This window comes from Polyergus mexicanus, unplaced genomic scaffold (genome assembly GCF_030449975.1).
Source record: "Polyergus mexicanus isolate NDT 795.1 unplaced genomic scaffold, iyPolMexi1.0 SCAF_2, whole genome shotgun sequence".
In the NCBI taxonomy this organism is placed as follows: Eukaryota; Metazoa; Arthropoda; class Insecta; order Hymenoptera; family Formicidae; genus Polyergus; species Polyergus mexicanus.
In genome coordinates this window covers 7,755,806-8,044,163 of record NW_027223322.1, presented here as the reverse complement: position 1 = coordinate 8,044,163, position 288,358 = coordinate 7,755,806, and the positions used below count along the sequence as shown (strand labels likewise).

General features: G+C 40.9%; 4 protein-coding genes, 1 long non-coding RNA gene and 1 pseudogene across 13 annotated transcripts in view; 3 read left to right on the top strand and 3 right to left on the bottom strand.

The window, feature by feature from the left end:
* Tio (zinc finger domain-containing protein tiptop) overlaps window positions 1-35,959 on the top strand; it is a 147,175-nt gene extending 111,216 nt beyond the window's left edge. For all 6 annotated transcript variants that reach the window (XM_070315770.1, XM_070315767.1, XM_070315766.1 and 3 more), the window contains 2 exons: window positions 27,898-28,141; window positions 30,289-35,959. In XM_070315770.1, the coding sequence (XP_070171871.1) occupies window positions 27,898-28,141; window positions 30,289-33,976 (3,932 nt within the window). In that variant the 3' untranslated portion in view covers window positions 33,977-35,959. The remainder of the gene's footprint in view (window positions 1-27,897; window positions 28,142-30,288) is intronic.
* A 40,804-nt stretch (window positions 35,960-76,763) lies between these two features.
* Window positions 76,764-213,633, bottom strand: LOC138944787 (uncharacterized). Of its 2 annotated transcripts, XR_011448873.1 has the most exons (6): window positions 213,321-213,633; window positions 128,650-128,708; window positions 83,521-83,633; window positions 82,863-83,407; window positions 79,796-81,783; window positions 76,764-77,057 (listed from the first exon to the last, which is right to left on the bottom strand). It is a non-coding gene; the product is annotated as an uncharacterized lncRNA (long non-coding RNA). The 2 variants fall into 2 exon arrangements; XR_011448872.1 differs by lacking the exon at window positions 76,764-77,057 and having other exon boundaries at window positions 79,739-81,783.
* Window positions 213,634-214,181: 548 nt separating this feature from the next.
* LOC138944785 (U11/U12 small nuclear ribonucleoprotein 48 kDa protein) lies at window positions 214,182-278,390 on the top strand. 2 transcript variants are annotated; one of them, XM_070315761.1, is made up of 7 exons: window positions 214,182-214,235; window positions 274,079-274,191; window positions 274,276-274,525; window positions 274,594-274,762; window positions 274,862-274,924; window positions 275,264-275,408; window positions 275,486-278,390. In XM_070315761.1, exons 3-7 carry the CDS (start codon window positions 274,391-274,393, stop codon window positions 276,114-276,116), a joined length of 1,143 nt encoding a protein of 380 aa, XP_070171862.1. In that variant the 5' UTR covers window positions 214,182-214,235; window positions 274,079-274,191; window positions 274,276-274,390; the 3' UTR covers window positions 276,117-278,390. The 2 variants fall into 2 exon arrangements, with proteins under 2 accessions (XP_070171862.1, XP_070171863.1); XM_070315762.1 differs by lacking the exons at window positions 214,182-214,235; window positions 274,079-274,191 and having other exon boundaries at window positions 274,239-274,525.
* On the top strand, window positions 276,171-283,333 carry Fu (STKc_STK36 domain-containing protein fused). Of its 2 annotated transcripts, XM_070315759.1 has the most exons (10): window positions 276,171-276,189; window positions 280,100-280,234; window positions 280,318-280,431; window positions 280,502-280,647; window positions 280,724-280,903; window positions 280,969-281,113; window positions 281,188-281,381; window positions 281,511-282,706; window positions 282,798-282,982; window positions 283,055-283,333. In XM_070315759.1, the coding sequence occupies exons 2-10, from the start codon at window positions 280,100-280,102 to the stop codon at window positions 283,121-283,123; spliced, it is 2,364 nt and encodes a 787-aa protein (XP_070171860.1). In that variant the 5' UTR covers window positions 276,171-276,189; the 3' UTR covers window positions 283,124-283,333. The 2 variants fall into 2 exon arrangements, with proteins under 2 accessions (XP_070171860.1, XP_070171861.1); XM_070315760.1 differs by lacking the exons at window positions 276,171-276,189; window positions 280,100-280,234 and having other exon boundaries at window positions 280,342-280,431; window positions 280,518-280,647; window positions 283,055-283,332.
* LOC138941742 (zinc metalloproteinase nas-4-like) lies at window positions 276,340-278,627 on the bottom strand (annotated as a pseudogene).
* Window positions 283,306-285,094, bottom strand: LOC138944786 (seminal metalloprotease 1). Its single transcript, XM_070315763.1, has 5 exons — window positions 284,898-285,094; window positions 284,552-284,731; window positions 283,992-284,294; window positions 283,641-283,774; window positions 283,306-283,566 (listed from the first exon to the last, which is right to left on the bottom strand). Exons 1-5 carry the CDS (start codon window positions 285,049-285,051, stop codon window positions 283,417-283,419), a joined length of 921 nt encoding a protein of 306 aa, XP_070171864.1. The 5' UTR covers window positions 285,052-285,094; the 3' UTR covers window positions 283,306-283,416.
* Between the last annotated feature and the right edge of the window lie 3,264 nt (window positions 285,095-288,358).

The window sequence follows — 288,358 nt, the reverse complement described above, 5'->3', positions numbered from 1 at the left end:
TTTAAGGAAAGCAGTCACGGAATAAATACTAGTCATAATAATCTTTTTTTCAAAGATCGAAGGAGTTGAGATTCTCTTTCGTAGCAGGCAGTTAAGCCTGACGTTAATTGGAAGAAAAACAGAATTATGTTCTTCGATGATGGGTTTAGATAATATACACATAGTAATGTTCTCTTGGGGATCTTAAATTGTGTATGGCTAGCTCATTACATCAACGATGTGATTTCCACGTATATACATTTATTATATGTATCTATGTGTTGTACAGATGGTATTTCGCTCTATTCTTCATAAGAAGAGAGAATACATCTTTTTAAGTGTAAAAAAGCTTATTTATATATTTCTCCGCATCGAAAATTGTGTAGAATACCTTATCTCAGTATATAAAATATTATACATTTTTATTATTGTTGCATAAGTTATATATTATAAGTTCATATCAAATCGTCTACTTACTTATATTATTTTATATTATAATTTCACACGGTTGTAATATAATTTTTATCTCTTGGCGATAATCGTCTCACGCAAAAGAACGGAAATTATTAACTCTGCAAAATTCTCGCACAAATATCATCGTCTTTAGTTTAATTAAATGGAATCAAAGATAATCTGATGAACATTCTTATTTGTGCTGTTATAATTGACAATTGTTAATCTTTATTTAGCGAATATTATCGCGGATGATGGCGGGTAAAATTTATTCTCAAAGAAATTCGACGACTAGCCCTTATAAACTCGTTACCGGGAATCGCTACATTATTTTGAAGGAAGAGATATTTAGAGAGAAGAGAGACGAGATCGGCGATGAATCGGAGGAAGATGCGAAAGCGACTCGAACGATCGAGCGATGCCGGGTCGTTCCGGCGGGTGCTCGAGTTAATAACGGACTACGCTCTCTTCTTCGGACAGGAGAGAAAAATTCATCGGTGTTTCAGGTCCGTGAATAGTAAAGACTCTTTGAACGAAAGTGCAGAAAATCAGGAGCGGGAGGGATGGCTTCAGAATTTTATACCGATAACATTAGCGGAAAAGTTTATATTTCATTACTTTTCGTACGAATCCGCCCCTGGAGATGCTAGACGACCTTCTCGAGTCAGATCGAGGAAGACGCGCAATCGCAATCCTCGGCCACGACACTCGCGTGCGATCCAACTGCGATTTATGCGAGGCCGCATGATAAGGATGAGCCGGATAATACGGTCCTCCTCCACCTGCCAGCGGGCGTTCCACTCTCATTTTTAATTCCCCGCGGGACAACTGATTTCGTTAGATCTTATCGCTGTTAGCGATCCCAGGTGAGTCCACTTGAAAAGGAGGCACAATGGGGTCTCCGTACCTTGCCGCCGAAAGTGTGCAGGTGGTTCCTTCGCGTCGGAGGCATTTGTCCTTGTAAAATGGAAATATATATCGAATCTACGTTAATGTTGCAAGATGACGCGAGTCACCGCATTCCTTGTTTTCTCTGTCATAAACCATCGCTTAAATCTTGACGTTGATACAATACGCAGCGCGGGTCATTGTACCTCGATTCTGATTCTATAAATAATAAGCTTACACGAAGCTAGAGAGCTTCGCGTTAATATCACAAATGAGAGGCTTGTGTCACATACGTGTCAGGCTAACTCGTCTACGAAAATAGAAGAGATATCCTTTACGATCGTGTCAATGATTATTATAGAGTTGAGCTTGTAGTGTTTCGCAGTGTTTTTCATTGATACGAAAGAACAAATTTTATACGAATTCCAAACTTACTATTATTACTCGCGACACGATTCCTAAAGAATTACTATCCAGCCATGAATCATCTTGCGCGAATGTAAAGCGAATTAATTGCGCTTGCCACGCGATGCGACGGTATATTTCTTCCGTTCGTTGGTTCGCTGTAATTAGAAAAATTGCACAGCAGTATCACTTTGATCTATCCGACGCGCAATTTCCTCAACTACGAGACAGACAAGCGTCGAGCCAACCGGTGTAAATTATTTCGATTATATATGCAGTCTAATTATGCAGTCTCAATCCGAATCAATCGGCCAATCGAACCGAGAAGTGAGAAGAACAAGAAGCCATCGAAGATGAGAGACCTCGCTTCTGGCGTGTCGCGTCGCAATTAACATCCTCGTCGCGACGACCTCGATCCGTCTCGATGCACCTGGCTTTCGTCTCGCACCGGAGCGGCAGACGATGACTCGAAGTGACGAGATTGGAATTAATATTCGGAAATAGGACCACTGGTCGAGGTCGCGTAGCTCTCAGCTTCTCGTTACCGCTTCGCATATAATTCAAGTTTCCTCCTCCTTTTCCCCTTTCCGTTAACACGTGACTTGCTTAGGGTGAAACGGTGCGCAGCCATAGCGATACACGAAATCGTTTCGCGACATCGATTGGAAGCGTTGGCGAAATCATCGAATCGTTGTTGTTTTATTCGGTGAAATATATCGTTCGTTGTTGCCAATTAATAATTATAATGGCAATTATATCACACATTCGCGATTTCGTATTACATCTCATAGATTTTTCTTTCATAGCGTTCGCTTATGTTTGAATTATATCGTACGTTACATATGCAAGCAGAGCTGTCTTCTCTTCGCGGATAAATCCTGATCTCTCTTGCGACAGTTGCGTCAGGCCGGAGCGACGTCGGAACGAAAGGTTTCTCTCAGGATGGTCTCCGATTTTGTTTCTCCCATGTCTTCTCCCCAGTCGCGCATTCTTTTTCAATTTCTGGAAAGGAGGAAAAAAGGCGATACGTACGTACGTACGTACGTACGCTCGGAGAAGAACAATAAATGTTACGGGTCGTGCATTGCGGAACCAGCGCCGGCGATAAATCACGTTAGCCGCGTGCTTAAATCAACGTCTAAATTCTCTTTTAAGTCACACGCTGTACGTTTTATAAAAGAGCATTATTGATCGCCCCTGCTTTGTAACTCATGTACACGTCGCCCTGAGATACGTGCGTACGTACTTTCTCCGTTTCTTATCTTCTCTTTATCACTGCATCTGCCTCATTACTATTCTACGAGCATTCATTATTATCCTGTCGCTCCTATTTACATTTCGCGTATGCACACTCTATCTCGCGGATTGGACTATAAACTTACTACTTAATCCCCGTTTCTCGCTTGAGCGGCGCGATATAAAGAACTTAAAAATTAGCGCTTCCACGAGAAAGCGATCCTTATTGAATTTTTACTTTTCATCGTGACGATCGTGACGTTAATTTTTTTTTGAAAATTACAGCGATATTATGATCTCGATAAACAAAATGTTTAATATCACGAACTCACAACGCAAGTTTTATCATTTTAATCTCTCATTTATTTAAAATGGCATAATGATGTTTCCTCGAGTATATTCACGTCTATCAAATTTAACAGACTGCATCGGAAATATTAAAACATCTCGAAAATTAGATGTTTACCACACTCACATATAGATACTTGAATCTCAAATATTTTGAGTTTATTTATATATAAAAATGTTATTATAAAATTTTTATTTATTTATTTATTTATTTTTTATTTTAATACGTAAAATCTTGATAAAATCTTTTATATATACATACGCTATATTACAAAATGATACATATCGATGTATATATACGATCAATCTGATACATATTTTCCCAACACAATTAAAATTGAAACATTAAAAAACTTTTACGACATACGTCTATTTACGCAACACGAGAGAGACGCGCACATTTCGTTCGTGAGAACGCGGATCGCATTTAATACAGCCCGATGTGTCTTGCATTAATGGAGGTGCGGAGACAGAAGGAGACGAAGAAGGAAAAGAATGACGGGAGAAGACGGGAGAGTTGAGGGCGAAGTGGACCGTTCGTTCTGTCCATCACGTTGCCAGCGTCAGATTATCGTTCTGACACTTTCCGAGTTACTCCGGCCCGTGCGCCGCGCCCGTCTCTCGACTATTCCCTGATAGACGGGATCGCTGCCGCTTGCTTCCTCCACCTCGTCTTCGTCTCTGTCCACCGCGTGAAACGGACTTCCAACCAAGATGTTCGACCACTTGAAACTCGAATGAGAGGAGGAAGGACGGCAGAGGCCGCGCGCGCATTTGAAGTCTGGTCTACCCGTTTGACCGGTGTCGATCAAATTTCCGAGGGCGAGATCATTCAAGGCCGTCGTCGACGAGATCGAGACAAAGCCCTCGTCGCGGCCTACCATCTCTAGATCACGATCTTTTTTTTTTCTTCTTCTTTTTCGCTCTCTCTCTCTCTCTCCCTCTTTCTCATCTCGTCCTCTCGTACTGTGTTTCATCCGTTCCAGGAGCGTTAATTCCAAAGTCGATCCAAAAGAGAATCCGCTTGCGCGACGCGCAAACCGGGAGAGAGCTTGCGAGGATTACAGCGAGTTTCACGTTGACACGGGCAGATACGCCGGCGTGGAAGGGGCGCACTTTGTTCCGCTTGTCCGATACGCGCGTTACCCGATCCGTCCGATGCGACGCGCGGAGACGCACATTGTCATAATTATATAACAATGCGAAAGAAATATCGGATACATTCGTCGGGTGTGCTGATAAATTTTTAATTGAAAATTGTCAGTACGACCGGATATTTAAAACGAAATCTATTTTCGCGCACCCGCGCCAAATCCTTTTGGCGTGCTGCCACTATTGCTGTTGCTGTTGCTGCTGCTGTTGTTGCAGTAGAAGCACCTGGGAAAAGAGGAGAAATTTAATTCTGTCGGTTTATCGGTTGTCGATACATTTTTCGAGACGCATTAAAAGGCACTACCTGCACAAGCCCGACGAATTATTCGCGATGAGCAATCGTCTCATCGTTGCGAGAGAGAGAGAGAGAGGTCGAATATGCGGCAGCACGCGTGTGACCCCCAGCCACGCGCGTCATTCAATTAATAATTCAATCATCGTTCTCGATTGGATTACCTTTCGGGCGAAAAAAAATTCAAAAAAAGTGGCGAGAAGGGGAAAGAGAGTAGAGTTGTGACGCTCGGGGCGAAACACAGCGAGAGTCTGTCATTACGCGCAATGGCCCATGAATTTATTAAATTATTTCGGTTTTGTATCGACCTATCGATCGGGGAAAAAAAAAAAAAATTATCAACGATGAAATTCCGGATTTTCGCGATGCATTGGTAATACGAAATCTATCGTCCGTCAAAGCCTTTGAATCATTCGACGGAAAAAGATTGCATAATATACATACTGATTGAATACATACGATCTATTTTATCTAATTGTAATTAATATAGTGTGTTTATAATGAATTTTTATATCGCGGAATTTTTTTATATATATACATAATTTTTATTCTTTTTACCTTCATATTCGGTGTGTTTTCATTATAAGAAGTAAATCTTGTCCAAAGTAATTACAATCCGTTTACGAGCTCATATCTGATCGACTTGGTCTTTTTGTTTCGGGTAAGATAACTTTGTTAGATGTATGGTTAAATAACTTACAATAAGCAATTGTAAGACGGCTCGTGAGCAATCCGTGGGTAATGTACAAAAAAACGCTCATTATAGATACAATTTTAATTACTGGTTATTATCGACCGTTAACCGACGTAGAGATGTGGCTCGTTACGCGGCACTATTATCAGATAACGCGAAAGTGTTACGCGAATCGGGAACATCAGTCCTGCGTATTAAAATGCAAACACTACGTTTCAATATGGACGGTTTAATGCCTCGTTCGGTTTGAGCGCGTCGGCCAGGTAATTAAATCGAATGAAATTACGAACGATTAATGGTCCGGACACGCTCCCGTGACTCATGCGCGAAATTACGAAGTTCCTGACAAAAAGTGTATTGTATTTCGTGCGAAACAATGCCGTTTGATTGTCTATAGATTCCTACTCACCGCACGTGTATCATACTTATCTAACATATTTGTTTTTATAATTTTTCATAGAAATGCCATGATATATACAATATATCATATTTATTATTATTATTATTATTAAGGATTTGGAAACATTTTTCTGTTTTATAATTCTCTCTTTATAATTTTATATTTTTTGCAAAAGAATTTTCCGAATGTATTGTACAATTTGCAACAAGCACTCGGTATGTAGCTAAAGGCATACGTGTAAAAGATCATATTGTATTTTTGCGATATATGCATTGTAAACTAAATATATATATATTGTAAAATTATAATTACATTGCACTAGAGAGGCATTTCGTACTCGTGGTGCGCCATTATCGCGAAATACTGCAGATGCATCTACATACACGGTTGCATTCCTGGACATTAGCATTGCCGCGTAGCGTGCACGTACACGTGACGGGGAACATGCGTGTGTAGGTTAATGCTCGTATTCGTGAGAGTGGTGCGACATCCCTCTGATGAAGTTGAGCCGCGACGTGTAATAAGGGTCGCGAAAAGGCGGGGTGGGGAGACGAGCCGACGGACGGACGTTAGTAAAAGGTGGGGCTAGATGAAGTCAGGGACGGATCGGTCCTTGCGACTGCTTCCGGAAAAATTGTGCCGCGTTTACGTTCAACATTCCCATTTTTCTATCTATCCTCTATGAAAATTTATTTGTCAGATTATATAAATATATATATTTTACACATTGCCTCTTCCATCTGCGTATCTAGATTGCTCTTTTAGTAAACAATGTATATTAATGCGATAAGAAAGAGAAAAATAATAACACACACACACACACACACACACACACACACACACACAGAGAGACAGGTAGATATCGAATCATTGAACACGCGCATTTGCAAACGTGCGAGATGTACCTGAGATGGAAGAGAGGATCCTACGTCCCTGGATGAGGTTGACACGCGGGGTGGACCTGTCGAGGAGAAGGAGGAGGGTTGAGGCTGGAAGCGGACGTGACACGGCCGTCTTGTGACCCATACCCTACCACCGACACCGCTCCTTCCCCATCTCCTCCTGACCCCTTCTCGCTGACGTCCACCCCCGGTCCACATGCCACGACGGCGACCGACCGCCGCTAGCCCAGCTCTATTGTTGTTATTATTAAAGGGGGAGGGGGAGAGGGGGGGGGCGGTGGCTGCCGGTCGGGTGAGAGGGATGATGACGGAAAGGAAGGCGGCGTCTGCAGGTGACAGATGAAACAGCCGACCTCTCGCTCTCTCCCGTTTTAGATCTCGCTCGTTCTCTCTTCGCCTCCGTTCGAATGTGCCCGCTCGCCCGCGTGCGCGCGCGCGCACACACGTACACACGCTCGCGTGCACGCGTATCGAGGCATCCCGGGGCTTTCTCTCTTTCGTTACTGCAAACTCACGTTCACCCTTCGCGTACCACACCCCTGAGCCTCGGACCTCTGGATCGTTCGGATCGTCGCCGTTCAGCTTCCTTCAAATTGTCGGACTGAAACGTTTTCGAAGACACTGTCTTCGGCGGATGCTTTAATCGATCCTTTAAGCAATCACTTTGAACTCTTTCTTCCTTTCCCCTTTATCTCTTTCCTCGCTTCCTGTCCTCTCGTTCCATTCGTCCCTTTCTCTGCGCTGAGACAATGCGCGATTTTTGTCGCTTCTTTATACTGAAAAATTCTCGCGCATCTGCAGTTGGAAACTATTAACAATTATATATAGCGTGCTTTCAACAAAGTTTATTAGGACGCGTGACGTTTAATACTATGAGCTATTGTTCAGAAATATATATTAATCAACAGTGTTTCATTATCAATTCACTGGTAATTCGCGATTCGCCTTACATACGACAGACCTTTCATCGACAAGCACGATCTTGGGATAAACCATCAGCCAAGCTCTGCTGTTCAAAGCCGGCCCCGTTCATCCATTTGAGGTTTACATCTATATTACGTAGTTCTCGATTGTGCGTTATGGAGATTAGCGCGAATTCTGTTGCATTACATGTGTAGGATATTCCGTATCTGCGAATGCATGTCCTTCGTTACGGATGACTGGCAGAGAAGTGATTCTGATGTCCATTGAGACGCCAGTCGGAAATCACGTATTGGCTCGATGTCCTCGCAACCGCGAGAGCTTCAAGTTAGTTTGCGTTTTGTCCGCATTTATATGAGTCAGTCGGGATAGTCAGTCGCGCGTGTCAATTTGCCGCCACCGAGCCTTCGCATTCCTCTCTTGATTCCGTTGGCATCTATTTACGCCGTTGGTGTCGTTGTTTGATCGAATCTAGAGGAACTGGAGAGAGGATAGGGGACAGGATATAAGGAGACTCTCTTTGCACTCGGCCGAGATTAGTTTTATCGCGTTTCACTCATCTCCCAGACGATCCGCTCAAGTGGTGGACACTCCGGAAAACGTGAGGAATGCATGTCTCATCCGCCCGGTGAAGGAGGGACGGTGTAGTTACATACGTACGTCTTTCCAGGCCGAATTCCCTCTTCCAGCTTTTCCGCTTTACTCTCGAATAACTCGGCGTCACCGCATCACCACCCTTGTAATCACACTCTCGTCGCGCTTCAACGTCTCGCCTTTTCCTCCTTCTCCCCTTCCATCCACCGGAAACAAAACCAATAAACTGCCGCAGGACGATATTCTAAAGTCCCGTGAAAGGACTGAAGTCCAATGGCTCGTGTCGCCCCTTCTTCTCTCGCCGCGTTGACACCTTGCCGTCCTTCCCACATCCGGATCTTGCTCCATGCGAAGTTCGAGACAAAATCCTCTTGCCCGGAAGATTCCACTCGCTGAATATGCAATGAAGCTTACGGGTGTGGTTTTCATTCGTCCGTCAGTTCGCTCCCGCGATCCACTACTCTTTCTAAGAAACGTTTTCGGAAGCAACAGATATTGCTGTTTATCGATTCTTTTAAAACATTATGTTTTTCTCTCGAAACTCGCGGTTTAACACTGGTATAAACTTCACCGTGACTTTCTCGACTTGCCTTTACATATTTTTACATAATTTTACTATCGCAGAATATTCCGTTGCTGCTAGTCTTGCATATAATAAAAAGAATTTAAAAAAAAAAAAAAAAAAACTAATTACAATAAAAGCATGACTAGAAAATAATAATTTATAAATTATAATTATAATATCCATAGAAAAAAAAAATTGTTATTTTATTAAAGACTATAATCGATATTGCAATAATTTTCCAATAATTCGGAAAAGTTTGTTGTAATTAAACAATAATCTTATATCTATTAGTAATACTAAAAAAGATTATAATGTTTATATAACTTATATTGTCGATTATCAATGTGATTGACGTCACAAATAATAGTTAGTTTAACACGTTTTGTTTTATAAGTTACAATTTCGTTTCGGCGAACTAGCTTCGGCCGTTAATCAATTTCTACAATACAGCTTGATTCTCGAGCAGTTTCGAGTGCACACAATGGTTCTTCGGAAGCAATCTAGGTTAGGTCCTGCAAAGCCGTCAGCCGATTTTCGAGGGTCCGTCCATGTCCATCCGTCTGTTTGAGGAGACGACGGTGGACGCCCAGGCGTCGTCGCCGCTCACAGCATTGATCTGTCGGACGGGCAGTCTTGATATCGACGGTGGGGAGAGTCCGGAAAGGCTGCTAGGAGGGTGCCTACTCCTACAACTCCCCCTCCCCTCCCCTCCCCCCCCTTCGGTCGACGCAAGTGTTGGTGTATATTGTACGTAGTATTGGCTCTCGCTTCCATACCTGTCAAGCTCGATCGGTGCGAGGGGGGGGGGAGAAAAGGGGGAGTTGTCTAGAGTTGTTGAAGAGGAGATGGGCAAAGGTGAGCCTTGAAAAGGATGGATCAGAGAAGATAGGGACCTTCGATGTCCAGTCGTCATTCCGTAGGACAGCTCGTCACTTCGCGCTCGAGACTTGATTACGTTACCCTCCCGGCTCCTCTCTCTCTTCCTCTCCGCCCTTCCTCTTCTTTCTCTTCGTCAGGACATTCCGTCTTTCCCCTTCGCCGATTCTGTTTTGAACCCGCGATGCTCCTACAGTGCGAGAGAAGAGACGTTAATCGAAGCAAATTGAACACACCGTGGTTTTGAACGCTCAATTAAATTTCCCCCTTGATGTTTCCCCACCCCTTTGCAAATGTGAACTATATACGCGCATTCTATGCTTCAATGTATTGTAGTTCATTACATACGATGGAATGTGGACTCTGTGTGATTATAAAAATTTATGCGATAAACTTGTATACATTTTTTTGATATAGTAGATTCAAAAAACATGTTCTAAAAAAAAAAAAAAAAAAAAAAAAATAAAAGAAAATATATATATACTTTTTAGAAAAAAAAAGTCGATGGATTATGACTCTTAATGACAGATTTGATAATTTCAGATAAAATTACTTAATAAATTGTGAATGGAGTAATTCGTTTTCGCGCGCAAACTTGTATACATAAATAAGAATTGAGAGGGAGAGAGAGAGAGAGAGAGAGAAAAGTGCTTCAAACTTTGCTTCATATATATTATACAAAGAATTGCTCCATTTACAATTTGTTAGATAATAACGATCTCTGTCAGGTTCGTAAAATTTTATTTTAGATTGCAGAGTTATCATTAAGATACGCAGTTTATCAGCTTTATTCTAAAAATTATAGATTTCTGTAAAAATAAGTTTTTCGAATCTATAAATAAAGTCGGAAAAAATAGACACATTCCGTATCGTGATAAAACTCCATGAACGAAATTTTTGAATGCATTGATTATCTATAAAAAAAAAAAATACCGACATTATATCGCAATCATTCAATATATCTATGTTTTTAGTAATTATTCGTCGTTTTTGAAAGTAATTATCTATCAAAGAAAAGAATAAGGATAAAGGAATAAGAGATGGAAAGAACAAGCAAGAGGTAACTGGTTGCATACACGAAGAAGAGGGGCTTCTAAAGTTAGGTTGGTCGGCTGTTCCGGTTGACAATCGATTGACGGCTGTCGCCAAGACCTCCACCCTTGCCTCTTTCTGTTTCGACGACCCCTTCACCGTGTTGAACTCCGTCACCCTCCTTCGCACAGAGAATCTGTCTGTTCCGACAGGTCGAATAAGTTCCACTAATTATCTTTCTCCATGGGAATAGGAAATCGAGACGATTAGCCAAGTTTCATTTTTTATGATGCTAATTTCTAATTCATTACCATTTTTAGTCGTTCCACGTTATTGATTTTATGCCACGTGGTCTAAGAGCATGCACTGACGTGACATATGGTAAGCAACTGATGTTCAGCTGATGTTTACGATTATTAATATGTATTCATCATTATTGTTATAGTAATAGTGCTACGAGAGAGAATGTCTCACAAGACAACAACGCGTATCCGATGGTCATGGTGGATGAGTTTTTGTGGGCCGTATATGATGAAATATAAAATCATTGTGAATATTTATAGTCCGTTTGGTGAAAAGATATGCCGCGCGAAAGATTCTTTTTTCTCTGTGTCGTGGCAAGTATCAATACAATCCATTTCCCTCGTTCTATCTACGATCCTGAATTTAATTAAGGAGTTGCCAATGGCCACCGATAAATTGTAGCTTCTCCCGTACTCCCGTCGCGGCCATCGAAGCGCGAGGCTCGATGACGAGGGTGGCGAAGATGGGAGGAAGGTAGTCGCAAAGTAGCGCCGAGGGTATAAAGCAAGTCCGTGCAGCGGGGTGAGTGCGTTGAACGAGAAAATGTATAGCCAACGACCATTCCTCACATAACGGTGGTACGAGGAGAATACGTATCTATAGAAATGCGTAATACGAAGCCGGTACGAACACCAGCGCACCTGCACTCGCGAATAACATGTACGCGACTTCCACTATGGGCCTCTCGTCCTGAGGAAGGTTTGCGGAGGTGATGGGATGAGTATAGCGGGTTGTGCTGGATATTATTTGCCGAGGACAGTGACAAACGCCCGTCAACGTCACTTCCACTCGCACCCTCAGCTTCCACCACTACCATCGCTGTGTTACCGCTACCGCTGCCGCTCCGTCGCGCCCTCCGCCGCTGCTACCTCCTTCTCCCACCTTCGTCGTCGTGCCTCTCAGGAGCCAGGAACGTGACGAGCATATCTAGCTCTGGACCAACTCGTCATCTCTGCCAGCCATCAGAAGGCGCCTCTGGTGACTGCGATGGTAGCACTACTATCGCCACCGCTGCGCTACCAACACCGTTACAACTCATCGCTACAACTCTCGCGCTCGCGCTATGTGTATGTGAAATCGAAGAAGAGGTGAGAGAGGCAACGTGGTGCGCGGGTAGAAGGTCGGGTGGGAGGAAGAGGCTTGACGTATCGCGGCCTCACGTCATCCCGTCTTACTCGACGCTGTCCGTCAGACGAGCGAACTTCTGCTGCACGGAGAATATACGAGCGCTTCTCCACGATTTTGCTCCCGTGAAAAATCGTTATTGCCCGAGTCCTCCGAGATGACGGTTCTCCCTTTCGTGCGTCTTTTGCTCGAATTTTCGGACAATTTTTTCTACTTACCGCTTTTTCAAATGATTTGTGCTCACTCTTTCTGCTCGACCATCCAATCGTTCATCCATTCTTTCTCACTGTAGTAATATGTATGACCGAGTCATACATATAAATTTTGCCAATTATGAAAACTAATGTCGCATTTTTTTATTCCTCTGCAAAATTGATTATAATAATTATTTCAGTTTGTATCTTTTGTAATTTCTACCTCTTTAAATGCAAATTTCAATCTGCTAAGAAGGAGAGACGAGTGGAGAGGACGAATTATATATGTAAATTATAATATTTTAGAAAGAATTAGGAACAAGATATACTTTTAAAGAAAATAAACGTAAATCGTGATAGAGTGTGGACTAGTATGGATAAAAATAAAATTTAATATTTACTACATCTTCTCACGAGTAAAATTTCTCACAGATGGAAACGTGTCGGTGAACGCTAATCGCGTAATAAAAGTCGCAAGTGTTCGTGCGCCACTATCGTTAGACCTACACCCGCATCACTTATTATCTTACCTGCGATACAAGCAAGTAATATTGTAATATCCTAAGCAAGTGATATTCCAATAAACCAAGAAGTGTTAATTAAACGAATGCACTAGTTGGCCGTGCGAGCAGTGGAGTAAGTTACACAGAAGGGTGCACGTTTCTCAGCACTGAGGATACACGGCAGGGGAATCGGGGAGAGGGGTGGCGAGGGGTGGGGAATGAGGGAAGGAGAAGTAGGATCGTACAGAGGGGGGAAAGAGTCAGGGGTGTAGGTAGTCATTATGTGGAGGGAGGTGACGTCACTGACGGTGACGGATGGCTACACGTCAGGCAAGTATAAACCCCATGGTACCCAATAAATTATTGCAACTATAAATTACTTCTGTGCTCACGATATAATGCTACGGCTACTGCGGCGGGACGTCGTTGTGTGCGTAGGACGTCGTACATGCGGATGTGTGTGTGCGTGCGCGTTATGTGGATTTGCGTGCCGGTCCTCTGTGTACGTATGGTCATAGGGACGATATCCGCTGGTGGGGCGAGCAAACAAAGGTGGTACGATGCCAGACTAACTAGGCTCGATATGGGCATAACCCCATATACAGAACTTTCTTTCTTTCCCCCCCTCGATGCTCTCTTTTGCTTTGTCTCTATCTATCTATCTATCTATCTATCTATCTATCTCTCTTTCCCTTTCTCTCTTTCATGCGATATGCGCGCAAACGGGCTCCTCGATTTACGAACGTTTCTGACCACCATATCCTGCTGCACCGACGTTTTTATTCGCGTTATGGGAATATACGCTAAGCCGACGAAAGCGAGAAGTCTACAGGATTTACGAGAGCGTTCTCGTGCAAAAAGCTTTTTCTGCGATATTGATGATCGTGGACGAAACGATTCGTTGCAAAGGAAACAGACGAAAATAACGGCGCGGGCCGTTATTTAAACATATAGCAATATTCCAAATGTCCAGCGAGTGTTGAAAAAATTATATTTGAATTAGTAATAATTCTTTGATTAAACTGATTGAGTCAATTGACCGGATTTATATCTAATTGTCAGCGTCATCTCCTTCTCCAATTAAACAATCTATTTCTTTGCTTAAGATTAATCGTCGCAAATGTTTTTAATGTTTCTGTTATATTTAAATGACCTAATTAAGAATCTTAATATATCTATCTTTAATTTAATTTAATACAATGAAGAAGTTGATAATTCCGGATTTTGTAAATATATATGACGAAACACTTTTAAAGTTTACAGTATCTTCCTCGTATCTTCCTAGGCAGAATCGTTTCTCGCGCATTTCCAGAACGCTCGGGCCTCGTGGCGATGGAAACCATCGGGATAACATAATCCCAATACGTAATAAATATCGCCACGTCGGTCTCACGGGTTCGACAGTATTGGTGCGTCTGTCTCTCATCTGGATGCCTTTGGAAGGAAAAGGGGCAGGGAGCGGGATTCGGGGGGGGGGGGGGTGGATATTATGGGCGAGCGAGTGAGTTATACGCCTTGCCGCATGTGTGTCGCATAAATCTGTTCCAACCTCGATCCCCGGCCCCCTTACGAGACTACTGCTGGTGGAACTGCTCTGGCTTCGAGCGACGGAGAACTGAGTGACTGACTGACTGCCACCTCTCCACCTCCTGGCCATCACCTCCTTCCGCCCTGTCGCGTATTTCCCTCAGCGAACTCTACTCCTCTAACTTTCCCCGACATTTCCAACTATACATATTGCCGAATGCCTGAAAGCAAGGGTGCACGTAGCTCGCGTTCGTTTAGTTCAAAATATGTGTTACACGTATGTGCACCGGCGGTATTTGGGTAACAGGAAAAATGTGGCGATGTGTACTCTTTCTGTATTTTTCACATTTCAAGTGTATTCTAACGGAGAACCTTTTGCATTATCATGTAAAAGTACCGTTAACAAACGAACGGCTACAGCATTTCTCAAGATTGGAATGCGTAAACACGATACATACATATTGGGTATATGTTATCTTATACAATATAATGTAATCTTGTCAAAAGATTTTTTCCACTCGGCAAATCGAATTTATAATATTAAAGTGTTATTTTTACCTGAACTGTATTGAAAAAAGTATTATAAAAATAATAGGGGAATTATAATTTAATACAATTAAACTTTGCGGATTACAATAAAAATAGAAATAATATTAAAGAGCCGATGACAAGTTTTGCGAATGCGAGTGCCGTTGTAGCAAATTTTAGTCATTCTCCCTCAGTCGTGACGATTTGAATCGTGATTCATACGGGCCATCGAGATGATAGCGCTTCGTAAATCGCAGACCGCGGCATATTAGTAGGACTAAATTTAGGCGACTGTCCACCGATGAAGTGGCATTACCCTCCTAAGTCCTCCGCGTAAGGAGGTGACTTATAGACTCGAAAGTACGCGGTTACAAGGAATACGATGTAAATAACTCTTGCTCTATGGTTGCGAGTACACCAAATGGCAAAGTAGATATAATATATTAAAAGTTAAGCGGGCGCATAAAATATTTAACATATTTACGTCAATTTATTTTTAAATATTCAGTTTAGATATAAGCGATAATTGTTCTTTGATTTTTTAACATTTTCTAAAATAGTTTAATAAAGAGCTGTTGCTATTATAGCAACGCGCATGTCATAAATATTGTTAGAATGTTACAAGATACTAAGTGCAAGTTAAGGCGCGAGTTATTTGCATCGGAGAATCGAAGCTTGTCGTTGGACGTGAATTAACTGAGGTCGCCGTGTGAGAGAGGAAGATTGAGAGATGCACCTGCCGCTCGCATCATCCATCCGTTACCCCAACGACAAGAACGCTTCTCTAATTTCCATTCACACTAATCCGTAACGGGGCTATACGAGAGGAATTTTAGGAATGATGCATATAAATTAGATAACGATACGCGTTAATTAACGGTCGTCGTCTCTTTGCTCAACAGATGGATGCGGCTGACCGATGGAAGCGTGTGATAATCAGATAAATCGGATAGCAATAGTAAAATGTCGCCGCTGGCAGTGAGCGTGAGGACTCTGTTGAAATGTGTTTTCGTCTCATTCGATCGTGTGGAGACGCAGTACCCACCTCCGCGGGTTTACGTGCAACGTCGCGCAACGAAATCGCTTACCCGCGCTTTTGAGCGCTTTCGAGGCGAAGCGAACGCGAGAGCGATTCGTGGCGTAAGAACGATTCCGGCGGGAGAGGTTGAGGAGAACGAGAGGACGCGAGGACGAACGGCAAGCAGACCGCTCGAGGGGAGAAAAGATCGAGAGGCGCACCTGTCCTTCTGTACATCAGCCGTCCGTCATCCGGGCGACAGATCGACTCTGTTGGTGCGCCGCCGTCGTTCTAGCTAGCCGAGCCGTCGCGCGCGCGTACCACGTGGCATCGCATTTATTTACGTTGACACAATATTTATTAGGACGGATCGGTGAGTCGGCCGTTCGCTCATTCGCGCGGCCCGCCAGCCTATTTCGGGATTGCCTTCCCTCTTTCTCGCCCGCGACGATGACGGGCTAGCTAGCCGTTTCATGAGAGAGACATCCTCTCTTCTTTGGGATTAAGACGCGAACTGATCACGCGCCTTATTTTCTTCTTGCCTGTCAAGACGCGCCGGATGCGTCGCCGCTCCCTTCGCCAATTGCATTTCACGTTGAACGTTCGTCGCGGAAGTTCTTATTTCGGGCTATGACGGCGATCGGACAGGCAGATCGTTCATCTATCCCTTTCTTTCTCCGTCTTATGTTACATTTTCCAACTCTGCATAATAGGTACGTTTCAATATTCTTGCGCGAGAAGAATGCGCGATACTTCTCTTTTTTATTAGTACGTCATCGATTGAAGATTATTATTTGTCCGTGTAAAATATTTTTTATTTTCCATCTGCAATATTTTAATATAAGTATACGTGCGTAGAGAGAGAGAGAGAGAGAGAGAGAGAGAGAGAGAGAGAGTAGATGAGTATTTTTAGGATATTTTCTAATTAGAAAATATAACATATTTAAACAAACATATATTTTTTTTTACTGCCAAAAAATATCTATGATTATTATAAAGCTTTTATATATGTACAATATATTATTAATTATTATTTAGGAGAGAAAACAAAAATATCATAAATTCTTTCCTTTACGTTTTCCATATATAAACAATTGATTTCAAACAACTAATTAGCTAATATCAACAGTTTAATCACGTACTCTTGCGCGTATCGATTTTCTCTCTCTCTCTCTCTCTCTCTCTCTCTCTCTCTCTCTCTCTCTTTTTAGTAAGGATGAAAAAATTGCACGATAACAATTTGCCGTTTGTACTTTCATAGTATCTGGAAAGAAGTGGATATCCGCGCGGCCGCAACGCCACTTGGCGAGAGGATATGACAGGCACTGTGTAAACGTGGCGATAACCGGACGGATCGACACCAGCTGCTCTATGTTTGTTGCCGGTTCTATAAATAGGCCAGTCCGGCCCTTTCTCCTCTTCGCGTTCGCGCGCTCTACACCCACCACCCCGCTACCACCTTCATGCTCTTTCTCTTTCTCGCGATGCTCGAGAGATGTTACTTCGCTGACAATTATTGTTGTCACGGTCTCCGCTCCGGCAGTCGGTAACAGGACTGACACTTCGAAAGGCAGCGTGACGGAAAGTATGACGGAGAAAAAAGAAAGAGAGAGAGAGAGAGAGATAAAGAAGGAAGGGAGGTGGTAGGGTGACGAACGAGAGGGGAGGAGAAGAGTGACGGATATCGCGATGAAGGCGTCCTCCTGTCACCTCCCTTCCATCCCTGTCCTTCGGCGCACCACGCTTGCACGGCCTCTCTCTTTGGGCCACGTCCGGTTCAAGACGCTGCCAGAATTGCGCGCGAAGGGCCAGCAGGCGAAAAGAAAGAGTCGAATCCATATGAGATCTCATCTCCCGCAGCATCCTTCGAGACAGCTGCGCTGATCTTATTCGCTACTGCTGCGAGTTTAATCACATTGCTTATCATCGAACGAGATCTAAAGATGATCCTCCGACGGAATTAACGTTATCCGGGCGAAAAAAAAAAGTATATTAATTTCAATCATTCTTATTCAAGTCTCAAATTTTTCTTATTTTTCTCTGTGTGCGTAATTTATTATTTTTATATCTTTTTCCACAGAAATTTTTTAACATAATACAATTATATATACTCTTCTTAATTTTCACGTATTTAAAATTGTATTTTTAAATGTAGCCTATAATTCAGCAACGTATTGAATGCAGCAATTCTTTTGTGTCTAATAAATGAAACGCAAGAATTAATTCTCAACGATCATCTTTCCGTATTCCTAACGGGTGATATTTCGGACTTGGAAAAATCCATTCATTTCCGTTCCCGGTGGTAATATATCACGATAAGCCCCCGCGACGTCGAGCGACGTTGCGCGCATCGCCGTCAACGGTTAAAGAGAGAAATAAACGCGTCGCAATCCTGCAGTTTGGAATATTAATCGCGCTCCTCACCAATCCCGACTTTCGCCTAATGTAAAACGCCGTGGGGACGGGATGCGCTACTAACGAAGAGCGAAACGAGTTCGCGGATTTCGCCTTCCTGAGCAGCGGGAGCAGCGATGCATCGATCATCACTGTCGCCTGTTGCGCGATTGAACGGACGGACGGTCGGTCGGTCGGTCTTACCGGACGTGCGCATCGTCCATCCATCATTCAGTCGTCGTACCTGCATCAGCGGACGCATCTTCGGCGCCTCCGTGTGCGCGCGAGCATTAATACCGTTCCACGAAGAACGCGCGAGGCGATTAGCCCGATCGGTCTGCTATATTTCGGGCGCGTCGTAAATTATTTCGCGCGGCCGCATTAAATTTATCGCGGCGATGCTCGAGACCAGTTTCGAGACGAACGAGTGCCACTTAACCGACGACTCTTATTCGCAATCGCGATTCGATTGACGTGAGACCGGAATTATTCGCCATTTTTTTTTTTTTTTTTTTTTTTTTCTTCCGGTTATGTTGCGTACTATAATTTTGAAAATTGATACCAACAAATCCATAATTCAATTTCGTTATATATTTTTCATATAAGAGGGTAAAATGATATTTCTTTCTATTGCATTTGATCGATTGAGAGAAGTAATGATACCAGCAAGTCGCGAGTATTTATAAAATGTTCAATTATAGAACAAAATTTTAGAGAGATAGAGATTTTTGTTTCTTTTAAAATCATAAAAAATATAAACTGAATTTTACATTAAGTATTTTCACAAGTTGTTTTGTTTTCCAAAACGTATATATAATACGTTTAATAATGATTTATATATAACTGTTGCACTCGAAAGACGATCTAATATTAAGGATTAACAAATGTATTTTGAAGTTGTTGGCGAGATAAATAATAAATATAACGACGCGTCTCTCTCATTGTCACGCCACTGTCTTAAGAATAGCTGACAAATGCGAGGTTTGCATTGCATTTGCAATCTTGGGCTTTTAATCGCTACATTCGAAAGACCCTCGACGAAGATTAACGTTTCTGGAGAGACGAGGAGGAGGAAACGTAGATTGACAACGTCGAAAAATATCTTCTACCGGCAGGCTATCGCCGTATGTCGAGGACTCTTCGCGCATGATACACATTGTGCAAGGACTGTCACTAAAATATGAACGTTAATAACTCGTACATGCGTTTCAGCAGCGAACGACGTCCCTTGCCAAAATGCCAACTGTTTTTTTTCGCGGGACACAGCTTTTGCGTCGCCGGACCACCACTTGTCCATCACTCACCGTCAAGCCCAAATGTCTTTGCTCCGTTATATCCCCCGCTATACTCCGTTTCTCTCCCCTTCTCCGGATCACTCATCATCCCAGATTTCTACCGGGTGTACGTCTCTGCTGTGCCGCTGCGACGTTGGCGCGACGTTTAATCGCGCGCGGAAAATCCGCGTCCACGCCAGAATGAATCGATGTTGCGTGCTTGCGAAAATTGGAGTAGCGTGTATCGGGAGAGAAAACGTGTTGACAGAGTGGATTTTTATTTTAATTTGTGGAATTTCGTCGTGAGATGCTGATGAAGTGCGCATGAAGTAGACGAATAATCATTATTAATTTTCCTCATCTCTGAAAGTACAAAATTAGCTCGGTGCAGAATTTACACGTTTCACGTAGAACAGATTTCTTTCTATATGACGAATTGCATTTATCGATATAATGATAAGACGATTAAAAAAATGTCGGACTATGATGAAAACAAAAAATATCCATTTGTACGTCTATTAAATTAATAAATTAATCGTGTCGTATTAATTTTCAATCATATATTATTTTTCATCTTTATTATTAACAATAAATTGAAGAATATCGCTAAAGAATGCTTTTAATTATTCAATTGTGTTAGAATTTTTTTTTTTTTTTTTTTATTATTATTATTATTATTATTAAACTTGGGCACGTTTTTCGTCTACCCTCGCAACCCTGTTGTAACTCTTAACCAACATTTTTGCTCAAGCCGAATTATATTGATGTCATGGGTAAAATTCTATACGAGAGTGTTAGTCTCGCAGATGTCAATTAGCCATTACGGCATGATAGTTAATAGTAAATTATGAGGTATTAATGACGAGCTTATCGACGATGCGGATCAATGAGAAAGGATTGACTTTGATTTAACAATTTATGTGCGCGATGCACGTACGTGGAGTAAACTGTTATCATTCGGTAAGGGCGCGCGCGCGTGTAGCGCGCGAATGATTGCCAACGGGGTGATAAAGTCCTCACGATCGGCCTCTACGATAAATAATCACTCGATTGTGTGTGATATACCTTCACCCCCGCCGCGGTAATTTATCGCCCCGTGCGCGAAACAAACGCAGTTAAACGGGGGCTATCACCGTCGCGAATGTCTCCTCAACGTTGCTCCTTTTTCTATTATTAGAGTAGAATTTTTCCAAAATTGTGTTATATTTTTTTTGTGAAATCGGGTATAAGGAGTGACGATACAAATGTATTTCTCTCGTCGAAATATTTAGAATTATATGACATATAAATCGAGAGAATTATACTTTAATCGCACAGTGTTATAGCGTGAGCTCGCTCAACGATTATTAATCACCGGAAAACACAACAGTGAAAGCAAGGTTTTCTATCTTACCAAGATAAGATTTTCTATCGTCGCGTCTATTGTCTGAGACTTGCTTTAGTTCGTGACGAGCACCAGTCGAATCACAATGGATATCAACCGAAATCATAGGCAGGCATCCTATAGACGTCAGATTTTGTAGCGCGCTCGGTCGAGCGAAATGAAAAGCGCGAACGAAGCTCCGTGGATTGCGGCGCGTAATATTCGCGGCAGCTCGCGCGATTTTGTTACGAGAGAGACGACACGACAATTTCTCGCAGCAGAAACACCGGGCCCCAGAAATCCAAGATCTCCGAGCTCGGTATTTCGTGGCGGGGGCGGGCGGAGGTGGAGGGAACAACTTGAAAAGGTAGCTTGAAAGAGAGGAGGGTTGGAGGCGGACGCGCGAAAGAGAGAAAGAGAGAGAGAGAGAGAGAAGCCTGGGAAAGATTTCGAGTACGCGTAGAGAAGGCGACGGCAGCGGGGAAAAGCAATCGGGCGACGTGGATTCGCGGGGGTTTTCACAGCCCTTGTCGATCGCGCGAGATTGAACGAGGCGTGTCCAAGTGCCGCGATTTCGGAATATCCGTGGAAAATTGAAGGAGAGCACGTTCTATACGCGGATTCTATACTCCCGACGAACCTCGCGGCGCGTGACATTGCTCCCGCCGATCGCTTTTTAAACGGTTAACCGATAACGCCTGTACGCAAGCACATTGTGTACATTTAATGCATATTTACAAGAGAAAGAGGGATTGACTCTCCAAGTATCTACATATTAGAAATATATCGTATCCGAATATGTAATTCGAATCAAAACTTGTAAATATGGAATTAAATAAGGAATTAATATTTTTGGAAATAATTAAGCTTATTCTAAAATAAATGCTTCGATAACAAACTACTGTTCGAAATAACTCTTTTGCAATTTCGACAAACACTAATATATTCTCTTCATTTATACTATTCTAATTATAATTACGCCTTTTCATTTACATTTTTAATAGATACGATTATTAGCAATTTCTTTTGACGAGTCGAGAATTTTACATATAGATGTAGGGGATCTGATCGAGAATACATGATGACGCGAGAGTAACAGCGAAGGAACGTAGTAATGGTTCGTAGTAGAGGGAGAAATTCGACAGACTGATGGAGTGAGTGTTGACTTAGGATAACAGTCGCCTCATCAGTCAATCAGTCAGGTAGACAACGGTAGGAAGGTACTTCGTCTTCGGTTGGAGTCTGTCGTCTTGTTCTGTTCACGTCGTCCTAAAGAACACCTAAGTGAGTCACGAATCTGACCATCTGACATTCAAGGGATTCGAGATCGAGGACTAAAATGAAAAAAAAAAAAAAAAAAAAAAAAAATGTAGGACACACATCGACGAAGTCGATCGAAGAAGTCTGTTTGTGGTCCCCATATTAAGAGTACATTGATCTAATTCCTCGCATGTTTCTTGTAATACACATCTCCTATTTTAAACGATATTAACAGAGTGTATAGTTTGATGTAGGTTTATAAAGATGTAAATCTTTCTCCTTTATATTCAAATCATAAATTTTGTCATTCAATTAAACTTGCGCGGAGGAATGATGATTTTTAATTTGAATGATAGTTTCTATATTTTTTTTTTTTTTTTACTTTTTGTGTATTTAAATATGTATGTATTTGTTAATAGCGATTAAAAATATTAAAGTTCAAATATGGCAAAAGTTTTCCATTATTTTATGCATAGTATTAAACTAAAAGAGATTATAATTTGCATCGGTGAAATTTATCTGTGTAATTGATCAATTTAAATCGATTAATTGACATCAATTTTATGTATTTACCCCGATACTCTAAACATCAATATCTCATATGACGGAGATTATAATCGTGTCTTTGTTCAAACTCTCGAAACAAGAATGATATTTTTCTGGGATCGGAGCGCGACCCTTCCGATCTGAAAAATCTGGATCATCACTTGAGGAAGTCGTAAATCAACGTCTTGTATCTCTCGAATACGGATTGAGTATGAGGCTTTCGAAGCCGGTTGCTCCAGGAGGAGAAAATGTATGGGGGGAGGTGAAAGGAGGGGAGCAAAAGAGACACGGAAAGAAGGACAGAAGGCACGCGCGGAGGGTGAGTGGAAGAGAGGCGCGGAGGAAGGAGAAAACGGATTCACCCGTCAGTCACTCCTCTGGCAGACCGCGAGAGAATCACAATGCGTGGCTTCCCTCTTCTCGCCGTCCCTCTTCGTTCTTCTGTCCGCCCGTCCGTTCGTCCGTCTGTCTGTCTGCCTGTCCATCCGTTCGTCTCTTCGTCTGCCTCCTGTCACTCTCCCCGCCAGCCTTCCGACGGTTCTCTCCCGCATCAGAAATTCATCTCCTCTCCTGTCCTCCTCCGGGTTCTCCTTTTGTTCCCCCTCCCCCCACCCCACCCCTGCCGCCGCAGCCGCCGGCTTGTTATTATGTACTGTTTTATTGCCAGGACATTGCTAAAGTTCGACCCGGTTACTTGCCCCGGCAAACCACGTGGCGTCATTGCCATCGAGCGATCCGCGCCTCCCCGGGATATTCGCTAAAACAGAGGAAGAAAGAGAGAGAGAGAGAGAGAGGAGATAATCGAGCGCGAGTTAGTAATACTTATCAAAGATCCGTCTCGGCAAGAGAGGCATCCAGACAACTCTTCGCTCGGTTGTTCCGAAAGTGAAAGAGACGAGAGATTAACTTCGTACCCCGCTAAAGATCTTTTCTTACATACGCAGCTCTATATTCTAACGCGATGGTTATGTAATTACCGGTATCCATCGACCAGGCCTGTCTAACAATGAGGAACACGGAGTAAAGAGGCAACGGATGTTTGTACGTACATAATAATTCTCACAAACGTCAAACATATTGCATCGGTAAACGTAAAATAATTCTCGGGGGAAAACTTCCTTTTCATATGTCATAATCTTTGTCTAACAATAAGAGAGATCGATATTGTGAAACGATACATTAGATTAGTTATTCTCCATTCATCTTAATAACAGTGCTTTTAATTACGTTTGATTGTGTGCGCGCCGAGCTATGTAAGCCATATTTATAAGATAAACGAATACTCGGCTATCTTTTGCCGCTTTTAAAATTGCCGCTCCGCGTATCGCGTCTCTAACAAACAATTAAGCTGACACCTCGCGTTATAAATTTTCTTAATAGGTGAATATTCGGCGTAGATGCTAATTACAAGCAAACCTAACTGATTTAACGCGTTGATTGCGCGTAAATCACTAAAGTACACAAGCTGACGCAAGCGTGGATGCTTATGCATGTTAAAATTTACGCTTTACTCACCGCAATTTATGAACATGCACTAAAGGGTTCTTGTCTTAACACCTTATTTTTCGTTCTGCCATTTGTAAGGCTTACCGCGTTTCATCTTGGCGACTCATCTTCCGCCTTCGTACGTCTAAGAATGACAAATCGTTTTCTGGAAGAATAATCTTAAAAGAATATATTCGTTCAAAAATGAGCGAAAAGTAATTAGTTTTACATTCTCAGTTTTACAGGATGTATTACACATTGCATATTTTAAAAACCTTACGTAAAGAATAAGTACTTTAAGATTATAATAAGAATCTAATGATATAAAAATAAAGATTAACAATTATTTCTATTAATTTTTACTCTGTATACTTTATATATTATTAAATTTATAGTCAAGTAGATTAAACAGATCATTTCATTTAAAAAAAAAAAAAAAAAAAAAAAAAAAAAAAAAAAAAAAAAAACACTTACCATTTTTTTAATCATTTATGTATACCATTATATCAGTGTGATCTGAATTTCTTAATGCAATTATAATGGTTATTATAACTTGTAATTATTGAAATTTGCTTATATTTATTCCGAAAGATCATTAATTTTTCTCAATTAATTTATAATATAAATTTAGATAAATAAAATTATCCTGGTTTTCTTTCACAAGATACTCTCTCGAAACTTGGCGAGTACATAAAGGATCGGGATTAACAGCAATTAGCAGCGACCACACATAGAATATGCGAGCGTGACTGGTTCGGTTGTTCAATCTTACATTATAGTTCACAGAATAGTTAATACCATCAGTTAGCCATTGGTAAATTACCAACATGTGTATGCAGGTGCTTGCTATCTATATCCGAAACTCGTACACAGGTTCGTCGTGAACTATAAGAAGGGAGAGAGAGGGAGGGAAAACGGAAAAAAATATTAGGCAGAGACTGTAACGGGCTAGAGAAAGCGGATGCTTTGCCGATAAGACTAATTATTGTTGTGGAGCAAGTTAGGCGAGTATTGGCGCAGAACCATCGCGAAGATAGCACGCGGCCACACTAATACACCGCGCTTCTTTCTAACGTGCAGCGGGTGAGTCAAGGACAGCGGGAGCGGGAACAGATATCGGCCGGTAGCATCTCGCCGAGTGTCAAGACTCGGACCGCTTTTAAGTCCAGTACGCTACGCTCCTCGTTCCCGGCGTATCTTACAGGCGGCTACCGGTCCAGGATATGCAATCCGGTGCGGTCCTTGTTAGCGGCCTGCCAATAGGTCCGCACGAACTCGGCTCGTGCGAGCGTTCTACCGAGCTCGACGTCCCTATCCTACGATCGATCTTGATCACCACTGGAATACTTTCAAACCGCGGCAACCCCCGATGACCTTTGTCATTACGGTAGCATCATGTACTATTAAAAGAATATTAACGATACTTATTATCATTAATAATGATATCGATAATAATAATTTTGTTGATCTTCCGTGACTTTAGAATACAAGAAACTGTCTCGATATCGCTCTTACGATTGAACGTTGGTAAAAGATAGATTGATCGTAAGTAAAAAGTTTTGGCTTTCAAATGAATGCTTATAATTCATGATTTCTATGGTGTAACTATCGTGCATTCGTGAAGACGGCTTCGTCTCTCTCTCTCTCTCTCTCTCTCCCTGTGTCAGGACACCGTGTTACTTCCGGAAACTAAGCAGCGCTCGTTGAAATCTCCGACTGGAGACGAAGGTGGCGCAATGCTACGATCACGATTGAAATTTCGCGACGCTACTTCGGAGCGAGTTCTTTCGCGAATGAGCAGAGACAAGCGGCGCGCAAATGGAGAAGGAAAGATAGAAAACGAATGATGCGCTGGACCCTAGGATTCTGCGACAAGCGAAAAGGATGCAAGAGTTAAAGATGGACTATATTTGTAGCGGGCGGGGCTGCCTGCCGGTGGTCCGCCCGCTCGGTTCCTCGACTTCTCGCATTCTCGTCTTCGATACGCGACTGGATCGGAGCGATCCTCGAAGGTCCTCCTTTTATCTCCTCTCGTCGTCGCCCCGTCGTTCTCTCCTCTCTGTGCGCGTAACCGTCCTACGGCTGGTCTGGCCGACCGGATCGGCCAGCCACTCGCTTCCATCGAATGGTCCGCGCCAGGGTCCCGGAGAATCGTTTCGAGAGACAATGGACAATGGGGACATAAATCTGCGTAATTAGTTGCTGATGCTCCCGCGGATCAATGTGCGATCTCCTTTCTCTCCCTCTTCCGTAGCCTGTCCGCGAACAAACGATCGTTTGGTTGGTCACTCGGCAAAGTAGGACGGTGCTCCTGGTTGTCCCCACCTTCTCTACAAAGGGAGATACGCTGACCATTTTCTACCTCTCGCCCTGTTCGCGTTTGCCTTGGCGATTGCTCGCGATCGAGGATGCGGCACACTCCCTTCTTCAAAGAGGATATACCGGGAGCAAGATGGCGACCGGTAGAGTTCCGCGTTGTTATTCACATCCGGGTTTGTCAAATGTATTCTCATCTTATTTTTTTCTTACTCGTTAGTAAGCTGTACGACAGCAATTTAACCAAAACTTTTAACGTATGCATATTTAAGTCATGTCGATAGAATATTTAAATTGATTAGACGTTATGAACAGGACGTAAAAAATTTTTGAAAAAATTTACACACATTACGTAACACAACTTCTCTTAGAATATCTATTGACTTACATCTGTTGACTTGATCTTAGGTCGAGCTATTTTCTCTGACGCAACGATGACATCGCCCTTCATTACCAAGAGTTCGAATGGAAACGATTTGATTAAAACTCATAATGCAGATGATGGAACTCCTTGTCCCACCACACAATACCTCGTCGTCGTCGTCGTCGACGACGACGTATCCGACGTAGCTCGCATTTTCTCTTTCTTCCTCTTCCTCCTGATCGTCGTATTCGTCGTCGTCGTCGTCGTCGACCCTGCCGTCGCGAAAGGCTGATAAATGAACCGATAGTGCCATTGTGTTACTCGCCATCTAAACCTTTATATCACTCCTAGGTACTTAGCTTCGTCATTTCTCAGTATCTCCACTCTTGGGTCGTACGTTCTTCTCTGCTATTCTATCAAGATACGGCGGATGACAGAAGGATTTCATTCGCGTCCTACATCAACGATATACACAAAGACAAGAAGACGATGCTAGGTGTGTCGTCAATTGATAGCTATCGCGTTTTATTTATTTATTTATTTTTTTTTCATTTATTGATTGTACGTAAAAAGAATATATTTTGAAGTACAGGTTTCTTTTGCTTCTTTATAATATAGTCATAATTTAATTTTTATACTAACGTCTATATCTTTTTAAGCGTAACAAAAAAATTCACCGCTGGATCAACGAGATAATATTCGTTTCCCAAGTTGCGGTGCGATAAATTTAATTTTTTTTTTATATATAAATAGCAATATACACACACAGACACAAAATATATATCGATACTTCTTCCTATATGGATATTTAACAGAAGCGTATATAGCATGCCATTATTTTTTTAATATGTGGCATGTTTCGATGGGATATTTTTTTTTTTTTTTAATTACTTTTGCGCATATATAAACGTGCATAATTCATAACAACGACTAATTTATTTGTTCCACGATTCGTTCCAGGGGAGGACGGCGTCGAAGGCTCTGCGCCCGGTACGGACCTCCAAGGCGAGGAGGGCGATTGCGTCGATGAGGATGGCCCTATTAGTCCCAGCGAAAGAGGCTGTGCGCCCGTTGCGAAGGAGGACGAAGATGCCGATGGAACGGATGAGGAGGAGGACGAGGAGGCATCGCCACCTACGCCACCACCTTCCGCCACCTCGAGATTAAACCCAACTATCTTGAGAGACACAGGACCTCCGGACAGGTAAACTTTCGCAATATACATACATATGTATATCCGTATAATAATTGTTTTTTTAATAATAATAATAATAAAAATTGTTTTTACGACTGCTAGGAGAAGCAAAAAAAATTAAAAAAGTATTTAATTACTATTGTAATTATTTAGTATTACTTCAAAAAAGACTATTTAGACAAAAAAAGAAGTATATAAAAGCTGATATATAATTATTATATAAGTATAAAAATTATTTCTGTGTTAAGAAAACTCATTTACTCATTTACTATACAATGAAAATTAAAAATATTATTTTCATAAAAATTTAATAAAAAGTATTATACTGACAATGTAGAAACTTTTATTGGATCAGTATTAATTTATCTATCAAGTTTTTTTTAGTTTTATATATTCATTAATAGAGTATTTTTATATATATATGTGTATATTTCCGCACATATATGTATATGTGTGTGTTACTTTTCCGAAGAATGTAGAAAGACGGTCAACATGAAATATTTTTGTGATTCGTAGCAGTGAAGAAGCATTGTATCGGCGTGCGCGAATCAGCTGTGACTGTGACTATTCGCGTGAATGATTTCTCGGTACGAATCACGTCATAAAAACGACACGTAAGCAGGCACAATATCAAGACATGTCTAAATTTTGATCAACATTGTTTGCCGGGGACTCACTAGCCGAGGGAGCACTAGCCAATGCTTTTTTGCGGAGCAAGAAGAAGCTTCTTACAATAAAGCGTTTAAATGATCGCGAGTCGCGCCGATGCGACGTCGCGAGCCTTTGATGTTCGCCGTTGTCGGGCGCCCCTCATATGTACATACACGGCTCGTTGTTGTTTTAAGAGCAACAAATCGTCACGGGCCTCTCCCGTAAATGCGTGTATGCGCGAGGTAAGCGTCGGCGGCAGGGTTAAGCGGGACGAGGCCCGGATAGGGATAAATAAGTCGGTGTCAGAGTTGATATCGGTAGCTGTGCCGCGCGCAACGTCACAAGGCTAATAGAGATAGGCACGTGTTACATATCTTCCCACACCGACGACCCCACTAGCAGCGCAACCTCCTAACCAGGGGCGGCGGTGGCGCTCCCGCCTCCCTACACCCGCGTTGTGCCGCCCTGTCCCGCCAGCCCCCAAAAACTTCCCCTGCATGCGTGGCAGCGGTCCCCTTTCATCTCGCGGTACGCATTCGGCATTCAGTCAGGAACAGTCAGTTACGAGCGAGCCGTCGACAGGCCTGGAACGTCGTTACAGGCGCGCCGCGCATCGAAAACCGAGAGCTTGCCATTATAATAGCATCGCGCTGGCCCTAATCGTTCCCGCGCCACGTGCTCCCTTTTGATAGTAGTAGTTGTACCTCGGACGCCGTTGATGACGTTGCGACAGGTATCGATCGCTTTTACATACGGCTTCGACTAAACCCTCGCGGTTTTTGTCGCGAGCCGGATGACTAACGTTTATCGTCTCGGAGCGTATAATTAATCGTAATTTGTCGTACGACAAAAGTCCGTTATATCTCGCGAGCATCGTGTCTCACAGGCGAAGAAACACTCGTAGCCGATGTGAATGCGCGCGCTTTTTTCTGTTTTGTTTTACATAAAGGCAACAAATAATTTATTGTAAAATGTATTTTCGATGTCGATAACGCGCGCTAATAGTCTCTCATATCTTGTTTATGTCCGTCGCGCGTAAATTCATGTGTTGTGTGTATATATATTAGCAACGACAGACGTTCTGAAGCGTGAATTATCCATCGCTGTTACCGTCATGCAACACGCTAACGTCTCTAGGCTTTATCTATCACGCGAGCCTTTTTTCCGCTTACTTTTATCGATGATTCCGGGTATCCGTCGTTTGCATCGTACAGTGCGGTAAAAGCTATTTACGTAGTAATTCCCATGTGGCGGACGGTTATGAAATATTAACAGCGTTATCTACATTATACCGATGCTCGTGGATCGGTTACAAGAAAATTATCGCACGATTATCATGATTAACGACCGGTGTTCGATTGCGAATTTTACTAAATGCTTTGCAAAGCTGTGATAAGATTTGTTTTATTCATCATATAGCCTCTTGGAATTCTGGAAAGATCTCGAAGAAGGGACGCGCGTCCGTACTCTAAAATTATAGCACTCGGTATCATTTGCAATTTCAGGGAGCCAATGAGTCCGCGCTGTCCCTCGAGAGATTCTCGGGAATCGTCCGGTCCAGCGACCGGAAGTCCCCCACCACCTGCTACCAGGAACAGCGCGAGTCCAGTCAGTCCAAGTAGTATCGTGCCTCTACCCCTTGGAACTCATCCCCTGCTACCACCCCATTCTGCAGCAGTCATGGCAGCGTATCTGCAACAGACTCATCAGCGCCTCCTTCTCGGTCACTCGCCTTTATCGCGCGGTTCGGTGTCACCTCTGGTTTCCTCGTCGTGTTCGCCACCAGCTGCTACCCCCGGTCTCCTGGTATCGCCTACCAGCGTTGGGGAGATCTCGCCGTCAGCGACACCCCTGCCAGCTGTATTGGACTTTAGCACGAGGAAAGCGTCCTTGATCGAGGAGGATGAGGAAGAACAAATATTAAATCTCAGCAAACCGCCTACGCCGTCTTCATCGACAGAGACGAACAATGGTCCGTTGGATCTTTCAGTATCCAGCAGAAAACGACTCGACACGGAAAATTTGTCGCCTCCACCACCGCGCAAGTCATCAAGATTGGCCTCATCGGCGAGTTCCACGAGCCATCAAGAAACGGCGCCGGGAGCCGCACCATCTGGCTTTGGTCGACCACCCATAGTATCCCCTTGGACATCTCCGGTGGTGGCCTCACATTTCCCGTACTTCGCTGCAGCGGTAGCAGCAGTTACTAGTCAGCAGCAGCTTTCGCCGAAAAGCACTAGCGGTGTAGTGGATCATCATCAACTTTGGAATGGGAAGATGAAGCCACCAACAGCGCTGGAAAAACCGTATCAACCTAGCGAAGCTACGAAGGCGCTTGAAAAAATGAGCGAGTTGAGTAAACTTGGCGGCGAGGACCTCTTCAGATCATCTTCCGGAAGCGGTGCTGCCGTAACGGGTGCCAGCGCGCCGGCCACAACGTCCAGCAGTCGTCACAGCGCCTGGCAGTCTCACTGGTTGAACAAAGGAGCCGATCAAGCCAAGGACGTTCTAAAATGCGTATGGTGCAAACAGAGTTTTCCAACTCTGGCAGCTATGACGACGCACATGAAGGAAGCGAAGCACTGCGGTGTTAATATGCCTGTACCACCTCCGGCGCCAGGAATTCACTCGCAGCAGACGAGCATGCCAACTATACCGCCGCCTCAGCAACCACATCAACCGCAAACTTCCAGCAGTAATACTGGTAGCAATAACTCGGCTACACCCAGCAGCAAGCAAAGTCCATCCGATTTGAACCTTTTAATCAAAGAAACAATGCCACTGCCGCGGAAGCTCGTGCGAGGCCAGGACGTCTGGTTAGGCAAAGGTGCCGAGCAAACACGGCAGATTCTCAAATGCATGTGGTGCGGGCAGAGCTTCCGTTCGCTGGCCGAAATGACCTCGCATATGCAACAAACGCAGCATTACACAAACATTATTTCTCAGGAGCAAATAATATCCTGGAAATCGTCCGATGAGAGCAAGGGCGCCAACACTACTGGTAGTGCTGGGGCTGGCGGGAATGCCGGTGCAGGAAGCAACGCAGGAGTACAACCGGGTGGTGGATCCGGGCCTCATAGCGGAAACAACGGCGGTCCCGGTGCTGGCGCGACAAGTAGTCACGTTAGTGCCGTGTTAACTTGCAAAGTTTGCGATCAAGCATTTAGTTCTCTGAAGGAGTTGAGTAACCACATGGTGAAGAATTCGCATTACAAAGAACACATAATGCGCTCGATTACTGAGAGCGGGGGACGTCGGCGACAAACGCGAGAAAAGCGAAAAAAGTCACTACCCGTGAGGAAACTGCTGGAACTTGAACGCGCGCAGAATGAATTTAAGAACGGCGATGCTGCCGCCAATCTGACACACAGTCTCGGCAAGCAAGCCAGTAGAATTACGTGCGAGAAATGCGGAGAGAAGATCGAAACTCCGCTCTTTGTAGAGCATATACGTCAATGCATTGGCGCAGGCACGGTAGGCGTCAATCAGCGAAACTTCTTGAAGAACGCGCTCATGTCTAATCATTTACCTGCAACGCTGCCGCCAACCGAGAGTGGACGTAAGAGCGTCAATGAGGAAACATCTTCGATATCATCGAGGCATCACCGATCTCCATCTTCTGCCAGCGACGCAACCACGCCTGGGAAAGATGCTCCTACACCGAATGCCAATGAAAGCACCGCTCCAATAGGTACCTCGCCATCGGTTTTGAACGCGATAGAGAAGCTCATCGAAAAGAGTTTCGATTCTCGCGTGAGGCACGGTACATCCGGTATGCATCACGCTCAACCCGGCGCACCTATGGGCACAAGTATTCTCAAGCGTTTGGGCATCGACGAGAGCGTGGATTACACGAAACCTCTGGTGGATCCACAAACAATGAATTTACTCCGAAGTTATCAGCAGCAGCAGCATCAGCAACAACATTACAACGCGAATGCTGCAGCCAGAAGAGAGCGAAGCGGTAGCGAGTCTAGTTCAATATCCGAGCGAGGAAGCGGCAGAACGGATACCATGACACCAGAAAGACGCATGGATCTATCTACCACGAGTCACGAAAGACACTCGAGTTCTCTGTCTCATCATCATCGTATTACTCCAGAGAAACAGACTGCGCCGTTACCTAGTCGCCATCATCAAATTACAGAAGAATCCGGAGATGAAGAATCGTCTACCGTGGTGGTAAAGAAAGAGCCGAGGGATGAAGAGGCAGAGGAACGAGGCGCGAACGAGGAAGAACAACAGCAATCGCAATCGACAAGGGAAGTATTTGTGAAAAAGGAGATAGTGGACGACTGCAGAGACGAGGAGGATCAGAGTTCCTACAATCACCGACGAAGTAGCCTCCACGAAACACCGGAGGACGGACGAGAGGTTCTGTCACCTCGCATGAATCCACCTACGCCTCGACCGACCAACCAGGTGGAACAGATTGCGCGTAGTCCCTGTAGAAACAGCACGAGTAGTCCTACCAGCAGCGATCGATCGGTCACGCCACGGGGTACGCCTGACACTAAAGCGTCGAGTAGTCTTGGAGCGCTTTCCTCCATGTTCGACAGTTTGTCCGGTGGTAACAGCGGAGGCGGTGGAAGCAACGTCGATTCGCAAGGACGCAAAACGAGCAGCCATCCTCTCGCAGCGTTGCAGAAATTGTGTGATAAGACGGAAACGCGAGGTCCAAGCGCCAGCGGCGCTTCAAGATCCGGCAGTAGTTCTGGAGGAAGTACCATCGGACCTGGGAGCGGTAGCACGGTAGGAGTGACCGGTCCGGGTCCCGGACCAACGCCGGGTGCCATTTTGGCATTCAGCTGGGCCTGCAACGATGCGGTAGTTACGGCAGATTCGATAATGAAATGCGCATTCTGCGATACGCCTTTCATTTCGAAGGGCGCGTACAGGCATCATCTCTCCAAGATGCACTTTGTCAAGGACGGCGTCATCCCGGATCCATTGACTATCGGCAGGTCGGCCGCAGCGGCTGCGGCCGCCGCGGCAGTCGCCCAGGGCACTTCCGGTGGGCCGAGTCGCAACTCCTCGTCGCCGCCGACGTCGCAGCGCAACAAGTCGCCGCCGCTTCCGCAAGCAAACGGTAGCCCGTCGCAGTCAGCGGCCTCTCCCCTCGAGGAGAGCCCGCACTCCAAATTTCTCAAGTATACGGAGCTGGCAAAACAATTGTCCAGTAAGTACGTATAGTCCGAGCCCCGTAAGTAGCGGTGCCACTTGTACATAACTTGTATCTATATTGTAACGACTGTAACTAGCGATGGTTGAAAATTTTCATCCCCTTGCCCCCTTTACCCCTCTTTTCCCGCGAACAACCGCCGCGCCGAACGACGTCATTGCGCATCCGACGTTTTCGGGTTTATGCTTAAAGAGGCTGTGTCGTGGCTATACCGGTAAACGGAAAAGAAATCGTACGAGAGAGATTGTACACAAACGATGGTAAATGTATAAGATAATGTCCGTAATTATTATTTCTCTCTCTCTCTCTCTCTCTCTCTCTCTCTCTCTCTCTCTCTCTCTCTCTCTCTGCATTTGAGATAAAAGGCATTCTATTCGCGTATATTGTCGTTCATGAGATTAATCGTATTATAATAGTTGCATCTTCATCACCAATTGTCTTGCGATTGCTTGACAGTAAATACATATTCTATATTAAAAAAAAAACAGAAATTATGAAATCAGCATAAATTCATAGATTTTAGATTTTGTGTATTTATCAATACACGAGACATTAATTAATACAAGAGCGTTAACATTTCATTTTGGAATAATGTGGAGAAAGTCGACACAATTGGTGACAAGAGATAACTTACATAGATTTCTTACTTTTTTTTTTTTTAGATTCTTTTTCAAATTGTTTTGTGAAACTAATAATAATTAGATTTTTATCTAATATATCTAGAAACACAAAAAAAATTGAGGAAAAACAATATTGAATGAAAAGAATCGAATTTAAAATATTATTCCTAATTATTTCTTCGTTTCGCATAGACACATAGGAAGGAAGGCGGCGTAGTTCTGGAATGTGAGAGATCCTCTTTTTAAAAATCAAGCCTCGCCACCGCGCTCTTTTAGCCTAAATGTGGATATCTACGTCGAAAAAACTTTGCCGATATCATTATAATGAGAAATTTTGTCGAGTCACAGAATAAACGCAAACACGTGACGCAATATGATGCAACGCGACTCCGTTTCCGTTTTTTGGCGATCGTCTTTTAATCTGTCATCGAGGACACGTCTTATCATTCCCGGGTTGTTGACGACACGATTAGCGTGCGCCATGTAAGACCCTTCGAAAGTTAAAAATCTCTACATTGGAGAGAGAGAGAGAGAGAAAGAGAGAGAGAGAGAGAGGTTTCAAATTCCATTTTATACGCATCTCTCTTATTATTTCTTTTATACTGATCCCTCTCTTCTCTTTTACTACATTTTTAATAATTATGAGAAGATTATGTTCTAGAGTAGACGCGCGCGCAATCATTTAGAACATTTCCATCTCGTTGTAGATCGCGTACAACGCGTGGGAAAGGATTTTTCGCTTTAGAATATTTCCTCAATCGCGATCGCTATGGGAATAAGAGTCCAAGAACGCGCGCGTGCAACTTTGTACAATTGACATTTCGTATCGTCGAGACACTTTTCCTAAGCACATTTCGCCTTCCGTTTACTTCGTATCACTTTTCTTCCATCGGTATGAGAAAATTAACAAATTGTACCAGTGACCCTTATTTTTCTTTGTGTCCAAGAAACGTGAGAGGGTGTGACGATGATGTGGGTGTTGAACGAGCGTTAATTAAATTGTGATGCCACCATATCTCGCGGCACTGCTGAGTCACGGGGCTCGGCACGCGGCCAAGTTTGTGATTTTATAAATACTTAAGGACGTTTACGACGTGAGATGAGGAAGATTGCGTGAGATAAAGAGAACTGCAAAAAATCGGTTAGATTAAAGAAAGATAGATAGATGGAGAGGGAGAGAGAGATAGAGATAGAGAAAGAGACGGAGAAGGAGACGGCGGCGAGAAGGAAAGAAAGCTTATCTATCACCTGTCGTAAGATCGTCAGCATGTATACCTCTAGATTGTAAGATCGTAGTTTAGTAGAGCATAGGCTAGGCTAGGGCTCTCGACCCTGTATAGGAATCTCTTTGTTGATACTTATTACTACGAAAAATCGAAGTGAGTTTTGCTCGCGGGAACGGACGAGAACCGCCTCGGAGGACGTTACGACTGCTGCCAATAGTAGGTATAGATATACCTTGGAACGGGTGTGAGAGAAAGCGACAAGAGCCGAAGGGTGCAGAGATACGGTGCAATAGCGAGACTCGAATAAGTTAATTGAATAAATACACGCGAGAGGGATGCGTGCGTGAAAGAATAGAGAGAGAGAGAGAGAGAGAGAGTGAGATAGAAAGAAAGAGAATGCGTGTGAGAGAGCATGATGCGTCGTCGAAGAACGCAAATTTTCTCGACGTATAACGTACATATAGACCATTGTAAATTTTCTTTGTTCAAATAATATTTATTGCGACGAGAACGAGCCAGCGTGTCATTTTACGTGTAAAATATTGTCATTATTATCACTCGAATTATCGCGAATACTGTGTATATTGATTATAATTATAATTATTATATATTACAGTGATATACATATATGCGTGTGGCGTAACAAATGCGGAGCATAGGGCGCAAGTGGAATCGGATGAGAATATGAATGTTACCTGGATGACTGGAGAATAAGAGGAAAAAAAAAAAAAAGAAAAGCGCGTGAGAGAGATAAAAAATGAAATAGGATGACAGTTTGCGGGGAGAGGAAAGAATGCTTCCGAGAGAGATTGAGACAGAAGAAACAGACGGGAAGAAAGATAGAGCAGCTGCGTTGCGGCCCTCAACAACGCGAAGGCCGGAAAAGAATGGAACATACTTGTATACGTATTTCTTGTAAACTCTAATTCTTCCATCGCGGACTTTAAAAAAAAGTATTTATCGACATAATAATAATATTAATATTATTATTGTAATTATATACGACTGCTGAGAGTGTGATGAACGTAAGACGAGATACCATTACGTGGCTGCGACTAACACGTTACACGCATCCGCGCGCGCGCGCACACACGCACACACACACACATACACAATACATGCTCACACTGTCGCAGTGACACTCGAGAAAAGAAACAGCCAGCCGTGCGAATGATACGCTCGAAACGTACCTACCTACTTACAAACACGCAACCACAAAGATATGCATCATGTATACGCGACTCTTGAAACCATTTTACCAGATTTGTCATTATTTAATTATTTCCGTTGTATTTTAAAATGCAATTAAAAGCTCAAATAAATATATATGTTATAAACTAAGAACATGTGCTCTCTCATAGTTTATCTCTGTCTGCTTCCTGCAAATCGTTGTTTTTCGCGTATCATTCAATAACGATAGCTTCCTAATAATATCACCAAATAAGAGTAATATTTGCCATGAAAAATATCTGAAACATTTTTTCAGACGTGTTCCCGGAGGCTATTTATATTTCCTATAAATTTTATCTAAAATTTCGTTTCCTCGTCATTGTACCATATAATGATAACGATCATTTCAAAAATTTATTCAATGCTTTATGAAATATATATAAAAATCGTGCGATTAAATTGCAGATAAAGCTTCGCGCGAGAGAGATCGAAAGATCGATTATCGAGAGGCGATTCGAACGATTTACAATCGACCTCGTATGAGACTAAAAGTTTTACATATTTCAAGTAACCGACATCGGCATTATGAGCCTCGATTAATTTTTCTTCATCCGAGTAATGTATACGAAGTAATAGAGACGCGATGGAGAACGAGCGTCAAATATTCATCATCATTATGCGTAATAACGGTAAGTGCTTATTTGAAACAATTGATCACTCTACGGCGTATTCTTATAAAATAGACCGACTTGTCCGATCATTAAATGTCTAACCAATAGCGCGGATTCTCGCTATCGATGTGCGATCGTTAAGCGTGAAACCACTTTTCCCTTTCTTTCGACAGATATCTGCATTAATTGGAAATACCGGTATCCGTCCGCGTTCTCTCCGCGCCCGGCTTATCTCCTCGACTTCTCGAGGAGTCGGCATTCGAAATTTACGCCTACGAACGCTACAAAGAGAGGGAGAGGGATCCTTAATATAGCGAGCAGTCCGTAGTGCGCGCTCGCTAATTCGGTGCCATACAATATCGCATCGAATGTACCGCATCGGTATCGAACTCACCCCCGCGTATGTTAACCGCAAAGAATAGAGACGGTCGGCGGATAAACTAGATAAACCGGCGAGTCTGTATACTACATTACGAGCGCACGATTTCGCTTATCAGCCGGGAGACGTTACGCGAGATATCATCTCCCTCAAGGACGCCGCCGGTCTGCTGGACCCTCCGCTGAATCCAACGAATTCCCCCGATCGGACCACTCGCCCCCTCGCTTTCCGTCCTTACCCATACCGGCTCGCCGGATTCGCGCGTCGTCTTTTCCTACTTTCTTTTTTCGCCATTTGCGGTGCATAATGACGACTTGGAGTCGCCGGATGGCGATCGCTAGCCAGCAAATCACGGTGAAGGTCGATCCGATTGAAGGAAGAACAGAGAGGGGGCACATGGCGAAAGAGAGATAGGGGGAAAAGCGGGGGAGGAGAGACGTGGGTAGGAGTCGCAGAAAACCGGTCGGCCACTACTCGTCCTCTTCATAAGAGATACGCCGCATGCCGCAGATACGCGGATACTTTTATTTTAACCGTAATGCGCTAATGAATTGATACAGCGCCGAGTAGCTTCCTCTCGCGCCCCGCCGTCTCTCCGTAGTCCCTATTTTATTTCGCTCGCTTATTCCGCAAGGGAGGATGCACGACGGCTGTGATGTCGTCGCGGGAACGATCTTCTCGAGCGACCTATTCCGAAACTCCAATTAACCAAGTTACGATTAATTTTGCAATAAAGCGATTTTCTTAACATTATGCCAAACATTCTCCGCATATTTTCTGAATGTGCTCGAGTTAAGTGCTATCTGATATCTTTTTTTAATATGTCGTAAGAGATAAATTTTGATTATGTATCATTTAATATAATATATACAGTATATAATAATGTATAAGGATGAGAAGATAGGAATGTGAGAGATAAAAATGTCTGAGAGATGTACTTTTAATTTATTTTATTTTTTCCATAAGTAAAAATTTTTTTATTATAGAATAATGTGTATTATTTATATATGTTAAATTATGTAAAAAAAAAAAAAAAAAAAAAAATTAGAGATACGCGTGATAGGAGCAACTCAAACTTGAACATTTAATTTTATAAATTAAAAACATAATAAAGATACATATACCTAAATGTATATGTGAATTCATATATTCTCTCTCGTATCTTTTTTCTTCTCCGGCGTACAAAATATATTGTCATAAATCACCGACATTTATGACATTAGATAAAAAAATTGGCAATTAAGATCCAAACATTCGAAAAACGAATGTCCAAATTTGAGAATAAACCCGCCGCGGATGGATTTGTAATAAAGAAAGGATTTGTGTGTGAGAAAAGAGAGTCACACGATAGGACCGGTGATAAACCCGAGAAGAGAGCGAGGGGGCGGGGAGGGGGGCAAGACGGATGGCTAACGGTAACGATAAAGAATTTAAATCTTGCTCTATCTTAGCGAGCGCCCAATAATAAATCCTCGATAAGACTTGATTTTACGAGTCGGGCTATTAAGCGCAGCCGCGCAAACGCTCGATCGCCGGAAGTCGTCCGTTACTCGAAGGGTCAATGGTGCATAATTACTCAAGCATAATGATCGCGAATCGTCGAGTCGAAAGAAGGCAATTGAATGATTTCGCGGGCATTAAAACGTCGCGCGTCCGATAATGCGCTCGCAGCGGAAAGAACGACGGTTATCGTCGTGCGCGCAATTGCGCGCGAGGATAGCCACGATATATGCTGTAACAAAAACGGTCGATCGAGCGTACACGCTCTTGGTAATCGCTAGTGCATTCAATTCGAATCGATGCATCGCCTCTGATTTTCCTATCTAAATCGCCGGGTGCATCAGCCGGCGCATCAATTGGGCGACGTTATCGTAAACATAGAACGTATATATACGCCTGATCGGGCTCGATCGGCCATTCGAATAATAATTACGAAGCGACCGATCTCTTCGGTCTGATCCTCTGTAGCAATGATGGAGCAGAGGGGGATAAGTCGCCGATTCGAGACGAGAACGATGAAGAAGTGCCGCATAAGGCAAAACGCAGAAGAGAAAGGGAGAAAAGAGATGGGGAGTAAAAGTATGTAAGAGAGGGAAAGACAGAAGGAGAGACGAGGCATGGAGAAGGATAAGTGATGAAGGGAGAGAGAGAGAGAAGGAGAGAAAAGGAGAAAGGAGAGCTTACGGACCTCACCTACCTATTGCCCGGGGCTGGTAAATGAATTCGTCTAATGGGTCGTAAAGAATGCGATCTTATGGAGCGAAGAGGATAAAATAAAACACATCGCTCGAGAGGCTACCGATTCTCGAACGGCCCTTAAACTAACCCTCGCCTTAAAGAAACGAGCCCTCATTTCTCCCAACGGTATTTAAACGCTACCGTCGTTACACACCGCGTTTCGATGAGGGCTAGTGCAATGTGAGAGAAGTTTATCGTTTACAAGTGGTAATTTTTAAGGATAACATCGATGTGCGGATGAATATACATATATGTACAGATAAATATATAAATGTCGTCTCGATTATGCATTCCGTGCGACAGGATTCCGTGTGCACTGTTTATTAAATGAGTATTCATAAGTACAGAGACTATAACTAGCCTCTTCGTGTACCTTACGTGTTTGTTTGTGTGTGTGTAAGCCTCTTATAAAAAATTATTTTATGAGTATCACTGTCTCAGAGAAATTTTTCAAATCATCATTGATGATGTCGAAATCGGTAATTCTTCGACGATTGGCTCGCCGATGAGCTCGCACTAGTCGCAGATCCTCGTCGGGGAATCTAGAGATTACGCTCTTCTTCCTTTTACCGATATCCTGACACTCGACCATCTTCTCCTCGGCGATTTCCCTCCCCGTTCCTCTCGTAGCGCAATCGGCGTCCGCGTAAGCGCAGTTCGTCTTGAACACGTCCCGACGTTTCCGTTCTTTATGTTCGCCACGCCAAGAGCTATGGGGAGATCCCTCTAGTTACTATCTATACCGTCGGTGACTTCTCTTTTCCTCACTTCTCTTTCCCCGTGTTCACAAGTACCACCGTCGATCGTCGTGTCCCTTTCCGCCGCCGATGGGTATATATGGGTACCGGATATCCATCGGAGTCCAACGACCCTTCCCCCTTTCCCCCTCTTTTCCGTCCTCAAACCGTTTCTCGTTGCTCCGCATACACACATACGTACTTTCTCTCCCTCTCTCTTTCTCTTTACTATGGTCCCTCTCCGAGCATTCGCGATGTTCGAAAGCGAGAGCGGAGGCATTAGAGAGCCACCAAAAACCAGGAGAGATTCGACGATAGCCCAAGATTTGTAGCGGTCGTGGCCGGCCGATAACCAGCGCGCTGGTTGTCCGTGTGCGAAGGACCGTTCGTTCCATACCCACTTCATGCCCGACCACGTCGATGACATCGTGGCTTAATCCTCGCCTAGTGGTCATCCTATAATACGTAGTTATGTCGCAGGGGAATCGACAACTATCTGCACCCGCTCATGCGCCCAGCTTGGATCTCCGGCCCTTGCGAATGTCATTCACGGTACATTATGTATAAACGAGAACATTAGAAAAAAAAGTAAAAGCTACCGAGAATAAATTGCAAAAGAAGACATTTATCTGTGTGTACATTAAATTTTATAGTTTCTCGTTTATTATCTAGATCTAGGATACAAATTTCATAATGGTGGATATGAGAAAGCGGCATTTGTATAATATTACATATTTATTTAACTGAGTTTGTCCTATCATTATTGCAATCTGACTTTAAACAGTAGCTTTTATTAAAATTGCTGTTTAATGTCATATAATGTGAAAATGAATATCAAAATAGACAGTTTAATTACTTCTAATGTTTTCAAGAGAAAGAGAGAGAGAGAGAGAGGTAAATGTAATATATACTTCGAATATGAATATCCATATTACATATGATAAAATTCATTAAGATTTAACGTAAGTCTCTCATATATCTTCACCATCTATACAAACATCGATAATCGAACAAACAGCGCGCTATCAAAGTTCTTCGCGCCTTGTTCTTGGCGACAAGATTTACGGAAAGCGCTGGTTGCCGATCCGATTTCAAGGATGGCGAAGGAAGGAGGACCCAGGTGTTTTTTTTTTTTCGACGGATACGTCCTTCGAGGTGGCTGCTCGCGCAAGGATTTTAATCCTGTTACTACGTGACTCCGCCGGTGGATGATGAAGATGTCAGTTGGCCGAGAACGCGTGGGAGAGCCAGCTGGATATGCCGCGCCTGGCCGGTGGGTGTTCGCACTCTCGTCGTGCGTTTTGTGCACCAAGTTTCTGCCCGTCTTCTCGTTCTCTCTCTCTCTCTCTCTCTCTCTCTTTCTCCATCCCATTTCTGCCGTTTCTATCTCTCGGCTCTCTGCTTTTTTTGCTTCTCGTTCCCTTCTCGTCTCGTTCCAATTTAGTTTCGTAAGATACGCGCGATCTGTACATCTACTTTACGACGGTCGCACGTGCATACTAAGAGGGCCCCCGTAAAAAGAAGTTGCGTTTAAGGGTAAGGCGCGCCTGATCAGGTAAGCTACTATCTGAGTAAGACGCGACTGCCTCGTTACATTTGTTCTTCACTTTACACAGGCCCCGCGTACCGTGAACAACAGGCTTAAGTTCACGTCGCAATAATAAAAATTCTGCAACGACGCATATACGCCGCGGAATCGTGCGTGGCATTTGCATTTTAGATTAGTGAATTTTATGATCCGCCCGCTACGCGTCTCTTCGTCATATAATAGAATAGCGATCGAATGGCGATCTTATTCTTTCGGCGAGAAATAAAATCGTGATAATCGCGATATGATGGTCGTTGATTTGCAATTTGCCAAAATTGACCAAGATCAATATAAACACATATTAATTAGATGTTGAAAGAGAAAAATTATTAAAAATAAAATTAACAAATATAATATCAAACAATCTTTCTTTTTCTTCGAGGGCATAAATATATATAATATATTGCTTAGGGAGGATGGAAAGTTCTTTGTTCGTGCGCAAGCAATAAGATCGTCTTTGAACGATTGTGCCGAAAGAAAAGGAAGATTTCGTGGGCAGTGATTAACGAACGACGCTTTACGTCTGTCGGTGCGTCGTCTCGTCAGATATTCGGGTTAGCATAACATCGTAAAATACTTGGACGTAAGCACAGCTATACCGCACGATGAGCACTTTGCGCGATATCCGCGTGAGTTACGCGCTTTCTGCATCAACCGTGAGATCGAGAATCTCGGCGGGATCGCTGTAAATAAATAGCTGGCTGACGACCTCGCAACTTCTCTTCGTTAAACATTTGCGTTGGCACCGGCGCAGAATTCATCGCGAATGCCTCGTCGAACTTATAAGAAATGTGATAAAATAAACGACGCGCGTAACAGACAATGTACAACGGAAATGTATTACAGAATCCTCATAGTATGTTTATTATTGCATTAATCATTTGTGTATTGTGTGTGTCTCTACTTTTTATATTTACTTACCGTATTTTTTATTATTAACAAATTTTACTACACGTATGAATTTAAAATATTGTTTTTTGCCAGCGGTATTTTTAAATAAATTCATAAATATTCCTAACATAGTATAAAATGTCACAGTAAGAATCGATGGCAATAAAATAATTACGAGAAACAATCACGTATATACGGTGCGATATAAGATTATTACTATGCAGTTGAGACTTGCAACTCTATCGAAAGGATGTCGAGTTATCTTTCGGTATTTATAAGAAAATCCGCCGCAATAAAATTTGCCGATATTAATTGCCAAGATATAATCTATATTCGAATATTCGATTATTCATATGTAAAATTAAATCTCAGTCAAGGAGCTAAAAGAAAGCAGAATTGGATTTAAATAGCAGAGATGGGCGATAAATATATTTTGATTTTTTTTTTCGTCACGCGCATGCGCGTAATGTAGAAATCGTAACATTCGTACAATCGAGAAGTCATACTAAACAATCTCCAATCTTGAATAAAGAATCAAAGCATCCTAGAGCGCAAAGTAGAGATCCAAATGAAAATGGAACAGAGATTGAACGGAGACATCATCGTTGTAGTAGTAGATAAAGCGAGATGCAAAATCGCCATTCGTTATGGACGCTCGCCCGGCAAGCGTACATCATTCTGACTCATCGTCCTCGAGTTTACGACAAATTTTGATCCGCAAAATACGAAGAGTCGCGTCTTCTTTTCCGACGCGGCTTCCGTCGCGTCGCCGTCGAGCGGCGATATCGTCGATAAATCCCGCGACGTTGAGGTTGCGCGGGTATCTCGAAACTGGTGCAATCTTACCACGAAGGTCACCGCGTTCGCGACGACCTCATTATAAGAGACTGTTCGTCGACGGAGGTTGACGGCGGAAGAGCGGGTGACGCGGTGAAGGGGTTGAAGAGGCCGGAGGGAGGGGCGAGAATCTGTCAGGAATCCGCCACACTCGGGCACAGATTTACAAGGCGCTGCCGCTGTTTTACGACCCCACAAAGTGCCGCTCGCTCGCTGAGCACCCGCGCTCAACGCACACGGATATACGATACACGCTTCGTACATATACGTACATTTGGTATTGTGCACACGCACGCGTACGCGAGCGCAAACATACCGCGAGGAGAACGATCGCGTATCTGTACGAGTGCAGGCTTATAAACACCTCATACATTCTATCGCCTCGCCAACTCTATTATTCAAAACTTTATAATGCCGCTGCTTCGCATTTAATAGATCCGGCCGCGAATTACAGATTTTGTCGGATGAATCGCATTTTTTTTTTTTTTTTTTTTTTTCCATTTGGCGCTGGCGTCAGGCTAAATATCTTGGAGCTTCTACGATTAATGTTTATGCGAGATATTTTCTTTCTGATTTGTAGTGTCTCTCATTGTCAGACCGTAAAGAGAAAAATCTATAGAACACGCATCTTGTTGTAATTGAAATTCTAGACAGACGGTGTCATACGCGAGCGCGCGTTTGAATTATTCACGAGACTGAATTACGCGCAGGTTTGTTGTAAACGGTAATTTATATTTTGCCAAAATAGATTTCATGACGCGCTGTTTGTGAAATGCAAGTTACGGTCCGGTCGTAATAAATCGCGGGCGTTTAAACGCGACATATTATTTTGCGATTATTCGCAAATTCGTACGTCCATTGCGCGTATTGGCAAATTTATTTTATTATATGAACGCAAAACTAAACGATAAGCCGAACATCCATTATAATGAGCCCGTTAGCTGGCTTGCCTTTGACGTCGAATTTTTCACGAATCATCATCCGCTGTGCTCATCGTGACAAATAACACGGTTGATCGCGAATGAGCCGCATGATTTACGGGCCTGGGAGCACAGCGGCAATCTTTGTAGTCATCTGAAATAACATCTCGAAAGCAGCTTCTGATTATCGAGCATGTTTTATCGAGCTCCTTACTTACGACTTGGAGGATAAGCTAATATCAAGTCTAGAAAAAAAAAAAAAAAAAAAAACCGTTTAAACATATCAAGTAATTCTCCTTAAAATTACGGATCGAATTTATCATGTAAAAAAAAAAAACGAGAATTAATCAATATCCAGTTCCATCTTCTTCTTTATATTTGAATTCTATTTGAATTCGTATAAAAAATTAATCTCCAAGATAAGTATGTTACTCGTGCTTGCGTAATAAATTAGATCTCCTTATTAATGACATATAATACTTGTTTGAAGGCCTTTGCTCGCGCTTAAGGCGAACGAGATTGACGCTCGTTTAGACGTACATCTCGATGTACTTAATTCGCGGACTTACAAGCGCGTTCTCGCGTATAACGTTTAACGAATGAACGTCCCCGGTGACAAGTGGATATTGAGATAAATATAGAAAAATTTGCAAATTATAAATGTAAATTATTTCCGGCATGTGTCCATCTTTCGTTTTGTTTGTTTCCACGAATCGTATTTCCCGACGAGCTATGTTCACACGGTCAGAAAGTTATCAATTCTCTGGAGGCGCGCGGCGATTTGATTTTTGCACGCACCGTCGCCTCGGCCCTCGAAGGAATATAGAGCTGGCTTTGTGGATTCGTTATCAAGAAAAGGAGACGGAGGTCCCTGTCGAGCCCGCAGGTGTCAGGACGGTGTTTTATTGCGGTGTAATCGAGCCGACGGAGACACGCCGGAAATGGTCGCAGATAGTCAACGGCACAGGAAGCAGCCGTTGGGACCTCACACGACGCCGACTGTCGAATGTCTAACATGGTTTTCTATCAAGTTGACAGCTCTACGCCACATAAAGCCAAGGATATGACGTTTCGTAAATCTTTGAAATACGCAATCAGCTTTAATGACTGATTTACCGTTCATTTCTGATAAACGAAATTATCACGTACACGTAGGATAATGTTTGAAACGAAAGAATGCGAAAAGGCGCTTAATAATAATTTACGGATATGTAGTCTTACGAGATTGAAGAAATAATTCTTGATTTGAATACCCAAGAGGATAAAACAGATATTGCGCGCCATGTGTGTGTCAGGAATAAATAAAATGACACTTGATATTTATGACTATAAGTTATCCTTGTATAAAATCTATAAAGACGGCGTTTATACGGTTTATCTTTCTTACGCATGGCCGGTAACGATTCTCGGAGAATCGAGTCAGGGGAAACGGGCATCCATCAGACGTGCCTAAGTTATTGCTCGATAACTTGTTTATGCCGCGTGTATACCGATCCGATGCGAGGCAAGGAACGTACGAGTACCGCGCTTACTTTAATCGATACTCCGATATTAATCCGATCGATTAAATCAATTATAGGAAACGCCACTGGATTTAGTGGCTAAACCGAACGCCCGACGCGGGACGAGTTGCTCGAATAAATTAACTGGATATAACCGTTGGACCGTTAGCTCTATGGTAGGCGTATAAATAATATCGACAATATCCTCTTCTCTACAAGTTCCAGATGATAAAGTGCGCGTTCTCCGTGACGTTACGACTTTGCGCGCCGCATAAATAATTTGCGAACATCCTGGCGAACCTTCGCTGTGCCTGCGAGCGCGAAATATAATTAACATTAGTACAGACTAATAAACATATGATATCTTTATGTTTTGCTCGATGATGGACGGAGGGTATTACCTTGAGGGAAATTATCGCGAGTTCCCAGAGTCTTTATATTTTTATACGGTTTGTCGAGTGTTTTGGTTTTCGAAATTTTACACATCTGATTGATACACGCATATATTTCGTCTCTCAAATAATTTACAAGATATATAATATATCGCAAAAAAAAAAAAAAAAAAAAAAAAAAATTATACTCTTTAAGCAATTTGTCAAAATATTTCGAATAATTTGTATTTTAAATATTATAAAATATCCAATCTCGTTTGAATAATTGTTGTAAGATCAAAATGTCATTAATATGCGCGAAATTACAAAATTGCATTATGGCAAAAATTCCACGTTTCAGCAATAAATCCAGTAATCGTATCTACACGTCTTTGCACCCACAATGAATAGTCGTATGATTTCGTAATGCTCGGAAAATGACCTTAGCACATCAAGGAAATGAGAGATGCGAGAGAAATATAGAAGGGGGCATTTCAGCGAGTCGGCAACGATTAGATGGTAGGAGACACGAGAGTACAACGGAGGGGGGGGGAGAGAGAAAGAATGGGAGAGAGAGGGGGAGATTACTATTTCGCAGTTTCTTATAAATATTCATTCCCCCTTGCCGATGAATCAAGGCTTGCCCTCCAAGCGGTAAGTTGCGTTAAGAGCGCTAACGAGCGCGACCCCTCCAGGCGCGCGGAGAGGGAGAGTTTCTCGCTCTCTTCAGTCCTCATCGCCCGCTGCAAAGGGAGGAAGAGGCAACGAGAGGGCAAGAAGAACGAAAGGAAAAGGAGCGATAAAGGGAGTAAGATGTCCTACCCGCCTCCCCGATGAGTAATTCCGCGCGGCAACCGCGCGGCGCGCTGAGTTGTGCGAATTTGTTTAATTAGAAGTTAGGCCGGCGATACATTAGCAATGTAAATACCCCCTTCGCCTTCCTCTATCCCATCTCCCCCATCTCAACTCGTCCGCCGATCTCCTTGTTTGTCGAGCCGGCAATCTCGCCACCCTCTCGCAAGGGCGAGTCGGCGTTTCGTCTGCTGCCGGGGACACACCATGATTTAACGTTTCTGTTTTGACTTCGCTCTACGTTGATCGCGCGTATGTTTGGTGTATACGTGTGTCGGGCGCAACGGGCGCAGTCGCAAACGTGTAGCTACGTACGAAAACCGTTATTATAATAATGATTTATGACGTTTATATCGTCTTAGCGATATAAATTCAAAGTTTGTTGCGAACGACGGCTTCCCCGACGCTGGTCCGGTATGTAGGTGTAGGTGTATGTCCGGTTCGAGTTTAAGTGTATAAGCGTATATGTTAGGGCGCTGGTCTTCTCGTTTGTGTAACATCGTACGTGCCAAAGCGCAGTCGGCAATCGAAGGCTCTGGAGGATCCAAGCTCGAGTGCGCTAGAAACTTGGATGCTGCATCATACGATAGCCTTGCGCCGATAAACCATCAATACGATATATCGCGAGGGCGAACAATAGAGATAAAAATATTCACTTTATTTTACGAGATTATCAAAACTTTTGAAAACCAAGGAGCTATAATATATAACTAAATATTTTTCTTTTATCATAAATAAATCAATTAACTTTATATATAATAAAACTCTTTTCTATTTCTTTATATACAGAGTGTTCCGAAATTAAATGTCGCAACTTTGGGAGTGTGTGGGGGATCGATAAACTAATAAAAAAAAAAAAGTCCTTTAATCGGTGATTTTTGCTTCTTTTTGAAAAAAAAAAAAATCGAAAAAAACGAAACAAAAAATTTTTCATACTTATAATAATAATATTTTCGAGCTATTTGATCAAACATTTTTAATAATTTGAAATTTCCTTCAACTGTAGTCTCAAAATTTTATTATAATATTTATAAATTGACCGATACCATTTTATGACTAAAATATATCTTGTATATTCGAACATTTTCTTTTCTTTTTTTTTTTTTACTTTTTTCAAGTCGTAGGATGTAATTAGTTTCTTTAGGTTCTTGCCTATAGAGAAATTGAAAATTTATTAATTAGTTGGGTAATTGAGGCTATTAGCTAGGCACGGAGTTAAGCTGCCGTTAAGTTGAGAGTCCACGGGGTCAGGGAAGAAATAGCGGCATCACACTCCGGCCGAGTGTCATCTAATTATGTTTTACGCAGGACAGTGTAATAACTTTCAAGGCTGCCTCCGCTAGCGTTTCTTGTCGGTCAGCGCGGCGGGCTCATGCACGCGATTCGAGGGCGTAGTAAAGTGCCGCGGTATAGGCTTCCTTCGCAAGCAAGCCAGTTTTTGTAAAAGCGTTTATTCTCGAAGAACAACGGTAATCATGGTCCATTGCGACCAATTTCCTTTTTCCGATGTTCCATTCTGAAGAAAATATTCCACGGCATAAATACCCTAATACCCGTATTCATAGTCCGTCCTTGAGGAATAAGGATTCCTTGTTCCTCGTTCCACGTTTCATAAACTTTCCTTGACCGAACAAAAGGAATCTTATTGGCTCCCTTATCTCAAGGAAGGTCACGAGCTTCCTTGAGGAGTGATGCGACCTTTTTAGCAGACGATACGCAGAATATAACCAAATATAACCTCCAAAAGTTAGTTTCGTTACATTTGTGGTTTTGTGGTTATTTGTTGTCGCGCTCTCAAACTGAAAGTGTATAAAGGAAAAAGGGATAATGGACAATGAATTTTTAAATGATTCTGACGATGGATTTGAAGACGAAAATCCAGAGAATCGGATTCTGTGGCGGATTCCGAAAAGATACATTCGCGATTGGGAAAATCCCGTGGAATTTTTTGAAGATACGAAAAAGTTTTCATATGTATTATATGAAATTAGTTGCAGGCAGCATAAAACGGTGCTGCCTCCAGTCGGTCACTAAAAATCCCTAAAATATTCCTTCCTTCTGAAAAGGAGACTCGAGGTCCATCTATGAAACAAGGTGGCCTTGCAGATTCAAGGAATCCTTCATGGAGGCTTCCTCCGTCTTTAAAATAAGGAAGTACTATCTCAATTAAAGCTTCGAATTGTATCCTTTCTTTTTAACAATATTATCGAGAGATGGAGATACGTTTCTTAAAATATTTTTATAAAAAATATTTTCATTAACGCAACGCATATTATATATATATATATATATATATATATATATATATATATATATATATATATATAAGTTACATAAAAAATAAGGTAATAAAGTAATAAAATAAAATGAGATAACTTAAAAAATAAGATAATAAAAATAAGAAAAGAGATGATAAAAGTCTGTACACATATGTATAAACATTGTCAGCATTAAGCGTACATTACAGCCGCAAAAGCAAGTTTGTACTTGAGTAAGCGCGATTAAACATGCGCGAGGATAATTTGGAAAAAAGCTAAGAGCACACGAAGCGTGAACGTGTTAGCTGTTATGACGGGACACGTCGCGCTGCAGCATCCACCAATTATGCTAAACATCTTTCCTATCCCCTAAAGCGGGAATATACTCGGGATCCTTATGTCGAAAGCGGTTTCCTGTGCCTGGAAACTGGTTCTTGAAATTGCAATTCGATATGGTATATTTGCCTCTTCAAATATACATACCTCCATATATCTCTTTTATCTTTACAAAATCATAAAATTATTACTGTCAGTGTATTGAACTCATCTCATTAGAGTCAGAATGATGCAATATAAAATATAAGCAGCACGATAATTATACGCGAAATATATAATCTGTGTCATCGTAAAATCCATCTATTTTCTTGAATTATCCTTTGCTATTGTAATAAACTGTACGTCATGTCGCGTACACATAAAATTGCGTATGAGAGAGAGAGAGAGAGAGAGAGAGAATATAATAAACTCGCACATCCAATTATAAATTAGATAATTACGATGGACAAGCATATTTTAAAATTAACAAGTTAAAAGCTGTACAGAGAGAAGAGAGAGTCTTTCGATTAAACTGCGATGTAATAGTCGATTATAATCATAATAATGAATCGTTTCAATACGTGGAATTCTATACTTTTCATTATGCATAATCAATCTTTTTGAACCCGGGTCAATTCAGATAGATCGATTCAGTTCTACAATGAACAAGTTTGATTGTAAAATGACGTCCATGTCGAAATATTGCGGATTGGAGACGCGACACGGAGGCTGCGCTCGAAAATATCCGCAGGCGCGTCGTCGCGAGACGACGAGGATATTAAGGAACATTAATATTTTGGCCGATGAAGCACATTGGCGACCGTCCAAATGTTCTGACCGGCGCCTGATTCAGGTGCCGGCGGATTACGGCGACGCAATCATCCGTGCGTCGACTGTCGATGCCGTCGTCTCACCGCCGAAGGACGGCGCGAGGAGAAGACGGAATCGCGGTGCGGGAAGAGTCGAGAAAGGACGAGGTGATCGCGGTGGCGAAGCGAACGCGGCGACGGGAGTCTCCCCTTCATTGGTCCGCCCGAGATTAACACTCATAACTCATTCGGGACACGGAGTCGTGCGTCACTCCTAGCTATGCTATAATTGCCGACATAAATCAATCGCCCGATGAGATCATAAACCCGGGGCGATACAGTACGCCAACAGATCCATATAACGCCAAGTGCAGGGCTGCATGTTAAATGTCAATTGATGTCGGCCTGACGTATCGGATTACTGCAAATGCTGCTGCGAGATGACGCGGGATGAACAGTCGCGAATATGGCGCTGACGTTTCCAAAACTGCGTCTTCATCACCATGGGCGCTTTTAAATACCATCACTTTAAAATGCTCTCAAAATAAATATATATTTTTTTCGTTTTTTTTTTTTTTTCGTATAAGATACCTATGCTTCTGCGGATATAAAATGTGATATAAATTGGTGCGTTTTAACGAAATTCTACTCATTTAATAATTTTTTTTCCCCCCACGTGCATCGTATACGAGCGACGAAATAATGATCTCGCATGTCGTTTGCCGGAGTATCTTAACACCGCTCATCGTACGCCTTTATATTTCACCTAATGCACCGTCATCTTCCATTCGCCGAGCTTGCATCTTACCATCGACAAACTCGGTTGGCTGTTATTATCGTTGAAAGAATGCCAGTGCGCACTACGTACGTATCGATGAGTGAGAGGGACGAGAGAGAACCTTACTCGACGCGAAGCGATGCAGATAAATAACTCCCGTGTATTACGTTGGTCGTTCAACGGAAGATGATTGGCCCAATTACAAGCAGCGTAGCGGAAAATGAGGGCTTCCCTACGTGGTCCCGAGGATACCAGCGCTATCAGTCGCCATTGGCGGTGGTGGCTCACGTCGGTTTCCTCGACTGCGGTCGAATCCCTCGCGATCGAGTCTTGATGGGGTCGTCCGGGTTCGCCTTCGATGACCAAGCGATCATTGCTCACGTCACTTCCCCGTTTACCGATAAGATCGCACCTTATAGGTCAAACCCACATCCACCGATCCTCGCACTTTCTCTCTCTCTCTCTCTCTCTCTCTCTCTCTCTCTCTCTCTCTGTCTTTCTTCTTCCGCTCCTTTCCTCTTTCTTTCTCGTCATTTCTTTCTCCAGGTTCGAAGCTTGTATTCGCGCGGGAACATGTGGCGATCGCGCAGCCTCCAGGGAATTCAATAACTGTAGATCATCTCGATCACGAGTTAACACCGTACCGCGCGTGCAGTCGTTTTACGAGCGCCTCGATATCTCTCGTATATATATATATACACACGTGGACAAGAGGGCTCCGTCTCTCAGGTGAAACGAGCGATCGCTCATTCCCCGCTGATTGGGATTTCGAAAATTACGATGCCGTGCCGCGATCATCTCTTAAGATCTCCTTGCGAAATCCCATCGTAAAGATTGGAGAAAAGCGCCGAGATTAAGCGTGACAAATGTACGCGGCCGGCGATTACGTTGTTTAACGAAGCCGTAACATGGTGGTGGAGCCTTGCCGAGGAAAAGACTCGTCGATGTATCAATAACGTTGTACGCGGATACCCAATATTTAATAATAATACCGAATCGATGCAATATTTCTATCTGCTAAACTAATAAATCTTTTACTACCTTTATGCATCAGCCAAATCTTGATTACAAGACATGTATACGAATATCTATATTATAAATAAATATATTATAAATGTAAGATTTTTTTCGTTTAAGACTCTGTTGCTTACGCGCCTTATCGAAATCTTATCAAAATTATTTATTCGCGACGAAGAAAACGCAACAATCGTTATACAAGATATACTTTTTACTTCCATAGAATAGAAAATTGAAAACGTCCACATGATAGCAGTATTAATTCCTACATGTGACAATACGAGTCAAATGTAATGTGTAATATTGCGGTTCTACGTAAAGAGAATCCGGTTACAAGATGAGTTAGGTTTTCGTTCTTTCTCCTTTCCGTTTGCACGCTGTACCTTCGACCCTTGTATATGCGCGCGGATGTGGGACCCCCGTTTTCGCGAGGTCTAAATATTGAGAACAGTGTTTATTTAACGGGGAGATATATGATATGACGCGGACAATATAACGCATTGTATTCAAATACGAGTGCTCGCGAATCGTGACCGGGAGTAACCGCGGCGTGGAGCAGCAGCCTCCACCATCACCACCATCACCTGCGGCTCCCAACCACCATCGTCGTTGTCGTCGTCAAACCCTGTCCCCGACCTCTCCGCTCGCACTCCCCTCTCTCCCCCTTGTTCGCCATTCTATTCATATAAATAATATCCCGCGGTCGAATTCTCAGGATTAGGTATGAGCACTTACGTATGAGCGCGTGTCTCTCGCAGAACGTAAGAGAATCGAGCCATATACACCTTAGGCAGTTATGAGCGGGAGAAAGACGGGGGGTAGGGGGGGGGGGGGAGGACGTATCCGCGTGACAGAGAGTGCCCGCGTGTACGTTACCAGTTATCTGCCGTCCATATCAAATGCGAGCGAAGTTCCTTCCACTTTGCTACATGTCGTAACTCTGCTCCTTCTATTGTCCCCCTATGATCCGTCCCGCTACCACAGCAACTCTGTTTTGTTACGGAGGCAAAACATTCTTTTTTTTTTTTTTCCCATTTTCCGCTACACGACCATGTCTCGCACATAATGTATCTATCACGAATCTCTTTCCAAAAACGAAAAACCTGATCGTGAGGAACGACGCGAGCTAGGAGGTCGAGACATTGGCTCATTTTAGAAAGAGTTTCTTCATGATTTGATATTATATTATCGGGATAAAAAAAAAATCATGCAATATTGTCTTTAAAAGAATGTCCAAAATCTTCTTTAAAAGAATGTATAAAAATCTTGAGAATCAAGCTGATATCGATTTTTATTCCACTTCTGTATTATCCGTGTAATTTTTTTTTTTTTTTTTTCCTATTAAATATCATAATTTTCTTAATTATCGATAAACACACAATGTGCTTAATATTATTTTCTACTCTATTGATGATGCATAAAAGAACATATAAAACTTAAACGTATTTAGAATACAATCTTTCTTTCTTCGATAAAAGTACAAAGGAGAGATGTTTACGCGCGCGACACGAAAATCGAAATGCCGCTATCTATGATTCAAAGTCGACAGGAATGGGCGTTGGTGGTCTTTCTAAGCGGCTGGGTGGGCCGTATTACGGACTCGCGTGTACTTGTGGAGACGTGTGCATTGCGATCGGTATGCACGGAGGGTGGCAGCTGACACACGGCGACGATGAGCATCGCTTATCTTCTCTCTTATTTTCGAATTCGATGATAAATATGTAATCCTCGATTCCTGATTCATTGGCGTACTGAGTCGTTACTGAGCTTCTCGAAAGAGTCGACACGGCGTGACCAAATAGTTCTGCCGGATGTCATAAACTCGAATAATTATCAATGTCAGCTCGCATCAACGTATGATTTATATTTTTATATGTGACGGTGAAAATACGATTTTAATACGACAACTATTTCTATGCTTGCTTTTTTTTTTTTATTACGAAGTAACACAGTTTTATTTTTTGCTCCAATGCATGTTTTACGTTGTCGAGAGAGGTCGACGATTTTGTCTTAGATTGATTTTTATTCGAGCTCTAAATATAATTCTTGTAATATTATTAAATGTTTGCGAATCTAAAATACTATATTCATTAAATCGAGATGCGTAGCTTGTAGGGGTGTATATACTTATGTATATATATATTAGATAAGACCAATCGATCGGTGACATTTTGTCCATGCCTCGCGTCTTCTCGAAAAATCCTGATATCCAGCAAGTGCTCAGTCGCAGCGGCAACTTCTTGGCCACTCGTCCTCGTAAGTTTCTGTAGGTGACGGGTGGTCGTAAGAGGAAGATGGCGCCCGACAAGACGTAATATCGTTCCCATCGTTGACTCACTCAGTGTCGTCCATCCCGCGCCATTCTCCACCACCGGTCTCTCCGCACATCTCATCCCTTCCGCCACCTCGTATATCTTTTGTTTCTCAATACTTTCGTCGAGCAGTTTGTTATTGCCCGATGTAGACTAGGTACGTGCGCGAAACAGACGGGGTGGGAGCGAATAAGCAGCGACAACGAGGAACGAGAGAGGACGATGAGGAAGATTAGACGGTGGAAAGAGAGAAAGGATGGAATGAGAAGAATGGCGAATGTACTGAGACGCGCAAGCCGAGCTGGCTACCGAGCTGCTCAAACTAACAAACTCGACCCTTACCCCACGAACTCGAGGGAGCGAAAGCGCGAAGATGACGAGATCGGGGCGGGGATCGGCGGGACGGGAGGGGGGGGGGAGAGGGGGGAGCACGGAGTGAACGAGAGAAACGGAGAATTCAGGACAAAGTTTCGTCATTGCGAAATGACACGAGTGGTCTTTATAGCGGCAACGCCGGCTGAGAGAGACGCCTCCGCCCTGTCGGCGTCCTCTTTCTTTCTTCGTGTATTGACAAAAGTGTCGGTCGGCATCTCCGCCTCTCTCGTAGTTTCGTCGCGCCATTCTCCGATATTACCGCTCCGTCGTGGCCCTTGGCACGGGGTAGGATGAGGGTGATTGCGACGAAATCATTGCGAGGAATAGAAGAGGTGCCGCAGTTGCGAACTCATAAGACGTAAAACCGCCTTACCAACGAAGGAGATGACAACGGTGGCGGCTGCGAAGGAACGTCGGCAGCTCCTCGTGAAGGAAAAAAAGTGAGAGGAAGGATAAACGTCCTTTCTGCTGCATCCAGAAAATATCCGTACGAATCGTGAAAATTAATCACTTTGCTACGGTAGATCTACATCGATTTGACTGTCCATTTGCCACGACGAGCTTTAGACAGACAATTTTTCGTCTCATTATTAATTTATCGGTATTCATAATTTGTAGATATAATACAGATGGATTAGTAATTAAGCGCTCTATATTCAAAGCGGACTCTCTTCAATTTATGTATGGCAAATTACTTTTTCCTGATATAAACATACCGTTACAAAATTATATTACCGATTATATTTTTACGTATACAAATAGAAGATAATTTAATGGAATTTAATGGAATTTCTCCACGCGATTTCTCTGGCCTATATTCGCACATTCAACATTAAATGGAACCATTTAGTTTTCAACGCACGGTGTATCGTTGAATAATTATTCTTGTTTTTCTCAGGTAAATAAAAAGTTTACGGCATCAAATATGGTCGCATTTAACGTTAAGTGCAATGGTAGACTCTCAGATACTGATTCTTATCTCTGAAATTTTACACTTTTTCATTGAAACAAATCACATACCGTAAGCATTTAGGATCAATTAATATCTAGCAGCGCGCGGCGACTTCATCTCGCAACGATAATGATAAGAAGGGAATAAAATGCGAAAGAAGAGAGAGACAGCGAGAGGCGCAACGGCGTCGGCTTCGCCAAAAAGAGCACAAGCGTCCAATCGCAATCTATCAGAAGGGGCTAGTGACACTTTCGATCGGGTGTCAGCCAACTTCTCTCCCATCACTTTGACGCTCATCTGCTCGTCCTTCCTTTCCCCGCACCCTTCGTCTCGTCTCGCCGCGGATCCCGTCCCTCGGGTCCCGTGGAGTCTGCGCTAGTCAACTCTACGATGATAAAGCAAATAGATAATGTCCGAACTTTAATTAAAACCGGACGGCTGAGTGACATATTTGATTACCCGAGAATTTAATTAATCGCCTCGCGGACCTACCCCGGATGCGACAAGAGCGCGCGGAGAGCGCGGAGGGGAGACGGAGTCCGATAAGTCGTGGATTTGTATCGCAAAATTATCATCTCGTTGTTCTTTTCCCGACTTTTCCCCCCTCCTCCGTCCATCCTCGCTCCTGAAACGGGCCGACTCGGCTAACGAGAGGCTAATTAGTCGTGTGAAATTACTCGCATTCACGGCCGCGATAAGCACCAACGCTCGTATGCATGTACGTACGATCGTGCGGTCCGCTGAAAATAGCATATCGATTCTCTTCCCGTCTCCCCTTCCCTCCCCCCAATCCTTTCGATCGGGTATGAGAAGCTACTTCAGGCACGAGAAGCTACTTCAGGCACGATCATCATTTTTATTGTTATTCCCCGCTCTCGGCGCGGAAGAGCCGAGCACGTTGTTGACAACGTAGTTATTTTATATTTAATTAATAGCTGATGCTCCGCGACTTGATACTAACGCTGAACCTTTACCCGAGAAACGAACTCGACGCATAAAATGCTAAAGTACAAAAGAAAAGTAAAAAAAAAAAAGCTAACTAAGGTGGATAATTACTGTCTCGTACGATCCGCTGATACGTATATGATAAAGCGAATTATTAAAAATGTTATCAGATGCGTTATTCGTTTATGCTCCACAGCTAATGGTAATTAAAAACTCATAAACGTTAAAAGTCGTTTCATCTCGCGTTTCGACTATTCTTCTCATGCGAATACTTTTTCATATGAAATAGCAGTCTTTACGGTATAAATTAAGGAATACATTTTTCTCATCCAATTTTTCCAAAATACAGTAACTATAATAAGCTGAAATTTCGCGTAAAATGGGTGATTGCATAAGTTCGTGCCCGATTTAAATATAAACTTCAATAGATTATATTTTAGAGATGACACTTTTATTAATCAATTATATAGTCTCCATTCTTTTCTACAATGGTTTTCCAACGATCTATAAGCTTGTCGAATCCATTTTTGAAGAAAGAACTTGGTTTTTCTTGAAAAAAGTTTGTAAGGTGGTTTTCGACAGCTTCCTCGGAATTGAGATTCTTGCCATTTAAACTATTCTGCAAAGACCGGAACAGATAAAAATCTGAAGGCGCAATATCTGGAGAATATGGCGGGTGCTGCAGAATTTCCCATTGCAACTCCTGTAGTTTTCCTGCAGTTTATTCCTTTCAGTCAGGAGATGCGGCACCCACGTATCAAGCTTGGAAATGTATCCAAGCTTTTTTAAATGACGAAAAGCGGTTGAATTATCGATGTTCAGCCTCTCAGCAATATCCTCAGTTGTAATCCTTGCGTTTCTTTCCACTAAGGCATGCACAATGTCATCATTGATGCCAGAAGGCCGTCCAGAGCGGGGTTGATCCTCCATGTTGAAATCACCATTTCGAAATCTGCCAATCCACTTTTTGACTGTTTGGAGAGCAGGAACGTGGTCCAAATAAACGCTTTGAATATTTTTTTGCGCGATCCCAACACTCACGCCTTTCCGAAATTCATATAGCATTACATGCCGCAAATGCACCTTTCGTTCTCCATTTTTAATGATTTCTCTTATGCCCAAATGGACTTATCTGAACAATGTCTGACGCTAAATTGACATAAGACAACGTCATCTATTCGGTGTAAGCAACAATTACCACACGAAAACAATAGAACTCCGCTATGCAGTAACTTAATGCCATCTATGAAAATGGGGCACGAACTTATGCAATACATAATATATTCTTTCGCATATATTTGCAAGATTAATAATGTTTAGATTAATATCACTCCCATTTCTGCTTTTACACCGACGTGGAAAAGGATCTGGCTGCGTACACGATGATGAATTTTATGGCTCACTGTCGATTTCACGCGAGGAAATCTCAAGGTTACAAGGATCTTACTCTCCAAAGTAGGGTCACGCGTGCTGTATCCCGCTGCGGCCTCCGAACGATCATTGCTGGGCGCACGCGTGAATGACTCACGGGCGTGCACGAAGACGCTATAAAGCCTCTGGGTACCGCGGGACCCTCCGACCGGTCGTTAAAGGAGAAGGAAGCAATGCTCACGTGTCTAATAGATTTTCGCGGCGTTATTATTATTTCATTGCGCATGCAGCACGCGAGCTGGCCAATAATGTCTAGCCTTTAGCTCCGCTGGATCGACCGGGCAAATGGTCGTCGAACGAATTGGATTGCGCAGATTCCAGCAGCTCGTTTTCTACATTCTACCCGTATTTTGAGTTCCTGTCTCGAGCATCTTCCTTCGTGTGGATTACCGATTAGGAAATTACGCAACGGCGCAACAATACACATCTATGTTTCGTCATATAAGTTTTTGAAATCTCGCGGCACTTTAATTGATAGAATTATTTTTTATTAAAGACATCTTGTACATTTTTTTTTTATATTTCAATATTACGCTTAACATATCAGAAGGGTATATTACTGGAGAAATGGATTGAAAATATTAATTGCATATATGGTATAAAGATCGTTATGTGCTCAAAGCGTTATCGCAATTCAGCACGTTTCTTCTTCAACGGATGCTATTTAATATAATATTCTCTATAAAAATCTTCAATCTCCCTTGTATAACTTATTTAATTAATAATTTGCATTCTACGAGAGAATAAGAAAACGCACTTTAATATCTTTTTTTTCACAAGTATACGCTATCTCTAATTCGACATAGACAAATTGATGGATTACTTGCATCAGGTGCTTAAGCTTCGCGCCAAAGAGATCGGCCAAGTCTCTAAATTAACGAATCCGAATATCCATCGGACGCGCCGTCAAAGAGAAAATCGCGGCGCTGGATCGTTAGCCGCGGCACGACACGGCTGGTGATTTACATTAATGATTCATCCGACAGGTAGGAGCAAAAGCGAAAGGGTTACGAGGCGTCGCTTCACGTAGTAGTGCATTACGTACTCTGTGAAGAAGAAGGATGCCGCGTGAGCTCGCGCGGCCAAGTCGGTCGGTCAACTAATCACGTGAAATAATTACGTTTTGTTTCGGAGGCGGCGGCGGCGGCGGCGGCGGCGATGGTGGCTGCGGTGGCTGATGGACATCGGCCCGTCACGCGAGCGATGTCTGCGCTCGCGCGCGTGTTAAGACGCTCGTTGGAACAACGGATCGAAGGATGGTAAAGGAGGGAAAAGGACGAAAGCCGCGAGCGAACGAGAAAGATAGAGGAAAGAAATGCGCAAAAAGGGCAGAGCAGGGAGGACACCGGGATACCGTGCGTGCACGCGCGCGGAGGCTTCTCGGTGAAGGAACGACTAAGGAAGCTGAAAAAGTCACTCTCTCGCTGGCCGAGTTCTTGCGGCGCGCCACACAAGGAGAGAGGCCGAGGTGAATCCCCATCAACGCTCGTCACGCCGGCTCAAAATACCGGCGCACGCAATATTCATGACCGTACGATCTCGTCCACAAGGCAAGGTGGCCGTGCACGAGATCGCGCGTCTCGCACCGCACAAATATCATATTCCTGTAATACGTGCGACAAAACGGAAACAATATGTTATATATAATATGTTTTCTTTTATTTATCAATTTTTTGTAAGACGATTTTAATAAATTAATCGAAGCCAGACGGTCTTTGCAGATTCAGTTGGAAGACACATATTGGCCGTGTTACGTCTATAATCTCAAGAAGAAATCGCGGCGGTCTTTCGCGCATTCTGACCTCGTTTACGATCCCGAGTTTGCCAATCGGTCGCATGAAGGAGAGAAGACGGGAGAGAATAGGGTAATAGACATAAGAGTAAGAATCAGACGTAGGACGGAAGAAGACGACGAAGGAGAAGGATCGCCGTCAGGCTTTCAGCGCCGGGCTTCGCCAGGGCGTGCTGATCGTAAATATCGCGTGGCGCATCAGATATTTCGGAGGGAGCGACCGAGAGTTATGGCGGCCAGTCGGCCAGACGAAGCGCACAGATTCGAAGGAAAGAGAAAGGATACGGGTGGGAATGAGCAGGGAGAGCGCGAGAGAGAAAAAGAGAGCGAGTGAGAAATCTACTCTATCGTAGTACGACGGTAAGAGCGATGGCGGAAAGGAGAGAAAGAGACGCGCGGGACGAAGAAGGACGATGGCAGCTTCGGTATAGCATAACTTCAGGTATATCCAGTGCCAGTAAATTATACGCAAAGTGTACGCGGGGGCCCTCTCCACCCCGCCGCGGCATCGACCCCTTCCCCCCTTCCCTCCCCCCCTTCCCCCTGGTCTCGACAATCTCCATCCTTTTCGTCCTTCTCCATCTCCTCCCCGTCGCTTCCCACCCTCGACACCCTAGAGGCCGCGCCTGCCTCACGTACATCATTATGATTGATCGCTTCACCTTACTTTGTAATTAAAACTAGTTGCCATTGTGCCCAGCTCCGTGTGCTCGTTCGCTCGTCTCTCTCTTTCTCTCTCCCTCTGTCTCTATCTATCTATCTATCTCGCTCTCGTCCACATTTACATACACATCGGCGAACCGGGAGCAACGGTGGCAATGCGCGCCCACCATCAGCTATCATGCAACCAGCCAGCCAGCCAGCCAGCCCGCCAGACCAGCGACAGCAGCGAACCAGCAACGTTGGTCCCCTTCGTCGTCACGAGGAACAGAAGCAGGAATGGTGGCATCGCTTGCTGTCACGGCGACACCGCGAGACTAACAGTTATCCTGAAGTAGGCCCCCACCGAAGAGATCCTCGACGATTCTGTCGCCTCCCTCCCTCCCTTCCTCTCCCTGCTGCACCACCGGAGTGTGGTAGCGCCTCGTTTCTGAGTCCTCTCCGCTTACCCCCGTCCGACTCGTCCACCCTACTCACCACTCCTCTCTCCCCCTCCCACCGGCCCGGACCAAGTCACCACCGCCACAATCCGGTGAGCGCACCCCTGTCTCTTCCCGAGAGCCATGCGTCATAGTTATCTATGCTTTTTGCAACGGAGACTGATTTAGAGCCGTCTAAGGACCCCAGGCCCTACGAAAATTAAATAATTGCTAATTTATGGCGTGGATCGAGCTGCTCACACCCCGAGACACCGGCTCGTCGAGACGCGCGCTCGACGGTGCACGATTCGTTGCGTAACGGTCTCGCGAGAAAACAACGCGGAAGGGACACGCTCCGCAAACAGGAGGAACGAACAAGAAGAGGAATCGGATTCGATCTTTGGATTTAATTATTTCGAGCAATTAGTCGAGAAGCTATAAGACGGGTACGCCATTCTCTTCCGCAATTAGACTTGATAACGTTGAAAAGAGTTTTGTTTTATGACGTCAAAGATGCTCCAGCGGAACTTCGAGAACCGCAAAGAATCGCGGAACGCAACTACGCTTTACTTATTCATTAAAGTTTTATAAGAGCTATTAGAAATAATAATATTTTATTCCTTTTATAAAAAAAAAAAAAAAAAACTACTTTGATTTTAAATTCTTTATATGGAAATTTTCAAATGAGAAATGTCATTTTGTCCTAAAGCTGCGTATTTTAATCTGCGGCTACACGTGATAATGACAAGACGTGAAACGTATATTTGATCGTTGCCTCATTGAATGCCGAGTTTCTCGTGTGCCTTGTCGCGCGATATAAAATTAGATTCAGAGCCATTTAATAAAAGATGATTGAGAGTGGTCAGGAGAGAGTAACGAAACGCTCGCTGGCGCGTTAGCGTGCAACGAGACGGCGCGGGCGGAGACCGGGACGAATTAACGGGCGCGTAATTATGAAGCGCGACGCTGGATCGCAAGATTCGTCAAACGACGAGGAATGCCAGACGCATGTCGACGCTCCTCCGCCACGTTCGCGCTTACGGTATGCAAATTAATGGTGACGCGCTTTAATTCGGCAATAAATAGGGGTCACCCTTGCAGCGGCCATCAGAACATCGCTTACCCCGTTCTTTTTTGTCTTGCAACATGGGAAAGCTTCAGATTTATTTGACGCATTTCGACAATATTTATAGGTCCGGTTCGTCCTGACCGTGCACATGCGACGTCGGCGCGACTTAACGAAACCTCTCTTTTCTGCTCTGTCCCTCTCTTTCTCAATTTCTCCTCGCTTTCGTTCTTTCCGTTGTACTCCATCATAGTCTTTCCGCCTCTTTCTCACTTCTTCTCTCCCCCTTTCTTTCTCTCTCTCTCTCTTTCTCTCTCTCTCTCCCTCTCTTTATGCGATGGAATCTGCCACGAGGATATGGTTTAAGCGTCTTCTGCGGTAACCCAGTTATGTTTCATCGAGTCTCGTTTCACAATAAGGCGCCATAATCTCTTTTTAATTTTAGCAACTACTACTCGCGGATTACGATTGCAAAGAATAAGCAAAGATCGAGCATTCTATTTCATCTTTATCTGCATAAGGGAAGATAAATATTTTGAATTTTTAACAATATGTATTTAATACATAATTCATAAAATTTAATTAACACATCAATTAAACAAGTAATGTAACTTTTTACTGTTGCAAATAATACAACAATATAGATATATTTTCAGTTTGCATTGCCTTTATTAGAAGAACTGATCATACCTGAGTAATCGGCTAATCTGCAGTGGAAAAAAAAAAAAGATAAAAAAACCTATGAAATTTATCGCTCAAAAGAAAAAGGGGCCACGGATATAAATCTCAGGTATTATAATGGGATCTGTCTATTATTAAAGAATGAGTGATTTAAGGGAGGGGTGGAGCTCGACTAAGCTGCACTGGGTCGAAGTGGGTGGGTAGCGAGAAGATCGTGAATTTGATCGGCAATTCAAACGTCTATCTCTGTTCTCCTTTGATGCTCACCAACCTGTTTTGACCCTTACTACTTGATTATCGTATATATAATATTCTGTGTTTATTGTCATATATAAATAAAAATATTCACATACGAGATTAATGAAAATAATTATGACAGAGATGCGTGACCATGATAACATACTTTGCAAGATTATCTTTTTCTCACTGTCACAAATTTGATAAGGTTATCTCGCTTGTACTTGCATACATATTGTTAGTGTAAATTAATAATTTTTAACATTTTATTTTAACAATATAATTTCTAATTCTATTAAAATAGAAAAAAAATTTAATATGTATGCAATTTTATTTCTATCATTCAGATACCGATTGTAAAAGATGTATACACGTTTTCTATCGCTAGTTTATTAAATTGCGCATCTTCCTTTTCCTTGGATATCCGATGCTGCTGTTAAATAGGAGTTGATTATTTTATATTTATCGCTATCTAATTATTCTTCGTTAAATACTACTCAGGTACACCCCTTCAGCTTTGCGGAAGTTGGATCGTGCCTGTTGGAACGACGACCGTTCGAAACCGCCCTAGCCTATAATTCCCAGTTACCAGAGAAGTATCTTATCTGTCTTCGGTAAGATAGTACCGGAAACTACGTACCCTCGCCCGACAGTAATTCCAGAACGTCGTAGGCACGTAGAACAGCCCAGCTGCGAGGGTCTTATCGATCTTAATATCGATCTTTGGACATTTTTCGCGGTGGCGCATTACTGTTAGCTGTACTTTCATAATTTCGTCGGCCGATCACTGTAAAATGATAAGAGATATGAATTGTGTGCAGAAGAAAGAGAGGTTTTTAATTTTTTTCCTGCAAAAGTGGAATATTTATTTACATTGCGTAAACAATATTTTTTCATTCAAATATGATAATCTTTCAATTCTATTTCGTACTTCGCGTTATCAATTATGCCAGTTGCTTTCCCTAAACCTAATTATGTAAACGTAGTTGTCCTACCAAATATAAATCTACTTCTAGAACTCTTTTTCGATAAATTCAGAAGAGTGTAAGAAGTAATAATTTGTAGCTTGTATTATATACGCATCGTCTATTTTTCGACCTCGCCGATTTTCGCAGGCATCTTTGCTAAGAATAACAAGTAAAATCAAACATCATCTTTTATAGACGGATTTTTATATAGATTTCTACTAGAGTGATACCGGAGCGATCGTACGAAAGGCAAGTACCTTCTTGGTCCTGTCCATCCATCGGGCCGTGGGTCCCGCTAGGATATTTACGACTGACCGACTCATTGGTGCTGCGAGTTGAGCGAACGGTCGCCACAAATCACATTGAGAAAGCTGGCCTTTCTCTGCTCTGGGAAACGCCTGGCATTTTTCTCTACCGGGGATAACTTTGACTTATTGGTGACAACGAGAAAGAAAGACGGAATGAGAAAGTTGGGCGCGAGCGAGAGGTGAAAGGATGAAAGACATAGTATACTGCCAGTCTAACGGAAAAAAGACGCGTGCGGGATGAAAGGAAGACAGACAGCAACAAAGAATAAAAGAGAGAGAGAGAGAGAGAGAGGGAGAGAAGGGAGAGAGCAACGACGTGGAGAAGTGTCGGGAGAAACGATCCCCCGGGGGTGGAAACAAAGTGAGAGAGGGGAGGATATCGCGGAGGGTAGCGCACATCTGAATGTCAGCTGTTGCCAATAAATAATGCCGTACATTGACATACGGCCGGCAACTAATCATCCATCGTGCGGCCAAATCAGCTGGTGATTTTTCACGCGTCATAGCGCGCCGCGCGTGTGAATCGTGCCGCGGGATTACGCGCCGTGTACAATGTACTTTCCTTCGAGATCAACGTAGGTTATAACGCGTTTGTAACAGTGCAATGCCGACACGGAGTGCTGCTTCAGATCCTGCAAGACTTTGATCCATACTGGTAAAATTATTTACATTCCTTTCTCTATATAATTTTCTTGCTAGAATCAATCTTTAAAGTATTTCGAAATCGAATGTTAATTAAAAATAACGTACTTTTTTTATTATTTTAATAAATAAGGAAAAAATAATAATAATACCCTGTTAGATATACAATATCTAAAAAAGAAGATACCTTTTAAAATTAAAATAGAATAGAACTGTAAGCAAAAAGTATACTTCTACGTACGTGTCACAAGTTTATTTATATTTATGAAAAACAGAATCTCTCTCTCTCTCTCTTTCTCTTTCTCTCTCTGTTGTATTCATTTCTTTCGCATCGAGAAAATTTTCGACGTAAGAGAACGTAAATTTGCCGATTTCAACGTCGCAATGATATTTGCAGATCGGATACGCGATATCGGTCGGCGGGCGACTGGTCACGAGACGATACGCGGAGAATCGTTTCTGGGGTTCGGCAATGTTCGCTGGTTGGATGTCGCTGTCGCATAAATCACGGGCGGTATCTTCTGGCGCGCGGCGGTTCGCTCATCACGCCGAAGTTCTTGTCGCGCCTTAATAACGCTCACTCCGCACCTCCGCGCCGATTCTCCGCCGCCCGCGTCCTCTCATCCCTTCGGAACGTTACCTTTCGTCCTTCTCTCGAAACCGACTCTGCCTCTTCTCCCGCCTGCGAGACGGCACCGACCGCGCGCGGCACGACTCTACGCTTCGCTACAAATCCTGATTATATTCTGCAAGTGACGTTATACCGTAAGGGTGCGATGGCGTGTTGAAGTCTGGTTTTTGTTTCCCTCCGTGTCGTTCCCTACCCACGCCTTTCCCCTCCCCGTCGCCTAGTCGCCTCTTCTCCCTACCACGTCAACCGCAACCGACCTTCTCTTCATCCCTCCGAAGGTAGCTCTTCCAGCAGCGTCTCTTCTCGTCCACCTCCAACTCCATCTCCTTCTCTTTCTCCCAATTTTACCTCTAGCTTCGACATTTTCATCCTTGTCTCCCTCTTCTCTCTTCTCTCATCCGCTGCAGCGGCAGCAACTACCCTCGCGAAACCGGATGGAGGCTCCTCTCATCTTTACCCGGCCGACTGACAGCCTGGACCGCGTAAATCAATTTTCAATTACGGCTCTGGTATACGTATAGGAGGCAGGCAGGCAGGCGGGCAAGCAAGGCAAGGCAGGTTGGTGGTCGGTTGGGTAGGTGCCCGTGCAGTCGACCGAGGAAGAGGAAAGTCGACGGACGAGGAGGGAGTCTGCCGTCTCTCTGTACAAAGCACGTACCGCGGGGAGAGAGGGTGACGATACGAAGAAGCAGGGGGTTAGAGAGGGAGGAATGAAACTGGAAGAGAGTGAGAGAAAACGAGATATAAAAGAATACGAGCGGGAGAAAGAGAAGAGAAAGAGAAGGAGGGAGAAAGAGAAAGAGGGAGAACGCCGACGCGGCTCGGTGAGTATACGTACGTATTATTATACTTCGCTACAGTCATATTTATAAATCAGCGATATAGCACGACGAGTGGAGACGTGGAGGGATGGAATTTATAGCATCGTTCTCTTTCCTCCGCTGCCAGTTTCTGCCCCTCTTGACTAGCGACCTACCCTCTTTGCCTCCTTCAACCTCCTCATTCTACGAGCTACCCCTTCCGATATTCCCTTTCCACCCCCTATACACTACACTCGTCTCTCCCCGTTGTCCTTCTTTCTCTCTCATTTTCTCTTACCCTCCGCGACTCCCTTGCTAGCCTCTCTCGACGAGAGTGCGCGGGCATACAAACTGCCAAGCCGGTACGTATGAGCTTAGGTCGACATTTTCCCTCCTCTCTTTGGCAATAAATCTGCGAGTCTTTTGAGCCGACGGCACGGTCCGGAGAGAGAGAGAGAGAGAGAGAGAGAGAGATGGAGGAGGAGGGGGAGAACGGGGATGGTTTCCAGAACGCGGCTTGCCGCTCCTGAGGTACCAGAGGTCGCCCTCTTGTTCTCTCTCTCTCTCTCTCTCTCTCTCTTTTCTCTCTTCCAACCCTCCACCGACAAACGCGATCTCCCTCTCTCGCGCCCGTCACGGGAATGTATATAATTAGCAGCATTGTGCTTCCTCGGACAGATTTACGGGTCGTATCGCTACCGCGGCTGCATGCATAAGCGCGTTAAATAAGTATTTATCCGCCCCGTGGGGTACGGCGATGCCCGAGGTATCCGCCTGATGGATTTGCCGCTCGAACGCCCGAAACTGCATTAAACGCGTCCCTACTAACCGCGAACTGCCCTCCTCGCCAGCGAGAGAGGAGACGTATATATATATATATATATGTATATACGTATAAAAGTCGAGACACACAAGTTTACGTTAATGTCTCTTGCCCGTGCGGAACGGGATCACGGCCGTATATATCGTCGCGGAAATTCGATTTTAAAAACTCAGTTACTCTCGACGTAGATTGCCAAGGACCATTCGTTGCGCTTCTCGGTTAGTCGCCCGCGGAGGGAATACGCTGTCTGCGGATCGAGACAAATACCACGTTACCGTGAGCGAACGACGAATCGCGAAATGCAGCAGAACATTCCGCGTTACGACGAGGACGTTTACATATTTATAACGCCGAACCGAGTGGCGTTCTGCAACATGCATACATTATGCAAATGCGCCAAATGAACATCCGCGAATAAAGCGCGGTCGAACAAAGAGAAAAGCAAGGAATAATAAAAATCGTAAGGCAGTCGTAAAGCGATGAAATTTGGACGAGGGAACGACGAACCGAGAAATCAGCTGTGCGAAAGATACGTCCTACAAAAAAAAAAGGTAGGAAAAAAACGGCGACGAAAAAAATTTGGGTTTCCATAGAACGCGATACGTTTCGCCAAACGACCGTCGAGGAAGTGGGAAAAAAAGACAAAAAAAAAGAAAGAAAGATTCTATAACGCCGAAAGAGTGCGGGACGAAGATGGACATTCCGCCTCTCGGAAGTCGGCCACGTCACTTGCACCGTCCGGTGACGGCTCGCAGTTTGCAGCGGGCTCGGTAGGATAGAGCTCCGGCTGCGCTTTCATCGACGCCCGATCGAACCATTTATCACCCCGTGAGAGCGAGCGCATCGTTGTCGCCCGCGCGTGCAGTCAGTGCGCGCGTAACGCGGTCGTCGTCGCACACAACGAGGACGAATAAGAGAGAGCGAGAGCGCACTTCCAGCCACTCGAACGGGTCAGGCGTGCGCGCATCCCCGCACCTACACCCCCACGCACACGCACACGCCGCTGCCTCGCTTGGGCAGGGGACTTCCGTCAAGTTTCAAAGGCTTGACGGATGATCGCCACGGGACGGAAAGACGACGACGCGTCCGGATCCATCATATTTTCTACATCCCACCTATTGATCTATCCTTCCTTGTCTACTGCTGTGATCAAGCCGCGAGCCCAACTTCTGCGCGTTGCTACTCGCCGCCAGAATCTTTTCCAGAAATTACATCTTTTAGCGAGTATATACAGAGTATATAAAAAAAAAATCATTCAATATTTATATAATAGATAGAACACACCATACTAAGTAAAAAAAATCTTAGTAAACATAGGTCGAAAGCTCAATTCATTTCTCAGATATAAACATTTTTGTATGTTAGCATCATGACTGACTTACTAGCTTTTACGTATCGCATGCGATGTTTACCTCAGCGTTTATAAACAATTTTTTGAATGTCCTCGTTCAATTTCCATACATACTTCATAATAGAAAATTTCACCGGCGATCAATCAGTTGTCATCAACCGGCGATTGCGGATCTTTGCGATTTGATGATTCTGTTAGAAGAAGATGCTAAGCATCTTTACTATATACAATAGAAATGGAAGAAGGACATGTGAAACACCTTTCGTAAATATCAAAATAAAGATTTACACATATTATCTTCTTCTCACGTCCTATCTATCATATAAATATTGAACTTTTTTAACACCCTATATATGTACGCGAACTGCTGTTCCTTTCAGCTACGAAAAAAAATAATTTCATAAAGTAATTAAACAGTAATATTTATTCAGGTTTGCATTTATTTTCTGTGATCTCGGATAAGGCTTAGATCTAATCATCTGACATAATAAAAAATATGCATTTTTAATTTTTTCTGGTTACTGATACAACGATTAGATTTCATAAACATACATACAGGCTGAAATTTAATAAAAGAATATAAATCAATTGGCAATAAATGTGGTTACTATTAAATACGAATGTAATGTTTGTTTACATTTATTTTATCATAACAGAGTACTCTGCGTTGATACCACTGCTTATAAGAAAATTTATATATATATATATATACATATTTTATATAGATATATTTATTTATGGAAGATAGGATACAAGTTTCTAAATTATAGAGAGTAGTACACAGGTTCAATGCACCTATGTATTAACTTTGCGCGAAATGTTGAATTTGCTAATTAATCTAATTAATTAGAAGGAACAATTGTTCATCGTTATTTAATTAACTAATCAATTCCAGTAGCGCTCTGACTGAATCGGAGAACCATAATGACGCTATAACCGGTTTCGCCAAAGGTACAATTATTATGTGCTCAATAGTTATTATATTATTTTAGAATCGATAACGGAATGTGGAAGAATATATCATCTATGAGAAGAACGTATTTAAAACGTTAAAAAATTACTCGGCATGGTAATCTCGATTTATACCCATGTAACGCAACACCTGTTACATCCCGCGGCATGCTTGTCTTTTTCGAAAAACTTTAAAGAATATCGCCTCTTACTGTACTTTCGAATTACATGCATGCGAATAGTTTTGGCCGCGAAGTTGGACTCTTGTTAAGACATAAATGCTCTTTCCTGGCCAGCGTACGATATCCTGGAAATGATTTGCCGAATTGGAAGCTTTCCAAAATCGGTAAACGGCAATAGGCATCCTCTCAGGATCCACTAGTGAATTCGCAGTTCCTCGTCGGCAATATATAACACCTTTACCGGCGTAGACTGCATTGATCGATTCTATTTTCAGATTACGGGAGCTATTAAGATGAACACATCGATAACAATTGGCGAATAATATTAATTTAATGTCTCGAGTGTGTATAAAAATAAATTAAAGGGAAATAACATTACATGCATTACTCCCAGGAAATGTATCACCACGAGAATGCATTACGCTCTCGCGAGAGAATCGGATTTTACGCTATATTTTACAAAATACCGGAAATGGAACGAACAGCCGATCGTGGTCCCCGTTCGCGACATACCGCCCAGGACAAGGCGCGTCGCGCGACTCCGGATCAATCTCATAATTTCGGCGACAAAGTCATCCGGGTACGAGATACACAAGGAAGCGCGCGACAGCGGTGGCGGCGGCAGCGCTGATAGGGTAGATACATCGCGGGATAACGGCGACTATCGAGGAGAGCGTAGCGTATTTCCACCATCCCTCCCTCCTTCCCTCCCTCACCCACCCCATCCGACGGATTCGGCGGGGAGAGAGAGGTTCCATCGGTTTGTCTCATTTCCGGGATCCAATCTCCGGCTCGATGCCGGGCCAACCTACAGCCTCGCTATCCACGAACCGCTCGTTCGTACAATCCTACCCCCCGCCGCCACCATCGCTGCCGCTACCGATCCTCTTCCCTTCGGTAGCGACCAGGGGGGGCTGCCGGCACGCCGCCACCCAACAGCACTTTATAGAACTGCTCCCTATAACCCTCTCTTTTTCTCTGCGCGTATAGGTAACGTATTCTCTTTCTCTGCGTGTATAGGTATTCTCTCTGTACGAGATACGTTCTATCCTTTACCCAAGCCTAATGTGCGCGCTGGAATCGGACCGGATGAGAGGAGGAGGAACGCCGTCGAGACGTTGAATGAGGCAGCAGCGTAGGAAAGGGAGAGAGAGAGAGAGAGAGAGAAAGGTAACTTTATCTCTCGTGGCGCCCAACAAGGCGACTCTCGCGTTTCAGGACGAGCGCCAAGTGTATCGCCGCGAGTTTATGCGAGCCGAACTGCAACGATGGTCGAGTTGGGTTCCGTGCAAAGGACGGAAGAGCCGTGAGGGGAGTGGGAGGAAGATCCGTGGTAGAGTGAAGGAAGGAAAGAGACAGAGTGACTCGAGTCGATCCAAGTCGACTGGAGTCGAGTCAGGGCTTCATCCCGGTTGTCGTGCGAGGGAAACTTTGTCCATTTTCATCCCGCGGGGATCCGTCCACCGGCGCTATCTCCACCGGCACTGGAGAATTTTGCGGGCGATCGTGACGAAGACAACGACGTCGAAGGATAATTCCGCGTCGTAAAGTATCGCGGTACACCGACGCCTGGCGCCGTCGTCGCAAGAAAGCCTTTGAAATAATGAACGCGCTGGCCAAATAGACGAAATGGGCGAGCGTAGAATCTCGAGAAGGTATCAGGATATAATAGATTTTTCAGAGATCAAGCCTGAGATTATGAAAGAGGATAAGTAGCGCTTGAAAAAATGAAGATTGGCTAACCATTATTTATAGTTGACGGATAACGTTAATGTTTGTCGTAACTGACTTGAAAATCGCGAATGAGACGATTTAAACAATTAAACGTATATAATAATTAAATGGCTGTTATAGAATTGTGTTAAAATTATATAAATTAATGGAGAAGATTGAATTGAAAAAATCTCGATAAATAATATAAAAATCCAAAATCCATCAACGATAATTAAGTAATTTTATTGAATTTATCACATTGAAAAGCGTCATTTAGCCATTATTTCAATGTTATACTCTTAACGTTATCGTTGATATGTGTATGTGAGATATGACATGATATAATGATTTAAAATAATAAATCCATAATATAATATATTCGAGAGAATCTGGTTTTTCTGCCCAAGTTTTTTGCGAGCTCGTCACGATGCGCGGGCAATGTAAGCAGGCGAGCAGCGGATTCAATGGACCGGCAGCTCCGTTAAAATCGATGAATTACGAGACAACGCATTAGTGCAGTCCGCACGATACTAATCAGCAAAATTTCCATGCGATAAATAAACGAATGAAAGCGCGTAACCAGATACGCGCGCCCGGTAATGTCGACGCGATGGAAACACGCCGGCCCTCGTAAATCGACAGATTTTTCAGTAAAAAGGGAAAAACAAATAAATGAACAAAGAACGAAAATCAAAACCTGGGACACGGGGGTAACGATTGCGCCGGGATATGTATATGAGGCCGGCGGCTTATTGGTGGTTTCGAGGTGAATTCGCTCGTAAATATGTATGCGTAATATTGATTCGACATAGACGCATAAAGATAGACTAAAGTGGATTTGAACATGGAACCGTAATTTCTGCAAATATTATGTTTTTGCGTTGGCGCTGCACGGGTCCGGCAGAAATCATTTTTTTAAATCTGTATCAGAATTTTATAATAATTTTATACGCGTATTTGTAGGTTGTATGTTGTATATTTGATGGCTCTTTTTACAATATTCATTAGCCATTTTAGCATACGATTTGGCAAAACTACGAGAGATCGGTACTTTTTACTTTCCCATTCAAATTGCATAAATCGCATGCTATTAAAGATGTAAAAGTAGATTAGATAAAAAATTGTGATAATAATTAATGATAAAAATTGCATATAAGTACATTATTATAGAATATTATGATTAACGTAACATTTATTTTTTGAAATTTATTATTTTCTCGAAAGACAATTTATAATTGATAACTATGAGAATGTTGACACGTGTTGCGACATAAGACGCGATTATGATAGCGATATTCTTGGCGCAGAGAAAGAGACAAAGATTTATCACCAGAAATGAGAAGGGAAGGGATAAGATCGAGCAAGGGTAAATGAAGAGTCGCCGAGACATCACTTTGAAACCCTCGCGTTGTTATTTCTGAAACATCAACCGCCCGGTTGCGAGTTAGCCAGAATAGGAACCGAGTAATGAAGACGCAAATGCGATCACGATGGGAGATTCTTAAGGGCCAAGGAGAGGGTTAGAACCCGGAGAAGGACAGGCGGAAGGATCGAGTGACGAAGAATAGGAGGTATACGAGCAAGAAGGTTGGCACAGCTGGCACGCCGAATATAATGTAACGAGGCGCGCTGCCCTTATCTCTTTGCTATTATCTCCGCTCGTTTTCATCGCTCCGACTATCGGACGCGGCGCATCCTGGCCGCGGGATATACAAAAAGTATTATGTAGACACTTACGGTATCGCACACGCGGTGGGACGGGTGCGCAACAATACGAGGTGGAATACGTCCCGTCATCCTTCGCGAGAACCGCTCGTGCGTGACCACGAGCATCTGGTTCTCCATTGGGATCGCGGGTCGCGCCCGACTGTCCGTCTCTCCTCTGTCTCTTCCGTGTCTCCTGCGTTTCGTGACTTCGCCCTGACAGCGGAGGAGCGTCCAGACTCGGATCCCGGCACACGGATATATGACGAATGCGAAAACAACTTATTGTTTCGTTTACGTTGAGCCGCGACGTCGCACGGGCCACGCGAGCACGTCAGAAAAGATGCACGTCGCTTCCGGGAGCGACACGAACCACCGCGACATGCCGTGGCAGGTCTTCCGCGAAGACTCGTGCAAGACCTTTACATGATGGGCGTACGAAAATTGTTCGCAACACAAGATTCCAAGTATTCGTTGTGGTTAAATCTAATCGATGGAAGAAAACGTGAGGAGAAAATAATGACTTTCCGGAACCAATTATAACCGGTTCCAATTTGTAAGCTCTATACATATATATATATATATATATATATATATATATATATATATATATATATTATATGTTTATATATATTTTCTCTGATTTTATTCAATACTCCTTATTGTATTTTTTTTTCTTAATTTTTAATATAGAATCTAACCAAACGCGTGTACATACACGCAGATACAATAACGCATACCATACAATCTAAATATATCTGGTAAGCTTTCTTAATAAACTCTGCGATCAACATAATTTTTTTCTTAATGATAAGGATATTAAAAAAAAAAAAAAAACATTTTTTATACGTAAACCATTTTTACATATTTAAAAATTTATAATTTGCTATAGATAGAAAAAAAAAATTATGATAACAAATATTCGTGACGATATATGCAATGTCACTGTTATATATTAATGTCATGACAACGACATTCTTTCATTGTAAATCATATCATAATATTATATAATTAATATAATATTGTATCTATATAATTAACGCATATGGTGGACAAAAAAGAATCACATACGCAAGAATTTCATTAAATGATTTATTAATAATTGTAAAAATAAATTTGTTATTATAAGTAAAATTTTCTTTATATTAAACATATAATATAATTCATTTCCATGAAATCGTACAATTAAAACCAATAAAGTTAATCCTAAAGCACCCTCACAAACCCTAAAAAATCAGATAATAAATTATAAAAACTTCTAAATTTAACAAACTAAAAATTATAATTATTATTAATGATAAATTCAAAATTATTAATTATGGAATATGATTTGCAAGGAAAGAGAACTAATTTGCCAGCCCTGCGTCTTATTGGCGAACGATGAATTGTCTATGGTTTTCGAATTGTTCTCCGAAATGAAACGTATTGATTACCCACGCTCAATGAGCAGTGGGCACTCGTATCGGCCGACGCATCTGCCTCACTTGGTTTCTTTCTTCCTTCGATGACGACGATGACTCGTCGTCTTTTGACAGAAAAAAAAGGCGAGAGGAAGAGAAAGAGGGGAGAATGATATCCTCGTCTCGAATAACCCGTCCGCCCTTGATGTCGCCGCGATGAACGAAACGATCGACGGTGAATAATCATGCACCGATGATCCTGAATGCCTCCGATGACAATGAGGCGTCGACCCGACTCGATCACAACTCGTTTATGTCCGCATTATCGATTTCAGAAAGGTCGACAAAAGATTCTTAATTATGATACCGTAGATATACGTCGTAAACATCACGCTATCGCTACTCCACCATCTACTCGCGATAATTGCGCCAATGGGCAAATTGTAAAAAATAATACGGAGCATTTTGAGCAAGGATTCCATCTTTTGCATCAAGTTTTATTCTTATTGATAAATATAGACACATTGCGTGACAAATAAATTAAAATTCTATACTATTCCATTTAGGAGATTTCTTTTCAGAAATAAAATCAAGGAAAACACAGCAGTTATTTTAAACTGTCAAAATATAAATAGTTTGTAAATTATAAGCGATTTAAAATTAAATTTATAAAAGAGAATTTACAGAGAGACAACATCCAATCTAAATCTTTATGTGGACAAACAAACGAAAAGGGGTTAATTCATTACTCAGCCACTTCGTGTTTTAGCAAAGTACGGCAACTGGAACGAATAGACGAATCGCGGGACTATTAGAGCGTCTGCCGTGAGGACGGGCTGAGGGATTGCTTCGACAGAGCGATTACAGTGGTCGACGTGTTCGAATGGAAAAAAGAGGGAGAGAGAAAGGGAAAAAAAAAATTGGCGATACCAAACAACGGGTCGAGTCTACGTAGAGAGGCCGGCGGTGGGGTCGCGTTTTTCCGGGCTGAACTAATAGACTCCCGCCCGCTCGCTGAACTCCGCGTGCACCCTCTCTCTCTCTCTCCACTCACTCTTCCTCTTCCTCCCCTTTCTCTCTCTCTCTCTCTCTCTTTCTGCCTCCCTCACTCTCACGCTGAAATAAAAGTTCGCCGTGACCCACCACCACGACACCTGTTGAACCATTGGCCAGAGCTGGTTTTCCAGCCAAAAAAAATCGGCAATTAGCGTATGAAGCCTGTCCATCAAGGTCGGCTGAAAAAGAGTTACGATGACAAAGAGAAAAAGAGGCAGGATAGAGTGAACGAGGACGAGAGCGAAAAAGGAAAGTGCGTCGAAAGGGACGAAGCGCGAGTTCTGAAAGCCGTTCATCGGGATCCGATCGCTCGTTCATGTCGACGCGCGTGTTCCATAAGTCAAAAGAAATATTTGACTGCCAACGAGGAAGAATGTACTAAATAAATTTGTTTCGCGCAATATTTACCTGCTATCCATTTATGCGTGAAGAATGACACATTACGAGCTTCATAATTCATTTTATGACCCACTGTAATACACGGGCCATGCTTCTCGATAAATATCTTGACATACTTTAGGTACATAAAACAACATAAAAAAAAAAACCAAATAATAAAGCACAAATAAAACAAAATAAAATCACTTAAATAATAAATTGCGCGAAGAGAGAGAAGTAGGACAAGAACATGCAAAATAATCCAAAAGCATAAAAAAAATAATAGTAATATAAATGTCACAAGAGAGAGAGACAGAGAGAGAGAGATTATATCATATATAAACTCTATAGGAAAAATATAAAATATTTTTAGCTAGTATAAGGGTTTATAAATCGCGGTGTTAAACAGGAAGTTCATTCGAAAGAAATAATAGCCGGCAGTTTGCGAAGCTACAAAACGACGCGATATATTCGACGAGCAGTAAATTGGCGAGCGTCCGCAATTTGGCGCCGATCTATATAGACACCGCTATCTGCATAAGAGACATCGCGGTCTGATTATGCATTCGGTTGTTGCGTAAGAGCGAGTGGAAGGGAAGAGCTGACGGTGATTGACGGTTGACAGAATTGACTGACGGGCAGACGCGACCCAAAGGGTTGACGAATGGCCCTCGGTGGCTAAGCGAGCTTTCTAGCCGCAGCTCAGTCCAGCGATCCGCAGGAAATGCATCACGATCCGCGTCAGGTGCACGTCGAATCTCCCATTGTACACACTGGCCGTGTCGTTATCTGTTTATCGCAAGTGTCCACGCTGGATCGCGCAATTCCCAACCATTTCGCGTTTACCCACAAATGTACAGATACAGAAACGATACTTGTTTCGTGTATTTAGTTTATTTACCGATTGTATGGTAACCGCAAAACAAAGGTACGTGTAATAATAAAACAATCTACCGAACGAGCTGAACTCTTCATTTTAAAATAAAGACATCTAAACATTGTATCTTGTAGTAATTTTTATTCAATTTTGAAAACATACCCGCGATAAATATATACACGTGCTTTGTCTCTGAATATAAATAGTAAAGAAAAAATATATAATAAGATATCTGTTTAAAAATATTCAATTTTTTCGACATCTAAGCTAATGTCATTAAATATGTCAGTAAACAGAATGAAAAACATTTGGCAGAATATTACATACAATTATCAATCTTAATTAGGAAACTGGAAAAGGAGATCGTATAAAATTGAAATCCTATTCCTCGAAATCTCTCGCGATACACGATAGTAACTTTTATGCAGCGATACGGAGTTCCTACTTTACGAATAATATGATATTCAAAATGATTATACGTTTCGGAATTACGTAATATCGATCTCCCGGTCGAATGGTCTTGGACGTACAAATATCTATTCGGCGAGTAACGTGAGAGAACCAATCGTCGTACGTTCGCAGCCACGACGGCGATTCGCCAAGAACGGAGGTCGAAAATGGAAATTTACGAGGCAGATTCCAGGATAAATGCTGCAGCGTATCGAACAGCTTTTAGGGCAATGGGTCGTGCGTTCTTTCGAATCGGTCGTGGCCGCATTTTAGGATTAACCGGGTATTCCTTCGACTCCTTTGAAATGCTTTCCCGGACTCTATAGTAGCTAGTGGACTGCCAGTACATATCACGCAACGTACATACATATGTATCCTTTGTTTCTTCTCCGTTGCAGGATATTACTGCACAAAGGTCAAGCGTCATCCTTGAGCGATGGTATACCAGCCATTTAACCGTATTATTTCATCACATTCGAGAATAGAAGCTTCCGTATTTCATTCCCCGATCGCGCGTCATAACTTTCCTTGTTTTTTAATAGTTAAACCAGTTAAACCAGCGCACCGTTACGTATCGTAAGATGAATGCTTGATCTAAATCAGTAACCGAGATGCGGAATCTGCTGTATCATTTAATTCGTTTCGTATGGAAATGTGCGGTAAATATTCCATAGAGATAAATTTTACATTTTAATAAATCTCACATTACGAAATTAATTAGAAATTAAATCAAATTTTCTGCTACATTCCTTAAATTTAATAGTTAATATTTTTATCCTCGACGACTCTGTAATATTGATAGAAAATACTTTTTCTTTAAAATATATTGCGAAATATATAACGCATAATTTATAGCAGATGAATAAGTAAGCCACAGACTCAAATACTACAGCTAAATAAATAACATTCCAGATTATATACATTAATTATATTTTTATGCTAACTAGCGTTGAAAAAATTTTTGAAGCTACAAGATCAAGAAACATGTCTGCGAACATAAGACTTGAAATATATTTTATCTCAATTCAAATTATCATTTTTCATACTCGCTGACGTTTGATTTGCGCTTTACAATTGTCCTTCACGCGTTGCAAATTCTTTCGAAGGATCATAAGAGGAGCAACGATACCACGAAAAGGCTCGTCTTAAGAAACGGGCGCTCATTCACGTTCCGCGTACGTGTTTACCCGTGCGTGTGCACAACGAGCGACAACGAAGGATCCATCCACCCCTTTCGCGATCCTTTCGTATTTCCCGACTACCCCCTAGGACCTGCGGCGCGTCGGAAGACGAGGGGCACTGCGGGGCCACACGGGACGGTATGTTTATTGCTCGAAGCTATCTCTTCTGGCGAGGGTGGCTGCCGCGTCACACGGGGTCATTTTCATAATTCGGCCGTTCGTATTCTCCGCGGCCGCGCGGCTCGAATCGAACAACAGCGCGCGGCCTCCGCCGCGAGAACGCTTCTCTCTCTCTCTCTCTCTCTCTCTCTCTCTCTCTCTCTCTCTCTCTCTGTATGTATATATATATATATTTCTCTCGCTCACTTTCATCGCCAGTTTTCCTCCTGCTCTTCTTCTCCCTCCTTCTCGTTCACTTCCATTCTTCGCCTCCACCTTTTCAGATGTTCGCCTCTCTTTGGTTGACTGTCTATCCTCTCTCCTGCCTCTCCTGCGGCACCCATGAGTCTCCTTGTCGTTATCTAGTGTCGTCTTGATGCAATACTTTCCTTCTTCTTCTTCTTCTTCTTCTTCTTCTTCTTCTTCTTCTTCTTCGCTTTTTGTCCTTTTCCTTGCGCGCGTTTCCATCGACTGCTCTACATTTTTCCTATATCTTTACCTGAATTCCTTTCCTTTCTCTCTCTCTCTCTCTCTCTCTTTCTCTCTCGTTCTCTCGTATCACTGCAATTGTCCTCGGTCTCCCTGCGTGGCGGCTGTAACACCGCTTCTCGGTATATGGCCTCGTATCGATGCGGCATCTTCCTTCCGAACCATCTCTCCCCTTTCTAGATTCGCGAAGCTTCTCTCCTAGTTTCACCCATACCACGATATTGCGGTTGTAAGCCTTCATTTCGATATACAGTCGTGTATCTATAATGCGGACGTCCCTCTTCTTCCTTCCAATTCGTTCCCGCAATCGGCGAGAAAAAGTAACAAAGTAGGAAAACCGAAGGACTGGCTCTTTCTCTCACTGTCTGCTGATCTATTGCTCCGTGTATACTGGATCGATGCGGGCCAATCAACCGCCACAAGCCGACCATGTCGTCTTCGGTATGACCGGAAGAAGAAAACGCCTCTTCAGTTTCCCGAACTCAGCAGGTTTGTCTTCCAATCCTTTCACGCATTTGACGCTTTTGGGAACGCGACTCGTTTCACATTTTATGACTGAAGTTGGATGATTTACGCCGCCGTGTCCATATTTCGCGATCTGACTTTTTCTTTATATCCTTCTTTCGTCGATACGAAAGATAACAGAAAAGGATTAAGAGCGGCATGCAATAAGAGTTGGTAGTTTCGAGGATGTATGTGCTTGAAATGTCAGCCGTACTTAAGAAGTTCTTTGTTTTCGTCGGCGGAAAACCTGTTTGGAATTCGATACAGCAACGGAATACTTTACGTCCTTCGAGCGATGCCTTTAACTCGCGTTGTATCATGTCATGAATTTTCCTTCGTGAAAGGATTCTTTATAAAATTCTGAGAAATTCGTTCAATCGGCTGTTTGTTACTCCGCCGGGCAATCAAAGTATTCATAATATATTGCATCGATTACAAAGAATATCGAATTTATCGTTTTGAATATTAAACAATCCTTGATTTTCATTATTCCAATAAAACCGATTCAAACACATGTACTATTTTAAGCCTTTCCATTCGTTTTAACATTTTAATCTCACCGTATAAGATTGGCTAGATATAATTTGGGATACGTTTCACCGAAGTTAATAATGTAAGTAATGGAGATTGTTTCGAAACTAATTGAGATATGTACTTTGGTATATTGTCGCCATCAAAATCGTTATAGCACTTTAGGATCGTGAACGAGAAACACGATCTTTATTTAAACGACTACCAACCGCTTTTATATACGCACGAGGAACGCTGCAAATATAATTAATGCGATAAATAAGATTTTCTTTTCGCATGAACGTAATAGCAGAAATATAATATGTATTTCAATACGTCGCGATCGACAATATTGTTGGACGGTTTAAATAAGCAGCTCGTAGAAAAGATGGTGTATGATCGACATCACTGATCGCCAAGTCGATAAACAATCCTGTCGCGATAATTCCGAGCTTTCTTTTCACCACGAGGAAACTTGGGTCATACGCGTGGCGAGATTATTCGTTCGCGCCCGTTCTCTGTATGACATACCGACGATACCCAGCAGGTGCGATGTGAGATACGACGTTGTCGTAAGTAACGATTGTACTCGCGCTCAGGAGAAGTACGGTCGCGCGGGTCGGACCGGCCGGGCCGACCTTCGTCGAAGGTCCGGCGATTCTGAAAAAGCGAGTTTGCAGGAGTCGTCGCTCCTGCAAAAAAAAAAAAAAAAAATGCATATAAAGGTTCTAGACAGCAGAATATAAATCAATTTGTATTGATGTCAATATGAATTGAGATATAAGATAGCAATGAATCGTACAATGCAATTTCTATTTTTATTTTTGTAATTTTCATCATAATCCAATTAATAATCCGTTTTTTATCGTATTGCACATTCAGGACATATAATTATATTTAATTTTTTTTTTTTTTTTATATTTCAATCTATAAAATGTGGTCAACCATAAAATATGTAAAAAATTTGGACACATGTAAAAAATAATATCGAATTAAATTTTAGGTAAGAATTTTTTTTTTTTTAACGTATGATATCAACTTTTTTATTTAATTCAAAGATACTCTATATTTCGCGCGCTAGTTTCCGATACGTGTTAGGAATAAGATTCGTACGAATGACATACACGATCAAAGTTGAACAATAGTTTGTGACTTGAAAGGGAGGGAGAAAAAGAGAGATAGAAATGAGAGAGCGCGAAAGAGACCCTAGCGCTATATTAACCCTAATGGCTCGCGTGGATATAAAGCACATCCCGCGCATATACTAACTCGTTATTATTGCCGCATAAATAACGCGATAATCCTGCCGTGGCGATGGAAGTGCGAGGGTTCGGCTGAAGCTGCCACGCGGAAGCTGCCTTCGTGGCAACCCCCTGTCGACGGTAGCGAACCAGCCAGTAGGAACGAAGGATTTTGCAGAATGATACTCGACTCTCTCTCTCTCTCTCTCTCTCGGAGAGGCTGACTAGCTTAACGAACTTTGGTATTACGTGCTATGATCATTGCCAACATGCGTGTATATGCGTTAAACACGCACTTTCAACACAATTATATTCTATACGGATAAGATGCATATAATGCGAACAGCATAGCTACTATTTTCTTTGCTAATTATAAGCTCTTTCCTTATCAGAAATTTATAGCGTTAATTCTTTTGCAATGCTAAGTATTTTGATAATTAAATTTCAGAGATTTAAGGACCTCAAGATTAAAGATAAAATTCTTTTCTTGAAAAAAAAAAAATGTTATAAACAGAGTAGAAAATACATACGTATAATTGACAACGAAGGCACATTGTAACGGATCCAGTGCTTATCGGTATAAAGATAATTAAAAGTGTCCAAAGTGCTTCCATCCGTTAGAATAATTGCAGTGACGAAATTTGCGATTGGACGTCGGGGAGAGATTCGGGCGCTCTTTAAGCTTTCGCGGCGTTTTCTTGATATCGCCACAATAAAAGGCAAGTCGGACGTTGGGGCAAAGACAGCGAGCAAATGGGAAGGAAGCAGGTAAGGAAGGAGAAAGGAAACAAGATAGAGAGACAGAGAAGAACAGAACACTCCGTCGAGGGATGCTGGAGGGCTTGCTGGAGGCTCTGCCTTAGCTGGCAGGGCGTGCGTCAATAAGCGTCCATCAGCCGTAATGGCAGTGAGCGCCACCTCGGATGCATTTAGATGGCTGTTTAGCCCCGGTTGTCTCGGTGTGGCCTGAAATCTCCTTCCCCGCAAAACCCCTCGCCGCTGCCAGTGTCTAGTCCCGACTGTTGTACAGCCCCGTAAGATCCAACGTCGTCGCCTCCGTCTTTTGTAGGCAAAGCTGTCCGGGCACACCCGAGTAATTAGACAGTCCAGTACCATTTTACCCCGCGCCTTTTAATTAATTTGTATAAATTCTCGAGTGCATACCATTCCTAGCTATGACTTACTTACGTTCTCGTGGAAAGTTGCTCTTTAACGTCGACCAATGTACAATATTTTGCTTCAGTTTCGCAGAATACATAATACAGATGAAGAGGAGACAGTACAGAATTTCTTGCTAACCGCTGTAACATAAAAAATAAAATAATTAGATTGTATAGATATAGATATATGACTGTGATATATCACATATTAACGTGAAATTGATAATACATTTTAATTTATCAAGTCTTACTACTGGTTTTTCAATTTTATTTTATTTTAATTTTATACGATTGACTAGAAAACTATTGAAAGTATCTCAGAATCTGGGAAACATAAATGCTAGAAGCGTACAATTTCCATTGAAATTTAAACTTTAGATTGGTATCGAGTACGGCAAGTTTGACAATGAATTTTAATCCGCCTGTTACGGACATGATTACTTGTTCAATATTACGGATAATAACACTGATGAAAAATAAAAAAATAATTTATCATATACAGGGTGACCCATTTTAACTTAGGCAGCCAAATAACTCGAAAAATAAGCACACTACGAAAAAATGTTTAGAATCAAAATTTTGTCATTTCGAGGGGGACGTACAATGACGTTAAAATGAGCCCCCCCACCCCTTCCCCTGGGCGGTGAGGGGGGGCAAGTTTGAAATCTTAAATGGGAACCCCTATTTTTTATTGCATATTCGGAATCTTTGGCTAAAAACACATACAATTTGTCTGAAACATTTTTCTCGATTCATGATAGATGGCGCTGTAATCGACGAAATTCAATTTCTTCGATTTCTCTTACTGAGAACCCATGCTTACGATTCTGCAATAAATTAACAATAAAAATACCACGTTTTCATTGTTAATACTCGAAATTAGTCTTAAAACAAACTTCTCATTATTTTTTATTACTCATTAATTACTTCTCAAGAAACTGCTTGACTGATCGTAACAATCTATGTGCCGTAGTTTGAGGGATTCCCAGTTCTCGTTCTATTTGACGGGTACTAATATGGGGATTTTGATGAACCATAGCCAAAACTGCGAGCAATCTAGGGTCATTATTATTATGAAGTCTATTCCTTCGCCTTTCGCGATGAAGTGGATTATTACGAGATCTCCTTTCAATGTTTATAATTTGTTGATCAGTAGGATGGCGGCGATTTGGGAATCGCTCCGCATAAGTACGGGCAGTAAGTCTGTAATTTCTACCACATTCGCCAAAGGTTATAAGAATATCGACTACTTCTGTAGGCGTATAATTTGCCATTTTACCAGAATTTTATCAGAGTACAAATGTTAAAAAAATACATAAACACTTGTGACTTTGGCACTAAATGGACAAAATTTTGGAGGGATACTTAGAGGAACTCCATCAGATGGAAAGTCCAAAATGTCTCGGTACTTTGCACCATTCAAGTTGCCTAAAGGGCAGGTTACGCTAAAAGCAGTTTCTTGAGAAGTAATTAATGAGTAATAAAAAATAATGAGAAGTTTGTTTTAAGACTAATTTCGAGTATTAACAATGAAAACGTGGTATTTTTATTGTTAATTTATTGCAGAATCGTAAGCATGGGTTCTCAGTAAGAGAAATCGAAGAAATTGAATTTCGTCGATTACAGCGCCATCTATCATGAATCGAGAAAAATGTTTCAGACAAATTGTATGTGTTTTTAGCCAAAGATTCCGAATATGCAATAAAAAATAGGGGTTCCCATTTAAGATTTCAAACTTGCCTCCCCTCACCGCCCAGGGGAAGGGGTGGGGGGGCTCATTTTAACGTCATTGTACGTCCCCCTCGAAATGACAAAATTTTGATTCTAAACATTTTTTCGTAGTGTGCTTATTTTTCGAGTTATTTGGCTGCCTAAGTTAAAATGGGTCACCCTGTATACATCCATAAAATAGAGAATTTAAAGTATTTTCAATTTTTTATAGTCACAACTCGTAGCGTCTGAATTCGAATACCATTCGCGCGCTTATTTGGCATTTCTCCGATTTTTTTTTTTTCGCTTCTATTTACAACCCGCCGCAGTTTTATGCCAAGCCAAACAGCGATCATTCCATCCGCCTCCGTAATCTACCATCGTTCCAAGTACGACAAATACGACAATCCACGCCTGCCTGCCTGCCACAGAGAACCAACTCAGTCCGCTATCTGGTCCTTGTATATACCAGCGTGTTTTGAATGGTTCTCTTTTTCGTTCATATGTCAACGTGCTGTATATCGTCGAACCCGATGGAACGTCCAGACCGCCGCAATCGTCTTCCCTGCCTACACTCGCGATCAGAATGGTCGTAAAGTAGATATCGCGAACCGCCGAAAAACCGTACCCGAAAGCGAGAATTCGGCTCCGCCGCCCAGCTCGGTGTATGCTTTTGCACACACGCGGCGTATGCAAAAAAGCCCGGTCGAGGGCTGCAGGATCGTCGCTGAGCTCGGACTCGCGAGGATTAAGGACATTATTAACGGGCGTACCGTCGACCGACATACTTACGTCCGCTCGGAATGCCCCGCGATAAATACAACTCGGTGGCTGCCGAGCAGCGACGAGGAGGCTGGTGTTTAAATAAAATCAGTATTTTATGTTACGACGGCCGTTCTTCGATCGAGGACGGTGCACGCCCGCGTACAGGATAATACACTAGCCGCAACAACCGACAATCGTCCGTCCATCTATCCTATCCAATGTCGGACGACGCGCTTATAATGGTAATGATCCTTGTGCGTTGGTCTAATGGTATTTATATTTACTAGAGAAATCAATGGTCTCGATTTAGGAGGGCTCTCTCTCTCTCTCTCTCTCTCTCTCTCGAATAGACGAAAACACAATTATAAATCAAGTCGGACAGAAAAGGCCAACGTCAAGGATCGTAAGAACAGAATGAGAGATGCCTCGCTCTCGCTTTTTCTTTTATCTCACTTGTCTCTCTCCCTCCCTCTCTCTCTCTCTCTCTCTCTCTCTCTTCCTCTCAGTCCCCGCCAGATGAGAGGAGGATGAACCGCGATAAGGCCTGGGCTAATGAATGCTGACGCGCCGCGCCGAACGTGCAGTCACCAAAAAGAAGTTTGCCGGCCCTTGGAGCGCGGACGCTCGCGTACACGTTCACGCTCGGACCGAGCATACCTCGGACAGAGGTTTGGTCCGGTGTAACTCCGAGTAAATGTGGGTCGTAATGTATGCCGTTGACGGGGCCGCCCTGTTGGATGCCCGCGCCGACACTAAACAACCTGATGGACCGCGATATCCTGCCACCGACGCGTCATCAGGACGAATCTACGTCCGAGACGCGGAGTTCGACGAATACTCGGAAATTGTCCTCTTAAGAGAACACGGCCCGTGTTCATAGATTAGCGCATGTGTCTGGTATTCTAGAATCCGTTGACAGTTCGCGATTAAGTAGAAATTTAATGAACGGATATAAAACAGGTTCTCGCATTTGACAGCCGTTGAATAGACAATTCGAGATAAAGACGTGAGAGGCGAAATAATATCCATGAGAAATTCGAAGCTGCTTTCACGAACTAATCTAAGAATTATATAGTAATTTGGCTAAAGAAATTCGCATTTATAAATAAGCGATCATATCGAGAAAAGTAAAAAAAAAAAAAAAAAAAAAAAATCTCGATCACGAAGGACACGAAATTTTTCTAGTTTCCTCCGCGGCATCGAGGATCCCCGCTATCGGAAGGAGACGCGGTAAAATTTTCATTCTCCAACCTCGATATCGATACTTGAAATATACAGGCGTGTAGTAGACTACGCCATAGGTACGAAATATTAGACAAGAGGTCCGCGGCTGGGAAGGTATCGGATGGGCAGTGCCCGGGCTGGATACAACAAAGTTGTGGCTGCAGCGATGATTTAGTCCCGGCCTTAATGGAGCTATAAATACTAGCTTTTCGATAACGCGAGGAGGATGAGGGGATACCGGGTCCCGTCCTGTACGATACTCGGCAGGATCGTAGGTTTGGCTTTTGCGTCGCGGTTACTTCGCAGATTAGGAAGTAGCCTAGCAGTAACCTCGAAATTCGCCAACAATTATCTATTTCGCGAGAAGGTCTCTATGGAGTATATTTTTTTTTACGTATTTATTATTCAATAAACGATCTACAATATATTATCTGTATATAAAATCCTCCGCGCATCTTTATACTAATTTTTAAATCAAACTATTACATATTTTAATTCTTGTATAATCTGTTCATCTTGAGCAAATACAAATAATAAATGGAACATTTAATCAAATTTAAAGTTATCAAATTAACTTTTTTTTTTTTTTTTGTAATTAAGGTCTCAATTTAATCGTATTTAATCATATAATGTAATATATATTTAGAATATAAAAAATTGAAATTATAGTAATTACATAATTCTTAAAATAAAACTAATCAATAATTCCGTTCGGCAAAATAAACCAGTCGTAATTCGATAGGACATTTTTTTATCGTAAATGGCGTTCACACCCATTTGAAAAGATCCTGCGAGCGAAGCTCGGCTGCCTCGTCAAGCGCAAACATTTTGCACTTATCTCAGCGGCCGTAAATATTGCTCATAGAATATTACGGGGCCATAGATCTCACCCTGTGTCATCCTCACCCTCATGCGGTGGCGGTATTCGAGCCTTTATCGAATAAACGACCTGCATAATCACCACCCCTTCTTTCTCGCAATCGCTCTTCTTCTCATCGATCCCCTTCCCGCGCACTTCTCTTCATTTATTCGCAATATCGCGCACATGCAGACTCTTGATACAAATCCGGATATTAATTTTCCATTATTACAAGTTTCGCAAAATTTTAAAATCACTTATACATCTTATATGTGGAATGCATTTTATTTTACAATTAATCTTAGTAATACTCCCTCTCAATTTACGCTAGAAGATTACTATCTGCAACACAGAGCTTGTACAATTTCTACATTTTCTATAATTAAATATAACGATGTAGAAACCGTTAAACTTTTGACGTATCAACCGTCAAAGTCTTTGGATAAAATAAATCTTTCGCTTCCCTTAATAAAGGAAGAATAGAGAAAACAGGTGAAAGAGGGTAGGAAGCGACAGAGGAGCAATTAATGGAGAGATTAAAAAGTCGAGGAAGGCGAATACCGGAATCGTCGAGTACACGACGCCCGGATAATCGTATCCCGCGCGTAGCAACGGTATACATATGTATATGTACGCGTACGTTCGTGTGTGTGTGTGTGTGTGTGTGTATGTGTGTGTGTTCGTCTACAGGAGAGTAAAGGCGAGGAAAGATGCTGCATAGTAATTAATGGCGGAGCCAGTTTGTCACAAATCACATGGCCCGTCCTATAACTCACTGTGCTGACGTATATTTAAATAGAGCCCGATAGACCGAGAATGCCCTCGTGGTACCGTGAGCATGCGCCTATTTCTACGACATCAAAAACGATACGGTTGACGAACAGCAGCTTCTAATCTTATTTTAGGTTCATATGTTCATGTAAGAATTAATTATATTGTAAACATTTACTATATTCTCTCGTTTATAATATGACATTTTTTAAATTATATAATTTAAATGTTATACTAGAGAAAAACACAATTGATATAAAATTTGCATAATTATGTACATGTTCATTCAAAGAAATAGAAAATATTTGCTTAATATTTTCTTGATTAAAAAAGTCTTCTTTTATTATTCTAACTTCTTGACTCATTATAATACGGCTATCGAGTTATGAAAAAATTTATCTTATGAAAAAAAGCTGTCTTGCAAATCTCTCCCTTTTTTATAATTTATCATGTAATTATGCAAGAACGAAAAGAAAAATTTTGATACGCGATAAAACGCGAGTTTCTGCCCACAGACGGTTAACGACAAAATTCCACATTGATAGTTTACCAATTTCAGAATCGGCGCTAAATAATCGCCGCCCATACGAACTCGCGTAACATGCCGATATCCGCCTCGAGTCTTGCTCCGTGAATTTACAATAATGGAAATTACACGGTCGAGTACTTTGCATAAATTTCTCGCGAGACTCCGGGGTTACTTTTGACAATGTAAGATATTGGTCGCGATAAGTACGACTTATCCGTGATTACGGCATACTGTGAAGCAACGCGACATGAAAGGTCCTTGATTACGAACTAAGAACCACCGAGACACTTCATATTTTAGAACCGCGGGATGTTCGCGCGCTGTTTAGATACGAGATTCGCCCATCGCAGAGCGAGAGATAGCGCCGTGCATTGATATTGAATATATTTTGCCCGCTAGATACCACACTACGGTATTAGTGTTTATTGCTACCGGCTATCCTCCGCAACCTGTTCAGCCCTTTTACCACGCGGATCGTGAATTAACTATTCCCGAAGCAGAAAGAGACGACGAGGATCCTCAACAACGGCAATGGATTTCGAAGCGATCGATTAAAACGATGTGTTTATGGCGTGAGATGTCTATACCAAGATGACTCTTGTAACAGTGGTATTCGAAATGATATCCAATAATCTGTTGATAAAACAAACTTGTCGTTTGTTACATATTTCGAGGGGATTGATATAATAGCAAATATACAAGTATATAGCATCACAAAAAGCTACAATATTGGGAGATCTTTATTCGACGTATATGAGTGACGTTATCACTCGACTTGAAGCACGTGACGAATATAGAAAAAAAAAAACATCGCAAATGCAAAAGGAAACAGGTAGACAATGGCTTTTGCAACAGCTACTTGTCGCTGTGCCATTGTAGCAGTCGGACTAAATGTAACACAGCCGTATCATTGTGATAAATCGACCAGGTATGAAAGTGATCGTAATAGAACTTACAGGAAACAGCTGTTACAATGCATGTCGTTAAGTAGTACAGTCGCCTTTACGATCGCCGCAAGTTAAGTAGTTTCTTATTCTCAGACTACAAACCAAGTAATAAACAACAGCGATAATTGTGATAAAATCTACTTTATCGCTCGCATTAAGGATACACGGTAATGCCGCGATTACAACTTACACGCGCAGTTATCTTTAATCTGGGACTGAATCATTTAAGACAGACGCGTAAGATGGACCGGATCTATGAATGCAACGGGCTTGAGAAAAGCGATGCTACGAATTTTCGAGACAACGATACTCGGCTTAGATTCGTTGCCGGGTCCTCCAAGTGATAAAGAAAGTAGGAAACGGATATCCTTTTGTTTGAATCTAGATATCGTCGCGAAAATATATAATTCTCGGGCTCGTTCGTACATGTACCATGTCAACACTATGAACTATTCGTAAAACTTTAATAATGTGCGAAATCGTAAATTATTTTTTAATTATAAAATCATTCGTTTAATTAAAATTTAAACCTATGCATACACGTTGTAATTTATTGCCATCACGCATCATTGATTTCTTCCTTTACTTCAAGGAGACCGTGATAAGCCCGGGTTATTCTGTTTCCGCGGGTTCTTCGCGTTTGATGAGGTGTACGCGAGTACATATTTTCGGTACCAGACATGATAACCCCTATAGACAATAGAGGGATAAATCCAAAGAGGGAGAAAGAGAGAGAGAGAGAGAAAGAAAGAGATGCTCCGTAGGCGGACGGATGCGAGATAACGCGCGGTACCGCCCGACACACATCCATCTCGCGCGGCCTGTAATTATCCATGTTCAAGCGAAATAATATACGAGTGTGAGAAAGAGGGAGGGACGGTCGGCCGTTATACGTACGGGAATTGCACCGTAGCCGCAAAGTCTTATAGGTCTTATAGTCTTGGATATAGAGGCGCGACGAGACAGAGGTGCTCGCTACGATCCTCCCTACGCGGTGGAGGATCACATAAATCCAAAGACGGTAGCCTCTTCCCCCCCCCCTCCCCCCCCCCGCCCCTACTTCGATCTTTTCCTATTACCCTTGACTCGGAAACACTTTACTGTATCCATCGACTCCGCGTGTGTTCCTTCTTTCTCATTTTTAAAGATATTAAGATTCCGTCTTGTAGTTTCTCAGCAGACTTGCCGTACAGATTCTGTTCTTTAAACGGAAGTAGAAACCGGAATTATATAAAATTTGAAAAACTCTAGATAATTTACTTAATTATATAAGAAAATTAACGATCGCATTTTATATAATATGTATATAAGGAACTAAACAAATATGTAACTATATTTGATTTTGAATTATTATTTAAAAAAAAAAAAAAAAATTCATATTAATATACATTTTTATTTAAATTTATTCTTTTTACCCCTTCCAGAGAATGGTGAGATTTTTAAAAAGATAGAGATTAAAATTAATGCTAAAAGATTTCTCTTAAAATACAAGCTAAAAAAATTTATTAATTTGAAATTTTTTCTGTTATTATACAATGTTAATTAAATATGAAAAAAAAAAATAAATAAATATCAGATCTCGGATACTTTTTTAATAGATTGATATTTGAACTGGTAATAAAGTTGTTCTCTAAAGTTCTATCAATAAGAAAGCTATATCAAAACAATATGCATCATAGAGAGAGAGAGAGTAATCAGTCCCCAATCTGATGTCGGAGCAATTTGCATCCATTCGATCACTTCGGTCATCTCATCGAGAATGTGTTCGTTGTATCGCGGCACGCAAAGCTGCGATAATTCCAGCAATCACGGATTTTCCTGATGATTGTCACCGTTAATTTCGCAACGACATAGAGCAACGCGTCGTTATCGTTTCATCAGATACATTGGCAAGCGTGTTAGACTGTTTCCAGGATTAAGCGGCGACGTCGGTCTTTAAAAATCGTAGGAGATGATGCGAAATCCCGCATCCTTTCCTGGATGAACGACGATGGAAGGCGCGCTCGGACGACCCTCGATCAACAATCAATCGTGAAGCGGCCGCGATTATTTCACGTCGGTTTAATTAGCACGCGGCGCCGGTACGCCTGATAAAAGTCAACGGAGAGAAGCAGCTAGGCGGCTATCTCACGGGAATCTGATTTATAGCGAGTGACCATCGCGCACACGCAAACGCGCTACGCGTATGCGCGCGTGTATCCACGTGAACGTGACAACGAAGCGAGCGTCGACGTGATTGTGCACGTGTGCGGTGAGGGAGGGGCTCATTAGAGCATACAAATATCCTGAGCGGGGGATGGAGTTTGGGGATTCAACGACAGAGAGAGAGAGAGAGCGAGAGGGATAGACATGTTCCCTCAGTTAGAGTGTCGAGGGGTGCGGTCGGAGAATCGGGGGGAAACAGGTGAGGCCTCCGGTCGCTGACCTGTCACCTCGTCCGCGTCACCTTTCCTATGCCAAGACTCATCCTCGGGCTCGACGTATTCCGCGTTCGCTAGCATAGCCGACAAAGCATCGCTACAGTTCGAACGTCATGAGTTCGCGGGATGGATAATAAGAGGACGATCGATAAAGAAAGGCAAACTGTGGCTCGCCATGATCGAGGCCATTCGTGGGCGCGCATTGACGGCGTAGCTCTCGTTGAAAGAATGATTGCGCGGCGACGGATAAAGAGCCTTTCAGAAATAAGTAATCTTGATCGCCAGTCTATCATTTATTAGCCGCGACGTCTCGCTGCAATGTATTGCAACAATGACTCCAACTTTCCTCGCGATTACATTTCTGTACTAAATCGTTATAACCGTGTCGTAAAGATGGAAGGAAATTCTTGCAACGATTGTCTCGTTACAACTGTTTGCGATCAAAGAGACAATCGCGTCAATCGAGAAAGAAGTGATTAGATAATATCAATAAATCGTAATTCATTGCGTGTAAGTTCAAAAATTTATTTTATCAAAAATTATCTATAAGACGTTAATAATTTTATGAGTAATTAAAATTTTAAATTTTAAATCGTCCAACAAACAATATAATAAATAATTATATTTCGCGAATAATAATTATTTTCTAATAATACTTGCATCTTTATACACCATCATTTGACGCAAACGAAATATAAAAATTTGAAATTTTGAAACTTTACATCCTTTCCCATCCTATCATCTCTTCCTACTTACGCCATCTCTTAGCCTAGCAGGAAACTAAAGGTATTCTTAATAATATAAAGAGATGTAATATATATGAAGAGAGAGAGAATCTGTCGTCTGGTGTTCGTGCCGCGATATAATTATTTCTTCCGTCATTGAGATATGAAGGACGGGCGAAACCATATGTCACGCGCATGTTGACGGCAATGGAGCACTCCTGATGCAGGAAGCAATAAAAAAAAGAGCTGCGCGTTATTTCGCGCTCGATAGTATTCTCAAGATCCATGGATGATTTATCTATATCCCGCGGGTATTTCATCGTTAACTGTCACATCTCTGGAAACGGCCGCGTTCTCATGGTCGATGAACGGATAATGCGCGTACAGGCCGTATCTCGCGCGTTACAATGATATTTAATGCATACACAAACCGCGAGCGATAAAATTAGCATTCGACAAGGCGGCGTTGCTTAACGAATGATTAATTCGCCTACGTAATGTCATGTTCCTCCTTTCCCCGCCGCCCCCAAATACCATACCGTTGCGTTCGTATATGTCGTATCCCTAGATCGCGCTCGCGGATTAGATCCTTGATACGACGATCGTGAATCCGCTCCAATATTACACGACCAAACTAGTTTCGCTGGTCGTTCCAAATCGACAGATTTCTACAATCCGACCGTTTAGTTGGCGACTATTTGTACTCATCTTCCGTTACGTTGTATTACAGCTGCGGTTCGCGCAGAGATCATGACCTATTATGGTCTTATTGCAATGCACAAATGCACGATCGCGATCGTCGGTCCTTCCTGCCTGCGCATTATTATCCTGCGGGAGGATTAGGGTCAGCGATCACCTACTTGTTGCCCTTAATTCTTTTTCTCCTACAGTCGTAATAAAACTGAAACGATTTCATTCCAAATTTCGTGCTTTCTTACAATTTATCCCGGCGACACGGATCCTTAATCGCGTGCAATCGCGTATCTTGTAATTCTATAGGCGCGATTTTTACGATATCTTGTCCCCTTGATAATTAGTCATATCATGACTGAAGGAAAGAGTAAATAAAGGCAACACATGTGATAATAATAAAAGTACTCTTAAAAATCTTAAATTATTTTCATAAATTATTATTTTCTTAAATTATTATTATTATTATTATTATTATTATTATTCCACCATATTCATCTTTTAATTGTTAAACGTCATTTTTCTATTTACTAAGATCTTATTCTATTAGACTTTTCAGTTGAATATCTTTGATGATTTATTTTCCGCACACAATTTCGTTTAATCGTTAACTTAATTACGTTATTCTATATTTATGTGTCAGCTGTAGAGATTATCTTATATCCTATTTGAAAATTCTTATTCATGTCCTCTGCGTACAACTTCGTTACACTTGTAAAGAATTTTTTTTTTCTCTTGATGTAATGCAGTGTCAATCTGCCTGAGACGTAATAAAGTGATCTATTCACCACGATCCCCCGAGGGTTGAAACGACCGCCGTAGAAGAAGATCGAGGAAGATCGTGCCAGACCATGTACCCGAGTCTTTTCTTACGTCAGCCTCTCCTGCTTGCCCTTTCGCCCTTTCTCTTTCTTTCTCGCTGACTGAGACGTCAACCCCTCACCCCTCACCCCCCCCCCTTCCCCACCCTTCAACCTCTCGGCATATAACCTTCCTACCTATATCGCATCTCTACCTATCTACCAAACTACTGATCCTCTAGAAAGAAGAGGGAAGGCAATTTGTCGGTCCAGGCGATGCGTATCTTACGCACCGCCTCCATCTATGATCTACGTAATGCGCTCTCATCTTTCATTCTCGTACGTCTTTTCAGTCGAATTGTAAATGAAAATAATCGTGCATCGTGATGTGCGCGCGGCTTCTATTGCCAAAGGATCGTCGAAATTCTGCGATTACGAGGGAGTATTTGAATCTATCATCTTACGGCATCTGATTGAGAGAGTATAAATATTTTTTTTTTTTTTTTTTTTTTTTTTAACAATACGGAATCCTGACAAATTCAAAATCATTGAAAAGGAGCACATTTTGACATCGACAGAAATTTAAATAATAGCAACAGTAAGTATGTTGGAAATAAAATGCTGTTCGCATTTATAGAATCAGATTTGTATTTTCAATATATTTGTAATGTATAAAAAAGGACAAATGTAGAGAGAGTTGGAGATTAATGGCAGAGATTATTAATATTATATAATACATTTAAAAATATATGTAAATATGTAAATTTAAACTTTACATAATAAATCTTTCTTATTATTATTAAATCCGAAAGATTATTCAAAGGATTAAATGTGATATGGAGATAATTAAAAATAGTTATATTGCAAGAGGATAACACGAAGCCGGTGAACTAAGATTGTAAAATGCTGTTTACCAATAGGAGCAACTATGAAAGCGGAGGTTAAACGTAACTGAGCCGTTCTTCGTAGCATCGTGTTAATCCTCGACTATCCTCGTCACGACAGAACGGACACCCGGAGAAATCTCCTCGAGTGAGTTCTCCATTGAGCGATCCTGCGCGATGCGGCACGGAGATCGCGCCTCGAGAGGCCTTGAATTCACCGGCAGTGATTTGCCAAAAAAAAAAAAAAAAAGAGAAGAGGTTCGGCGCGGCGAGGGAAGACGGGGTAGGAGGGAAGGAGACGAGAGGAAGAAACGACGCTTGTCAAACGCGACTGCGGACACCGGTGCACCGCGGATATAATAAAGATGGCGATATAGGAGTCATAATGTAGTGGTGTGCTTGCGATGCACCGATGCATCGGCGCGCATTCCGACGCTCCCACCAAGAGAGAGAGAGAGAGAGAGAGAGAGAGAGAGAGAGAGAGGAACGGGAAGGGGAGAGAAAGAGAGGAGAGAAACGGGGCGAGACAAGACGGGGGATAGTGTCGGAGAAGGCGAAGCGTCGTCCTCCGTCAGCCTCTCACTCACTCGGACTCGGAGCCCGAGACAAGCCCTTACTAATGGAGGAAATAAATTTCGGATTAAATCGTAGCCCGGCTACTTTATAAGGCTGCTTGCTCTCGCTCGTATAGCGAGGCGAGGTGCATGTGCGACGCCGCCATGGGCTCCTCCTGACATCCATAGACGGGTCCACCATGTTCGGCGCGAACGGCCATCCGCCCTCTCTTCATCCCTCCTTCCCTCCCACCGCCATTTCTTCTTACTCTCCTTTTTCAGCCTGCGATCCACGCCGTGGCTCGTCCGCCTGTCTTTGCCTTTCTCCCTTCTTCGTTTCTTCCATCTTATCCGCTGATTCTCCATCTGTTGCCGGTCTCTTCCGCGCGCCGGTGCTCACATAGACGAACAATCAGTGTCCATGTGAAATGGAATATGCTCGCGCGTGCTTCCGAACACGTGTACGTGTGCAATAATACGAAAGAGAGCGTGGCGGAAAAAGGAGATGGAGGAGGCGCGGAACGAAAGAGGTGGGATACCGAAGGGGGAAGTGGTTAGTGGGGGAGTATGACGAGGGGGGGGACGGAATGGAGGAAGGGGGGTAGGGGCAGGAGGGACCACGCTGCGCTGTCCTCCATAAATCTATCAGCCGCGGTTGTATAAATACGACTCAATGAGGCGGCCGTGAATCACCCTGACGTGCTTCATAAGTCCCGGGAGTTTATTAAACCGGCGGGCATTTCTCATGTCGGGGGATAAGATCAATACGGCCGCGCGCGGCCACGGTTGCCCCTAACCTCCGCGGGATCCCTTCCTCATCCCTCAACGTTCCCCCCTTGCCTCCGTTCGTCCAGTCTCACGGACCTAAATAATAAGGTAAATAATAGGAAATAATCGCCGGCTATCGCGTGAGCACGCCGCGGGATTCTGCCTCTCCTAACGCTCACTTTCTTCCATGATGCTGCGATCGGACTAGGGGCACGTTTCTTATCCAAGATGGGGGAGGGGGGAGGGGAGGGGAAGAAATTGCTCCGCGCGCAACGACATTCTTCCAGATTGAGTACTATATTGCGATTGCATTAAACTCGAAGTAATGGGCGATGTCGAGATTGTTTCGAGAGCAATGTCGGGCGAGGCGTTTCTCTCCGGATCCTCTTAAAGTCTCGTTTACGTAGTAGCATAACGGAGGAATTCGTTCCTTACGACAACGAGCAAACCGTATGTGAGAGTCGGAACACTCGTCGCGAGCGAGCCGCGCAATTCCAAACGCATAAATCCCAATTGACGCGTGCCTCGCTAACGAGGGATATAACGTACGATGTCCTCCGAAAGACGTTCAGTCTTATAAACGGCGCAAAAGTTTAGTCTTAACTTATTTCTTACGATATGCCGTAAGTTTTGATACGCTATGAATTATAAATGCAAATGCACTGACTCGCAATAAATTATAAATTATAAAGATAAAATAACTGTTTTTTTTTTCCCCCGAAAACAAAAATTAACTTTACGCATCATTAATTTCGATTTACTTTTGTTCAACCCCCTTTATGTGACGGCGCGCGTCGTGTCTCTTAGTGAACTTATTTGTGAAACTCCTTAAAAGAGTAAAGTACTTGATATATCGTGATGTTACATTTTAAGAATAAAATTTCATTACGCGCATATATTCTCGCGGTATGACTCTATTTTTGCGCGACTCGCGAGATGCACAGATATCTCTAATTGCTAACGTAGCATTACGTACATTAGGAGGTCGAACGGTTTAAGGCGGATTGCATAGAGAGACAAATGGCTGATGAAGACTCGGGAAAACAAGAGGCGTCTATATAGGTGATGGCGCAGGTCGGAGACTATATTCCTTATCCGGAATTGAGGGTTTAATTCGAATCGCTGCACGGAATCGCGCCCTCCTTCCGATGGTAACGCGGTCTTTAATTAGAGACCGATAAATTCTGACTCGGTAACCTCCCCTTTCTTCGGGATGTCAGATTCTCCGTCTCTGTCTCTGTCTTTCTCTCTCTCTCTCTCTCTCTCTCCTATTTCTTTACGGTTTCTCAAGAGTGTCCAGTCAGTTAACCGATTAGATCGCGAGCTAAGAACAAGACGATGATGGTTGACTTTTACTCCCTCAATTTCCCAGTCGCATTATTTTTCAATCGTGTCAGATAATTTTGATTATGAAATAACGCAACGAACGTACTTTGCGCATTCGCATAATATAGATGCGTTCATTGTGGGCGTCATACCGTATATACAGTTGTTTTGGCGTCCGATTATCTACTCGGCAGCATCGGCAAAGTTGTGATTTAGTATTTTCCACGCCGTTAATTTATTGCCAAGCCTACCACGTTACGGTTAAACATAGTTCATTACCGCGAGCTGTAATTAAAGCATATAATAACGAGTCGTAACCCTCGAGGCCCCCGCTCTTGTAAATCTTGTGGCCGACAACCCTGCTTGCGCTCGCCAGCCCTCACCTCAAGCGCCCTACTTTGAGATCCACGAAGAAGGTGGGAAGACAAAGTTGAAGATTGGTGAGCGAGAGAGAGAGAGAGAGAGAGAGAGAGAGAGAGAGAGAGAGAGAGAGAGAGAGAAAAGGAAAGGAATCGTAAAAGAACTCGAGCAAAAAAGCGCAAGAGAGGAAGTTAGCAAGCTCGTTGAAAGCGAGAAAATAAATTAATGAACTCCTAATCAAAATGGTTGTTCCATTCTCTCCATTCTTTTACGTATATGCGACGTGTTGAAGTTTTTAAACATCAAATACTCGCGCGGGTCGCTTGCATTATTTATTCTTAATACAATTTTAATGGAACTAGAAACAAAAATAACACGAAGCAAATTTATTTTTATACCAAGTATAGAGGATTAAACAAAACAAAAAAAAAAATACTAAAACGTAATTTGTTGAGAGAGAGAGAGAGAGAGATGTATCTTTTCATTTAAATTTCAGTCTTATTATATAAATTATGCCTTATGCGAAGCGAAGGAAAATAATTTTCCTTCGCTTCGCATAGTGTCGTACAAGAGTCTAGCTGTAAAAGCTTTATATTAAAAATCTATTAATTGCCTGTCACAAAATTAAATATTGAAGCACGGACTTTTAATGAAAAGAATATACAAGGCAATATTAGCGCGAAAAAATTTAATTCTGCTTCTTCTCGACGTATGTATTGCAATTTAATGACAAATTGTCACAAGCGTGACAATCGATTCGACATTTTGACTCGATTATATCTAAAGAACGAAAAAGCTGGTAATCATTATTTACATAAACGAAGGACGAAACGCGCATACGCGCGACGCCGTTCTGGATACGCGCGTCTCGTAACGCCATACGAAGATAGAGAAAATCGCTAGTTGGCGATTTACCTCCGTCCTCTGGGGCTTTAACGCGATTCGTGCTATCCATGGATGAGCACGCTGCGACGTGTTGGCACGAAAGACGGGGCGATGTCTGGGATGGTGGCTGGGTTCGGAAGGAGGATGAGGAGTAGATGGAGGTTGAATGTTTCTTCTAGGAGCCCGCCGCGCGATTTATGGAGCGAAGTGACGGGAGGTGTTTATTGTGCAGCATCTGTTACGTTACTCCGGCTCTGCAGGCCCTCTCCTCGCGCTCTCCTCCCGGCCCTATTTTCTCTCTCTCTCTCTCTCTCTCTCTCTCGCTGCCACTCTTTCTCGTTCTCCTCCCCTTCCGCCGCCGGTTTTCTTTCTCTCTCCGCTGCTCGTTCGTTCTCCGAGCTCTCGTAGGTTTCATGCCAGCCCGCCGTCATACATACAACAGACGCCCTCGATTTATAGTTTTGAATTAGATGGAAGTAGAGGAAAGGTCGCTGGTTGCCGTTGCGTAAATTTCAGCAACGCCGAGCTTTCGACCTCTCCCCCCTCCCCCCTCCCCCTGTTTCCATCGCTGTCCCACTCTCCTCTGCGCTTTCGATCCGCCGCACGAATTCGCGCGACAATTGAAAAAGCTAATTGTCTTCGCTTAATTAAAATCCGGCCATTATCTCGCGAATGTGTTTAATCACGCGTATCGCGCGAGCCCGCGCGTCTGCCGCGTTAAAATTCCGTTCGCGCCAGGCGCAATTTCGCAGATGCAGCTTAGATAAAAACATAATTATGAAAGGATAGGAAGGATACACATCGTAGCGGACGTTCCGCGGCCCCGCTTCCGCCGACAGAGCCGGCCGCGCCGAGAAACAAAGGTAAAGTAAAGTCTGCAACAGGATGTGTAGCGATGTAGGAAAGCAAGTCACCGCCGACTTCCACACCATCTTCATCTCGCGGCAGTTGACGAGTGTTTACAACTGTGTTGACGAATGTGTGTCGAGAGCAGTATCGAGATTAGCGATGACGTCGCCGATTTCGAAGACATTAGATTTCTCAGCTGCGATACATCAACTTTCGATACGTCAAATTCTTCTTTTCTCGAGCGAACTGTATTAATTTTGTGTGTCAAGCGTGTTTCTTTTCTTGTTAGCAACTTTAATCAAAAGGACGATTGGATATAGAAAAAAAATCGTTAAAAAATGTATGATAAAGGAGGCAGTTGTGATCTTGTATATAAATCGGTTATGAATTGAAAACAGAAGCTTATATTGTTACTTTTTCATGCAAATATATAATATACGGTTTAACGTCTTTATTTACAATATGGTCACAATTTTTATATATTTTTTATCATATATATATATATATATATATATATATAAATTTATTTAAACTAATAAAAAGTACAGAGAATAAAAATTCATAGAAATATTTACACGGATAAATATGCGACAAGAGCATCTCAGCGGCATGCGATATACACTACTTGACTACATTGTTTCATTACAATTTTATTATATCGCGATACCATTCGTTTACCTTAACCCTTAGTGTAATAGAAATTAATTACATGTCGCTGTTATTATTTATATCCATTAATGATCGAGCATATTCAAAGATTATACATATGTCGCGTTATTATATAAATACATACGCGCTTTATCATTTATTTCTATCGATGCTGATCGACAATTGTCACATATTATATTGTAGTAAGAAAAATCATACTCGCGGATCGCGTAGATCGAGCTCGACCGACAGCTACTATAATTAAAAATTTCGCGCGCCGATAATTGGCCGTCCGAACGTGGATACTCGAGCAAGATCTTAATGCCGGCAAGGGTGAACCACCTGGTGAAGAGCGCCCGCGTCTCTCGTCATCTGCGTTGCGCTTTCGCGAAACGCTAATTGGTCGTCGAGACGTGAGAGGACATTCCAGGAAAGCGTGTACACCGTCGAGACGAGTGTCTCGGCCGTTCATTAACGTGAGAAAGGGTAACGTGGATTGACACGAGGGGACGCATGCCGCGCGAGTTACGCGGACGTTGCGATCCCGCGATGTCATAAACGCATCGTCGAAATGCACTTGCAACCATGGTATGGAGACGGCTACCTTTTCTCGGCCTCGCTCGATGCGTTTCAACGAGAATAATATCCAGTCGTCGTATATAACCAATCTCAGAATATACCGCCAATATGAGTTCTTTCTGTGTCTTTCGCTTGCCTTTAACTTTGTAACGCTCTGATGGGCGCTCGTAAACACAAGGTTACATCGATAATGTCCTTTTACAATGGTGCAAATGGGATTATTCGGACACTAAATAAACAAAAAAAAAAAAAAATTACAGCTTCTATATAAAAATTATTAAAGTAGGAGAGATATTAAATACTTTGCTTCTGAAAATTTTACTCAACTAAGAATTGTATTGATTAAATGTTGGTGTTGCAGTTTACCATATAATGTGACTTTATATATAATACACTTATATACTTGATAGAACTTTATCCAACTCTCAATTATTACAATCGTTATTTAGCTGAATATTAATAAATTAAAGATTACGTGAAATCTTGTAAGTAGACAAGATAGACTCATAGATAAGATTTAAATATCTTACGACGGTATTCGAATTGATGACAGGTATTTCGATTACAGAATCGGAAGCAGCGAGATCGCTCGCGCTATGCCGGTCTTTGCAGTCTCGTGGCGGCGCGTCAAGTGCAGGCGGCGGCATGACGTCAGCGCGCGACAGTCAACAAAGACCGAGGGACGCGCGAGGTTTAGCGTGGATGTTGGCTGAAGAGAGGGGGTAGAAGAGAGGGACCCCGTCGAAGTCCGCGTTCCGTACGAGCGCGCAATACGAACGTTCTCTGAGAGGGAGAGAAGAGAGGGCGGACGAGGAGCGCGGATGATGGGAGTCAGAGGGTGGGAGGGAGGGAGAGGGGCGGAGGGGGCCAGGGACTTGCCAGGGAGAGAGACGTGTGTCACTCACTCACTCCGTGTCACTTACACAAACAGACGTACATCACGGGCAGGCAGGCAGCTAGCTACGTGTTCCCTTTTATGTTCCCACACGCGCGCTCGCATAAACCTGTCAGTCTTGTGTCACGTGCAGTGCAGTCATTCACTGTCGCCGGCAGCGTACCGGCACTCACGACCGTCCTGTTGCCGGCGGTTAAGAGCGCACGACCCTCCTCGCCCCTTACCTGATAAATAAGAGTGCGGTAAGAAGTGTGTTTCTAGAAACTCGCAAGTTCGAACGCGGCCACGAGCTGAATAGTTTTCACTTGGAGAATTCGTGCGGGGATGGGTGTCTGTATTTTAACGAAATAAATTATCTAAATCCTTCACAAATATTTAATTAAATCTTATCATCTTTCATTCGTGTACCACTGATAATGCAATTAAATGCTATAATAATTGCTGATATATGTATATGATAATCAGGGTTGGGAAGTAACGCGTTACTTGTAACGCCGTTACCGTTACAGTTACTTTTTTTCGGTAACTGTAACGGTAATGGCGTTACAAATTTTATTTGTAACGGAAAAAGTAACTTCGTTACATTTTTCGGTAACGAATAACGAATTTAACAGTTACTTTTATCGTTACTTTTTTCAAATTTTTTGATTTATTTAGGATATTATTCTTGCTATTGTGCGTGATAAAATTTTTATCTTAACCGTAAAGCCGTAAGCAAATCGACCAATTAGCATTCTTATTATGTTGTAAAAATGCTTGAATGTGATTGATTAACTTATGGCTCTTGCAGACCAGTGCGATGACGCGACGCGCGATATCCAATGAGAGCTTTATCTTTTCGGAAAAGCAGAGCTCTCATTTACTACCAGTTCTAAGTACCTTGCAACGAAAATTAGAAAATCTCAATAAATCTGACCTTATAGATTGCCATTCATTAGTTGAAGCTATTCAGTAAGGTTTAAATAAAAGGTAACTTATTAATTTGATTAATACATATGTTATTTAAATTTAAATAAGGATTTAATTGAAAAATATTATTTTATTTTAAACTATTGATTCAAAAGTATTAATTTCAATAAAACAAACAATGTCGCTTAATTTACTATATTTGATTTTAGATTTCTTACAATATTTGAAACAAAAGAATTAATAATAGCAGCATGTTTACATCCAAAATTTAAGTTAAACTGGTTAACCGGAGAAAAAAGAAAACGTGCTGAAAATTACTTGGAGGATTTATTGGGAATCCGATCAACTGAAATTTCTTCAAAACCTGGAAAATCTGACGATCACGATGATTTTTTCATTTTTGAGCAAAAAACGGTGCAAAATGAATCTGAACAAGAAGAATTGCAACGGTTTTTAAAATCAAATAATTGTAATATAGAAATGTTAAACGACTATCCAAAACTTAAAAAACTTTTTATTAAATATAATACAGCTCTACCAAGCAGTGCATCTGTAGAAAGAATGTTTAGCATCGGTGGCTCTGTATTAACACCACAAAGAGGGCATTTAAATGATGATACTATGGAGCAACAAATTTTATTAAAAATTAATAAAGAATTTCGATAAAATTTAATCATTTATTTTGTAATAAACCTTGAATGAAATCTTGCTTACAATTTTTTAAAAGTTTTTCTTATGCAAAATAATTTATTAGTTTGTATTGTAAAAAAGTAACGGAAATTGTAACGACTCGTTACTTTTTAAAATTGGTAACGAGTAACGGTAACGAGTTACTTTTTAGAAAAAATAACGGTAACGGTAACGAGTTACTTTTATAAAGTAACTTTCCCAACCCTGATTATAATACTATGACACATACTGTGACACACGATATAGAACGTATCGTTATTTAAAAAAAAAAAAATTGATACGATATATATTTTTAAAAAGATTAAAAGAAAATAAAAATTCCATAATAAATCGGTACATCAGAACACACGTAGGAAAGTAATTCCACTGGAAAGTAATCTGCATTATCTTGAGCGATCAAAGTTTTTCTTATTAAGCAAGCTACGTTTTAACGCGATGTGTATAGTGAGTTAAATGCGGACAGCCATAAATTCATATTGAGCCCAGTTTAACTGGTTGACAGACACATACGTAATCGTATCGTTTAATCTAGTTTTATATATATATATATATATATATATATATATATATATATATTTATAGAAATTAGATATACATACATATATATATATATACATACATGATTTATTAATGATATTACAATTCCCATGGAAATATTATTTAAGTCAGAATCGGTAGCAGCGTAATTTATTATATCTGTAAATGACAATTTAACATTTCCTTCAAATCAACATAACAAGCAGCGATTATTTGCATGTTATTACATCTATTGTCGCCGTACAACTAAACGCCAAACAATTTAATATACGCTTTGCTGTGTATATATGTGTTTAAATTACGCAATGTGTAAAATATTATATAAGATAAATTTTTATAATTCTTATTGCGTGTACTTGAGAGATCTAAAATGAAAACGTGTGAAAAAGTTTAATACTGTAGAAGGAATATTCAATCAGCAAATGACGAACGTAGAGAAAGTGTTGAATCAAAAGGATAGAGCAATGGAGCGGTTGGCGCGGTGGCAAAGGGGAAGCACCCTAATAATTTCGCCACGTAAGTTAGATCGCGGATTATACGTATATCAAGCTCGCGTCCACGAACGAACAGCGCGATGCCCTCGAGGTTTTATGAGATATGAAAATGAGGACGGCCGTAATAAAAGTGATGTAGGAGGCTCCTCAGAGTCGTTCCTGAAGGCGCCACGAGTCACTCGTCAGGTTTATGCGGAGACGTCCATCATCCCCGTGACGTACTTCATTGCCTCCTGGGCAAACTCGGGCTCTCCGGCTCGCCGCATCCCCTCTCTTCCCCACTCACCCCGCCCTTTCCCCGACACGATCTCTCGCCCATCTCTCGGATCCTCGACTTTTCTCTTTCTGATAGATTCTAGTTCCGTTTTATACGAGCACTTTTTCTCTCTTCGCGAAATTTACTCGTGCTAAAAGTACTCTCGTCACAATGTTCGCGCTTCTGCATTACGAGTGAGCAGCTACATAGAGTCACCGCGGAGAAGATTTCTTTCATGTTACACAGATTTTTTTTTTTTTTTTTTTCCAGGAATAACGTAGTATATTCGCAGAGAAAAATATCATTCGATAATTCGCATGATTTTAAACCAATCTAAATTTTTATCGTCCACTATGATAGCCGATGAAAATGTAAATGTGGAATGCGGCGTGACTTAAAGAGCAATATGTGAAATTAAATAAATAACATGAATATGAATACGTTTTTTTTTTTTTTTTTGACGTCACAAAATACATACGTAAGTATAGGACCCATATCCTCGGGATCGCTCCAATGCGACGTCCACCCTCGATGAAGCCTGGAGCCGAATCCCCAATGATCTACGATTTTATTCGCCGATATACCATTCGGTCTTATCTTAAGGTGGAAGCCTTTTTTACGCCAGCGGTCCAGGCCACCTTGAACGACAGGATCTCGACGGTATCCGCTGCGAGTCGAGGGTCGTAAATACGTGTTATCGGCGACGGGTTATGAACGTATCTTCGACCGCGAAAAAGGGGGCCCCGGTGCGACGGGTTACGTACGATCGCGTTATATCGATAAATTAAAGTAAAACGAGTCCGGGGCAACAAATTAACGGGCCGCCTCAACGTTGATTCGCGATTGCCCAATGACTCATGGCTGATCGTAATTATTACGCGGGCCTAGCATAGCGGCTCCGGGCGTATTAATCGTAAATTCGCGCGACTTACGAGCGTTTGACGGCGGGCGATCGGGGACCGTTTCTCTCTCCGGGGCGTAGGTGGCGAATGTATTTTTACCAGTTCCCCTTGCGACCACGTTCGGAGAAATGTCGCTTCGAGACTAACCGAGGCGATTCAACGATCGTAATTCAGCATCGAACTGTGACATTTTGCAAATCTGCATCGATAGGCCGGCGACTGTTTGTCGTGTCCGCGAACTAAGTTACGACTTTATTCGCGACAGCCACGACGACTCGAAGAATCCGCATCAGAGCGAGGTCACCATTCTTTATGGATAGCGCGTTCACGGATACACCGGGTTCGACACCATCAGCTGTGACTTGGTCGACTGACGACTATAATTCTGATTGATCTATGTCCTTGCCACGCTGTAACATGTATCGAAGATTCCAGCGAGCGGTTCGTCTTTTTTATAATTTCCGGAAACCGATAATTCGAATATAGTGTCGCGCGACGCGATCTTGAAATCTGGCTAGCGCGAAATTAGCATTTACGACTTGCAAATAGACATTCGAATGTTAAATGGATCGTCGCAATTTTTGGACATTGATTCAGTCAGATGCTCAAAATTCAGGCGTGAAAATAGATAAGCGAAAGAGTCATCACGCGATCCGTATTTCATTCCGCTTGATTGCAAATTTATCGCGCGTCTTTTTTTCTAAGTAATTCGAGAAAGGAAGAAATATTTTTAAATCTTTCGAAAAAACACAGTTAGAATTTTCCGACCTCGAACGTATTTGACGGAAGAATATTGGTCATATTAATTACAGTTATTATAATAACGAAATTTGACAAATAAAAAAAACGGAGAATAAAATCAGTCTTCTTAACTTAAAAACTTATTCGTTGAATTAGCGCTCTTGCTTTGAGAAACTCTCTCCTTCTCTCTCTTGATGAATTTCACAAAGACAAATACATTATTAAATTTGTTAACGATAAATATAATCGGTTTATATCATCTTCCTTCACGACTTAATGATGCTCATTAATCAAGTAATTGGCATCGTGTGCAATGTGATAAATTACATAACAATTTGAAACATTCAACTTTATTCCTGGAAATTCTTTCTGGGTATATAATCTATTTTTTTGATGTCATAATTATATTCCGATTTATTCTACTAACAGCCTCAATTATTTCTCCTAATTTTCTAATCCATTAATATTCGACACGGCATTTACTCGCCATCGCATATTACTATACTTAACGACAAACCTTATATCATTCTTTGTTAAATCCAAATGATGGAGTGCGCCGTTTCTATAAACAGCGGATTCGATTCTTACGAATCGAATTTTTTCCACGTCTCGTTCGCATCCCTTCCACCCTCGAAGCTGGAACGGGACGACCCTTCGTTTTTTTTCTCGCCGCGGCAACATGGAAAAGTGAAATATTCCCGTGTAAGACACGATTCTCAATGTACGCGAACACGAAGGTTTGCGCGGGAGTGCGACGGCGAAAGGAGCCGCTAGTGGAGCGCGAGAGAGAGAGAGAGAGAGAGAGAGAGAACGAGAAAGAGGGAAAGAGTGTGTGTATGTGTTGGGGACAAACTCGGTTACGGAGAGGATCTCGGCTGCGGGTAGAAGGAAGCAGGAAGGGAGGCTGGGGAGAAACGTGGGCGCAGATAAATCGGTTTTGCCGCCGTGAGAGGCAGCTCGTGCGAACGTGTCTCCATTAAGGCAGGCAGAACTCGCCTTGATCTCGACGAGAGCTCGTTCTCGCTGAGCCTTCTGTCCCGCGAGGTATAGTGTGAACGAGGCTTTAGGAAACGATGCGGTAGGAGAGAAAGAGAGAGCAAAACTATATATTCGCAGGAGTGGACGCGCGCGAGGTGACCGCTTGACGGACAGCCGAGGCACTGACCCCGAGCAAGTTCTTGTTCCCCCCTCCCCTCCCCTCCCCTCCCCCCTCCTCTCTCTCTCTTTCTTTCCTCGTCGCTCTCTTTAGCTTCGTCCTCTGCCTTCTTTCCTCCTCTTTTCACTGCATATGTATTCTGTTAATCGTGACCGCTTTTTATTTACCGAAAGATGGATTTCAAGTGAAAATTGTTTAAGTTTTAATATCTAGTCATATGCCGTCTCTCCCAAGAAATTTCGAGTTTTTAGTTTTATTTTAATATTGTATATGTGTATTTGTATTACTCTCTTATTATTACCATTTATTTGATATGTCACTCTATTATGTCGAAATAGATAATTTTAATATCATTTTGCATTACAATGTATTATATATACGTTACATCATGTATAATATATAAATCATAATCGTCAGTAAAAAATATTTTAGCCTAAATTGGATTTTTCTTATTCGATTTATCGATCGTTCATTGTTAAGATAATTCAAATGTAAAATTAAAAAAAATTATATTTTTCATGCCACAAAGACATTTCAATACCCAATTGTTTCATCAAGTTGTAAATTTTGTTTCCGTGTGTATCCTCAAATTGCTACTCGGTTATAGCTTATACAAGGTAAGTATCGTGCGAACGGTAGCAATTAGGCTCGACAAAGTTTTCATCGCGCGCCTACGGATGATAACGACAACGGGAGGAGAACTGTGATGGCATCATCATGAAAATGTGGCATACTTATTGTTAATGGGCCGCCCAGTCTCTCGCGTCTTCACGGTGGCCGTAAAGCCTCTGCTCGGAGACGTTTTCACCGACGAGGATACGAAGGAGAAGGAGAAGGAGAGGGAACAAGCGCAAAGAGGAAGGGCTGCGCTATTTTTGCACGGACGCTAAGAAGCCATCTCTTTCTCTCTCTCTCTCTTTCTTACTCCTCTCATTGCTATCGCGTTACTTCTACGCGAGGAACCCGTCGTTCCTCGACAGGTGACAGCCTGAAATACGACAGTTCGATGTGGTCACTTGTCTCTCAGTCGTGTCTCGTCGCGAAATAAAACGTTCTCCGCAGGGGAATGACGAGAGGGTGCGGGAAGGGGAAAGCGGAAGAGGAGGACTCCTCGCGTAGTGGGATGCCGCGGATGCTCTCTCGCATCGACTCTTTCCCGCTTCATCGTATCGCGGAGTCTGTTCCTCCGGCCCTTCCCTTCTTCGTCACTCTCTCTCTCTCTCTCTCTCTCTCTCTCTTTACGGACCTGTTCCGTCTTTTCCTCGTCGCGCCCGATATATTTACCGCCTCGTGTCGCCGAGTGGATCTTGTTTGTATCACACCGCTACTTCTCTCCGGGCCCGCTTGCCGTTCGTCCTCCAAAACTGTCTCGCCGCCACGATTTATGTTTCCTCCGACCCAGCAGCGGATTGATCCCTTTTTGTTGTCGGATGTATACGTGTGCGGTAGCACAGTCTTCCTCCCGCTCGTCCCCCTTTCCCGGCCAGGCCCGGCCCCGCCGAGTCGTTTCGTTTCCCCTCAGGGCTCACCCGCGCACACGACCGACTGTCCCCAGCTCGTCACGCAGTCGATGGCTTCCCTTGTCCCTTCGCTTCGGTTTCTTTCGAAATTTCTTTTCAGCGATTCCGTCACCCTTCTCCCACCTCTCCTCCCGCTCGTCCCCTTTTTCTTTCTTCGACGGCATTTATAGACTCGGGACTTCCGTATCGCGCGCAAGAGATTTACGCGCGGGCGCTCTTGGACGGACGATTGAGCATTACGACTTCTTGGTACGCCCGGAAGCTTTTACACATCGTGACGGACAAATGATTTACAAATTAAAATACTTGCTTGGCATCTTTTTCGACGTCTTAAAGAATGAATAATTCAAATATTTATTTCTACCATACATCTTTCATGAAATTATATTTTTATGAAAAATCCATTAATATACATGTGTCGCATTAAACACCGATCATTGCTCGAAGGTTTCATTTAGTACGTGTTTCGAAAGAGAACGAATCAATTCTTCACACGGCAGTCATTCCATCTCATTTTATTACGTGTTTCTCGAACGTATAGGCGCAATTTTCACGGTCGAGTTCCACGTGAACTTTTTTCCACTTTCTGTCACGCGACGAAGACGAGGCGAGGGCACGGATTCCGACGACGATAAAACCGCCTTAAAGGTCGGCGCGAGAGCGTTTCGCCGCAAGCGGAGGGGTAGACGCGGGGAACGGAAGAAAGCGCGGGTGAAGGAGGAAGCGAGAGAGCGAGAGGCGCATTTGTAAATGCGGCACGTTCGGCTTTTAAACCTATCTGCATGACACGCACAGGCAGGCCTGCACTTTCGAGTTACGATCTCGCGCGCGGGGCTTCGATAAATGCTAAACGTGAACACGTGAGCTTTCTCGTCGGGTCACACTTTATTGCCGAGGCGACCGAGGCTACTCCCCCTTCTCTCCCTTGCAAACAACCACCGACACCACAACCACCATCGCCACCAGCGTCTCGTCGTCCGTTGCTTATATACGCGCGAGATAAATACATAAAATACGCGCGTATATGCGTTTTACTAGCGCTCGGCATAGACCGACACACGCTCGCTGGATATCCTTCTCTCGCGCGTGTGAATGCGCGGAGGCAAACGGGTCGAGAAATTTTTCAGGCTGACTGACGAGACGGGATCCTCGTTACTCGAGTGCCATTGTAAGGTTCAGGGCGTACACGTGCCCTTTCGAGCACGTCCACCGCGCGCGCCGCGCCTTGTCGGATGCACCTGCATCTGCACCCACGTACCCGCTTTGTTTTCATCTACGTCGACGAGAATAACATGGCGAATATCCAATATCTATGACCTTCAATCGCGCAAAGCGCTCGCATGTATATTGAAAATACTCGTTCGAGAAAGAGAATTTCTGAATTTAGCCGGACTTAGCAATAATTAACCGCTTATCTTTGTGTTTATCTTTTTACGGAATTATAAAATATTGTATTATTCGTATAAAATTATTGTGCGTCGTTCAAGCTTATTTTCTGCGATAAAACATTGACGAATACGCATAATGTGAATACTAAATTTGTAATGGTAGTAGAAATTACTTATTTTTGGCCAGCCTGACATTTTGTGTCGAATAAAAAAAGATTCATAAATATACGTCTAGATGAAAGGTACGCTTTTACGGCACGTCGTCATTCTAATTTCAACATTGTGATAAATAAAGACTTCTCGATTACCGCTCGTACCTCTGTCAACGCGAATACGAGCACTGGCGGCCTCATCTCCGCGCTCGAGCTTCTGATCCCTTTGACATACCTTGACAACGACAGAATTACCGTTGTGTAACGTCATAAACGTCTCGAAACAAGACGCGTTCGCGGGTATGCGAAAGAGATAAAAAAAAAAAAAAAAACGCAACAGGATACGAGGGCGAGATAGAGCGGATGGCAAATGCAGGCCAAGTGGCAATAACTGTCCGTGGCTGTATCTGCTCAGAAGTCATTTGCAAACATCGCGAACGACGTAAATCAATCGCAGTTGTCACGAGTTTTCGCGCGCCGCGGGCAGATTAATTTTCACTTTGATACGTAAACCTTTCGGGGAAAGATGAATACCGTCTCTCTGAAACGCTCTTGATTCCCTTCGCCTTTGACCGAACTATTACTCGTAAATTAATTCGCCATCACCTGTCAAGGAATATGATTCCTAGTTATTTTCATCTGACATGAATCATATAATATATACATTTTTATCTTTATTGTTTTACCCCTAACAAATGTTATATATTACACTTAGGTATATACATTTGTAAAAAAAAAAAAAAAAAAAAATTAAGTTATATCTACCGTTTATATAAATATAATGTATATAAATTGATTCTGACGTATGGCATGAAAAATTATAAAATATGTATTTTTCATTATGAAATATTACCAACGACATTAAAAGATTAAATATTCTAAATTAGATGGACAATTTGACGATGCAACTGACACGAGCCACGAGATCAAATGAATCGAAAAACAATTCTCGAACGAGACTAGGGGGAAAACATATCGGCGAGATAAAGAGAAGACTTAATTTTCTTCAAGAGTATATCGATTCGTAGTCTATGTAGGGACCAATGACCCTGGATACCGGTATCCGCAGGCAGAGGGCCGTTGCAAAGAACTCGAAGCTTTTTATTATATAGTACACGTTATTCTCCGTTTGCGAGGCATTTCATCGCTGACGTGCACGACCCGATGGCGATCCAATTTATGATAATGAATCCGTGAATTTACGGCCGTCTTATAATAGAGATACGCGAGATGGTGCGAAATGGTGCTCGTGTAAATTTAGAGTTTGCCTCCGCGGACGTGCCTACGGTCCATCCGTCCATCCGTACGTCCATTAAGACCGTTCCTTTCCTTCGATGGATGGGTGCAACGCCACGACTGACGTCAGCATACATTAGCTCGACAAATTTGCGTCTCGCGTTCCGCCGTGCAAGGTCGCTCGAATCATACAAGGCGATAGTATCTTTTGTAAAAACTATCGTCCGATATAGCGTGCGCAATGTACAATATTTTATCGCGAAAAATTATTATTAAATATCGCGTGTCATGTGTCTGTTGATTTAATCCTGCAATTGTAACGCGATTTACGAGATAACTTGATATAACGATCTATCCTTAAAACGATGATTTCGATTAGATTAAGCGACGCGCACGTAAACAACAATTTTCACGCAAATTATCCTCAACGCGTTCCAGCATCGTACGTCTAAAAAGATTTATCGCGAAATTTTACAAACTTTCACACGCCCCAACTATAAAATATATTATGTAAAATGTTGATTGTAAAATATGCGTTAATAAGTTTAACTTGATCTAAATTGCATGTTCTATATTAGGTGTACAACTTTGCTTCCGCCGTTTTTTTCCCGAAATTCGAGGCTTTATTGTAAAGAACTGATTATACATTTATGAGGCGTTTTGAAATTGCTTGTTGAGTCACTCCCAATGATCGTGCCAATTCTTTTTGACTTTGACTCGAGTCTTCGTTAAGTAATGCCTCCAATTCTGCATCTTCGAAAACCTTCTCTCTTCCACCGCTATGCCGGTCTTCGACGTGAAAATCACCGTTCTTGAAGCGTCGAAACCACTCGCGACACGTTCTTTCACTAATAGCGGTTTCACCATAAGTATCTGAGAGCATTCGATGAGCCTCAGCCGCGGATTTCTTCATATTGAAGCAGAAAATTAAAACCTCCCGCAAATGACGAGAATTTGGCTCGTAAACTGATATTTTCAATCGAGAATAACTTTATGATGCAGACACAAAATCGACTAATGTTTCTATGGGGTTATGTTGACAGATGCCCAAGTTTATCGCATGACGTCTACGATCTATTTATTTCGACCACTACTTACCGCTAAAGCCATCTATAGGAAAACGGCGGAAGCAAAGTTGTACACCTAATATATATAATAAATAAATCAATTTATATCTAAAATCAAGTCTTATTAAGAGTTTTGTATTTCGAAAATTATATATCTTTTATATGTGTAAAATTTTTCCGTCAAGTCTGGACGCAATGTATATTAGAACTAGGAATTCTAATAATGCCTGAACAAATCATTAATTCTAAATGACAGCACGTCTGGTTGAGTTGAAAAAATTCGCCGGCAGTACACGTTCGATCGTTCCCAGGCATTTCCTTTACGTGATCGACGCCGACGACGACGCTACCGCTATAAAAGGCGACTGTGCGGGTCGGCGCTCTCTTTTCGTATCGTTCGCGCCGGGCTATCGATATTTAGAGGACGCTCCTGCGGCGGCCTCTTTATCCGATAGCAGTAAAATCGTATTCCGAACCGACCGTAAAGCTGGAGGACATCGTCGAGCTCGAGAATGCGGGAGCGGCGAGCGGGTGGTACGTTACGCGGGAGAGGGACAGACATATACTCGGTTTGCAAGACACGTCGCAGGGTTGACCCAACCCCTTCCGCATCCCCGCCGGTCAGCTCGCTCTTGTCGCACGGTTCTCTTTCTAATCCCTCTCTCTCTTCTCTTTCCCTCTCTCTGTCCCTCTTTCGTCCTCTCTGCAGCGGCGACCCCTCAGGGCTGCCCGTTACTTTAGCATCAACAACAATCTCCACCGGCGAGCGCCGTTATTCCGTTAGTGTCTTAGTGGCAGCGGAACCGCCGGCACCAATACACCGGTAGATGGGGTTGTCAGTGGTGTGTGCGGAGTTGGAGTGAACTCTCTCTTCCTTCTTCGTTGTCCGCCCGTCGTCTATCCATCCTTCTTTTTCCCGAGGGCGCTCGCTCGCTACTCGTCCTCCTCCTCTTTGTCGCTCACCCTCCCCCCGCTCTTATTCCTACCGCCCAAGCGTCGACCGGCCTTTCTGTCTTGCTCGGCCACGGTCCACTCTCCGGCCAGTAATTAAACAGCCACGAGGCGGGTAAATTGAATCAGTCGAAGAGACAAGGGAGCGTCGACGCAGAGGTGACGGCCAACTAGCCGCAACTATGGTGTCTATAGTGAAGGGGCCATCGCGTGGTGCTCTCGCGTGGGTATAGGTGCGAGGCCGGACCGAACGTGGGGCAAAATGCGGGGTGGGGGGTAGGAAAGGGGGAAGAGTCGCTTGGCTTACAGGGCTAGGTGGACGGATACATCCTGGTCACCCATCCACCCACCGAGAGCCCGGAGAGAGTACGAGCTATGGACCGCCGCCCATCGCGTCGTCCTTCCACCGGCGTCGTTGTCTGACGATGTTGCATTAACTCCCCGTCCTCTCTAAGTGCTAAGTTTACCCCAAGATTGCATAATGCCCGGCCTGCGTGTAGACGAGAGTGTCGGCGATATCCACGAACGAGGAAACGTTCGATTACAGGCGTGCGCGCGTGTATGCGTAAACGCGCCACTTTTGTCGCGTGTATTTTGTGATCTATTCGATAGGCCCTTACGTCAAAATGATACGTTACAAAATGATGGATCATTATTGGATAGCGGCTAACTCCCCGTGGGAGGCAAGTTTCTTACTCTGACACGTAGGATGTGTAGAAGGTATTTCGTAACCGTAATGGTGAAACGGGGACAAAATTTCAGTTAAAAACCATCTCGCAACATTTCGTTTTTCTTTCGAGAATGTAATGCAACTACAGACGATGCACGATAAATAATTTTGTAACATTGCAGAGTGATTTTTTAATAGCTTATTATAATATTTAACAACTAAAGTATTTGTAAATTAATTTCGTATATTATTATTTAAAATTGTACAATATTTTACGAAAAGGAATAACTTTTTACACAATATGTAAAAAAGTTTAATCGGAGTCTTAAATAAAAGCAAAATTCATACTAAAGTTTTACACCCAGAAAAATGGTAAGCGCGCGCAAAGAAGAATCTAAATACCGAGCAAGCCCCATAACCGCGGCGAGGCGCTATTCTCTGGGATTCATCGAAGGCACCCTTCGTTACGACCACGGTGGTGTAATGAAAATATAACAGTTCCTATGCCGCGAAGTTCGTCTGGCAGCCTTCTGGCGCATCAACCTGACACATAAACTCTTATTATGCTATACGTTACCGGGTGGGGGCGCTAATGGAGCCACAAGTCAGCCGGTTATCGTGGCGAGCACCTTGCCGCTGCACCCGTCTACTTATTTTATATTTAAGCGCCGTAAAGAAGGAGCTACTTACCGGACGAAAGGGATATTTAATAATAAATTCTCGCGCGCCGACTCTGGCCATCACGAGCGCCGGCGTCGAGCGTTTACTGGCGACGAGCGATGATCTTGATCCTACTTTTTCTTATTGTAGTTACATAAATGGGTGGAAAACGAAGGTAATCGAGCGCGGATAATTATATAGCGCGCGTGTATTAAAACGATCTCGTTGCACTCGATGCAATTCAATCCTTTTTTTCGGGGCAGGCGAGCAACAATAGTTGCGCGCGACAATAACAATATAAATATTTCAACCGCTCAAGCGGGGTTACCCCCATCTCGGCAAATGAGAGAGCGTTACGCGGATATTCGTATTCAAACTCCAAGCGCGTTGTGGAGAAATTGAACGACTGCGAGGCCAGGCTTCGCTGTCGTTCGGCGATCGGCGACCGAGTCAGCAACCCGTCGTCGAGCTCGCGCAAAATCGATAATCGCGAGCGAAAACGTATCCATAAATTCCGCGACGCGGCCCGTGTACGGCTGTATGAAAATTACAAAGCTATTAATTATGACCGCGATAAATTAAGCAGCCGTGGGGCCATTATAGAGCGCGAGCCCCGGTGAATTGTTGGTAAACTTGGTCCAAGTACGCAACACGGGCGTCGGTGGTGCTCTCTCGGCCCAACGCGGCTCACCAGGCATATAATAATGGTCGGTTAGAATGCTAATATATGTCCGGACGGCGGTGGCACCGGGGGACCTTGCATCATCGGAGGACCCAACTGGGCACTCGCCCGTTCCTAGCCGGACACCGTATAATCTACACCCCGAGACGTTATTACTCCCCGAGACACTAAAACCCCGTCGATGGTAGTGAGAGAGAGAGAGAGGGAGAGGTAACACCGCTACCGGCGAGCTTCGTTCCCCGTCCAAGGACCGAAGCTGTGCTGGCTCCTTCCGGCCACCTTGGTCCCGACGATCACCACCTTCGAGCCACTCTCAAAGTCCCGTGAGGCTAATTGCCTAGGACCCGAATCCGACTACCTCGTAGATTCACTCCCGCGCTCACCGGGTCGAATGACCGAGCAAACTTGAGAGAAATTGCATCGGGGAATTTATGGAGAACTGCCACGCGCGGCGCTATACTATGTACATAAATAGAGAACGAGCGAGCTTTTTCCGTGATTGTTGGCGCTCGATGCCGATCCAGCAGTCACATTTCAAAGAGCGACCCTTAAATCTCGCTCCCCTGATCCGTGGATCCGTCCTGGATACGTGTTTCTGAGCGCCTTGATCGCCTCGAGGTCGAAACTTACTTGGCCAGTAGCGGCGGCGGATACTGGACGGACATTTGGAGCTGGCATGAGACTTGGCCGGCGGATACGGCGAGCGGAAGGTCATAGACGGGGCAGAGACGGGGAGGAGTGACGGGTCTCGGGCAAGAAGGAGATTTCCTTGCTGTCCCGTCCACATGCTCGATTCAGTTCACCGTCGAGTGGCGAAGTAAGGAAGTGTAGGGGTTGTGCGGCGGTGGTCGAGAGGGCCGACACAATGCCCACCCTGCCGGGGGCCACGTCAGCTCGAGAGCAGCGACCAGGACCTGGCTTTGTACCCGAAGATGTTCTAAGAAGGACTCGCAAACAACCGTCATCTCGTCGAGCTTCTTCCTCATGTACATGTGCACGGTACATGTCTTTCTTATACAACTCTGACGTTTAGCTGACTCTTTATCAAATCGCGTGAAAATTAATTAATATCCGCGTATGTATATATTGCAATATAAAAAAAAAAAGAAAAAGAAAAAAATATAGCATTATATTATTTAATAGATTATTAATCGTGACGTGATTTAAAATCATCTTGCATCAACTCATTACACGCGATTGCATATTCTAGCGCGTTAACAATCTTCTCTCATATCTCGGTATAGTTTAAAACCGTCTATCGTTTAAAGCTGACTTTATGCAGTATTAGCCTAGACGCTCTCACTCGAAATACATGTTGCGTGCAGAGTCGAGACGGTACCAGGCATACCGGCTTTACACGGGGGACGACAGGACGCATAATATAACGGACGTGCATAAATCCACGTGCCAGTCAACAATGTGCATAAATACTGGCCCCTTGTAGCGTGGTCTCTGCGGGTGGATAGCCGAAGCGGACGGGGGGAGGGTCGGTGCCAGGGGTAGTTGCCGGAGGGACGGTTTAGGGGAAAGTTGAGGTCGCGGCGGAGACTCGTGCAACAACTATGCGGTGTCGCAGTTCCTCACTCCGAGGGGACAGCCTGTGGTTATGCTCGTCAGTGCGCGCGCGTTCTTCGAGAGATATCTCCTCGAAGCGTTCGCCTTCGGTCGGGGGTGTATCGAATGAAATTTCGAGTAGCTAGAGGTCGATCGAGAGGCGACTCGTCGTAACGTCGACTACTCATGGGACGTATAAACTTGGATAATTCTCGGCGCGCTGTTATCTCGGACTCGTTGCGAAGTAATAACGACAAAGGTTCCGCGGTACTTTTCAAAGAAGCAATAAGGGTAGGTCCGTTTAAGTAACAGGGTAACCAAGAGAGATGAGAGGAAGCGATGAGAGAGAGAGAGAGAGAGAGAGAGAGAGAGAGAGAGAGAGAGAGAGAGAAAGATTCCGAGGATCTTGTCGTACCCTCCGAAGGTGCGCTTGCACGCGTTCGTAAATACATATATATGTTTCAATCTCCGGCGTAATCCTGGACGGGCGACGGTATTAGAAAAGTTTTTCCCGCTACTACTACATCACAACGCTTGCTTAGCCGGCTTACGCGTGCTCACTGTGTGTTCCGCTCTTCCTCGCAGCCGTGTTACTCGAGTGAAACAAGGCGGGGACCATCGTCCGCGGATCGCCGACGAAAAATCAGAAATTACGAGCGTTGTCGATACGTAATTCCGGTTTCTCGAAATACGAATGCTTCCGCAGTCGGCCAACGCTATCTTCTCCGTCCACCTATCCCTTCCCTCTCACCCCGTAGAGGCCAGAAGGTAAAGGGCACCAGGGACCGGGATACCAGTTTCGCAATCTTATCCGACCGGTACCGTGTCCCGTTATCCTCCGGTGTGTACACCGTCTAGTGCAGATATAGGGTGGCTCCCTTCCCCCTACCCTCCCCCCCGCCTCATCCCCGCGTCACCCTACCCATCTGCGTTTTCTCTGTCTATCTCCGCTCGCGTGAACCGCTACTCTCTTGGTCGCTCTCGCCAACTCTTTCGGTAGGATTCCCGCTTCCCCGAGCGTTTCGCCGATCTTTCCACGACAACATCGTTGTCCTCGTAAATATTTGAGCCGATACCCGAGGATATCGGCTAATATTCTAAGAGACATCGTATCGCGGACGTTCGCCCCTATGGACTGGACTACCCTCCCCGTGCCCCTATCCCTCCCCCACTCCTTACATTTCGCTTCTCCACCCCCGCCGCTCGGATCGACCGCCAACGCCGACTCACACACAAACGACTGTACACAATATTTATATTATCCCAACAGGACACTCTCGGGTAACACGGACATGATTGCAATCCCGTTCATATATCTTCAGCTATACGGCCGCGCGCGACTCTACACCACGCTGGGGACATATCAAAACCGGCGGCCACCTTGCAACGTTGGTGGTAGCACGAACGCGACGACGCCATCATAATATTTTCAGATAAACCTACGATTCCGTCTCTTTCCTATCCTTCTCGTTTCGTGGCCATCGTCCACGGCCGGCTCCAATACACGGCTGCGTTTTGCTCCTAGACGACGCGTAATGCCTCCCGAGTAAATTGATTGAGCACTACTTCAAGCTTCTTCCCGGGAATCTTGTTCCGTCTCATATCGCGTTGCCTTCCGATATAAACAGGAAAAAATGACCGACCACACTATTTATATCCGACGTAATATTGCAAACGGAACTAAAAGTTATGCGAAGGAAACGTAGATGTAGATGGAAACTTAACATGCTCGGCATAATCAGCTTGCTTGTACGTGTGAAATTAGAATTTTTTTTTTTACTTAAAATGTAAAAAAAAAATCTAAAATTTAAAATTGTAATGTAAAATTTACATTCTTAGAATGTTTTTCGCGTCGGGGATTAAAATTTTTAAGGAAAAATTAAAAAATGCAATTGCGAATAAATATCTTAATGCAAAATACGAAACAATCTTATATTTCAGAGTGAAAATATAATAAAACACGCAAAAGGAGAGATTATAAAAATAAATGTTCAACGTTTATATGTCGAGGAAAGCATCGAAAAATGTAAGAACGTCAAGGCTAATCCAGTATGATCACTTTGAGAATCGGTATCATCGAGAAAGCAGAGACGACCGTTTTCAATTGATGGGAGGCCAAGTCGCGACAACGAAGAATACCTTCGCGTTAGCGAGATCTCCCCGAGAAAGGGGTGAGAGCTCGGGCGGAGAAAAGGGGTAGTAAATGAGGCGGAGCCAATCGTTTCATTGCATCAATAGTCGTAGCGAAGTTATACCAACTTTCTTGATAAATCCCGCTTACTTTGCGCCATAACATAACTTTACAGAATCGGAACCACGGCCATGGAAGAATTGCGATTTGTAACTTTAGATGAGGTCCCCCGCCACCGGCCGCCTTCCTTTCCTCCCGTCCTCCTCTTCGATTGTATTACCCCGGTCTGTCCGTATCGCCGTGCTGTGCTATCCTAAGGTACAGGAATTTTCCTACGAGCGTTCCTTCCGCCGGATTTCGACGGAAAGTCCTTCGGGATCTCTCCCGGTTACGATCGTCTTAACTCCTCGATCTCCTCCGCCGTCTAACGGGGTTCATAGTCCATGGACAAATGCGGATGGAATATATACAGGGGGAAAGAAGAGCTACATAAACTTCTGGAGTACGGGAGCGTGGCCTCCTGACGATTGTATAGACCATTTGCATACAATGCATCTCGAATCGATAATGGATTGTACAGGTATTTCGCGGAGGACATCTTTAAAATGGTCCTGGACTTGAAACTATCAAATATTGAGATTTACATTTTTCGCGCGAATTAACGAAAATATTATCTTTTTAAAAGATTTTATTTAGTGATACGCAAAGTTCTCTTTCTCTCTCTTTTTTAGTAATATATACTACGATAAATTCACTTTTATAATACTTTTGGTTTCCAAATTCTGAACAATTTATGTTTAACAATTTATATGTTTAAATATTAATCCATATTTAACTATAAATCATTTTTACGATTCAAAAAGATATGCATTCATATTTGTAGTCCAGGGAGTGTTAAGTCGGATTAAAAGCATTCGGGGGGAGAGAGAGAGAGAGAGGAGGGGGAGGGGGGGGGAGGGCCAGAACGAGACGTCTCCTTCTTGACAGGCGTGCACGCGCTAGTTGGTCGGACAGACCGGCGCTGATCTTTCAGGAATTCCGGCTTACCGTTTCACGGATTTCCGTTCCGTGACGTTCGCCACCGCGAAGAGAGCTTTCGGCAAATTGGCATTCTTCTTTCGACCAGGACGATCGTGGATGCGAACGAGCGGGCTTGACGTTCGCCCAGTTCCTTTGAGCGCGAGATCGGTGGTATCCGAGTGAAGTGATCTCTGGCTGCCAGTGATCTCGGCTCTTTTTCGCCTCCTATCTCTCTCCTATCCCTTGCCTGGAACCTTCTGTTTTCTTCCTTCTCTCTTTTCCACCTATCCCTCTCTCGTCTCGCTCAGACGCTCTTCTAGCACCGTTCACGATGGCATTGTACGCGACTAATTAGTCGAAGCGCGAGATGGAGGAGTGAACGGCTTTAATTAACATTCCTGGCTCGCTCACCGCCGCCACCTTCTCGGAAGGGCAAATTGAAGGCTGTAAATGTCGGGAGAATCGCTCGAATCGAGGCAATGGCCCTCCATATCCTACGCGCTCACCCCGAAATTAGACTTTCCGTCCCTGGATTTGAGCGGGCTCTAATTTTTCGTTCGATAGTTAAACTGGAAAAGAGGAAAAGGGGAGATCCTTTTCGCACTAAGCTTTCGAGATATCGCATTGTCTTTAGAATTGTTTCGAATAGTCGCCATGATTTTATTACCGGACACCTAGAATTTCAATGTACGTTAAGATAAAAAGATCTCCAATATCTTTATTTGCCCCAATACATTATAAAATAAATAAAAATATAAATTATTTGTATAATTTTGATCAAAGAGAGAATATATCTAAACGATATATTTTTATTATAAATTTTACTTTTTCCTATACCATTTATAATTATAAATATATAATCAAAGCGACATGCGTCGCATTAAGTAATTGGCATGAAAACTCACAGTGTCAGATTTTTAAAAATTTTGTTCTTTACCTCTTTCATCTTCTTCATCAATTACACATTACTTTACAAAGCAGCGTTAACAGGTGTAATGCAATTTTGCGTAGAACTGAATTGCAAAGTAAATTATAGACGTACGCTTAGATGATATTCGATGTCAACCAGAGTTATGTTATCGAGGTGGTTCGCGCACGTTGCGCAATTTCGATCATTAATCGCCGTCGATGGATTGCGTCGAACGCGGAAGGTTAATTTTCCGCGAATAATTGGGATCTGGTTGATCGATCTAAAACCCCCTGCCGAGAAGGTGGCGAAACGGCGTCTAAGTCATCCCATTCGTCTTCGGTAAGATACTCGACAGAGAAGATCATCGATTCCGGGTAGGGGGGCTAAGGAAAATTAAATGATGCAGACTCCCGTTGAAGGAGAGTTATTTGTCACGGTCGTTGAGGGAGTCCTCCCGCTTCCTCCTTCTGCCAGCCAGAGGGTGGAAGTAGTTCTATCTCCACCTTAGCGCTTACTCGCCCCTTTTCCAACGTTGCTGAGAATCCCGCTGTTTAACCTAACCGAACCGCTATTTGTAACGAGTCTATTACATTGAATACGAAACGAGAGCGCCAACTTCGACCGGAATTCGTCGCTGAATTACCGAACAAAGTCTGGGTAAGTCTTTTACTTGCCGTCTATGCTTGCATCGGAAAGCGCACTTTAATAGAGAATTAATTTCTCGCGTTTTAATCTCATCATGTATTTTAACAGCATTGTAATGTTATCAAATCGCCAATTTGCATCAATTATAAGTAGACGTCGTACGTCATATTGAGATTATTTTAAACAATATTAGGTATTAAGAAATAAAAATATTAATTGTTTATCGCTTTATTGTCTGTGTACTTTGTTGATTATATGAGTTTACGCGATAAAATTTTTAATTTCAGAGCGAAGAATATTTTAGAGCAAGAAAATAATGAAAAAATCTTGAAAAAGCTTTTTGATAGTTTACACGCCGTTTGAATAAAATTTTACATTTATGCACGTATATGTATTGTATATACAGGCAAGAAGAAAAGAAAAAAGAAATTATTTTTAACGATACATTTCTCAATTGCGTAGATGAAAGATTAACAGATATTGTGCGGAAATTTAAATTTATTCTCATAAATGTATTTACGCATTTCTCATATTTTCTTTCATGGCTGAATCATTGTGGTTACCGCAATGTTTTCCAAGAGCGATAATTTGACGGTTTAATACAAGGTACCAGGATCCAAGATGGAAGGAATCGGACGATAAAAATTCTGCGAAACGAACGCGGAATCAAGCGCCGTTTTACGATAATGCGGATACCGTGGGTGACGATCGAGAAAGGCAGCTGTGGATGCGGCAAAAGTGGAGCGCTCGACGTGGCAGCACACCGCCACTCCGATAAACAACGTTGCATCGAGTGAGGGTATAACTACCCTCTCCTCTCTTGCCCGCTCCCCTATCCGCCGCGAATATAAATTCACAACACTTGCGAATAACTGCCGCGCGTTGCTCGATCGACGCGACGATCCCTCCGAGCAAGCGTTATCTTCTCCTCTTTCCGTTCTACGTTCGCATGACCAGACACCGAGTGGGCTTTTATTGGCAGTGCTCAGTTTCGAGTTAATGCGTGTTAATTTCATTACGAATTATTCGCACTGATGTATTTATTGCTTTCGTGCGATACATTCTGTAGACAAGATGTATGTAAATTGTGTTAAAATTCTAAAAGGCGTGTTCCTTAACCGATATAGAGCTAAATTTTCTTCTTTAGAAACTTTATATAGAACTGTATCCAAAAATTAATAATAAAATTAATAGAAAAAATTTTAGCTTGAAAAAAGTTAGAAATGTTTGCTTTTGAATATAGAGGAAATTCATTTTCTCTCTCTCTCTCTCTCTCTTTTATTTTTTATAGATTTATTTTATTATTATTATTATTATTATGTGTGCTTAATATTGTTCAAATGTAAAATAAAATTTATTCGAGACGCAAGATTAAAAGTCTGGCGAACATCTATAATAATTTTAATACAGATTCCAACTTGTGTGACATTCCCAATATATATGTATATTGTTTCCTACGCGACGCCGATGAATCTCACAAGTATCATCAGGCGCCGGAAGAATTATTAACCCTGGACCCGCTCTTCATTCCGCGACGTTACGACGTTAACAGCTCTCGCTCTCCGGGTTTCCGCCCTCTCTCGCGCAACATCACGCTGTTCGCCCGGCATTCCACCCCTATATCCCCTTTCTCTTTCTCCGTAGGGGGCACGGAGCGGCGAGTCGAATACGGGGGGACGCGCGGCGAGGGGGTGAGTTGCCCGCCCCAACCCTCGCGATAACTTTTTCCTTCTCCGCTTGTACCGTGCTCGAATTTATGCCGGACGGAGAATTAATGCGTGACAGATTTGTAGTTATTACGAGGAGGAGGCGGTGGCAAGCTGGAAAGAGTAGGAAGACGAGTGGCCTGGCCTCACTCAGCCCGAGGGAACAAGCGGCGGTGAGCGAGACGGAGAAACAAGGAGTCCACAAGATGGTGAAGGACGACGATAAGGGATAGTAGCGAGAGCAGGAGCAAAGAGAGGAAGGGTGAAGGAGGGTGGGGGGAGACGAGAGGAAATGCAGAGAGAGAGAGAGAGAGAGAGAGAGAGAGAGAGAGAGAGAAAGAAAGGGACGAACGAAGAGGGCGGCGGAGGCGCACCAAGGTTTCGCAGGGCATCGGAGGCATGACCGGGCAAGGCAGTGAGGCATTCGGGCAGCGCGATGGCGGCGGAAGTGAGCCCATTACTTATTATAACTGCCTGGCGAGCGAGGAGCGCCTGTCAGGCATCCATCATCGCGACGAATGGCCTCGCTGCCAATAACATCCGCCGTCATCGCCAACTTTTCGCGGCCTTGCCCGCTGCTTGCCGCTCGCTCGCTCGCGCTCTGCTCCGCCGCCCCCAACCCGTCGCTCACGCTTCTATCATCTTCATGATCGCCGACGAACGACGACGGGGTCAATCGCGCTACTTGTTTGTATTAATTTCCTTTACGGAAGTAACCACGAGCGAGCACGCTCTTGTCATCGACGCGGGGTGAAAGATGGAAAAACGATCTCCGATTATTTCCGCGAGGTTTCTTAATGGAAAAGTTAGCCGTGATCGATATTATCGATATTATTTTGTCGGTTGCGACGAAAATGAAATATTTTTATTACACGAATATCACTGACTTCTAATTTATGTGGTTTTAGTCATTCGACAGAGCTTCTGTCGATGTAACTTTTTTAATAAAACTTTATTTATTTACATTCAAATTTTATAGAAACACGAATGAGCTTATCATTTTCAAATTGTAAATGCGCAATTAAAATCAGAAATTGAGATACCTAATAAAATCCATTTAAAAGAATCTTGCGAGACAATTTTTTGCAAGGGAGATAAAGAAACATCAATTATATAATGCACACTCTCGATTAGAAAACGTTGGAAGGGATGACGGCAAAACGAGCGACGCGATATTGGAAACAATATGTTGGCTGTACATTTGCTTCGGAGAAATAATTCAAAAGACGATCATGATTAAGAGGGTAGGAGCGCTCGCGCGACACGAGCGCACGATCTTGCCCCGTAATCGATGGTTTAAACGACCAATGGCTATCGCGCGAATCGTCTATGATACGTAACGGATACTGGCCTTCGGCGCTTCGCCAAGTAATGTAGGTATCGAGTGTTATGAACAGAGGTATACGTAACACGTAAAGTAATACCTTTATCCTGAGCACGCGCGCGCGTATATGTGTGCGCCGTGATGCGTACACATATGTATTATACGCCACGTGGTATAGGAAGTCGCTTTATGTCAGAGATCGATACTCATAAAATGTTTCGGCACGGTTAGGCGCTCCTTTTGCCCTCCCACCCTTCCAACGGTCCCCGATCCACCTTCCCCTTTCCTCCGCCCTTCACTGTCTCTATCTATTCATCTGCCTTCCCCTTTTCCTATCCCTTCGGTATCTTCAACGAGAGAGGGCCGTATCGCCGACGTATTTACGATCGTCGTAAGCCGCGATCGTAAGGTTCACCATGGATGTCGATATCGAGCCTGTGCTCTCTCTTCCTGTCTCCTTTCTTCGTAAACCCTCATCCCTCCCGCCCGTTCGTCTCCTTTCTTTTCATCTATTCTATCGCGATCGTTTCTGATCGTTGTGCGCGCAGGAAAAATCTAAAGCCGCGCATATTTATATTTTTATCATATGCTATTTAATTTCAATACGAAGCTTACCCAACTATTGCAAAAGTGTAAAATGTCATATTTCACATTTTACTCAAAAACTGCTCGAAAATTATAATATTTTAATTATTAGATGAAAAAGAAAAATATGTAATTTACTTTTGTCGATATATGAAAAAGTAAGAATAAATTTTCAACAATACTCGTTATAGATATAAATCTTAATTATTTTATTATAATAATATATTTCTAGTTTCGTGACAGAAACAATGCAACATCTTTTTATACAATACTTGCTTACCTATTATACTTTTATAATTTCTAAACCTTGCGTCACAAAAAAGTCACAAGAGTCTTGCGTAACGTCGATATTTTTAAATTTAATGCGATTAATCTTTTTAAATGTTAGAGATATTTTATGTCAATTTAGTGAAATAATATATTATGCGTATATAGTCTCATTGTTTAGGAGGAATCATTGGAACAAGGATGATCCAGCAACGCACATCCACCGCCGGTCAGTTAGGCTAGGCATATGGCAGGTCGTATCTATGTAGCCGGGCAGACAGCTGGAGTGACTCATGGCGGATTACAGTGATTGCTTGTTTATGGTCATTAACATCCTCGTGGTCCCATAACTACTCCGCATGGCGTCCCATCCCATCAGTAGGCCCCACCGTACGAGCTAGACTATATGCTTACGTATATGTGTTCGCAGGTATGTCGGATGCATCCTGTACATCGCCATACATATACGTGAGAGGGGGAGAGAGAGAGAGAGAGAAAGAGCGAGAATATAGACCAATGTCTAAACTAATTTAAATAATAAGCTCTTATATATATTCATATATATATATATCTTATTTGCAAGCTTTGTATAAAAGAATACAAGATATATTTCGAGATTAAAGAATATAATTGAAGCTTTCTTAATTAATAACACAAAGAGAGTAATGTCAATTGACATTGAGAAATAATCATATTATAAATTTTAAATTTCCCTTTTCGTCTAATAAGAAAATTTTGCTAAACAGATTTTGTGAAAATGTTATAGAAAAGTAAGATGAATTTGTGTCACATATACAGACGATAGATTTGTTGATAAATTTATTGATAAATTCAATAGTGAGAAAGATTAATTTTATGAGAGAGAAAGAGATCATTCATCTCGCAACATATATATTGCACGTCTCGACGCGCAGATATGTTTTACAAATAGATCGCGTATGCGTATGTGTGTGTGTGTGTGAGGAGGCAGCGCGACTGAAAAACAATGTTTGTTATTGATGCGAATATAAAACGAGCGTTTTTTATTAATTCGCCGCGAGACAGTAGATCGCAAGGCATCGTATACGCTTAGAAAAACGACGGTGAATTGACTCAACGATGGATTCTAAAAAACGTTATTTCGACGCCCCGGCGAATAAAGCTCGTCGGACCTCGAAAGCATCCGGCGATCCGCCGCGAGATATAGATTGTACGCGCGAACCGCATTCGGGGCAATTGCGATCGGTCGACGCGAGCAGTGCGATTCCGCGCGCGCGCGCGGGTGTTTAGCGCGGGCTGATTGATGGAAACTGGTCCTCCTAGAGCAACTGCTGCCCACCAACGGCAATTATACCCGCTACACGCAAGCACTGTATCGTCCCCGACACATAGATCGTCCGTGCTCGTTCGGCTCGGTGGCCAGTAACACTAATACGACCGTGGGACGCGTAACTCGCGCCACCCCGTAACACCGACATCGACCATCGATACCGTCAACCGATGCCCGCCGCCACCGCTCTGCCGCCATCCCTTGATTGCCTCATTGGATCGCATTATGTCGGCGCCATTATCATAATTTAGGGATTTTTCACGGTCATCCCCCGCAGAGCACGGGCTTTGGCTCCAAGCCCGATTGCCCATGCAGAGAGAGAGAGAGAGAGAGAGAAACATATGTCGATCGATCGGATTCGTCGCATCGATACTATCTTTCAACTTTTGTTCCTTAAAGCTCCTGCTTTATAGAATTGATTATAAAAAACTTGTATAATTATATAAAAGAGATAAGATATAAAAATATAAAAAATAAGCGATTTGAAAGTTGAAGGTTTTCTCTTACCTTTTTTCTTTTATCGCGATTGTCCGGCAATCGGCCGTGGCACCGTTACGATATAAACTCTGTAAATCAAAAATAAAATCTGATAAGAAAGAGTACCATTTCCGAGAAAAATCAGATAAAGGACGAAGCCAGGGACAGGAGCGTATCGTAAAAACGGGGACACACGGTTGCGCAACGAAAATAAGGGGAGCGCGCGCCTCTAATAAAACATAACTACCGAGAAGTACGACGTTATGGATCGGGACGTCGACCTCGGTATTCCGACGTCGACGCGACGTCGACCGGAGTTAAGTTCGCACACGTACAAATACCCGTAATACGCGCTTTGTGCACGCGCACACGTGTACGTGCAGACGCGAGGGGTAAACGCGGTATAATATGATAATAACGCCCACCACGCGGGTAGGTAGATAGGTATAATTGTCGAGCATAACTCAGGGCGGAGCGACCTGGACGTCGGTGATGTAAAGCGGCTCCGGGACTACGGCACACCGGACTCTCACAGCCAGGGCTCGGGGGGCAAAGAGCGGGGGGGGGGGCGGGAGGGGGAGGGGGGAGGGGAAGGGGTTGCTTATCGGGAGAAGGGGAGGGTTGCAGCTTTCCTTAATTTATTGATATAATCCAGCTCAGCTTTGTTAAACACGCATAATAAGGCTGCCAGGGGTGGCGCGAATAATCCGGCCGTCGCCGATGAAAGTAATCTTAATTGGTCTACGAAAGCGCGCGCGTCAAGCCGGAGCTTCGTCTAACATAAGCGCAAGATCCGCTGGGACAACGGGTCCCCGACAACCGGGCATGGCTTTTGCTTTTAACTTGAATTGAACACCGCGCCAATTTATTACGCTCGGTTCGCGCTAACGATACTCCGGCGCCGCGTCGTGTCGCGCGGATTGTATCCGTTGGATCTCTCGATTTTGCGATTTTCCGCACCGCCAAGTATACCCACTCGATTTCGTAATATACCAGCGATAAATTTGTGCCGTCAAGCCGAGGAATGTTTTCATTAGGATAATTCATTGTTTCGTTTGTTGCATTATTGTGAGATTTAATATGTATGCTGATAAAAAATTTTTTTTTTTTTTTTCACATTTGTCATAAGAAGAAATATCGTAAGATCATTGTATGTGTCTAGAGAAAGAGAGAGGGGGAGAAAGAGAGAGAGAGAGAGAGAGGAGAGAACTTAAGCAATAAGAGTATTTAATGTTAATCGATAATCATTTTTTTTTTTTTTTTAAGAATATTTAAATGTATTTAAAATGTGTGTTACATATGTGTGTGTATATATACCTTTAATTTATGCTACATAACTTTATTAAACTCTATCTACGTTTTCCATGCGTAGCTGAAAATTATTAGAGATAGTAACGTAAACGATTTATGGCTTTTCAAGCAAGACCGAAAACTCACCGGATATTGCACGGCGATATAGGACAAACGACGCGAGTAACGACGAGCCAAAAACTGAAATAACGAACGGCCTCGTCGAAGGGCGACGCTTGGAAACATCAATCTCTCACGATTTTTTTCGGGAACTCGGTTTTCGCGATGACGCGCGGCTGACAAGCCGCAGAGGGTATAGGAAACGATCGCGGGCCGGTGAACGCATCAGGATACGACGCCGGTAACACCACCGAGAGGGGTACGAGGTGGAGGTAATCACTTGGTGATGTAGTTCCTGCGAAGAGAGATGGAGAGGGTCGCGACGAGAGGGTGAGCGTCGGGGATGGCGGACCGAGGGGGAGAGGACCCGGCACCGCAGTGCACACGACCACCGATGCACACTCGGTGTGTGCCGCACCGAGTGCGAGTATTAGAGCGATTGACTGCCGGACGTAACCCGTACGTGCCGTCCCGGTAACGCGTGTAACATACTGCCGCCATGTATCTCCCTCTACCGTTCACGTGTTTATGTGGAATCGGGGTAGGGATGTTCGATTCTCTTAAAAGAATCGATTCTTGAATCGATTCTGAATCGAATCATGAAAATCGATTCTCTTAAAAAATCGGAATCGAAGAATCGATTTTGCAAGAATCGATCTAAAAAATCGTACAAAATTATTTATACATAATTGAAACATACATAAATCTAATTAATTAATTAATTTTAGCTAATTGTGACCGTAAAAAATTTTTAATTGAATTAATTAATTTTAAATTTTAATTAGTTTTTTAATTTTTAAAACTTAAATTAATAAAGGAAATAATTAATTAAACAATTAAGCTTTAAATTTTTGAAAAATTTTATATTATTAAAAAAGTATTTACAAAAAATATATGTTTATCTCACATACTTTTTACATACATTTCTTTTATATACTTTTATATACTGCTTTGTTTTTAGTACCAAACTACTTATTCATTTTTTAATTGCCAATCTTTAATGGACAGCGAATTTAAAAATAATAGTTGTTGTAGATGATCGGGCGAATGTCGGTTCCTGGAATCTGTTAAAATTGCGAAATTGGCTCTTAGACTATATAGATTGTAAAGAGTGTAGACATAGGCTGCGGTCGGGAACACGCTAGAAATGCTTCGAAGCATTATTAAAGATAGAAACAGTTCTTCGATTCTTAGGGTAAAGAATCGATTCGCAAAAAAATCGTATAGCAAAGAATCGATTTTTTGACTAAAAAGATCGATCTTTTAAAGAATCGAATCGGAATCGAACATCTCTAAATCGGGGTCGGTCGCCATCGCGGCGCGTTCGCACAACCGAAAGACGAGCCGCATTTTTGCCCTTTCACAAATCGTCACACCGGAGTACTTATGGAGCAGGTAGGACAAAAGTGAAATTGTAACGCAAGCCGCATCGACGGACGTCATCGACTTATTGCAAAAGTCGCCCCGATTATTATCGAGCACCTTTAACAGAATTCCGCAAATTCTGTCGTAAAAATGTATATCATGATAATTATTTTTTTAAATCAGCTGATATACAACCTGTTATTTTCACATGATACTCGTAACAATTTGACAATTTCAGAGATTTCGTTTGTAATTTGTCAAGTCGGCCAACAATTTTTCGAATAGACAGCGATAGAGAACGATGAGCGTCGACGATGATCTTTGCGCGTGCGCGTGGCTCGTCGATAATTTAAAACTTGGGTAATAAACCGTCGAGCCGCAAAGTAATCACCCCGAGAAACATGGCGCGCACAGTGACATTTTTTTCGCAATGGATATGGTTCGTTCGGCGAAGCGAGCGAAACAACGAGTCCAACCCGCGCGACCTCCGCGAAATCGCGCGCGTTACGAAACAAAGCTCGCTCGATCATGAAATACTGCTCGTGCCCCGGTCGCGTCCGGAGCGCACGGTGGCAGAGAGAGAGAGAGAGAGAGAGAGAGGGTAGAGAGGCGGGGTAGTTTAACGTCGGTAGGTAGGTGGTTTATAGTGATGCGACAAAAATGTAAATGCGATATCGTCCAGGATTCTGCGGTATAAATCTCGCGTTAATGTGTGGGGCGAACGACGTGGCGCTGACTACAGAAACGAGTCGGTGAGAAAGAGAGGTCGCGCGGTAAAAAGTTCTAGAGAGAAAGAGAGATCGACGCGAGAGCCGAGACAGAAGAGAGAGAGAGAGAGAGTGACGGAAGGGGGAGGGAGAAGGAGGATGAAAGAGAGAAAGAGAAAGAAAGGAAAGGAGATTCCGTCGTAGCGTTCATTAGGAATCCCTCCATCTCCCTCAGTGCCACCCTCGTGTACCGAATCAGAGCGGGGGAGGGAACGGGAGGAACGGAGAGAAGGTGAGAGAGGAGGACGACTTCTCTGAGCGAGAAGGAGAGGGTGGAAGAGAGAGGGTGCCGCGATAGATCACGCGGGCGGCAGTGCTCCTTCGAAAAACATCCATAAAACGCAGTAGGGCGGACTCAGCGACAATAAACTCTACATATAAATCTTGTCCTCTGACGCCGTGATACGCTGATGGCGAGCACGATAATCTCCGAGAATGCGGGTCCCTCTTCTTCTCCCTCTCCTCCTCCTCCTCCTTCTTCTTCTTCTTCTTCTTCTTCTTCTTCTTCTCTTTCTCTCTTTCTTCCTTCCTTCCTTCCTTCTTCTCACTCCGTCCACTCTTTGCAACCTCGCAACGCCACCGACTGTGTACTCCACCCGCAGTCTTTCACCTCGGACGTTTCTTCGTTCCATACGCACTACCGTGTACCCGCGATTGCATTTGCATTGCCAAAAGGGTTACGCGACTCGCGTGGTCGAGTCCACGCGTGTCGGCGTCCCGATAATAACGGATCCGCTCACGAAGATACGCGCGAACGTTGGTACGCGATTAGATAGACGGTATAATTTGCTGGACTAGACTTTCTAAAATCTCTCGCGATTCAAGATCGAACTCAATGACGCGCGACATCGAGGCGCTGTTAGTCGTACGACCGTGAGAAGAACAAAAGGGACGCGATTAATCTCGTTTCGCCGCGCTTCGAGTCGAAATCGAAGTCGTTTTAGGCCGTAGAAGCGTGGCTCCGTAGATGTAGCCTGGAATTAAAGTCTCAGTCCCGGTGCCGCCGTTCCCCGCCGCTCCGATGCCGATCCACGGCATCCCTTCGACTCGTCTCGCCGTATCTTCGACCGTAATTCACAGCCCCCGTGCCTGCTTTGCCGCTCCCTAAATGCTTCTAACTCCTATTCCTTCGGCGGGATCGAACAATGGCGCGTGAAATTTCAACTTTGAGCCCGCGCCCTCCTCCTCGCCACCTGGCCCCAGGCCGACCCCGCAGGCAGTCTCCTCGCGCGATCTCCTCGCTCGCGTAATTTAATTATTCACTCGAAAGCCGAACTCGGCGGATCTTGGCCGACTACCCCATTCGTTCGCCGGCGTTCTCTCGCATTCAGCCGGCGTTAACTCGTCCGCAGCATCCCGCGCGGGCCGAGGGCGATCGGTCAGGGGGCAGGGGAAAAGCCGGTGAGGGCGAAGGGAAGGATGGGATACCGAAAAAGTGTACCGGAGAAACGAGCCAGACATTTCCCTCCCTGCGCGTCCGATATCTTCTCTGCCGGCACTGCGTCACGTAAATCTTCCTTGCCGCGCACGGCGAGCTGCTGCTGTTTAGTTGCAAGAACGATTTTCTCCGCCAACGCCAGAAACAGATAAACCGACGAGCGTTGCGCGAAATGAATCATTACTTTTTATCGGGGTCGCGTTGTTATACCGACGGTAATTAGCGAGCGAGCTCGAGCGCTCCTCGACGCTCCTCGAAATTCTCGTCGAATCGGCGCGAGCGACGTGAGATTCCTACACTTTTATGAGAAAAGAATGTGACGAGGGTAGAGTCGCGGGAGATATCGCCCGGAGAGAGAGACACGTGGAGGAGGCGAGTCGTATCGAGGGAACTCCCGCAAATATCTTTTACATTGGCCACTTTCCATAGAAATGTTGTAAATTCGCCAACTTTGGCAACTCCCTTTAGGAGAATTTTAGATCGTGTTAACGATCGAACTTGCGTGCCGTTATTATTCAGACATTCAACATACGAATTTGGGGAGAGAATAGCGTGTAGTTTGCAGAGGATTAAATTACTCCGAGCCATACTTCACCATCGAGATTTCATCAATATACTCGATGTGTGTTTAAAAATTCACGGTTTTATTTTCCAAATCAATTTCCAAAATTCAAAGATTATTTGCATTGCTATCCTATTAATGATAAATGTTGTAACAAATCTGTAATTATACCTTGTCTCTCTCTTTTACCCGTATTCATAGTCCGTCCTTGAGGAATAAGGATTCCTTGTTCCTCGTTCCACGTTTCATAAACTTTCCTTGACCGAACAAAAGGAATCTTATTGGCTCCCTTATCTCAAGGAAGGTTACGAGCTTCCTTGAGGAGTGATGCGACCTTTTTAGCAGACGATACGCAGAATATAACCAAATATAAACTCCAAAAGTTAGTTTCGTTACATTTGTGGTTTTGTGGTTATTTGTTGTCGCGCTCTCAAACTGAAAGTGTATAAAGGAAAAAGGGATAATGGACAATGAATTTTTAAATGATTCTGACGATGGATTTGAAGACGAAAATCCAGAGAATCGGATTCTGTGGCGGATTCCGAAAAGATACATTCGCGATTGGGAAAATCCCGTGGAATAAAAATTCCTTCCTTTTGAAGATACGAAAAAGTTTTCATATGTATTATATGAAATTAGTTGCAGGCAGCATAAAACGGTGCTGCCTCCAGTCGGTCACTAAAAATCCCTAAAATATTCCTTCCTGCTGAAAGGGAGACTCGAGGTCCATCTATGAAACAAGGTGGCCTTGCAGATTCGAGGAATCCTTCATGGAGGCTTCCTCCGTCCTTAAAATAAGGAAGGACTATGAATACGGGTATTTTGTCTCTTTCGCTGTAATTAATGTTGAATATATTATCAATTTTTTCTCTTATATATGTCTCAACTTAGATTTTGCAAAAGGCAATAAACTTCATAATTTTTAGAAACTCGAACACGTCTATAATTATTTATATTTAAACGATTTTTGAGAGAAAAAGAAAGAATCTTATATATATATATATATATACGTTTGATATTCTTTTAACGTGTAAAATTATCTTTTGACATGCACCGACACAACCGCACTCGACATGTTAATCTCACGTGTCGGCTGCGCCGTTTTGAGATTCCGTCGATAATCGACGTCGGCGTCGGCGGTTAAGACAAGATGGATTTGTCACGCATCGCTGTCGTTTAGTCGATAAAGTGACGAGAGTCAGCCGGCGGTACAAGGTGCTAACTAGACAGAGCGGCACTCAATTATTACCGTCAGACCTCGTGTAGTTTAACTCATCCACCCCATACCGACGAGCCCTGCCTCCCCACCTGCCCTCAACTAAACACTTTACGAGCAGCTTGCCTACACGTCGCGTGCGATCAGTGTCGTCCTTGCAGCGTCTCTTATCGAGAATGGCAGCCCGTTAACAGCGCAGTCGGATGCCTCGCGCTCTCTCGCGCACCCACGTGTGCATAGGTACCGACTAACTAAGACATTGCTTCCTCATGAGGACGCGACGTTGCGAGGATGTATGTGGTACGACCATAGATTTGGCGATTAACGCGCGAAATGCGTCGACAAGTCGCCCCGAAGAACATCGGCGACTGTCAATTCCCCTTGATCGATCGAAGAAGAAGGTACGAATAAGGAAACGATTTACTAAGACGTACAGTAAACTATTATAATAAAGTGAAAAATGTCATAGCTATACAAAGAGAAAATTTTAATTCAATTTCTTCTTTGATATTCTCTTTCTTTTTATCTATCCATCTACCTACACACTATAAGCATCTACATTTATCCCACGCTATATCTGCGAGATTTTGCATCCACGACCATCCTGTTATCACTCGAAGAAAATTCTCGAACAAGGAAACCGTAAGAATCTGTCGAACTGCTTGGTAGTCATTCTCTCCGGCAGTATATCCTATTCTTCCCTTGGCAAGCACGCGCAGGGACACGAATGTATCTCGAGCATTTTTCGCGCGATAGATGGCACAATGCGAAAGAAATTTGTTGCCAGCACGCCGGGATGATGTAACGCCGCGAAGATTTCTCTAAGGAATTCGTAGCAATGCTTGCATTCGTCGATTCGGATGGGGAGAGAGAAGAAGTCTCCCCGCGCACATAGGCAAAAGTCTCCCGATACGCGCCGTTCATCGCGGGATCATGCAAGGAAAATTGGATGTGGAACTCCCGTCGAGATCGGTTCGGAACCTTCCTCTGGAATTTCATCGGCTATACAGGAAGATCCCCGTGGCTCATGCTTTTTATCGCAAGTTTAACTCGATAAGCTAATGGAAACTCTGTCGGTGCTCTAGAAAATATGGCAAATAACAGATCGAGAATGCAGACGCGCGATCGAGATACTTATACGCGATCTTAGAAACCTTCATGTTAATATCCTATGAAATATACAATTGCTCTTTCACGGTAACCTTGACAGTGAAGAATTTCTACGGACAAGGAAAATGACACAGGTACCCCAACAATACACAACAGGATGTGTCTAAAATAATACCTTTATACTTATAAGACAACATTTATTGTGATCTTAATAGATCCTTTGAATTATCCGCGTACATTTATACAGGATTATGCTTAATGATATGTTAATATACCCGATGAGAGATATCCGTGAGAGCTGGGTACATGCGCGCAAATACGAGTTATACATACTTTCGCGATATTTATAACGGAAATCCTTTTATCTTTGGCCCCGCCTCTCTTAATCTATACATTTAAATTTAAATCCTTTCTGCAAAATTTAATTCTTTGAGAACACGCGCGCAACGTACATTCTGTTACGCCTCTTCTCTCGGTCGCAATTACCGCCAGCCGTGCTTTTGGTCCTACGACGTACGCTGCCGGTTGCCTCGAGACAACGAGACAATCAATAAACAACACGTGTAGATAACAATCGTAGGATAGAAACCCTCTATTTTCCGGGATGGCCACTGTAATTGCCGTACGTGTTTCCGCAAGCTTCACTTCGTCCATGTTTCCCGGCTTGCGCGAGACCAGACGTACGAAAAGCATATGCGAATATCTCGAATTAGCAATTTGTCTGTCTCCAAGTGACATTTAAACTAATAATAATAATTTTTTTCTTTTTTTTTTTTTTTTGAGGGAAAAATTTGTTTTATTTAACTTCCCTTTTTATTCGTAATACTTTTTTTATATAATATTATTTTGCTCTACAAAGTGTTACGCATATAAGTGATGATAATACAATGGATAAACCCGGCACTGAAGTAAGATTACATCGGTGTCTTTATATAATCTTACACCCCTAAATTATTGCTAATGACATTTTGCTATTTTTCTCTCTCTCCGATATTCATCTCCGATTGCCTTTTGCTCCCTTATAATGTAGCCGTGAAAAATAATACAAGATGAATTATGCGAATGGTGACGAAAAAACGTTTCTTCGGAGCGATCGGATAAATGTGGACGAAGATAAAGAAGCGAAAACGGCATCTTTTCGTCCTCGATAAACCGACTTCTGGAATCCTAATAAGAAATATAGCGGACTACCGTAAAATAACGGGCCTCCTTCAACAAAGAAACAACGTGTATTGCCAGTGGCTGTTCGTGGAACATCGAGAAACGTGCGCGCGGTCTCTACCGACGAGGGTAAGAGATTTCTTCCCCGATGGGGATCGCGCGGGGGTAGGTAGGTAGGTAGGTCGGAGGGAACAAGAGCGAAGCCCGGGAATAAAGAGTGCGCGGATTAAGAATGCTTCCTCGGAGACGAGTTATAGTCGCTTCCTTCCCGTAGTTGGAATTAATCGGCCATTCCGGAGGCGATGCATTAACAGAGAGGGCGCGCTACCTTCCAACCCCCTCGCGTCCTTCCTCGTCGCGGCATCCCTCCGCGTCTCGAATGACTCCTTTTATTCCGGACTCATTCACTTCGATACCCACGATCGTTGACAATAAAACTTCCATCCTGGCGTACGGCTGCTTCGATTGTCGAAGAGGTTTGCTGAATCGTTATTTATTCATCGACACGCTCGGCTTCTAACGCGCTCGCTACGTATATACTGGTATATCCAGGGATTAAATCTAAATTCGCAGAGATACGATTGACGTTTCGACTAGCAAGATTGAAGTTTTGAAAGACTGCGCAGATTCCGTATTGAGTAGCGCAAACTATAAGCGAGAAACTATATTTTTATTTAAAATGTATTTGATATATTTTAATTTATATAAATATTATAAACTTTTGAGTAAGTTATACTCTTTTAGATATAACATATGTATACTTTATCTCGAAAGATATGATTGGCAAATTAATACAAATAACATATTAATGTATGATTTAATAAACTGTGAGTATTAAGCTTATTATTCAATCATATTGCGTAGCGGAAGAATTTAGTATTAAACATACGTATTCTGACTTGCATGATCATCGCGAAAACTTGGAAAATATCCTTGCTCGAACTCGGCTTGTGTGTTTTTCTTTAGGGATTAATATAAAAGAATATAAAAGCGCGCGCGTATACGGCGCGCATTCGCTCATTAAGACTCGCTAAGGGAAGGCGGGTTGTAAGGGGAGGTATGCCGAGGCATGCGATACGAAATTTTGATACGTGCTGTGCATTCTGCCTCTATCTCATACGCCCTCGCCGCGACGACGGAATCGCGTAAACGCGTGCTGTCTGTAGGCGGTTAGTGTAGACGCAGTTGGTAGCTGGAGGCTATACGGAAGAGGGAAGGACGGGATCGCATGCAAATATACCGGGGAAACCTCGAAACTTAGCGCCGGCTAATTACAATCTTGACTTCACCCCTGAGCTTCATAACGGGTAACGGCTCCCGCCATGTCTGCCTTACCAACTTTTTGGCTTATTGTCCTTACGTACTGGCCACGAGGGATATCTAATCTACTCACACTTTCCAACGAAAAGCGCGATCCTAAACCAGCGACTTTTGTTCGGCTAGCTACTTTCCGCCTCGTGTATAATTCGTAATTCGCACACGACGAGATCTCTCTCCTTCGCTAATCCCGTACCAAGGTAGCGAAATTCTCAGTGGACTCCCTCTCGACTAATTTTAAATTCATCGCTATCTTATATTCTACTTCAAAGAAGCATAAGTTCATGACCTCACGTTTATCTACAAATCTCTTTTATAATCTGATTTTGTGAATACATTGTCTTCATTCATTCTGAAGGAAACCATCATATTAATCTCGCGATCCAATTATTACATAAATTCAATTTCATTAGCAAAGTTTAATTTAATTTTCCAACGATTTATTACGTCAACGTTGTAATTAACAAAATTTTCTACGATACATTTATTTCTAAAAAGTTCACGAGATAGATATGATTTCGATGGAAGAAAGTTACACGCACTGTCATTGTCTTATCTTACTTGAGAGAAGTTTATACCGTTTCGCGAGAAGCAATGATGTTTGGTCGAGTCGGATTCGGAACGCTTTCGCGAGAATCCATAGAAGAAGTTTTCACGGTGGCGCTTGCGCGACTTCGAGTAGCTTCTGTCCAAGAGAAGACGAGACAGGAGGCTGACGGGACAGGCGGTCCACTTAAAATCGATACCGGAGTGCAGCCGTCTCCGTCGGGTGCAATTCCCATGCAAATGAATTGCACCGACACTGGCTCTGCGCAACGAAAGGGATTGATTTTTCCAAAGTTTCGTGGCACTGCATCGTGAACCCAGTCTGGTAAATAAGATTTTGCTAGACTAGAAACTGATGTATTTACTCGTATACATGATCAAATCATGTCGAATAACCAAGTCTTTTATCTTCGACATATAAACAATTTCTTACGTATTTGCTGAAAATTTTTAATTATAACGAGATATGTTTTATCAACTCGTTTAGGTATAATAATATATATTTTAATAATTATTTCAACTAACGATAATGCGATGCATAAAAATTCAATTTTCATTAATTAAATTATTTACTTTTTAATGTTTACATAAAAATAACAAAATCTATAACAATTTATCGACTTATATAAATAAATATTATTTTTAATAATAGTCAGAAGAAAATAATTGCTTAGCTTTAAAATTTTTTTTTTTTAATTTTTAGAAATAATATAATCATAAAAAGCGACATATTAAAAAACGACATGAAGTAAAATTTACGAATTACATGGCTGAATGTATATTTATCAATAGATACATAGAAATATTTTAGCAAATATGAGTGGAAAAAATACAGAATTGATCTTACATCTGAATTATAATTAATCAATAACTCATTGGAAAGCGAGTTTTGTCCAATTGAATATAACCCAACAAAATTATTTAGATACAGTATCTCTAATGAGGATTTCGCACTCAGCGGACGCAAGCTCCGATCTGTGTCGCGTCCTCTTCATTATTTGAGCAATAGCATGGTTGTTTACGGCAATTTCCGGATAATCAATATATCTGACAAGGTTCGTAAATATCTTTAAACTTGATCTCTGGAAACGCGCGCGATTTATCCGTATTAATGAGCGACCGTATCTCATGTATATAATATCGTATGTGTAAATGCGAAAGCTATGTAGAGTCTATCACACGCGAGGAATTTGAAATGTCTAATTAACAACATAAATTCCGTATACATAATACAACATGATGTTTAACAATCCTATTATGAATAATAAAAAAATCTCTGGTCTTAGTTAAATAAAGAAGAAAGTTTTCATACGATCTCTAATAAGTTTTCACGTTTCTCGAACATTCAATTTACATATATATTAGGTGTACAACTTTGCTTCCGCCGTTTGTTTTCCGAAATTCGAGGCTTTATTGTAAAAAACTGATTATACATTTATGATTCAAAGTATCGTCCACTCCCAACGATCGTGCCAATTCTTTTTGACTTTGACTCGAGTCTTCATTAAGTAATGCCTCCAATTCTGCATCTTCGAAAACCTTCTCTCTTCCACCGCTATGCCGGTCTTCGACGTGAAAATCACCGTTCTTGAAGCGTCGAAACCACTCGCGACACGTTCTTTCACTAATAGCGGTTTCACCATAAGTATCTGAGAGCATTCGATGAGCCTCAGCCGCGGATTTCTTCATATTGAAGCAGAAAATTAAAACCTCCCGCAAATGACGAGAATTTGGCTCGTAAACTGATATTTTCAATCGAGAATAACTTTATGATGCAGACACAAAATCGACTAATGTTTCTATGGGGTTATGTTGACAGATGCCCAAGTTTATCGCATGACGTCTATGATCTATTTATTTCGATCACTACTTACCGCTAAAGCCATTTATAGGAAAACGGCGGAAGCAAAGTTGTACACCTAATAATATCAATTAATAACAAATGAGATATATTTTCTTCTTTCAAATACATAAATTAATGTGATTATATACCGAAGCATGAAGCAATCTATATAGTAAAATAAAAAGTAAAAATAAATTATAATAAAATTAATTAGTAATCATTTAACGGGTATGTAATACAAGGCATTGATAACTATTAACCATCGTATCATGAGCACACGTGGGCACATGTTTACGCGAGCTCGCTAGACGACGAGGGTCGCTTATGGTGGCCGCGGCGTCGTTTCGCACCTCTCGACGCGTCAAGCAGGAAGAGAGACGCGTCGCCATTATTATTCCGAGTGATGATTACACGCGCAACCACGGCTGTACTAATTATCCGGGTCATGATGGATCGCTTCCGTACGGAAGGCATGTACCCGAATACAATACTTAGTTATTTCCATCAAGTGGCCCGACGCGGGGATCGTAACACCGACGCGTAACAATAATTAATCATTCGCGTATTAGCGGGCCAAGGTTCGTTTAAGCCGGGACAAGCGTTTCGAGATTAGGTGAGAGCAACCGACGCTTGCTTCGGAACTGGACCTCCGGCTCTCGACACTTGGTCGGCATGCGATTACTCGGGCATTTCGGGAAAAAGAGTGAAAAGCGTTCGCATGATCTGTGTCTCGCGAACAAGCGTGCAAATACCAACATCTTGCTGCATTATACCAATTAAAAATTTTTATTCATAACTGTATCTTTAATTTTATCTCGTCCATTACATCACATTATTTTTTTTTAGCAAAACTATTATTATTAAATTATAATATAGAAAATAATCATAAAATATGTAATAGAAAATTAAGTAAAACTGCATAAATGGTAACGCATCACTGATTTTATCGCCATTTAAACATGTCGTTAGGAAAAAGGTTCTTCGAGATTGCGAGTAATTTCTCGCAAAAAAGAAATGGGGAACGATATTGGTTTAGGAGATCACAAATTAAAGTTTCACAGTTTTAATGCTTTCTCTCAGATGTTATAAAGTAACATAACAAGAAAAATGAAGCTTGTATACGTTGTATTTATTGTAGACGTGAAAAAAGTCCTCGTTTACATATACGGGATAGATAGACGGTCATAAATATTTTGTCAATAATCGGTTTCACCTATTTCTCGCAGTTCGTTAATAGCATACAACTACACGAATTTCTAAGTATTGTCTTAAAAAAATATTATTTATTAAATGCGCGGGTGCGGAATGGAGCGGGATCTCTCACCCCTTGCACTCCCATCCCAAAAAATTTCTAATCAAATCCAACTCAATTTTACTTTTAAAACTGAAAATAGGTTTGGGGTAGATTAGAATTTTTTTCGAGACGAGAGCGCGGCGGGGGGGGGGGGGGGGAAGGGCTCTGCCCTTTTTTAATCAAAAAATAACAAGTTATTACAACATACACAGACATTAATGACAAACTTCAATTTGTTATATCTTCTAAGCCAATGCCATCCCCTACTTATTTCTTGCGGGGGATTATTCGAAAAAACTCCCCAACATATTTAAGTGGCGATAAAATCAGTGATGTGTTACCCTTTATGCAGTTTTACCATTTTTTTTGAACAAGATTATTAATTATTATTATTAATTTATATAAAATGAGTTAATTTTTAATACAGTAAACTAATCGCAAAGGGACATATAAATATGATATATTGTTCATAAAATATTGTATATAATAGAAAATTATAAATTCTCGTAAACGTAATAAAAAAATAAAATAATACATTCCGTAATATGTAATGTCTACGTAATAAAATTTCAATTTATTATAAAACAACGATAACTCTATATCCCTTAATGAAATTTTCTACAGTATTTAATATTAAAAAATATACACGCGCAGTATATAGAAAATACGAACATTTTCCGGAACGGCTCGCGAGCGGGGCATATAATTCCATTATGTAATTCTGCATGTTACATTATTCCTACCGCATGCACAATGTTAACTGAATGTTCCGTGTCAATGTGTTTACACTGCCCGCGGCTATAGTTACAATGTAAATGCTCTGTCCAGAATGTATACCGTTTCGCGATTCACATTCAGGAACATCTCATTGAGCGAATGCACCCTTCCAACCGAATCACGTTTGCTGTTAATTACTGCATTTATAGTAGATGCGTAATTTATATTATGCAGCACATGCCCGATAAATCTTCAGGTGTTTGACATCACTTTGTGTATGTTAAACTATGCCCGTTGAACGAAAAGTAAGTGACCGTCTGATCCAAATATGTAATGAAACACTGGTTTGTTGTAATTAATAAACAAAGTAAGATAGGATCGTTGAAAAACTGAAATAAAAATTTATCAGTTGAATTTATGCAAAATTTGTAAATGAAATGTATTTATAGTCTTTAACAGGAGCCTTTTATTTGCCTCTTCGCTAAGAGAATTCATTTAATTAGACCATCCAATAAAACTACCGTATAAAATGATACAAATTTTATTATTTTCAAAAAATATTCCAGTATCTGTATTTTTATTTTGGATATGCATGGAACGTAAGTTGTGAATCTGTCATCTTTTAATAATAATCTTATTCAGTTATAAATAGATTTTAAATTCATCAAATCGTGTTAATTTCCCGATCATTGATCGCCAATCAATACAAAACAAACTAATACAGACAAAGTTATATTTGCGACAGGAAATCTCTCTCTCGATTTAGTTTATTAGGAAAATGGAGAAATGCAATTTCACACAATTGCTGTAGAAAATTATGACTAAAAATTATTGTTATTTATACCGAGCAGCAAGCACAGAGATCAAGACGCATAAATCAGTCACTGGCGACATCGTGGAGCAAGACACATGTCGCGCGCTAACGCAAGGTAGCACAGCCAAGTAAACATCGCGAAATTCGAAAAAGAATATAATTACGTCATTGTAATATCTCCTCCTAGTATCTTTGCAAATTATTTCTATCATTATCAATATACATCTCGTCAATGTACGAAAAAGCTGATTCAAGACAGTGATAGTATAGAGTAATTGTCTATAATCAAGTTAAATAGATAATTTCTATTTAATAACTTGTTAGTAGAAAAAAAATTCATTTATATATTTATTTGATGATAGTATGCAATTAAAACGATGAAATTTATAATTATTTTTTGAACCACGCGAGTCCCAGTTATTCTCAATGCGAAGTATCACGGCTAAATGTTCCGGCTTATAATCATTCGCAGTAAAATGAAAAGATTCGTATATCTTTCGATCTTCGCGGTCCTCCTAATTTATAGACGGGGCCAGTTCTCGGATCCATAAATCGAATTCGTGAGCTCGTACGTGTGGGGTGGGCGAGAAGGGCGAAAGAGAAAAGAGGAGGAGGGGACGAGTAAAACGACGTTTTTACGACGAGCTTGCCTGCGTAAACGAGCGAATCGAGCTCCTTCCTCGTCTCCGCTTTGATCTGTCATCCTCGTCGTCGCGCGATGAGACGTGCTCGCCGCCCGTCAGCATCAACCGTGCAGGCTCCGTCGGGCCAATTTATGATAATGAATCCGAAGATTTATCGCCGGCTTCTCGCTACGACAAGATATTAAGCGAGCCAGCGCAAAATTAGAATTGGCGCAAGCGAGTTACGTCGCTGCTCTCTCGCTCGTCTTCGCGGCGACGACGTCTTCGTTACACTCGTCGAATATTCATCGGAGGATTCACGGGCACGATTAGCTCGAATCAATTCTGCGATACGCGCCAAATATTTGTGAAATACGTCAGAAATTCGCGTATTTTTCGGCGAAGGAAAAAAATCATCTCAAACGATTAAAATATCGAGATGATTAAAATTTCACCTTGCGAATTTTATCTTGTTTTAATAAAGTTAATTATGCAGTATGATTCAGCGTAAAAGAAAGAATACACATTCTTAAAAAATTGTGTGTTATTTTTTTGTGGCTCGTCTGTGTTTAAGAGAGAGAAAAAAAAAAAAAAAGAACGTGGATTCAAAATTGACGCGTGTAATACCTAATAAAATCGAGCGAGACGTAAACATATTAGTAATTTAAATAAAAAAATTTTATCATTTCTGACTTTTTCTATAGATTCTAGGTTTCCAGTCGATTCACAACTAATTGACACAATTTAAAAAATATGATTCTATATTTTATCCTCTTTCATTCTACAATTGCATTACTATCGATGGAAAATAATTTTTTATGTTTCCATGTATATATAGAATAATTGAAACTTTTTAATTGAATCGTAACCGACTAAGTCGACCATACTGTAACGAGCTGGACAAGTCGTTGGATTAGACATAAATGGGGGAAAAAAAAAAAAATGACGATAAGAAGTAGAACACAGTGCGCGCGCAGCAAGAGCGCGCGAACACGCGCTGCCGAAATTTTCTTGCGCTGCCACGAAGATAGGAACAGCCCGCGACGACAATGCATTAACCGAACCGTCGTGCCGTGAGTTTGGCTCTACGCTAATGAAACGTAGCAGAAATATCTCGGTCGTTTAATTAGAAGCAATAAACGGAAGGAGTTCAATTGCCTGGTGTATCCGTACAACCTCACCGTTCCCGAGTCGTTTCACCCGTCTAGAACGAATACTATCCGGCTTCTCCATCGACCTTCCTCACGATCCTCCCTTCGCCATCCTCCTGGTAAGGTGCCTCACGCCATTACCATCGTAAGACCACCTTTGGCGCTTCTCCTTTTCCGCCTATACGCTTTCTGGCTCCCTCGTTCCACTCGCGTTCCTACTCACTCCTTTCCTCCTTCTCTTTCCTCTTCGACTTTTGAGCTTTCGCGCACAAACCTTCTCTATAATTCCGATACAAGCTCCAATATTTAGTGCCCGATTTCTTCCTTTACCGCGAAACACCTCGATAGGGAGGATAGCCCCAGGGAGAGAGAGGAGGGCAGGGAAAGGGAAACGACCGGCAAAGAACGCGAGATGAACCCTGAGGCCCCGGCGACGTTCGATAAGTACGCGCTACCGCGATTAAGCTTTCACGAGTACCGGCCGAGATGGTGCAAAGTGCCATTCATCCGATATGCACAGACAACTGTGTGACGCGAGACTCCCGTTACGGGACCCCAAAGACCCGCCATCGCTTCGCGCCGGGGAACGCGCTCTTGCTATGCGTCAGACGACCGTAGAACCGAGTTACCTTGTCGACGCGGTCTCTCTATCCGAGATAAATTATCGCTCGTGGGAATATTATTTCGTCGGCAGCATTCTCGCATGCGCTGCCGATTGGATTTTTATGAACGCGAGCGGGCGACTCGCGCTATTCTCGTTACCGATAAAGTGGAAAGTCGGAATCGGCTCGTACATCTCGATTGCACTATATATATTCTGCGTCAAAGCGCAAGAAATTTACGAGATTAGTAAAAAGTACCGAGATATCCTGCATTAGATACCAACATTAATTTTTCATATCAGTTTTGATTTTAACAAAATATAAAAAAAAAAAAAAAAAAAATTATCGCGTCAACTCGGAATTGAACGTTAACTCCTGAAGAAATATATAAGGTCGTTAATTTTTTGTTGAAATTATCAAAGATATAGAAATAAACTTGCGTTAAAAATCAGATGAAATATCGTTACGTGAAAGTAATAGAAACAGTCGGACGATGAAACGCGTTGGCGTCAAAAAGCGAGGGAAGCCGTGACGAACGCAGTGTACAATCAAATAACGTAGCAACGTACGGTTTTATGGCCTGGTCCGAGGTGTATGTGCCGGGCGACGTGCGCAATACGGGCGCTTGAAACACAGGCGATGTACGAAAATGCGAGTTTAATAAAAGAACGAATGTCACGGTTACACGCGACGAGTTAACGGCCGAATTAACAGATTTGGCGGACGAAATGAAAAAAAAAAAAAAAAACTTCCTGCACGTATTATATACACGTGGCATTTCCTCATTCTTTAGAATGTGACGTTGCAAATAATGGATTTAGAATAGAAAAATGTAGGGAATAAAATAAACTTTTGCCCTAAGAATGGATAATTTCAAATAAATAATGCGCGCGCGGATAAAAATTTTACTCGATTAATTTTTTTTTTTTTTTTTTTTGTAAAATATATAAGTAATTTTTTATAACAATTTATCTTACAATTACACAGGGTTGGGAAAGTTACTTTATAAAAGTAACTCGTTACCGTTACCGTTATTTTTTCTAAAAAGTAACTCGTTACCGTTACTCGTTACTAATTTTAAAAAGTAACTCGTTACCGTTACAGTTACTAAAAAGTAACGAGTCGTTACAATTTCCGTTACTTTTTTACAATACGAACTAATAAATTATTTTGCATAAGAAAAACTTTTAAAAAATTGTAAGCAAGATTTCATTCAAGGTTTATTACAAAATAAATGATTAAATTTTATCGAAATTCTTTATTAATTTTTAATAAAATTTGTTGCTCCATAGTATCATCATTTAAATGCCCTCTTTGTGGTGTTAATACAGAGCCACCGATGCTAAACATTCTTTCTACAGATGCACTGCTTGGTAGAGCTGTATTATATTTAATAAAAAGTTTTTTAAGTTTTGGATAGTCGTTTAACATTTCTATATTACAATTATTTGATTTTAAAAACCGTTGCAATTCTTCTTGTTCAGATTCATTTTGCACCGTTTTTTGCTCAAAAATGAAAAAATCATCGTGATCGTCAGATTTTCCAGGTTTTGAAGAAATTTCAGTTGATCGGATTCCCAATAAATCCTCCAAGTAATTTTCAGCACGTTTTCTTTTTTCTCCGGTTAACCAGTTTAACTTAAATTTTGGATGTAAACATGCTGCTATTATTAATTCTTTTGTTTCAAATATCGTAAGAAATTTAAAATCAAATATAGTAAATTAAGCGACATTGTTTGTTTTATTGAAATTAATACTTTTGAATCAATAGTTTAAAATAAAATAATATTTTTCAATTAAATCCTTATTTAAAATTAAATAACATATGTTTAATCAAATGAATAAGTTACCTTTTATTTAAACCTTGCTGAATAGCTTCAACTAATGAATGGCAATCTATAAGGTCAGATTTATTGAGATTTTCTAATTTTCGTTGCAAGGTACTTAGAACTGGTAGTAAATGAGAGCTCTGCTTTTCCGAAAAGATAAAGCTCTCATTGGATATCGCGCGTCGCGTCATCGCACTGGTCTGCAAGAGCCATAAGTTGATCAATCACATTCAAGCATTTTTACAACATAATAAGAATGCTAATTGGTCGATTTGCTTACGGCTTTACGGTTAAGATAAAAATTTTATCACGCACAATAGCAAGAATAATATCTTAAATAAATCAAAAAATTTGAAAAAAGTAACGATAAAAGTAACTGTTAAATTCGTTACTCGTTACCGAAAAATGTAACGAAGTTACTTTTTCCGTTACAAATAAAATTTGTAACGCCATTACCGTTACAGTTACCGAAAAAAAGTAACTGTAACGGTAACGGCGTTACAAGTAACGCGTTACTTCCCAACCCTGATTGGATATAATTCATAGCGTGTAAAAATACAAAAATTTCCCTACCTTCCCTACCGATTAATAATATCATAACAAATGGATATATGTACAATACATTACACGCAGTCCTTTTCCTCGCACACGCGTACGCAAAAAGAAATAGCGTTTGCCGGTCGACGTATCCTCTCGCTGTTTTTGTACGCGCGGTTCGCTTTTTAGTCCGCGCCGCGAAGATGGCAGAATGGCGTAACGGCGATAGTCTGGCCAGTACATTAGCAGCAGGTTTAATTACAAGGCCGAAGTGGTGGCAGCAATAGCGGCGGCAGCTTGGAACGGAATGCTCGCGAATACTCGCTCGGTGCGATATTGATTCCCGTTTCAGATTGTCCGTTCACGAGGGAAAAGAGCGAAAAGGATGGTCCTCTCCCTCTCTCGAGTATGTGAACTGACACGGAGGATTGCGAGAGGGTGCGAGACATCGTGCTTGGCTCGCGAGACACGTTCATTGTCTTCTCTCCTCGCGATCACCCTTCCCTTCATGATCATCAACTACCTCACGTCCCGCTGCTGGATAATGGCCTCAAACCAGTGCCAAGCGGCAAATCAAACGGCGAAAATTAAATCGTGGAGAGAAATTAAGAAATTGCTACGATTATTCCGTAAAATTACTCAAGTGATCTCTGTCTCTCTCAGTCTTCTCCTCTCCCTCCCCCACTTCGCCCCCCCCCCCCTCTCTCTCTCTCTCTCTCTATATATATATATATATATATATTTTTTTTTTTTTATATATTTACATATACAGGATATTCTACGTGACGTATGCGACGTGAGAGGAGGATAATCTAAATCTTTATCTCGATATTTACAGAAAAATTTCCACGTGTCCTCTTTCCACGTTTGACATCTTCTATTGACAGAATCGCGAACTCCGCAAAGATTCGGTCGATGACAATTGACCGATTGTCGGTGAAATCTTCTGTTATGAAGTATGTATGGAAATTGAATGGAGATATTGAGAATGCGATTTATAAACACTGGGATAAACATCATAGAAGCCAGTAAATCGATCGTGATGCTAACATACAAAAATGTTTATATCTTAGAAATTTAAGCTTTCGATTGAGCTTTCGACCTATGTTTACTAAAGTTTTTTTTACTCAGTATGGTGTGTTCTATCTATCATATACATATGGAATGGTTTTTTTATAACATCTTATATGTATATATATATATATATATATATATATATATAATATTTATATCTTTGCAATAATATCTGATTTGTGAATACAATTAAGATACGTAATTTTCTTTATTTTGAGATCTTGGATTATCCCTTTAATTAATTCTCCGATATTTTTTTAGAAATGTATAAAATATTAATTTAATTTTTCCTATGTTTTGTTTAAATCATAATTGATATGAAGAAAAATTGATATTGATATCCACTTGATATCGAAGATATCAGCAAGATATCGGCATTTGTCATCAATTTCATAAATTCCTTACACATAATACAATATATATATATATATATATATATATATATCAGGGTTGGGAAGTAACGCGTTAGGTACTTGTAACGTCGTTACCGTTACAGTTACTTTTTTTCAGTAACTGTAACGGTAATGGCGTTACAAATTTTATTTGTAACGGAAAAAGTAACTTCGTTACATTTTTCGGTAACGAATAACGAATTTAACAGTTACTTTTATCGTTACTTTTTTCAAATTTTTTGATTTATTTAAGATATTATTCTTGCTATTGTGCGTGATAAAATTTTTAACTTAACCGTAAAGCCGTAAGCAAATCGACCAATTAGCATTCTTATTATGTTGTAAAAATGCTTGAATGTGATTGATCAAGTTATGGCTCTTGCAGACCAGTGCGATGACGCGACGCGCGATATCCAATGAGAGCTTTATCTTTTCGGAAAAGCAGAGCTCTCATTTACTACCAGTTCTAAGTACCTTGCAACGAAAATTATAGATTGCCATTCATTAGTTGAAGCTATTCAGTAAGCGTTTAAATAAAAGGTAACTTATTAATTTGATTAATACATATGTTATTTAATTTTAAATAAGGATTTAATTGAAAAATATTATTTTATTTTAAACTATTGATTCAAAAGTATTAATTTCAATAAAACAAACAATATCTCTTAATTTACTATATTTGATTTTAGATTTCTTACAATATTTGAAACAAAAGAATTAATAACAGCAGCATGTTTACATCCAAAATTTAAGTTAAACTGGTTAACCGGAGAAAAAAGAAAACGTGCTGAAAATTACTTGGAGGATTTATTGGGAATCCGATCAACTGAAATTTCTTCAAAACCTGGAAAATCTGACGATCACGATGATTTTTTCATTTTTGAGCAAAAAACGGTGCAAAATGAATCTGAATAAGAAGAATTGCAACGGTTTTTAAAATCAAATAATAGTAATATAGAAATGTTAAACGACTATCCAAAACTTAAAAAACTTTTTATTAAATATAATACAGCTCTACCAAGCAGTGCATCTGTAGAAAGAATGTTTAGCATCGGTGGCTCTGTATTAACACCACAAAGAGGGCATTTAAATGATGATACTATGGAGCAACAAATTTTATTAAAAATTAATAAAGAATTTCGATAAAATTTAATCATTTATTTTGTAATAAACCTTGAATGAAATCTTGCTTACAATTTTTTAAAAGTTTTTCTTATGCAAAATAATTTATTAGTTTGTATTGTAAAAAAGTAACGGAAATTGTAACGACTCGTTACTTTTTAGTAACTGTAACGGTAACGAGTTACTTTTTAAAATTGGTAACGAGTAACGGTAACGAGTTACTTTTTAGAAAAAATAACGGTAACGGTAACGAGTTACTTTTATAAAGTAACTTTCCCAACCCTGATATATATATATATGTATAAGCACGTGAAATTTTTACACGCGAGCGTTGCATGTGGGGCATGTTTTAAAACAGCAATAAATATCAGACATTGCGTACAAAAGAAAAACTATCTTGTACATACAATGGATACCGGTACCGTCTCCCAACAGGTAGCGAGGAAGGTCGACGGACTTGGTCCGCGACCGGTTGTCCTTTTCGCGTTCTGCCGAACTCTCCGCTGTCTTTTCCGCTCTACCGCGTCCTTTCCCTTCAGCCGAAAAATAAATCGCGGCGGCGGGCGATGTAACGGGGAACTTACGAGCGTAGATTCGGAGCAGAAAGACAGGACGCATCCTATGAATAATGGATAGCCGGTGGCTCATTATACGGGTGAAAGGTCAAGGGCAGTTTTATATGTGAAAACATGGACGGTCGAGCGAGCAAGTGGCCGCCGTAGGACTATCGCGTTTAGTCCGCGCGGCAAAAGCTCTTCAAGTTCTGAGAAAGGAGGGACGTCTGGCATCTGCGTAGTACTCGGCGTGTTTTGTCAGGCTCGTAAATATCTACCGATACGCTCGATGCTAATCCGAATACACAGATGTGCCTTCGTCTTGCCTGTTGTCAATTTGTATATATACGAGGTATATCGAACAAAAGTCCGTGTTCTTGTAACGGCTATAATACGGTTGGATTATTTTTCACCTGTCAAGTATACGCGATGATGCTTCGTTCAAAATAAATCAATAATTTTATTAAACGTATCTGCGCTCATTACAAGAATCTAAAGAAACTATATTTAATGTGACATATATAGTAAGATAGTAAGATATTGTATATAACACTTATATCATATGCAGCAAGAAATGTTTTATAACCCTCTAATAAGCATTCAAAAAGAGAGAAAAATTTACGATAAAGCTAAGAATTAAAAGACCACGTAGTTGAGCTCGCAAACTAGATTCGAAAGTCTCCAGAAAAATAATTTGCATTCAAGATCGATTAAATACTACTTTGCGTTATCTAAATTATTTTCCTTGTCGCCCATCAAAAGACATTACCCAATTAAGTTAGCGCCAGACTATGCGCGTATTCACAATTCGTGATTCGTAATTCGCGATTCGTGAACGGTATAAAGAAATCTGATCGGTTGAATTTGACGAATCTTCTATCCACGCTATTGACGAATTATAAACGAATCGCGCATAGTCTGGCGTTAGCTTTTAACGCGTCACACGAATCACACACCAGAGTTCTGCTGGAAAGATGGGACGCTTCCCCCCGCGAGATGGGAAAAAGACGGAAAGGGAAAGGGGGAAGAACGATAGTGTAGGAACGGCATCATGAGTCGGTATAATTAAGGTAGAAGAGAAGATCCAGAGCGAGTGGCGAAGGTCTAAGGGGGGAAAGAGAGAGGGTGAAAGGGAAAGAGAAGTGCTCTAGATCACCGGACGTCTAGCAGCGGAGCTGTGAGCGCAGATAAGGACCGCTACGGCGACGGCCAAGATGGACGGCCGACCGGTCTCAGCACTAGCCGGACTCTCTCCGCTTCGCTACCACGTCGCTACCAAGCGAGCGTCTCCTCCGCCTGCTGCCCCCCCTCCCCCCCCTGGTCTCTAGAAGCTTCCTGGGGATCCTTATTTATACGCCGTCGGCCCAGACTAACGCCCATTGTCCCATTTCACCCCCGAGGTAATCTGCCGGACGCAAATCTAAGGCCCTGATCCTGCGGGCTACCGCGAAAATCTATGACGCCTTTAATTTACACGCACCACACCCCCGCCCCCTTTCTCTCTTACCGCCTTTGCTCTCTCACCCTCGAGTAACGACTGAGAGATATCTCGACCGATCCTCCTTATGCGATGTATCGAAGGCTTTAACGAAGACTATCTCGGGCAACGGGCCTCGTCCTTGACCGACTCGCTATTAATAATCGTTTCGATGAAAGAGGAAAGCTGCTTTAAAAAATGTCGCTTTAAGAATTGACGATGGTATAATTATTGTATAATTATTTTGAATGAAATAAATGTAGATAGACAAAATAATAAAGTACTTGTATCACGCTTGTGCACGAGTGACAGATATTATTTGAATGAGCCATCTATGTTTCCGCGCATAAATTAATGTATATTGATTTTGATATACTTTACGTAAACATTGTCCAAGTATGTATATTTAAAATAATTATCTTCTCTCCCTTTCTCCCTCTCTTATATTTAATTCCAATAAATTTAAATTTTTAATTTTAATTAAAGAACGCAAATTTTGAAATATCTCTTAAATTTCCATTGTCGAAATGCGAGTGTAATAAATAAAAATTAATAATGACGCGTTCGAGAAATCTCGATTAAGAGAGTAAAATCATAATAACGATAATTAATTAACATGTAGCATGCTGTCACTTCTAATTGCTCAAGATATTTTATAACAACCCTTAACTTCGTGTCGTTCGGCCGGCCACAAATATTGAACTTTCCTAAGCACACTCGACCAGACTCGACGATCCGATCCATAGAGACGAGCGTGACGGTAGGTGAAGTTACGAGTGTGTGCGCGCGCGCGTGTGTGTAAAGGGGAGAGAGGATGTTACTTCCAAAATCGAGGTGGCGCGCCAGGACGATGGCTCGGGTCAAATATTAACGTCGGGCCCGATAATTGCGAAGTAGATTGTAGGAAGGGCGGGCTCCGCAGCCGCGGAGCGATCGGGCAAACCCGGGCAAGTTCCTCGTGCCTGATAGCATCTCGCCCTCTCCATAAATATGTCGCAGTGAGCTTAACCCCCTTGCCTATCTGCGAGGTACGAAGTAGGGGAGGCATTAATGTCAAACCGAGACGCGAGTTATGGCTCCCCCGTCAATTCCCAATGAATTCAGCGTTTTCGGCAGGGAATCGATGCGTTCCGACGAACGAGCTCGCTCGCCAAATCGCGCGCCATTTTTTACGGTTTTCGTCGTTTGTATAAAATGCGCGGCGCGTTGCCACCCTCTGTTGTCGAATGATCGATTCTAGCCTATGTGGAAAGCCCGCTGTTTTGACAACGGTAGGAACTGTATTAGGTGGATGATACATTTTTATTCTACGCTCGAGAGAGAAATATGGTGCGACCGTAGACTTTTTTTTTTTTTTTTCTAATAATTGACGTATCGTATCTTTTGTTAATATTCTTTTAATGCTATTCACATTTTTATGTATAGAGAGAATAAATTTATCACAGAATAGTTGATGAATTACATTTTGATTTTAAATAAATAATTTCTTGTAAATTATTCTTACATGCATGTATTTTGATACATGAGATATAAATTATTATTTACCCAAGATTAAGATACATGTAATAGTAAAGTTACTCTCCGCGGGCGGTGAAATAACTTTTCATTAATTAAGAGAAAGATGAAGAGGTACAAATTGTGTTAATATTATACATCTAACTTACATATTATAGTTACACGTGTTATTGTTACGAGGATGGACGATGTAAGTAGAGCGATCGGAAATACGAGAGCAACTTAAATTTTCTGCTTTTGCACACGAGTATGTCGATGGCGATCATCGATCATCGTGTCGTCGTATCGATGTGCTATCCGAAGACGTATCTTGTGTTTGTGAAACGACGAAAAGACCGATTGATGTTCACCATTCGACAGTGATGGAACGCGACATCGTTTCTTGACACGAGCGAACGCCCGATTATTTGATCGTTATAATTACATGTTGACGATACGATGCGACATCGAATTTGATATACGATAGCGAAATTGTAATTTAATAAAATTTCAAAATTCTCTCTTGTAGGTAAACATTTAAAAATAAAATTCTATTATGTAATATCAGAAAAGTATTTTATCATTCAGTATTTTCCATTGCTATTATATAATTCAACCTTTAATCGCAAGTACAATATTATATCGCTCGACAAAGAGAAAATATTTTCTAGAAAGCCTTTAAGAAATCGTGCGGCATTCACGGAACAATGTGTCTCGAGTAATACGATTATGATACGGAAACTTCAATGTCTTCGAGAAGTGTCTTTGCCTTTGTGTGTCCATCGATGGTCGAAGGAGGAGCAACCTCGCGGCTTTCATGCGGGATCATACGAGCCGAGTGCAGACGCGATTTCGCGGCGATTTCTCGTAGGTGATACAAATAACGCAATCAGTATGCAGGGGGTTCATGCATATTTCAGAGGGGGTTCACGAGGGTGGTCGCCGCTAAGAAGGGTTTATGACGGGGGTTGATCCGAGGATCCCCATCAAACCGCACGAGTCTGAATATCGAGGCGACGCCGGGGGCGGGGGCAGACCTCTTAACTCCTGCAAACTCATTACAATAAATCAAGCTTTGTTCTTCGACCAAGCGAGGGCTGGCTAAATTCTGCGGGTGCTAACCCTTCTGCCCAACCTACCTTCATCCCCGTGTCGTCTGTGCTCCGCACTCGTCTGTTACTTGACTTTCGGCTACGTCCGCGCACGTTTGTTTCTTAGAGTCACCGCGTATAACGATCGTATTTATCATACTTTACGGGCATCGTGAATAACGATTAACGCGATAAGTTGCTCGATTTATTCATCGTCTCCGCGAAAAAGGGATTACACATATATTAAAAATTATAATCTTTTCCTAAAGAGAGAGAGAGAGAAAGCTTGTATAGCTCATTTAAATTATCATTGGTAATATGAATTTGTTTATATTATCTCTTTTGTTTTAATCCATAAGGGATAGATACAGTATTGCATTATGATTCGAGTAACACATTATGTAGTTTATATAAAGAAAAATTTGTTTTGTCTTTAATACTAGTACACGTACATCGAAATTGGAAAAATAATCTTTCACCTCAAACGCAAAAAGAATTATATACAATAATCTTAACTATTATTATATATATTAATTTGAGACTTTATTCATTTCCTCTCTCCTTTTCTGTTTATCGGTAATAAATTAAAAGTTTATAAAAATAAAATTTTAGTAAAAGAAAAAAAGGAAAGGAAATTATATTGAAAAAATATTTGGCAGTTTAAATGAGATTGGTTCAGCGGTTTGAGTATTAAAAATTTGGTATTAAAATTTCTCGTTTTAATGTAGATAAAAAAAAAAAAAAAAATTTGCTAGCAATAAATATCATCGTTTGACATTATTATCGATTGTATCGGTAACGTCCAATGTTCGTGATTCGCGTCTTTTAAACATCTGAAAACATCAACTCACCGCACAGTTTCACACGAACATCCTCGAAAAACGGCAGTCAATGTGCGTGATACAGAGGCAAACGAGAAAAGAGGGGAAGGAGGCCTCGCTGACTTTGTGGTTCGCAGCACGGATTTGTACGAGAGATACAGAGGGATATCAGGCAGATGCCTGCATTCTGCGGAGCTCCACGTGCTACAAGCGTCGACATTGACTAATGATGGCGTGGCGAAGGGGACGAAGGGGGGTGTCGGAGGGCCAGACAGCGCGCCCTGGAACAGAAAATTCACCCAAGTTCACGCGACCTGTTGCACCCCCTAGCTCACCGTTTAACCTATAACCTACCCGCCAAACATGGGTTTAACCTCGCCTTATCGCGTTATCGAAGTGCTCGGACCGGCCGCGCTTGCCAGTCGATGTTTACTTTCTTTCCCTGCTTTTGCGCCGATTGTCGATCGACTTTTTTTTTTTTTTTTTTTTTTTTTTTTCCAAAAGACACACGCATGCTTATCGTTAGAAAGTTGAAATCTCTATTACTTGTCGATGTATCTATGTTCAGATTTTGATATCGTAAACACACACAATTCATATCCCTATCTTTATTCGTGTTAATAAAAACGTAATAAAAAATATACTTTCCAACATTAATAAGATTAAGAATAAAAAATTAAATCTATCAAAATTGTATTGTACCATATATCTTTAAAAAAAAAAAAAAAAAAAAAACTTTTCTTTAATATTTTAAATAAAATACATCGCATTCAATTATATTTATCTTAGATTTTATGCGCGCTGTTATCTAATACAACGCATACAAATTTCTTTATCGGATTATTTCTTGATCAATTTATCCGCTTTAAGAAAATGGCAAGACTATCGTGTTTACCTTTATAGGTTGGCTTGCTTTTTCTCACGGTACCGCCCGTCTAAACCAATTTATTGCAAACACGTTCGGCAAGAATCCCCCTCCCCCTCCCACTCCCCCCCCTCTCGCTCGATAATGGACAGTGCGAGTTCCGGCACGCACGAGAGAAGAGGGACGAAGCTGATGGTGGCGCTAATTACTGCACTTTCCTCGGACCTGTACCCCGCTTGTTATTCAGTCCGAATCAATCCGCGCGCGACGACCGCGAACGAACGGATAGGCGTGCGTCGAGCGAAAAGCAAATTAAATTCGGCGGCCACGTTAACGCGATTACGCGAACCCGGTGAGGTGGTCCCCGGCAAAAATATCAATCGCACATGTAATCCCGCTTAACGAGTGTACCTTTTAATTAATCACCATTTTCAATATTTCAACGTCGCCGTGAGCGAGCGTGCGCGTTCGTACCCCCGCGCTCGCGCACGCATTACGTACGCGTGTACGCGTACGCGTGAGCATACGTGCGATTTAACGCCGACAGTCTCCGGTATATGCATTCTCTTCCTGAACGGAGCGAAATATCGTCGCGCGGCATTATGCGTATATCGCGGGCACGCACCTCGTGATTGAATGGCCGCCTACATGTATACAATACCTACGCACGTTGCGAGCTACGTAAATACGTCACATGGCTACACGCGTGACTCTTAAGCCGCGCTTATCTGCGCAACGAGAGATTCAATTTGTCCCTTTCCCCCCCCCCCCAGTGTGGAATTTATGCGAAAACTTTAACGAGATCTAGTCCACACGTGGCATCGTGCGATTATCATTGGCTCTTTGGCGAATGATTTACATGTCATAAATTAATACGGGTCTTAAAAAAATCTTACAATGGCACGTTTGCGTAATACTATTGCGTTTGTGCGATACGTTCTCTTTGAATCTGTCTGAAGAAAGACACTCTTAACAAGTTTATGCGATAGCATAAATTATTCGCATAAACTATAACGTATTATGAAATAAACGCGTATAATCTCTTGTTTACCGCTTTTTAAGAAATTATCATAGAATTAAGCACGTCACTTTAATATATATATATACTAGGTGGCTCATTTTAATCCATCCAGTTGAATATCGCAAAAACCAAGCCCGGAAGAGTAAAATGTTTCAAACAACAGTTGTGTGGCTTCAAAAAGGCCATAAGATGGTGACAATGATTTGACCTTGGAAAATCATTTGAAGATCATGCGAAGGTCAACTTTAAAATCTTAAATGGAAACCCCCATTTTTTATTTAGTATTCTTGTAGCTGACATCGGGAGCTTTCCAAAACACCATAATAAAGTATTTTTTCATTAAGTACTTTTTGAGTTATTTTATATTTTAATCTGACATATTTTGATATAAAAAATAAAATATTTCGTAAAATATTCAGTTTTCGATAATTTTACCGTAATACCTCTATGTACAGAATAATAAGACAAATTAATTAGTGCCAAAAAAACGAATAATTGTTTTAAAAAAATACATTGTAAATAATTTTCTTAAAAACAATTTTTTTTTTATACTAATTGATTTGTCTCATTATTCTGTACATAGAAGTATTACGGTAAGATTATCAAAAACTAAATATTTTACGAGATATTTAATTTTTTATATCAAAATATGTCAGATTAAAATATAAAATAACTCAAAAAGTACTTAATGAAAAAATACTTTATTATAGTGTTTTGGAAAGCTCTCGATGTCAGCTACAAGAATACTAAATAAAAAATGGGGATTTCCATTTAAGATTTTAAAGTTGACCTTCGCATGACCTTCAAATGATTTTCCAAGGTCAAATCATTGTCACTATCTTATGGCCCCCTTGAAGCCACACAACTTTTGTTTGAAACATTTTTCTCTTCCGGGCTTGGTTTTTGAGATATTCGACTGGATGGATTTAAATGGGCCACCCAGTATATACCTTGTTTCCATCTCATATACTAGTAATACTAATAATAAGGAAGTAAGAAATCAACCCACGTTTACTTTATATCAGATATGAAACGCTGAGGTCCATCAATATTGCATTTGCGGATTTAATCGCAATTTAAAATTTTTTCTGATACACACACGGGGGCGATTAAACTTTTATCAAAGTAAGATATCAATTCATAGCGCAATCCTCGAACTCGTGGCACGCCTTCTACGTGCCCTTCCTTATTGGCCATCCTTCTTACCTCGAGATTCATCCTGGCAATTACCGCGGTTCTGTTCTACATGAAGAAATCAATCACACGGACGTACAATCTCGGCTAGAGCCGAGGGCAAGTTCAAAATGCTTATTTCGCTCTTTCACGATTGAGAAAATGTTCCAAATTTTCAAAGTTTAATCTAGTTAACGACATTTCTCCAAGATAACACAAATTTCATTTATCTTTTATAAGATTTTAATGCAAACATTTTGTCATTTGCAAAAATAATGTCTTGAATGTTGAAAAACAGAAAAAAAAATAGATAAAAGTTATAGAAACAGAATCTATTTCTATTTTTTTCAGTAAATTTTCAATGTAAAAACATATGTTGGAAAAATCGATTTTATAAATAATAAAATGTTAAAAAATGATATCTCTCTCTCTCTCTCTCTCTCTCTCGATATTAATGTATGATTAATAATGCACGTTTCAAAGCGCTTGAAAGAGATATTTAAATCGAATCTTGAAAATCGATGTCATTGTAGAACATGATGCAGTAGATCACATTTTATAAAAAATACGACGTATATATATGGACCGTTTATTTTGAAAGTGGTGTAAGTCCTTTTTTTAAAAAAATGAGATATGACGTAATTTATGCTTAATTTAGTGTAAACTTTTTGTTTATAACTAGTTAGTATTTAATATCTTAAAAAATGCCAATGCTTTGTTCAATTTAAAATTGGCCGGTAAAAGAAATCGCGTAACCATTGATTATGAAAGTGGTGTAAGTCCAATTTCCATCACGATGCCAGGCCTATTACATACGAAAAATATAAGAATATGCAGCAGCTATTACCTTATATACCTCCTGTGCATCATGAATATTTCAAAACACTGCCACATGAAGAGCATAAATAATTAATAATACCAATATCTTGTGTTAAGTTTAACAATATATAAATATAATTAACGTTCAAAATAAAAAATACTAATTCTATTTTATTTCTTGTTATTATTTATAAACAAAATTGGATTAATATGAAATATATTTTAAGTGATATTTGTTATTTCAAAATTGAAATTAAATGATATTTACAATTGACTAATTATGAAAGTGGTGTAAGTCCATTTGCAGCCCGGAAATATATATTATTTTAGTTAAATTCGCCTAAAAGAAATTTATATAATCCAATTACATATTGATAAATTAGTAGAAACATTCCCAGACTTCACATAATTAACCTATATTTTTTAATTGTCAGATCTGCTAACATTTAATTTTCTCGAAACAAAAGAAAATGGACTTGCACCACTTTCAAAATAAACGGTCCATATATATATAAACGAAAGCTTTTTTTATTCACATCATTCAGCGGATAATCAAAATTAAGCATACGAATAAGATGACTTTTCTCGGTAGATAATCACTTCCATTCAAGTACTTAAACTGACTCAGCTGTGTCAAAGCGATTCTGCCGCGGAACAAGAGGAGAAAGGGGGTTGCGAAACGTTTTAAAAGCGAGCCGCTGAGTTCGCCGCCGGTTGATGAATATTCATGCCGCTATATAATAACATTTTTGAGCCACTGTTTAGCTAATCCTCCGGACTCATTTATCGTAGGAGGCAAGGACAGCTATAATTCTTGAAAACGCTCCAACGGCGTTACTATTATTATTATGCGAATAAATACCCCGGGATTAAGTGCGATGGGGAAACGCCGGGGGCGTTTGTGCGGCCGTTGCATTTTATGGAAACAAACGTAAAGTAGTTGCCGCGCGCGATTTATAGTTGTAGCTCAGGTTCGGTGTTGCTTGACGATTAACGACCGCGGCCGTGTACGCGGTGCGCTGGGGATCTTCGATTAGAATGAAGAAACAATTTGCGTGAGAAGGAACGTTTATGCGACGACACGCGACGCAATCGCGAAATTCCACGATTGATCGGATGATAGGGGGGAGCGGCGCGATTGTACGATTGTCCAATTTCGAGGATAATTGCTGATTCGTTTCGACAAATTTGCTCTAGGACTTTAAATCGGTAATTGCCGATAGTTATCGCACTACCTAATCATGTTCGCGTTATCGGGCTATTACACGATTCTCGATATCGTCAGTTTGGCTAATAGACCGTCGACGTGACGATATATTTATTTTTCCACGCATGTTTTTTCACCTCTATTATGTATTCGGGATGTGATTGTAATCGAATTTATTCGCGTGCCTTTATTTTAAGTAACCGAGCCAATAGCTACGGGCGAGAGAGAAAGACGGGAATTTTTCACACGCGACCTCCTTGTTCACGATCGGATTTGCGTAAGATCTTGGCAAACGGCGATTCTTTCTTCGCGCTATTATCGCAAATCTTGAAGCTAATCCGTTTCTAGGTTTCATTACCGAGAGCGAACGCATCGGAAAGTCGCCAGGAAACTCCGCTGAGAACGATGCAGCAACCAACCGGCATACCGAAGCTCTTTAACTGTCCCCTGCCCTCCGCCTCCCTTTCTTCCACCCGCCACCACATACACATGTACGATGCGTATATCGAGAAACAAAGGGCGCGTCTCTTCGTTTAATGCTACCGCAGTCAGGCCTCGGAGAGATTATAATAATCTCGGTTTACGTAGTGTCTCTCGAGCTGGTTAATTTGAGGAGGAAACTTTCGTCCGTAGAATCCGCGAGTCTCGTGTCTCCTCTTCCACGCTCTTCTATCCTCCACCCCTCCCTCTGGCCTCTTTCTCATCCTCTCTCCGTCGCTCTTACATCTAAGTTGATCCGTAGCTAGAATCGCCTTAATCTCTCGTAAACTCGCGAAATTCGAGGTTGCCCGAATCAAGCGCGATTGTAAAATGCCAGGCCGAGCGACAATGCGATTCAAGATATAAAAATTAATGAGAGATGCGAACGTGTTGAAAATTTTTAACGAGAGAAAGATGTGTTGAAATGATGCTGTTTACAATTAATCAAGAGTCTTATTCTTATCCGCTATTCTTTAACTAGATAGAAAGAATAAATTGTCACGATTGGGACGATTCTTGCGTCTCTCTTCTCTTCTAAAATTCTTCGCTCTATTTCGCATCTGCTTTCGTCGAGAGAGAGAGAGAGAGAGAGAGAGAGAGAGTCCATTTAATTCACTCTGATTATTTGTTACGAGCGTCCATCGATTGAATCCCCTTTAATGACTGCCAAGACAAGGAGAAGGCATTTCACTTAACCGTAAAAGAATTGCGATTAAGCACAAAAGCCGGGTCTCGGTAAGGGGCGGGGATACGAGAAGATAGGGAAGGGAAGAGAATTCGTCGCTCTTCACGAGGACGGTTCCTCGAGAGTCGTCTTTCACGAGGATTTTCGACGAGATCTCTCCCCTCTCGCCTTTAAATCTATGAGCGCCCTCATAATTTCCGTGGAGTCAAACAAAAGACGCGTAAACAATGGCGACGGGAAGGATGAGAGCCGTCGGTGTCAAAGGAAGCGCCGCTTAAAAGTTTAATTCGCTAATTGAACCCGCGGCGTAGTCGTAGCGCCGACAATAACTGCGCAAATAAACTCGCGAGTACTCTCGATCCGTTTTTCCTGTCAAAGGAAACGCCCGCCGCGGTAGGCGCGGCTGCAATTTCGCCCCGAACGAAAAGCGAAAAGAAGGGGATGAAGGAGGAAAGGGGGAGAGACCTTTTTTTCCCGTCTTGCCGACGAGAATTCGAGCGAGAGGAGGATAAATAAATTAGTAACTCGTTGTCTATTCTCTCGCCGACACGGCGCGTGCCCGTTCCCGCGGAATGGAAAGTACACGCAAAGTTTTGAGCATCGTCGAGACACAAAATCCATCCGTTCCTTTCGGCTGTACTTTGCGTCGAAATTATTTGTATATTGTAGCTAACGTATCGTTGTTGTTTTTTTTTGTTTTTTTTTCTTTCTTTTTCTACAGGAGGACCGATCTTTATCCGATTACGCGCGCATTTGATCGTATTTTCGCACGGTCGATTCCGCGCGTATATAAGCGTTTTATCGAATTTGACGTTTCAGCCTTTTAGAGAGGGACCGAGATACTTCAATAATAATAATAATAATAACCGCAGCCGCTCGGGCAAGGTTTACAATGAACGCTTATTTTATTCCATATATTCGCGATTATTATATACATCATTTTATTTTTACGTGATTTCATCACGTTCATCGAGCGTTCGCTACCTTAATGCATATTATCGTTCATTCTACTTTTATCACGGCTATTTATTTTCTGATTTATCTAATCCATTTGCGCTTTCAATCACGTATTATTTTATTTCCGCAAAGTCCGTTCCATTTCTCCCGATTCGATCATCGTCAATCATTTATTTCCGCTTTATATCTATTGTCATATTTCATTCCGGCGATTTATTTTAATAAACTGCCACGATAAAGCTACAAAAATATATTCCGGCATAATTTGTTGACAGCCATTCATGCATCCTATGTGAAAGTCGAATTATTTACGGAAACAAATGTAAATGGTTATAATTCTTACGTATGTATATTTCTATATGGCATCGTCATTCGCGTTACTTCGATCAGCAAAGCGTCATCGTATAATGACATTACGACGAACATGAATTTCGATCGATACACGTGTATCTTCGCCGTTTGTCCGTAGCGTATTCCGAAACTCCAGGCATCGCGACAACTTGGTCGCGAGCAAAGAAAGAAGACGCAGTCTCTTTCTATCCACGAAGGAAGTTGCCGCGATGAATATTTCAGCGCGAGAGTCGTTACGGTTGGCCGAGCTCTTGACGGGCAACGATCGGCGAATACAGTGCGCGCATCTCGTGCACCGCCGTATCTACTTGGGTACCATCTTCTCCGCGAGGAACGTTATCAGAAAAGTTTTGGAATTTCAAATCGGCCATCCGCGGAACATTGATCCCGTCCCATCCCCGTCCCCGGTTCCTCGATCCACCGATCGTCGCTTGCCGGTTTGACGTGATTCTTTCTCGTGTTCTTCCCTCTTTACCGGGGATCGTCGTCTGGCTTTGACGCGAAATTCCCGCGCGTACGACAATCCGTGAGGATATTCCGACGACGAGGAAGACTCCGGCGGCATCTTTCGGTCCATTGGGCCCGACAGAATGATGTAGATTCGTCGCCGTGCACACGTACCGCGCACGTGGCGCGACGGAGGCGACCCGCGCCCGCGCCGCCGTTCCGCACGGCCATTCGTTCCGCGGGATGACAGACGATGATTTGCGACCGGTCTCGGCCGCGAGCAGTTTCCTGATTTTTATGTAAGAGGACCAGAAGACGCGGCGCCCGGAGACTTAGGTCCCAGACGATCGTAAATTAAGCCGATGCCGCGTTTCAACGTATCCGTGTCTCGATACACGTGCGTTTCGCGGTCGCGAGAGTGACGGCTCGGTTTCCTAAGTCGATGCTTTTTAAATCGCTGCACCTGTTTGTCATCTGTACGGCGGCAAATATGTACAAGATCATGTATACATTGTTGCGTAGTAGTGAATCTTTCTAATTGTCCGATCTCCAGGGTTGGGAAAGTTACTTTATAAAAGTAACTCGTTACCGTTACTCGTTACTAATTTTAAAAAGTAACTCGTTACCGTTACAGTTACTAAAAAGTAACGAGTCGTTACAATTTCCGTTACTTTTTTACAATACAAACTAATAAATTATTTTGCATAAGAAAAACTTTTAAAAAATTGTAAGCAAGATTTCATTCAAGGTTTATTACAAAATAAATGATTAAATTTTATCGAAATTCTTTATTAATTTTTAATAAAATTTGTTGCTCCATAGTATCATCATTTAAATGCCCTCTTTGTGGTGTTAATACAGAGCCACCGATGCTAAATATTCTTTCTACAGATGCACTGCTTGGTAGAGCTGTATTATATTTAATAAAAAGTTTTTTAAGTTTTGGATAGTCGTTTAACATTTCTATATTACAATTATTTGATTTTAAAAACCGTTGCAATTCTTCTTGTTCAGATTCATTTTGCACCGTTTTTTGCTCAAAAATGAAAAAATCATCGTGATCGTCAGATTTTTCAGCTTTTGAAGAATTTTCAGTTGATCGGATTCCCAATAAATCCTCCAAGTAATTTTCAGCACGTTTTCTTTTTTCTCCGGTTAACCAGTTTAACTTAAATTTTGGATGTAAACATGCTGCTATTATTAATTCTTTTGTTTCAAATATCGTAAGAAATTTAAAATCAAATATAGTAAATTAAGCGACATTGTTTGTTTTATTGAAATTAATACTTTTGAATCAATAGTTTAAAATAAAATAATATTTTTCAATTAAATCCTTATTTAAAATTAAATAACATATGTTTAATCAAATTAATAAGTTACCTTTTATTTAAACCTTGCTGAATAGCTTCAACTAATGAATGGCAATTTATAAGGTCAGATTTATTGAGATTTTCTAATTTTCGTTGCAAGGTACTTAGAACTGGTAGTAAATGAGAGCTCTGCTTTTCCGAAAAGATAAAGCTCTCATTGGATATCGCGCGTCGCGTCATCAAACTGGTCTGCAAGAGCCATAAGTTGATCAATCACATTCAAGCATTTTTACAACATAATAAGAATGCTAATTGGTCGATTTGCTTACGGCTTTACGGTTAAGATAAAAATTTTATCACGCACAATAGTAAGAATAATATCTTAAATAAATCAAAAAATTTGAAAAAAGTAACGATAAAAGTAACTGTTAAATTCGTTACTCGTTACCGAAAAATGTAACGAAGTTACTTTTTCCGTTACAAATAAAATTTGTAACGCCATTACCGTTACAGTTACCGAAAAAAAGTAACTGTAACGGTAACGGCGTTACAAGTAACGCGTTACTTCCCAACCCTGCCGATCTCGATATCAGATTAGAAAAGACGTTCGAACAATTGCGATAATCATAACAAAGTTGAGTGAATATTTCGTGTCTTGAGCAATAATGAAACAAATTTAATATTATCTCATTTCTCGATTAATAAGCGTTCGGTTTTATATGTAGATAAAAATATTCTTTGCATATGTATAATAAATCGAGGTAACCGCTTGTAAAAACCAGAATAAAAATGTTCCACAATATATTATATAGTTGTAAAAATTAATATTAAATATTGTATGTGATGTAATAATTTCTAAATAATTTACTAAAAATAATCACATATATATAATTGTTTCCACAATAAAGTTTTATCGCAAACTTGAAAGGTATAAAAACGTTTAAAATTAAAGAGACAGAAGGAGATATAAATTTTTATATAAATTATTTAAAGATGTGAAATATTGTCGGACAAGCTAAATGCTAAAAGAGATATGCCACTGCTCGAAAACAAAAAGTGACGTAAGCGTAATAATTAGTCTAATTGGAAGATAAAGGGAAAATTCAATTGTGTATAATTGCTCGGTAGATGGTGTCCCTTTCAAGATCAATTGCCAGATAAATCTCAAGACATTTCGCAAAGTAGGACGTGTATTATGAATTGAAGCGACTCGGTCCAATCGTTTTCGCGACGAATAGGGGTCGCGATGGAAAACGGGTCGCGCGTATTTATACGCTTCTAAAAATCGCTACAGTCGCGATAGAATAATGAGTGACAGCTGAAACATTAGTGCTCCTACATATTGCAACTCCGTTCCGATTCGCGATGCGCTAATGTCCCCGTTATCGAGGACGACGAGAATTTAATATATACACGAGCGAATGCGAGCTTAATCCCTCGCATCGTCGCATCTCTCGTCTCGCGAGGCGAAAGAATTCTCCCTCGCGACGTGTCGGCCGACGCGTTTTCTCACTCACGTGCAATGAATCGGATTCTCGTTTCTGAGATCGTTTCGCGCTCGGTTCTCCCCGATACATCGTGCAACACGTTTGCGCGTTTCCCCATCGTCGGAGCGACGCGCGCGGCAAGTTGAAGTCAAGTTTAAGCTGTCGTCGCGCAAGACGACGCAACCGAGAGAAGTTACGCGGCTGAGGTGATATGTGTCAGGTCCATAATACTCGGGGCGGGGACCTCGACTAAGTAAATGTTATTTCCGCCGGTGCATAATTGTGACTCCGTCGAGAAACGCCGTGACGTTAATGTTAAGGACGACGGACGGGGAGCTCTGGCACGAGACGGAAGACGCTGTTCCGCCGACGCCGACGCCGACGCCTACGCCTACGCTGCCGACGACGACGACGACGACGAAGACGAGTGGTGAAAAACGGGCTGCGCGAAACAGCGAGTTATACATGGACGATGGTGCGTCTGGCGTAATTAATCGTCCGCAGTGTCGCATTTGTCCCGGTAATGAGAACGCGAATATTTCGTTACGTCTTGATGTACAATATGACGGGAGGCGTCTAAAATGTACTCGACTTGATATTTTTCAACGAGGCGAAACTTTTTATCACGCAGTACACAGTTTATATACTACGGTCTTTCTATTAAATTCCGACATTGAGCGTTTATTGTACTGTCAAGTACAACGATTAAGCTTTTATCGTGACTCGAGGAGATAGTTACAATTATAGTCGCGCTCGATACGTGACGGTGTCAGCCGTATAAGAACGTATTAATTATTTTCCAACGGGATAAGTAATTTCCAAGCGTCGTGGAATGAAGAGCCGTAGCATAGGGGGGAAAGAGGGGGCGGGGGAACGCGAGGGGGTTTGTTTAGACCGACGAGGAGTAGTACGTAATCATCCGCAGATGAAAGAGCTGTCGGAGTGTCGAGGCGAACGAAAGGCAGCACAACAGAGCCACTCTGTGCTTTGCCTCGAACCGTGGTCTTCCCCCTTTCTACCTCAAACCCCGAGGGCCTACCCTCTCCGCGCATACCTCTCTCTCTCTCTCTCTCTCGCCCTCTCTGCCACCCTCTTCCTCTTCCTCATCCCTCCTTACCGTCCCTTTAAATTAACCGATCAATCGGGCCACACCAACATTTCCACCGACATCAAACACGCGTCGCTTTGTGATAATTAATCGTCAGTCTTCGAATGGCGTTACCAAGCGGCGGTTATTGGCAGTCTGATGAAATTTTTGCGCGGAGGAAATGGCGACCCAAAAGAAAAACGGACGCGGGACCGGCGGGAAAGAATACTTTTTGACGTCAAAGCACGTCGAAGAACGTTCCGCAGGATTTCACCGGCGCGCTCGCGAGCACGCTCACGTATTACGGGAAAATCAAAGGTCGAGACTATTCGCCTTGAGGGCTCAAAATACTTTTGATCTCGCATTACCGTATTATTAATTCAACGAGCGTGACATGGGAATTAAAGAGCAGACAGTCCCCGCGCGCACATACGCGGATCTTATCGGTATCGTCGCGCTCCGTATAATCGAAATCGGAGATCAAAGCGCGCGCTTCGGTTTCCTTCCCCTCTCCTTCTCTTTCTCCGTTTCCTTCCTTTCTTTCTTCCTTTTATCCTCGCTTACCGCCAACTCGTGTATCGCCGTGCAAGAAGTGCAATTACCTACGTGTTCGCCGCCAATTATGCAACGTTACGCAACGTAATCATGCGGCGAATTACGACGAAAGAAATCGGAGAAACGGTCGACGAGATGAGGGATGGTCGTCGACCATCTTTTCCAAGCGAGAAATCGCCGCCCCGATCTCCCGTAACAATTAAGTAGAGCTACTTTGTGGAGTGTGACATTTGTTTAGAAACAGCGCGAGTTGTACAAGATTCTAATTATTCAACAACCATATGGCCCCGGCGTATCGCACAAGGCGTATCTCCCTAATAATAGCTGTCCGGCTTGCGGTTTACGTAGCTGAAATATTCCCTCGTAGTCAAGAGTTGTTCGTGTAATCCCTCTGTGAAAGCTCACCCTCCTATGTCACCAAGTCGGAGGGGGTTGCGGCGGGTATAGTAACGGCGGGTCTACCTTCGCGGCACTTCAAACGGAATCGTCAAAGCTTCATCGAGTAAGAGTAATGTAATTCCCTTGTTACCGTATATCCGATCCACGGCGCCCGGTCTATTGTACGGTATCCGGCTTCTGAGCAGCAGCAGCAGCAACAGCATTGTCTCAAACCGCATGCTTCCCGTCTCCACGCGACAGCATTGAATTACGCTGCTCTTTCTTTGTCGCATCGCATAATATCGCCGCAGATTCGACGAAGCTTTCACACGCGAGTTTCTGTGTATTATTGAGGTAAACGACTATTGCCCCGACGACCCGGGATCTAATTTAAATCCATTTATACGTTAAGCGTTTATTATGACAAATACATTTTCTCATTTATGAAATAATTATGTTATTGTAGTTTTAATCTTTCTGCGGGCCTTTACTTTCTTATTTACAAAAATGTTCAGAATTATGACTTGAATTTCTCCGATTTTCGAGCATTATTTATAATTTTTGCATAATTACTGCGGTAATAAATATGTCGTCTCTCGTTGCAAGAAATCTATCGACATGCCTGAGAGCAAGACATTCTTTCACATGTACAATATGATTCGAGACAAAAACTAACAGTCGTGATTCTCGTCCGTTTTCACAGGAGGATATCGTCCATTATTTTTATTCGGCAAACCGAAATCCTAAAACTTTCCCGCTGCAATTGGTGATTCTTCCCCGAGTGTCCAAGGATAACCGCCAAGGGGACGGCCATATATACATGTTTATTATTTAATAAAAACGTTATTGTGGTGAGCGAGGAGACACACGGATCGTGCAATAACAGCGTCGCGGAATAAGATTGGCGTCGAATCCGACGAGGAGCAGGACAAACAGACGGACGCGGATATTGAGTTCGTCTCCTTCTGCGCCCTCCAAAGGATCGTTGTCCTTCCATTCTTTCGTTTCCTCCCGATCCCTCGTATGCGCTCGCGCGTGTATGTGTATGTATGTGTGTGCGTGTGTGTGTATGCGCAAGCGAGAGCACGGAATTATCTGTATCCACCCGTTTCTGTTCATAGTTCCAGATGGCAGCAGTGCCCATTGCGCGCGAAAGCCGCTGAAAATCACCGACGTACGACGATGCAACGGGGGGGGGGGGCGGGGGGTGGTACGCCTATATATGTGCTCTCTTCGTAGACGAAAGCTATATACGACCAGAAGGGACATTGTGTTTGGATAGAAGGACGAGAAGGACGAGGGAACGACGTTATATCGCGGAGAGAGCAGTCCTCCGAGAGGGGTGTCAAGCGCGGCCTTTCCCTCGCTCCGCGCAGATCCCAATCGCAGCTGTAACGTGATTCTCTCGCGAGCAGGGACAATATATTATTTTAATGTTTTAATATCGTGTCGGTGTGGTCGTTCGGACAAGGCGGTGTCCGCGTTTAGGATGTCCATGCGCTCTCCGCTCCGCTCGTCACCGATCCGATTCGGAACCGATAATATCGGAATCACACATCTCTCCCTCTGCGTCTGTTTCCCGCGACCCTCGACATTTTTTTTTCGCCAGCTAACAAGCGTCGAACGGGAATCTATTTCACCCCTTTTGCGCGTATCACGACAAATGATACATTTATATGAAATTTAGACTTTTCAAATTTTTATTGGGGATCTTTGTGTAAATCAAAATGAAATAATATAATAATTAATTTGGTGTGGTAGAAGCCCGGCATAAAAATCACCCGAAAAAACATAAAATAAAAAATGGAGTACGAAAATATTAATAAGAAAAATATTAATAAAAGCGTATCGCGAAATATTTTAATACATTTTACAAGAACAATCATGAGAAAAGAATCCGCATGTCGAAAAGATATCAAGGATAAATCGACTTAAATAGAAAGGATATTGGGAACACGTTGTCGAAAATATAAGTGTCATTTCTCCCCTCGCTATGAATCTGCTGATATACCGCGTAAACTGTAAATCTCGCGGCGAGGAAGCTCCTCGCGCTCTCGCAACGACACATACATAACGAATATATGAAAGGCACGGCGGTGTTTGCATCGCGGTGCTGCGTGTTCTGGAAAAGAAAAAGCTCGCGCACTCGCCGCATTGTGCTCTCGCGGCTCCTGGTTCGCGGACGATTTAACATGGGGGCGATAACGACCGGGATAAATCAGCGCCCGTCCGAACGAGGCGCGGCCCGAAATCAATAATAATGGGCAGGAGCCATTAGTAAAATTAATAAATTATACCACACATTATGTGCGCATTGTGAGTCGCGCGCTAGCTCGTCGGGGTAATACGTCGTAAATCATATTAGTGAATAATCCGCATCACCATAACCAGCCGCACGGGCAGCCGTTGCGTTTTGCGCGATGACAAAAGTGGTATTAACCGTTCGCTTGTCGTTAACATTCTCCGAATCCTTGTAATCGTTGCGATAATTGCCGAAATGAATTGCCGCAACGGATCTAAGATCTAATCTCTTTTGGCAGCCAGATCTCCCCCCTTTATAACGATCGAAGCAAGATGCGATTACGAGACATCATATTTGTTGAAAATGTTTATTATGAAAAAATACAATCTCAATTTCTTTCTTCAAATTTTATAGACAAATGTATCTATTTATTGTATATACAAGAAGCTTGCAAAATATTTAAATAGTTTTTTACACGCATAATTGGCGCTAGGCCCATGTATTGTCTTTTATAAAAAGTCTTTGCTTCGACGGTATACGAAACTGCGATATAATTAACATTCCAACGTAAAATCTTATCTCAATGAAATATCTTTTATAAAATTTTTTTCTCTCGCGTAAAGAAATCGATTAGATATAATGGAAAACACAAATCTAGGTTCATCTTGAATCGAGATTAAACGAACGGAGAATGTTTACATCGAGCGTCTAACGAAAAAGCTTTTGTCGCGCTAACACCATCGGCGCGAAAATTGTCGAAAAGTTTACGCGGGTAGGCGATAGAATCGAGTCGCAGTTCTTTTTCTCCGCAGAGTATTCGTATTAGCGATCGGAGTAGCCGGTTACCGTTCGGGGTTGGAGTATCTATCGACGAGGGCATAGCTTCCTATTAGCGGGGCACTTCATACGGACGGGATCCTGGGCTCTCGCGCCTCACCTCGCCTCACCTCGCTCGTGGGAGCGATATCGTATAAATGTGTCGTTAATTACTTACCCCGCGACACCACCGTTCTCCTCCATCGCCGTTCCTCCCCTCCCAACCCACCCTTTCACCGCATCCCTTCTGCTCCGCAGACCCGTCACCTCCACCGACTGCCTTCTGACTGCACCACCTATGCCCCTCTCTCTCTCATTCTCATTCTCTCTCTTTCTCCCGCGTCATCCCTCGATGGCGCTTCTTCCCTCTTCGGGTCGTCTCCTCCACCGCCTTTCTCCTCATCCTCTTGCAACGTTATGGCGCCGCGTGTTAAGGAAACTAATGTTTATTTGAAAAACTAATTGAACGGGACTCTCGCGTCTACAGCCGGCAATTAAACGAGATTACTGCAGTAGCGCTCGAGCCCCCGGGGGGATTAGATAGCACAGTAAGATATGGAACGCGTAATGTTTAACTACGGCTGCCGGCAGCCCTCTGAAGCGCCGCCAATAATTAATTGTTAGCTCGATACGGCCGCGGCGAAACCCGGCCGATATCAAAAAGCCGGAATAACCACGAGGCAGTCGAGTGGCTCTTTTCCTCTTTACGCTTCTCTTCCTTTTTCGCCCTCTCCTCTCTTCGTGTCATTTCGATATCTTTGTTTCTTCCATTTTGATCATGATAGCACGATAGATGAAACATGCGCTAGAGTATCGCAAATAAACCGATATTTATATATTATGTACATTAAATGGTTAATTATGCAAAACTTTGTTTTTTCAACGTGAAAACTATATCTGTGCGATGAAATAAATGTATTTGCGTATAATGTTTCGAAAATTATCGTAACATGTATTAGTAAAAACTAGTAGCCAATCAAGAAATATTTTATAATAAAATTTATATAAAAAAATTAAGCGTTTCTTTAAAGAAATATTGCTTAGTACATGTAATATATAACTTGATTTTTTTTCTATCTGAATTAAATAAAAGGTTGGTTAAATAATTTGTGTCTTGTTGAAATTATTTTTTAATAATAGCAAGATATTTTTGAAATACACTGTAATCACTATCAAAAAATTCTGCCTTCTAAATATTATACTTATCCATATTACATTATCCTACTGCTTTTCCATTCATTAATTTGGAAAATGGGGCATGTCTAGTTTTTGTCTTTTAGAAACATTACTTTTAATGGGTCAAAAATATATAACGATTGCCGTCGATGCTGGATCTGTACCATATTTCGAAAATAAACAAATTATATATATATATATATATACAGGGTTGGGAAAGTTACTTTATAAAAGTAACTCGTTACCGTTACCGTTATTTTTTCTAAAAAGTAACTCGTTACCGTTACAGTTGCTAAAAAGTAACGAGTCGTTACAATTTCCGTTACTTTTTTACAATACAAACTAATAAATTATTTTGCATAAGAAAAACTTTTAAAAAATTGTAAGCAAGATTTCATTCAAGGTTTATTACAAAATAAATGATTAAATTTTATCGAAATTCTTTATTAATTTTTAATAAAATTTCTTGCTCCATAGTATCATCATTTAAATGCCGTCTTTGTGGTGTTAATACAAAGCCACCGATGCTAAACATTCTTTCTACAGATGCACTGCTTGGTAGAGCTGTATTATATTTAATAAAAAGTTTTTTAAGTTTTATAGTCGTTTAACATTTCTATATTACAATTATTTGATTTTAAAAACCGTTGCAATTCTTCTTGTTCAGATTCATTTTGCACCGTTTTTTGCTCAAAAATGAAAAAATCATCGTGATCGTCAGATTTTCCAGCTTTTGAAGAATTTTCAGTTGATCGGATTCCCAATAAATCCTCCAAATAATTTTCAGCACGTTTTCTTTTTTCTCCGGTTAACCAGTTTAACTTAAATTTTGGATGTAAACATGCTGTTATTATTATTTCTTCTGTTTCAAATATTGTAAGAAATTTAAAATCAAATATAGTAAATTAAGCGACATTGTTTGTTTTATTGAAATTAATACTTTTGAATCAATAGTTTAAAATAAAATAATATTTTTCAATTAAATCCTTATTTAAAATTAAATAACATATGTATTAATCAAATTAATAAGTTACCTTTTATTTAAACCTTGCTGAATAGCTTCAACTAATGAATGGCAATCTATAAGGTCAGATTTATTGAGATTTTCTAATTTTCGTTGCAAGGTACTTAGAACTGGTAATAAATGAGAGCTCTGCTTTTCCGAAAAGATAAAGCTCTCATTGGATATCGCGCGTCGCGTCATCGCACTGGTCTGCAAGAGCCATAAGTTGATCAATCACATTCAAGCATTTTTACAACATAATAAGAATGCTAATTGGTCGATTTGCTTACGGCTTTACGGTTAAGATAAAAATTTTATCACGCACAATAGCAAGAATAATATCTTAAATAAATCAAAAAATTTGAAAAAAGTAACGATAAAAGTAACTGTTAAATTCGTTACTCGTTACCGAAAAATGTAACAAAGTTACTTTTTCCGTTACAAATAAAATTTGTAACGCCATTACCGTTACAGTTACCGAAAAAAAGTAACTGTAACGGTAACGGCGTTACAAGTAACGCGTTACTTCCCAACCCTGTATATATATATATATATGTATTATCACAGATGCACATTTACATCTTTTATTACGCAGCGATTTTAATGCGGAGGGTGATGACGCGCGTTCATTACGGGATCCAGCGCGAGAATACAAAACGAGTGTAATGAAGCGGCTTTGCTATACTTTTCGTATTCGGCGCGTCAACGCAGGTGACGAAGCGAGCGATCGAGCGATTAGCTTCGCTTCGCGAATCGCCGTGTCATAGCTCGATACACGGACGTGCTTCTTTCCTAACTCTCGCTCTCACCTATGTACTGTATATACCAGTTGTCTGAGCGCTCGTGCAGCGTCTCTCTTTCTCTATGAATGCACACAATCGAACATTCCTCTCTCATACGTCTTTTCTCCTTTTCTCTTCCCCTCTATAGCTCTACTCATTTCGCAGGCAGCATTAAGTGCGACGCGGGGATATATGTGTGGATGAGAATCATATGTATTATACACAACACATGCCCCCGAGTGTATACACGTGTGCGTCCTCCGTACGATGCGCTCGGGCCTCGGGGACGTACTGCTGTCCCAGCAACCCTGTCTCGCCCTCGACCACTACACATGCCATTACACACCCATATCCTGGACAGACCATCGTCTGTCTCTCTCTCTCTCTCTCTCTCGCCCGTCGCGATACTTTCCTCCGGCTCGCTCGCTCGCTTCGTTTCCCTCACCTCGTATCGTTGCAGTATACACGGGCGGAACGAGTGTAGGGAGAGACGATACACACCACTCTCTCGCCAAAGAGCTGCTGCCTCCGCTACTCTTGGACCCACGTCCCTCGCCGTTCTCTCCCTCCTACCCTGGCGTGTGTTATACCGACAATATATTTAGGAAGCATGTAGGTTAGCTATCCCGTCTGCCGGGCCATCCTCTGGCGCAGTATCGTCCTCTTCCGTACCCCCAGAAACGACCTCGCAATCCATCCAGGGACCGGCGGCTGCCGATACTTGCTCGCTGCAGATTAATGCAACATCGTAACGCGATAGTGTCCGCTCGCCGAGCCGCAACCAGGACTCACACCATTCCCGTCCGCTCGCTCCTAGCTTCGCGCGTCACCCTTTCTCCCTCTCGTCCCTCTGTTCGGGCCTGGCTCCGCGCTGTAACCCACGAAACGCCGACCCCGGCAAGTTTGTAACTTATAATTATTATCTAGCTATACATAGCCATGCGCTCAACTATGACATCATCCAACGGGAGACGAATACGATACTTCCGTTCCCCTGACTACTATCCACCCAGGGCTACGTCGCCATCGATAAGAGCCCACCTTCCGGAACGAATGACAAACCGCGGCTTGCGATTAGCGCGGCGAATATTAATTTAACTACGGATATAATAAATATGCGAGTAAAATAGTCGAGATGTGTAAGTGCTAAATTTTATTAAATGCTAATTAGTAGATAATAAATATTAATGCGATAAAGACAATTTGATCGAGGTCATGTCCTTTCGATGCTCTATATATGCGGCGGATAGTCCGAAAAAGGATCGTTTCGGCAAAAGAAAGTTTCCTAGCGGGGGAAGCTCGTTAAACTTAATCGCTCCACGGTGAATTTCCGATCGCGTCGATGGGATTGGTATTTCCGTCGTAAAGTAGGTATTATATTTCACGCAACATCGAATCTCAGTCCCCTCGTGCATGCGAACGTAGTCAGATTCTCGCGCCGATCTTCATCCTTTTCTCTCTTTCATTCTCCGTCGGCCATCCTACTACCCCCAAACCCCTTCCCCCACCCCTGTGTGGAAGAGGGTCACCATTATCGCCAACCCCAACAAATTCACGAGGAGTAAAAGGGAGTTCATCGCATATGTGCGGCTAAGTCGTTCAGGGGTGCGAAAGGTCCATCCAGGAGATAGGCTGCCACGATAACGGTCGTATAAAGTAGAAGGAGACTTAAAGACGCCCGGTTATCTAGCGGATAACCGACTGCGCATACTCGTTCGAGAAAGGGGGTGGGGTGAATCGTGCCGCAATACGAATTTAATTTTCGGGGCGCGCATAGTTATCGTACGTTTCTGCGACTCTTACAGCTTCTATTTTGCCGTCGTTACGACGGCACATCGTGCAAAACATACATTACAGAACGCAACTTGGTAATGTAACTGTAAAACCGAGTGTAATTGTGCGAATAGTGTGTCGTATCTATCTAAAAATATTCAACTTAAAAAAAAAAAAATGTACGATATAATCTCTCATCTTTTTATAATTGTATAATGTATAATGAGAGATAAAGGAAGCGTACACATATTGAAATTAACATAAGAAATAAATGCTGTGTCTCTAATTTAGACAACTGCTTTGCAAAGATTAAATTCGATGAGACAAGAACGTCGCTTTTACCTTTCTGTCGATATACGTGTATAAAGAGGGCCGATTATATATACGACTTTACCACTGGTAACATTAATCGTACCGCATCTCTCTCTCTCTCTCTCTCTCTCTCTCTCTGTGTGTGTTCGGGAAATAATAATTATTTCTTCTCTTTCCGCGCGGCTTCGTTTCCCCGCCTTATCGGGACCGTCGTATCGACGTCGAAGGGTTGTTACATCGAATCCGACAAGGCCGTCACTCAGCCCTTTCACTCGTCTCGACATTGGAACCTGACGAGGTAGCATCGAGCTAACGTCGTCAGTCTATCGATCGCGTTCTTCGGATGAAAACGAGTCTAATACCCGTATTCATAGTCCTTCCTTATTTTAAGGACGGAGGAAGCTTCCATGAAGGATTCCTTGAATCTGCAAGGCCACCTTGTTTCATAGATGGACCTCGGTCTCCCTTTCAGAAGGAAGGAATATTTTAGGGATTTTTAGTGACCGACTGGAGGCAGCACCGTTTTATGCTGCCTGCAACTAATTTCATATAATACATATGAAAACTTTTTCGTATCTTCAAAAGAAAGGAATTTTTATTCCACGGGATTTTCCCAATCGCGAATGTATCTTTTCGGAATCCGCCACAGAATCCGATTCTCTGGATTTTCGTCTTCAAATCCATCGTCAGAATCATTTAAAAATTCATTGTCCATTATCCCTTTTTCCTTTATACACTTTCAGTTTGAGAGCGCGACAACAAATAACCACAAAACCATAAATGTAACGAAACTAACTTTTGGAGGTTATATTTGGTTATATTCTGCGTATCGTTTGCTAAAAAGGTCGCATCACTCCTCAAGGAAGCTCGTAACCTTCCTTCAGATAAGGGAGCCAATAAGATTCCTTGTTCGGTCAAGGAAAGTTTATGAAACATGGAACGAGGAACAAAAAATCCTTATTCCTCAAAGACGGACTATGAATACAGGTATAAGGAACGTACAATCGAGAAATTCCATAACGGCAAATCATCGGATTCAATTTTACCCTCCTCTCCCATTTTTACTCGATCGAATGCTCAAAAAAAAGTACATTATTTGAAATATTTTAAAATTCATGCAAAATCTGATCCCACTGTGAAATTTCTTTACCTTGATCAACGTTGCTGATAATAACGGCGATTATGCGATAAGAAAGAGTTGCCATGCCTTTTATCTCGCCTAACTCCATTATCCCTCGATCGGAAATGATTAAGTTAAAAAATTCACAATTGTTCTTGTAACTTTGAGTTAAACGGTATACGTGTGAGCAAAAGATATTTTTACACCATCATACTATATATATTGTAATATTTTTCATCGGAATATATAATCGATATTTTCACGAATTTATTTTTCAAATAATATATTCCTCTTAAACACGCTTAGCGCATATTCGAACCAATTTATTTCAATCAATTTAAACACAAACGCAACATCAATAATTACTTTGATTTCACAAACATTGAATTAATTGTAATTTACTTTCTCAATCGTACGTCTCTTTCCCAGTTTGGTTTATCTTTGTCAACGAAGAACGTTGTCGACGTTGTTGTTGGTACCGAAAGTGCAATATTTCGAGCGTAAAACATCGTCAAACACGATGACGTTACGTAGGTGCCCACCTAACTAGCGTGCCAACGGCAGTGATAACGAATGGAAGCCACTCATTGGCCTGCGATTTATAATCCCTCGCATAGAGTACGCGTGTATGTGTTTGCGTGCATGAACGAGTGAGCGGTTGGATAAGAGTATGATAGAGAGAGAGAGAGAGATAGAGGGAGAGAACAAGAGAAAGAGAGAATGAGAGAAAGCTCTCTTTCTCTCTCTCTCTCTCTCTCTCCCATCCGCAGATAGAGATACGCTCGCGCCAACATCGACATTACATTCCACATTAACCAAATTATGATTTAAGGTCTCGCATTGTCGGCGTGCCGATTGTTCACATCCAAATAGTCCTCATTCAGGGCCCGATATAAATTATAATATGCGAGCAATTACGTTGATGCGCATAGCGGCGCACGTGGAACTTCGACGTGGAGCGGGGAAGGGCGGCGAGACGATGACGGGGGTGGAGGCGGGATACGTTGGTAATTTATTATTCGCCGTTACTGCTCACGAGCGTCGCTCGTCGATGTCGTGAAAGAGGGGGGGGGGGGAAACGAGAGACGCGAGAATTTGCTTGATGTCGCGCAGCAGAAATTGAATAGCCCCTGTTTATTCTCGCGCTCGATTCGCTTCGTTTCGAGCATCGTCCTCCCTCGTGACGTAAGAAATCGTCGAACGGGATTAATCATCGTGTATCAAATGTTCAGGCAAATTTTAATTGTTCGATAAGAGGCTTGATTACGTTGATTTTTGTCAAGAAACCATTATGTTTTCTTATCTTACGGAAAACCTCGACAGAAATATTAAATTACAATTGCACTGTCATAATCTGGCTTTGATTGAAAATCATATCAAGTAGAGATACATCCGTATCAATATTTTGATGAAATGGTATATGCATCACGGTATTGCGTCTATATATTTTTATATATGCTTTTTGCCTTTCTCTCTCTCTCTCTCTCTCTCTTTCCCTCATTAAAAAAATAGGACTAGTTCGTGTAAATTTCTGATATCTCTTAATATGTTTAAATTTAATAATATATCTAAATTTCTAATACTCTTTCTTATTTTATCAGTGAAATGAAACTCGCACAAAATGCTAACAGTTTGAATTTGAAATATTCAGAGAATGTTGAATCCTAGTCGGGATTTTCCGATACGGTCGTAACACGCTCCTATGCCACTGACCGCTTGTGATTACTTCGTCGAATGTCGATCGGAGCTACGGCGGACAGAGATAGGCGGCAAAATCTTCACCGTCCAATCCGCAGTGAGCGTACAGTACGAGGGATCACGAGAGCCTGGGCAGCAATAAAAGTGATGTACGGTTCCGTGTTCGCCGCGTCGGCCGTTCGCCGAAGACGACCGGAATCACCCGTCAGGTTTACGTCCCTGACGTTCATCATCCGGTTGACAGGCTTCATTGCCCGGTAGACCGTGGAAGAGAGAGCCCGTTCTCCCCGAGAGCCGTCTGTCCCCGTCCCGAGCTCCAACATTCCCCGAAATGGCGCCACCACCCGATAAACGGGCTTTCTTCCGATGATCTACGAGTCCCAGTTTAAAGACAACTCGCTCTTGCTTCTTCTTTAGAAGAATTATAAGCGCAAAGTCGATACCCGCCATCTTAATCTCCGCTTTAAATTGAACTCTGAATAACGGTATCGTTTATTTCTCGGTCGAGCTTTTAGAATTTTGGCATTTTTATATCAAGTGATTTTTATTTAGAAAAAAAAAAAAAAATATATATATATATATCATAATCCAAGATAAAATAAGAAAAAATGATCATCTCCCAAAATGTCTTTCAAACTTTTTTTCTACGAGAAAGCCGTTGTGTGTGTGCTATTTTTTTGGTCAATTCGATATCATATTATTGTATTTTATATCCGCACTTTGCTTGTCAAGATTATTATTTCTTCTTTTTTTTTTTTTATAACTTTTATACGCCGATTTTTTATTTCCAATGTATATATGGGGATATATCGCTTCTTATAATCAAATATCTATTTATATCGAAACAAAATGTAGTAGCCGTAAACCACCATTAGCGGTACACCGGCGTTATTTGCAAAAGGATAAAGATCGCGTGTCACGCGGGGTCTAAGAATATTTACTCGAGGGACTCGATTCATCGAATTTCCTTCGAGCACGCGCGAGCGCTATTTCCGTTCGCCTCGGCGGATGTAGAGAGCGGGTCGAAGCATCGCCCGTCCGGCCGTAGATCCTCCGGGCGCGCTTCGATCGTTTAACCGTCCCCCCTTATCGTCCTCTCGTTCCGTAATTAGTGAAAGTAGATAGGGAAGAGAGGAAAAAAAAGAAAAAACTAGAAAAAAAGCAGCACGGGGCGGGGGGCGGCGGGAGGGGGGGGGGGTTGAGGTCGGCCGGTTGTTAGGCGGCCGGAGGTAAGCGGCCGGAGGGCGACGGTAGAAGGGTAGCCATAAAAGTTTATGCTCTCCATATGTTGTAATATAGTCGGTAGCGAGCGGCAGGGCGCGGGGGAATCGGTAAAATATGCGGGCAATAAGTATGGATTGTTATTAACACGGGGCGCGCGGTGTCCGCCGCGCTTCTGAATCCATTACCTCCGCATGGCGGCTGAAATACCGGCCGATATATCCAACCTGGTGTGTACATCGCCACACCGATGAGCGAGGGAAAGAGAGGGGGAGAAATAGAGAGAGAGAGAGAGAGAGAGAGAGAGAGAGAGAGAGAGAGAGAGAGAGAGAGAGAGAGAGAGAGAGAGAGATGGGGAAAGAGAATGAGAGAAGGTTGAGAGGAGGGGTCAGGGAAGCGAGAGGGGTGGGAGAGGGGGGAGGGTTAGGGAGAGGATCCGCGGAGAGCGTATGAATGGATTAGCAGCTACGGCGGGTGCGGTGCGGCTGAAATTACGATCGGATTTCACGTACCCCGTACACCTAAACCGCGTACGTACGAACGTTCTGGAGGTGAGATACGAAAAAAAAAAAAGAAAAAAAAAGAGAGAGAAAGACCGGAGTGTTTTCATTTCCGGCTGGGGCTTATTAAACGTTGCGCTATATAACCAACCGATCGTGTGACCTCCCCTCGTTATGATCGAGGCCTCCTCATCCATTCGTGCTTCGACCCTTTCTCGTCGCGACGCGTTCCATCGGTCAGAAAGTTATAAAGATTTCTTCTTCATCCGCGCCCACCGTTACATCCAACAGCGATAGCTCTATATATATAACTTATATAAACATTCTTTATTAAGGGGAAAAAAAAAAAAAAAGCTATCTTTTAGATTAAAAACTTTAATCAAAGAAATCAAATCTTATTAATAATATGTACAGATAATATTAAAAATATAAATTTTTTAATAATAGTCGAATGTACATTGCAACGTTTATATAAAGTATCATGTGTCAAATTGTCATGGCAAACTTTCTTGAAATTATTGTCGAATCATTCGGCACCATCTCTGAGACTCTATCTCTGAGAATTGTAATCCTTTGCTCGCGCTGGACTTTCCCCCCCTCTCTCTCTCTCTCTCTCCTTCTACCCTTCCGGACTCTTAAAATGAGAAGACAAATAATCGCGGTGGAACGAGTGCGGCGGGCGACTGATGGGTCTGGCGTGGTTCTAACTAGACGCAATCAAGCGAGGAGCCGGAGTTTGCGGCCGGTTACGAGAGGTGGAGAGGAATGAAGACTAAGAGCGCGTCGCTCGGAGGCTAACCAGGAGTAATGCTACCTCGGATCAATCTCCCTGGACCGGAATCCAAAGCCGGGGCTAAAACCTATCCCTGCGGACAAGTTGGATCCCCCCCCATGTCTCGACGAATCCCGATTTCTGCGTAGAAAACGTATCTTATTAACGCCGTAACATCTGAATCTTGCCCCCATTTCGCAATTCTCCTATACTTCTAGTAGCATTCGTATGAAACTTAACAAAAGTTTAAAAGAATACTATATATATAGTATACAGTATATGAATAATAAATTATTTCTGACATATCTCGTATCAGATTATCAATTTTTATTTGTTTAATTTAATACAGTTGAAAAGCAATCTCCCCGCATTACTTAAACGTTAATTCTATCTTATTAATGCGTTAATATATCTTTTATACGAAATACATAGATTATATGAAAAGTATTAATTTCAGAGAATCTGATTAAACGCAAATCACATTCCATGAGTATTTGGATTACAGCTTAGAATTCCATCATCCCTATACCAATGAAGAAGAAACGGAGAAAGAAAGATAGGAGAGAAGAGGAGAGAGAAAGAGAAAGGGTGAGAGGGAGGGATGGAAAGGGGAGAGATAGGCAACCTGCGAGCGGATTAGAAAGATTTCGCCTGTCGGGGATAGCTGCCGGCGCTCTGGATTCTTTTATTCCAAGTGTGAATTCCTCGCTCGCGGAATTTTCTCGCTCCCCCTCTTCCCTCCACCCTCCCCCCCCCCCTTATCCGCACTCTTCTCGTTGTACACGCGCGCGCGCGCGCACACAGACGCGCGCTCGCTCACGTGTACGTGTGCGCTTGTCAGCGACGACGGGGCCGGAAACGGCTGTGTCGGATGAGACGGAGTTAACTCAGGTTGATTTACCCCAGCGGTGGCGCGGCGCTCCAGACACGTAGCGCCAGATTTAGTGAGACGTCGTGACGCCACGACGGATACATAGATATCTTCCAGGAGCGTACACCTTCACCCTTGCACCGTCCAAGCGCTGTCTGCCGCGACGAGAACCGCCGCTCTCTTTCTCTCTTCTCCTTCTCACCCCTTCCGTTTCGCGATTTTCTCGCTCGCGTTGACTTTCTCTCTCTCTCTCTCTCTCTCTCTCTCTTTCTCCTTCGTTCCCGCAAACGGAAAGTAACCCGTTCGCATAAATTGGAAGGACGACATCTCGAGAGCGCTACGAAAGGATATAGAGAGCGAGTGATGGCAAAAGAAGGAGAGAAGAGATGAAAGAAAGAAAACGTATACATTGGATATGATAAAAGAAAGAAACGACGAATAACGCGCGTTTAACAATGTTCTATGATACCCGAGAGAGAGTTGTAACGACTCATTTTGACAAGGTTATTTTTGAGAATTTAAAAACGATATATATATATATATATTCCAAATGATTGGAAACTCTGTGAGGGATGAATTGGCCGAACTTTAATAAAATTCTTTAAATTCTATTCCACATTATACCGATCACGCGGATGACATTATCGTCGACTATTCCAATCCCGATATCAAACCGTGTACTAAAATCGATAATCTGCCATTCGTTCCGCCCTTCTCCCCTCATCTACGATCATCATAAACGAAACAAAAAACAATATCCATATTTAATGCCCGATACGAGTTCGGACGGTCGATCCGGCGAGCTATATGAGCAACGAGAGTAGTCGAAGGCACGCCAGGCATAATAATAAAGATCCCCCCGGCCCATCGCGATCACCTGTTCATTTCGGAGCGTATACAGTGCGACGCGATCGGGGATCGTTGCGGTATTTATCGCTATCCGAAATACATTCATTTTCATTTCGAACATTACGCGCAGGTGGAGGAGAGGGCGACCGGAGCGCGCGGGGGAGGGGGGGTGGGGCGATCGGCACGGGGGCGGAAGAGGGAGGGGGGGCGGAGGGGGGACCAAAGCGGGAGGGGGGAGGGGGGACAGCACCGGCACAGCGGCAGGGTATTACCAAGAGCCAATGATATAGTGACTATTACCGTCACTACATACCCGAGCACAGAGTGATGGCGGGTGACTGCGTGCCTCGATAGCGCTAAGCCTCGGGGCAGTAAAATACATTGGTCCGGTGGCTGTGATCCGGCCGTATCAATGCTGCTCGGCCGTTATGTGTGACCCGCCACCCTCCAATGGTCCTATCACCCCGCGCCCTTCCGCTCTCTCTCTCTCTCTCTCTCTCTCTCTCCCTCTCGTCCATCGTCGCCACCCTCTTTCGGGCCGTCCACCCTACGGCCCTGCTCGATGCCTCAATACGACCGCGTTATACGGCGTGTCACTTCGTGATGTATCGGCCGTTGCCATCTCTAGAGCAAGATAGAGGGTAGCGGCAGAGAGACGAGAAAGGGAGATAACTACGGGGGTTACGAGGAATTGTCAATTTTATTAGCGATCGCAATGTGATTCACGCACGATACTAACCGTGGGTTCGCCTCTCTGACGTACATATATGGTATATCTGATTCTTTCCCATGAGAGCTGCTCCTAGGAAAAAAGGTAAAGCGTGATAAAAGCAGGGTGTATCGTCAAATAAAAATACAAAGTATCATAGAAATGTATATGATATCCATCATATCATATTTCTTAATAATAAAATATTGTATCGTACGTGCAATTAAATAATTAATCATTCAACGTCGTTATATACATAATCGTATATATTATAATTAATAGTATTATCAATGTACAATCGCTCTGTTGGAATAGTAGTGTCGCATTTCCAATGTCCGAGTCATTCAATAATTTCTTTTTTCTTCCTTCCTTTTAATTAATCTACGATTTTTTTGAGGAATCAAAACTCTCGTACAACCGGCTACAGATTTTTTTCTACGAAATGAGAAATGTGGCGCGATATGACAAGGCGCCAAGGCGGAAAGGCGAATGAAATCATCAGTTCACGTTCCAGCTGTTCATGCGGAAGCTCACAGTGACAGCGATATGACGGCTCGCTGCGGTACGTGCGAACGTAACGCGAACGAGGCTAAGGAACGAGGGTGGTTGGCATCATCCATCGAAACGTCTCGGGACTCGATTCGCGGGATCACCGTTAACACACCGCAGGGGAAAACGTGCGGCTGACTGAGCGCGTCCGCCCGCGCCGGTAAGAAAAATTAATCGCATTCTTCTGCCGGCAAATCCAGGCCCCTTTATCCGTGGCAGCGCGAATACCCTGTCGTTTGTCAGGAATAGTGAATTAATGATGATTGCTACTCGGCTCAGACCGAATGAGTCCCACGCTCGTCCACCGTCCCCTGTCCCCTCTGCCCCTCCGACATCCCCGACCCAGCGTCAACCCGCGGCCTACCGTAGCCTCTCGCTCGTTTACTTTAATGCAATCGTTAACCGGGCGCGGCTAGCATCGTTCTTCCTACTTTTTCCCCCAGGTCGCTGAAACGTGTTTCCATTTTTCCGCGCGCGTTTCGCCCGGGACGCGTAAAGAAACGCGCGAGAAAGCTTTCGTGAAGCGACCGAATGCGTGATCCAAGCGATTCTCCAACGGATCAGGTTGCTTCGAGAAATGAGGCAATTAATTCGTGAAATATTTATCTTCCGACCATTACATCCCTCTCTCTCTCTCTCTCTCTCTCTCTCTCTGCGTGTATCCAAGAAAATTATTAATTTATTATTAACGTCTAGGCTTAAACGCAAAGCTGAGGAATCTCAAGCATTATTTGTGCCCGTATCTGGGTATATAAAATATACATTAGCAAGATTTTTTTCCAATAGTCTTAACCGGACGGATAACAGTTTTCTAGACAACTATAATTTTCTCATATTCTGTAAAAATTCTACTGTCGTTACTTTTTTTCGTAAAAAAAAAATAATAGACTGTCACAACTTATGATATACTCCTGGCAAAAATATTTCACATATCCGTTGATTGTAACAATCTGCGATTGAATGCAAATTGAACTACGCATGCCTTCAAAGTGGCTGCTGCTTATCTAGCAGCGTTTGCCAGGGATAATGGACCTGACAAGCATAATTTGGCGTACCCTCGTGCCTCGACCGCTGTCATAAGCGTACTCGACGGTATTAAGTCGGGTGTTAAGGCGCGGAGAGAGAGTACGCCCGACGTGGACGGCTCAAAGGTTTCCCTTCCGTTTCTCGGTGGTCCAGTACGCGCGATTAGATCGTCAACTGCGGGATAATTAAGGAAGACGGTCGGACGAAAATCCCCTTCTCGCCCTCGCAGCGCCGCTCCGCCGGTCGCATGCATATTTAATGAGTTGGCGAGGCCGCGGGCGTGGAAGACGCTCTTCTTCCTTTAGCTCTCCGGTGGCACACCGGACTGCTCCCACCGTCCGGAAATTACTGAAGTTTCTCACACCCGAGTGCTGTAGAAGGAGACCGAAAGAACGATGGTCGTCCGAGACGCGGCCTGGACGGTTAAGATCGAGCTACCGCGTCTCGTTACGGAACGAGACCTCGCTTTATGTAACTCGCGTCAACGAAAAGTTAAAAGGGGGAAAAGAAGCCCGCGGGCATTAGAGATCAATCGGTTATGTTACGTTTGAGATCGCGAATCTAAGGAATAATACGGTGCAAAATCTTTTGTCACGCAGCAGGAATTATACAAAACTTCGCTTCGAAAGCATTATTTGGTACAAATTATTCTATAACAATTTTTTTACGTATAAAAATATATTTTGAATTGTTGTAAAATCAAATTTAAAAAAAAAACGCATCAAATGAACAAAAAGACAATATTATTTTTTATACTTTTTTCACGCAAATTTCTTGTATTCTAATATAATTTGTTTTCATTTATAATAAAATAAATTTTTAAGATTATTTTTTATAAAATATTCAACTATGCGGGTAAAATTGTAAAATTTTACGTATATAAATAGCAAAACGGTCATGTGTAACGACATTACGAACGTACAAAACTGGCTGCAATTATATATCAATAGCAGATGAGAGTAGGATGAAAAGTGATACGCGATAAGCAATTATTAATTATATCTTATAACAGCATCATAAGCCCTTTCCGCATCGGGCGAGTAAAAGTATTCTGTTATCGACATAGTCGCGCGTCATCGCGCAAACGATGATTATTTGTTTCGACTGCGGCGACGAATGCATTTGTCAGCGCGTGCTTCGTGAAACCACGCATTTGCCTCAAGGGCGTCATCGTTCACCAGAACCCCACGTTACGTTGCTCCCTTGAACGAGAGAGGGCGAAAGCGAGATCGCCCATAGAAGGAAAGAGAGACGCCGGCTTGCTCGCATCCCAGCCTGTAGGTAGACACTCACACCAGGATGAAACCACTTCATCGCCGTTTAAGGCAGATAAGCAGCAGCTATCCGTAACCTCTCCTCAGCTGCGAGGAGACCCCGGGCTTCCTCGGAAGCGCTGGAAACCCGAAGTGAAAATTTGCGAGACATTTATACACGCTGCTAGAAATAATTGCTCCATCCTTTCGGATTTACCAAATCGTGAATCGTTTTTAATGCGACAACATATGTTCTTTCGACTTGAAAGTTTGCATCAAACAATATTAGAAATTTTAGTGATAAATATTTTCTGATAAATAAAATTAATAAACGCGAAATAATAAGATAAAATTGAATATCATGTAACAGATTAAAAAATTAATCTCTATAATGTGTATATCGAATCGATTGTTTCGACCAATATTATTATTTAAAGCTAAACAAATAAATCTCGTTACTTTTCAATAACGTTCATTAGAGCAGCTGACGTAAATGGACAAAATAGTATAGGTTCTTCCAAGAGTCATAAATATATGCGATCGTGTAACGGAACTGACAGTGAAGCTTCCGTCCGCAAGAAGCGGCCGTAAAGCGAGTGGCAAAAACGCGACAGCGCAGAAAACATTGAAGGAACTAGGAAGTGACTGCTAATTGCCGTGCAGCTGCAATGCTATCTGCACTCCCTATTTGTCAGGTCGACCTGTCGAGCTTACTTTATCGCTGTAAAAAAAAAACTTGCGAAACTTTGGCTCTATGCGATATTCATCTAACCGCGCTCACTTCTGATCCTCCATCCTTATAAGCGTGTTTATTTTAAGATAATCGCAATTTAACGGATATTTTAATGGCGCCATTACTTTTAGATATAGAATTTGAAAATTTCAAATTTTCACGCTGATTGTTTTAACAGAAAAAAAAATTTGCGAGAACTTTGACCATGTTCACGCCGAAAATATGATTTTGAAAAAATCACAGAATAATAAAAAAACATACCACATATAAATTATGTATTAAAAGCAATTATTGCATTCCTAGAAAAATTTAAAAATATCATTATGAATTGAAGGTACATTTGTAATCAGGGTTGGGAAAGTTACTTTATAAAAGTAACTCGTTACCGTTACCGTTATTTTTTGTAAAAAGTAACTCGTTACCGTTACTCGTTACCAATTTTAAAAAGTAACTCGTTACCATTACAGTTACTAAAAAGTAACGAGTCGTTACAATTTCCGTTACTTTTTTACAATACAAACTAATAAATTATTTTGCATAAGAAAAACTTTTAAAAAATTGTAAGCAAGATTTCATTCAAGGTTTATTACAAAATAAATGATTAAATTTTATCGAAATTCTTTATTAATTTTTAATAAAATTTCTTGCTCCATAGTATCATCATTTAAATGCCCTCTTTGTAGTGTTAATACAGAGCCACCGATGCTAAACATTCTTTCTACAGATGCACTGCTTGGTAGAGCTGTATTATATTTAATAAAAAGTTTTTTAAGTTTTGGATAGTCGTTTAACATTTTTATATTACAATATTTGATTTTAAAAACCGTTGCAATTCTTCTTGTTCAGATTCATTTTGCACCGTTTTTTGCTCAAAAATGAAAAAATCATCGTGATCGTCAGATTTTCCAGCTTTTGAAGAATTTTCAGTTGATCGGATTCCCAATAAATCCTCCAAGTAATTTTCAGCACGTTTTCTTTTTTCTCCGGTTAACCAGTTTAACTTAAATTTTGGATGTAAACATGCTGCTATTATTAATTCTATTGTTTCAAATATTGTAAGAAATCTAAAATCAAATATAGTAAATTAAACGACATTGTTTGTTTTATTGAAATTAATACTTTTGAATCAATAGTTTAAAATAAAATAATATTTTTCAATTAAATCCTTATTTAAAATTAAATAACATATGTATTAATCAAATTAATAAGTCACCTTTTATTTAAACCTTGCTGAATAGCTTCAACTAATGAATGGCAATCTATAAGGTCAGATTTATTGAGATTTTCTAATTTTCGTTGCAAGGTACTTAGAACTGGTAATAAATGAGAGCTCTGCTTTTCCGAAAAGATAAAGCTCTCATTGGATATCGCGCGTCGCGTCATCGCACTGGTCTGCAAGAGCCATAAGTTGATCGATCACATTCAAGCATTTTTACAACATAATAAGAATGCTAATTGGTCGATTTGCTTACGGCTTTACGGTTAAGATAAAAATTTTATCACGCGCAATAGCAAGAATAATATCTTAAATAAATCAAAAAATTTGAAAAAAGTAACGATAAAAGTAACTGTTAAATTCGTTACTCGTTACCGAAAAATGTAACGAAGTTACTTTTTCCGTTACAAATAAAAATTTGTAACGCCATTACCGTTACAGTTACCGAAAAAAAATAATTGTAACGGTAACGGCGTTACAAGTAACGCGTTACTTCCCAACCCTGTTTGTAATATTAATCATTCTCGTTTCATAAGAATCTTGAATAATTGGTAAGTTTTGAAACGTGAATCTATATAAAATCAACGGTCATTATTTCCCGAATTAAAAGTTCACGTTATGTTTTTACATTGTTTTGAGAAAATTATAAAGCGATTTGAATGCACGGTCCGATCCAACTAAAAGTCGCCGACTTGGGGCGCAGTTTCAAATGGAATCTACGACGAGTCTATCCATTGTTCCACGTATCGGCAACCGGCGCATGATCAATGTTGGTGAACTATTCGGCGCGATCTGCACGTTGGAGGACCTTATGCTGATGTCGACCGTTCGTTCTCCAGTGCAGACGCGACCGTGGAAGCACCACTCCTCGAACAATCGCTCTAAGATTCTATGCCCTACGCGGAATGGCCGTTAATTTATACCGAATTACGAGCCGAATCCCTATTATCGAGTGGGGCGTGCGAATCGAAAGTTTGGCGCCTGTCGAACTTCGATGAGTTTCTGATCCCTGTTCCGGTCTTACTAGCTCGCGCACTGTCTCGCAATCGTCATTAATTTAGCATCAGACTTGCATTTCATCGAGCTATCTGAATTATTTATGCGCGGCTATCCAAAAGCCCGTAAATATTAAATATAAATAATATATAAAAAGAGAATAAAGTGAAAGAGGAAAAAAGAGAGAAAAAGAGAAAGAGAAATTGTACTATGCTTTCTTCTGCGTTCACGCAAAAAAAAAAAAAAATGTATCTATTTCTTCATGAATTTAAGAAGATGCTCTAAGATAAAAATGCATAATATCAATTTACTTAGGTATGATTAAACGAAGAGCGCTTGCTACAAATAATTATATATCCACGTAAAAAGTTTCGTGTCAATTTTCCAATGTTTATCAAACACGAAGATGATAACGATAAACCATTCGCTTCTCATATATTGAACGATCGATGAGTGCAGCTCTTTTTAACGATCCTTGTATAACGTCGCCGGATCTGAGTTATTCGCGTCGCAATAAACAGATATGCCGTTAATAGCACGCAGGCTGTTGCGTGGGAGTGAGACTCGCCCAATCATACCGCCACCATGCCGGTAAAATAGTAACAGCAGATGGTACAGCAGAGATGAAATAACAGAGGAGAGGGAGAGGTTGAGGAAGGGTGCGAAGGGATGGAGGGTGCAAAGAGAGGGTCACGCGGGAAGGGTTGGCTCTGGTGGCGAGGCGAAGTAAGTTGTATCTCACAGATCTGTCGCGTGATTAAGCTTATTAAACGCTTAACTCACGGTGGGCTGGTTCTGCTCTCTGTCTAACCCCCTCCCCCTCCCCCCTCCCCTCCCCGCCTTGTTCCGCGCAAGCTCTCCCTCGTGCCGTCTCTCTATCTCGGTTCCTCTCATCGTCCGTTATTATCGTTTTGCAGTCTGGCAATTGAGCGGACTCGCGAGAGAAAGAGAAAGAGAAAAGGGGGAGGGGGGGGGTGGAAAGAGGTGGAGAAGGAGAAGCGATGGGCGCAAGGATGATAGAAACTAGGAGAAGAGGAGGAGATGGAGGGAGAGAGGCAAGACTGCCAGCAGCCCCGCACCCCAAATCATTGTTATTACGGAATATTACGCGGCTGTATCAGCCGTGCAGACTCCGTGGCCAATAAAGTGCGGTTACGCACCCTAATATGGTGAATCTCAATTTTCAGCGCCCGCTCCGTGTGAGGCGCCCGAGAGACTCTACCGTCGCGAGGAAAGCGAGGATTGAGGATAGGATGACGGAAAGGTGGACCGACGAAAGAAAGCATCGCATCGACCGCGGATTGAGCCGCGGCTTAGAGGCGGGAAACCACGCAACGTCCACATTGCGTGATTAATCCGCGCGGTTTGTTAACACGGGCAGTTACATGGGCCACGCGCTTTTTGTTGCCGAGCGCATCGAAACACATCGAAATAATTCTTCTTTGTTAATGGCGTCTGTTTACGATATAAAACTGTTTGTCCGCGATAATGGCCGTCGCAATGCGTACCGATAATTATTTCGAATTACGAAATCGCGGAATGGGCTTTTACATGGAATTACGGAGGGCGCAATCATTCTCCTCGGTGCATGCGAATGTCGATCGCGGCATGGCCGTGTTCCGATTATTTTGCCGGCCGATTCATCGCGCCGGCCCGCTAATGGGGAAACAAAATCGCACTTTTCATTACAATGGAGTCTGTTAATGTACACGCATGGCAAAGAATCTTATTGCAATCGAACGATGAGAAAAATATGACTAATTAAAATGCGTTTGACATGTACAATATAATAGATGAGAAGCGAGAAACAACGAATCGAGCAAATTCGAGCAACATGATAGGCGCTTTTTCTCACATTTTATATAAAAAGAGTTTGTGTAAAAGTAATATATATGTATGGTTAAGGGACATGGGTAAAGAACCACAATAAAATTTTCGAAAATGAACAACAGATATGTAGATATGAAAAGATGCTGGACCAGATTAATAATAAAAACGCAATTATAAAAGACTATCATTATGAATATCAAGTTTATGATTGTGTAAATGGTAAAGATTCTAGCAAAACTTTTCAAAAAAAATGACGCGCGCCAGCAGATTCGCGCAAAGATAATCTCTCGTTTTACGCATTGCAATTCTCGCGTTTCCGGATTCGCGTATCCGCAATACGACGTTCGCACGGATCGTGGCCGTTCCTCTCCCTGCGAAGCTCGGACGTGACCCAGCCATCGTAAAATTCGGCCGCCACAGCAGCGCCGGATTTTCTGCGGAATATAACGCCGATTAGCCGTGCCCGTCGCTCGATAAAATAATTTATCGAATATATTTCAATTTCACGCGTATTATGCCGCCCCGAAAGAGTAATTCAATGGAAAATATAAATATTCATTTGCGGGGATTTAAAGCGAACCATTTCGCTCTGTCTCTCCCTTCCCTCTCTCGCCTACCCCCGCGCTCTCTCTCTCTCTCTCTCTCTCTCTCTCTCCCTCTCTCTCTCTCTCTCGCTGTTCATCCACTCTCCACTGACCATTCCCGATCCTGCTTTCTCTGCCTCTTCCACCCCGCCATCCCCCTTTTTTATCCCGCTCTCACTCACTGATCATCCCTCTCTCGAACAGCCGATGATTTATACCGGTAAAATAATAATTTAATTTCACCGCAGTTGGGCACGATACAAAATTGCACGACAAAAATAATAAATAAATTTTGCACTGATGTCGATTTCAGCCGGCTACCGCCGTTCCCCTTTCGCGGCCCCCGCCGCTCGCTCACACCTGTACACACCGATCACAGAGCACATTTTTATATAGCTGCCTTTTTTTATTACCAAAAATACCCGTAGGGTACCGGCGGCCCGGTGAGTGTCGATTACACGGATACGCAAGTTGCTAATACAGTCTCCGTATATATTGTACATTGGCAAGCTCCGGGATGCTCGCTATATCGTGTAAAACGCGAAACCGCGATTTTCCAAATAAACTCGATCGAATAAACCCCGTCCAGTCGCATTTTCTCGTGTTATGAAGGAGGCCGACGCGCGTGGATTTGGGATTGGCATTAAAAGAGCTGCTTCCCAGATTATCCGATTTTCCGAACACGTTCGACGGGACGTCTGCTTTAATTAACGAGAAATCGCAATTTGCACGTCTGGTTCGATGAATTATAAACATTAGAATTACATTCCGTATGCGACCTATAATATCAAATAGCGCTTGCGCGTTACAATTTCTCATAATAGAAATTGTCATTAAACTTTAACTTGCCATTATCGTACTGATCGAAATGTCGTTAAATTCACTATAATTTAAAGATTTTCAATCTTATCTTCTCTTCGTATCCCATACGTTTATAGTATGTTTGAACTTGTATAGGCAAGTGTTCTTTCAAAGTGTTATCGTATTTGAAGAAATAAAAATGTGTCAAAATAACAGGATTGAGAAGGGAGAAGCCGCATCGTTCGTTGAAGAAATTCGAGATAAAGGATAGAAAAATATCGCGCCCTGCGTGTAAATAAATAAAAAATATAATATTAAGAGTCGTAAAATTTTGACGGTACTTTGGATCGCGAGTACGAATGATCCTTAGGATCGAGACGAGCGGTAGTTGTCCCCATGTGCGTGAAATGGTTTTGCGGGGCCCGACACGATGTTACTATCCCGAGCGCAACGCTAATGGTCGCTGAACAAACATTCATTACAGACCCTCCTAACACGGGGTAGAAGCGGCGGCGACGATGTCGACGATAGCGGTGGTGGTGGAGGTGGTGGTGGTGGCAATATTGTTATCTTAGATTTATAGATGTAACGGATGGCGGACACTGCCCGCTGTGTGCGAGGACCGGTAGCCGCGCCCGTTCGCACGGACATTAAACGCGGCATCGTCATAGCGGCCCTCTCACCGTCCTTTCAAAATCGACCATCTCCGTAGAAAAGAGCGTCGCGTGCCGATATCGCCGAAAAAAAAAACAAACTCAGACTTTTATTCTACCAGTCTTCTGCGAAAGCGGAGATCCGATACCGTTGAAACAATCTAATCTTGGGAAATGTTATCACGTTGCCGATAAATATTCGCCGATTTTTATCCATTATATGAACACGGCAGTAATACGTATATACGTTATTACTTCTTTACCGTCATGTTAAATAACAATGTTGTCTGGTCGAATCAAGGTCGCCGAGCGTTTGAATCGAAAATATAAAATAGTCTTTAAATGAAAATACGTGGACTCTTTCAGCGTCTGAAATTTTGTCATCGATAATAATACAAGCGCGCGCTTAACGCGATTCCCAACCCATCTCTCGGATGCGCTTTCTCCGCGTCTTTGTTTTCCGTGGAGAACATCGGCTCGTCGACGACCGGCCGGACGACCCCGGGAGCCGCGGTATCTGAGACACTTGACGCCATTAACGGCTCCAAACTGCTCCTCGCGCAGTTAAAGTGATTTGCGACTATCCGTAGCCAGAAACCAGCTCACCCATCCCCTTCATCCGCCATCCCCGTCCCGCTGCTACGTCTCGCCTCGCCTCGTCCATGCTTTCTCCCTTTTGCCACCGACGACCCCGCTCGTCGCTCTTCCTTCTGCACCGTCGTCGGATAGAAGCCGACGACGAACCCTGAACCGCACCAGCCCGCCTCGCCGCCCTCCAGGATTACCGGGGAGACCAATTATTATTCCCACGGCGAACAATGGCACGACGACTCGAAAACGACGCTTCCGCCTCGAAATATCGGTTCTCTCTTTCGCCGGGGCGCTTTGTCCGCGCCGCGTCTGCCCCTTTGCATTTTTCGACGATAAATATGCGCGCGCGACATCGAGAATCCGCGCGCGGCCGCGGGAGCGATATCTCTCAGAAACGCAAACGAAAGATTCTCGCAAACGAGAGAAACTACCGTCGTGCGTTCCTCTAATCCATTATACCGTTGAAATACGACTCGTCCTTTGTCGCTGCGATCGAAAGCCGCGACACGAAGGGGAACGATAACCCTTTACAGTAGCAGTATCGCGATCTCATCTCGTCCCGATCCGGCGATGATTCCCGCGACCTGCTACGCCATCGCCACTTTTATTAACCCTTTTTAATGCATATTAACTAGTCCCGAGCTCAGCAAAAATTAATGGAAGAATTACAGTGGGCCGCGAGAGCGGTCGAGCGAAGGTGAGAGAAACCGAGGAGAGTCGAAACGACTCTCCGGGCGCGCGGGGAACGCATTCGGGAATATCACCGTTAGCACTTCCTATTAGCGGGGTTCTTCATTGGCCGCCGCAGCCCTCTTGCAAACGATATCGTATAAACGTGTCGTTAATTACTTACACCGCGTCCGCGAGAACGCCCACCCCTCTCTTGCGAAACGCTTCCCCGATTCTGCGTTTCCCTCGATTACCCTTCCCCGCCTATCCGCCCTTTCCCCCCCCCCTCCTCTCTCAAACTTCTCGCCACCTCCTCTCGTCGTGGCATTATACGACGCCACGTGCTAAAGAAACAAACGTTTATTAGAACAAAAAAGGCAGCAATTGTACGCCGGTGACGTTCCTCCCTCCGTCTATTACTTCTGTGCCAGTTAAAGGCGATTATTCCCGCGAATTGTTGGACAGGAAGATGGCCAACCGCGACGTCATTTCGTCCGATCCTCCCTGGAATCCAGTTTCCCCGGTCGACAGAGCGAGAGATTTGTCGTTCGATAACGCTCGATCGCTAGCCTGAATTACTACTCGCTCGCCCTCGATCGATTTTTTATTGGCGTTGTTTCAACGCAAACGGCCTTCGAGGGCCGACCTACTCGATCGGTCGACATAATTGGAACAGGCATAAGTGTATGTTTATTACGCTGGCTCTCGTAAAATTATGTAGTTCAATTTGACAAATTGGCGATTATGATTAATGAGCATCGGGCCGCCAGTTAACCGGACGGCCGGTCTCTCGTTTCGTTCGTTATCATCGTGCCAACCAATTATCCGAAATTTGACGGCGATTGTCGTCTGGGTGTCGCGATAGTAGTCGCCCGGCTAGCGTCACTGCTATCAGACTGATGCCCGATAGGATAAATATCATCGATGATCATTATTCGTGTAGCGATACAAAATGGATAAACAATGGATAGCGTATAACTCGATCGTCCATTCTTACAAACGGCATTAACGTAAAATGTACCTTGATAATTAGAACGCGTCAACTACTCAAATATATAAAATACATTCTTAATTCATAATTCAAAAATATTTCGAGATTAAATCGGATTAAAAATGTCTTACGTATATATATGTGTGTGTGTGTGCAAATTTTATAAAATTATTTATACTTTAATTACAGGTATTATAGCTTGTTTTATGCTAAACCTTTTACGTCTTATTTCCGCCAATTTACATCGTTCTAATCTTCCTTGCCATTACAGCATCCTACAAGATTACAAGGGACCAATCGAGTACAGCCATTAGCTTTTTTCGCCGAAGAATGAACGAGTTTTCGTAAAACCAAGTGACAAATGAAAGAAGCCTTAACGCGGAAAACTACGTTTTTAGCGCGTGAGGATGCGTTAAGAGCGCCTACACACAAATAGTCGTCGTTACGTTCCACGTAGGAGCGAGGCGCGTAGAGGGTCTTGACGTGATTGATAGTGGTTTGATTCAGTCAACGGAGTCCGCGAGCGCGCTCGCATTTTCCGGCTGATGTGCGGATCATTTATCATCTCCGGCGAGGATTCCGTGGAGACCGATCTTTTTCTTTCACGCTTTCCCCTTAACTTTCACGTCGCATTCTCATTGCGGCATTTAAACGGTTCATCGTTGACAGGTTAACCGCTGATTGCAAAAAAAGGGCTTGTAGAGAGAGAGAGAGAGAGAAAATAATGTTCCGTCAGACGAATCGAAAATATCGCCGGATCCTCTTTGGTCTGGTACCGATTCTGGGACACCCTGTGCACACATAGCGTAGTCGTGGAAAAGCGTAACGTAGCCGCACTAAAATTTCAGCTAAATAACTACGCGTGACGCTCGGGCGCTTAAGCGCCCAAATAAACGGGCGCTATTAACGATTAAAAATAAAAAAGGAACAGCGACAGAACGAAAGGGAAAAAGGAGCAACAAGGAAACGGTAGAAAAAGGCAAAATATGAGCGCAGTTAATAACACTTTGCGGGAAATAATACTGCGAGAAAGGCCGCTTACCGTGACAAATAACGGCCCCCTCTCTCTCTCTCTCTCTCTCTCTCATTCTTCCCTTCTCTTCTCTTTCCTGTATATTCTCTGCCCGCGCCTTCACCCCTTTGTTGCCCCTTATGCGGCGTACACCCCCTATCCCTCCTCCATTCACACCCCTGTTCAGCAAACCGTTTACATTCCCCATGCATTTTTCCGCGACCCTCCGTATGCACGCACTCGAGATGCGTAAACGCAGCTGGTCAGTTCCAGCATTCGAATCAATGAATATGCCAGAGAAGAAGAATCAAGCTATTGTCATAGATACTATATATATTTGTTTAAATTGATAGAGTTATCTGTTGAGAATATACCGTGACACATACGTACACATACACAAACGCATTGCATATTTCTCTACGTCATTTTATTCGTTAAACGAAAACATTAAAATTAAATTATCTTTCGTTCACAAAAGTTTGCAACTGGCCGTAATCTCAACTAAAACTTAATTTCGATTCTTTAATAATCTTTACTGAAATACTTACTACTAATGTTCAAAAATTCGGAATTTATTATAAAATGTAAAAAAGTATTTATTCGTTTAAAAATAATTTATATACAAAGTTTTTCGTAGAGCTTTTAAGGATCAAATAAAATAAAATATGCTTCCCACACACACACACACACGATATTCAACGTCGCGGATCGGGAAATATATTCGTTTTGCCTTGCGATGGCGAAATTTATTTGTTTAGAACTGATTGGGTCACACTCGAATACGACGCAACACATGGTAGAAATATCACTCTAAAAATGCGGATCGGCCCAGCTCTCGAGTTGCGTCGCTCGATTTTGCCTTATCACTGTGGATTTATTTGTTTCCTCCTTTTTGCCGCTCTCCATCGAACCTCATTAGATCGTTCGGCACTGTCGACGCGATAACAACGTCACCCAGCGTTCAGCACGCGCCCGTCAGCGCTCGAAACATTCACAGTTGACAGATGTCACGTGCTGGCCCGCGTCAGGCCTGTCACCTGTCAACCACCGGTCCGGACGAATTACGCGCTACAACGAGCATGTGTTACGTCTCGAATAATGCGCGGAAAATTTCAGTGAACTATCATTATATCGGCCGATACCGCCCGCCCATGTATGTACGTACCTTTGACAGAAAGCTGATGGACAAGCGGAGAGACAGAATACAGTTCCAACGGCCAAAGTTTACGTGTGGACTCGGCGCGCGCGTGAGAGAGATAAAACAATAAAAAAAATATATATTGCCCGTCGGCGCCCACCAATAATTTTCTATAAAACATTCGCGCGCGAGCCGAACGCCGGTGATACCTTCTCGTGATGAATACATGCGAGAATGCCGATAGTACATTACTGATTGTATTTAAAATCTGCGTGTTAACATGCGAGAAAATAAATCCCAGCAAGACAAGTTCGCTAACTCATTCATCCGTTTTATAAACTGCCCTATGATTTAGACGCCCAATTTATTGACTTTGACTATAATCTCTATCGCAAATTCAGGAATAAAAAGTATCGGAGCGATGAATAAAGAAATACGAAATATATTACAATATAATATTATTTTAATCAAATTTTTTAGAAACGTATGTTTCCAATTTGAGATAGATTTTCTTTTGCAATAATTTGAATCCAAGATTAATTACAAAGATTAGTATCAAAATGTAAAATTTCTTTTAATTAAATACAAAAAAAAAAAAATTAAAATTGAGATCTAAGAAACGAAAATATAAATATATTATATTTTAACAAAAGCTTTATTCAATGTTTTATATTTCTTTAATTAAAATATTTCTCTTATTTCTTTAATTACGACCGTAACATTTTTCATTGAATATATAAATATGCCTGCGGTTGCCTTAGATACGCAAAATCCGTGCAAGAGACGTGCGGTCGGTGGTAGAAAGAAAGAAGAAATGACTAACGTTCGCGCGCTGTAAGACACGGCAAACGGCGCTGAAGAAGGCGCGGGGCAAACAATTTCAAACACCCGGCAACGAACATTACAACGCGATATTACGTGGGATGAAATAATCCAGCCGGCTTCCGCCTCGTGAACAGGAGTAAACGAGGCTCCCGTGCTAATTGCCGCGAAAAGGGTTAACGCCGCTCGCTCCCCGCCGTCCGTCGGCTCTCTCCAGCTGGATATCGCCATCCATATTTAATTAGCCGGCTGCGAGTGTTCTTCTTCCCCGGGTGAAACGCCCAAAACGCGGGAAGGGGCGAGAGGGGAACGGAAAAATCATTACGGTTCAGTTCGAGGTCAACCGTGCCACTTTCGCGCAAAAGTCAGAAACCGTAACTTTCTCATCCCCTCCGCCGGGGCAGATGACTACGGGGCGAACAATTTTATTATACTTGAAGATATAAAACGGCAGTACGCGCGCGGGAATTTTCTCGCGTGCGATTGAACGCGCGCTCGAAGCGCTGCGCGTAGGTAAGATCGCATGCTGGGTACGCGCGTTCCCGCGCGATTATCGATTTAAAAGCTATTCCTTCGTCCCCTCTTTATTTCGCCACTCGCCGTCTCTCCTGCCCTTTCCACGTTAGTCTTCGGCTCGGCGATTTATTCGTATCGTCGCCATATCCGAAGCATTATTTCAAAAGAAGTGTCCGCACTCGCCTAGGCGAACCGAAGAACAGGAGATGGTGGGTGAAGGGTACGGGGGGGAGGGGGAGGGGGAGGGGGAGAGGAAGAATGGAGGCGAAGGCTGTTTCGCGGGTGGAAAAATATTTCTCACGGCGTTTACGAGCCCGCCCACTTCGGACCTCACCCCATTCTTCCCTTCGTTCTCATCCACCCTTTCGGGGGACGTTCTCCACCGATGTGCTTGCGCTTTTCCTGACTTTATTTCACTCGGAAAAATTATCGTCGCGCGCGCGCCACCTCGCCCGTTTCCCTACTGTGTGACTGCGTAATCCTACGCGCTTTCGCGAGCCCGTATCTACGAATGTGTATCTGTATGTGTGTGAACGACGCAAGAACAATGGCACTGAATTGGCGTCTAACCGGTGAGCAATAGGTGCGTCCCTTTCGTACGAATAAAGGCGCGCCCGTTAATTAATGGCGCCGATAAATCAGCACCCGGAATAATACCCAAGGAGACAACAGGAATAGTTTATAAAGCGGCTGCGGACTGCCGATGCCTTTGCTTTTGCCGCACGTCGCGACGGAACGCGAACGACGATGTCTCCCCGATTGACCTCCACCCGAACGTAAAATAAGAAGGGTCGCGGCCTGGCAGGCTTCCTTCCCCTTCCGAAACGGAAGGAACTGTTCGTTCGTCTCTCTTTATCTTGCTTAGATTAGATTCGCCTAGGATATTTAATCTCTCTATTTATCTTTCGTTAGTACATCCGCTCGGAAATGGCAAACATATAACAATATGTTATCTAATTAATCATCTTTACGTTGTATTTATTTCTACTAATGCAGGTCGCCTTTCTATTTAATATATTATTATTCATCGTTAAATTTGTATTTGATTTTTGTCCAAATCCTTGATACAGAGTAAGAGAGAATTAAAATATTATTCCGAATTAAAATATTTTTGATGATAATTATTACATATTGCAATACTGCATTCATTACTTGTCACATATATAATGTTTTCAATAATCAAATAATTATATCTAAAGAGCAAATTACAATCTAGATTTTAAAAAGCTCGTAAAAGCAAGATATAATAGCGAAGATTTATTTTTATAGAAAGTCGCAACTCGTATGATATCGGCGCGGTCATGTCCTTCGGATATAGGCCGCACCCCTCACGGAAGTCGATAAAGAATTATTTGTATCAGATACGACGTCGGTCTTCTGGTTGACGTAACGTTAAAAAAAAAAAAAAAAGTCCATGGCGATTCTTCAAGGCTCGATATATAGATCGCGCCCGCTACCGTCCTACTTGTCCTTTTTTCCTGATCTTGACAATTTCATCGGATCCGCGTCGCTCGGCCCAATAATTGAGTTCTTTGTAGCTACGTCTCGCGCGAGTTGTTGCATCTAGGTTATAGAAACTGTCCGATCGCAAGACACAGAGGGACAGATTAACGGGTTATTGTTAGGCCGATGAAACGAACGGCCCAAGTAATATCGACGGCATCGCCGTCGACCCCGTCAATTCGTCCGACTCGTCGTCGCAAATTAACTCGCCAAGTTTCGATTCGATCGACCGCGCGCAAACGAGGCAGAAGCATTATCGCGCTATAGGGAAGCGAGACGAGAGGGGAATCCGATGTTGCGCGAGCCCCTGCGGCGGGGTTTAGCATTTCTTTCTTTTCTCTTTTTCCGTTTCACGGACCTTCGGTCCCCTTTCACCCCTCATCTAATTCACTCGACGAAACTCGGCTTTTCGGGGTAGGATCGCGCAAGAATTTATCTTAAAACGCAAAGTGAACCTCGAACGCGGCCGCGCATTGATATACGCGCGTAATGTCTATATTTTTATTATTTACGGACCGCGAGATAAGTGAGGGAGCAGCCACCCCCTGCAGCCGGCTCCCGCATCCCCGCGTTCCCTCCGCCAGCAGCCAAGCAGCAGGCGGGGCGTGTATGGTATAGCAACATGATAGAGTCCACGGGGCAAGAAACGCGGGGCATTCATTTTGCATGCTCGACACACATTGGTAACCTCTCAGCCCGAAGTTACCCACCTCTCTGTCTCTCTCTCTGTTCCCCATTTCTGCCGCGGTCCTCTCTCCTTCCACCCCCTTCTCCCCGCGAGTCCCACCATCGCCGCCACCACTGCTGCCATTGTATCGAAATATCACGTGCCTATAAATCACCGTGAGCACCGCATATTATACCTCCGAACTATTCGCGAGGGGTGGCGGCGGCGGCGGCGGCGGCGGCGGTGGTGGCTCTCGATGGGGGCGGATGGTGGGGTGGCCGGTTCGATCGAAACTGACGCGACGTCGATTATTTTATTTCCCTCCACCGGCTTCGGCCAACAGATGGAAATCAAGCACGCAGCTCTGTCGCACGATTCGCTCACATTCCATAATCCGCGATGAAGCACGGGGATACCGAGCAAACGAACTTTTTTTTTTCCCCATAAATGCTATACTGATCGTTCTTTTATGCTATGATGTTAATGAATCAATATAATTAAAAAATTTAAATATCCTTAAATGTATAATTTTTAATAAGATTATTTTCCAATCTCGAGAAAGAGACAATACGCCGCGTGTAAAAAATGTATAATAAATAGTAGATAAGTTTTTAATGTTAAAAATCTCTTACGTAATCATGTTTTTATATGATCTATATCGAATTCTATCGAAAGAAAAAAATTGTTCGAAACGGATGGTAAACAAGAGATTTCTGAAAATACTGATCAGTTTTAGTTTAATTGCGATAAAAGAAATAGCCATTCTCATTCACAGCGAAGAGAGAAAGCTATGCGAGAAATTTAAAGAGCACTCTAAAGACTCGTAAATATTAAACAAATCAAGCGTGATATTCATTTAAGCCCTTTTCTCCCTTTCGTCCGATCGTAACCTCGTTGCGAGTTTCTGTTTCGCGAAAGAAAACGCGAATTTCCCGAGATAATCGGCTGCGTTATCGAAACCGCCCGGTGTCCCCGGACCAAGATTTATAAGGATAGTTTATTGTTATTCCACCCCACTTGGTTTTATGGGCCTTTTCGATGCGTAGTAAGAGCGCGGAGAGGGAAATACTCCGATGCGCGGTGGACGAAGGGGCGAGTGTCGTCCAACGGTCCTGTTTCTTTCGGGGCTTTTCTCCCGGAAGCTTAAACGCGATCCCCCTCCCCCCACCACGCCACCCCCCCCCCTCTATGACCTCGATGCCAGTCACGGTGATAGGGATGAGAGAACAAGCGCTCACTCGAGCAAAAAGGGCCGAAAAATCTCCAAATGATACCGATAAGAGTAATTCGGAAGGGAGAACGCCATAAATCCTTTTAATTAACGCGAGTTATAAATTAAGGCGTTCATCTACGTGATATCACGTAGAAAAGCATAGACGGCATCTTAATGTATGTGCCAGGATACACAGTGTAAAGTAAACGTCTTCTATTTTCTCCAATGTCATTCTCAACAAAAAGTGTAGCGAGAATAATATATACTGTTTTTAACATCATTCACGTTCAATTAACAAATCAATCTTTCAACAGGTGCATCGTTATTGCTAAGTTTTTATATAGCCGACAATTTTTTCTGCAAAAATAAATATTAATTAACCCCCCCCCCCCCAATATGCATTCTGGCGATATCTCGCAATTCGTCATCCTCGCGTATAGCCGAAAAATAATTTAAATCATTATTGATCGAATAAAGCAACGTTGAAAAAAGCAACGCCCGTTCGATCGCTGTTTCCGCATTAAAAAAAAAATTGGCAAAGTGGAAGTACAAATCATCGAGCGACTACCGGTCATTCGGAAATGTTGGATTGGCCGAAAGAGGATGGGGACGGTCGAGCGGGGTCGAATATGGGGAGGAGGAGGAGGAGGAGGAGGAGAAGGGGGTGGGGGTTGGGAGGGGAGGGAGGAAGAGGGTGGTGAGCATTTGCAGTAACAAAATGCGAAGCGCTGCACGCGTTAATTCCCGTCCATAAAAGCCATCGACAAATCAAACCTTCCGACGTGATTCACTGCCGGCATAAATACAACTAGATCAGCGTGTGTACGAGAAACGTGGTATGAGCGATGGGTCGACAGGCGTTTGCACCCCCTACCCTTATCATCCGCCCACCCCCTTCGCGTTGCAGCCGCCGCCTCCGTCCCCGCCACCGCCGCCGCCGCCGCCGGCAGCGTAAGCCGCCCTCAAACAACGTGGCAATCGTCGCCAGCAGCGCGAACAACCCCAATTTCTATATCTGCATACAACCTCATTACCGAATTATTACACACTGCTGTGTTAAAAAATCTGTACACGTAATGCGGTTAAAATTTTACGAATATGACTTTCCAAATGCATTACCCCGCCTCTCCCTTGAATGAGCCGATATAGATTATTAAAATTAACCTACATTATTTTACAAAGAAGTCATTCTTTGGGTAAATTACTATGGCGCTTTGATTATAATATTTAGTCATTTGAAATCATGATAAATATTCAATTCTTCGACTAGACAAATTATTTTTAGATGAAAATATATGAACTAGCTTTTGACAAGAATCTGTAATATATCAATGAATGATATTAATGTTTCTCTTAAAGAAATTGTTATAATATTATACTTTTGATTGCGAGACATATCGATATAAAATTGTTATGTAAAATACGAATAATATTTTTTGAAATTATTGCCGAAAATGCTCGATGCACAATTTCAAGATAGAAGCTCCGCGTTGAAGACATAGTCGAGAAAGATAAAGTCGAAAGATACGACACGAGTTCTCTCCTTGCGTATAAAGCGCGCGCTTTCGAGAACGTTTATCCGTCCAGGCGCGCGCCGGATGTCTCTGAAATATATTACATTATCACCGTCCTGTTTATGCACGCTTTTAAGGACGCGCGCTTTTAAGCGCGCGTTTTAATTCACGCGCACGCTTTGAGAAAGCGTTGGTAACGTCCTCAATTGAAATCGTTAAGCTCCCCGCGTTCCTAATTCAAGCAAGCGGATAAGGAAGGTACGTGGGCCGCGGTAACATCGACAATGTGGAGCGTAATTATTCGGGAAAGATGGCACTTTGCTCGGCATTTTGTCGCCTTGGACCCCTAATGGCCGGTGGTTGATAACAAGGTTTACGGGCCAGACAGCGCTGTCCACTGAGAGATGTTGACAGCGGCTTTCAACCTTCCTGGCACCAAGGCTGGCTCCGATCCGATCACGAGGAACACGCTGGAATTACTTGACTTTACAAAGCCTACACGTCGTAAATCCATCAATCTGAATGGGATCAAAAGTATCAGCTTTGATAATTAACAAGAACTTTCTTGCTATAGAATAAAGCACTTAATAGACGTGTTTCGCATGTAACATGATTTTATAATCTCCGTCTTATAGTACATGTCGTTCATTAAACGTACATCGAATATAATCGATTACAGTTAACGCTATATCATTTTGAATATTTCTAAATAACAACATTTTAAAAGTGCTATTAAATGACAACTTCAAATGTGTATTAATTTAATCGGGTACTTTGTTATACTTTTCGAAATTATATTGCTAAACATTTTTTTGAACTTTTATTAAAATTTGCCCAATATTCCGTCGATAATCCAATTAACAAGCTTGTTAAAAATATTTATTTTATAATTCATGAAAAATTCAACCAAATAGAATTAATATTTGCATGGTACACGCGTGATGACGTTTTCAGATATCGATTATAATTCTCTTGATAATCGTACAAATTACGACCTTGCATTTCAGAGAAAATGAGTAATAATCGGAATATATACACACATGCGCAACGATGATTGGATTAACGAGATGGACAAGTTTATATTTAAATTTTTTAAACGAAATCCTACACGCAATGTTACACTGGTTTAACAAATTTTTCAAGTCTATTTTTATCTCGCGCACAGTGTATAATTACTAGAGAGAGAGAGAGAGACAGAGAGAGAGTCAAGAGTTAATTTAATTTATTCTAAAATTTGGCAATCTTTTTATCCGTATCATTCTTCTTTCTAATACAGTTACCAATAAGATTTCTTGCAACTCTTCTCCAAATACAAAACTTGTACATAAATAATATCATTGAAATTTGTACATTTTATTACACGTTGTACTCTAAACTTGATATTCGCTGAACGTTATTTTTATCGTTTAAATATTGACGAAACGGGGTCATTTTAAAATTGAAAAATTCAAATGAATTTTTTCCATTTTAATAAAAATATTGATTATAACAATTTAAACATACACTTTACGTAAAATCCATTATGAAAATTAATAATATTTAGATATAAAATAAATGTTATTCGTCGAAATAATGATAAAAGAAATACGCGCGGCGACAATTAAAGCTGCTAATAAATATGAAACGCATTGAAAACGTACGGCGCTTGAGGGGGATATATTTGCGCCAAGTTTAAGGAGTGTCGCTCGCACAGTCGACTGGTTTTGCGGGTAGGAAAATTAGAATGTGTCCCGGTTATTACGGGCGGCCACGAAGAATTAGCATATAGTAGCGCACGAGTATACGTGGTCAGACGTGTTGCACGATACAAGAAGAAGGCTTTCGCGCTAATCTCCGGTATGGCACTAAATGAGGTGGTGGATTTGTTGGAAAGAGCTTATACTTACCGGGGACACAGAGAGAAAGCGCGGGAAATATGGCAGGGAGAGAGTAGGCGGCGAGTGTGGTGGCTTCTGCTCGCGAAACTCCAAAGCTCGTATCCACACGTGGACTAACAACAATGAGATGATCCTGCCGGGATTACGCGATCCGACACGAGGGAGAGAGGCCTCGTAGAGGTATCGTTGTTACTGCTTTTCCGGTGTTACGATACCAGAATCCGGCGCGCGGTTTAACAATCGTGCGTCTAGCGAGACACGTTTCGGTGGCGATCGCGTTGGAAAGCTGCGAGCTACTACAATATTTCGGGCATTAAGGATTTCCGCTTACGAAAAATTTGAATAAACGCCCCAAAGTCATGCCGATAGCGATGCGAAATGCAACGAAAAAGCGTTAACGCGAGATATTTGCGCGATAATCAAGATTAGCACGAGAAAGAAATAATAAATTATCTCGAAAAAATTTATAAACTTTCCCTCACGTTTTAATTATATATTTAACGTTGAATGGGGCGATATCTGATTCTTATTTTGTGCGTTCGAGAAAAAACAATTGAAATCAGTTAATCATATATATTTGAAATTAAATGCAAACACACACACACACATAAAAGTGTATATGATGTAAGTGTAAATATGATGTACAATATTTTTAATGTTATCGGTTACACGAACATAATGATAACTTATTTCTGTTTAAAGATTACCTTTTATAAATGGACACTGTATTTTTTACAAATACGTTCCAACTTTTAATTAAAGACAAGAAGAATGCAAGTTCCAGTACGCGATCTTGTTTTCTAATCGGAATCGCGTCAGTAAAACAGTTAGTTGAACGAACCGTTACGAAACGTTTCCGCGATTTCGAGGTGAAGCCGCACGCATGACCAAGCCGGTTGGTGGAGGCGTCGGGCGATTTAGTAGTCGACGTTATACCGGTAATAGATACAGAGGGAGACAGAGGCGGAGAGGACGGGAGGGTGGAACAGAGAGAACGGAGCCGAGCGTGGAGGTAGGTACACAGAGAGAGAGAGAGAGAGAGAGAGCCGGGTGGTGACGTTGACTAATGATGGTGGTGAGAGAACACACTCCAGTCTAACCCGACCTGTTGCACCCCCAATAAACCCCGTCAAACGACGTGCCGCTAAATAGAATCGCGCCGCGTCTTTCGACCCCTTGACTGATTTACCCTGACATTCCGGAACTGAGCGGATCCGAAACTGGAGCAGAGAGTCGCAAGGATATTCTCGCAGGCTGATTAAAATTTCTATCGCGTCCTATCCGACGCCGAATTCACAATTATAAGGGTAAAGAAAACTTTCTTGAACGCCCACACGGATGTATTCCGCGCTTCTTTAACAGCCGTTTATCGGAGAAATATGAACAGAAGATATTCCTAGCTCGTAAGAAGTGATTTGACATGAAGAATGAATTGTGTGTACATGTTTTTTTCTCATTTTTCGCATCTATCGAATGGAAAATTTGGATTTTGCAGATAATTTATCCAACACATTTTAAAACATTTGCACATTTTTTTTTTAATATTTCATATGTATATATGTGACTTTTTTCAATTAAAAAATAATTTGCGATGTTTTATAATAATATCTGATTTTATATATGTATATATTTAATAGTTATATAGCATAAATAATTTTCGTTATTTATGTGTATCATAAGTGACATGTTTAAATAGAGGAAAAATTATAAAATGAAAAAAAACTGATAAAATTGAAAAGAAGAATTTCATTTTTGCACCATTAACAAATAAATGAAAAACTTTCTAATCTCGAATAACACATCTCTCTCAAAATTAAGTTTAATCAAAGTTAGATAAAAAAAAAAAAAAAGTAAAGTTTATCCCAATTTGTTATTTATTAAGATTTCTCTCCCTACGTGTATAGTCTTAAAGATTAATTTGCCAAACATCTTTATAATTTTTAACGCAAAACATATATCGATTCACTATTAAAACAAACTGTCACTTTATCCTCAAATATCTGTTATTCGCATATATAGACATCCGATGATACCGAAACACTCTGCGCGCTTGTCACGTGCTTTCTTTTAATGACGGACAACAAGACTGTTCGATAACTTTTCGAGCGGCTGTGCGGCATTTGTGATTCGCGGCAAATGCCATGATAGCCTCTCGGCATCCCCGATTCCATTTTACTTTTCGCAAAAGCTGGGGACAGAAGCGACGAATGCTCGTCGCAAGACGAGCGAAACGCGGTGACGTGGAAAATTGTCCGATTATTCGCGGGTTAGATAAAGAGCTTCTTCGGGGGATGGCGGTATAAACTTGCGAGGGAGAGGGATAGGCGGGAACGGAGGGACCGTTCGCGGCGGCGGCGTCGGACTGGCTCGTGACATCGCGTATACCGGGAGTGGCGGTCGCTGGAAGATCGGTGCTGGAAGATCGTATCGGATGAAAAGCCGAGCCGACGGACTCATTCTCGAAGGACGGGCCTGGACGCACCCTCAAGCACCCTCCAACGCGGATTCAATCCCGGAGATCCACGAAATAATCATCCAGCGCTAGTTCATCCCTTCGCTTGCAGAAGTCTCTTGCGGATGTGGTTCCGTCCAGAACGAGACGTCTGTCGCTCTTTCTTCCCTTTCTTCTCCGCTATATCCCCTCTAGCACCTTTCTCTCTCTCTCTCTCTCTCTCTCTCTCTCTCTCTCTCTCTCTCTCTTCTTCGCTCGCCTTTCTCTTATTATCCGCGTAGGACTCGTCAATTCTGAGATAAAACGGCGATATCGAGCGCACAGATCGCATTGTCGGCTTCGTCCTGCATCTTGCGCGAAGGACCGCGTCTCCTCATCCTCGATATCGCGCGTACGAATCTTCCGACGTCGAGATTCTTTAATTTCTGATTTCGCCGCGGATGTAATCGATCGTTAATTGCATATTTAGGATATTAGAAGCAAATAATAATTGGCTGGCTATTAACAATATGAACTCACTGACTCGCTCAAAAAGACATTTTCGCCCGATTCATACCTAAACAATTAATTACGCGAAATTTAATTACGCTTACATAAACGTTGAATATAACGCAACAATCTAATTAACTCTAATCTAATTAAAATCCGCGCTATTAGAATTCCACCTCACTGACGCCGAAAATTGCCAATGAGAAAGACGTTCAGGCTCCCAAAGGGAGTCAAAGAGAGCGCTCGCAAACACGCTTCACACACTTCATCTATCGAATCCAAATAACGAGTCGATAAATATTTCTCTCTCTCTCTCTCTCTCTCTCTCTCGATCACTTCGATACTCCCCGAACGTCATTTCCTCAACTCGTATTCAAAAAGAGAAGGGCCGATCTAGATACGAGCAAACGTAAAGGGAATACCGGAGTCGCCCTGGAGAATCTTTCGCTCGCGCAGTTCTTAAAAAGGTCGTGGCGATCCCTGCACAAGGCATCCCTCCGCCTGTGCTATTCTCCGCGGATTTTTGCGAGGCCACCGTGTTCGATTCTACGAGCGCCGGGGGAGCGGCGTGACGGTACGCGACGCGCATTTCGAATCGCCGCGACGCGACACGCCGGTCTCAGCTTCGTGTACTTACTTGCCAGGTACGTGTACTACCTTGTTTACCGCGCGGTCTTACACACTCTCCTTGCCGCATGGCGCCATTGTTCTGAAAATCAAGAAATGTGTCACCGGCAGCGAGGGTAAAAAGCTCGGGAGCCGGGAGCCGTCGTGGCGTTGTCAGGCCCAGGAGAACGTTACTCTCCTTTCTTCCACCTCTTCCTCTCCTCGCTCACTTACTCCCGGCCTATCTCCCTCTTTCCGTTTTCTCATTCCCTATCCTCTCTCTCTCTCTCTCTCTCTCTCTCTCTCTCTCTCTCTCTCTCTCTCTCTCTCTCATCCGCTCGCGCATCCGACCGAAGGAGCCAACCCGTGCCCGGGTTAACGTTTGAACGGTAAATTATCTTGAGGACTTAAGCCCGCGTTAGTCTAATACCGAGATCCCAGAGACTCGTTCTCCTCTGAATTCTTAATTCCGCACCGCGCTTCCTCGACCGCACATTGCAATATTATTCGCGCCCTGCTTCGTCTTTCGGTCCATTTCCATGCATCTATACATTTGCCGTCAACGATATCAATGTTCGTCGTGAATCTTGCGACGGAAAGAAACGAAGAAAGTTTCAGCGAGAAAAATTTCAATAAGAACACATATAACGTGTATAAATTAGAGGATTAAATTTTTCATGTTTTCAATATTATTTTGTAAGACGGTTTGTAAACTTTAAAGCTGCGTTTTTTGTATAATAAAATACGATATGCTTATAAGTGGATTCAAAATGATACGATTAATAATAAATTACCCAGTTACGCTCGAATAAAATTCCTATTATTTTTTATTTGTATACAATATACATATTTCTTTCAAGTCTTAGCTTAGAATATAATTTTCAATCTGCTTTCTTAACATAAAGATTTTATATATCATAATATAATGCAATAAAAATTAATTTAAGACTCACCGGTACGATGCGCAACACCGGAGTTGTAGCATACACATTATTTATTTAAAAATAAATAATTAATGCACACAATTAAATTCCTTTTGTATTTATTTCTTTAAACAAGCATTTAACAAAACATAATTATATAATTTCCAAAAAAGTTCTTTTTAGATACTTTTTAGAAATGTGGAATGTTTAAATAGAACTTTTCTAATTCTCTTATATAAATAACCTAAATTTAAAAAATTATAAATCTCAAGTAATATTGGAATATTTATAGATTTATATATATGTGTATATATATAAATAAATATAGTATATATATACATATAATATTAGGTGTACAACTTTGCTTCCGCCGTTTTCCTATAGATGGCTTTAACGGTAAGTAGTGGTCGAAATAAATAGATCATAGACGTCATGCGATAAACTTGGGCATCTGTCAACATAACCCCATAGAAACATTAGTCGATTTGTGTCTGCATCATAAAGTTATTCTCGATTGAAAATGTCAGTTTACGAGCCAAATTCTCGTCATTTGCGGGAGGTTTTAATTTTCTGCTTCAATATGAAGAAATCTGCGGCTGAGGCTCATCGAATGCTCTCAAATACTTATGGTGAAGCCGCTATTAGTGAAAGAACGTGTCGCGAGTGGTTTCAACGCTTCAAGAACGGCGATTTTCACGTCGAAGATCGGCATAGCGGTGGAAGAGAGAAGGTTTTCGAAGATGCAGAATTGGAGGCATTACTTAATGAAGACTAGAGTTAAAGTCAAAAAGAATTGGCACGATCGTTGGGAGTGACTCAACAAGCAATAACCAGTTTTTTACAATAAAGCCTCGAATTTCGGGGAGAAAACGGCGGAAGCAAAGTTGTACACCTAATATATAAATATTTTTATTATAAATGTTGTAAGAGCTTTTTAAAATATCAAATATTTCATATGCATTATATTACACAATAATGTAAGGATTACTATTACTAGAATGTATGAATTACTACCGCATAGATAAATGCAATTACTTTCACAAGTAACAAATACAATAATAAAATAAATAAATAAATTTCTCACCCCATGATCCTTCGGTGTCGCCTGTTGCCTTCTCGGGCCTACTCTTCCTCTCTTGTTCGTCCACTTTACCACTTTTTTCGTAGTACTCGTACAAAAACACTGTTAATTACGATCACGCGCGCACTAATTACTAAAATATGACGATCGCGCGATACTTTATACAATATACCCGATTTACGAATCGCACACGACACACACTTTACATATATTGCGACGAGAAAATGTTATAATCGCATAAACTATGATCTTACACTTCAAAAGGTACATATATCGTAATATTTAGAACACGCGTCCACTACACCGTACTTGCTCGTTCGAGTCACACCGTACGAATGATACGAGATAATCAAATGTCAACAACAGCGCGGTATACATCGTAAAATTCGACGCTTTTCTTCCGCTCAACAAAAAATGGGAAAGGAATTTGTTGCGCACGACGCGCTACTCTGACGACGTAACCTTATTATTGTTATCATTCGCGGTGAAAGAGAGACAGGGACAAGAATTATTCCGTATATATGTCGTAGTATCCGTGATACGTCTCTCGAAGTACGAATCCTGAGTTTCGTACGATTATAGCTTTTGTTTTATTCTCTCGTTGCGATGTAAAGTGTGCGCCTTGTATGATTCGCGTCGACAGCATCGTGTAAAGTGTCGGAAGAGAGCTCGTAATTAACAGCGTTTTCGCGAGTGTGTATAGATGTCGTAGTAGAATATAAAATATTTCAAAATTGTTTAAGGTTTATAATTAATTAGATTATTTTCATAAAAATTATCTATGCGTGTGATTAATTATAATATTTAAATAAAATTATAATATCTCTACAGTGTTTATATTTCATATGTTATAGATAGTCTTATATTCTATAGATAATTTGTATGCGTATTACAACTTCACTGCTGCACATCGTACCGGTGAGTGCCTATTTTTTATTATATATATAACAAGATTTGTGAAAATATACATATACATATATACAGGGTTGGGAAAGTTATTTTATAAAAGTAACTCGTTACCGTTACCGTTATTTTTTCTAAAAAGTAACTCGTTACCGTTACTCGTTACTAATTTTAAAAAGTAACTCGTTACCGTTACAGTTATTAAAAAGTAACGAGTCGTTACAATTTCCGTTACTTTTTTACAATACAAACTAATAAATTATTTTGCATAAGAAAAACTTTTAAAAAATTGTAAGCAAGATTTCATTCAAGGTTTATTACAAAATAAATGATTAAATTTTAACGAAATTCTTTATTAATTTTTAATAAAATTTGTTGCTCCATAGTATCATCATTTAAATGCCCTCTTTGTGGTGTTAATACAGAGCCACCGATGCTAAACATTCTTTCTACAGATGCACTGCTTAGTAGAGCTATATTATATTTAATAAAAAGTTTTTTAAGTTTTGGATAGTCGTTTAACATTTCTATATTACAATTATTTGATTTTAAAAACCGTTGCAATTCTTCTTGTTCAGATTCATTTTGCACCGTTTTTTGCTCAAAAATGAAAAAATCATCGTGATCGTCAGATTTTCCAGCTTTTGAAGAATTTTCAGTTGATCGGATTCCCAATAAATCCTCCAAGTAATTTTCAGCACGTTTTCTTTTTTCTCCGGTTAACCAGTTTAACTTAAATTTTGGATGTAAACATGCTGCTATTATTAATTCTTTTGTTTCAAATATTGTAAGAAATTTAAAATCAAATATAGTAAATTAAGCGACATTGTTTGTTTTATTGAAATTAATACTTTTGAATCAATAGTTTAAAATAAAATAATATTTTTCAATTAAATCCTTATTTAAAATTAAATAACATATGTTTAATCAAATTAATAAGTTACCTTTTATTTAAACCTTGCTGAATAGCTTCAACTAATGAATGGCAATCTATAAGGTCAGATTTATTGAGATTTTCTAATTTTCGTTGCAAGGTGCTTAGAACTGGTAGTAAATGAGAGCTCTGCTTTTCCGAAAAGATAAAGCTCTCATTGGATATCGCGCGTCGCGTCATCAAACTGGTCTGCAAGAGCCATAAGTTGATCAATCACATTCAAGCATTTTTACAACATAATAAGAATGCTAATTGGTCGATTTGCTTACGGCTTTACGGTTAAGATAAAAATTTTATCACGCACAATAGTAAGAATAATATCTTAAATAAATCAAAAAATTTGAAAAAAGTAACGATAAAAGTAACTGTTAAATTCGTTACTCGTTACCGAAAAATGTAACGAAGTTACTTTTTCCGTTACAAATAAAATTTGTAACGCCATTACCGTTACAGTTACCGAAAAAAAGTAACTGTAACGGTAACGGCGTTACAAGTAACGCGTTACTTCCCAACCCTGCATATATACTATATATAATTGTTTGGACATATTTACAAGCCTTTAGTATTAGCAAATTCAAAATTTTTGGTTCAAGAATGCGTTCGAAACTTAAATACAATAAAATAATTTTATTGTTCACTAAAAGTATTATAAGCTTCACGTTGTCGTCACTCGCGACGCAAAACCGCTTCGACGAAAAGGTGCATACGGCTATACGATAAGAAGCCGCTCTTTTTCAACGGATAGGAAATCCGTGCCCCCGTTACATACTTATATGTACATGTATATACAGAAGATGGGAGATTCGCGCTAGCGCATACCATTATAGGTAGAATGCTGCTAGCGGGTTAGTCGTTATTAGTCGAAATGCTAGCTAGAGGTGGTTAAAGCAGGCGATTCGTATGCCAGTCGGTCCTTCCATCTCGTGGAATCGCGCGTTTCTGTCAGTCACAATGGCCGAGCGAGATTGCTCCCCCAGGAGAGCACGATGCCACCTAATCAGAAATTAAATCTTAACCTTAATTCCTTCTGAAACGGGCGAGCTCATGCTAAAAGAATTCTCGATCTATCTCGTCCAGAACCACCAGGATCGGCGAAACGGTTTTCTCTTCTCTCGAAATTTTTCCGCACAAACCTAGACTTGAGACACTTTGCAACTTTGGCTTCTCACCGAATCAAAGTACAAAAAGAAGTGCATAATAATAATATAAAAATGTTATCAGTTCAATTAATCTACAAGTATAATCGCGTTATCAGCGCAATGTTTCTACATTTTTCGAATTTTAATTGTTTTAAATTAATACAACCTTAATATCCACTGTATAAATTTTATGCCTGTATGTTTGTTTCAATCTTTCTAGTTTTATATCACGTTTCCTATTTTTTCTTTTTTTCTGTTAACCTTTCATACATTTAATTTAATTTGATAGTATTATTTTATATAATTTCTATGCGTTTAAGGCATTCATAAGAAATTATTAAGACTTTAAAAGCTTTTACTCTATTTAATTTAATATTTTTGAAATGCTTGTACAAAGAACATTATAAATTTCATGTTGAATCTTGCGTATCTTTTGCATAATTTTTGCAATTTCCCTTCTCCAAAGAACCTTTAAGTATCGTAGAAAGGTTGACATTCCAAAATCTGTTTTCGAACATACGGCCACCGGTTGAGTTGATTTCGCGAAACTCGCCAGCGAGCGCTGAAGTTATTGGTAATCCGCGCAAGAGAGGATTCACATTCGATTTTATCTCACAGTTTCCTTTATGCGAAAGACGTAGGATTTCTATTAGCTTTGTACCGTGGTTAGATTGAATAGCCGCAGGCTTCCACGGGCATACGTTCGCGACTGTTTCATTTACAAATGTATTTCCCTCTCAGACGAAACTTTCAATTTAGCCGGATGCTTCCTGCGATGGCAGGGAATGCATAACCTTCGGGGTCCTTCCATACACGCGATTCATCTTTGCTTAGAAGGTAGAAGCATTCCCTTTCGAAAAACAAATCGAAACGACAGACGAATCGCTTTCCGCGATCAATCGTCTCGCGTATTGCGATTACGAATAGATTCATTTGTGATCAAGCAATGCTCATGCGCCATGATCCCGTATGTACGAAACACTTTGATATAGACAATTTTATCGGATTGTTTCATCGAATATTTTTATGCAACGCTCATCGCGAAACAAAGACATATTAACGTTAGAGAAGTTAAAGATAAATTAGAATAAGTTTGACAATTTTTTAAATTGCTCGGTCATAAAAATAATGATTATAATATATTTGTTAGCTGTTTTATTTTTACCTTAACACGCGCGTATTATATCTTGTATCATTATCCTATATTTTTCGCATTCATCGTAATTAATGAAATACGACTACTGCATTTGTGTAATAAAACTTTTAATAAAACAAATGAAAGTTTAATCCACCCAATTCAACAATTGCTTTATATTATAGAGAAAAATCTATATCTTCATAACTATACAAGAATATAACTTGGCAAACTTTTCCCACATACACAAACATAGTTCCAGATTTTCCTTGTAAAAATACCGGCTTTAAGGCAAACCGCGCATTAAGGATACGCGATAAATCGAACGGACAAAGTTTATGAATGCATACTTGCATTCGACCAAGTTCGCTATCTGATTCACCCAATGTACGCCTTCGAGAGAGACGCCGCGAAAAAAGTTCATAGAGTTTTACGAGAGACCGGCGCCGAGTTTCGTTGAAAACTACGTGGCAAGTCCGTCAATTATGAAGCGACCTTTAATAATGAAAGCAACGGAAGGAGTTCCCTCGGGCGGCATCACCATCTTTCATGCTTACTGCTTAACAGCTGAGCGTCTGCAGGCCGTTTTGCCTACCGCGGTACCGACCTAAACCCCCCTATGCCCTATTTGCCCCCTTCCCGCACACTTTCAGCTCACATCGACCCTTTCTTTACATTAACCCATTCCCGTCTCGCTATTTTCGTAATACTAGATGTTCTGCGTTCTACATCGCGAATCTGACGTGAAATATACAGGGTGTCCCATTTTAATCTCCTCAGGAAAATATCTCAAAAACCAAGCCCGGAAGAGAAAAATGTTTCCGACAAAAGTTGTTTGGTTTCGAGAGGGGCCATAAGATGGTACCATTGGTTTGACCTTGGAAAATCATTTGAAGGTCATGTGAAGGTCAACCTTAAAATCTTAAATAGAAATCCCATTTTTTATTTAGTATTCTCGTAGCTGACATCGAGAGCTTTCCAAAACACTATAAAAAAGTATTTTTTCATTAAGTACTTTTTGAGTTATTTTATATTTTAATCTGACATGTTTTGATATAAAAAATAAAATATTTCGTAAAATATTCAGTTTTCGATAATCTTACCGTAATACTTTTATGTACAGAATAATGAGACAAATTAATTAGTGCCAAAAAAAAGCAAATAATTGTTTAAAAAAATACATTGTAAATAATTTTCTTAAAAACAATTTTTTTTTTATATACTATTTAATTTTTTATATCAAAATATGTCAGATTAACATATAAATCAAAAAGTACTTAATAAAAAAATACTTTATTATAGTGTTTTGGAAAGCTCCCGATGTCAGCTACAAGAATACTAAATAAAAAATGGGGGTTTCTATTTAATATTTTAAAGTTGATCCTCACATGATCTTCAAATGATTTGCCAAGGTCAAATCATTGTCACCATCTTATGGCCCTCTCGAAACCAAACAACTTTTGTCGGAAACATTTTTCTCTTCCGGGCTTGGTTTTGGAGATATTTGCCTGAGGAGATTAAAATGGGACATCCTGTATATGTCGTCACATCTTTACGGACGGGAAAAAATTTTTCGGTCGCGTGGACGGTTGCCTGAGTTTATCCCATAATGACGTCGCGAGAAGCCACACATTCCGCATGACTGTTTCGAGTGTCGTCGCGAGTTGAGGAGAACATTAAACGAGGATTTACGAAAACAGGCAGCTGCGGAGAAAAGCTCCGTGTCGACTATCACGCGCGGCACCCATGTCTGTATATTCGCGAATATTTCCTTGACACGCTTCATTTTCATTATTCATAAAAGGAGAGCTCGCCTCTGGAAGCAAAGAAATTATAGAGAGTGCCGCAAGTAGCTTTTTGAACATTATCAAAAAATCATTACGTTATATAGGAATATTTAAATAAAAATCTGCGATATATATGAGAGATAGTCCATTATTATGATTGATCTCGCGGTATTAAAAAAAAATTTTTAAATTTATTAGTCTGTGTTATTTAGCTATTATCTTCTTTATAAGATTAATTAGATTTTTGTTTTATGATTTCAACATTTTCATTTTTTTATATGTAAAAGAAATAATACCTTTCGCTGCTAAGACCAGAGAGAAAATTAGTCTTTTAAATATGTTATTATTTAATTGGATTTAGCATAATTCAATTCTCAATTACTATCAATTTATATTCGATTTATATTTATTTAATATTTCTTAATTTCATAATTTATATTTTAAAACTAGTGTTATTATTTTTTTTCATCGTGTTGTTTTAATTAACCTGTCTTTTGAAAAATTATTGTAATATTGGTAATATTCTGTAAAAAAATTGTCCATTAAGCTTCTAATATATTTAAAAAGAAACAGTTTCCATTATATGCATTATATTTATCCGAAAAATATATCTAAATTATATATCAAGTCAAAAATAATTTACATAAGAGAATTCTTTTAAATAACAGCTCTAGAGATTACGCTTACATACGAAATCTTGAAATGTAAAATTATAGGTAGGATTTTGATGACGGTAGCCGAAAAGTGAGAAACACCCTATTAAAGTCCCTGAATCCGTTCGTTTCCCTTTCACGCGAGAAGGCCCTTCACGAGTATAAACGCAGGGAGAGGAAGCCGCGGGACGTTTAATTATTTGCGCTATCACGCCAAAGACGGACGATAATCAGATATCGGCAGGGAGCGTCGCGCGCAAATAACTCCACTTGCGTGCATACTCATCCCGAATCATGGGTGCCCGCCCATCCCCTCGCACCCATAGTCGCTCCGCTGACTCGACATATATATATATATATATCAGGTCAATAATTAACACCAGTTACAACTTGTGGGAATAGTAACGGCGTTTATGCTCCCGGGGACGTCGTATTTCAGGGAAATGTGCTCGTGCCGTCGTGCTGTACCGGTCCGTAGGAGCACCACGAGGATTTGTCGCTTAGCGGAGGAGGGTGGCAGAAGGGGGTGCGAGTTCGAGGCGTCGGTAGTTGTTCGGAAGCACGGAGAGGCAGTGGTTTCTCTCTTTCTCGCTCTCGCAGCGAGACGGGACGGGACGGGACGGGACGGGACGGGAGGAGAGGGGGGGGGAGGGTGGTAAGGTGGTGCGAAACGCTTCTGCCACGGTTAGGTCGCCGGTACCAGATGAACAGATACGGAATATGGGGTGGTGGAAATATAGATTTAGGCTAGAGGCCACCGCCGCCGATGTTTCCCCCTTCGCTCGTCTTCTATCTCTTAGTCACCTCCCCCCCCCCCCTTCTCTCACTCTCTCTCTCTCTCTCTTTCACTCTTCCGTCCTACGCTCGTACGTTCTCCATTTATACGTGCGAGGAACTCGCATAGACGCGCGCGCGCGCGTGCTCGCATCTTTCCATGTGTGTGTATGTATATGTATGCGTACAGATAGCGAATCCGCGGTTCCGACCGCCTAAGTCCTCAGGTTTACGGCGATTACGGATTCGCAAGGCGATCTTACAACCCCGCGCACGACTCGACGTTGGTTGTTCGTATATGTTTGGCTTGAGTTTCGGGTTTGTGCGCCGCCACGGTTTCCGTGAAAGAGGAGGCACAAGTGGGAGGCGGGAGGTGGCAGCGGGGGGGCGCTGGAGGTGATTTACCGCCGGCTTACGGGGGTGTGAGACGACGCCACGACGCTAGATCGCCTATGAACGGGTTAATGGAGCGAGCGGGCCGCGCGCACCCAACGAGCACGGCTAACGAAGAGAGCCTCCGCTTCTCAATCCTCTCACCCCTCACCTCACCCGACCTCGGCCCGGCCCGGCTTCTCCGTCTTCTCGGTTAACTCGCACCCTCACCGCCGACGGCCGCTCCTAATCACTAATGATAACAATATTACCGGCGAAAACCGAGCTAAGACCGAGCGGTACGTCAGACGCTGATTTAGTGCGATCCTTAGGAACAACCGCGATCGCGCTCCGAGCCGCGACTTAATCGCGCACGGTCGCGAATAACCGACGCTGTTAATCGACTGAGTTTATCGGTGCGGTTAGCGTCTGTTAACCCGTTAACTGCTACAATCATCATAAAAGAAAATATATTTGAACAAAGAATCGATTGCCTTAACTCTAAAGAATCTAAATAAATTTATAAAAACTCGTAACAATATTGAGTATACGTTCTACGTGGAAAATTGCGATTAAACGCGAACAGATAAATATTTTCCATATTTTTAATTGAATTTTAGAATCTTAAGAGAACGTTTGTATATTTTTATATTTTTAATCAATTAAATTATATTTTTCGATAAAGAGAAAGAGAGTTGTGGACATATATATCTACAAAGACAAAATAAATAAAAAATTTAAAATATACCCTGTCAGTCTCGTTTATGCTTCTTGGGAAAAGAAATTAATATGTGTGATAAATATTAATTGTTAGATAAAGACGAGCGCGCAAATATTTTTTTTTACTTATCTGAAATTTTGACTATTAAACAGTTTTAAATGGCAAAAGATATAAATGAATCGTAGTATTCTATAAGAATAAAAAGCTTAACATTTAACATGTTGATTCTCGCACTCGACTCGGTGATATATTGCTCGTTTTAACGTGTTGCGTAATTACCGAAGAGTCGGAGGACGATCGTATTTACGATAGCATTTTTACGCGAACGTTTTATCATGGCGATACTTGGACTTATCTCGACCTTGCTCGAGCATATCGCGCGCCCCAATTTTTAATATATCCCTCGATACACAACAAGATCGTGGGTTTAGCCGACTAAAGGGGGATCGGAATCGTAAAAGGGTTTGAGGCCGTCGGAGACGTTACACCGCGCCGTTAGGTAGGGATGAAACAGTTTGTGCTAAATCAGAGCGCCGGTCGTTAGAGAAGATATAGAGGCTAATTAAAATAAATCTTAGAAAGGGAGTAATTATACGTGTATTAGCTGGCCCCGGTAGCGGACGTGATGGACGACGCAGCAGCAGATGTACCCAAACGGCTCTTCATTCCTACATTTTCCTTATTGCTGGACGGACACGTTGCATGCACCCACTGTTCTGTCCAACCGAGCTCATCCCCCGGATTAACCCCTGTGTCTCGCAAACGGCGGCGCACAAACGGCCACTGTGCGCGAGAGAATCGCGCGAAATTATTTCTGCCAAAATCAATTCGTCGAAATATCCTCCGCGCCCGTTGCCTTTTGAGCTCACAGACAATTAGAGTTTAGCCCGCAAGCCCAATTAGTGCCTGATCAAAGTAACATTTATCCACGGCTCTTTACTTCCGTTCTCATTAAGCTCATCAGTGCATCGGATGGGCACGTGTTCATGGCGCGATATTAATTTACCTTTGAAAGCTATCGAACAGGCGCGATTCGCAAATTCGAGCGACGACTCGCCAAAATTCCCAATAAAATAACCCAACTTCGACCGCCGCGCACCCTCCCCTCGGGCCACCCGACGCACCCGACGCACCCGACGCACCCGCCGTCCTATATACAGCCAATCCCGCCTACCTACCTCTCTATGTTGTTTCTCTCCCTCTATGCCAGGAATCAGTGAACTCATTATTACGATAAACTCGTATACATATTTATCGCGATGCATTATTACTCTTTCGCCGACGGTCCAGCGCGGTCATCGATTGTGAATTTCATTTGGCGACTTAATGTACCGAATAGTAATGCCGCGCCGTGGTACTTTTCATTAACGCGCACGCTGTTTACGGCAATAAGCCCAATTAAAAGCATTGTCGACGTAAACGTTAAATCGGTAGCGTTATCGCGATTCGCGAACTCGGTCGGCGAAATATTGTATTTCATTCCGCACTTTTCTTTGCCGTCCGAGGGAGATTCGATTTGGCAAATAACGGATGGCAATGCGCGAAATTGGATCTACGGAGGTAGACATTTCGTATCTTATATAAAGTTCTGCGCACGCGTCAATTTGCGTTAGTTAACCTCTTTGATACGCTATAGAAATTCTCTCCAAGTTTAATTGCATAATAAAAAGTTATTTACTTACTTTCAATAATAAAAAGAGAAAATGTATGCATATGTGGATTAAAAAAATTTCTTATCCAAATTATATATTGTATAATATATATAAAAGCATATATTATATATCTATATATATATATATATATATATAAAAATTTATTTTGTATATCTTTACAGGTAAAAGATATATGTATACATAGATTTCAAATATATGATCTGTTCTATTGGGTGATTGCATAAGTTCGTGCCCGATTTAAATATAAACTTCAATAGATTATATTTTAGAGATAACACTTTTATTAATCAATTATATAGTCTCCATTCTTTTCTACAATAATTTTCCAACGATCTATAAGCTTGCCGATTCCATTTTTGAAGAAAGAACTTGGTTTTTCTTGAAAAAAGTTTGTAAGGTGGTTTATAGATGACAACGTCATAAAGGAATAAGGAATAAGGATTCCTTGTTCCTCGTTCCACGTTTCATAAACTTTCCTTGACCGAACAAGGAATCTTATTGGCTCCCTTATCTCAAGGAAGGTCACGAGCTTCCTTGAGGAGTGGATGCGACCTTTTTAGCAAACGATACGCAGAATATAACCAAATATAACCTCCAAAAGTTAGTTTCGTTACATTTGTGGTTTTGTGGTTATTTGTTGTCGCGCTCTCAAACTGAAAGTGTATAAAGGAAAAAGGGATAATGGACAATGAATTTTTAAATGATTCTGACGATGGATTTGAAGACGAAAATCCAGAGAATCGGATTCTGTGGCGGATTCCGAAAAGATACATTCGCGATTGGGAAAATCCCGTGGAATTTTTTGAAGATACGAAAAAGTTTTCATATGTATTATATGAAATTAGTTGCAGGCAGCATAAAACGGTGCTGCCTCCAGTCGGTCACTAAAAATCCCTAAAATATTCCTTCCTTCTGAAAGGGAGACTCGAGGTCCATCTATGAAACAAGATGGCCTTGCAGATTCAAGGAATCCTTCATGGAGGCTTAAAATAAGTCCTTAAAATAAGAAAGGACTACGAATACCGATATTAATGCCATCTATGAAAATCGGGCACGAACTTATGCAATCATCCAATATTTCTCCAATAGTTTTTGTGTTCCGATATATAAAGTAACTTCGATAAATAGAGTTTCGAACAAAACTGTGTTAGCCGTAGCTATCGCTTGTACAATACTTACGTTCGAATTTGCGTTACAAAGTTTACATTATGTTTTATTTATTGCATCAGTGATACAATATGGGCGCAAGCGCTTCTTCCCGATGTTTATCGAAATAATGCTTTGGCTTGCGTTCGGTTCGGTCAGCACCAGCTGTAGCGCTCATTGCCTCTAATATCAATAAATTTACAGGTGCGTTGTGCGCAAATGGCTAGGCACACCGCGTGCATCAGTACAAACGAGTTTAATTCACCCGAAAACATATGTCTGATACGATATAGTCTCTCTTAATAAGAGATAAAGAGATTCGCTTCCTAATAGTCACTGTCAAAATACGAAACAAGTCCGCGGTTCGTGATTCGTATGAAAAAAAATTCACAGGGCAGTTCACTAATAAACCTTGTAATAATCGCAAAATTAATGCGTCGTCTAAAGCAATATTTCGTTTTGCTTTCGTTTTGATGTCGATCCAAACACATTGATATCTCTTTGAGTTGAGAGATATAATATCAATGTTATCATTATTATTATTAGTATTTACGTCACTCAGAGAATTGTTGCTGTCATATTGTTTCGGAGCGTTTATAATTTATTAAACAAAGTTGTGACACGTTGTATCATTGATATTTGTCAAAGAACGAAACAGCTTGTAAAAGCTCCGCTACGGAGATTTTCCATTAAACATATTCTTTCATTCTTGTAAAATAATTTACTTGCATGGGATGTTACAAATCTTTAATACCTCAACGAAATGCGAAAATTTTCGACATAATATGAAAATAATTATCTTTCTTTAACGCGATTACTAAAAAGAAAATTGCTAATATGATAATTAGAAAAACATTCTATAAATCTGAAAAATATCATATGAGAGAATTGTTTCTCTACATGCGCGGCAAAGTCATAATACAATACATCTTGCATGTACAACGTCGTGTACAGCGAGTCGACGTTACGCCCCGGAGCTCCAATGCTCGCTCTCATCTCGACGGTTTCGACACTTTGCGAAAGGAACTCTCCTAATCACGACCAGGTCAGATTCCGTCTCTGTCGCCACACGTTCGCCGACATAAACATGTGAACATGTCGTGGCGTTAATGTCGATACGATGACGCGTGTGTGCTACGCTAGCGAGTCGGTCGGGACATGTGCGTCGAATGGCCGGTGAGCAGAGTAAACCTCGGCACAGGCGGGCATTAATGCCCGCCGGACAAACGAGAAAGGAGAGGCAAAGGGGGGGTCAGAGCGAGCGAGGGTAGGTAGGTAGGTAGGTAGGTAGGTAGGTAGGTAGGTAGGTAGGTAGGTAGGTAGGTAGGTAGGTACAGTTTGCGCGGAGGCGGTGGATGTAAAGAGAGGAAAGATAGACCGGGGGACTGGGCGCGAGCGAGAAAGAGCGAAGGGGTTGCGTGGGGAGGCGCGGGGGAGGGACGTTATTGTTATCTTAGATTTATAGTCATAACGGATGGTACTACCTCGCTAGCCAGCAACCCCGAGCGGTCTTATAATCACCCTCCTCCTCCGCCTCTTCCGCCCTCCCGTGCATCCTCGGCCATCCAGCCGCCTCCCGCCAACCTCCCCCCCCTCGGAGTCGAGCTCGCCCTCGCGTAGCTTCAGCCGCAGTTTAAGTGATTTGCGACGCGGTGGAGCCGCCATGCAGATCCTTTTGCCTGTAACCATTCCGTCCCTACCTCCCGCCCTCCCCCCTCGCGCGTTTCTGTCCCCCGTTTCTGACGCCGCCACCTCGACGACCCTCCGCGGAGAGCGATGCCGCGGGTAAAACGGGCACGGCTAACCTACCCTCTTCCCTCTCACCCGTCCGCCGCTACCGCGAGGGATTAAGTTGCCGACGATGAGCACGAGGGGAGGCGGACTATGTCCGTCGCTGTGGGCTGCCCCCAAATTATTATACATTGAGCAATAACGCGAAAGTAGTCGGCCGGTTCCGCGGGCGTCGCGTCGTCCGAATGAACGGGCTCTCGCCCGATGCGACCACCAAGTTTCGCGGATTGCCCGGCCCATCCTTGCGAGAGTCTCCCTCGTGAATTCGAACAGGATTGGATGTAACATCCCCTTGCTCGCTTCGCGCGTAACGATGCCGCTGTAAATTGTCGCGCGCGAATCTCGCTAGGGTAATCTCGTATCGCTCATACAAAGATCACTTTTGCCGTTAATCCTTTTGTATTCGACTGTGACTGAGCGTATACATTCTCTTTATTTGAAATATGCAAATTCCTAAAAATAATCTATTTTTTTTTTTATTTTTTTTTTACGGATATACATGGATATGTTTTGTGTGAGTTATTGTTTAGATCCTTATATAAAGAGTATTGTTCTTAAAGACTCTTTAAATTAGTTGAAGAGAGATACATAAATATGATTTTAAAAAATCATATTTTTACCAGCCTGTTATTTTACTTTATAAAAAATATATATAATGTTAATGAATATTTCCGTCGAAATAAAAATTAGCACAAATTTTATCACCATCGATATTAAATATATATTATATGCAGGGTTGGGAAGTAACGCGTTACTTGTAACGCCGTTACCGTTACAGTTACTTTTTTTCGGTAACTGTAACGGTAATGGCGTTACAAATTTTATTTCTAACGGAAAAAGTAACTTCGTTACATTTTTCGGTAACGAGTAACGAATTTAACAGTTACTTTTATCGTTACTTTTTTCAAATTTTTTGATTTATTTAAGATATTATTCTTGCTATTGTGCGTGATAAAATTTTTATCTTAACCGTAAAGCCGTAAGCAAATCGACCAATTAGCATTCTTATTATGTTGTAAAAATGCTTGAATGTGATTCATCAACTTATGGCTCTTGCAGACCAGTGCGATGACGCGACGCGCGATATCCAATGAGAGCTTTATCTTTTCGGAAAAGCAGAGCTCTCGTTTACTACCAGTTCTAAGTACCTTGCAACGAAAATTAGAAAATCTCAATAAATCTGACCTTATAGATTGCCATTCATTAGTTGAAGCTATTCAGCAAGGTTTAAATAAAAGGTAACTTATTAATTTGATTAATACATATGTTATTTAATTTTAAATAAGGATTTAATTGAAAAATATTATTTTATTTTAAACTATTGATTCAAAAGTATTAATTTCAATAAAACATACAATGTCGCTTAATTTACTATATTTGATTTTAAATTTCTTACGATATTTGAAACAAAAGAATTAATAATAGCAGCATGTTTACATCCAAAATTTAAGTTAAACTGGTTAACCGGAGAAAAAAGAAAACGTGCTGAAAATTACTTGGAGGATTTATTGGGAATCCGATCAACTGAAAATTCTTCAAAAGCTGGAAAATCTGACGATCACGATGATTTTTTCATTTTTGAGCAAAAAACGGTGCAAAATGAATCTGAACAAGAAGAATTGCAACGGTTTTTAAGATCGAATAATTGTAATATAGAAATGTTAAACGACTATCCAAAACTTAAAAAACTTTTTATTAAATATAATACAGCTCTACCAAGCAGTGCATCTGTAGAAAGAATGTTTAGCATCGGTGGCTCTGTATTAACACCACAAAGAGGGCATTTAAATGATGATACTATGGAGCAACAAATTTTATTAAAAATTAATAAAGAATTTTGATAAAATTTAATCATTTATTTTGTAATAAACCTTGAATGAAATCTTGCTTACAATTTTTTAAAAGTTTTTCTTATGCAAAATAATTTATTAGTTTGTATTGTAAAAAAGTAACGGAAATTGTAACGACTCGTTACTTTTTAGTAACTGTAACGGTAACGAGTTACTTTTTAAAATTAGTAACGAGTAACGGTAACGAGTTACTTTTTAGAAAAAATAACGGTAACGGTAACGAGTTACTTTTATAAAGTAACTTTCCCAACCCTGATTATATGTATATGTATATAAACGATATTTCGCCAAAATCGCACAAAAATTTGAAATTAAACTTTCAAAATAAACGTTACGGATAATTTTAAGATCCCTTAAGATTTCTTTACCTATTTTATAATTTTGATTCGTTCACGTATTCAGGCTCAACGGATGATAATGAACTCAACAACGCCAATCATTTTCGCGTTAGGAAGCCATTTAATAGTTTAAGCGCTCGCGAGCGCGACGGAAAGAGGAGGGAACGTTTCACTTGGAAATTCCGATATTTCGGGATATGAGGGTGACGCAGAAAGTTGGGGCGCAGAGCTGCGACCGGAATGAACTGTTGTGACGAGCACGTAGGTCTGCGGACGGAGCCAATCAAGAAACCCCACAGTCAGCGGGTTTAACCCGTGCCGTCGGTTGTTACCCTGACTCTAACCGTCTGCTTCGTGACTCTTCGATATCGGGGAAAAAAGCGACCATTGAAACTCAAGAACGCTCGTTGTCACGAGCATCGCCAGGATGCGAGGAATTAAAAGTGAGCTGCCATAAGATGGCGCGATCTCTCAGTTAATTTCTCGTGTCCTTGATTGTATTTATGAAGAAAAAGAAATATGAGAACGATTAATATACTTCATTATAAAAATTTTATCAAAATTATCGCGCAGATTTGCGAAATTAATGTGTGAAATGCTTTAACAACTTTTGTAAGTTGAGGAACTAACTTAGAACTACATTAAGTTCTTAGAGGTTTAATGATCAATTAAGATTAAAAAGATTTTTAAAGCATTTTTTTTTTTTCCCAATACATTTAATCAATTTAATCTAGTTTGTCTTAAAAAAAAAAAAAAAAAAAAAAAATTGCTTTGAAAAATATTATCAAATTTCATTATCACGTTCGAATTTTTTTCTATTCTCAAGCAACGGATAATCCCCGAAAGAAATCGCATCGGAGGTAGGATGTCGATCAAATTTTCTTTTCTCGAAATGTCCAGTGATTCGAACGAAGAAATTTTCAGTTCGAAAGAAACGGCCGCGAGCACACAGTGGCAGAATAACTCTCCTCTCTCTCGTCTCCGTCTTCTCTGGGGGGGAGGGGGGGGGCAGAAAAAAAAAGTAACTGCGAACGCGCGCGCTCCTTAAAAACAGCGCAAGGAAAATCGCAGTACGTAGCAACCGTGGGGACGAGAAAGAGAGAGAGACAGGCCGGGGGTGAGGAGGCTTGAGTCTGGAGGGTGCTTGGGCCGAGACGCGACGACCCGGTTAGGACGATAAGGGATCCCGTGGAGCTTGATGGAATTCCATAGATCCACGTCGGCGTCGAGACAGAGTCGGCTAAGCAGCCATTTAAATGCAACCGATGTGTCTCGGGGAGCTATTACATCTGATGGACGGTTATTGACGCGCACTGGCTTATACCGAGCAGCAGCGGCAACACCCCCTACTACCCCCCCATCTCTCCAATCCCTTCCAACCATATCCCCCCGTATCTAGACGAACCGCGTGCGAGCGAGAGAGAGAGAGAGAGAGAGAGAGAGAGAGAGAGAGAGAGAGAGAAAGGGGGCAACCAACCCCCACGGGGACTGAGTTCAGCTCACCGTGCAAGAGATCAACCGTCAGTGTATGCGTCCGCTTTGTGGTGGCGGGGAGGTGGGCGGGAGGGGGTGGAAACGGGGGGGGACGTGGGTGGCGAACCGCCGCGACACATCGTCAACTGTCCGATAGAAACTGTTGTTGCGCGAGGGCGCACACTAACCGATCTCCAGGAATACGAACGATCGAATTACCATCGCCGCGTTCTCGTTTCCGTCCTGCGATTTCAGGTAAAAACCCACCCGCTTCGCATTCCCAAGACGAAAAGGTCGATGTCTTCGCGCTCTTTGATTCATTCGTGTTGAAATACAATACATCTGTCGATTGATCGAAGAATAAGATTTATCGATTAATTAATTATTCTGTTTTATAATCTTCTAATTAAAGAAATATTTATTTTTTATTAAATTAAATAATCACCGAGACTACTTTTGTACTTTCAATTTATTTATTTCATTCGCAATTTTATATTTTGCAACATAAAAGTGTGTCTTATTAAATGTTTGCAATATAAATTAAGCGAGAAAGAAATTCCATTCTTTTCACGATGATTAGGTATATATCGAAATAATGCGCAGCGTGCACAGAGAGCTGTCACTCGATGCGTAGTTTGATCGAGGAATACAAACTGCCATATTAGCCCCGGCTATACTCGAGTATAGCCTTCAAGTCGCTTTAGAAGAAAGAAGCGACCGTCCTTTTTATCCTTCCAGATATTCGGAAAGGACCATTTAACTATATTTGAACTTCGTTTCGCAACGCCGTTAAATCTAAAGTCGATAATATCGATCTTTCCTTTTAAATCTCATCCTACTTTTTGATATACTAAAAATTAAACACGCTAATTGAATTTTAACAATCTGAAGCAATCGAGTATTTTGAATGAATCGAATCAATTTCAAAAATTTATAGCAACAATTATAATATTAATGCGTTACGTATAAATTGATTATCCATACTCCTCTCGCTATCTCCCGCGAAAATGTTTTACTGAAATCTTTTCCGTCCGTACGACATCGTGGTGAATGGTTGTCGCAACTGTTACGAAATCGCAATCGCCCAATGTTGAGAAGACCCGGGGTTGGCCAAGGAATACGAATGATCGTATTACCAGACCGAGACTCACATCTCATGAAAAGGCAAGGAAGATCCTCTACAACGCTCTGTCTGGGAGTGTCCAAATGAAAGTTCAATATTTTATCTCTTTCGTTACAGTCGCGAATCTTTCGAGCTAATTACGTACATTAACTGATTAGATCAAAAATTTATTTCTTCACATTTAGGACGATCCTTTAATACGTGACCTTTGCCTAATAATATATTATAATTGTACGATACGACCCTATTGTATGAAATTTTTATATACTACGGTAATTTCGTTCGGCATTTTGCGGAGTTAGTATAAAATAGCAAAAAAAAAATAGATTTTTATTTTTAGTCTCAAAAATTGCACAAGATTAACCCAGCTTTTTGAGTTAATTAAAATATAAAGCCGAAAAATAACAGATTGGAAAATAAAGATAATGAGACGCGGCGCAAATTAATTAAAAGATGTTGGCATTAAGCGTGCTCTAAGCGCATTCTAGTAACGATCGTAAATGCATACGAAAGGCATAAATTGAAGCCCCGTATATATACGTGTACGGCTCTTACCGATTTGTCGCCGAGACTGTAAACCCGCGCGGACGTCGGTCGGGCTCGCGGAAGAACCCGCGCGGCCGCATTACGTACGGCCCTGTTTACCCCGACTTTGCGAATTTATGTCTCGTTACGGAACGTCATTCCCAGCAGAAACGATAAAATAAATTCGAAGAGGAGATCCTTGCAGATTGCCGCTCGTGCGTCCGCGGAGTTCGCCCAAGTCCCTCGCAAATCTGCCGAGTGTACCTCGCGTATTCGAGCTGTTTCCACGGCGGAGGATAGAGAGAAATATAGAAAGTAGACGCGCGACGGGATGGCGGGATGAGGAGAACGGGCACTGGAAGGGGAGAGAATTTATTTCAATATCTTGGGTAATCTCGATACGAAGCATGCACTAGCGGAGTGATATCTGGTCCTCGTACAACGGAGACGCACGCGGTAAAGGCGGAAGAAGGGGGAGGGGGGGAGGGGGAGAGAAGAGATTCTCTCTTTATATTTATTAGAAATTAGCTTTGGTACTTGCATTCATTGCGGCTGCGTATATACCGCGACGCAGTGCGCTTATGCTTTGGTTTGCCGGGGATATGTTTCGGACGATCTTTACTGCGCGATGCCAGGAGCAAAGAGAGCATGACGAAACCACCTTCGCTTCCTTTCATACGATCGTTGCCGAAGACTACCCGGATCGTTAAGGAGCGCGTGAGTGGTCTGAAAATCGGCAAAGTTGGACAATTTTCGCATTAATCCGTGTTAATAGACGGTAGTCAGATTTAATTATGAAAAGCGAAAAGAAAGGGAGACTTTTAAGCGTTGCCTTTTAATGATAATTTGCTTTTAATAGCTACTTCCTTCACATTTGTACGAATCACGCGAATTAATTTATATGAAATAGAGATTGAAAATTCTACAAATTTTTTTCACACGAGATGGATATAAATTAGATTGGAGTATAAATATATAATCAAAAAATAAAAATAAAAATATAATAAACAAATAACATAATTTAATCTCTTGGTACCAATTTTATATATCGCATATATAAAATTTTATCTACTGTAAATATCGATTTATATTAAGCAATTTAATTTTTTTTTTTTTTTTTTTTTTTTACATTTATTATCTTTCCATAACAAGAGATATAATTTCGCGCCAAAGTCATTAGAAAGATAATTTCCCTTCTGGAGATTTAGCGCGCGCCGCCGTTCGCAGTTTTCATCGACACAGAGAGAAACTTTCAAACAGTGTCCTCTCTTCGATTCGGGAAATCCCCGAAGGACGCAGGACGGCAAGACTCTTAATCCTGATACTCGCGGCGAGGAGCGAGAAACGAGGGCAACCGCGAGGGTGGTGTTGGTTCAATGTGGTGTAGGAGAGCGCGATATTATCGTCGTAGAAATATTACTCAGAAAATTGCCGGCGTGACTCCGTCCAGCCTCGTTAATTACCGCGAATTACCCATAATTATAAGGAGTGTAAAAGTTTTTACTATCGTCGTGGGGCAAGCCGCGAGGAGCCGTGATGCAGAGCCTCAGCGGGCCCACCTTGTCTGCGAATTCGCCGAGGTGTATCCTCTTGGTTCCGCGTCTTCTCCTTCTCCTCTCCTCTCTCTCTCTCTTGTCTTTAAGGCGCATCATACCTTTGCCCCAAACGCCGGTATGAAACCTACCTAATGAGACACTTCGCTAATAAAAGTTTCCCAGCCTCCCGACTGTCCGCCGCGCGCGACCGTCCGATCTGCGATCTTTGCAACTCTATTGCCGTGAGATATTTCGATGACAATAGCTTTTTGTGGCACTTTGTCCCCCATTATAGTATCTCGTTCCTTCCAACTATTTGTTCCCTCCAAGATTATTCTTATAATTTTTTACAAGGAAACTACAATATAATTGAGTCAGATAAATACATCTATAGAGATGTTGAAAAATCTTTTTCAGATATAAATTTCTTATTATATCATATCGTAATTATACATAATGATCAATTAAAACTATGGTCATTAAAATTCGACATGTTGCGCCGGTCTTTAATAACGTAGATCCCATGACATTACAAGAGAAATAATTTATTATTCCATATATTCTAATAATTTAAATATTTTATTGAATAATTTTCATGAATTCGCGTACTGAATACGAGAAGGATGTTGCCGATGATATTCGAGTAACGTACGCGCGCGTCATTACAAGTCATTGTGTTTTGTAAGACTTCATGATGTGAGAAGCAACGCGAGCGAGAATAATCGCCATTCCCGTCGCTCAAGTTTAGGATTGATACGTACAGATCACATCACCGTTACAATAGACCTTAACATCTATCAGTCAATACGAATGCACTCGTTCGTCCTTGATAAACGGACGTGCACGCTTTATGGGCCACCTGTTGCACGTACGCGCGTCTCCTCGTCGAACTTTTAGACCTGCATCTAGATGAAAGAAAGCGCGCATCAGCTATCGCCGGTTAAATCGTTCTTAGATGAATCTTTTTATTCGTCAGAGATTAATCAGATCGACGAAATCGCTTATATCAAAAGCATTTAAACTTAAAAGAAAAGTATGGGAGAGGTATATTTAATAATATTGATTATATTCAAATTGAATTTCTTTCTTTGGCTTAAATTTAAAAAAAAAACATTAGATTTAAAATAATACAAGATTCTAATCACATACAAACACACACTGGAATTCTTGGAATTCTAAAATATTTTCCTTTGTCATCTACAATATATTTATGCTTAAGAGAAAATTATACTCGTATTATATATAATTGATAATATTGAACAACTCATCTTTTGTTAAATAAAAAAAAAACAATATCAAATATAATAGAACGATATGTCTGAGACCATTATCATTTTGCAATAAAGAGAGATTCTCTCTTTTATTATTGCATTATTATAATCAAATCTTTAATTTTAAAATAATCAATCAGAAGCCTCGAGAAAATGCAGCAAAGATTTTTGTAATGCGATCAAAACATAGAAAATCTTACAGAAAGATATAACTACATATTTGATGTACATATATTTACACAAGTGCTATCGTAATACGATTAAGCGTGCATCCGGAAGTACCCTGGGAGAGAACGACGTCACGGCAAATATTGCGATTACTAGCCAGGTAACGTCGCCAGAATCGTTGCCGTCGTCGTCGTCGTCGTCATCATCGCCGTCGTCGTCGTCGTCGTCGTCGTCGTCGTCGTGGTCGTCGCCGCCGGTGCAGTCGAGCACTCGGTGGAAACACCTTTATCTGGTGGTCGAAATAGCCGTTTCCGGTATCAGGGTACCGACGAAACTCACGGCCCAAACTCACCGGGGCACTCTGGCCGCTACAAATCACTGGCAATCTTGATTTACTTGTGTTTGCCCATTGGCTCGGTATCACTTCTGCAGTAGAGTAAGTGTAATATACTCGGTTCTCGAAAGCGCGCGCGAGTCGGGCGCCTAAGCAACCCTGCAAGCGGCCCCGGTTTACCATTAGGAAGCGTGAGATTAGGTACTCCCAAGCGCCGTTGGAGTACCGATACTATCGCACGCGCGCGCATACACACAAACACACATAATATATATACATGAACACACACATACATACACACACACACACACACACATTTATCGTTCGACGTTCGAGTTGCTCTACATGCAAGGTTAAAACCGCGACGCTTCTGAGCGTAAACTTGAGGAAATCCCGAATAAAGCCCGTCGCCCATACACGCCTCGAAACCCTATGCTCAGGATTTCTGAGGGACAGGATTCGAGACTTCCGCTATTATGACGAATCAGAAATGTTCTTGGGCAGTATCGAGATAGACGGCTTTATTTGTCTGGCGATTATCTTTGGTGTCGCGATATTATTTTGTGTTTATATAAAATTATAATCTTTATGATATTTAAAAGCAAATATATAAAAAGTTAAATATAATATACTGGATGGCCCATTTTAATACATCCAGTCGAATATCTCAAAAATCAAGCCCGGAAGAGAAAAATGTTTCAAACAAAAGTTGTGTGGCTTCAAGGGGGTCATAAGATGGTGACAATGATTTGACCTTGGAAAATCATTTGAAGGTCATGTGAAGGTCAACTTTAAAATCTTAAATGGAAACCCCCATTTTTTATTTAGTATTCTTGTAGCTGACACATCGAGAGCTTTCCAAAACACTATAATAAAGTATTTTTTCATTAAGTACTTTTTGAGTTATTTTATATTCTAATCTGACATATTTTGATATAAAAAATAAAATATCTCGTAAAATATTTAATTTTTGATAATCTTACCGTAATACTTCTATGTACAGAATAATGAGACAAATCAATTAGTAAAAAAAAAAAATTTTTAAGAAAATTATTTACAATGTATTTTTTTAAACAATTATTTGTTTTTTTTGGCACTAATTAATTTGTCTTATTATTCTGTACATAGAAGTATTACGGTAAAATGATCGAAAACTGAATATTTTACGAAATATTTTATTTTTTATATCAAAATATGTCAGATTAAAATATAAAATAACTCAAAAAGTACTTAATGAAAAAAATATTTTATTATAGTGTTTTCGAAAGCTCTCGATATCAGCTACAAGAATACTAAATAAAAAATGGGGGTTTTCATTTAAGATTTTAAAGTTGACCTTCGCATGATCTTCAAATGATTTTCCAAGGTCAAATCATTGTCACCATCTTATGGCCCCCTTGAAGCCATACAACTTTTGTTTGAAACATTTTTCTTCTCCGGGCTTGGTTTTTAAGATATTCGACTTAATGGATTAAAATGGGCCACCCAGTATATAGATAAAATATCCAATTCTTAAGAAAATATAGAGAAATATGTAATATAAATGAAGTATTAATTAAACGATTGAATCTATAAGATAAGTTAGATGCATACAATATGTACATATGACTTTACTGTTACTATGTAAATACAAAGTTTCTGTTTTAAAATGTATTTTATGTGTAGATATTTCCAAGTTAAAACTGTTTATGCGTTAGAGAAATAGATAAAGCTAAAATAAGTAAATTTGAGATACAAAATATTAACAAAGAGTATTTACCTACATTAGCAGTTTATGTGCTTTCATTCGCTGTTTCATATAATCTTTTATTACGCATATAAAACTACATTAATTTTAATCGACAATTATTTCACTATCAATACACAGAGTTAATATTTCTTATAAGCCGATTATTGTACATCTCGCGAATTAATTTATTATCGGCATCAACCATTGTAAATTAAAGCGCGAGTATACGAGAGCACACTTTATGCGATATTCATACGTAGGGCAAAATGTAAAATATGGCACCTAAATGTATGAATCATTCGACGGTGGAAAAAAAAAGAAAAAGAAAAAAGGAAAAAAAAAGAATCCAAACATCCATCTCGTCTAGAAACAATGCGCGCATTGCAAAAGCGTGAAGCGGTCGACGAAATGATCCGGCCTGATAATCCCGGATAGGTTCACGCGGGCGCGGACAACGCGAACTTTCGTGACTGCGTGACCTCTCCATCGGCGAAAGCACCGCTGAACAAATATGGAGTGACCGCCGTTACCGGCGGATGGAGGCGCGGTTTTAACACGGCTCGTGCATTTCCCTAATGATTTACAAGCATTATTGGGTATTAATTTCAATCTACGCGCGGGCAAGGGATAGAATGGCGCGTGACGCGGCTCGACGCGGACGGAGAGAATGAAAGAGGATAACGCGATGGCCCGCGGGGAGGACGGAGGTTCACCGGGTGGAGGAGGAGGGGGAAGGGGAGGGATAGGGGGAGGGAGGGGGAGGACAGGTCGACGCCGCACGTCGCGGGCTACAAATCAACCGTTCCGAACAAATTATGAATGATATATTCGTTGCGCCCGCTTGATATACGCATATCTCCCGTCGGTGCCTCGAAGCCGCGGTAGCAACGCTGCAGCTTCGGAAAATCCGCGATCGTACCTTGCATACAAACGCGTCCGCGCGCGTATTAAAAAATCATATCCCCTGAATAAGCGCCTTCTCGGCGCGTTCAATTCGACGTGTTTCATCGCGAGAATCAGCGGCGCTCGATCGCCGCCGATACATATTGTACATCGGACCGTTTCGGCTCGTTTCGGACGTTTAGTTCGGTTCGCGGTTCCCGATGTGCTTCGCCGTTATTCTTTTCATCGCTCGCTCTCGCAGATTCTCGCCGCGTATTGTTTCAGCGAAGAAGAGTAACCGACTGAAAAGTGCGCTTGATTTATTGCGCTTGATCGTCCCGTTGCGCGTACGTGAAAAAAATGTTTTTCACGCAAAATGACTAGGAGAGAAAGAGAGAGAGAGAGAGAGAGAGAGAGAGAGAAAGGGAGGAAAACGGTTTTTACCAGACACATCGATATGTCATGTTAATGTGAAGTTTCTCTCGATGTCAATTTTCTCTCGAGTTCAATCATGTAGAACTTTTTAAACTTTATTTAATACGTTAAACAAGATACTTTTACTCAAGATATATATTTTTGAGAGAGAAACTAAAATAGAGACGAGATAACTGAAATCATCGAAATAATTACAATTTACTTGTACCGTTATCTAGATGTTCTAGCAGTATTATTTTTAGTCTTTCATTCAAAATAGTGTGTATTAAATTTTAATGTTTTGCAGAAATATTTATTTTACTTATATTCAAAATTTTTTATAAGTTTAATCGTTTATGTATCACGTAATTGAACTCTTTGCAGCAAAGACAATTGTCTTTAAATTTGAAAATATGTAAGATCTAATTTTTACGTAAGAATATTTTTAAATATTTCTATAAGATATATTTCTATATGAAAAAAACACAATTCATCGCGTAATTTTCGAATTTTTCGTAATTGTCTTTAAATCGTAATTTTTTTTTTTTTTCTTCTATATCGATATACGAATTTATGATATTATTTACGACCCTTGTACGAGTGAGAAAAAGATAGAGAAAAAAAGAAAGAGAGAGAGAGAGACAAAGAGGAATTTATAATCCCTTTTAAATGCCTCGCTTGCAGGCGGACTTTTAAGAATTATGTTAAGTGCTTTGACGCATTGTCCCCGTTGGTACAGAATTACTAGGCTTTTATTACGCGTATGGCTTTATAACGCGACTGTTACAGCATTAAAATGTTTATTTACGCTAGCGTAGCTTATACATAGCCCCGTTAATGGGTTTGCGCATTTCCAAATCACATCGCCATATTCGCGGCCCCCCCCCCCCCCCCCGATGTGTTTTTCTGTATTCGGAAACATTACGAGAGACCGACAAAGTGGAAATGTTCGGGATAGCGCCGCCGGCGGCGTATATACAGCGCCGAATTTGTACATAACGCGCGCAATAACTTGCCGCTATAAAAGCCATCGACAAATCAAATTTTGACGTGATTCACTGGCCGGCATAAATTCCGGGATCCAGCCAGGAGAGACGGCGGTGACACGGACATGTGTTCGTCCTCTCGTTCTCTCTTTCTCGCCCTCTCTTTTTCTCTCCCCCCCCCCCCTCTCTCTCTCTCTTTCTCTCTCTCTCTGTCTCTCATTCTTTCTCACGTTCTCCGCCACCCTCTCCCTTTTTTCGCCATCGCGCTCGTGACGCATGGCTATTTATCGTTTTATACACCCGACGGGCAAGTTTTGCTGCCATTACACGCGCGCACCGTCCGCGATTATCTCGTCCGCGCGTCGATGCGGACTTTTTTCTTCGCTAATTAGGACGAATGCGAGCCCGCGTTTCCATCAGTCGTTTATTTCTCGTTCCCTCATTCTCTCTTTCGCTATTTCTCTCTCCGTGTACATCTCTGATAATTAAAAACCAACGACTTCTGAAGGTAAGGAGCTCCTTAGCAATCGTCCCTTCGTTCGCTTCTTGCACTTGCACCCGCGGCGAAATTTGCAATCCGAGATACAGCGCGCGCGAATCAAGAAGAAACCCCGTCTCAAGACGGAGGCACAAAGGGCCAAAGAGTGTTGGATCTTTGAGCACTACTTCATCCAAAAGAGTAATGAAGGCGGCAGAAATACAATATTTTGCCCGATTTTCCCCAAGACAATCGAGAGATATTTTTGCCTCCCCTCACCATTTTACTGACACAGGTGTTATTTTCTCTCCGCGGTGTAGAAAAGAATCGCTTGTATATCAACGGCAACACATATACCATAACATATGTATCATAATATTTATGTCGCTACAAGATGCAGTTAAATTGCACTAAAAATAACGTTGCGCAAAAAAAAATTCTTAAATAATATGTACATACGATATATTACAATTGGAAATTGAAAACTTTTTATAGGTAAACTTCCACATTATAATACTTGGTCATAATTTCATAAGTATAGAATGGGCAAAAATCACACATGGGTAAAAGATGGCGATAAAAGCGACAAAGTGCTGTACGATTTTTAACTACGCGAAATATCTATAATCTTCATATGCGGAAAGTTCTGGAAAGTTAAATTTAGTCGGAACAACAAAGATTTTTATCGTCTACATAAAACAATATATTTGCAATAAATTGTTCGTTAACCGGCAATTCTGGAAAATGCATGGTGCCGATCTATCAAAAGTCCCACATCGTTACGCGGCAATGTTAACAATTTACACACGGTTAGTTTATACCAGGGTTGGGAAGTAACGCGTTACTTGTTACGCCGTTACCGTTACAGTTACTTTTTTTCGGTAACTGTAACGGTAATGGCGTTACAAATTTTATTTGTAACGGAAAAAGTAACTTTGTTACATTTTTCGGTAACGAGTAACGAATTTAACAGTTACTTTTATCGTTACTTTTTTCAAATTTTTTGATTTATTTAAGATATTATTCTTGCTATTGTGCGTGATAAAATTTTTATCTTAACCGTAAAGCCGTAAGCAAATCGACCAATTAGCATTCTTATTATGTTGTAAAAATGCTTGAATGTGATTGATCAACTTATGGCTCTTGCAGACCAGTGCGATGACGCAACGCGCGATATCCAATGAGAGCTTTATCTTTTCGGAAAAGCAGAGCTCTCATTTACTACCAGTTCTAAGTACCTTGCAACGAAAATTAGAAAATCTCAATAAATCTGACCTTATAGATTGCCATTCATTAGTTGAAGCTATTCAGCAAGGTTTAAATAAAAGGTAACTTATTAATTTGATTAATACATATGTTATTTAATTTTAAATAAGGATTTAATTGAAAAATATTCTTTTATTTTAAACTGTTGATTCAAAAGTATTAATTTCAATAAAACAAACAATGTCGCTTAATTTACTATATTTGATTTTAAATTTCTTACAATATTTGAAACAAAAGAATTAATAATAGCAGCATGTTTACATCCAAAATTTAAGTTAAACTGGTTAACCGGAGAAAAAAGAAAACGTGCTGAAAATTACTTGGAGGATTTATTGGGAATCCGATCAACTGAAAATTCTTCAAAAGCTGGAAAATCTGACGATCACGATGATTTTTTTCATTTTTGAGCAAAAAACGGTGCAAAATGAATCTGAACAAGAAGAATTGCAACGGTTTTTAAAATCAAATAATTGTAATATAGAAATGTAAACGACTATCCAAAACTTAAAAAACTTTTTATTAAATATAATACAGCTCTACCAAGCAGTGCATCTGTAGAAAGAATGTTTAGCATCGGTGGCTCTGTATTAACACCACAAAGAGGGCATTTAAATGATGATACTATGAAGCAACAAATTTTATTAAAAATTAATAAAGAATTTCGATAAAATTTAATCATTTATTTTGTAATAAACCTTGAATGAAATCTTGCTTACAATTTTTTAAAAGTTTTTCTTATGCAAAATAATTTATTAGTTTGTATTGTAAAAAAGTAACGGAAATTGTAACGACTCGTTACTTTTTAGTAACTGTAACGGTAACGAGTTACTTTTTAAAATTAGTAACGAGTAACGGTAACGAGTTACTTTTTAGAAAAAATAACGGTAACGGTAACGAGTTACTTTTATAAAGTAACTTTCCCAACCCTGGTTTATACCGACATCCTTTTCTAACGTGCCATTTCAGGACGAAACGATATCCATGCCGGATGAAAAATTTCAATCGGAGCAATCGATTGTATATCAATTATTAGGAGAGTGTCAAAAAACCTCAGGTCGACGCTACGGTTTTGTAAAGGAGAAATTACTTTCCCCAAAGTCGGCGAAAACGTCCCCCGATACCCCCTCGATCGAACACTCTCGCCGGTAAGTTTCTGTCGCGGGGATTCCAGGTGGCTTCTTCAATTGCTGTTAAGGGTCCATTGTCCATCCCACAGCATCTTTAACGACAACGACTTTGCGCCGTTCGATCTTTCCGCGTTTCTCGCTCAAATCCGCCTCGAGACGACTCGCGTGGGCAACTCTTCTAGGGCATCCTACCGTAAGTCCGACGAAACCGCATAACGTTTCCCAGCTCCTCTTCTCTTTCTCCGACGGGAGAGAACGGAATTGAACGGGCTAAGAGACGTTGCGGCCGCGAAAAGAGATATGCATACCGACGACCCACATTCGCCCCCACATTCTCGTATACGATCGATTCCTTCTTTCGATGCCGTACGCGACCGCGTTTTCTTGGACGGCGAAGCGGACCGAGCGAAATTTATCGGCGCCCTCGCCATGTAATGCGACAGACAAAATCGTGTCCGAGGTGGTAAAAATGCTTTTATGTATCCAGCTTATGGCGACGCTAACGTAAAAATCAATGTTGTTGTAGACTAATATTAATACAATTAAATTTTACAGACTGAATGTAATGCGAGGATTCTCAATGTTTAAATGTACATTAAGATAAGAGGAGGTAGTTTTTCAACATGGAGCAGTTTTGAAATAAAAAAACTGCTATTTTTTTGGACAAAGAATATATTTTTCGACAGCACATTACTCATTTTCACCAATAACGTGACATTTATTCGAAAAATCACTGTACCGCATTTAAAAGTGATCCCAATGAAAGCTATTATTTAAAATATACAGGGTATCAAAAATTTATTTTTTACATTTTCTACTCAACATTTTGGCAATGCGCTGCATATAGATGAAATAAATAAGAGTTTATTTATTGTCATGTAAGATTCACATACATCTTTAACATTTAATTCTCTCTGCATTGATATCTAAATATTTATAATTTAATAATGAGTACAGTAGTGTTTGAAACTAAAAGAAACATTGTAATGTGAGAAGTCGAGAGAAAATAACACATTATACGTTTATCCGAGTTGAAATTTAATTTCTATTTTTAATCTCTACTTTTTTTTTATTTATATTTATATAGGAATGTATTAATTTTTTATTTCGTATCTCAAATAGGCAGTATATAAACGAACCTTCCCCTAATTTTGGCAAAATTATAAATGAAATAGTTTCAAAATAAACTGATCTAATTGCTTAAAGTAAGAAGATAAATGTTAAATTGAACATCAAGGTCGAGAGTATTGTAAAATAAAAATTTCGACGCGAGTATATATAGCAACGTATGTCCTTCCAAGAATAATATCGGTCATTCTAATTCCGAGATAATTAATAATCAATTGCAAGAGGGTAACTTTGGAAACTCAAGGTCGTCTTGAGAAAATACGGGAGTTGCTTTCAAATTCCTCTTTACAAGCGACACATCGTTATATCGTTACATCGCCATTATTTACGACGATGCAAACGGCGTGACGAAAAATCCATCAGTTATCTAAGAAACAAGTCCGCGGCACGAAAGCGGTCATAATCTTCACTCTTCTCGGCGTCGAGCATCAACGGACATTTAAAATTATTGTCGAAGAAGGAAAGAAATTCTAGGAACGAACCGCGAGAGAAACGACGCGCACGTATCCTCCATCCCGCGATTTCGAGCAAACTTATCGCCCGTGGCATCGACAACCCCACGGGCGATATAGGAATGCACGAGCGCGACGAGGGTGTATGAGGCGTTTGATTCCGAGCTGCCGAGTTTACGAGACGACCGTGAGGTAGTCGCGCAAACTGCGCCACAGTGTTCCGTCGCAGACGTACACACGTATACGCGGTTTCTCGTTCTCGTAGCCGCGCGTAAACGTTGTCGCTCTCGCGGCGACAGAGAAGCGCGGCTACGTGCGACCAAAGAGACCGAAAGGGTCGCGTCGCCTCGCGCCTCGCCACCGTCGAAACCCTCCGCGAGTGATACACCGCGCACACATTCGATACCCGTGCGTCCGTAGAGGGAGCACACGCCCGCGATTATAACGTCACATACCGGTTATAAGGTATACAAGCCGACGCCCGGAGGCTGGCTGGCTGGCTAGGAGGTAACGGCGGAGGAAAGAGATGCCGACGTAGGAAAAGGGAGAGAGGCAGCGGGGACGGACGGGGGCGGAGGTCGACTCGCAAACGTGGAGGGAGGACGGAATGTTCGGATTATCGCGAGAACCCCGTGGAGAATCCGTGGCACCGCGGGGACGGAAAACGGGAGCGGCAGATAAGAACCATAGCCGGTGTGTCACGTACCGCTTTGAGTGTGATGGTCGTCGTTCTCCTCCCAGCCTCCTCTGCTCCTCGCTCTCTACCTTTCTACCCCTTTCCCGAGTCTCTACCGCGTACTCGCGCCCTTACTCGTCTCCACCCTCTCGCTTGTCTCGATCTCTCGGGTCTTCTCGTTCCTCTCGCCCGCGCCGAATCTCTCTCGTGCGCGCAATATACAAACCCCATCATCGACGATCTGATCCACGCGAATTTCAAGACCTCCGTTAAGTATCCGTCTTAGCGTAAGTTCAATTGCCGCCACGCGGCGCTTAGTCCTTTCTCGGCAACGATATCCTGCTACTGCTTTTACGAATGTTTGAGGCTCGCGATATTCTTAGAACTTATCATTTTAAAGTTGTCATATGTTCGATTTGACGCTGCGCGATATGTCATTATTTCTCACGGAAGATGATCTCAAAAGCATTTTGCTTTTACGAATGACAACTCTTTCATTCGAAAATTCCCCGCTTCTCCTCTTGAAATTCTCAACAAAATCAGGGACACGGAAATCGTTTCTTTCGATTGCGCGGCTTAGCCAGTGGTAAGGTCCCCGAAGAATTGTTGAAGAAAATCCCGCGTTTCGCTTTGAAATGTACCATTGTTTGCGATCAGTTTCTATATCTCGAGAACATTTGCGCCAAAAGTTTCTGTCAAGTACCCATCTGCCCAATCGTTCCTCGCAAAAGTTCTTTTTGTGAGATGTCGCGAAACACATCGCATCATCCTGAGCCTCACAAGTATTTTCTATTTAAAGACAACCGAAGGTTTTTAAATTCTAAAATCTATTGTAATCTCATTGTAAGATTTATTAAGTATTCGTTAAAATCGAGGTTGTATTGACCGATCGACAAAGCAGTTATCGCAATAATTGTTATCTTTATACGATCTTCGCTTTATCCGATACTTGCCATGATATTCATAAAAAATTTCCACGTCATCAAAGATTATTACCTGATCTGTATTTGAAAGAAAAATGCTATTCTTCTTGCAACTTTAGACACTGACGATCTACGATATCCAAAATTGTTAAAAATTAGAAGAAAGATGAAAATAAGATATTCTTTCGGGATGGAAAAACTAGGTTAAAAAGCCACGACCTCGTGACTAGAGCACCCGCCGTCGTAACTCAGCTTCGTTAACTCGGGACACCGTGGAAGGAGCGAGGAAGCGCGCAAGGGTTATGGCACTCGAGATAGCGAGGCAAAGCGTAGGTGGAACGGGGAAAGCAATCAGAACTTGGGCCATTGCTAGATATTACGTAGACGTGAGAGATGTCTCCTCAATCATATTAATTGCCGAGATAACCGCTGCTTCGACGGCGCCCACCGCTCTTAACCCCCTCTTCTGCCCCTCTCCTGCCTACTCGCATTTCGAGACATATACGCCAGATTTTCTCATGTGTATTTTCATGTCGACTATCGTAATAAATGAATTATAATCCAAATTATACGTAGTGTCGTACGGAAAATTTTTATTACGATACCTTCAAATTTCAATAGTATCTTATAAAGACAATTTTATCAGAAAAGAAGATATACCAGAGAATATTTGTATCATTTATGGAATTACAAGACAAAGGAGAAAGAGAGAGAAAAAGAAATTGTCGATAAATAGTATATCGTATTCACTATCCGTTTCCTAAATTTTTAATAATTCAGAATTTATTTTACATTTTTTAATTTTTTAATTAAATAATATTAACGATTATTTAATTTATTTTTTGTAATTATAAGATAAACATTAGCAGTAAAAAATGTTTTATTAGGTGTACAACTTTGCTTCCGCCGTTTTTTTTCCAAAATTCGAGGCTTTATTGTCAAAAACCGATTATTGCTTGTTGAGTCACTCCCAATGATCGTGCCAATTCTTTTTGACTTTGACTCGAGTCTTCATTAAGTAATGCCTCCAATTCTGCATCTTCGAAAACCTTCTCTCTTCCACCGCTATGCCGGTCTTCGACGTGAAAATCATCGTTCTTGAAGCGTTGAAACCACTCGCGACACGTTCTTTCACTAATAGCGGCTTCGCCATAAGTATTTGAGAGCATTCGATGAGCCTCAGCCGCAGATTTCTACATATTGAAGCAGAAAATTAAAACCTCCCGCAAATGACGAGAATTTGGCTCGTAAACTGACATTTTCAATCGAGAATAACTTTATGACGCAGACACAAAATCGACTAATGTTTCTATGGGGTTATGTTGACAGATGCCCAAGTTTATCGCATGACGTCTACGATCTATTTATTTCGACCACTACTTACCGCTAAAGCCATCTATAGGAAAACGGCGGAAGCAAAGTTGTACACCTAATAATTAGAAGAAACGCTAATATATATAAAGTATTTTTATTTCAAAATACAAATATATAAAATAGAAAGAAGAACACTCATGTATGTAAATATATAATATATAATAACGAAACAATAGGGTGTGAGATATTTTTGAAGATAGTCTGAAATTTAAGACGGCAATCGAAAAAATATTTGGGTAATCTCTCGTCAGAGGCAGAATTCGAGAAGAATAAATCTTTCGAGTATAAAAAAGTGGTTTCTTCGAAAGGAGGAAAAAAATAGCTTCGCCAAGTAACGAGACGTTCTTCAATATTCAAAGTTTTCGTGCCAAAAGAGAAATCACTGACGTATGCAACAGGTATTGCTTCCTCTTTTGCGCTCCGATAACGACTGCTGACTCTTCACGGCAAGTCTGAATGCCATCATCGCGAAAGATTCGCGATCTCGCCAGTTTCACCCAACCTTTCGTCCTCCTTCTCAAATTTTGTGGCGTCTCAATGCGCGAGCTTTCTTCACAATGATAAAATTATAAACTTCATATTCAAAGTATCAGAAGAATTTACAATAAAAATAAAAAGTATATTGAAGCTCACACACAGAGTTACACATTTTTAAATATAATAATTTTGTAATATCAAAGAAATTGAAAAACTTGATGATGATAATCTAAAATTAATATCTTTTTTTATTAACATTTTTAATTAAGAAAGAAATTTCTTTCATATCAAGCATATCAACCGACATTTTTATTCATTGCGTAGTATGTATATATTCTAAAATATCATTAGATTAAACCAATATATATATATCATACATACATTTTTAATTAGTTTCATGCTTTTGTACCTAAACTATAGAGCTCCTATCTCATAAACGACGATAGTAAATTTCAACGATTAGCATATACGTTGCGAAAGTGTACGCTGCATACTCCTTCGCGTACTTACGGTCGTTCGTAGCATGTAAATGTTGCTACGTGGCTGGCAGACAGTACGACTCAGCGTATATAAAACAAACTAACCGACTCTTCTCAGGAAGGACGAGTTTGCCCTGAGCAGCCCTGATTCAGCTCGACGTGATGTAGCCTTATGTCAACAGATAGCACGGTTCCGCTAATCACTCACAAAAGTAAATGCACACTCGGAAAGTTTCGCTTTTCTCTATGATACGTGATGCCAAGTGTCGTTGTCTCGAATGACATAACAAAACGTTTTTAGGAACGTATGAATCAGGCGCGTAATTAGCGATATTCTCGCGAGAACATCATTAATTAAAATCATTTACTAAAATAATATAAACAATTAATTTTGTATTATACATAGAATATTAAAATAAATACCCTGTCACATACAAAAGTAGCGTTTCATTTATATAAAAAATTGATTTTTACTTATACATTCACACATAACAGATCATTCACATATGTATAATAGGTGTGAAAGCATAAAACTAATTAAAAGGTTCGTAATATCAGTGTTTAACTTGATATTTTAGAATATATACTGGGTGGCCCATTTTAATCCATCCAGTCAAATATCTCAAAAACCAAGCCCGGAAGAGAAAAATGTTTCAAACAAAAGTTGTGTGGCTTCAAGGGGGCCATAAGATGGTGACAATGATTTGACCTTGGAAAATCATTTGAAGATCATGTGAAGGTCAACTTTAAAATCTTAAATGAAAACCCTCATTTTTTATTTAGTATTCTTGTAGCTGACACATCGAGAGCTTTCCAAAACACTAATAAAGTATTTTTTCATTAAGTACTTTTTGAGTTATTTTATATTCTAATCTGACATATTTTGATATAAAAAATAAAATATTTCGTAAAATATTCAGTTTTCGATCATTTTACCGTAATACCTCTATGTACAGAATAATAAGACAAATTAATTAGTGCCAAAAAAAACAAATAATTGTTTAAAAAAATACATTGTAAATAATTTTCTTAAAAATTTTTTTTTTATACTAATTGATTTGTCTCATTATTCTGTACATAGAAGTATTACGGTAAAATTATCGAAAACTGAATATTTTACGAAATATTTTATTTTTTATATCAAAATATGTCAGATTAGAATATAAAATAACTCAAAAAGTACTTAATAAAAAAATACTTTATTACAGTGTTTTGGAAAGCTCTCGATGTCAGCTACAAGAATACTAAATAAAAAATGGGGGTTTCCATTTAAGATTTTAAAGTTGACCTTCGCATGACCTTCAAATGATTTTCTAAGGTCAAATCATTGTCACCATCTCATGGCCCCCTTGAAGCCACACAACTTTTGTTTGAAACATTTTTCTCTTCCGGGCTTGGTTTTTGAGATATTCGACTGGATGGATTAAAATGGGCCACCCAGTATATATTTAATATGTAATAAATGCGTAAATATCGACTAGTATGCTTGATAAGAGAAAAAAATATGTTTGCAATTTTTCTCCTATCATCGTCAAATTTTTTAATTCTCTTAGCATTAAAAAAGAATAGTTATATTATTTGAAAATATATAACTAAATAAATTTTTATTTTAATATTTCTTGCTTGTATTAATTAAAATAATTCCCTGATCGATTCCTTGAATATAAAACATCATTTTATCGCTGCGACAAAGATTCATATTGAGACATCACAAAATTCGAAAAGAAAGGTGAAAGGAAATTGAGTAATATTGATAAAATCGTAAAATGTAATCTCTCTCTCTCTCTCTCTCTCTCTCTCTCTCTCTCTCTCTCTCTCTCTCTCTCTCTCTCTCTCTCTCTCTCTCTACTTTTTTATTCAGAAAACAAGAATTGCTCAAAAATTTATGGTTAAATAGATTCGCATCTGTCCGCACATCTAATGGTTTTGGAACACTGTACATGAAAACGATAAAATCAAACGTAAAACTAATCTGGCTTTGAATTTGTTAATAGAGGCACAGTGAGTTAATTCTGTTCTACGTCACATATTTTCCTGGTCAAAAAGGGAGGTATGAGAACGTCCCCGTTGTCCGACGTTATCCGCGAACAGTGCGGGCATAGATATCGACCGGCGTTACCATCGTACCCCATAAAATACAAGATCGAAATCATGCCGCGCACGGGAAGGTGGTGTTACTGCAGTAATGCCGGAAAATATCCGCGTTTTATTAGGTCGATCGGCCGGGGATAATCGGCGACAATCAAGTTTCACAGCGGTGATTGGCCGCGCGTAGCCCGATGCCAAATGCAGCTGCATATGCATGACGCAATCTCATATCCACATCCGCACCCCCGTGCGATAGAGAGGCCAGCGCACGGTGAAGAGACGCGCGAGAGGTAGAAAATGGGTAAAGGGGAAAGGGGAACAAGCAAAGGGGAGGGGGGGAGGGAGATGCATCGGGCACGCAGCGAAGGGGGAAGGGCGGGTGTGGGAGGGAGGGAGGGAGGGGGGGGCTTCGATTCCCACCGCGGTGTGTCATTACTCGTCATTATCCACCTATCAAATCGCTCAGCAATAACTATCTGACCATTGCTGTTACACAGCATCCCGGTCTCTATGCACCGCCGATCCTGTGTCCCCGTCTGCCCCGTCTCCCCGCTACCCTCCCTTCTCGCTGTGAGCCTGGCTTACCAGCAATCAAAGCGTCTCCATTTCTGAACCGCTATACTGGATGACTGCGTTGGCAACCACTGTTCAAGGCTGATCAACGAAATTCCATATTCACTGATCCGCTCGAACGAAAATGTGGCACGATACTATATGCCTGATTAATTTCTGTCGGATTAATAATGTGCGATCGTCCGTTTTTGGCTTCGTTCATTTTACCTAACCAACGTTTAATAACTCTACGCGCCCTTCTTGATCGTTGATTAAGCAACCCGAGCGCTCGAATGTTTCTTTCACGCGCGACGCGTACTCGTTGATCTTGCGGATAAAAAATAATTTCAAAATAAGATTATGCAAAAGAGTCCTCTTTTTCATTCTGCTATTCGAGGCTCAGTAAATTCCGCGCCGTTTTATATATTTCGTAAGTACATAAATTAACGACTGTGTAGCGGCCGGTACGTTTCCATGAACCAGTAGAGGCGCGGAAAATTAATACCGGTAGCGCGGTAACTGTGCAGCCGCACTTGAAAACGAACTGAAACAACCGTAAAAACGTCTGGATGAACGTTTCCTGGTCTCCTGAAAAAAGTGGTTTGCAGCGACGCACTCCTTTTTTTTTTTTTTTTTTTTCTTTTTTTTTTTTTTTTTTGTTGGCTGAAACTCGAGAAAACCGTAAAATATATTTTGTCGATACATTTACGTTGACAATGAGATTTTCAATCACATATTATAACGGGTGGCCAGTTTTAAAACAATTATATAATTTGTTATGAAAATGCGATTAAATTTCAATAATATAAGTTTAACTAAGATTGCAATTTTATTGCAAGATTATATCCGGCAAATGATCTCCTTAATCAAGTGTACAAACAGTCATCGAGAAATTGGTCGCTGAGAATTAAGATAAATAGTAGTAAATTTGGCATCGCATCGATAAACTTCTTAGAAATGCGCAAGTAAGATCGCGAAAGAGAGTAAAGACTGAGGTTTCCGGACGCACGCCCGGATGTTATTGGCAGGAGAGTGGAGCCATTAGTCGCAATGATGGATGCTTGACAGAAACGCCAACGTCCTACCCTAGAGGCAGTTATAGTAAGTAATGGCTTCACTCTGTGCCCTGAGAAAGCCTCCGCCGCCGTACCATCGCCCCTTCGCGCCACCCCCGGCTCACCACCCAGTAATAACAACAAATCTTGCCTATATTAATTCCCTGACGGACATAACTCTCGGTATATGGACGGTAACTCGGGAAAAATTGCGCGATGAAAACGTCGCCCCGACGAAATACGGGGTCTCGTATTACGCACGCACTTAGAACAACCAGTCACCCCGCCGTGCGCGCTTGCCACCCCCCGCGCACCGTCTCGCTATACTGAGGAAAATGTCGCCGCAACGCCCGCCAGTAGACATTAACCTTCCAATGTTTGCGTGGAAAGCGATATATATCATTTATATATATAATTATATATATTTGAAAAAAAAAAAATATATATATATATACAGGGTGGTCCTCGTAACGGTCGCCACGATTTTTAACGCACTTACAATGATCTGACATAAAAAAGTTTCAAACAAAAGTTGTGTGGCTTCAAGGGGGCCATAAGATGGTGACAATGATTTGACCTTGGAAAATCATTTGAAGGTCATGTGAAGGTCAACTTCAAAATCTTAAATGGAAACTCCCATTTTTTATTTAGTATTCTTGTAGCTGACATCGAGAGCTTTCCAAAACACTATAATAAAGTATTTTTTCATTAAGTACTTTTTGAGTTATTTTATACAATATTTTAATCTGACATATTTTGATATAAAAAATAAAATATTTCGTAAAATATTCAGTTTTCGATAATTTTACCGTAATACTTCTATGTACAAAATAATAAGACAAATTAATTAGTGCCAAAAAAAAAAACAAATAATTGTTTAAAAAAAAACATTGTAAATAATTTTCTTAAAAACAATTTTTTTTTTATACTAATTGATTTGTCTCATTATTCTGTACATAGAAGTATTACGGTAAGATTATCGAAAACTAAATATTTTACGAGATATTTAATTTTTTATATCAAAATATGTCAGATTAAAATATAAAATAACTCAAAAAGTACTTAATAAAAAAATACTTTATTATAGTGTTTTGGAAAGCTCTCGATGTCAGCTACAAGAATGCTAAATAAAAAATGGGGGCTTCCATTTAAGATTTTAAAGTTGACCTTCGCGTGACCTTCATATAATTTTCCAAGATCAAATCATTGTCACCATCTTATGGCTCCTTTGAAGCCACACAACTTTTGTTTGAAACATTTTTATGTCAGATTATTGTAAGTGCCTTAAAAATCGTGGCGACCGTTACGAGGACCACCCTGTATATATATATATATAATTTAACATTTTTCATAATTATTTTACATGTGTTTTATATTTAAAGTATATATATATATATATATATTATATTATTTAATGTTTTTCATAAAACAACTATTTTGTATATTATTTTATATAGATATTCTTGAAAAATTACCTTTTTGTTTGCTTCATCCACTGTTGTGATCGAATATCTCTTTCCAACGACAACTAAAAATAAAAATTTTACATGGATAAATATTTTAATGACATCATATTTTTGCTTATAAACTATAAACTAATCTACGTAACTCTAAATATTATTTTTTATAAGTTGCCTGGTATTCTTCTTTTCGCTTTTCACTTAGATATTATGTTTGACATAAATTGCTTTACTCTCATCTACCATCCCTTTTATTATTATGGACATATACGAGCTTAGGATCGTATACGTTCGCAACAGCGTTCTAGTCTCTCTCATATTTCCCCCTATATTTTAAACAAATAATAGTCTTAGCATGCTGTAAATTATAATGTAGTAGAGCCAATTATTGTATTATAAATTTTTTATAATTCTTTTATATCAATCAAAATTTTCTCGTAATCTAAAAACATTTTTACATATCATTATTATATGTAAGTACCGTGATCACAATATCACATCTGCAAGATTAAAATATTATATCGTATATTAAAATAGCGCTTTTATAATCTATGAATTAATAATTATTGTATTATTGACGGTTAAGAACACGTAGACGAATGTTATTTATAGATACAATAATTGGATAATTACATGCAAAGCATGCACATACGCAGTACAAACGTTTCTGTCTCACCAAATCGGCCGCTTCTTCGTCGCTCGCATTTCGGAATTGTTATATAGCTATTCCGCGCCCAATTTTCTCACCGCCTAATCGCGCGTTCTCCAGCTGCGTGCTCGACACCCGGACCGGTTTAGTAAGCGCGACCAATTATTGTTAGGATAATCTGCCGCGAGCCTGCTGGGACTGTTTAAATTAGAGGGTGGAGGCGCCGTTGCAAACATCATTGCGCATATATAGGCCGGACTGCTTGTAAACCGATGAAGTGGGTGGGCGACAGGGTACTCTCCCTTCCCCCCCCCCTTCCTCTACCCCCTCACCCCTCCACCCTCTTACCCCCGCCGGCCTCTTCGCGCACATAGGCGGCTCCCTACTCTTCCCCCTTCTCCCCCCCCCGCCCCCCCCACCCCCTAAATCATTGATTGTTGCATTATCTGTTATTGGCAATGCAATTAACCCCTTACGGTAAAACGAACGCTGGCTCGCTCGCGCCAAACTGTTCGGGCCGCGAGTGCAACTGCGAACGTTTGTGTGGTGCTGCGACGTACACCGCGACCGCGTTGCGTGCAACGCACAATGCGCGCGCGATAGCGTCCCAACACGCGCTGCGTATCGGGCCTATTCGCACGCGAGCGAGAGAGTGAATTGATTTGTTGCACGAAGTTTCCTATTCGTCCAACTATCCTCTACCTATGAACCGTTGTACTCTCTCGCACGTTCTCTCTTTCCTATATTGCGCGTTCTCTCTCTCTCTCTCTCTCTCTTTCTCTCTTTGGTACACATTCCAGTGTCCAAATCCCGAGACCCGAATCCGCGACAGGATTAAACGCAACCCGCCTCGCAAATGCCAACGCTTCAATACAACGATCGTCTCTCTCTTTCTCACTCTCTCGGCCTCTCTCTCTCTCTCTCTCTCTCCCTGCCTCTTTCTATCCCCCTTGCCCTATTCTTCGATCCAACAGTCCAACTCTGTCTCTCTCTCTCTCTCTCTATATATATTTCGCATAATCTATCTCTTTTCGGCCAACACGAGTCCCAAACTCCATCGGCGCATTCTCTATCGGCGCGTTCGCTTTCCCTCCCCGCAACGCACACCACCCCGTGCCCCGCGTATATATGATCAGGTGCAATTACAATCAGGTTAATAATTGTTACGACCGTTCTGTGTGCGAAGGGGTAGACGGGGAACCGGGATGACCAACGCCGCACGCTTCGTTAGGTGCCCTGCACCTATTACGCTCTGCCAAAGGACGGAAGAAGAGCGGACATTGCCTACCATACGTTTGCAACTCGGGATATCGATATTTTTGGTCACAGCGATTATGCCGCGCATGATTCGACGATCGATTAAATTAATATTCTGGCTTTTGTACCACAATAAAATAACCACGCGTGCATACGTATGCGTGCACGCGCGCGCTCTCAAACGATTGAAAAATCCCACCGTTCGGAATTATATGTTTTTTTCGCGTTTATAATGGTTATATATGGTTTTAGTGATGTATAAAATAAAATTAATACTTGACGTTTTTATATAATAAAAAGCCCTCGTTAAAAAAAAAATATCACAGAGTAAAATAATGATGCGGAGGAATAATGACGATATTATAGCGCTTTTAATCATCAGTAATAAAATGTAAAAATGAAAGATAATATTACAGGCGCATTTGTATTTTTCATACGGCGTATAAAATTGCTCCAACTGCATATGATGCTGTACATATCAAAATTTCTATATAACGTCCAAACGGCTCGACCAATGGTACCTAACGAGGTAAAGACTCTCACAAAAGCGAGACTCAATCAGATAAGTGGTTTTCCTAGAATCGTGCACTAAAGCGTGAAAATCGTTCTTCTCGGAAATTTGCTGAGAAGCCGTTGAGAGATCCAATTCGATTTTATTGATACATTTTTGCTACGATACGATTAAAAACAGTAGTTACTCTCGATATAATAAAAATAAGTTTAGAACCATCAGTTTATACAGAAAATAATAGTAAAGGTAAGGAAATTACACATAAGATGTCTACACTGAGAAAGAATAATTATTGACTTGACTAAATTCGTCCAATTAATTATTATTTCTTTTGTATTTCTTCAATTGAAATATTTAAATATTCAAGTCAAATATACGTCATGTTAGATTTAATATATCGTATTTGATTTAAATATTTCAATATTTCAATTGAAGAAATACAAAGGAATAGCGATTAGTTGAATAAATTTAGTCAAATTAACAACTTTTTTTTCTCAGCGATTACTATCATTATACTATGGAATGCGAAATGGATGACTTAATGTTTGATAAAATATAATAGTATGAAAAGTAATGAAATTATTATATAAAGGGTGCGATAGAAACGTCATTTTAATTTTTAACATTGCAAGATTAAAATACGCCTTATCAAAACGTTATTCAAACGGCATATAAAAATCATTTATTTTGTAATAAACCTTGAATGAAATCTTGCTTACAATTTTTTAAAAGTTTTTCTTATGCAAAATAATTTATTAGTTTGTATTGTAAAAAAGTAACGGAAATTGTAACGACTCGTTACTTTTTAGTAACTGTAACGGTAACGAGTTATTTTTTAAAATTAGTAACGAGTAACGGTAACGAGTTACTTTTTAGAAAAAATAACGGTAACGGTAACTGAGTTACTTTTTAGAAAAAATAACGGTAACGGTAACGAGTTACTTTTATAAAGTAACTTTCCCAACCCTGATATATATATATATATATATATATATATATATATATATATATCTATTCATTTATTGTGAATGTATGTTTCTGTAATGATTTCATTATTTGCATATAGATAAAAAAAAATTTTTTTTTTTTTTGATAATTAATTTTTGAAATGTTTAAAAAAAGATTTAACTATTTAAGAAAATAGGAATAAATGATACATCTTTCAAATGTGTAATTAAAAATATTTTTCGTCTCTTTCAAGTTTTAAACGCGCGTGACCATATACATATATATATATATATATATATATATATATATATGGGCACGCGTTTCGCAGACTCTCCAGGCGTTATTAGGCTGTAAACCGATCTATCTTTGTAACGATGTATCGATAGCCTGATGTTCTCGATGGCAGACACGAAATATCACCGCGCCAGTCCACCGCGATACCACAATCCGCGCGATAAGTTAATGCCGGCGGCATTCGCAAAATGTTCCCCGCTAACTCCGTGATCCTCGCAACGTCGCGGGCGGAAAATGTACACGAAGCGCATTGCCGCTAGTATAAACGGTAAAGCGCGTAATATTCCTTGACGTCGTGCTTTGGGAATAGACGCGAGGAGGATGCGGAACTTGCGAGGGAATTAGCGGAGCAACGCAGGAGAGAGACGGAGAAAGAGGAAGCGGCGGCGAGCAGAGGGTAGCCGCGGCCCGTGAACACCGGCTTAAGGCGTGTTGAATCATAACGAGGACTTATGCCGAAAGCCTCCGACAAGAAGCCGCGGTCTCTCTCTCTCTCTCGTCTTGCTTTCTCTCCTTTTCTCTGCCCTCCCTCCTTTCTCTCTTTCTCTATCTATCTATCTCTCTCTCTCTCTCTCTACGTTTGCCACCGTGCCAACCATCGTGCACCCTTCGCTACCCTCGTCGTCTCGCCGCCACTACCTGCATCGGTTAAGAACGCGGCTGCGAAACAACGGGGTGGCATTACGAAGCGACGCTGCTCCATATTCATACCACCGTCGTTCGACGACGAGAAAGTAAGAAGAAAAGAAGGCGAGTGTCGTTTTGTTGGGATGAGGGGTGGGAGAGAGAGAGAGAGGGAGAAAATGAAAGCCGCGGCAAACTCGCCGATTCTAGGATTCTAGAGTCTACGACCGTTCCGGTCCGATTCGACGAAGATGTTGCTCTCGTTAAGAGAATCGGGAATCCATAAACGAACGTTATCGCGGGGATAAGAGGTGCTTATATGCATGCTTTGGAGATACTTTGAGGATCGGGCGCGGAACGGGGCTTCGGAAAGCGACGGGAAGAGAGGCGGGATGTCGTCCTATGACCCGCGGACCTCATAATCAAGATCGGGCTACGATCGCCGGTCACATATGCGAGAACGGTGTTAAGACTCGCGCCTCGTCGCGCCGTCTCGCTAAAGGGCCGGCTCCTTTTAACGCGCATTTTAATGCGCGCGCGGATAATTGGTCCAACGCGCTGTTAGCTAGTTCCATTAGGAAACATCTTATTGGCCTTAAGGCGCTTATTACCGCTCTTAATTGCGCGAACGCGCGCTTTTACCCTTATTAACTGTCGGCGACGGGCATCCTATAATAGGGCGGCATTATAACCGGAGATAATGCGTTTTCCGCGTAGGTCTTTCCGCGGGCGCGCGCGAGCGCACGTGCTTCTTTTTTTTTTTTTTTTTTTTTTTTTACGCGCGATATCCTATCGCGCAAATGGCGATAACGTACGATATCTTCCTTACTCGCGCGTTACCACTTTCAGGATGAGACCGCTCGAGTGCATCGTCTGCGTTGCCTGCGTACCACCCACGTATTCAAGTAGGATGCAAGGTGGATTTAATTGCCCGGTCTTTAATTGAAGCGAAAACGGCCTCTTATTTGTGATACGCGCTAATAGTTCGATTTTAATATGCATAACAGGTGAAATACGTATATTTGTATTTGTTAGCGCATAAAAATTCTTTCAACTTTACTCTTTTATGTTTTAAAAGAAATTTCAGTATGCAGTATTGCAAAAAAGAATCATGCAAAGAATTAATTTACGCGACATGCATTACTTGTATATTGGTATAAAAATTATTTCAGTAACGTCAACTATCTTTTTTCTTTTTTACCAATTAGATTATCGACGGATGAGACAAAACAAGGATGTTTTATCATTCTGTCAGAATTAATCTTTATTTTGTTTTCTATCAAAGAGAGATGAGCAATAGTTTTTCGCGGGACAACATTTTCTCTTTTATTAACAAAAGCATACGCGCAAATTTAATCGCTTGAAAGTAGAATCGCATGCTAAGATTCTTATATCGTGATAAGATTAAATAATAATAAAGCAGGTCGTTATGTGTACATTATGCGATACATTCGCCAGAAACGCGACGTTTCGCGATTATTGCGTCACGCCGGAGAAGAAAAGGAGAGAAAAGGTGGGATCGTTAGATCGCTATCCATCCGTCGAATCTCGACGGATAGGACGGAGAACGGCAGCAGGGAATGACCGGAGCGGCCCGGGGGTGGTTGCAGTCGCTCGGATATACGGAGAGGTTCCGGACTGGTTTCGACTCCGAGTTGTATGTACCAAGGGGGTATCCATTAGGGACAGAAGTATTCGCGCGCGAGATATATCGACGTCGCCCCGGAGGATTTATCGTGACAGCGGCGCTTGAAGGGATTGTAAATCCCCGTTTGAGGATCGCTGATACCAAGTTTTATGTGGGACATTAGTTGGGTGGGGCGTGGCTGAATGGTGCGGAGTCGAGAATAGCGCTAGAGAGACGAAGAGGCGCGGAGGGGCACAGGAGAGGCGAGGAGGGAAGGGGGGACTTTCGACCGTGGAAGAAAGAGAGCGAAGAGAGGGGAAGGGAGAAAGAGAGCTGCCTGGGCGCAATAAATTAGCCCGAAATGAAAGACAAATCGCCTCCGAGCTGTCCGCCCGTTCGCCCGACGTGATAGAAGCTGCTATGCCGTCCCTTCTCCGTCTTCGTGTCTCGCTTTGCTTCCTTCCGTCCGTCTCGCTCACTTTCTCCTACTTCTCGGTACGTTCAATTGATCCTCTCACTCGCTCTCTCCACCTTCGCCCTTCGTCGACCGCTCCCCCAGGAGTAAGGAAAGAGACCGAGGCAGAGCTCGTCAAGTTTCCTCTCTTTCTCCATCTTTCGTCGTTATTTCGCCTCCTTACTTCATCCCCTTCTTCGGCGTTACGTACCACCGACCACCTTGATGGACGCCTGTCGACCCACCAGGGACCCACCTCGCCACCTCGCCACCGACTGGCTTTGTCCACGTCGTGAGAATTCGCGCGGCGTCGATCTTGTTCTTTTACCGGATACTTGCCTGGCAGGTGCACCGTTTCGTCGACGGAGGATCGACACTTTCCTTCCAATTTTTTTCTTTTTTTCTTTTTTCTTTTTTGCAACCGTGCTGTTTTCGCACGCTGTATGATTTTCTTCAAGCTGCAGCGTTCGCGAAATCAATCACTCAACGACCTGCATTGGCGCGTGTGATCATACCTTAAGGGAAACTCATTTGCCAAGAGAATCTTTAACGTTTCATAAATCGATCGAGAAGAATCGACAAGACTCAAAAATTGAAATCGGCAAATAAGGCAAGAGAAAGTATAAATAGAAATACGATGAGCAGGTAAAAAAATATTATCTTCCTCTTTTTTGGGGGAAGAAAAAAAAACCGGAATATTTCGTAAACTGTAAAATGCAATAGAAAAAGATGGAATTTTAACTTTGCTAACGCGCGAATAAAGTGGATGCGTCGAACATCGAAATGTCGATGTTCCGGTGCACGTTGAGGGATCAGTTTTGAAACGACAATAATAAATAGATTACACACCGTGCGTTCATAGAGATAAATGCAATTATGTATCACTAAATTGCCCGTATAATTGAGTTACGTCACTTTATCATATATGCATGTGTGGCTTTATATAATTTCTCAAAATTTTCTCTAGCGTATATACATATATGAACTTTATAAAATTATTTTAAAATTGTTTTAAAGTTATTTTGATTATACACACATTTAATACAAAGTATGAGAGATAGAAATCAACCTTACTTTAATAAAATTAAATTTCGATATTATACACAAGCAACAGTAACTTTTTCTTTGTCAATAATATAGCTATTGTACGATCAACGTAAAATACTTTTTCTGTATTTATCGTATTGAAATTATAATTTATCGAAACTCTAATTAAATTGATTCGTTGTTACGTATAATAGTTTAAACTATCGTGGGATCGAGGATACAGTGATGTTAGTCTTTAGTTTCTCTGCTCTAGCTAAATTGCGGATGCTCTTACAATGAGAGTATAATCTATACTATACGACAAAGGCAGCAGATGTGAAAGCAGACGCAAACGCGAGCCTCGCGGCGTCCGTCTTTAATACCTGACATCTTGTCTACAAAGACTAGGGACGTCAATTAATTACTTGAGTAGCATCAACTCCTGTTGTGCAAGATGGAATAAGAAGCTTCAGGCCTCGCAGACTCTCTATACCCTCGACTCATTAATAAGATCCTCGTGATCAAAATATCTCGTTTATTTTATTATCGCCTTTGTTTCTATATTTCTAGCATTGTATAAGGGCGACCATAAAAGAAGAAAAGAATCTTAGTATTAGGTGTACAACTTTGCTTCCGCCGTTTATTTTCCGAAATCATTCCCATATCTTTGAGGCGTTTTGAAATTGCTTGTTGAGTCATTCCCAATGATCGTGTCAATTCTTTTTGACTTTGACTCGAGTCTTCATTAAGTAATGCCTCCAATTCTGCATCTTCGAAAACCTTGTCTCTTCCATCGCTATGCCGGTCTTCGACGCGAAAATCACCGTTCTTGAAGCGTTGAAACCACTCGCGACACGTTCTTTCACTAATAGCGGCTTCACCGTAAGTATTTGAGAGCATTCGATGAGCCTCAGCCGCAGATTTCTTCATATTGAAGCAGAAAATTAAAACCTCCCGCAAATGACGAGAATTTGGCTCGTAAACTGACATTTTCAATCGAGAATAACTTTATGACGCAGACACAAAATCGACTAATGTTTCTATGGGGTTATGTTGACAGATGCCCAAGTTTATCGCATGACGTCTACGATCTATTTATTTCGACCATTACTTACCGCTAAAGCCATCTATAGGAAAACGGCGGAAGCAAAGTTGTACACCTAATAGCTTACAAACTAACAATTTGGAAATTCTTATTTAAAAACCGTGCACGTTTTGTAGAAATAAAATAAAACCATACGCTATACGAGACGAATGCGTATAAATTTCAAAGAGAGAGAGAGAGAATGCTATTTTTATCGTAACATCAAATTACAAATCGCGATCTCATGGCATGCCAGTAGAATAGAGAAGCGGGCGAAAGGAGGATAAAAGTAGAAGAGTCAAAGACGGGGATGGATCAAGTACGCTTCGAGAATTGCGGGAGCGACAGATACGGTTATCGTCCTGCAATACAATCAGCGAAGTTTCCACGGATGGCAGGCGATAAAGCTTTATGTATATTACAAGGTCCGTGCAACGATACTGCTCGTACGTGAGCCTTTCATCAAAGCTCTTTCTCGTCGCTCGATCTCTTTTTTCAGACAAGAAGAAAGAACTTTGCCGAGCAAAATGGATTGAATAAAGACACGTGTATGTTTCTCTCTCGTTCAACGCTAGAAAAAAGAAAAGAAAAAAAAAACTCTAATATACATTCTCTCGCGCGTGTTGACCTGCGAATCGATAAACTGTTCGCCGATATTGATGAGGCGACACAACGAAATCTTTCATTTAGATTCTCATTTTAAATACGCGGAACATTATTCGTGCTTCTCATTTTCAAATGTACGATCCGAAATATCCGGGCTCCATCGATATAAATTTCGCACGCGGTGATTTGCGAGATTAAAAATCGAAGGGTCAATTGAAATCTACGAGGAATATGTAAAATTGTTCATCTCGTACGTGTCCATAAACAGCGTGTCCAATTTTATCCCGGGGCGGAGGAAAAAAACAAGAAAGGATTCGATCGGCGCGTTAAAAATGCAGATTCACCGGCGTATAACGAGACACGCTAATTTTACAAAAAGCTCATCCCCGCCGTTCGGCCGAAGGCTGCCGACAGAATAACTCATAGGGCCGGTAGCAGCGGCACCAGCAGGACGGTCACTGTTGGCGAATGTCTGTGGCGAAATGAACGTTTTAATTCCCCTCCATAAAAGCCAACGACAAATCAAACGACTTTGACATGATTAACTGGCGGGCATAAATATCGGTATCAATGCACGTGCACGTGCAATGACGCGTCGCGCCATGTCCGCGACTGTCTCTCTTTCTCGCTTTATCCTTCCTCCCTATTCGACCTATTTCAACCCTTCTCCTCCCCTCCGCCTCTCTCTCTCTCTCTCTCTCTCTCTCTCTCTCTCACAACCCTCGCGTTCGCGTCTGGCTCGACGCATTTTCTCCTTTTCGTCGAGCAAAAACGGCCGCACCGGCGCGCAGATGCCTGGATATTAAATATACAATGAATTAGCCGTGTGCGCGTTGCCTGCCATTAAGAGGGAAAGAGGAGACGGAGGGAAAGGAGAGGAGGTGGAGGAGGAGGATATATATGCACGCGGCCGAAGCGCGCGAGATCGAATGCAACGGCGATTGTATGCAAATGCGGGCCGTGAGTTCGATCGGGGCCCGACGTTTCCACTTGGAGAAGGGGGTACGTATGCGCACCGCCCGTACCTCCCGCCACGTGCTTGTTTATGCGCGCGAGCACGCCGGGTTATTCCAACCATGCCCGTGCGAACGCGAGAAGGGACTAGTTCGTGTGCGCGACCGGGTAATAGATTATGTGTAACGCAGTTAATTGGCGGATCGCGGACGAAAAAATCGCGTCTATCCTTTTAGCGTCTTCGATATATTTTCGTCTCGCTTCTCCCTCGCGGAAACAGCTCAGCCGTATTATTCGTCGTTGCTCGGAGGAAAATTTTTAAACCGTATACGCAAACTGCACAAGTTCCTCGATTAACAATATTCTTAGATTCAACGATTATATCTATTATATGTAATAGAAAATCATTTGCTTCCGGTCTTCCAAATACTCGAAACATTATTGTTTTTATGCTTAATCTTACATATAGAGGTTTGCCACCCGTACTTTAAAATAAAGTATTGTACGTTATTTTGGACGTACATACTTTATATTTTGTAAAGAAATAAAGTACGCTAAAAATACTTTATTTCACACAAATAAAATTTATATAAATTTTTTATCGTTTATCGATAAATTCTTATGTTACTTAGAGAAGTGGTTCAATTTCAGCAATACAAATTGGCTATTTTCACTTAACAACTTTAACCTAAAAACTCAAATCAAATATGAACATTTTGTGAACATAATTGAATCTTTAAATCTGCAAAAACTTAATATTAATATGGACAATCTATATTCCGAAATATTATTAATGAATGAGTTACTTGCAAAAATAATTGATTGTCAAGATTTTACAGATATAAATATAACTACTGCACAAAAATGGCAGGATATTTTTAATCGATGTGACGATTTTCCGAATATTTATAAAGTTATTTCATATCTTTTGTCTATTCCCGCCACTTCAGCATTTACTGAGAGAGTTTTCTCTGTAATGAATCTAAAATGGCGGGAAGAGAGGAACAAAGCTTCTCTAAATTTAATTAAAAATTAATTGTTGATATATCTAAATTTAAATATCGGTTGTAAAGACGCAGTAGAAGTCTTCAAAAAAGACAAACACTTATTAGATATTGCTAAAAGTAATAAAAAATATGTATGGAAAAATAAATAATATAAAAAATATATGTACTTTTTTTTTATTTAACGTACCTTTTTTTCGTTCTCAAAGGCGTTACATACGTTATTTGTTTTAAAAAAAGGTGGCAACCCTACTTACATACCAAAGACCTCCTCGATGTCTTGCGGAACTGCTCGTGTCTCGATTATTTCTGAGAGAAGCCGCTACCACGAGAAACTCACGCACAAATGATCACAATATTTATGCACAAATCGATCAAACTAACGATTATCCTTACGTTAATAAGTACAAAAATGTAATTAATAAACGCAACACACTTTTACGACCTTGATCTGTCGGAGGATATTTACAATATGGCGCGCTTTTTGGCGCGCGATTTCGTTCACGTCATCTGCATCGTCGCGCCATCTTGAAACGTAATCCGAAAACCGCATGCAACATAACAAGAATGCAATCGTTCGGTAACAAGAGATACAAGAGAGACTGAATTTGATTATTGAAATACGACGAAAATATATGATTGGAAAAGATTATTGATTTTTCTACACTCGTGAAAGGATTCCGATTCGATTTATAATTCAAACTCGATACAATTCGAAAATGAATAGAAAATAACTTGAACTGTAAGAGTTTCGTTTGCTAGAATTTTGTTGCGAATTAGGAGAGAGAAAGTTGCGTGTGCGTTTACTTTTATGCCTAGTTAATTGCGCATTCTTAAACGTCATGTAAGGTCGGGAATTTAAAAGGATTCTTGGTAAGTTTAAAAAGTTTCCGTTGCGAGTACGTAAGAAACTGGGTTACTGCAACAGGTGGGTACTAAAGTATATAAATATACGCACATTATGTCCACTCTTTAGGAATGCATCCTTACACGATTTGATTCCCTCCATGATTAATGTCTAATTTGATAATGAATAATACTATAACAAGTACACGTATATTATAAGAAATAACTTTTCCATTTGACAGACGCAAATATATTTTCAAAATCGAAAATTTCCAAAATTTTGTAGTTTAGTTAATTCCTTTCGTTTGTATTAAATTTTTCTTTACTTTTATGTTTTTTTTTTAAATCTCAATATTTATTTTAAAGATTTACACGCGCGCGCGCGCGCTTTCTCTAAGTGTATAGAGAATAAATTCGTTGACAGCCAACTTTATTTCAACAAAAAATCGAATCAATAATAATAAAAAATTGGCTACGATTGAAAATAAAGAAGCGTTTGACAATAAAAAAGCGTTTTTTTTTTTGTAAATGAATTTTAAATGTAATTTTAAAGTGCTAATAAATAATAAATTTCTAATCTCTTTATGTAAATTTTATTTTGACAGTTTTAACGTAAATTGTCAGATAAGTTAAATCATTGAAGATTAAGAAGCTATTAAAAAAGATAGAATTTACATTCATTTGCGCATGTTTTCGATGAGAAACAATTGCCGCGCAAATGGAAGGAAATTCAATAAATCTGCGACATTCTGCGATTTGTATCATATCGCATAAATTATATTAATGCGCAATATATCACTGATAACATCAAAACTGTCTTGCGTAAAGAGTCAGGAATCGTCTCCCGCGCGAAAAGTTGTTTAATAGAAAGACATTATCGCGATGGAATAACGACGATTATGCAAAACTTTGGGATCGGTTCAGCGAGAGTGTAATTCAAAAGCATAAATTAACCGAACGCGAAGCATTATCAACCTGTATTGCGGCAATTTATGACTACTAATTAAAGGGTTTAGGGAGAGAATCGCCGTTCCGATTTGCACGCTTCTGCCACCCTACGGCGCGTGGAAACTTTAAGCGACAAACGGGTCTCATTAAGATATGAGAAGCGAACTAACAGCTTCTCTCTCTCTCTCTCTCTCTCTCTCTCTCTCTCTCTCTCTCTCTCTCTCTACGAATCGTCTCGTATTGTATACACGTACATAATTCATACACATGAAGAAGAAAAAGAACGCGTGCACCATCGTAGAAAATAGGAAGGGGAAATCAACTGTTAATCGTTTCGAATCGATTGTTATATATAGGACTCGACCGATTGCGGTCACGTCATCGCAGAATATTGCTCGTAAATTACCGAAAGAATGATTGGCACAAACGACAAGATTAATTCGCTCGCGGGGATTAAACGGACGCCGGGGACGAGTGATTTTGAATTAGTCGGTCGGCTTATTACGCACGCTCGTATACAAGCGGTATATATGATGACCGAATGAAATACGCGGCGCGAGAGATGCCGGGATATAAATTCAAGACGGCGATAAACACATCGGAGAGAACAATTGATTGTTATTCTTCGCGAATCAACGAATACGTCAGGCGAGAAACGGCCGCGCGAACTAATCAAAAAGCCGCGCGTGTCAAATCTATCGGAACGCGGGGTGATTACGATAACTGTGCCTTCCCCCCCCCCCTCCATTTGAAAGATCGTTTCTGAAGACATTCTTGACGGGGAACACGGGAAAAATAGTAAAAAAAATTTCCGACCAATAGTTTTCGAGATATATCACTTTAAAGTATTGGACATGATAATAAAACTTTATAAAAACGGACCCAACGACGTTGACCTTGATATATGTTGTCAAGATCATGATCCTGAGTAACTTTTCCTTATAACTTAATCGGCGGTCTCTTATAATTTTTGAGATATTTAAAGTTAAAGTTTAATTCGAAACGAAAATTTCGTTTAGGTTATATAACGTAACCCCCAAACCAAATTTTAGTTTTAAATCAGAAATAGGTTTGGGTTAGGTTATATCTTTTGGAAGTGGAGCCCCCCCGTAGGGAGGGGGGGACCCAGTGCGTCCACGCGTATACTTTACAATGCGAAGCGAGGAAATTAAAATAAATAAAAAAATTTAACAAATTTTATCAAAGAAATGTCTATATTTTGAAAAAATATTGAATAAAAAATAAATAAAAAATTACATTCATGGATAGAAGCTTGAATCATTGTCAGAAATGTCGTCACTGCCAAAACCAACGGAAGACATATTGGTAGTGCATACGATTCTAAGCTACACATGGAAGATACCAGGGTTGGGAAGTAACGCGTTACTTGTAACGTCGTTACCGTTACAGTTACTTTTTTTCGGTAACGATCGTTACTTTTTTCTGTTTGTAATGGTAACGGTAACGTCGTTACATTTTTACAGTAACGGTAACGAATTAACCGTTACTTTTATCGTTATTTTTTGGTTCTTTATTATCTTATATCTATTCAATAGATGTATTTTTTGAAAAATATTTTGTAGCCTTCTTCTATCATAGACTGCATTCTGATAGTCACTGCCAGTACTGAAAATCTATAGTAACGTAATTTATAGATTTTACAACACTGATAGTGAATATTGGAATACACTCTTAATAATATCAATATTTCTCTTATCAATATTTAAAAACAATGTTTGATAAAAATTTTCGACAAAATTGGAATTTGTAAATTACAATTTAAATTCCTATAAAGGTAAGTGTATTAAAAAGTAAAAATATTAACATAAAAAATTAGAATCATTAAATAAGTTTAATATAAAAAACGCTTGCTATATAGAGACTAATTTAAAGTTTTTAATTGTAACATAAATTATTACATTCAATATTAATTATTAAATAATTTTATAATCTACTAGCTTATTTTAGCATTACAAAAAACAAAAACATAACGAAACAGTAACGAATCGTTACTTTCCAAGTAACGGTAACGGTAACGCGTTACTTTTTAAAATCAGTAACGAGTAACGGTAACGAGTTATTTTTTACAAAAAATAACGGTAACGGTAACGCGTTACTTTTATAGAGTAACGTTCCCAACCCTCGGGGAAGATACTCGCGACAGTGATCTTCACAACATATGTTAAGATCAAGGTCATTGGGTCCGTTTTGTAACGTTTTATTATCATGTCCAATACTTTAAAGTGATACATCTCGAAAACTATTGGTCGGAAATTTTTTTTACTATTTTTCCCGTGTTCCTCGTGAAAAATGTCTTCAGAAACGACCTTTCAAATAGGTCACAGTTATCGTAATCTTGCCCGGAACGCGAAGGCGTCAAGCGAAGCAGCTTGAAGCGGTCGACCTGCTTCCCTGCCGATTGTTCATCACGCTTTCGTTGCGTGAATTATATCGCACGACAATCGTGCGTATAATTCACTCGGGCTTCGCGCGAAATTACGATACGACAACGCGTTTATTCGGCCGATAGCTTATCCAAGGCATTGACGGCTACGAGACGTTGATACACTTGATTTAGGCCGGCTCGGGACGGACACGGCCATTCGTCAAATATCCCACCGACGCGAATGATCGGCATTTAATCTCTTACAGCACGATGGTCACGCAATGCGAGATTATCTTTTCTGCGCTTTTAGACTGCGCACGTGGCACCGTGTCACATTCGCGATACGAAAGTTCTTTTTGTGTCAAAATAAAATAATTATTAGACTTATCGTTAGTAATGTAGGCTTTGTTTTACATCGCGCTAGGGTAGATAAGATCATGATTAATATAGGTTATTACGCTGCATGGTAATGAAAAATTGCACATTAATATAAAATTTCAGTAAAATTAAAATAAATTTTTCTATGTAAAGTTCTGTGTCACGAAAGGCTTAGCATTTTGCAGGCAATTGCAAACGTATTTATTTGTCAAAAATACGAGGAACGAATACACAAATGCATCATATTTATATACAGGGTGTCCCATTTTAAAGAACCCACTCAAATATCTCAGAAACACTGCGTTAAATCGAAAAATGTTTCAAACAAAAGTTGTGTGGCTTCAAGGGGGCCATAAGATGGTGACAATGATTTGACCTTGGAAAATCATTTGAAGGTCATGTGAAGGTCAATTTTAAAATCTTAATAGAAACTTCCATTTTTTATTTAGCATTCTTGTAGCTGACATCGAGAGCTTTCCAAAACACTATAATAAAGTATTTTTTTATTAAGTACTTTTTGAGTTATTTTATATTTTAATCTGACATATTTTGATATGAAAAATTAATCTCGTAAAATTATATGAAAAATTATCTCGTAAAATATTTAGTTTTTGATAATCTTACCGTAATACTTCTATGTACAGAATAATGAGACAAATCAATTAGTATAAAAAAAAAAATTGTTTTTAAGAAAATTACTTACAATGTATTTTTTTTAAACATTTATTTGTTTTTTTTGGCACTAATTAATTTGTCTTATTATTCTGTACATAGAAGTATTACGGTAAAATTATCGAAAACTGAATATTTTACGAAATATTTTATTTTTTATATCAAAATATGTCAGATTAAAATATTGTATAAAATAACTCAAAAAGTACTTAATGAAAAAATACTTTATTATAGTTTTTTGGAAAGCTCTCGATGTCAGCTACAAGAATACTAAATAAAAAATGGGAGTTTCCATTTAAGATTTTGAAGTTGACCTAAACATGACCTTCAAATGATTTTCCAAGGTCAAATCATTGTCATCATCTTATGGCCCCCTTGAAGCCACACAACTTTTGTTTGAAACATTTTTCGATTTAACGCAGTGTTTCTGAGATATTTGAGTGGATCCTTTAAAATGGGACACCCTGTATATCGCAAACCGCTATAGTTTACTATTTAATATAAAAATATAAATATGAATATATATAAATATATATATAAAACAGTGTAATAGCATCAATTAATTGTCGCACACAAGTATTTGTGTCTTGTCAGTCAAAAATACTGAGGAAAGATAAGCGAATAGATCACGACTAACGCTGTGCTTATACATATGCTGTTCTCATTTTTATCATATTCAGTTTGTGGAATTATCACGTTGATGTGAATTATTACATTGTCGTACGCGTCACATGATCTATACAATGCATTACCTATCTCGGCTTGACAAGCACTGGGCGAGTGGTTGCATTTAGATATGCACTGTAAGCTGCTAATGCACCAGATAAACATTCAACAAATGTTTAGAGACGGTTTGCCGAATATTGCAATATGAATCAAATAATTTGCATGCACGATAAATGCGGATATTCTGATGCTGATTGTTACATACAATTATCAATATTGATCAATACTTGGCACAATTGAACGCGTTATTCGGATGTAATAAATATGTTATGAAGATTTTATGCACAATTTATAAATGAAAATACAAATGGACATGATAAAAATCAAAATACTTAACTACTAATATTTTATCGGCATTAATTCTTAATTGAAACATATCAAATTTAGATATTGTACTCTTTTTGATTTTAGCCGGGCTTATTTTTTATTCAAACGTTTAACAGAGAGATTGACAAGATTTTCGAAAGATGCTCCCTGTCTCTCAACTTTGCGAATAATATATGAATATTTAATAATTAATCTTCAGCTATCATTTAAATAGAATTTCGTTCTACTCACGTTAAATAATAAAAGTAGATTAAATATAAGAGGGTTGGAGAGAGTGAAAATCACCGCACATTTTCGCAACTACACGATTCTCGCCAAAACCATAAAGTCATAATTTAAGAAGGATCGTAATGCTACAGCAACCGAATCGCGACGGCAAACTTGTGCATCGATGTAGCGAGTCAGCGAGAAAGAACATCCGCGAAGGAGAGGGAACTTCGCCATTTCGTTGTAAGCCGTCATTAACAGATACTTAGGATGCACGCGAAGGGCGGAAAGTAGATGACACGATGTACTCGCACCTGCGTGCACCATTAAAACGCGCTATTAAATATTAACGGAGACCTTTATGAGATCGTAATACGCTCAACGGATCGTACCTCGTTGCTAACAACGTCAGTGCCTTCTTCTCGAGCAACTCTGAGCAACTCGAAATAGCTCCCGTTCATCGACATCAACTTCCGATGCCTTTTCCCTGAAGCCGTCATGAGATCCGGTCTGCCGCTGCAAAAACGTAAGATAAGTATGACCTGCGAAAATTAAGATATTAAAATAAATGTATATCTTTTAAGAATAAATTTTTATCCTTTAAGAATAAATTTATATCTTTTTATGAGACATTAAATAATAATTTAAATTTGATAATCTCCGAAGCGAGTCTATAAACTTTCGAAAGATATTTTTGGCTCTTAAATTAGATCGTATGAAAATTTTCTATTTAAACGTAAACCCTTTTGTTGGGTTTCTTAATACGCTGAATGAAGGCGTTAAACGTACTTTATTACGCACGATCAATCTCATGCACGATAGAATACGCCGTGGGCAAATCTTTCGAATTGCATCACGCGAGATACGATACGTAAACTACGAGGCACGCCTTAACGAAGAGAATGTAAAAGTTTTAACACGTTCTGCGGCGGACATCGCGGTAAATAAAATTGAACAATCCTTCCAATCTGCCTTAGATTTTTATTACTCGCAGAAACTTGGCGCAACCTCCTTCTCGCCCGCATACGAACTTTGGAATCCCTTCGCCGGAGTGGCGAGAAGGAGGTCTTGCACCGAGAGAGATATTCGTCGGGAAAAGTCATTCTGTTCTCTCCACCGCGGGGTAAAGGACGACGCGGTGCGGTGAGTCGCACTGTCGGCTGAAGGGGGAGGGAGGGTGCGAAAGGGGAAAAGTCCACCCTCTCTATGCGGTATAAGCCGCCGGCGGCTCTCCGCTCCGTATCGTTCGATAAGCCCCGAGCCCTGGACGCGGTGTGGGTCCACACGGCACAAAGGCCTAATTACCCATAAATTCGCTGATTTACGGCGGTCTAGAAATGTAAATATGAAATATGAAAATGAGGACGGCGGTAATAAAAGTGATGTACGGGGCTCCGTAGGGTCGTTCATGAAGGCGTCCATCATCGTGCTTGACGGGCTTCTTTGTCTGGTAGCGGCAGTCGAGTGCCATTTCGCTCTCTCGTCTCTCTCTATCTCTCTCTCTCTTCCTCTCACGTTTCCTCGCGGCTCTCTTCCGCGACTCGCTCTATCTCGCTCTTTTACTCATTCCGTCTTCCTCTCGCCCGCTCTCATCCCTGTCCCTTTCCCCTCTGCCCTCATCGGAGACGCCGACGGAAACATCCATGCGATTCGCACGCGAATTTGGTTCTCTCACGGCGAAAAGGCACTTTGTCTTGCCTTTTGTAGCTGTCGTTTTGATTCACGGCAGCTAGTGATTCTTCTTTTCTTCTCTTCGAAGAGAAGTCGGAGAACACTTGCGGCCGCGCTCGATTTATTCCCCAACGACTGCGTCTAATTAATCTGTCAATAATCGACGATTATCCTACTGATTTTCTAAAAAGAGTCACGAGTACATTGTCAAATGAATAATAACTTTAAATTACGATTATGCTAATGAATTAATTAATTTACTGCGATTAATATGCGATTAAATAAATAAACATTAAATAATAAATATTTACTCAACTCAAATCGAAAAATAAATCGAAAGAGTATACGCGTGATGACGGTTTTAATGAATACTTTTCATAAGGCCACGTTAAAACCGAATCCGGTTCTTTCGATATAGTATTCGAACTGACAGTATCCGTTTGCAGATACGTTTCTTTGCATAATTTAATCTTAATTAAGGCCGCCGCTATTGACTCAAAGCAAGGAATTCGTAGGAATCGCAATGTTTGCACGTTATTCGTTCAACATTTTCCCGTTTTTGCATTGACTTTTATGCTGCGCCACTTGTTGGGATGCAAACAACCTTCTTTTGAATATCCCGAAAAGATCATTATACACAGATGAAGGAAATAGCAAATATAGTTTTATGTTGAAGCTGCTATAATTCCATTTATTTGTATCCGTTGTAGTGATCCTTATTATAGTTACCTGATGCGAAAGAATATTCAAATATTTATGAAGAGAAATTAACGGCTACAAAATATTGTAGCCGTTAATGTATATATATAGAGAGAAGATGAATAAGAGAAATAATATATTATTTTAAAAAAATATAAGATAATAAAAGCACAGAAATAAGAAGAACATTTGTATATTTATATTTTGAGAGAGGCGCAATAAGAAATATATTGTAACAATTGTGAATGTAAGACGAATCGAATGTAAAACGAGTCTTTATATAAAACAGATATAAGGCTAAGAGGAAAAGGGAGATTCACCAATTTGAATCGGCTATACTTTTTTCATTATATATTAGAGATAGATTTGACATAAATGAATATATATATATATATGTATAATACTTGTCTCCAAACATCCTGAAAAAGAAAAAGAATTTTATTAGGAAATAAAAAATAAAAAAAATCTTCAAATATGTATGCAGGGTGTCCCATTTTAAAGAACCCACTCAAATATCTCAGAAACACTGCGTTAAATCGAAAAATGTTTCAAACAAAAGTCGTGTGGCTTCAAGGGGGCCATAAGATGGTGACAATGATTTGACTTTGGAAAATCATTTGAAGATCATGTGAAGGTCAACTTTAAAATCTTAAATGGAAACCCCCATTTTTTATTTAGTATTCTTATAGCTGACATCGAGAGCTTTCCAAAATACTATAATAAAGTATTTTTTTATTAAGTACTTTTTGAGTTATTTTATACAATATTTTAATCTGACATATTTTGATATAAAAAATTAAATATCTCGTTAAATATTTAATTTTTGATAATTTTACCGTAATACTTCTATGTACAGAATAATAAGACAAATCAATTAGTATAAAAAAAAATTGTTTTTAAGAAAATTATTTACAATGTATTTTTTTAAACAATTATTTGTTTTTTTTGGCACTAATTAATTTGTCTTATTATTCTGTACATAGATTACGGTAAAATTATCGAAAACTGAATATTTTATGAAATATTTTATTTTTTATATCAAAATATGTCAGATTAAAATATAAAATAACTCAAAAAGTACTTAATAAAAAAATACTTTATTATAGTGTTTTGGAAAGCTCTCGATGTCAGCTACAATAATACTAAATAAAAAATGGGAGTTTCTATTAAGATTTTTAAATTGACCTTCACATGACCTTCAAATGATTTTCCAAGGTCAAATAGTTGTCACCATCTTATGGCCCCCTTGAAGCCACACGACTTTTGTTTGAAACATTTTGCGATTTAACGCAGTGTTTCTGAGATATTTGAGTGGATCCTTTAAAATGGGACATCCTGTATATATGTTTTCTCTGCATGATACCTAATTTAGCAGTATATCGTAGAAAAATATATAATCAAATATTGAATTTATCTTTTTTTATCTATGATGCGCATTAAAAAGCACGATTTAACGTCCCTTGTGTTTGTTAATTTTATACTATTGGGTATATAATAACCGTTTGTTTAATCATTAAATGTCTAATATAGCATGCTTGTGTGAGCCTGTGTACTAGTGTGTAAACTACATGCGATATATAATTTTATTGATTACGAAAGAAATATCTAATAAATAAATATTATTAATACCAGGGTATATCGACAATAAATATTGATCCTAATTAATTTCTAGAGTACCGGCCGAGAAGACTCCTCGTATCATCTGCCCGATATCATCATCTGCATCGACCAACAGATGTCGTCAATATCAGAATTAAATATTCACGTCTGCGCACAAATAAACACGTGATAAATTTAACCGTAACCATAACCTAACGTAATCTATTCATTTTAACCATTTCTGACTTGTGATTATAATTTGACATCCAGGTTAACCCAAATCCAACATAAATCGATAAACACATCATATTCAATGAGAAAATTCAAAGTACTTGACATTAATTTAAATTACTGTGCGAGATAGTCGATCGAAATCAAGATTAATATGTCAAAAAATATAAGTGATTCTCGTAAACAACAATTAGAGGAGCTAAAGAATTTCACTGATGCAGTTAACAAAGAAATCACCAATATTGTTGAGACTTTAGACTGGACAATGGAAAGCACAATGGCAAATATTGTGAGTATAATTAAATTACTATCATATACAGATATCACCATTATGACTTAAGTGTTATATTTATGTAGGACAAAGAATATTTCATATGTCCATACGATCCATCCCATCAACTAACTGAAGGATCTCTCAATGATCATCTTGTCTCTTGTCAATGGAAAACTGAAGGTTATAGAAAATCGGATATTCCATTATCGGAGCCAATCCTATCAACGGATTCACCATTCAGTATAAAGTTTGGTAAGCAAATTTTTCACAGAATAAATATTTTATTCTAATGAATGAATGCTAAATTTTAGAAATAGTATTTTATACTACATCATAACATGTTTGTTATAGATGAAAAATTGCAAGATGAAATTCTAAGGAAGGCTAAAGAACAAAATCCAGCAATGCAAACTGGTTAGTAAAAACATAGAAAACATGCATTTTTATAAATTTCATATGACAATGGAATTTTTTACAGCAATTTATGAGTGTTATACTTGGTGTGGAATCAATATATCCTTTTACATATCCTTTACTCAATATTTAGTCATATAGAAACAATTAAAATGGATATATTGTAATACTTGTAATTTAAGATTATTTATTTGTATTATTTTTCTATCTAGTAATACAATTGATAAGAACTACAGCTATTATTTTAAAATTGCAAGAAAGCAGCTTGTTTTAGCTCAGATGTTTTATTTTATAATTGTTATAATTTCGAAAAATATGAATTCTTGACACTTGGTATAGGTATAGGTGAGCGGTTAATACCACGTACATCTGATAGACTTCTCACAGATTTTACCAGTGATGAGAGAAAAGCACTATATGATTATGTCATCTCTAATACTGCAAAACCAGACATTGGACAAGACATTGCAGACATTGGAAATTTGTAAGTTTAATAAACCAATATTTATAATTTATATATATATATATATATATATATATATATATATATATTATTTTTAGGAAATACCAAGAGAAAGAAGACAAAAAATTATCTTTTCTGGAATTGTTGGTCCAACAACGTAATTTGAAAAGACGTAGAGCAAAACATAAAGGTGTTCATACAAATAAGAAATCTCATGTTGAAATACTCAGAGAATTAATTAATCAACAAATGGAAATATATACCGATTACATGTTGGAGCAAAATAATTCAAATCATGTTCAGACTATTGAAGCCGACAATTCAAGTTACGAAGCGATGCAAGACAAAACAAACCGTCTATATAAAATATTTCATACTTCTTCGCGAAATTATGATGATTTGCATTATAGAGAAAGAAACGATCACTACAAAAGAGATGATTTAAAAAGAGAGGATTTGGAAGAAAAGAATTATCATCGATCAAGAGACCGAGACAGGCAAGAAAAATGCTCAGATGAAACATATAGAAAACGTAGGCATACTGAATACATGAAATCATCCCATTCAAGAGATCGAAAATCACATAAGAAAAATAAACGTCGAAGTAGAGATAGACATAAAGATAAACATCATGAAAAAAAACATAAATCTCAAGATCGTGACAAATCATCAGAAAAACACTCGAAACATAGTGATCATAAGCGAAAAAAGAAAAATAAAGATTATTGATAATTGATAATCCAATTTGAAGAACGAACAGATAACAAATAGTATTTATTTTAAAAATCTTCATGTATATGAAGTGAGTAGATTTATATTATCTTGAAAATTAAATTTAGCATGAATATTATTTACTTGATGAAATATCATTCTCCGTTATCGTTGGTCAAATATATTTTTTAATTATAATTGCATTTAAAAATTTCGTTTAATTTATTTTATCAAATATTTTTTATTTCTTATGAAATTAAAAATGGAAATTTATATACAGATATATTGGATTTAAAGGTACAGGATAATTATCGAGTTGAATAAGTTTTACAGATCTAGGAAAAGTTTCTTGATCATATCTATCCAATGATCTCTCCGATTTAATATGCTTATTTTCTTCTAATTTGTCTGATTTTGTATTATGTATAGTAAACATTCCTGCTGATTTACGTGTTGATTGTGATGTCTCTTCTATTTTAGACATAGATTTATGCTGCAATGTTTGACGACCAAAAATTTTCTTGTTATTGTCCGAATTTTCAGTGTCATTGGAATTGCAATTGTAAGCAATTAACAATTTCTGTATATCATAATACGACATGTGATCTCTTTGGCCAATCTCCACGGTAGAAGTCTAAGAAATAAAATTTCATACTATTAATTTAATTACAAATTCTGAATCAATAATATTGTATTACTTACAACATTACGATGCAACATTAATTAAGTTAGATATAAATATTAACACAATTTTATCTTTAAAATATCTTCGGGTATTTATGAGAATATGTCGTATAATTACCGTAGGTATTATTGTTGGAATCGATCTATTTACAGAGAATGCAGTCATCGAGTAGTGCATTATGCTATCGTAATCGTACGGTAATCCATAATCGGTTATGATACTTTTATTCAGACTATAGAAATTAAATGCATTTCCTGGAAATAAATTTGTTAATCCTACTTTCAATTCAACGTTAATTGCATGTTAAAGGTGGTGAGAGTCACTATTGATTACCCTTTTTTATATTTTTCCACATTATAGTGATGTATTTGTCACGATCTGGTCTCATGTGTTCGTGATATAAACCTAAGGTGTGCAGCAGCTCGTGTATTGAGTGTCCAATTGTGCGAAAGCATGTGTCTATGTCTAAATTCAAGGTTGTAGATCCATACGCGTTACGTCCTAAATCGGAGAAACAACCCTTCTGATGACCTGTAATGTTGACCCAATTGTTTGCCGGAAGTTTTTCATATTGAGTGCGTGTAAATTTAATACAAGTCTTTGACATTATAGTATGCAATGCAGTCTCCAACATAGCAAATTTCATCGGTTCGTTTACTGAAACAGATAATGTAAATCCCGTGTTTAGAGATAGTTTTTCAACATATTTATTACTTGATCTTGAGTTGAAATGTAAAAAAATTTTTCCTTATATATGTGACTATTATGTCGTTATTTCTACACGGTTTAAAATGGTCAGAGAAATATTTCACCTATGGAGGAATGAACGTAGTAATTAATGACACCGTTGGGCCATAATAAAGTTTTATCCTTCGTAAGAACTTTTCTCGATTGCGGTGAATTATTTATATCTCCTTCTTGTTGTCCACCTTCTTCGGGATTATCATACTGAGACCACGTATCAACTGTGTATAAAATGTTAATTGTCATAAAATATTGTCATGTTTTCACTTGTATATTATCTAGATATAATTAATGAATAGACTTCTTCTTACGTCTATAACTGATGACAGTTTTGGAAACAGTCTTCCTTGTCAGTTTTGGCGATAATGACAGGCCTTTCCAAGAATTGGAAAACTGCATCAAATGTGCGTTAACATCCGTGACAGGCCAGTTTCCTAATAAAACTATCGATATCAAAGAAAACATGCCACCTAGGCATCGAGCTTTCTGCATCTTTTTAGACGAATTACAAACATAGACTAACGTTTGAGATTGATATTGCTGTGCATTATAAATAAAATTAACATTGATCAGGCATATCTCATCAATTAGAATAACAACAATCAAAATGTATTAGAAATGTTTTCATTTCACCCTCACCTTTAAGCCTCAATAATAACATTCAAGATGTCAGCAAATTAAATTGGGAAATCAATGTTAAGAAATGATTAATAAAAGCCACAATAATTGCCAATGAAACTTTGATCAATTAATTTTTATATCGCTAATATAATTTTTATTGCAGCAGTTTTTTGTCTGTCGAAATTATATTTAAATAATCCAGGCAACAAAGTTTATCGAAAACATTTGCAAAACATTTTGCAAAGTATTTGCAAATTTTAAAGATAGAAAAATTATGTAGGATGATTTGTTGCAAGAATATTGACAGAAAAAATTGGTAGCAATACATATATATAATAAAATTTATCAACAAAATGTGACAGCAAATTGGAAATCGAGCAGATCTATAATAATTTAATGTAGATTTGAAACAGAGCAAAATTTGCCTTCAATAGATTTGATTCATTATCAGTTTCTATTATCAAAATATGCCATATCATGTTATGTTTGCAAGCAAAACACTTAATATAGACGATTGTCTTAATGTGAATGTTTGCTCAAATATACTGTCACTCTACGATGACAATTTGCTCTTACTAAGAATTTGATCTTGTGAGAGAGAGAGAGAGATTTGTGCTTGTAAAAGATAATTCTTCAAGTCTTAGAAAAATAATATTTTTTGTATATCTTAGATTTTCATTAATTATTTAAAAATTGTTAATTGACATTATGTTTTTATTATAACAATTTTATTTTCTTACAAACATAAAAACATGTTTTAATCGCCCGAAGAAGTTTTATAACACGCTGCGCATAACAAAAGCGTTAATTCTATTATAATTCTATTTCTTATTCTCGACTTTAATACACCGTATAATTAATATTTGTTACAGTAATAGAAATTATTATGCAAAAGCAAATATGTCTTATCGAAAGAGCTTTTTTTCTGATACAAATGAATTACAGAAGATTTATGATATTAATGTTCAATTTTCAAACAGCATATATGATATTCGTATATTTTATATTAAATGTATTGTAGATATTGAGAACATCCCTATAATATCTTTTCTCTTTATGATATATATTATATATTCTTAAAATATTCTGAAAATCTATGTGTTATGTGTAGGATTTAACAGTTTCATATCTTCATAAAAAAAATGTATTTTTATTAAATTTTATTAATGGTAAATGAAGCGAGATTTAAACTAAGAAAAAAATATATTAGTTAAAATCATATTTATAAATAAATATATGTACATAAATATAGCAATAATGTAATATTATATTATGTATTAATTTTTCATATTTATTTTGCTTATCTCCAACTATAGATTATATTCATATGAATATATAGATTATATTTATTATTATTCAGATATTTTATGTTTATTTATGTATGTGTATACACGCGCGATAAGATATTTCTTTTTTCCCGCGTAATTGTCTTTTTTCTGTTATCATCAGAGATTTCTTCGGTTACCAACCATACTTGATTTGACTTACTATTTCTTCCTGCTCCAACAGTATTAAATGAGCGTTAGTGCATAATCATAACAATATAATCTTTGTTTTCAAGCTTGCTGATTGAGAGAAAAGGAATTAAAACATGTTTAAGATTGTTTATATATTTATTATAAAGACGTGAAAAATAATATGAACAAGTATTGAAAGTAAAAAATCTAAATATATATTATATATGTGAATAATTTTTTTTTTCAAATTAAAAGCACTTTCTAAAGAAAAAAAAGTTTATCACTCGATGGTGTAAAAATTTTTTTAAATTTGAAGTTCTCCAAATTATGAAAAATTCACTACTACATCTAATCTATAGTTGATATGTTTTCGCATTTAATTGTATATATTTAATATATTTCAACGCGTCGAGCGGTTTTTATTTTGTCGCATGCGTATATATTTTGCTGATACAAAAGCGAATTTTTTTATATTTTATTTAAAAACTATCAAGATGAAGAAATACGAAAGTTTCAAAATGAAAAAATATGAGATTTTGAAGCACATTGGGGAGGGATCTTTCGGGCAGGTGTATAAAGCTAAAAAGCGTTCGGATGGCGAAATCGTAGCTTTCAAAATGATAAGAAAGGTATATCGCCTGTATATATGAACCAAGAGAGATATAAATAACTTCTGTTTCATGACTAATACACCAATGTATTTACTCCATAGTGTGGCAGATCATTCAAAGAACTTAAAAGTTTACGTCAAGAATGTGAGATTCAACGTCATTTGCATCATCCGAATATAGTACAAATGATAGACTCATTTGAAACAGAGAATGAGGTACGTCAGCTTGGAATTAAGCTTATAAATAAAACATATTTCTAGATATTTTGTGGAATATCTGATCTAGATCGTGGTTGTAACAGAATATGCGGATAAGGAACTCTATGACATATTGGATAAGGAAGGCAGATTATCGGAGGAAAGAACACAAGTAATAGCATGTGATTTGGTATCTGCGCTTTATTATCTGCATTCAAATCGAGTAATGCATAGGTTTGTATCTAATTGTAGATAGAACTGACAGCATGTAATATATCGAATGATATAACAATTTTATTAATATTATTAGAGATCTTAAGCCTCAAAATGTTCTTTTGGAAGCAAACGGTGTGGCTAAGCTATGTGATTTTGGATTTGCTCGTAGTATGAGCACTGGTACACATGTACTTACTTCTATCAAAGGGACACCGCTATATATGGCACCAGAACTTATAGAAGAATATCCTTATGATCACAATGCTGATTTATGGTAATATAGCCATACAATTTATTTATATTTTAATTATAAAAACAAATGCATTGTATAATTTGTAGGTCTCTAGGCTGTATAGTTTATGAATTGGTAGTAGGTTCTCCTCCTTTTCAAACCAATTCAATACTGCATTTGGTTAAGTTAATCAGGTTTGAAGCAATAAAGTGGCCAGATTTTATTTCTCCAAATTGCAAGAGCTTTTTACAAGTAAGCTCTTTATTTTTATTCTAGGTGATGTATATATTAATATATAATGTAACTTATCGTAATTTCAATTTTAGGGTTTACTTCAAAAAGATCCTTCTCAGCGATTAAGCTGGCCTGCTCTTCTCGAACATCCATTTGTCAAAGATCGAATTATAATAGTAAGTGGCACTGCGCCTACTCCATTCACAACTCCATTGTCTGCAAGCCAAGCGATAGCAAAGCAGCAGCAATTACATAATCTGGCAATGCGTTCTGCTAATCAATCCAAGTATTGTATTATTAATTTTTGATATTTATTTGAAAGGAATTATGTACATAATAAGTATATATATACATATATATATATATATATATATATATATATATTTTTTTTTTTTTTATTTAATCACATTTTTAGAGTTGTGGAGAAAGCAATCCAAAAAATGCAAGAACAGGAAAGGAAACACCATGAACATCATCAACGAACATGTTTCTCACAACCAGGTTATCCAATATCTTTTACTTACTGTCAGCATGGGATAACTCACTGTCAAGCATTGCGTCGTAGCGAACCAAGTGGCACTGATTCCAGTGCTAGTATTGATGTACTCTTAGGAAATCTTAGTCTTAGGGCATCTCTGAGAAGTGATCTATTAGCTGCAGATCACGCTATATGTCAGAATGATTGTCCGCATAATACAAATGTACATCATAACTTACCAATACTAGAGGATCATTCAAAACCTGTTCAAATGCAAACAGCTGACAATCATTCCATACGACAGTTGAATAGAGAAATGCACCACACTAATGCTCAAGGTGATGGAGTTAATATAGGACAACAAATCGAAATATCTTCACATGTGAATCAAATTGTACATGGTGATGGCGATTGCAAACAGAGCTGTTTGAGCATTGATTACGAACAGGAATTCGGTGAGAGAAAATTGATCGAAAAGAATACAAGATTACCGGATTGGGAGCTGAGAGCAGTAGAGAGACCTATCGAAAACGAAGAATGGGTTGCATTTTTACAAAGATCAATGGAAGAAGTTATGGAGGGCGAAATCGACTCGCTGTTGCAACAAAACTGCGTTTCAGTGTTTGTTTCTCCTTTGAGAAATTCGGCAGCTGGTTGTCGAGTCGTCGAATATGTAGCTTGCTTATTATCTTTGCCATTTACCGTGTCAATCAGCAAGGAAAATTTGAAGAAGATTGAACGGGTTTATTTAGATGTAAGAGTGGTACCGAATCTCGTTTATGCTATAAAGCTCTTAATGTCAGAGCGTTCCGACAGCGAATCAAATACAGCAGATTTAGCCAATGCGGGAACGAAATCGGCGTCTTCTTTATCCGCAGATGAGCTTGAAGCCCTTGAATGTGCGATGCTCGTCCTTTGTAGATTGGTCTATATCGAGGATCAATTTCTCATGCAGTTCTGCGATGCTATTTACATTGTGAATGGAATGTCACTTTTACAGCAATTGCTAGCTTTGGAAAAAAGGAAGGCAAGGGTTGTTGTAGATCTCGTTGCGATTTTAAATAATGTTCTACGTTCTCAACCTGAGAATGCTGAACTTGTGGAACAAGTTGTACTACGTACAAAACCTTCTGGTGAGCTATTGTAGATTATTTTTTTTATAGTATAATTTTATATAACATATATATATATTACAAATAAACAACTTTTGTATTTTTAATGAAGGAGTTTTGATGGAGCAGCTCAACAAACTTCTCAATCATCGACAAGCTGTTTTACGAGCGAGAACATGTACTATGATCAGATTGTTGGGTAGATTTTGCTGTCGAGCACTACAACAAGTTTGGGATAGATCATTAAGAAATCTCGTTGAGAGTTTAATTGAGGATGAGGATGAACAAGTACGAAATGTAAGTAAATTACTCTAATGCAATATATTCTTTAAAATTTGAATTTTATATAATATATTACAAATATTTTAGGCTGCAGAGGATGCAGTAAACGAATTGAAACAACTAACATATTACAATCAAAAGAATCCTGCCAATTAAGTGCCTTGTGATCAAATAAAAAGATTGTTTTTAGGGATCGATTTTAATGCTATTGTTGTCCGCGATATATAAGTCTTATAATATTTCAAGATAAAATATATATTTTATTTATGAACAGATTTGTAGTTTTATACTACAGAAATAAAATATATTTATGATATTTTTTCATAAATCACTATATAATAAACATGTGTTGTAACTTAAAAGTGTGGAAATCTACTTGTTTAATTTGCTTTTTATCAATATTTTGATATTATATATTCTAGATAATTTGATTTTAGAAACATATGAATTTAATCCAATATCCACTCTATAAAAATCTCTTCAGAAGAATCATTTTCTTCCGGTTTACGATCGCCACATTGCTCCTTATACATTGCTTGTACCTTGGCTACATCCTTTTCGCTGAGTCCATCTCGCTGACCAAGTTTTACCTTTTTTTTCTGCAAAATGACATAAACATTGAGAGTAAACCAAAATCAATACAAATATAGCAAGTGTGCCACACAATTATTACCTTGGGCGTAATAGTAGGTTCTCCATTCTTGGAGAATGCATGAGAACTATAGTGCATGACACTCTTGTAATCATAGCTTATGCCATAATCAGTGACAGTACGATTATCATACTTATTGAAATTATGCTCTTTACCTGCAAAAGTTTATTAAAATTCGGTTCATTCACGTATTACGCGAGACTTTCCATCTTAAAAGTCAAAATAATGTTATGGAATATAACATGAATAACTAAATAAATAGTATATTACATATTAAAAAGCCTCAGTTTTTAAATGTGAAAAACTATTACAAAGAAAAATAAATGTACAGGAGATAAGATACTTAAAAAAAATTAAATTATTAGTAAATACCCAGTTTGATGTTCTCCCAATGTATGGTGACCCACTCGTCTCGGTCCGCGGCGCTCTGCTGATGGTAAAAGCCTAAGGCGTGCATGAGCTCGTGCACGACAACTCCGTGATGAACGCATCCCGGATTTTGTAGATTCAACACCTGTCCATGACCGTGACGACCTACCAGGGACCAGCATCCCGACTTTTTCGCTTGTATCGTCACATAATTCTCGTCAGTATCCTTGTAAGGACGGAAACGCAAACAAGTTCTCTCATGATACTCCCGCATAGCTCCTTTGATTAGTTCGATTTGATCTCGATCTATGAGTTTATGAATCATATATGTAAAATTGAATTTTCAAGTACATGTATATGATTAATATGATATAATGAATCATTGCTATGATCAGTTTTGACGCTTGATTTCAATCCGAGCTTATAAGCGAATCTCAACGAAATCAATCGTAAACCGAAATATAATAGATATAGCACATCTGTAATTGATTAAAAATACTGTAATTATTTAAAAATACTCGATATACTGTTCTACTTGCTATTATAATTATATAAAAAATTACTAAAATCATCTTCCTGTATAAAGAAAGGCACAACACCGCCGGGCCATCGCGCTGTAGCATCTAAGAGGCCATTTTTCCATGAGGGACTATCTGGATGAACCATTATATCACCCTCGTGTAAACCACTCAGCTCCCAAACATTTTGTGGATCATCCGGGCTCCAAGATTTTATGTTATTGGCTATATAAAAAAAGATGAGTATAACAAAAAATTTTAATAAGCGTTGCAACAATTACAATCGCTATATATACTAAAATAATATTGAAATAAAATTTATTTTGATTTCAAATTTCGTATATTTATAAATTTATCGTGAAATTAAAAGTACAATTAGAAATTTAATTACCAATTTTCTCATGATTGTAGTCACTGTTGAAAACTCCATCGAACCGTGGCTCAGGCGGTACAGGGCGACCATGAGATCCGCAATGACTCTTAGCTGGTAATCCTGAACCGATACCAATTGCTATGAACGATAAAATTATTCGCATTAGGACCATTATTGTACCTTTGTCCTGAAAGGGAGCACCACTTAAATCTAACACTACAAGGTATTGTTCCTTTCCTTTTATACGTAATCATTATCCACAGTAGAATACATTCACTAGCAGAACTTCTTAGATACTGGATATGCAAATATATAGTTTTTATCTCGTTTTATCTTGTGTGAAGTAAAGAATGTTTACTAAATGTCCTTTGAAATGTGAGCTTCCATCAATTTTTAATACAATTTGCTTTGCACTAAATTAATGTTGCCTTCGGGGGCTAATTAATAACATCAATTATCATTGCTATGTTTCACTCATGCTCTCTCGTTTTGAAAACTATTTAGGTCGAAAATTATAATCGCGGACACAGCCTGAATATAAATCGCGCGGCTTATCTTTCCGTTACGACCTAATAGCACCGAGAAAATAGGTTCCGGTGACAAGTTACAGTAGAATTATCACCGCATGTTATTGTGATGTATATAAAGACGATATATTTACATAAAGGAAGTTACACGAAATAAATACAAATTAAGTCTTGCCGCGCTTTATATCTTAGTGTGTGTGTATATGATAAAATGTAAAATATTTCTTCTTTCGTAGAGGCAATTTCTTAACTGCAAATTTTTCTTTTATTGGATATATCTTGATTACGAATAAAAATACCTTAAATTAAAATTTATTTTCAATATAAAAGATTGCACTGAAAAATATACAAAATATATTCTATGAATTTACTTATATATTACTGTAATCTTTTAAAATTTTTAATTGACAATTAAATTTTTTTTTTTTTTTTTATGTATAAACTAAATTTTCTAATTTATCGCAAAAGATTTCAAACGTATTAAGAAATTTGAAAGTACAATACAAATTCGAACAAAGGATAACAGATATTTTTGACATTTCAAGTTGCATTTTGCATGTCTTTTACATATAAAACTTTTACTCTTTTACAGTACATCTATCATAAAATATCCTGCCGAGCAGTTACAAAAAATATGGCATGGCTCCTTTTTTCATCTCTCACGGCGCATTATTTATCGCTGTTCTGAAAATGAGCAACACGGTAGATTCGATAAAGGAGCGCCATGAAGAAGGCGCCTGATCGGATCTCCGGCATCCCGTCGCCTCGAGGCGACGACGCTCCAGCATGGATGTGGGTCAAAATGATTCGGTAGCCGGCCGCGTAATTCAGTACATCGATATATTATCTTCGAATCGTGCATTTCGTGCCTTTCCCTCCGGACCTCCACCGTCTCCGCCGCGTCCGAGGTTCGTGCTGCCTCAGCCTCTGTCTTCACTCGGACCCGGGCATATACGAGGCGAGAAAAAAAGGCGTGCAATTATAATCGCGCCAAATTAACGGTGGCAGCTTCGCTCACTGCATCAAATGTGCGATGCACAAACAGCGCCAATAACGATTGCAATATATGCATTTCAATAATCATATCATCATAAATATGAGTAACGAGAATTAGAATGTGAAGGGAAAATTGACGACACTCGAGGTACAGCTATTAATTTAGATTTAGATAATTATAAGAAATTAAATTTTTAAACAAAAAAACGATCTAGAGATGAATTAATTCTTCTCTTTTACATAGAGTTTTGGTGCAAATCAATTGCTAGTTCTAATTTTAAAAAATTATTTGACGCGTAAAGAGGATCGAGAATATATTAATTTTTCTCATCAATGATAAATTTTTAAGTTGAATAATTCTTGTAATAATTGTGATATTATCTAATTATATATTTAATTTAAAAACGTCTATTTAACATTTCTTTCTTGAAAATGTTGAATATGATCTTCAAATTAGATAAATAAGATCCAGAGTGAGACATGAGATTCGCTAACAAAAGTAAAAATATTGTAGTATTATATTTATCATATTTATATGCTACATTTTTTATTTCTCATTTTGCCATTTAAAAATTTCTTATACATTGTTCCATTATTATTCAATATAATCGGTATGCAGATTGGCGGGCTTGTCACTTTATGTCGATTTTACTTATCTTTTTTATTTATCTTATCTGTTTTATTATATATTTATATAGTGAGCAAGCGAAAATGAGACCGATATGCTAGGCACTTGAAATTATCGAAATAATTAAAATTTCCTACTCCATCTCTCAAGCGAACGCCGTTTAGATCTCATCTTTTCCTTTCCGTACGTTGTACGGACTTGGGACAAAATTGTCGGCGACGTCGCGTGATTCGCGAACGTCAACACGGTTCGGCTCGAACCGGTCTAGACATTTGTTAGATAAAAGGTCCGTTTTAATATATGGATGTACAACCACGCCGGTATACGACAGAGTTGCGCCCGAAAATCTCGAAGGCAGGGAATCGAAGGCAAGGCCAACGACCGAGGCGTTCCAGATTCGGGTAGGAGCTCCTCGTAGCCTAAATTCTAACCGGACTTCTTGGAACCGCAAGCGAGCAAGAATGATTCTTATACGTTCGTTACGGGGGAAACTCGCGTTTTATGTTGTGTCTAACGATGGTTTACGGCTTTTTCTTCTCCTTTTCTTTTCTACTTCTTTTCACAAATTGTATCATCTCGTCGCAATTCTATCGGATGCCTGCCCATTGTTGTTTTATCTCTCTCATTTTATCTCGCTCATTCCTTCTCTCTCTCTCTCTCTCTCTTTTTTTTTATCTATCTATCTATCTCTCCCCTTCTAAGCTTATTTCACTAAGACATTTTTTTTGCACGATACCTTCCACAAAAACCAGATTACGATCTTTGACGAGTTATTAATTCTTGATAAAATTTATAGACAGTGGCCGATCGATGGCCTAACGGTTGTTAAAATGCGGATGATACTTATAAATTTTTTTTTAACTTCACACAGGACTGCTTACCATCTTCTACATTATACTTTCTATTTTGTCTGTTATACTATTGAGGATAACAAATAAATATCACTACATTAATTTACTGTGCACGTACATTAATAATATCTGATGCATCTGCACCCAGAGGTTAAATTTCTCTGTAATACTTAAGAAAAGTATCTTATTTCCTTTATATAGCTAATTGCATGTAGTTCAACTGCAAAATACTTGCAAAAATGTGAAACGAAGATGATCAGTAAGTGGCGCGTAATGAGACGTCTATGAACGTAAGCGCATGGGGCATACAATTAATGTACATGATTATACAATGATACTCGTACATTAATCAGTATATATGAATATGCTCAACTCTACTAATTAATAAATTCCGTTAGGATCAGAATAGACTCTACTAAAAATTGCCCATCTTGTCATTCAATCAGAGATAAAAAGGAAGATATTCGAATCTCGTTT

Coding starts and splice junctions, on each gene's coding strand:
- LOC138944785 (XM_070315761.1), top strand. CDS start 274,391: ATGTCAAAAAATATAAGTGATTCTCGTAAACAACAATTAGAGGAGCTA. Junction 274,763..274,861: donor ACCATTCAGTATAAAGTTTG/GTAAGCAAATTT, acceptor TGTTTGTTATAG/ATGAAAAATTGCAAGATGAA. Junction 274,925..275,263: donor AAATCCAGCAATGCAAACTG/GTTAGTAAAAAC, acceptor CACTTGGTATAG/GTATAGGTGAGCGGTTAATA.
- Fu (XM_070315759.1), top strand. CDS start 280,100: ATGAAGAAATACGAAAGTTTCAAAATGAAAAAATATGAGATTTTGAAG. Junction 280,648..280,723: donor TCAAATCGAGTAATGCATAG/GTTTGTATCTAA, acceptor TAATATTATTAG/AGATCTTAAGCCTCAAAATG. Junction 282,983..283,054: donor AGGATGAACAAGTACGAAAT/GTAAGTAAATTA, acceptor CAAATATTTTAG/GCTGCAGAGGATGCAGTAAA.
- LOC138944786 (XM_070315763.1), bottom strand. CDS start 285,051: ATGGTCCTAATGCGAATAATTTTATCGTTCATAGCAATTGGTATCGGT. Junction 284,732..284,897: donor CTACAATCATGAGAAAATTG/GTAATTAAATTT, acceptor TTTTTTATATAG/CCAATAACATAAAATCTTGG. Junction 283,567..283,640: donor AACCTACTATTACGCCCAAG/GTAATAATTGTG, acceptor GTCATTTTGCAG/AAAAAAAAGGTAAAACTTGG.